General features: G+C 40.4%; 9 protein-coding genes, 2 long non-coding RNA genes and 2 pseudogenes across 27 annotated transcripts in view; 8 read left to right on the forward strand and 5 right to left on the reverse strand.

Moving 5' to 3' along the window:
- Positions 1 to 61,367: 61,367 nt before the first annotated feature.
- On the reverse strand, positions 61,368 to 64,258 carry LOC131683252 (kinesin-like protein Klp10A). Its single transcript, XM_058965082.1, is given in 2 exon segments — positions 61,368 to 62,811; positions 62,813 to 64,258. Coding segments are annotated over 2 exon segments (2,178 nt in total). The 5' UTR covers positions 63,856 to 64,258; the 3' UTR covers positions 61,368 to 61,676.
- Positions 64,259 to 88,686: 24,428 nt separating this feature from the next.
- On the forward strand, positions 88,687 to 94,789 carry LOC131679275 (uncharacterized). Of its 3 annotated transcripts, none has more exons than XM_058959979.1 (4): positions 88,687 to 88,782; positions 91,962 to 92,145; positions 92,196 to 92,355; positions 94,229 to 94,789. In XM_058959979.1, exons 1-4 carry the CDS (start codon positions 88,766 to 88,768, stop codon positions 94,651 to 94,653), a joined length of 786 nt encoding a protein of 261 aa, XP_058815962.1. In that variant the 5' UTR covers positions 88,687 to 88,765; the 3' UTR covers positions 94,654 to 94,789. The 3 variants fall into 3 exon arrangements, with proteins under 3 accessions (XP_058815962.1, XP_058815964.1, XP_058815963.1); XM_058959981.1 differs by lacking the exon at positions 88,687 to 88,782 and adding an exon at positions 88,800 to 88,882; XM_058959980.1 differs by lacking the exon at positions 88,687 to 88,782 and adding an exon at positions 89,151 to 89,372.
- A 202-nt stretch (positions 94,790 to 94,991) lies between these two features.
- Positions 94,992 to 97,324, reverse strand: LOC131683256 (putative nuclease HARBI1; annotated as a pseudogene).
- A 142-nt stretch (positions 97,325 to 97,466) lies between these two features.
- On the reverse strand, positions 97,467 to 99,254 carry LOC131683255 (beta-chimaerin). The gene is made up of 4 exons (XM_058965085.1): positions 99,068 to 99,254; positions 98,327 to 99,001; positions 97,871 to 98,260; positions 97,467 to 97,816 (listed from the first exon to the last, which is right to left on the reverse strand). The coding sequence occupies exons 1-4, from the start codon at positions 99,114 to 99,116 to the stop codon at positions 97,551 to 97,553; spliced, it is 1,380 nt and encodes a 459-aa protein (XP_058821068.1). The 5' UTR covers positions 99,117 to 99,254; the 3' UTR covers positions 97,467 to 97,550.
- A 4,681-nt stretch (positions 99,255 to 103,935) lies between these two features.
- LOC131683259 (uncharacterized) lies at positions 103,936 to 220,525 on the reverse strand. Of its 5 annotated transcripts, none has more exons than XR_009304456.1 (3): positions 220,008 to 220,525; positions 213,287 to 219,953; positions 103,936 to 103,952 (listed from the first exon to the last, which is right to left on the reverse strand). XR_009304456.1 is itself a non-coding variant. In XM_058965087.1 (3 exons), the coding sequence occupies exon 3, from the start codon at positions 218,413 to 218,415 to the stop codon at positions 213,796 to 213,798; it is 4,620 nt and encodes a 1,539-aa protein (XP_058821070.1). In that variant the 5' UTR covers positions 218,416 to 219,953; positions 220,008 to 220,210; positions 220,266 to 220,525; the 3' UTR covers positions 213,179 to 213,795. The 5 variants fall into 5 exon arrangements, 2 of the variants coding, with proteins under 2 accessions (XP_058821070.1, XP_058821071.1); XR_009304457.1 differs by lacking the exon at positions 103,936 to 103,952 and having other exon boundaries at positions 213,179 to 213,489; positions 213,545 to 219,953; XR_009304455.1 differs by lacking the exon at positions 103,936 to 103,952 and having other exon boundaries at positions 213,179 to 213,354; positions 213,420 to 219,953.
- On the forward strand, positions 107,421 to 107,675 carry LOC131680423 (hemiasterlin resistant protein 1-like). The gene has a single exon (XM_058961139.1). It carries the CDS (start codon positions 107,421 to 107,423, stop codon positions 107,673 to 107,675), a length of 255 nt encoding a protein of 84 aa, XP_058817122.1.
- On the forward strand, positions 185,031 to 190,302 carry LOC131680425 (uncharacterized). Its single transcript, XM_058961140.1, has 11 exons — positions 185,031 to 185,100; positions 185,375 to 185,877; positions 185,939 to 186,488; positions 188,009 to 188,235; positions 188,295 to 188,440; positions 189,012 to 189,102; positions 189,162 to 189,359; positions 189,416 to 189,589; positions 189,652 to 189,772; positions 189,833 to 189,951; positions 190,006 to 190,302. The coding sequence occupies exons 1-11, from the start codon at positions 185,031 to 185,033 to the stop codon at positions 190,300 to 190,302; spliced, it is 2,496 nt and encodes an 831-aa protein (XP_058817123.1).
- LOC131680426 (uncharacterized) lies at positions 190,662 to 191,189 on the reverse strand. Its single transcript, XM_058961141.1, has one exon. It carries the CDS (start codon positions 191,187 to 191,189, stop codon positions 190,662 to 190,664), a length of 528 nt encoding a protein of 175 aa, XP_058817124.1.
- Positions 198,934 to 200,585, forward strand: LOC131683260 (uncharacterized). 2 transcript variants are annotated; one of them, XM_058965091.1, is made up of 3 exons: positions 198,934 to 199,247; positions 199,364 to 199,499; positions 199,565 to 200,585. In XM_058965091.1, the coding sequence occupies exon 3, from the start codon at positions 199,647 to 199,649 to the stop codon at positions 200,292 to 200,294; it is 648 nt and encodes a 215-aa protein (XP_058821074.1). In that variant the 5' UTR covers positions 198,934 to 199,247; positions 199,364 to 199,499; positions 199,565 to 199,646; the 3' UTR covers positions 200,295 to 200,585. The 2 variants fall into 2 exon arrangements, with proteins under 2 accessions (XP_058821074.1, XP_058821073.1); XM_058965090.1 differs by having other exon boundaries at positions 198,968 to 199,247; positions 199,364 to 200,585.
- Positions 220,526 to 226,118: 5,593 nt separating the features above from the next.
- Positions 226,119 to 228,230, forward strand: LOC131680427 (uncharacterized; annotated as a pseudogene).
- A 23,759-nt stretch (positions 228,231 to 251,989) lies between these two features.
- Positions 251,990 to 258,543, forward strand: LOC131683262 (uncharacterized). The gene is made up of 5 exons (XR_009304458.1): positions 251,990 to 252,251; positions 252,310 to 252,359; positions 257,498 to 257,580; positions 257,849 to 258,029; positions 258,084 to 258,543. It is a non-coding gene; the product is annotated as an uncharacterized LOC131683262 (long non-coding RNA).
- Positions 258,544 to 260,815: 2,272 nt separating this feature from the next.
- LOC131683264 (uncharacterized) lies at positions 260,816 to 261,315 on the forward strand. Its single transcript, XR_009304459.1, has 2 exons — positions 260,816 to 260,882; positions 261,011 to 261,315. It is a non-coding gene; the product is annotated as an uncharacterized LOC131683264 (long non-coding RNA).
- A 1,043-nt stretch (positions 261,316 to 262,358) lies between these two features.
- Positions 262,359 to 288,358, forward strand: part of LOC131683263 (clathrin heavy chain) — a 343,996-nt gene continuing 317,996 nt past the window's right edge. For 7 of the 10 annotated variants that reach the window (XM_058965096.1, XM_058965093.1, XM_058965100.1 and 4 more), the window contains exon 1: positions 262,359 to 262,580. In XM_058965096.1, the coding sequence (XP_058821079.1) occupies positions 262,524 to 262,580 (57 nt within the window). In that variant the 5' untranslated portion in view covers positions 262,359 to 262,523. Of the gene's footprint in view, positions 262,581 to 273,132; positions 273,385 to 288,358 lie in introns of those variants that run through there. The other 3 variants (XM_058965102.1, XM_058965103.1, XM_058965101.1) reach the window with 3 other exon arrangements.

Raw genomic sequence — 288,358 nt, forward strand, 5'->3', positions numbered from 1 at the left:
GTACAGCACGCCTCGCTTACTCGACCACGACCGATCACCGTAACCGTCTGAATCCAACTGTCTCGTCGTACACACTCTATCACTGTCGAATGTGTTTTCTCTCTTCATCCAACACGTCAAGTAGACCCGTCACTGAAACTCAGAGGATTATCTCTTTTCTCATGTATGCGTCAATCTAACCGTTACATCCCTCCCTTTTTTTAGAAATCTAAAGAACATAAGAATCCAATTGATCAATGTTTTATTCACAACCCTAAATTTACCTCACCTACAAAGACTTACCGTATACCTTACAGCACAAAGTCTTCGTACTTAGCTGGTATCTTTCGTCGTCTCTCCAGCGTCGCTCGGTTGTATGCTGAAGGTCCCTCCAGTCTCTCGAACTCATTCTCATTTGTTTCATCCATCGTATTTAGTTTCGGTTTTAATGTTTCCCTCTCAGTGTATTCCTCTTTGCTCTCCTCCAGTTTTTTTAGATGAGTGCTGTTACGAACATAAATTTTACCTGTCTCGTTGGATTTGATCTGAACTGCTCCTCCGTTGACATCAACCACTTCGAACTCTTCTGCTGTGAAATTCGGCTGCAATGCACCTTTTTTCAGATTCCACTGTAGTACCGTATCACCCCTGTCCAAATTGTGATGCGTAGCGTTGCGTTTAGTGTCTGCTATTTGCTTGTGATATTCCTTTAATTCCATGTCCTTATCCTTAGCTGCTTCCAATGACAGTGAAGGAGGTTGATGTATGGACGATATGCCGTTGTATATTTCCCTCCCAAACATCATTTTATACGGAGACAATCCGGTTGTCTCTTGTGGAGTGGAGTGATATAGTATTAAATATTCGCTCAAATCAGTTTTCCAATCAGTACCTTGAATGGAGCTGATTTTCACCCTTTTCCCTATGTTGCGCATCTGCCTTTCTACGGCGCTATTTTGTTCGGGCCAATAAGGGGTAGAAAGATTAAGATGTATTCCGTAGCTGAAGCAAAAAATTTTAAATTCATGGGCCTTGAATTGCGGGCCATTATCAGCGGTGATTGACCTTGGAATTCCAAATAAGCTAAACGTTTTCAAAAGCACTCCGATAACCCGTTGTGTGGTGGCCGGTTTCATTGGTTCGGCTTGAATAAAACGTGAGGTATAGCAAACAACGACAAGCAATGACATGTCTCCGGGAAGGCCTTCTTTGAAGTCTATTGCAACATCTTGCCATGGTTGCGTGGGGAGTCGTCGAGACATAGGATTGGGTTTATCGGGTAGAGATGTCATTTTACACGGTTTGCAATTTTTAACGGTTGCCTCTATCATTTTGTCCATAGTTGGAAACCAAACCTTAGCTCGGAGTTGTGCTTTCATGGAGGTACTTCCTTGATGTCCGAGATGGGCCAGATTGATCACTCTCTCTCTCAACGCTTTTGGTACAACTATTCTGTCACCCCGTAGAATCAGCTCTCCGAACAAAGACAAGTCCTCCTTGATAGTCGCGGTTTTGTATTCCCTTGAAACCTCTTCCCAATCCGCCGAGTATATCGCTGCTTTGACCTTCTGGAGCTCTTCGTCTACAATTGAGGCTTCTTCCAGCTCTTCCACACTTATAGCACATGGCCGCACTTCTTCTGCTAGCCACGCAATAACATCTGGTTCCGCTTCAGAAATCTCTAGCACCTGGGACAATCTGGATAGTGGGTCAGCTAAATTTTTTTCCCCAGGTTCATATTCAACGGTAAAATCGAAACTTAGTAACCGCAAAATCCAGCGCTCGATGCGAGCTGATGGTTTTGATTGCGATTTGTTGAATAAATATGCGAGTGGTTTACAATCCGTCACCAAGGTAAAATGGATTCCGTATAAATAAATGAACAGCTTTTCCATTGCCCATATTATGGCAAGGCACTCCTTTTCTGTTTGGCAATATTTCTTTTCGTGATCTGCCAAACTCTTCGAAATGCATGAAACTGTTCTAGGGATGTCGTTCTTCATTTGGACCAGTATGGCGCCTAAACCGTATGGGCTCGCATCTGTAATTAATCGCGTTTCGTCCTTCGGGTCAAAATAACCTAAAGATTCAACCTTTCCCAAGATTGATTTAATAGCTTTTAATTCTTGGTGCGGCTCTTCCCCCCACACAAAAGAACTCTCTTTCAGCAGCAAGGATTGCATGTGACGGGTAATCGAAGCTAGGTTGGGAACAAATTTTCCGACAAAGTTGATCAACCCTAAAAGAGATCTCAGTTCTGTCATTGAGCTGGGAGGTTGTAAATCCAGAATTGCTCTGATTTTCTCGTCCGTAGGTCTGATGCCCTCTGTTGAAACGTGATGACCCAGAAAAATTACTTCTCTTACTCCAAACTGAGATTTTTGCTCGTTGACCTTCATGTTCATCTGTTGTAAACGATCCAGAACTTCTTTTAGTGTTTGGTCATGTTCCTCATCAGTTGCTCCGTAGATCAGTAGATCATCCATGTATCCATTAATACCTCTAAAAAGATTTTCCATCTCCCTTTGGAATAGTTCGGGAGCCGACTTTATACCAAACATATGTCGGCAAAATCTGTATACCCCGCTTCTTGCGACAAATGTGGTAACGTTTCGGCTCTCCCGATCCAGTTCGAAATGATAATACGCCGTTTCCAAATCAATTTTCGACAGTTTTGATACTTTTCGAATGGACGCTATCGCCGCGTCAATATTTGGCATTGGGTAGTTCTCTCGTCGTACAGCCCTATTTACCGCTCTCATATCCACGCACATGCGAAGCCGTCCGTTGCTTTTCCGGATTGGTACCAAAGGTGAAACCCACGTCAATGGGCCCTCGGCTCGTTCGATGATGTTCTTTTGAAGAAGTTCTTGAATTTCGGTTTCGACATCTGCCTCCATTGCGATGGGGAATCTCCGGGCAGCTTGTGCAATTGGCTGAACGTTTCCATCAACCTGTATTTTCAGTGTCACGTTCGGTACCTTTGGAAATTCCGAAAGATTATCGACGAGATTTTCTTGGCTTATTTGGTTTATGTTATAACCGATTTTGAGCACTCCCAATGCAAATGCTGTGCTTTTACTAAGCAGATTCGTTTGACCTAGAGGAGCAACAAGAATGTGTGACCAAATCCCTGAGTCAGCTCCTGGTATCATGATTTCCGCCTCGAAAGCATGGCTGAACGCAATATTTTCGTCAGAAGCGAAAGGTTTTAGTCTCATATCATCACGATCGGGAATCCTTTCATTCAAGATATGTGCTTTGTTATTCTTGATAAACTCAAAGGTTTGAGCGTTGATTATATTTGCCGGCGACCCCGAACCAATTAACAAAGCCACCTCAACTCCTCCAATTTTCATATGAAGTACTTCGTTAAGTTCTTTATTCTCAACGAAAAACACCGCTTTGTTATTCTCGTGATTCTCTGTAATAGCGAGCACTCGTTTGGGTTGAGCCGATGGTTTGTGGAAATCAGTTTCGTTTTTCTTCCTTTTACGACAGCATACTTTAAAATGGCCCTTAGTACCGCCATTGAAACAAGCAAAGTCCCTGGCCGCACATTTCTCCGTTTCTCTGGCAAAATTGCCATATCTATTACAGTTATAGCACTTCTTAGAACTTTTCTGATCACTGTTTGGAGCTCTCGATTTCTGGTCTGTTATTCGTTGAACAATCGGCATTTCACGTATCTGTTATTAATTTTATAATACAATAAGAAGATAAATAAAAATAGTACTTACTGATTCGTCATGTTTTCTAATTATTTACCGTTGTTGGATGTCTCTCGTATTGCTTGGTTTGCCTCTGCACTTCTTCGAGGGTTTTGCCGAGAGTAATCAAATCGCTTAATGTTGTATCCTCTGTCAGCAGACGTTTCCTCAGGTCAGATGATTTGCATCCTTCGATTATCTGATCCACAATCATGTCGTCGATATCAGTGAAAGCACACCGATTTGCTTGATCCTGCACCCTAAACACATATTCTTCAAAAGGCTCCAGCTCTTCTTGCTTCATTGCTCGCAGGAGGTGTCTTTCGAAACGTTTTTTTGATTGTGGCGCAAAATATTTCTCAAGCGACATAATTGCTGAATCATATTTGACTAGCACAAGTTCTCCACTACCATCAACTGCGGGTGTTTGCACTTCCCATCTGAACACTTTATCATAGTAAGATTGTAGCTCAAGGCCACCCAGCACCAGTAAGAGATCATATTTTTCCGTATCTTCTTGAATCGAATTAGCTTTGAGAAACCTCTCAAACGCTCTTTTCCATTTAAGCCAATCGCCTCTGGGATCACTACTGATTTTGAACGGTGGCATTGCCGATGCATCTGAAACAATCACATTTTCAAAGGAAATCACTAAATTACACAAAGAAATTTTTTTTCAATGCCGTGTGATATGCGGTTCTTAATTATCTCTTATGTATGCACTTATATCCATTTTTCCAAGCACTGTCAGACTGATCATCCTTAGTCTGGATAATCAAGTATCCCATGTCATAACCATGGGATGCATATATATATATATATATATATATATATATATATATATATATATATATATATATATATATATATATATATATATATATATATATATATATATATATATATATATATATATATATATATATATATATATATATATATATATATATATATATATATATATATATATATATATATATATATACATCTCAACATCACTGCACGAAGCATAATTTCCTAAATCTCTTATCTTTTCTCTTCAGCATAACCCAGTACGTAGCGTACCCCGCACCTTGCAGGGCACTAGACATGTCCTGCACGAAGCAACATTCAGTGTAAAGCAATCTCTGCACAAAGCACACTTTGCACGAAGCAAACTTTTGTAAATTAAACTGTATCCCTGCATATAGCACAACCTAGCACGTAGCATAACCTAGCACGTAGCACACCGCGGCACAAAGACCTCTTCACAGAAATAATATTTTCCGCAACTCATGCTATTGAACTAATAATTTCAATCAAAGGATCGTTTGTTACGAAGCAACACTCGTGTTGAATACACATTACTTTTCCAGTGCTTTTTTCTATGCCATCGTATAATTCTTAGCTTCTTTCTTCTCCGCATTAATTATTTTTTTATATTGAACATCCCACTAGTCAGTTGACCAGCGATGAATAAAAAAATAAATTCGTAAGTATTTTCGACGGCCATCTTTTTCACTATACATTCTATTTTTCTTTTCCATTTGCACGCCATTCTATTTTACTATAGGACGCTTCGTTTGTTCCGCATTGCCATTAATTTCAGTAATCTAATTAGTTAAAACTTTTTTATTCTAGCATGGCGCGGCACTAGATAGTTTTTTTTATAATGTGGTTAATTTTGCACTAAGCACAGTTTTCACCCACCGATTTTCATCCTCGTCGCCATTGTAACTCCTGGCCGTCGCGCCCGATCACTGTACAGCACGCCTCGCTTGCTCGACCACGACCGATCACCGTAACCGTCTGAATCCAACTGTCTCGTCGTACACACTCTATCACTGTCGAATGTGTTTTCTCTCTTCATCCAACACGTCAAGTAGACCCGTCACTGAAACTCAGAGGATTATCTCTTTTCTCATGTATGCGTCAATCTAACCGTTACAATGGGTGGATGAAGAGAGTGAGTCGGTGATCTAATCAGGATGACTCAATATCATCATTGAAAATTGAATGAAATTATAAAAGGTTATTACTGAAACAATTCCAAAATAAAAACATTTTATTGGATATTTAAAAATTCAGACTATCCATCCGATCATAATGTCGCTAGAAAATGCAAGCTGTTCTGGCCCTACAGAATGAGTACACGCATAACCAGGAAAGCTTTATCCACTCATATTCAGTTAACTACTAACTGACTCTAAGCAGTCATCACACGGAAATATAAACAAACCCCACATGCGACGCCCAGCAATCAATCAGTTGAAAACCTCTATCGCCTCCGATGACACCACGGTAGTACGGATTCACTAGATACAACCAAACCGTATAGGTCATCATCCACCGAGGCACCCGATTTAACGAGAAACGATGACAGTTGTACGAAGACGAGCGACAAGCAGTATCATTTATGTGATTGCATTATCACCGACGGAAATAATTATAACAATAGTGGAACGCCATATAATACAGCACTGAATGAACCTAAATAATTTACCTAGTTATCGTCCGGTTGGACATCATACAGTGCTGGCGTTCTACATGTTCTTTCCAATCAGCCCAACTATAATAGAAAATGTAACCGATTTCAGGAATCACTTGGTGACATGAATCTCAAAGCATTCTTGTCCTCTGATGGTTGTTTGCCAAATGGACCGCAACAGGCTGGACGTGTGAAGTTATAGTCCGGAGCAGTTTATGGAATAATGGAAATTAGATGAATCTGTCGTCATAGAGGGGCTGTTAAAACTCATCGGAAGACACTGTAAAACAAAGGTGATCGATTGGAAACGCAGTCATTGTAATACTCGAAAATACTTGAGCTACCACGAATATCCTTCTGAACGGATGGTGCTTCCTCCCGAAACTGTAGCATTGGTCTGCATCACGTAATTAAATTATTCTCCATCGCGTTTTTGACTTTATCCAGAAACGACCGTCCAGACGAATAACACTGCAAATAAACGGAAATCGATTTTGTGTTCGAATTCTTCTATCGCAGTAAAGTGAATAATTTTTAATAGCAACTTACCGCCGCGCACTGGAAGATAAGATCCTGCAACCGGTAAGCGAATACTGTCGAGACCGTTCCCGTTCGGTTCTACTACACGATTATTTCCGATTTGTTTAAGGTTGCACAGAGAATGCGCAAAATTCGCAAACGAAAAAAGCAGTTTTTTTACACACCGTATGTCAGATCTTCATAAAAATCAATCAGCAGTACTGTAACAACATTCGGTAATTGTCTAGTTTAGAGACTTTATGTTTAGAGGTCCATTTTTAATGCGGTTTTTTGCTAAAATGGTGTATTTTAACCTCAATAAACCGAATCCGAGAGCGGAAATGTAAAATTTATTACCAAAGTTTGATAAATTGAAAAAATAAGTTGTGCTTAATAACGCTCATAACAATGACATACTGCCATAGCAGGTAAGCTATGGAGCGGAGCTGGTGTGATGCGGCTGAGCGGTAGCGAAGTCGGACAGTGCGCCAAAAAGCGATGTGGCGTAGCCACATTCGTCAACCGTTTTGTTATTTTGTATAAATGTGAGGTTATGTTTAATCATATTTGGTTTAAATCGCGAAAAATGTCGGACGATCCAAGTGCGTGTAGCGGGTGCCAAGTTACTGCAGATAAACTATTTGTAATGGGCAAAGACGCGATAATGAAATTTTTGTACGAACATGGTACATTTGTCTCAAATAACAAAAAGGTTGACGAATGTGGCTACGCCACATCGCTTTTTGGCGCATTGTCCGACTTCGCTACCGCCCAGTCGGCTTTAAACTAGCTATAGCCCCTATGTTTGAGTAAACCGGGCAAACGAAGAGATCACAGGTTTGCTTACTATTTCGCCGGAGTTAGTCATCGTCTCGTCCGGCGGATCCTCAGCGGCTTTGCGCCGCTTCGGATCCTTGGTCTCGACTATGCGGCAAAGCCGCATCACACCAGCTCCGCTGCATAATCTTACTTGCTATGGCAGTATGTCATTGTTATGAGCGTTATTAAGCACAACTTATTTTTTCAATTTATCAAACTTTGGTAAAAAATTTTACATTTCCGCTCTCGGATTCTGTTTATTGAGGTTAAAATACACCATTTTAGCAAAAAACCGCATTAAAAATAGACCTCTAAACATAAAGTCTCTAAACTACCCAGGTAACCAATAAGCATGCAGAATGCGTCTTAACGGCTACCTGATAAACATTTAAGTCGTTTTAAATGCTATTTAAAAGTCGCTTTTGGCAAAATATACGGCTGCATTACAGCTGTGCCATAAAAATGCTACTTAACTGCTGTTGTGCATTCCGAATGCTGCTTACTGGCAAGAAGTTTTTAAGCAGTTTTTCGAATGCTGATTAACAACAACTATGCATAAACAATGCTAATATACTGCAAGTAGCATCAGAAATGCAAATTATATGCTATTTTACTGCATACATTAATGCTTGTTGGTTACCTGGGTAGACAATTACCCAACATTCTACATACGCTGATTGATTTTTATGAAGATCTGACATAAGGTGTGGAAAAAAACTGCTTTTTTCGTTTGCGAATTTTGCGCATTCTCTGTGCAACCTTAATCGCTGCTGTAGAGTAAGAAATGTGAAAATAGACAAAACACAAAGCAGAATCAGCGCCGCCATGATGAGAAAAAACGTCAAAGAACATTCACTCAGAAATAAAAGTATGTATGTATGTAAAAGTATCTTTTTTCTGCTGTGATCTTTATGCATTTTCTAGCATATACTTCTAGTAAGCTATCAATGAGTGGATAGACAGAATCAAAGAGAATAGTGAATTCCTATTCTCTTTGGACCGAATATGTCCAATGCATAAAATTTACAACAGAAGAAACGAGAGGTAGATAGAAAAGTATGCTATCGATGCATAAATAAATTTCTGCGTGTTAGTGAAGTGTTTTTTACTTGATTCACGCAAATAATCGATTAATCTCTAAAATAATCGAAAAATCAATAATCGATTATAAGCTACTGGTATCATCGAGTAAATCGATTAGCTGATATCAATTAATTCTCGATGAACATATGATTACGGCGTAAAATCCAACTGTCGAAATTTACTTTGTATGAAAATTCCGGATAAACGGTCATTCGCCAATCGATGTTGGTAGTGAATGAAAGAGAAAAGTTTTCTCTTGCATTAAGTGCTGTGAACTGGGTTCGGCCAGTGATGGTTTGCGTGAAATTTAATTTAAAGAGATTTGTGACAGTTGGCTTTTAGGCCGTAATCATATGTTTGTCGAGAATTGGCAATTCATGAAAGGCATGTGCTATCGCTAAATATGAAATTCACAGAACAAAAAATGCAAGTGCCTCAAAATATGAAAATATTACGAATCTTTTCTTAAATCCGCTTTGCGACTAGCCGTGCGTAAAATTACGCGGCCATTCAATTTGCATCAGTGCGAGTGTGCAAACGATTTAACGATTGATTCGCTTGATTCACTCGCGAGTGCTTTTTATATAGCGAGAACTGGACGAAACGCTGGATTATTTCGACAATAATCCAGCGACCTTTTTGGTTGACAAACTATTCTACGCAGCCCCCTGTCAAGGACGACGTCCCTGTGCAGCCACAGCCAGCATCACTGCCATACAAACCAAAACATTAACTTTGAATCGATTGATTAAAGCTGTAATTAGTTACTAAACGTAGTTTTTCTGAATAATACGGTGTTAAATCATCCCACAAGGTGCAAAACGTCGTGTGGAATGCTTGATTGTCGTGTATAGTACCGAACATAATTCTTTGTTTGGGGCTTTAGGGGCCATGCATAAATGACGTAGCATTTTGGGGGGTAGGGAGGGTATACCAAATTTGTGACGAAGTGTGACAAGGGGGAGGGGAGGGTTAGAAGTTGTGCGACGTAGCATTAAGTTAAAAACCCATTGTTTGAGAAAAGAATTTAATGATCCTCGACTCCCAAGAGAAATAAATTTAAATTCAAACAAGTTACTTTAGGTAAATTTTACGATTCGGTAAATTACAAGGTAAATTTTACGATTCGCGAAATTACAACTTCGCAAAAATACGAAAAGATTTTGTATGTGGATTTAACTTGCTACTAAGCTAATGTAGCTAACTAGTAGACTTAGTTAGGAAGCTAAATTAAATTTTCACTTCGAATTCAACCACACAAAATTTAATAATTTAGATGAACGTATGGTTCTTAGAATCATTGGCAGCTGCACGATTGTGAACTGAGAGAACTTGTCTTCATGCTCCCCTTGACATATAAAATTCAAAACAAAACTATCAACACTATATTTGTCATGAAATGGGCTTATTTTGCACGCAATTTGCTGTTATAATGAAAATGTTGATAAAAGTCGTCAAATATTTTGAAAGGACATGTATTTAAAATAATTGAAAAACATGTAATTTTTTTCATCACCCGGGCGCTTTGCATGAGACGAGGGGGAGAAGGTAGGTAAATGCTACGTTATTTACGAGGGGGAGGTTAGAATTTTGTGACCAAATGCTACGAGGGGGAGGGAGGGGTCAAAAATCGCCGAAAAAAAGCTACGTCATTTGTGTATGGCCCCTTATAGCTATAACGCCCCATATCCAGCTTTTTACGTGCCATAATGGCGGTCCAAATTGTTCAGTTCGTAATACGTTTGATGACCCTTTTTTGACAATAATCGTTTACGTCAACCGCCCAGTGAGATTAAGTCATCCTCCGTTAGTCCAATGCGTTGGATATTTATTCAATGAACGCCCGACATCTTCAACTGGACGTTGCTGTCGAGCTAGCGTAAACGATTGTTGTCAATAAAGGGCAATTAAACGTATTACGAACTGAACAAATTAGGCCGCCATTATGGCACGTAAAAAGTTGGCTATGTAGGTCGCTGTCAAACTCCATATAATGGTATAGGGTTGCCAGAGGGTTGATTCTACCTAACCCACACTATCAGGGTGGGTTGCTGGCGAGTTACGGCGGGTTGCCTAGAACAATGCTTCAATAGCCTACCGCTCGCCAGCATGTATTTTAACGCGCCTAGCCGCCATTTCGTTTACTGGGAAGCGATTATTGATCCTAATCGATTATCTTGGTCGATTAATCGAATCAATCAATCAAGCTCCTAAAAATTACTCGATTAACGCATATTCGATTATTTCTAGACTAGAAATGAATTTGACATGAGATTTTGACGTTCAGATGCGAATCACGACTGAAAAACGTTACTATACGTCAAATCCATTCCGGAACCGGTTCGAATTCCTGAAATGAATCAGTATACCCTCTAAGAACGGTTGGTTTCAAAATAGTCCAATGAAGGACGTTCGTTGGACCAATTTGGACGACGTCCAAGTAACCGTTCAACAAACGTCCATCGTTGGACCCGTGTTGATCGATTTTGAAACAATTTTTTGGACGTCTCAGTGGGTAGTGTTTGGCTCCAAGAAAACAACCGGTTCCGACTCAATCGGTTGATGCATTTGAGCCGGAATTGTTTGACTGAGTACACGCAGAATTTATTTATGCATCGATAGCATACTTTTCTATCTGCCTCTCGTTTCTTCTGCTGTAAATTTCATGCATTGGATTCTAGTCCAAATGCAATAATCGATTCCGACTCAATCGGTTGTTCCATTTGAGTGAGCTGGAATCAATTCAGAATCTATTGGCTCTCCAACGTGAAACTTATCCGGTCGACGCGCCAACTAGATTTCATTATTGGTACCAGTCAAATGATGATAAAAATATTTTCTTGCATTGATGATGTAGGACGGTTGTACTATTTTAATTGTTTTAAGATAAACAATACATAGCTCCACAAAAAATTAATTACGGGTGATAAGAAAAAACTCGTTCTTTAGTTTGGCACCAAAACATTCAGTCGAACTCGATATTTTATTGCGAATTATTGAGATCCGGAATTATTTTTGTATTGTTGAGGTTATGTCGGTTGTTTTAGATACGGGAAATGTTTACTTAGAAATTGGATTTATCAATGGATAACCTCGACTTTCAATACCTGCACTCTTTAATCCGGTGATTTTCGCCCACTATCGTGTTTTTATTGAGATTTCAATCTCTAAATTTCATTTTAGCATAAACTGAAACCGGAAGATCGAATTCTTAGTGGTGTATCAAGAAATTTACCATCAAGATATTTTTCAAACGTAGGAAACATATTTTCTTCATCAATTTTTCTTTTCATTAGATGAAATCACATTTGATTATAATTTTGATTGAATTTATGAATTTCAAAATTTAATTTTTAATGTGTTTTGACAGTTGAAAATAAAAACATCATCATTGTACTTTCATGCCATCTTGCGGTCTACATCCAGCTTTAGCTCGCGAATTTTAGATTCCAAATCGGTTCAGGAATAGCTTAAAGATAGAATCGGAAAGATCGAGTTAAAGAACGATTTTTGAAGTAAACGGATCCATTTTGAAAGAATCGCATCCCCCAAAAAAATCCCCCCGATGTTTACATCGACTAAATCGGTGGTGATTGTAGTATCTCCTTAGAAAATTCTTACTTAGAAAATAATTACTTTGCTTGACATGTTCATTTTACCACTTCTACTAAGTAATGATAATATACCTGAAATTGCATGGGAATTCCGTCGTTACTCGCCTTACCTGATAAAAGAGATTATAGGTCGCATATCGCTGCTAACACTGAAAATTTATCATCTCACTCTCACATATGCTAGGTCCATTAGTTTGACACCTATTACCCCGGGTATACACCTGTCAAAGTAATGGGATTCAATATGCTAGAGCGAGACCCCATGTTTCAGTCCGTGAATGCATGGAGACAGTAGCGCTTTGCTCCCTCTAGTAGTTATAATCTCTTTTTACCTGATGGATTGGAATAAGATCGATTTTTCGGAATATAAAGATCGATTTTGAAAACATCGCATGGATGTCGCCCATTCCTAGAGACAAATCCTTCTGGCGGTGACCAGAGTGTATGTAAGGAGAGTGAATAGGGTTGCCACCTCTGGAGAGACTTTCACCCGGAGATTTTCACTGATCTGGGGGTAGTGGATTTTGAGTGAAACTAGACAAAAATTGGAATCAAAGCGATTGCTCGACATTTTAGAGCACTTTAATCGCTTTTTTATTGCCTATTGAGCAATAAAGAGACAAGTATGTACTCTTTCATTCCTTCTGTAAGTCGTCATTGATTTTAGCACTGCGAATTAGGAAATTACCAAAATTATCCCACAATCACTATAGAGCGCTATATTTTGCCAAGCTTAGTGCGCACCACTCTTCCATGGCATTAAAATAAAGCTGTAATTTATTCACGTTTGAGAACAGTTTTGTAGATTTAATCAGGTGTAGTATTTCTCTTCCCCGGCTAAATGCCAAGAATACAAAAGCACCAGCTACTCTCGCTGTGGAAGATAAATCGAACGAGCATTGCTCTTCTCCACAACTAGCAAAGGAGGCAGTACAGCGGCATCACATGGGAAGCACTATGTGGTGTCGGTTTTTCCACCAGAAGTCCCAACAAAGGGGCAAAACTCACCTCCCTAGCCAACAGGTAGGGGCGCTGCAGGAGTAACAACAACACCGGAAGAATTCATTTGATGTTGACCTTGCCAGTTGGATTAGAACAAATCCGCCATGGTTCAGCTGCAGATAAACAGCATCAAAAGTGAAGTTATTTCGTAAAATTGCATCAAAATAACTGTTTTACACCAATCAATTTATTTCTAAATAGTTGAAAATATACTTCTTCCAACCAAACCCGGAGAAATTGAAGTAAAACCCGGAGGCCCGGAGATCGCTCACGAAAACCGAAGTCTCCGGGTCAAACCCGGAGGGGTGGCAACCCTAAGAGTGAAGACAACTGTCATGATTATTTGTCAGTAATATTCCAAACGAACAAACGACCTTTCAAAATACATGGATTTGACTCGTTTGGAATGACACTGACAAATAATCATTGTTCCAATTTTGACAGTGTCGTCACTCTCCTTATATGCACTCAGGCGGTGACGACTTTCCAATTGTGCATACTGCGTAGACTTCATTTTGTGAACTTTATTGAAGCGTTTTTTATTTAAATAATTAAATTTGTTTTACGCCACGCAGCGGAATTAAATACAGTGTTCAGTGTCGGTGGTGTTGAAAAAAATTGTCGGTGTTGTTAAAGATAACTGTCGGTAAGTATTTTTAAAACATTTTTAAATATTTTCCGAAGCAGAGGTAAAAATGCTTATGGCGTTTTCGTTTTTTCTCGGTGCTAAACCGGTGTGGCGCAAAAAAGAGATAGACTGATTACACCCAAGTTTGAATGAGTGTAGCACCCAGAGTTTTTAATAGTAGAGTTGCGTAAAGAGGATTGGCAACATTGGACCAATCATTGGTCTTTTTTAAATTTTGGCAACCTTTTATTTTTAGTTAAATTTCAAATGACTTCACCCGAACGCTTCAGTTAGAAGTTAACTTTGCGCATTTAAAAATTTAAAATTAAGTGTTTAGTTGTATTTTGTAAAAATCAGTACGATAAATAACATCGTATAAAGAATTTAAGCTTTTTCCGGTTCTCAACTGATCCGCAACTAAGAACGAAATGCATTGATTTTTGCCGCTTGCCGTCTGATTGGGGTGTGACAAAAAACAGTCGAATTTGCAGCGTAAGATAAATTTGAAACAGGTAGGGGAATTGTGGGAAAAACCGACACTGTGGGTAAAACCGACACCCCACAACTTTTCCTAGAAATCAAATTTTTATTCATTTCATAATGATACATTATTATTAGTACGTTTATGTAGAGCATTTGAAGAAAAATTAGATTTACGTTAGTGCGCCGAATGTCATAAAAATAAACAAAACATGCGACAGCAGCGTTCATACTCGTCTGGATGTAAAATTTCGTTGGTAGATTTTAAGGTTTTAACCGAACAAAAGCTTTTCAAATCACCCCATTTTTTAGTACCTATTATTATCGGCCTTTCCTATGATCAACTAGGTGCATTGAAGACGAGTTTGAGAAATTCAATATTTTTAATTGCTTTTATAAAAAAATTTGCGCTGTTGGGGTAAAACCGACACCCTTTGGTTAGGGTAAAACTGACATACTGTTAAGATGGTTGTGTTTACTTGCGATTCACTACAAAAGGCTGGGGATCTTCGTGACACTTCAATTACACTATTAGCACACTATAGTAATAGCTGAAATAAACAGAAATATTTTTATTATGTTTATTTCTCTTTAAAAATCAAAAATTGGAATTTTTGCTTATCTGATTCTATCGAAGCTTTTGCTATTCCTGCAAAAAGCTCATCAAACCGAATTTCTAGTGTTCTCTTGGTTTGTCATAGACGAACTTTATCACAATGAGACAATGATATTATGTATACCCCAATAGATCGTTGATGATCAGAGTCCGAAAAATCAAATCTGAAAAAGATAGTTTTACTAAGAAGTGTGTGTGTTACTTATAAGTGAATGAATCCAATTAGCAGAACGTAGAACGCTTGCAAATCTTCTCTTACGAAATAAAATGACACTGGAGGTTGCAATGATGTGCGCAAGGATTATTTGGAAATACTCATATCAATAAATAATCCTATAGCATAAAATACTCTTGTTTATAGTACTACGCTTTCGAACTTTCTTCCCTCACTACATGATGAAGCAATTAAAAGCACATATTTGCATGATTCATACTCACACTTTATTAATCACGCATATATCTAATTTTTAATAAAGATAAAGATTGTAATAAAGTGGAGAGAAAATAAATTAAAGAGGGTGTCGATCTTACCCCTATAGGGTGTCGGTTTTACCCGCAGTGCCTACAAAAAGTCACTTTGTTTTCCAAGTTTTACAATCAATAATTTTTAATGAAATTAATTTTTCGAAGCGCTGAAAAAATTAAGTCTTGTTAAGAATTTTCTGAAGAAGAATTGTGCATTAAAATTATAATTTTATTGGTTTTGTGGCAACTTAGAAAAAGTGTTAAGCTTAAGGTGTCGGTTTTAACCATAATTCCCCTACATAAGTGGAATGCATACACAAATTTGTCAAAATTTTAGCTGCACTTTAACTATGAGAAATACCTTCATATTTCCACTGTCGGTGGAAGAGCTGTTCCGGTGTTTAAAATAGTGCCAAATTTGAATATCAGTGAACATATATTTTTTAATAATTGTCATTAAGCAAAATATTAACATTATTTAAATGTTAATATTACATCATTGAATTTTTTCTAATAATTATAATCACATAATAACGATACTCCCCACGCATTCGAGTATTGTTATTCTTCGTGTCCGATAGGTAGACGTTTTGAGTGTTCAATAGGTAGATTTGCTTCAGTCTTTGCGCAACTGTTCTTTATAAACTGTGGTAGCACCGACTCAAGAGGGTGACGTGACGTCATATTTTCGTAGCCAACATAACAACTTTGCTTGTAACAAAATGAACGCAATTAATTCCAAATACGAACGCGGAGCATTTTAGTTTACATCACATCAGTTAAAGTGTTCATTGTTTTCTATTGTTTACTGCTACTATTGTTTGTTGATGACATTTTAAGCGATTTTGACGTTGTCAAACTGACCCCCATCGATCGGTGGAAAAACGATGTTGCCTATTGTCAAACTCTGTATGTAGAGATAGGGATGCCAGTTACCTGCACCGACTACACCAGTGTAGTGCACAGTCAAAAACGAAAATGTCATTAGGATAACGGCACACTTGATTTTTTGCAATTTATAGTAGCACACATAAATCTTGAGCGTTTTTTCAAAAAGACATATCTGCAATGAGTGACTGTTTACTTTCTCTTTCAATTTGTACGGCGTCACTATAGCATTTTTCACTTATTTTGCAGTACAGATCGAAAGACGGTGGCTTTGACTAGCATATTATGCAAAGAATTGAGGGATAAATGTTAAAGCGACCGAATTATTAACAGAAGAGAAAGTAAACAAAGAGTCACTCATTGTAGATATGACGTTTTGAATAAAAGGTCTAGAAATATGACAAAATTATTGAAATTCATAATAACACACATCACATCATACATTTAAACGCTTTTTCTTGAAAAGGGCGATACTAGCAGTGATACCATTCAAAGAAAATCAACAGTGAATATTTCCAGACTTGGTTTTATTTCCTATTTAAGAACTATTGTGTTTTTTACATCCTAGATTGCATGATTCAGTGATCGAAACCCAAAACTTCATAAAGTATTTGAAATTATTAAATTAATATTTGTTTTTGCTATTGAAATTGACAAAATGATAGTATCGCCCCTTTGGCGATTGTTTACTTTTTCGGTCCCACCTATCAGCATTGAAGTATCGCTCTTACGTTTTTTTTCAATAACTACCGTTTTACACCACCGATTTCGTCCGTGTTTTTTCAATAGCGATCATTGTTACTATTTACAGCTGATATCAGCTTGATAATCCTAAAAAATACGAAAATAACAGTTTCGCCTCTAAACTGCTAGCAAAAAAAGTATCGCCCTGTTTGTTTGCATGGAGCGTGGAGGGCGAAACCTTAAATAAACAAACAAAAATACAGTTTCGCCCGTTGTATTTTTTGCTGTAGTTTAAGAAATCAATATCGTAGAATCCAAAATTTTAGGGGAATTTGTTGCGTTTATGTGATTTTACATAAAATGTATATAAAGTTAATATTGAACCTCAATTGTTACACGTGATTGGTTATTTTCGATATTTTCGTGTTTTCATTTAAGTTTGTATGATATTTTGGCTCAGTGGCGGATTTATAAACGCAACATTACAACAGCTACACGCAGAGATGTATGTTCAATATAAATATGTATTGAATTCAATATATAAAACTATTGGCTGGGAGACAAATTTGGTTATTAAATTCAATAGCATTTATTTAAATAAGATTTAGCGTTGTTTTTTTTTTAAATTGAAAATGTTTTTATTAAAATGATTTTTTTTTTTTTTTTGGGGGGAAGGGGAGGAGTTGCTTCTCTAATCTTCCGGTCATCACATCGCATGCTTTGGTATTCTTAATATGTATAACAAACATGAAGATGTGACACAAGGCGCCAAGAGCGCACTAAAATCCTGTCAATCAATTTTTCATTGGATTGTCTGCTCTAAATATATCACCAGGGGACCATTCATAAATGATGATGGATATTGACAATAGGGGAAGAGCGTCACGTAACGAGATAAAAACTAAAAATGACTTTTAGACGTATCAGCGGATCAAGGATTAAAAAAAGTACAACATTGTTTATGAATGGCCCCCAAACAAAGAATATTCCATAACGAATATCACGTAACATCGGTGACAGAGCATTGGGATCAAGGCCAAGTCCCCCCTGGGTCGTGCAAAACTGAGAAGCAACATCAATTTAGGCACAGATAGCAGTTATCCATTTATTTTCATTTTGTTTTGTTTTGTCTTTTCATTTGTTTCTCCTGCCATGATATGAACGGATCGGTGCGGTTCGAGCGTGACGGCCAAGGAAACGGAAAGCCAGTAGCCCAAACAGATCAGGAACAGGAGGGAGGACTACGAACAAGGGAATGGACAACAGAGGAGAAATCGTTTACTTATTTATTATAACTACGACACTAATCACAATTATTTTGCTTTTCTTGTTTCGTTGCAGCAAACCAAAATCTAAACGGACTAGCACATACGAACAGTTAGGCTTTGTAGGTTCTCATCTTGACAGAGTCTAGATGGGCGGATGAACGTCTGCCAGAGGGTGGGCTGAGAAATGACAATGACACTATACGAGATGGCGCTGGGCCTGTGGCCTTCGACTGGCATGGTCCATCCTCATTGATTCGGAAGTCTTCTTGGCTGGTTGGTAGATATGTGCTCCTACTTGCAAGTTGATCAATTCGCTTGGGTGGGGACATGTAGATCCTACTAGTTGTCGACTCTTTTGATCGTGAGTATGAGGCCAGTTCTGAAAAGGAGTGCAAGACTGGCACCTAAGAGATAGTTAATTATTCAGGATTTGTTCTTATGATTATTAAACTCGATCAAGCACACCGGCTCTCAGAAATGATAAGCAACCCTTTCGGGTCGGTGTGGTCTGTTCGAGTCGAACCAGGCGGACATTCGTTTCGAGCAAATTTTATGTGGATAAATATTGCTTACGCCTTTATTGGCAGAGATTCTTTTTAACGACATCCTAAAATACCTTCACTGGTATAGCTACTCAGGATAATAATAATAGAAAAATTAAGGGTTTGCCTGGTCCCTAATGTAATGAATATGTATATTGACTAGAACAGGGATAATCGAGTTATGTTATAAGATAGAGAAGAAATAGTACAGATGTAAGATAGAGAAGAAATAGCACAGTTGAAGGAAAAGTATTCGCGAGTAAGGACTAATACTGCTAGTATGTTTACCGTTTCAATTAATAGTCGATTGATCTGCTTCGGACCTAGGAGACAAAAAGGAGATTAGGAAGAGACAGAAGAGGATTCAATGCGAAATTTGCCAATATGACGTTGACCCCAAGGCGATGGTAGGATGATTTTCCATAGGATGACAGACTAGATGACACGACGTTACACGCTCTGAACTTGCGCCAAATAGTTTGTATTCGATTGATCCGCTTCTGACCTAGGGGACCCATGAGGAGATCAGGAAGAAAATAGAAGCGGAATCAATGCGAAGTTTTAATTGCATCACTGACGACTTAGCACGCGTTCTTAGGAGCAGGATACATTGGACCAGACAAAATAGAGAACTTGACGTTACACACTTCGAGACAAACAGGCGCAAACTTTAGTCCTCCTCCCGAGGACCGGTGTTTATTTGGCGGACAGTCGCTAATCCTTCCGATTTTGCAAATTTTGTCTCGCGGGACGGACCGAGATCCCTCAAGCTATAAGCTGCAGTCCTATCAGCCCGCTAAAAATAAAAAAAAATAAATTAAAATGAATTTTTTTTTTTGACAAAATATTTTCTAGCAAATGTAAGTTTATCAGTTGAAGCTTGAATAGGTGATAAATGCTTGATTTTTTTCCTTTAGTAGTGATTGACAATCATGCAAGGGATTCGACGAAATTCAGCACGCAACACAACCGGCAGAATCCATTGTAAAAGCACTCCAGAATCTATTGCAAGCACAGGCGTTTATCGTATAAATTGTCTGCTTATTGATTGAAAAAACTTGGAAAAAATGACATTTTCCAGGCACAGTGGTCGGGAGGGAGGTTGTCCCTTAATTTATTTTCTCCACTTTTTACTGACCACACAAAAATTCGGCATAACAATTTAGTAGTTTTGTTAGGTTTGCAACTCGGTGCTATTTTTATACTGTTGGTATTTTTTAGAAGCAGCATAATTTTTATTTTGACAGTTTGGAGAGATATCGGTGGAAAATTTTCCCTGATCAAATTCTGGCACAAATCCCGTGACCCATTTTCCGAACTGTAAACTAGCCTTAAGAGCCGATTTACTAGCATTCTACATTCTCTGCTGTTAGAATTCATTCACCTAGTGACATACACTTCGTAGTAAAGCTACCAGGTTTATATTGGGCTAACCAAGAAATTCGGTTTAGGGAGCACATTGTAGATATAGCTTCAAAAATAAATTTCATGAGGCATACAAGAAATGTCTACTGGTGCTATTGAAATATTTCAAAGATTCTCAGTCATTCATGGTGAATTACAAGTATACACAACTATCTAAACAGCGTGTCGTTCTTACCCCAACCAAAGGGTGTCGATTTTACCCCAGCAGCGAATTTGGCTCAAAATCGTCATCAAAATCGTGGGGTATCAGTTTACCCACAGTGTCGGTTTTACCATAATTTACCTACGGGTGGACCTGCCAAGCACAACTGGACTTTATTATATACTACACTATTCCATAGATTATGGACTACCTACATTATGTTGCACTGTTCTGTATATATTAGGTAAAAATGTATGCTTTTCCTTTTCTATTTGCAGTATAAAGTCTGAATTTTTAATATAAGTCATTCAGTACGCATTTTACTGTGAAACCAATAACTAGCTACGAAGTGCACTTTTTTTTGTTAGTGATATCGATAGAGAATAGTCTAATATAACCTATATCATGTTTTTCGTCTGCTTTTTATGCAAAAAATCCTTTGATTCTATACCAACTCTTATGAAACATTTATTGAACAAGAACGGTCAACATAGACTGTATAGTTACCAAGAATTTGTTTGTTTTCAGCCACGTGGGTCCGGGACTTGTGAAAAAGAATTCAATACATCTTCTGTGTTTATAAAGCATCTCAAATCACATGAGACTAAAAACATTTGCTCGAATAGTGTTACAGTCCCAAAGTTGTGATGAAATTCGACCGTCTTTTTCTGATAGTTCATGTGTTTTAAATCAAGTGCAAAAAGAATGTACCACTGTCAGTGCAAGAGTGATACCGAATACAATTTCAGCTGAAATTGATGATTTTGATGACTCATCTAACGAGATCGAGGCAAGCGAAGACAGCAAAAATTTAATAAATTTGACCAGACTCAATTAAATTGGCTTGAGTTTCACCGCGAAATTAAGTGGGCAACCTCGTTACAATCGCGAAATGGTTTTTAGTATCCAACATGATATAATCCAAACATTAATACCGGGAATTGTAAATTATCTAAACGATCAGCTTGGACCAATGATACAAGAGAATAGACCTTTCTCGTCAAACCTAACACCTATATTTATTATTTTTAATCGAAAGAGTTTACATTTCCAAGAGCAATTCCGTTGGAATGAGATTTTTAGAATGTTCCCTGATTTTTTTATGATTTTTATAACTTTTAAAATTGCAAGAATGTTGAATATATTTTTCACCAAACCAAGAATGTTGAAATTCGAAAAGCATGTTTCGGCAGCACTGTTATGGATTTTTCCGTTTGTTATATTTCCAACACTGCCAATGAATTTTTATGCAGGTTCATTTGTGACTGTAAACAAACAAACTGACATGTTGTGATTTTGTGGAAGTTTTACTTTTTTGTCGAAAATAGTCACGGTGCAACGGCATCCGGCACTTACGAATTGTTACCGTTCCAGTTTCTGGATGAAGCCACAAAATCGCCGGAGTCGATTTCAGTATTGGCAAACGGATAGGGACAGCGGACAGTCTTGCTCAATCAGGTTCTGTTCCTGCTGTAGAGCGCAGCGAGGAGCGTCGCCATCAAGCTCCGAAGCAGAACCCTTTGTATTATGCAAATGGCTCGCTCTGTAATACGCATTCGAATATAATAATTTAACGTGCGCCAGGAACAGCAGAAACGATTAACGTGCAGTGAAACAAACTGGCCGTTTTTTCATTGGCTTCGGTCTGACGTTGACAACATTCTGAGATGCCCAGCTAGCTCGTTATCAGTGGACGTATTTGTTCGTGATGTTTCCATTTCAGGCTACACCGGAGGAGGGACTGAGGTAAACAAAATATATTTTTTGAATGGCTATGTTCTAACAAACAATCTTCGTTCCAGGAAAACAACCTCCCACCAGCCATTTCAAACTATTCATTTTGGAGTTAGCCATCACCAATGCCCTATCCAGCTTTTTACGTGCCATAATGGCGGTCTAAATTGTTCAGTTCGTAATACGTTTAATTGCCCTTTTTTGACAATAATCGTTTACGCCAGCTTGACAGCAACGCCCAGTTGAAGATGTCGGGCGTTCATTGAATAAACATCCAACGCATTGGACTAACGTAGGATGACCTAATCTCACTGGGCGGTTGACGTAAACGATTATTGTCAAAAAAGGGCCATTAAACGTATTACGAACTGAACAATTTAGACCGCCATTATGGCACGTAAAAAGCTGAATTCAATCGTACAACCAAGCTAGGCAAAATTGCTCTATTAAATGGTGATTAGTGATGTACCAGGAACACCTAATTATATGAGAATGGGTCGCGGATTTTCGTCTTCCCTATTAAGCAGCGCACTAACACCGTTCCATTTCTTGAACTGGCTCGGTATTATCAGCAGCAGCGGCAGACTATGTTGAATCGTAATTTTAGACGATAAAGCAAACACGAAGGAAAACAAGATAATATAATAGATCTATTATTTTTAATTGAAAGATTTTATATTTGCAAGAGAAATGTCGTTGGAATGAGATTTTACAAATTTCCTGGAACAAAATGATGTGCGTGTCACAAACAAGTGATGAACGAGTCCATAGGATATCAGCGCATAATAAACATGCAAAAGAGCCTATGTTGGGCGACAAAATAATCATCGGATAGAATGTTCTTCGAGTGTAAGTTTTTCGTGTCGCGTAAAGTATAAGACATTTACTGTACGCAAATTATTAGTTTATTAAACATTTCTTGTAATAAAGATAAATGCAATTTCTAGCCCAGATTATTGTTATTTCTGAGAGAGTGTAGGATAGAGCTGAGAAGTTTACACTTACCGGTTTCTTTGAAAAATGCTAGGGCAATGGATTGCACGGGGGATGCATTTTCCAGCAGAGAAGCAGGGGTAGGCTGTGGTTGTCAAATCACATATTTTGCACGTACCCAACATCTCGCCTCGGTCCAGCATACTTCACCCCAAAAAGAGAATGTAGAGTAAGTGGTTGCGCATGTCTCGTGTACTAGTCATTGACATATTTGTAAAAGATATTATTTATTGCTGTTTAACTGTTATAATCATGTCCGGTCCAGCTGATGTTTGGTACGAAATACTAACTAGACAGCGTCCCCCTTCAGAGGAGCAGGCCACAGGACGTGTTTCATTGCTGCACTTCTAATAGACCGTGCGCTCGTCTGCCCCAGTGGTTGTCAATCAAAAACGGCAACTGTTCAGTTGATGTGCGTTATTATATATCTTAAGACCGAGAAACCAATTTTGGAAATATTCCGAAATAGTAAAGAACTATTCATGTGTTCGAATGAATTTCGATGCATTCGTTATTGATGATCCAATTCATGTCAGGAAAATCGAAAGTGTGGATGGTTTTGATTTATTTGAATTCTTCTGGAAACGCTCGTTATTTTATTTTAGTTTTTGCAGCATGTGGACCTTCCTGGAGGTGCACCAAGCATTAGGTTTGTTCCAGTACCATGAGAAACTGGAAGCACTCCGGAGCAAACGGGGAGAAAATCGTTCTTGTGCGCTCTTCTCTTTTTTTCTGGTAGCAAACCGGAGTAAAAGGGAGCAAGTATTTTTTTTTTGCTCCGGAGCAACTCCCGTGTACTGGAACAAACCTATTGTTACTGGACATACTTCTCGACAAACATTCCGGAGGAATTCCGGACGAATCGTTACTCGCCCAACGCAGCCGGTGTTAGGCGAGGTGTTAGCAAATAAAGGAGAAAGGTTTCTCTTTCGTTGACTGTTATGCAACGTGCTTAAGTACTAAAAGTTTCTGTAGAATTTCTTCTCAAAGTGAATTTTGACATTTGGCTTTCAAGCCCTAATCTATCTTATGATAAAAGACCCTCGGTATTAAAACCAAATTTTATATTATTCGTAATACGGTTGATCGGACAAATGGACCAAAAAAGAACATGATTTCGATTATTTGAGGAATGTGAATAAAACTAAAGCCATTAAGAAACATATCAACTCTGATTGGATTGGCACACCACGGAATTCGCCCCCGTATGCATTATTAATTTACTGCTAAGCGCCTGATAAAAAAAAACCATCAGTTCGAATAGCATCCAGAAATTCCATCAACAGTCAAACCATCCGGCAACATAACAACACTTCGCGATGTAGCAGATCATCTGGAATCTGGTTCCACGAACCGAGGAATATTTTCAATTTTTTTTTCTTGATGTGAGGGATATACAACGTTTAAGGAAATCAGGAACATAATTTTTTTTCGACTGGTTTCGGAAACGACCTATCGCGGCAATCAGCGACATTTTGTTTTATTCTGTTTGCGAGAAGAATCTGGAGAATTCATTCAAGTCAAAAAACTGACAGATTAAAATGAATACTTTTACCATACAAGAGGGAATGAGAAAAGTCGCTCTGACTCATTTAGGAAGGTGAGCGAGAAGGATTCAGATAGACCGAATAGAACAAAAAAGGAAAGAGAGACAATTCGTTCCGGAATGACATTCCTTTTTTATTCCCCACGCGAAATTCATCCAAATGGTGTAATAATATGGGGAAACGAGGTAAAATGAGGCATGAGAATATGGGGTGAACTGGGCAGTTCGAAGTATTTTCGATTTTTTCAATAGTTAGAGGCGCTAAATCATCGCGGCAATAATCAGAATCGATTTTAGGATGAAAAACGAAGAATATAAAAAATTTTGACGAGAAAGGTCTATTGTTCTTCAAATGCCAAGTGTGTTATAGATGGCATATCAAGAATATTTGAAGGCTTTGAAACTGACAAAAAGCTTATAGCAATTTTAAAATCTTTGGGTGTGTATCAGGAACCCGTGAAAATTCCCATTGAAAATGAGCTGGTCACACCAGCCACAGCCAGAATCAAAAATAGAAACTTTATATAACATTTATGTCCCTTTAGGTATCACTTTGAAAATGTTTTGTGAAAATGGAGAAAACTATTCTTTAATGAAAGAAAACGAAAAAAAAGTTATGGATTGTTCAGACGAATATTCTCATTACGTAAAATGTAAGTTTTGGCAAAACAAAATGAAGAGATATTCAAATAAGAATTGTATTCCATATTTCTTATACTTCGATGAGTTTGAAATCACAAACCCGTTAGGGGGTAATTCAGGTAAACAAGTTGTTGGTGGTTTTAACATCACACTTCCATTGCTACCGAGACATCTCGTTGGACGTATCAACAACATTTTTTTAACCATGCTATCCTATCCCAAAGAATTAAGTGGTTACAGTAATTGCAAAATTTTGAAAAGAATGGTTGATGAAATTATTGAATTAGAGTCAGCACCTCTTACAATTAATACTGCCAAAGGCGTAGAGCAGGTGTATTTTCTATTGGGTGGAGTTTTGGGAGATAACAAAGGTTTAAAAGAGCTTTTGGATTATGTGTCTTCATTTCGTGCTAATTTCGTGTGCCGCATATGTCGAATTTCCACAAATGATTTAAGAACAGAAACATCAGAAAGACTAGACTTAATACGAAACTCAGAAAATCATGCAAACGATGTCGCTACAAATGATCCTTCTATGAAGGGTGTGAAAAAGGATTCTGTGTTTAATCGAATTCCTTTCTTTAACGTCACACAAATAAAAAAATCACTAATTTTATGCATGACATATACGAAGGATTTGCTCATAGGTCTTAAGCCATGCTTTGAAATATTTTATAAAAAACAAGTTCTTCACAATACATATTCTCAATGACCGATTGAGAAAGTTTGACTATGATATAAATGATCTGCGTGATTTTGGAAATAGAGGTATAACTGATAAACATCTCGCCACCAATCGATTTAAAATGACAGCAGCGCAAAAGATGAAATTTGTTCATAATATTCCATTGGCAATTGGTGATTTGGTGCCGCCCAGAAATAAAGTTTGGACTTTTTTGATAATGTTCAACAAACTATGTAATCTATTGCATAAAAATAGTTTCAGTGCAAACGATTTGCTCATACTCAATGAAAATATCAAAATCGTTTTGACAGATTACCAAAATGTTTTTGGTTTCCCACTCCATTTGAAACCGAAAGCTCATTTTCTCACTCATTACCCTTCGACAATCAAATATTTCGGTCCGGTGCGTGGATATTGGACAATGAGACTTGAAGCATTCCATCATCATCTAAAGGTATTTGCTTTAAGTATTTCGTCGAGAAGAAATATTTGTCTAACAATAGCTATTAAAAATCAGCTGGTCGTGGCACATCATTTGTTGGCTAATATAAGAAATAGGAAAGATGTCTTCCAAACTGGTAGTAGGTCATTCATCAGCATCAATGAAATTTCCAGCTGGGACATTAAATTATCGCTTAATACTATTGTGACATTCAATTTCGTTTTATTATCTGATCTAAAAATTACAAACGGTATGGTTATAACCATGAAAAATACTACTTCGTATAATTTTTTCCAAATATTCCATTTTATAGAAGTAGAGTCAGAAATAGTTTTTCTTTGCAAAGAATTTATTTCTCCGACATACAATTCTCACTATGATGGGTATGAATTAAACGCGTTACATGCTTACCAGGTTATTAAAGCTGTGGACATCATGTTGCCACCAAACAAAGTTCATTTTCTCCCAACTGGTATGAAAATTCTCAGAGTGAAAAATTAGAAATATCCTTATCCTAGATGGCATTATGACTCGGAAAAGGAAAGATTTTCATGTTTGCCGCATTCGCTTTTACTATGGCAGGGGAGGACTTCGAAAGAATACACACCGCTGACCTCTACCGCTTCGCTAACTGTAGAAAAAACCCATCAAGAATATTACGCCTGACGCTGAGTGAGTAACGAAATATTATGGTTGGTTCTTGAGCATGTCTCCGGTCTATACTAAGATCATTTCATATGTAGACTTGTAATCCTCTTAGATAATTTAGTGATTAAAAATAACTTCATTTGAATATTGCACTGTTCTCTTATCAGCATTTTTGCCTAACGGATAGAAAATACACCTAAATTGCAACATTTGTTGAAATAACCCATATCGTACTAACTTTATCCTATTTTTTTTATTATAGTTTAGATCATCAGTGAATTACAGTGTGTACAATGGATGCAGTCTTCGAGGATTTTATATCTGAAGAAATCGCCTTGGATGAAGACTGTACAGAGCAATCACTAGTAGACACTCTTCTTCAAAACAATGGATTAGAATGTTTAATCCCCAGTGTGCACGAGCAAGAAGTGGATGATGTGGATTTGTTCGTTCGACTAACGGAGAGAGAGATGGAGATTTTAACTGCTGAATATACATTGGGTGTGAAAGTTCGTCTACGATTGTGCATTGAGGCGGTGAGTTCAAATATTCGGTTAATTTATGCGACATACACCCTTATTATTGTTTGGGATAAATACGAGATTCGTTCGAAAGCGGTTCGAACGAATAGTTAACCCATTCGACTATGCTCTCGTAATCGAACATACGAACCACTTTCATTCGAATCTTGCATTTGTCGTAAACAAGAATAAGAATTGGCATAGTTTCTTAAGAAAACTTTTAGCTTCAAATAAAATCATGAAAAAACATAGTTCTTTTATTGCCTGGTGAAAAATCTCGACCTTATATTTTTACATACTGAGCATCCGATTCTTAGAGTACATGCAAATTATAATTAGCTAGTTTAGCTAAGGACTTTAACTCTGTGGTCATTCGTACCTGAGCAAATTATAGCGCTTTTGTATTAATGTTATATATTGTAATCTATTTGCATATCAGCATATTTGCATCAGCATCTATTGTTTGTCAAATCAGTTTTTATTTGAGTTATGACGTTACACGAATATTAAGAAAACGCAAAATTGGGTTTTACAATGGTAATTCAAAAGTTATCTACGGGTTCAGATATTTTTAACACAAGCATCTCTTGAACGATGTCTCTCATGATTCGTTCTTAGCACATAAGCAATATTTTATATGCAATTAAATAACTTACGATTATAACTGAAGGAACAAGCATCACGAGGGATCGCGCAGTTGGCCACGAAGGTGGAAAGAGGCAAACAAAATTCGTCCAAACGATCTATTGACACAGTATTGATTCCCGCCGCTTCCAAATTGGTAACAAAAATAATTACCTAGCTCCACAATACAATTTCGTTTTACTGCGTCTGGTATAGTGTGATTGTTCTTTGTGTATGGTGTTAATTTTTAAATTTATGTTGTGTTTGTATTATACGATCGAATCGCATATATAACTAATTCTACTAGAGAAAATAGAGAGAATTGCGAATTGAAGTATGTGGGTCAGGTTTGGTTTATTCTTTACTTAAAATCTTGGTTTTTGGCTCTATTCAGATATTCAGCATGATGCATACAATTCTGGCATTTTCCTATGCATATTCTTTGGGAGTATTTAATGAAGTCTTCAGTCTAGCCTTGTCTAGATGTTGAAATGTCTCCAGTGTAATATGCATTCTCGTTTAAGTTGAAAGTCAACATGTTTACTTTAGACTATCGTTCTGTCTCCTATTCTATGTTGTATATAGCATTACAGCTAATTTTCGCAATATTCGAATAGAACAGGAGAACTCGAATATCGCTAGTAAACCAATTTGATTTTCTACTGCAACAAGAATAAGATAAACTTGCGATGCATGTTATTCGTTGTATTAAAAAAAGTTATATAATATATTGTTTCGTACACTTATCACTTCTATCAGAAACTAGATGAACTGCTTCAAACGCTACAAGGAAAGCTTGTACGAAAATATTATAGTATAAACAAAGAATTGGACAGGTTCCACCGCGGTAAACTACTGAAACTGGTTATGGAAAATTTACCCTGCGAAATGAGTATTACGGACATAACCGCGGCGTGGTACACTATTATTCATAAGGAAATTACCAAAATATTTCCTATGGAGGCTGGTGTAAGTATCACCCATAATGGATAAGGTCCAAACACAATGGATTTAATAAATAGTGCGTTGCGACGAGCTACGTGAATCATGGTCGACGTGACAAACATTGCGGTAGTTGTAAATGTATGAAATCCGCATCCATTGTGTTTGAACATTAAGAGCGACTAAATGGAATTTGTGTGTGTTTCAATTTCAAAAAAAAACATTGTAGCACTTCAAGGTATATTCAGGCAAACTAGCCATGATAAAGTACAATTTGAACAAAAGGCTCAAAACTGGACTGCCAAAATCCAACAAAAAACGCCCGCTGTGGTGCTAGCAGGAGAAACAACAGGTACCAACTATTTTTGAGCTTAATACTACCCATGATCGCATAGTTGTCCCGTTTTCTATGGGATTTCCTATCTTTATGGGACTGATATGCGATCATGGGTAGAATAGTTTAGTAAAATTTATTAACATACCCCTTTTTAAACAGAGCAGAATATGATAGTAGCCAAAGAATGGCTACGATATGGACGCGAACCCTGGGAAGAGGTCATCCACCAATGGAAAGCAAGCTATATTCTGCGGCGTAAGGAGTTTACTTCACTGGATGGAGCTGACGTTTGCAGTCTGTGGGCTGAGGATAGTTGGCCAATTATAGCGCAGCCTACAGGACCAGAGCTGGTGAGATTTTCAAAGTTTCGTACTGATAACTGACATAAAAACCAACTTTTCCTTCTAGATGGAGTACGATTTTCAACAGACCTTCGCCTGCCAAAGTACCCTCTTCCAAAAATGGCCAATGTTCATTGAAAAGATTTATAAATTGGCAAAAAACAACTCAAAAGTGCCCGACATGTTCCGATGATTCAAGATTATGATGCAAAAAAGAATGAGGTACTATTTGCGCATCTGTTGTGCGGAATGCTCAACCCTGGCTTGGTGAAACAAAATTTCAAGCCATCGTTTCAGGATGTTGAGAAGGGTTTGTACTACTTGTGCAGGTAACGTGTGAGAATGTTGGTTCGTATATGCGTTTTTCTTGTACTCGTTTGATTAGGGACCATTCATAAATTACGTAACTCAAAAATTGCCCAAAATTGACTCCCCCCCTCCCCATGTAACAAATTGTCATAAATTTCTCTACCCCCTTCCCCTATTACGTAACAAATTCTTCAAAAAAACTTTTCTTCTGGTGAAAACTTGTTACGTAACGTTCTAGTTTACTTCCCCTCTCCCATATGTCACAACGTGTCACACTTTGTCTTACCCCCTTCCCTCCCCCTTAAACCGTTACGTAATACGAATAGTACCTTAACGAATTGTGTCAGCCTCTCTTGAGTAATACAAATCCCTTCGTCCTTTGAGTGGCTGTCTGTGTGTGTTTCTCCGTGTGTATGTTTGTATGTGGCTGCGTTTTTTTTTTATTGTATTTTGCTCGTCTTACTACTTTTGTATGTCTTCATATATGTGTGAGCGTGTTTGTATGTAGTGTGTGTTTTGTGTATTTGGTCGTAAGTGTTGGTCCGCATTTGTTGCCCCATGATTCCTATTTACGAGTTTATATGTTGGTATACGATAGGGTTTGCGTTTTATTTGATGTGTGTGCTTCTGCTTTTGTGGTGTATATAAGCATAGGTAACATAATAATTGTTTTAACAAAAATATTTCAGAGCGAGAATGACGTCATCAATGCCATAAACAAACACCGTGAGCATATGGCGGAGAAGGGCGTACGATTGCAACCACGCGTAGTTGCAGTTTGCAACGACGCCGTTTCCCATTTCTATACGTACATCGACGCAGGTAACATGCAAAAAGCAAACAGCATGGTACACGCAATCGATATTATATTCAAAACCTGTATGCTGATAGATGCTTCGTATCCACCCGAAGCACGTTCCGTATGGACGTTCGTGCAGGCATTTTTCTACGGAATAAAAACAATTTATGATCGACGTTTTCAGTGCGTTGATGCATTGTGTGCAGAATTGACAGAACAAACTGTTGTGTTCATGAAAGGGCTTAGCAAAAGCTAAACCCAGTCTACAGTGCTCTTATATACTGCGGCGAGCAGTATCGAAATGTAAACAAACACATATATAATAGTTTCAAATAAATACCGCTCAGCTGGACTCGAGCGGCATAAGTTTATTGAACCTGAAACAGTGCGCTTGTTTTATTAGCCGAAACTCCGTAGGTTCACTGACCCGATTCCCTTTGGTGTGGGATGTAATAATTGGCGACGAGGATAAAGTTTCGGTACGCGTGTGAAAAAAAAAAGTGAAAAATAATTTGCCGGTGAAATTTTGGTGGTGCAAAGGCACACAGCAGAAAAAAAAGTGGTGCGGCAAAGGTCGTTGGTGCTAAGGTGGTAAAACCACAAAAAAAGTGAAAATTTTCGGCAAATAGAGCGACAAAGGTCGTTAGTGAATTCTGTCTGCGGGTGGTTAAGCCACGAAAAAAACAAAGGAAAATTGAGCGCAAAGGTGCTGTTTTCCTTTTGTATAAAGAAGCGTCAGTGAGTAAAAAAATCGTTTTTTTTAGGAGGACAAAGCGCTGAAAGTGATTGTGGCAAGCAAAGGCTTGATAGTGCTAATATATATATATATATATATATATATATATATATATATATATATATATATATATATATATATATATATATATATATATATATATATATATATATATATATATATATATATATATATATATATATATATGTATATATATATATATATATATATATATATATATATATATGTATATATATATATGTATATATATATATATATATATATATATATATATATATATATATATATATATATATATATATATATATATATATATATATATATATATATATATATATATATATATATATATATATATATATATATATATATATATATATATATATATATATATATATATATATATATATATATATATATATATATATATATATATATATATATATATATATATATATATATATATATATATATATATATATATATATATATATATATATATATATATATATATATATATATATATATATATATATATATATATATATATATATATATATATATATATATATATATATTGAAAGCAGCAAAGTAGTGATCTATTGTGAATGCTAGTGATGAAATAAAGAATTGGCATTTTTAGCAAGTGTGTTCCTCCGACGAGAGAAGTTTTTTTACCTCCAACGGAGAAGCTGCGACGGCGGTGTCGCACGAAGTGCATTGTGTGTCGCACTGTATAGTGTTGCCACGATTTTGTTGCGACTTCTCTGGAGAGAGTCGGTATCGAGAAGAACAACAGCATCGGAGAGGGAGCGTGTTTCTGCCAGGAGTGTGGAACTTCGTCGGTTCTCTGCAGCATATCTCACGTCCATCGCTGTGTGAGAAGGGATCGCTGGTTGTTGGTAGTATACATCGGCGGCGGTAAACGATTTTTATTTACATTTTACTTTCATTAGAGTGACCGTAATTTTCATATCCGAGCAGAAATTTTGAAAATGGCTTCAAACATTGTCGGTTCAATTGAGCCTTACGTCCCGGGAGCTTCATTTGCAAATTATGTTGAACGTCTTGGATTTGTTTTTGCATATAATAACGTGCCTGAAAATTCGCAAAAAGCTTTATTCATTACTCTTAGCGGTCCAGCAGTGTTTGAAGAACTCAAACTGTTTTTTTTTTTTTTATTCAAATCGTTTATTTGATAAGGCACGTTGCGTTAGCTTAAAGGTGCCAATTTTGTTTTGTTTTACATTTTAAATTGCTTAAAACTAGGGGATTACATATTGATTTTTTTAAAATGAAACTAATGCGATTTTATAGCTATCTTATATATCTACACAAGGGAATAATATTATTTTCGTAAGATTAGGGGTGTCATTTAGTTTTTGTGGCAATATGGTTTGACATTTTTATCAGTGAGATTATTGGAGCAAATAATGTTTAATTAAGGGGGACAATTTTTTACGACTAACTTAAAACTAGGCATAACTAGAGGGCATGATTGAATTTTGTAAAGATTCGTAATTATAGTTATTTTTGTGGGTAGTAGAGTTGGGCAATTTCAACGAGATTATATAATATAATAGTTAAAACTAGAAGAGACAAGAAGAGCTAAATGCTTCGTGATGATATTGGCGGGGGGGGGGGGGGGGGTAGGGGTGTTACTTCTGGGTATAAGAGTCAGGGGAGGGAGGGTAGACAAAGATGGCAGGGAGAGAAAATTATTTCAGTTTCAGGCATCGTGAGATCAACGGATGGATTACAAACTCGGGTGGCCTTCATCAGGGGAATCATGTACTGGGACGCCGGGTGGTCCTCCTCAAGATGGCAGGGGTTTTCCAGACGATTTCGTAGTACGGCTCAGATGTGGATCGGCTACATTTCGAGTTAAGCGTGTTATGTTCGTGCCGTAGGTCCCGTGTTTGTTGGCTCATTCGATACAGATGGTTTGATACAGGTGGAAGAGCGTTCTGAGAATGATAAGGAGATAACAAGGGGCAGTTAGACTTGTATATTGATGGTTTTCACAAAGGTGTATACAAGGGACATATAGAGAACATCGCGGCTTGCCAGCACATCTCGAACCGGGACGTTGGTTGGTCTTCCTCGGGCCCGCAGGGTATCCATTAGACGAGACCTAGCGGAACTGTACTCGGTGCACGCCCAGACAATGTGCTCGATGTCGTGATAGCCGTCGCCACAAGCGCAGATACCACTATCCACGAGCCCAATACGCCGGAGATGTGCATCCAGCGTGTAATGGTTTGCCATGAGTCGGGACATCACACGAATGAAGTCACGACCCACATCCATCCCCTTGAACCAAGGTTTCGTCGATACCTTAGGGATTATCGAATGTAGCCACCTTCCCAGCTCTCCACTGCTCCACGAAGTTTGCCAACTTTCGAGGGTTCTCTGATGAGTAATACTGAAAAATTCGCTGAAGCAAATTGGTCTTTCGTAAACGTCTCCTTCTAAGGCACCCACCTTAGCTAAGGAGTCTGCCTTCTCATTGCCCGGAATGGAGCAATGAGAAGGGACCCATACCAAGGTAATCTGGAAAGAGTTGTCAGATGAAGCACTCAGTAGCTCCCGTATTTTCCCCAAAAAATACGAGGAGTGCTTGCCTTGTTTCATCGAGCGAATAGCGTCAATGGAACTGAGGCTATCCGAGACGATGAAGTAATGGTCTGCGGGTAATGTTTCAATGACTCCAAGGGTATACTGAATGGCAGCTAGTTCTGCGGCGTAAACTGAAGCAGGGTCACTGAGTTTGTAGGAGGCGGTGAACTTTTGATTGAAAATACCGAAGCCAGTGGATCCTTCGAGGTTTGATCCGTCAGTATAAAACATCTTAGAACAGTCGACTTCTCGGAATTTATTATAAAAAATGTTTGGAACCACTTGTGGGCGTATGTGGTCCGGAATTCCACTAATCTCGTCTTTCATGGATGTGTCGAAGAAAACAGTAGATTCAGAAGTATTTATGAAATGCACACGGTTGGGATTGTAAGAAGAAGGGTTAATATTCTGCGCCATGTAGTCAAAGTACAGGGACATGAAACGGGTCTGAGAATTGAGCTCAACAAGCCTTTCTAAATTTTCAATCACGACCGGGTTCAAGATATCGCATCGAATGAGCAATCGATATGAGAGTTCCCAAAATCGATTTTTCAACGGGAGAACGCCCGACAGCACTTCGAGACTCATCGTATGGGTCGACTGCATGCACCCTAAGGCGATACGCAAACAACGATACTGAATTCTTTCGAGTTTGATGAAATGTATGTTCGCGGCGGACCGAAAGCAGAAGCATCCGTATTCCATTACCGACAGTATCGTTGTTTGATACAACCTAATTAGGTCTCCTGGGTGGGCACCCCACCATGTTCCGGTTATTGTACGAAGAAAGTTGAACCTTTGTTGGCATTTCTGTTTCAGATACCGAATATGGCATCCCCAAGTACCTTTCGAGTCGAACCAGACCCCTAGATATTTTACTGTGAAGACCTGAGCGATAGTTTGACCCATTAATAGAAGCTGTAGTTGTGCTGGTTCACGCTTCCTTGAAAATACAACTAGCTCAGTTTTCTCCGTGGAGAATTCGATACCCAGCTTAATAGCCCAAGCAGACAAATTGTCCAGGGTATTCTGTAATGGTCCTTGTAGATCGACAGCTTTGGATCCCGTAACAGACACCACGCCATCGTCTGCAAGTTGCCTTAACGTGCAGGAATTGTCAAGACATTCATCAATGTCGTTGACATAGAAATTGTATAAAAGGGGGCTTAGACATGAGCCCTGGGGAAGGCCCATGTAGCTAAATCGTGATGTCGATAAGTCACCATGCGAAAAATGCATGTGCTTTTCCGACAACAAGTTTAGTAAAAAGTTGTTTAAAGTCGCTGAAAGACCATGCTGGTGCAGCTTCTCTGAAAGAATGTTGATCGAAACTGAATCAAAAGCCCCCTTAATATCTAGGAACACTGATGCCATCTGCTCTTTGCTAGCATAGGCCATTTGAATTTCAGTTGAGAGCAACGCAAGACAATCGTTCGTCCCTTTGCCTTTGCGAAAGCCAAATTGTGTATCTGACAGTAAGCCATTTGCTTCGACCCAATTGTCGAGGCGGGATAGGATCATTTTCTCAAACAACTTCCGGATACAGGATAGCATTGCGATCGGACGGTACGAATTGTGGTCGGAGGCTGGTTTTCCTGGTTTTTGGATGGCGATGACCTTCACTTGTCTCCAATCGAGTGGGACAATGTTAGCCTCGAGAAACTTATTAAATAAGTTCAACAAGCGTCTCTTGGCAGAGTCAGGCAGATTCTTCAACAAGTTGAATTTGATTCTGTCTGGCCCCGGAGCTTTATTGTTACACGACAAGAGAGCAAGTGAGAACTCCACCATCGAAAAAGGTGTTTCGTTCGCGCTATCGTGAGGAGACGCGGCGCGGTAAATCTTCTGTGCCGGGGCGGAATCCGGACAAACCTTCTTGGCGAAATCGAATATCCAACGGTTTGAATATTCCACGCTCTCATTAGTACTGTTTCGATTTCGCATACGTCGGGCTGTTCCCCAAAGAGTGCTCATCGATATTTCTCTCGTTAATCCGTCGACGAACCGGCGCCAATAATCGCGTTTTTTGGCTTTCATCAAACTCTTCATTCGCTTGTCTAACGTCGCGTACTGTCGAAAACTGGCGGGTAACCCGTCGTTCCGGAAGGTCTTAAACGCGGCGGCCTTCTCTGCGTACACGTCTGAGCACTCTTTATCCCACCAGGGATTGGGAGAACGTTTTTGTATGTTCGCGCCGGGTACTGGCCTAGTCTGAGCTTGATTCGCGCTGTCGAGAATCAAGCCAGCCAAAAAGCTGTACTCTTCCTCCGGAGGAAGTTCTTGGGTAGATTCGATGTTGTCGGATATCGCGGCAGCATAGCTCTTCCAATCGATATTTCGTGTGAGGTCATACGAAATATTGATTGATTTCAATGGCCTTGAACCGTTATTGATTGAGACTACAATCGGCAGATGGTCGCTGCCGTGGGGATCAGGAATTACCTTCCACGTGCAATTTAACCGCAGCGATGTTGAGCAAAGGGACAAGTCTAAGGCGCTCGGGCGCGCTGGAGGAGCAGGAATCCGTGTCATTTCACCCGTGTTTAAAATTGTCAAATTGAAGTTATCGCAAAGATCCTGAATTAAGGAAGACCGGTTATCATCATAGAGGCAACCCCATGCTGTACCGTGAGAGTTAAAGTCTCCTAAAACTAGTCGCGGTGCTGGCAGGGATTCTAAGATGTCTTGTAGCCGTCGGTGCCCAACCGCGGTGTTGGGGGGAATATATATGGAAGCTATGCAAAGGCTTTTGCCTTTGGTTGTTACTTGACAAGCGACAACTTCAATACCTGTTATCGAGGGAAGGTTAATTCTGTAGAAGGAATAGCACTTTTTGATCCCCAAAAGCACTCCTCCATAGGGGGTGTCTCGATCCAGGCGAATAATATTAAAGTCGTGGAAGTTGAGTTCTATGTCGGAAGTTAACCAAGTTTCACATAATGCAAATGCATCGCAACTCAAATTATTTATTAAAATTTTGAAGGAATCGATTTTCGGGATGATACTTCTGCAATTCCACTGTAGAACAGTGATCAAATCCGTGACCTCGTTCGATGAGTTAGCCATCGAAGGATACAATCGCTGAGAGGAGGGGCCATTTAGCAGTCAACTGCTTCAAAAATGTTCTCACTGTAGGGAGAAAAGCTAACATAAGACTTTTAATAGGATCAGTAATATTGAAAGTTTTTATTATCCAGTCCACTATGTCCGAGAGTTTTATAATTCCAGTGCTGTGATTACTCTCGAACTGAAACAAAGGAACACTTGGGATTTTTGATGTTCCTGGAAGTGCTGGGAACTCCTTCTCTGAGCTTAATCCTCCGAGACCAGGAGCTAATTGCTTCGGTTTGGTTGCAACACTTCCAATAGATGTGACTTTCGGAGCCCCCTCAAGGGACACCTTCTGGCCTTTACAAGGAACTTTACGAGAGGAAGTGTTCCTCCTCTTCCTATAAATTCTAGGCACCCTAGTAGATGTTCCCTCTTGTGGGTTACCAGCCTCGCCCTCGTCAGGAGGCAAGTGAGTATAGATGTTTGCTGAGGATGGTGGCGTAGCATTCTTTAACATTTCTGCGAAAGAATGTTTGGATCGTCCCGCAAGGGAACGTTTCAGTTTATCCCCGCGTAGTTTGTACGCGGGACATGCCGAGATATCATGCAGACTCTCCGCACAGTAAGGACACTTTTCGGCTTGCCTACTGCACGAATCATCTAGATGATTCTCCCCGCATTTTCCACAGCGGGCCTTGTTGCTACAATGGGTGGCTGTGTGACCCAGTTGTTTACACTTTGTGCAATTCATGACCCGCGGCACAAACAGACGCACAGGCAGACGAACCTTGTGCAAGAGGACGAAATTTGGCAAAGCGGTACCAGCGAAGGTCACCCGATAAGAGTTTGATTGGGGGTACGTTTTTGAACCATCCCCCGCAACTACTACTGAGTGCAAACGTTTGCACTCAAGTATTTTAACTGGCTGAAGTAAGCGGTCTCTGAATCGGCCAACCCCGTACTTCAGCAGATCCTCGCACGTCAAACTCTCATCGGTTACGACGCCTTCGGATTGTACTCTTACAGCTGGAATATACACGTTATAATCCCGCGTAAAGTGCTCACAGCAAGCAATATCGTTTGCCTGCTTTGAGTTGGCTAGCAACACCCTTATCTTGTCCGAGCGGACCTTTGAAATTTCGGTCACAGCCGAGAACCGTTCCGTCAGGTCTCTAGAAATCTGAAGAAGATTCAGTGATTTAGTCTTGGGCCGAAAGAAGACCACAAATGGACCAGTTGAGAGTTCTGGATAGCATTTGGGCCGGGGGGGAGCCTTAGAAGTTGAACCCGATTCAACTTCCATTTGACCATCCGGAGAGGGAACCATAGAAAACGTCAACGCACGGGGTCAGCGCCCGCGCAGACGGAAGAAAGCAATAAATGTGTTACAAAAGACAAAAACCACTTAGCTTTAAACTGGTGTCCAACGACGAACCGATCCAGCTTATACAGCTGGCTATTGTTTAATCCTCACACGCGAACAAAAGACTGAGGACCGAACCGAACTGGCAAAATAACCTTGAATGCGGATTAAAACTATTCTTATTCTTTATCGCCTCACACAGCACTACGGACTAGAAAAAACAACCTCTGTCTCGATGGAGAGCTCGAAAACGAATGAACTCAAACTGTTGTATCCGGCTAAGGATTTGTCTACCTTGCAATATTCGGAAATAATTAAAAAGTTAAAAGAGCGTTTTGATAAGAAGGAGTCGGACTTGACTCAACGTTTTAAATTTTATAATCGCGTTCAAGGAGCAGACGAGTCCGCGGAAAATTTTGTGTTGGCTATAAAACTACAGGCGGAATATTGTGAATTCGGGGAATTCAAAGATACGGCGATTAGGGACAAACTATTAATGGGGGTTTTCGACAGATTTGCAGCAGAAGATGTTAGGCGAAGAAAATCTCACTTTAGCATCGGCGGAGCGTATGTTAGTAAACTGGGAGCTGGCAGGATCAAGAGCTAGGTTGTTAGGTGGAAAAGGTGAGCAAGTAGCCTCAGTAAAAACCAGATTGGGAAGAAGAGATGACACACGTGTAAGAAATAGAAGCAGGAGTAGAAGCAGAAGCCGGCCGGGATTTGTTTTGCGGAATAGGAGTAGAAGTGGTAACAGAGATAGGAGTAGCAGCAGAGCGGGAAGAGTTGATTATACCAAACGAAGCTTGGTTTGTTATTATTGCGGAAAACCGGGCCACGTTTTAAAAAAATGCTTTAGGTACATCAACAGCCAACGGAAGCCAACTGTAAAATTTGCGGATGAGCAGTATCCAAGTTCCAGCACCGGTACTAATTTGGAGCAACTTTTTAACAGATTAAAGCCAGCGTTCGACGATTCTTCGGATGATTCAGGTGATTTTACGTGTATGATGGTTTCCAACAAAACAAATTGCAATGATCCGTGTTTGGTTAATGTATTAATACAGGGTCGATTGATAAAAATGGAGGTGGATTGTGGATCGTCAATCACTCTTATAGGAAAACGGTTATACAGTAAATTTTTTGATTTCCCGATACAAAAAACCGGACAGAAACTGGTTGTTGTTAATGGGGCTGAGCTATCGATTTTAGGAAAAGTTGCTGTTGATGTTGTTTTAAATAGGATTCACAAACGCGTTGAGTTGTTTATTTTAGACAGTAAAAATGACTTTTTACCTTTGTTAGGGCGTAGTTGGTTGGATGTTTTTTATGTTGGTTGGAGAAAAGCTTTCGCAAATCCTTCTACGGTTAACAACATGGTAATTAGCAATGCAAATGATAAAACAATTTCAGGCATCAAGGAGCGGTTTTCCAAGGTTTTTCATTAAGATTTTTCTTCTCCAATTGTTGGGTATGAGGCTGATTTGGTGTTGAAAGAGGATTCTCCAGTGTTTAGAAGGGCTTACGATGTTCCTTATAGATTGCAGGAAAAAGTTATTGTGTATTTGGAGATGCTAGAACGAGAAAAAGTTATTACACCAATCAAGACTAGTGAATGGGCCTCCCCTGTAGTTGTGGTAATGAAGAAGAATCAGGAGATTAGAATGGTTATTGATTGTAAGGTTTCCATAAACAAGTTGATTATTCCCAATACGTATCCCCTTCCTGTTGCGCAGGACCTGTTCGCTAAATTATCTGGTTGTAAGGTATTCTGTTCACTTGATCTAGAAGGTGCTTATACAGCTTTGTCTAAGAAATCTAGGAAATTTATGGTAATTAATACCATAAAGGGACTGTTTACATACAATCGTTTACCTCAGGGTGCATCTATTTTTCAACAGGTGATGGAGCAGGTTTTGAATGGTTTAGAGAATGTTTGTGTTTATTTGGACGATGTTTTGATTGCATATGGAAGATTGTCGTAGGAAACTTGACATGGTTTTGGAACGTTTGACCAGTGCCAACATTAAGGTTAATTGGAAGAAGTGTTCATTTTTTGTGTCAAGTTTACCTTATTTAGGACATGTTATTACAGATAAAGGGTTGCTTCCAAGTCCTGAAAAAGTTTCAACGATAAGCAAGGCATCTACCCCTAAGAATGTAACCGAATTGAAGGCATATTTGGGACTCATTAACTATTATGGTAAATTTGTTCCACTGAACTTTTTTGCTTGTATCAACTACTCAAGAAGGATGTGAAATTTGAATGGAACAGCAAATGTGACGAAGCTTTTGCTGATAGCAAGGAGGCTTTGTTGGATGCAAACATTTTAGAATATTATGATCCAAAGAAGCCAATTGTAGTTGTTTCAGATGCGTCAGGTTATGGATTGGGTGGTGTCATTGCACATGTTGTTAACGGTGTTGAAAAACCAATTAGCTTCACTTCGTTTTCGTTGAATAATGCACAGCGTTCTTATCCCATTTTGCACCTAGAAGCATTGGCTTTAGTGAGCACTATTAAAAAATTCCATAAATTCCTATATGGTCAAAGGTTTACGGCTTATACTGACCATAAACCCCTTGTAGGTATTTTTGGCAAATCAGGTAAAAACTCAATTTATGTTACGAGATTGCAGCGGTACATTTTAGAATTATCTATTTATGACTTCGACATTTGTTACAGACCATCAGCTCAAATGGGTAACGCAGATTTTTGCTCGCGTTTTCCGCTTGAGCAGGGTGTTCCAGAAGAGTACGATAGAGAGATCGTAAATAGTATTAATTTTACACAGGAAGTTCCTATAGATTATTCTAAAATTGCCGGTGAAACTAATCAAGATGCGTTTTTACAAAGGTTAATAGCTTATTACCAAAATGGTTGGCCTGAGAAAATTGACAAGGATTTAGTGAATGTCCACTCTAATCGACACGACTTAGAAGTGGTTGACGGGTGTTTAATTTTCCAGGATAGAGTTGTAATTCCAAAGTCCATGCAAAGAAATATTTTGAAATTATTGCATGTGAATCATTCTGGTATTGTAAAAATGAAGCAGATGGCTCGTAGGTCGGTGTACTGGTTTGGCATTAACGCGGCAATTGAAGCTTTTGTCCACTCATGTGAATCATGTAATAGAATGGCAGTAGTTCCTAAATATAATTCGCAAACGCATTGGATTCCCTCGATTCGTCCATTCAGTAGAATTCACGCTGATTTCTTTTATTTTGGTCAAAAGGTGTTTCTATTAATTATTGACAGTTTTTCCAAATGGATTGAGGTAGAGTGGATGAGGTTTGGTACGGATGCAAGCAAGGTGATAAGGAAATTTGTTTCTGTTTTTGCCAGATTTGGTCTTCCAGATGTGGTGGTTACGGATGGTGGTCCGCCCTTTAATTCGTCTGTTTTTATTTCATTTCTAAAAAGGCAAGGAATAATAGTAATGAAAAGCCCTCCTTACAATCCCTCTAGTAATGGGCAAGCCGAAAGGTCGGTCAGGATTGTAAAGGATGTGTTCAAAAAATTCCTTTTTGATCAAGAAGTTAGACAGATGGATACGGAGGATCAGATTAACTTATTTCTGATAAATTATAGAAATTCCTGTTTGCCAAAGGATGGAAGTTTTCCATCTGAGCGGATTTTTACCTATACACCAAAAATCCTATTGGATCTTATTAACCCTAAAAAAGTAACCAAACCAAAGATTATTGACGATTTCATAGATGGAAGTAAATTGAAAATCTGTGATATTCCTAGTATTAGGCAAACAGCTTCGATTGACCCAATTATTAAACTGAATGTGGGAGATACCATTTGGTACAAAAACCATAACAATAATGACTGTTCTAGGTGGGTACAAGGAAAGTTTGTAAAACAGTATTCTCCTACAATCTTTCAGATCAGTATTGGAAGCGTGGTCGTAAGGGCGCATCGCTCGCAATTGAGGGTCCCGAAGGCGAGTAGCATGCGTCAGAATTTGGCAGCTCCGTGCAGGATAGACTGCAAGCGTGGAAGGAGTCATTCGGAAAACGAGTTCTTCGGCTTCTCTACCATGGATGTAGAGATGGACAAGAAGAAGTTACGGGCGAATGATGGTATGAGTAAAATAGTAGGAGCACCGGCGCTGAAGCGGTCTGAAAGAATTAGGTTGCGTCGGGAAAACATGAAGCTAAAAAAATGAATGAAATGTTATGTATGAATAGTTAATTAAAAAAATGAATTTGTTAAATGAAATCAAAAGTGATTAATTGTAGGTGTCAATGGATACGAATGTTAGTAGTTTCGAGCGTTTAAGAACGCAATCAGGCAACTAAAGATATTTAGAGCGTTTAAGGACGCAGTCGAATAAATAAAATAAGGACATAATCTAAGTGTAAAAACAAAATTATATTTAGTTGAAAAGCATAAAATCCAGGATGCATTCTGATCTAAAAGGGGAAGAGTTGTTGTGTTCATGAAAGGGCTTAGCAAAAGCTAAACCCAGTCTACAGTGCTCTTATATACTGCGGCGAGCAGTATCGAAATGTAAACAAACACATATATAATAGTTTCAAATAAATACCGCTCAGCTGGACTCGAGCGGCATAAGTTTATTGAACCTGAAACAGTGCGCTTGTTTTATTAGCCGAAACTCCATAGGTTCACTGACCCGATTCCCTTTGGTGTGGGATGTAATACAAACGAATTAAAGTTCGTTCGAATAAGTTTCGTTTTCGAAACAAGTACACTCAAGTTTTTTTTTACGCGGGGGATACGAGCTGCGTAAATGAAAACCGCGTAAATGAAAACCGCGTAAATTTCAAAATCCGCGTAAATGAAAACCGCGTAAATTTCAAAATCCGCGTAAATGAAAACCGCGTAAATTTCAAAATCCGCGTAAATGAAGACCATTTAAATTTAAGAATCCGCGATAAAGGGAACCTCATTGATGGATACCGCGTAAATTTCAAAATCCGCGTAAATGAAAACCGCGTAAATTTCAAAAACCGCGTAAATGAAAACCGCGTAAATTTCAAAAACCGCGTAAATGAAAACCGCGTAAATGAAAACCGCGTAAATTTCAAAATCCGCGTAAATGAAAACCGCGTAAAAAAATACCGCGCAAAAAAAAACCGCGTAAAAAAAAACTTGAGTGTATACTATTAAGCTAAATGTAAGTGATTACGATTTTTTTTTTAAACTTAACCAAAATATAGTCAACAAATATTCAACGTTTTTCGATTTTGTTTTTTGTTGAGAAATATTACCTTCCCCCCCCTCCTCCACCACAAACACACATATATATGCGTTCACGCACGGGTGTGTGCGTGTCACAGCCATAAATAATTATAATGAATAATACAATTTTAGTTGAATCAACTAAAGCCGCTTTGATTTTTAATCCAGAAGCTTTTTTAATCAGCAGTGGTTTTAGTAGATCCAGCTAAATTTATTGATTACACAATTGAAACAACTAAATTTATTTTGAATTTTAATCAAGAAGCTTTTTGTTTCAACAATGAGTTTAGTTCATCTAGTTAAATCTGTCATTCATATAGTTGAAGCAGCTAAAACTATTTCAAATTTCAATGCACAAGTTTTTTGAATTTGAAATTATTTAGTTGCTCCAGCTATTTTTTTAATTTGACTGTTGAAACAACTAAAGTTATTTTGAATTTTAATCAACAAGCCTTTTGATTCAACAATGATTTTAGTTGATCTACCTAAATGTATAATTTACATAGTTGAAACAACGAAAGCTACTTTGAATTTCAATTCATAACCTGTTTCAATCAACAATGAGTTTAGTTGATACAACTAAATGTATGCATGAAGCTTGAGTGTTGACTGACTGACAGCATCATTTTTTGACTAGAAAATTAGTTATTTCTGCCAACGTATTTTTTGATGCTAAAACAAAAATGACAGTTTAGAAAAATCAACAATCGTTTAGCTGTACCAAATTTTAACTAGTCGATTTCAGATCCACAGCTAATAATTTAGCTGCTATGCGATCGCGAGCGTTTCCGTGTGGTTATCCTTGAATCATAGGACATTTCCACATTGTTCGACGCGGAATACTTCTAGTAAATTTATAATAAACGTCTTGCAACAAGCTATTTTATTGTCCAACAATAAATTATAAAGTTAATTAACATTTCGTGTTACTGTTTCTAAGAACAATATTAGAAATGTTAAAATGTATTAAAAATATCATTTTTATAAGTTAAGTACAACCAACCAACTCCGTCTACTCCCTCTCTCCCCTTATTTATAGACTAAGTGAATTTAATTCCAAGTGCATTCACGTTCATGCATTTCATTATACTGCCTATGATCGTAAGTCAGTCCCATGAAGATAGGAAATTCCATAGAAAACAGGGCAAATATGCGATCATGGGTAGTATACACCACAACACAATATTATCCCTCGAAAATATGATGAGCCACCGGATGAAATGAGATGGTGATGATGTAACAGGTGTGATCTGTGTCCTGCCATGCGTACCTATTAGCAATTAAATCCAGCGTTTTTGAACTAAGCGCTGCAGAGTGGGTGATAAACCACTATCGTCGTAACCTTTTTACTACTGGTCCTGAATTAAAAATTTTTGCGCGAGAAAAATACACGTATTTTCATTCTTCTCGAATTTTACTTTCCACAATCCCCACAATCATCACCTTTTGTTCGCAGCGATTTTCGATTTTCGTTGGACTCTGTCATTAGCCTTCGTATTGGCCTCCACATATAAAAATTTTCGAGCTTTTACAAGCTCCAAAACCAATGAAATTCCGCTTCTTGCTAGCATCCCATCGATCGGATCCTGGGACACATCATGCCCAGCTTGACATAATGCTACATCTTCCAGTTCAATCCAAGCTGCTTAGATGCACTCATTTTTACTTCCACGCAGAAAACATACAGCATAATGAAAACTATGGGAAATTGAATACAAACAAATACTATTCATTCTATCAAACGACAAAATAATTGGTGTGAATCGAGGTTTGAAAGTATATTTTCATTAAAACAACAATAAACTTTTAATTTTAATAATTGTTTTAATTTCTGTAAACTTTAAAAAAATGTTATTGAATTCAATCAAATAATTTATTGTCTCACAACCGATAGTTTTATTTATTGAGCTCAATACATAATTTTATTTAAAATAAAAATCTTTCACGAGTCGAATCAAAATTCACGCAGAACACTTCTGCATAACATTTATCGCGAGATCCTATTTTTTACATTTTCCTTTGTTTTGCCTCCTTGCTGCGAATAGCAACGTTGGCGTCGGTTGGAAGAAGTTATCAAATATAGACACTCGCTGTAAACCGAAACGATAAGTTTCCATTTCCCAACCTGTTTACCAACCGCCGGTGCGGTGTCGTGTTATGATGACGGTTAGTAAATTGCTTATACCCACGCCCGGTGCTGATAGTCTAAGACTATCAGCACCGGTGCGTAAGCAAATGCGTGTGTATTTTGATTACGCTAAACGATAATAATATATTTAGACACCCGTTTTCGCACCGGTCGTTGGTAAATAGGTTGCCAAAATAATAATCTGTTTTCACACCGGTAGTTGTTATTATAGTTACGTTACATTTTTTTGCAATCATGCAATAAAGTTTTTTTTTTTAAATTAATTATATGGATTTAATTCAGTGAAAAAATATAGCTAGAAAGGAAATACATTTATTTATTGAATTCAATCAAATCATTTCAGTAACAAATATCGTTCTCTTTTCCAAAAATTATATTATTGAAATGATTGCAACATTATTCGAACTGGAAATGTTTATTGAGGTTAAAAGTTAATTATTGTTTGAATGCAAAAAATGTTCGTACCATTAATTTTGCCGATTGAAGCAATAAACATTGTATAATTGAATTCAATAAGACATTTTTTGATCAAATATGTTAAAATTTTCTATGTAATAATAATTATGAGAATTCATAGAATTCTATGAACTAATGTTTGCCCGGCAGTTATTATCTAAAGCACATACTACGACGGTTCCTAATCAGGAGTGCAATGAAGAAGATCTCATCCTAGATATTACGAACAGACTTGCGGTGAATGAAGCTTTTCGACCATTCAACGATTGTTTTGCGGAACCAGTTTTCACGAACGATTGGTTTCGAAGACTTTCGTTTTTTGTATTTCGAAGCCTTTGAAGAGGAGACAATACTATAATAAAAAGCCAGAGAAAGCTGGGTTTTACTAAATTATGTGAAAGCCATCTGACATACGTCCTTCGGACACTACAGTAAAATATATTCGCATGAGAGAAAATTTGCGCCTTAATCTATGTGAGAATCCTGCTATACCCCAGATAATAGATGTTTAGACAGATTTTTACATAAATTTTTAGCCCAAATGTCCGTCATCTGTGGTAATATTGCAGAGTATAGTTGGGTAAATATATCTGCGTTTTAAGAATTTTCAAAGGCCATTTTGAATCGCAGAGTAGTGGGCTTATTCAGGAATACTTGGTACGCTGGACTGTACCCACTCGAAATGGAAACATTACTGTACAACTTGGGCAGAATAGTATACAGTAAAACAAAAATAATGAAGTGGTAGCATTTTATGCGTGGCTTCAATAATGATATTAACTTGCTGAGGTAAACTGCGTTGTTTTCCGAGGTTGATACATGAGGTTGATTACGTTGATATAGTCATCACATCTCGTCTAACTTAGAACTAGAATCAGGAATCAGTAGTGGTTGGCTCAAATGGCACGTTCCTAATATAGATCCGAGCTTTGTGCTTAAAAGACAATTATCAAAATTCACGTTGAGGGGGAGTTCCAAACCAATATTCACCAAACACATCTAGTGCTGGTGAACAAAAGGAGTATTGCCATCTCTTTCGTGACAGCTATGAACTGCGATAAGCCAACAATAGTTTCTCCGGACATCAGCAAGCAACAACTAGCCGCTAACCGGCGCTACTATCGGCCAACAGACTTCTAGTAATCGGTATACGGACTTTTCGTACACCCAGTAAAGTTCAATCGGAAATGAGCCGGAATTCTGGCTGGTTTTAGTCCATATTCCGGCTCCATTGATAAAACCGATTATAACTAAAATGTGTCACTAAAGCCGGAATGCAAATTAGAACCAGCCAACATTCCGGCTGAGCTTAACTTGTAGTATTCCGGCGCCAATAACACAACCATTTCCAATTAGAATCGGTTGTATCACTGGAAATGAAATACTAACTACAACTACATCTACTTCAAGAAATAAACATTAAGTGCGTACTCTGGGGCAAATTGATACACACGAATTTGTGGCAAATTGATACAGTGTATCAATTTAATCCAACATTTTGTCATCGATACGGTAATTCCAAAGATGGAATCAAATTATCACTTACTGTTTAAAATTATAAATTTGGTTCCAATTTATCAGTATGGCAAATTACAACACGGAATCTTGCTTTCAAACAATGGTCCTGCGGGGTAGTGCAAAATTCCTAACCAGAGTTTAATATGGTAAACACTTTTAACGCAAACAATTTGAAATTCTACTAGAGCTTCGCCTGTTAAATGCATCGCTTTTTGCGATGCGATGAGCTGAAGCGACAGTGTGCTCCTTTGAATATGGTCGATGTACTTCTCAAATCAGTTTGTTAGGTCTGTTTGTCTGTGCATAGACCGAGCCAAAGGATCCTCCGGCGTTTATCATGGCCTGACACAGGTCATATTCATAGGAAGATTAAACAGTCGAACGTTCGAACATTTTTGAGCGTGACGTTTGCTGCTTACCAAATTGGTCGTCAAATCCACATCCATGTATCAACAGTTTGGATAAAATTCTCGGAGTAAGTCAAAAACTATTGAAACGAATTAACAAAAGTAATTATCCTTGAATCATAGAATATTTCTACATTGTTCGACGTGAATTTCTTCTAGTAAATTTGTAATAAAATTTCTTGCAACAATCAATTTTATTGTCCAACAATAAATTAGTTAATTAACATTTCGTGTTACTGTTTCTATGAGCAATATAAGAAATGTTTGAATGTATTAAAATATCAATTTTTATAATGTACTACCGTCCAACCCCGCCATCTCCTTTTTCACAAAATTAGTGAATTTTGAAATTTTATGGAGAAAGGTTAAAATTTATTGATTTTGTATTGTAATGTCATATTAGACTGTAGTATAAATTATTGTTAAACTACTGTTTTGGTACAATGAAAAAAATGGCTTTTAGTCAACACATTATTATGGTAGTGCATTCACGTTCATACATTTCACTATACACCACAACATCATATTATCCCCCGAAAATATGATGAACCACCGCCTGAAACTAGATGGTGATGATGTAACAGGTGTGATCTGTGTCCGTCCAAGTTCTTTTTAGGTATTCTTTTCTGAACCAAGCGCTGCAGAGTGTGTGGCAAACCATTGTGGTCGTTATCTTCCACTTACTATTGGACCTGAATTAAAGACTTTTGCACAAGAAAAATTCACGCATTGCCTTTCTTTTTGAATCTTACTTTCCACAGTTCCATTTGTTCGCAGTGTTTCCTCATACATTCTATGCAGATTTTTAGTTTTTTGATTTGACCCATCAATCTGATCCTGGGACACATCATGACAGCTTGACATAATGCTATATCTACCAGTTCAATCCAAGTTGCTTCGATGCACTTATTTTTACTTTCACGCAGTAAATATACAGCATGATCATAAATAAGTGTTATTGAATTCAAACAAATACTGTTCATTGCATCAAACGACAAAATAATTGGTGTGAATCAAGGTTTGAAAATATATTTTCATTAAAACAACAATAAACTTTTAATTTCAATAATTCTGTTGTAATTTCAGTAAACTTTAAATAAGTGTTATTTAATTCAATCATCGCGAGACCCTATTTTTTACATTTTCCTTTGCTTTACTTCCTTTCTACGAATAGCAACGTTGCCGTCAGTTGGAAGAAGTTATCAAATATACGCACTTGCTATAAACCGAAACGATAAGTTTCCATTTCCCAACCTGTTTACGAACCGCCGGTGCGGTGTCGTGTTATGATGGCGGTTAGCAAATCGCTTTTACCCACGCTCCGGTGCTGTTAGTCTAACACCATGTAAACAAGCTTGCTGAACTGTCATTTCTCGAGCATTTTTACTCATATGACGTCATCTTGTAATGCTCAATGTAAGAATCGCGAATGAGCGAACAAGAGCAATATTCCGACTACCACGACCTATTACCTGAAGCTCGAATCGGAATAACGAGGTACCAATGTGTGAGTGAGAGAATGTACGATGGGCACATATCTATGAACGGAAAAAGTTCAGCGTTATTTAGCATTCACTCGACCAAGTGTTCCGCGGATGGACGTGAAAGAAAAGAGCGCTCATCAACCTTTGACGGATCACGACACTGTGCTAAATATCTAAATACTTGTGATTTCATTTATACTGCGCCGACAAATTCCATGGTCACTTCTTATGAACGATTTCTACATGCAAAGGGAAAAGCATTTTACCTTATGCCACCCAAGGGTATCAAAGAGCTCTTTGGGCCCGACTACACCATACTTTTCAGATCCCTAAGGACCTATGCTAAATATCTAAATACTTGTGATTTCATTTCTACTGCGCCGACAAATTCCATGGTCACTTCTTATGAACGATTTCTACACGTAAAGGGAAAAGCATTTTACCTTATGCCACCCAAGGGTATCAAAGAGCTCTTTGGGCCCGACTACACCATACTTTTCAGATCCCTAAGGACCTATGCTAAATATCTAAATACTTGTGATTTCATTTCTACTGTGCCGCAAAATTCTATGGTCACTTCTTATGAACGATTTCTACATGCAAAGGGAAAAGCATTTTACCTTATGCCACCCAAGGGTATCAAAGAGCTCTTTGGGCCCGACTACACTATACTTTTCAGATTCCTAGGGACCTATGCTAAATATCTAAATACTTGTGATTTCATTTCTACTGCGCCGACAAATACCATGGTCACTTCTTATGAACGATTTCTACATGCAAAGGGAAAAGCATTTTAGCTTATGCCAACCAAGGGTATCAAAGAGCTCTTTGGGCCCGACTACACCATACTTTTCAGATATTTAGGGACCTATACTAAATATCTAAATACTTGTGAATTCATTTCTACTGCGCCGACAAGACAAATTCCATAATCACTTCTTATGAACGATTTCTACATGTAAAGGGAAAAGCAATTTACCTTATGCCACCCAAGGGTATCAAAGAGCTCTTTGGGCCCGACTACACCATACTTTTCAGATCCCTAAGGACCTATGCTAAATATCTAAATACTTGTGATTTCATTTCTACTGCGCCGACAAATTCCATGGTCACTTCTTATGAACGATTTCTACATGCAAAGGGAAAAGCATTTTACTTTATGCCACCCAAGGGTATCAAAGAGCCCTTTGGGCTCGACTACACTATACTTTTCAGATCCCTAGGGACCTATACTAAATATCTAAATACTTGGTATTTCAATTCTACTGCGCCGACAAATTCCATGGTCACTTCTTATGAACGATTTCTACGTGCAAAGGGAAAAGCATTTTACCTTATGCCACCCAAGGGTATCAAAGAGCTCTTTGGGCCCGACTACACCATACTTTTCAGATCCCTAGGGACCTATGCTAAATATCTAAATACTTGCGACTTCATTTCTACTGCGCCGACAAATTCCATAATCACTTCTTATGAACGATTTCTACATGTAAAGGGAAAAGCAATTTACCTTATGCCACCCAGGGGTATCAAAGAGCTCTTTGGGCCCGACTATACTATACTTTTCAGATCCCTAGGAACCTATACTAAATATCTAAATACTTGGTATTTCATTTCTACTGCGCCGACAAATTCCATGGTCACTTCTTATGAACGATTTCTACATGCAAAGGGAAAAGCATGTTACCTTATGCCACCCAAGGGTATCAAAGAGCTCTTTGAGCCCGACTACACCATACTTTTCAGATCCCTAGGGACCTATGCTAAATATCTAAATACTTGTGATTTCATTTCTACTGCGCCGACAAATTTTATGGTCACTTTTTATGAACGATTTCTACATGCAAAGGGAAAAGCATTTTACCTTATGCCACCCAAGGGTATCAAAGAACTCTTTGGGCCCGACTACACCATACTTTTCAGATCCCTAGGGACCTATGCTAAATATCTAAATACTTGTGATTTCATTTCTACTGCGCCGACAAATTCTATGGTCACTTTTTAGGAACGATTTCTACATGCAAAGGGAAAAGCATTTTACCTTATGCCACCCAAGGGTATCAAATAGCTCTTTGGGCCCGACTACACTATACTTTTCAGATCCCTAGGGACCTATACTAAATATCTAAATACTTGGTATTTCATTTCTACTGCGCCGACAAATTCCATGGTCACTTCTTATGAACGATTTCTACATGCAAAGGGAAAAGCATTTTACCTTATGCCACCCAAGGGTATCAAAGAGCTCTTTGAGCCCGACTACACCATACTTTTCAGATCCCTAGGGACCTATGCTAAATATCTAAATACTTGTGATTTCATTTCTACTGCGCCGACAAATTCTATGGTCACTTTTTATGAACGATTTCTACATGCAAAGGGAAAAGCATTTTACCTTATGCCACCCAAGGGTATCAAATAGCTCTTTGGGCCCGACTACACTATACTTTTCAGATCCCTAGGGACCTATACTAAATATCTAAATACTTGGTATTTCATTTCTACTGCGCCGACAAATTCCATGGTCACTTCTTATGAACGATTTCTACATGCAAAGGGAAAAGCATTTTTCCTTATGCCACCCAAGGGTATCAAAGAACTCTTTGGGCCCGACTACACCATACTTTTCAGATCCCTAGGGACCTATGCTAAATATCTAAATACTTGTGACTTCATTTCTACTGCGCCGACAAATTCTATGGTCACTTTTTATGAACGATTTCTAGATGCAAAGGAAAAAGCATTTTACCTTATGCCACCCAAGGGTATCAAAGAGCTCTTTGGGCCCGCCTACTCCATACTTCTCAGATTCCTAGGGACCTATGATAGACATCTAAACACTTGTGATTTCATTTCTACTGCGCCGACAAATTCTATGGTCACTTTTTATGAACGATTTCTACATGTAAAGGGAAAAGCATTTTACCTTTTGCCACCCAAAGGTATCAAAGAGCTCTTTGGGCCCGACTACACCATACTTTTCAGATCCCTAGGGACCTATGCTAAATATCTAAATACTTGTGATTTCATTTCTACTGCGCCGAAAAATTCCCTGGTCACTTTTTCTGAACGATTTCTACATGCAAAGGGAAAAGCATTGTACCTTATGCAACCCAACTGCACCATATTTTTCAGATCCCTAGGGGCGTATGCTATGCTCTTACGGCCCGACAGCGTTATGTTCTTTGGATTTGCAGAGATCTATTCTAGACATCTCAATAAATGTATTTTCATTTCTACTGTTCTGTTTACTTATCTATAGTTTCATATATTTTGTAGGCTCTCTCTGACACCCACTGACACTAAAGTTGTAATTTTATGATATTTATACTAGTTTCTCGTTGGATTGAATAAAAAAAAATCGCCATTGCTAGATTAGTTTTATCAAAATTTATTCAATGGTGGTTAAATTTTGGTGATAATACAGGTGGCGCTGTTTTAGTTTAGCTATTTGCCACTAGATGTCGCTACTAGTACCTCTAAAATATTTTGGCGGAGGGATTTATTGGTGGATTCGCGATCTAAAGCTGGATGTAGACCGCAAGATGGCATGAAAGTGCAATGATGATGTTTTGACATTAAAAATGTCTTACTCCACTATCTGAGGCTAGGTGTCATTCTAAAATCTAAACTATCTCCCATGTAACGAAACTATGTAAGGTTTGCACGCTTATAACTCCGATATTACTAGATGGGTTTTAATCATTCATACACCAACCGATTCAGAAACACCTAACTTAAATATTGGTAATAATTTAATATCTCCCCAATAAAAGTAGACTTTTGGAAATTGGTAAAATTAAAAAGTTCACAAAAAACGGGAAAAATACCATTCGTGAGGCAGATTTCTCAGACACAGCCGTCAAAAGAGGGCAGCTTAGTTGCTCAATGAAACTCGAAAAGTCATAAATAGAAGCAACGCATGTCCGTTTAAGTCAGTTGTTGCTCTTATCCCACACGAGCAACGTCGTCTCCGGGCGATGCAATAAGCGCTATCGATTTTCGGTAACGTTGGCATTTGCACACACTCGCACCTAAGTGATTAAACCATATACGGTTAGTTTATAAATAGAGGTGACGCGTACCCGTTTGAATCAGTTTTTGTTCTTATGTCGAACGGGTAAGATCATGACTGCAGCGTCTGGGCACTACAATAAGCGGTAGACGCTATGCATTTTCGGCAGCGGTGGCCGTGTGCGGATTTGTCGGGTACCAGCATGGTGTCACAGAATGATTTGCAAAGTGGGTGGGCGGGGTGGTTTGGATTTAATTCAATACGGTGTGTGCTGCTTAAGAGTGTTGCGTTTGAAAAAAATATATTTATTTTTATACATGCGTGTGCGTTGTAACTTGTTAATCCATGTTTACGGCGCTTTGTAGCTGCGTAGGGTAAAGAGCCAATTGGTTTTCATGTTTCATATTTCGGTTATATGTTTTTTATCAGTAAGGCATCTGACAACGTGCTTCTGTAGTTATTGCACTGTTCAGCAGCGTAGTATTTTATATAGGAGAGTACACTCAAGTTTTTTACGCGGATTTTGAAATTTACGCGGTTTTCATTAACGCGTTTTTTTTAATTTACGCGGTTTTCATTTACACGGCCTGTATCCCCTGCGTGAAAAATCTGAGTGTAATTGCATCGGAAACAATCACATTCCCAGCAGAACTTTTTGTTTTCTAATTTCAAACACTTTTGTTTCGTACTGCACACAACGGAAAATTTTAAAACAGAACTTACCGTCCCAGCAGCAGTTGAAGCGGGTGTTCTTTCTCGATTCAAATTCAAGCCATGTGTTAAGCGTTACTGGACTTAAAATTGTTTTCCCAGTTTAACCAGTCAGAATATCTGTCCTACCCTATGTATTTAAAACACAGTTCTAATTGCGTTTTAAGGTATACAACAAATACGGTTGGGTATACTAATTTAAATTTTAAAATAAATCTGTTTTAAATTATGAAACAAACCGCTGTACTGAAGATATAATTATGTCAGTCCTATTACCACATAAAACACCTATATAACATAAAACGCTGCAGAATTGGTTTAATAATACAATGTTTACACTACAGAGTTATAACACGTTTTAATAATTAGCAACAAGAAAAATGTCACCAAGATAGCATAAAAACCCGTTTTAACTGGTAGTGCGAACGTTGCATAACAATGTAATTTATCAAATAATTTCATTTTTCCACCACTAATCGATCAAGAAATACTTACACTTAAGATTGTTTACTTAAGTTCATTAGTACATTATTGAAAATTTAAATGGAAAATGAAATTTCATATTTTATGGAGAATCTGTATATTTCCGTTGGCGGGCGTGGGTTTCCTCATCACAGTTCTCAATATGGAACTTTTCTTTTGAATATATTTTCTGGACAGACCAGCCTATTTTTACTAGATGGATCAGCCAAATAATGCCAATCACCTAGTGAGATACTTGATTAATTAATAGATTACCGTTAAAAGACCTTCAATAAATTATGTTTTAATGGGGAGGGTATATAGCAAATTGTAACGTATGAAAACAGGCGAGTGAACAAGAACGTGTGTCGATATGTGTGATAGATAAAAAAGCTATATTTTTTATTTTCAACTGTCAAAACATATTGAAAATTAAATTTTGAAATTCAATCAAAATTATAATCAAATGTGATTTCATCTAATGCAAAGAAAAATTAACGAAGAAAATAGGTTTCCTACGTTTGAAAAATATCTTGATGGTAAATTTCTTGATACACCACTAAGAATTCGTTCTTCCGGTTTCAGTTTATGCTAAAATGAAATTTAGAGATTGAAATCTCAATAAAAACACGATAGTGGACGAAAATCACTGGATTAAAGAGTGCAGGTATTGAAAGTCGAGGTTATCCATTGATAAATCCAATTTCTAAGTAAACATTTCCCGTATCTGAAACAACCGACCTAACCTCAACAATACAAAAATAATTCCGGATCTCAATAATTCGCAATAAAATATCGAGTTCGACTGAATGTTTTGGTGCCAAACGAAAGAACGAGTTTTTTCTTATCACCTGTAATTAAATTTTTGTGGAACTATGTATTGTTTGTCTTAAAACAATTAAAATAGTACAACCGTCCTACATAATCAATTTCATTAGGGCTTAAATCGCATATGTAAACAAACTGCGTTTTCGCTATTATGACATTATACGACAAACATACTACAAGATTGAGGTAAAAATTAGTTAAAATGGTTTATAGTTCGATTTATAATTAAAGAAAACAAAACGGCGAAACATGCATTTTCTTCGAGATTTCCACTTAGGCCTTCTTCTCATTTGGAATATAAAGGCTAAACTTACATTTTAGACAGGACCGGGGCGAATGGTTATTATTCATAAAATTATTCTGTAAACGCTAGTTCTATTATATAAATGATAAACAATATCTACTGTGATTATGTCTACTCGATAGTTGCTGCACATAAACATTCGAATATTTCGATATTTTCATGAAATTTGAAGAAAAGATGCGCCCATTTGCTGAGCCCTATTAAAAATATACTGTCAAGCTCGCCCATTTACCCAGTCCTACCTAGCAAGACAGAGTCAGTTTAGCCCATTTACCGCGCCCTTCTGAAAATTTTGTTCGCGGTTTAGCCCTTTCGCAAATGGTGGTTGCTGAAGGGCGAAATCATGACTGGAATGCAAATTGGGCGTAAGCATTTTTTTAGTTTCTACCCACTAAAAGCACATAGGAATTAAATTATTTGTTACATTGTCATAAGGTTTAACCAAAGATGCTGCAGGAAAAACATGGTCATAAAGTAATTCATACCTACAATAAAAGCTACATTTAGAAAAGCATCGCCGAATATTGAAACTGATTTTTCTCCATTTGAGTACATTGCGACTTAGGCCCTAATGAAAGATCTGTGTCGAGTTTCACCCAAGTGGCATTTTAGTGTAATTCCATGAAGTCCATAATTTGCTTGACGAAATGAATAGATCGACATAGATCATAGCCCTACCTAGCAAGTCAGTTTAGCCCATTTACCGCGCCCTTCTGAAAATTTTGTTCACGGTTTAGCCCTTTCGCAAATGGTGGTTGCTGAAAGGCGAAATCACGACTGGAATGCGAATTGGGCGAAAGCATTTTTTTAGTTTCTACCCACTAAAAGCACATAGGAAATAAATTATTTGTTATATTGTCATAAGGTTTAACCAAAGATGCTGCAGGAAAAACATGGTCATAAAGTAATTCATACCTACAATAAAAGCTACATTTAGAAAAGCATCGCCGAATATTGAAACTGATTTTTCTCTATTTGAGTACATTGCAGTGGTGCAGTAGCAAGGGGGGGGGGGGGGGGGTTTGGGGACAAACCCCCCCCCCCCGAAAATTTTTGGAGAAATTTGAAAAAATTGAATATGTTAAACAAAAATATGCCTAATATTTCAAATAAAGTTCTCAAAGTTTCATTTGCAAAAGTTATCTTGTGAAAATATTTCCTTGTAGTGAAAATTGGCTGCAGACTCGACACCTATCTGTCGGCTCGTTGTGGAGGCTAGCTCAACCGCCGAGGACTATAACAAGTAGATCGCGGCGAAGCGAGGAGCTTAATGGTTCACGAAACGAATATCGGTACCGAGAGAAATTTCGCCACATTCTGTTGTCCTTGACTGATGGCGAACATGGACTGGAGAGTGTGCGAGAAGTATCCCCATAGAGACCACCAGGCGATTCGCTACCGCATCGGCCAATGGAACCCTGCTGCTGCACGAAGAAGGACAGGCGGCAAGCTAAAGTGGAAGCCTTTAACGAAAACCTCTTTGTTGAGTTACTTCGGCGAACAACGGAATCAATAACGTTGATACGGCTGATCTAACAAGAAGGATTGTGACGGCTTGTGACGTTACAATGTCACGAAAACTAGGGCCATCCAGTAGACGGCGTGCAGCTTACTGGTTAAATGAGTAACTCAGTACGCTACACGCTGCTTGTCTTAGAGCCAGAAGGCGGGCTCAGAGCGCAAGATCGAAGAGTGAGAGAGGAGCGCAAGCGACGTATCTAGAAGGTAGGGACTCTTTAAAACAGGAGATCAAGCTTAGCAAGCCAATTGCCATAAGTAGCTGTGCTGAGAAATAAACGCCAATCCCTGGGGGATGCGTACTGAGTCGACATGACGAAGATGAGGGTCCGTCGACTCCAGCTGAAATATGCCCGGGTAAGCTAAAGATAATAGTTGAGGGTCTCTTCCCGAATCACGATTCAACAACCTGGTCACCGACACCGTACGGCGAAGAAGGAGGAGGTAACACAGTCGAATGGCAAGTGACTAACGACGAGCTCAAAGACGCGTCGATGTGACTAAAATCAAAGAAAACCCCCGGTCCGGATGGAATACCAACCGTGGCGCTGAAAGCTGCGATCCTGGCATATCCGGGCATGTTCAGGATGCTACTGCTGAAGTCTTTAGACGATGCCAATCTCCGAAATGAGGAAGGTGCAGAAACTGATGTTGCTGCCAAAGTCAGGGAAGTCACCGGGCCATCCAGCCTCAAATAGACCAATGCCGCAGCGTGGCATAAGGGAATGAGCCAGATCCTGAAGAGCTACTTCCAGAGTAGAGCACTGCTGTACCAGACGAACAAAAGGGCAGAAGGCAATGCGAGTCGCAGCGGGTGTTACTCAGGGCTCCATTCTCTGTCCAACACTTTGGAATGGGATGTACGATGCACTGATAATATAAATTCGTGAATATAATGAATCATGCAATGCACGTATTCATTCGTCGTTTTCTGCAACGAAGTATTTTCGTGCATTGTAAATAGTAAGTTTCGTTCATTTCATGAACAAGAATGGCCGTATGGTGAACGAAAGCTTTCGTAAATTTTACACATTTAATGTACACTGCACGAATGTTATCGTTGATAACGACATTATTTTTCGTGAATGAAATGAAATGTTTTGTTTATTTTAATAAACGTTTGTGTATATTACGAACGATTTCGTTGGTCGCACGAAATCTTTTCGTTTATCTTAGAAAAGTTTTCGTATTTATTAGCCTCTTATTGTTTTCAGTCGATCTTTTGGGATCGATGTTTGACAACATCGTTTTTTTAATTAAAAAAATCGATGTGGTCAAATCGATTTTATTTTGGTACGAAGAAATGGCCGCTTGATGAACGAAAGTTTTAGTAAATTTTACTTATTTAGTGCCGACATTGCACGAAAGTTATCGACATTATTTTTCGAAATGTTTCGCTTATTTTAATAAACGTTTATGTATATTACAAACGATTTCGTTGGTCGCATTTGATCTTTGAGGATCGATGTTTGACAGCACCGATATTGCTCCGGCAGAGAAAAACTCAAAATTATTCATACAAAATCAACGAGCAGTTCCCCTCTCGCAGGTTGATGGGATTGACGGTATTGTAAACATCATCAAGCCACAATATATTCAATAGAGTTATCTAAATATAAGGACCTTCGCTCTTTTTAGTTTTTATTTGCACCAAGTTCTACTACTAGAGGTTAATTAGTTCTCATGTTAATAATCCACCAAACATTATGACTACTGAGGATTTGATTTATATAAGAAGCCCGCTTCAAGATGTTGATTACAATACGCCTCGATAGTGGTGTGTCGAGGAGGCCGGGAGGGCTGATATGAGCCTTTTGTCTGTTCTATACCTTTCCTCTATTCACCAGCTCATAACCAACAATCAACCAGTAACAAATAGATAATTGAGAAAGGATGTGCTATGTGTGGTGATTGGCTATTCAAGTATTAGTAGTGTTTGAAGTACTAATGTATGTCTCATGTGATGATCATAACTTCAGCTGTATCTTGTACCTATCTAATCTATTACGTCTCTCATATATTGTCTTTTATTTCTTCTTTTCGAGTCCTATACTGCCATTCTACACCCGCCTTCAGCTGAATCAACAACGATGGTGATAGTGAACGTCTTAACACTCACACATTCTCAAACGCGGTCTCAGCGGGAACCTACAAAAATGCCATCGTGCACGCGATTACGAATCGGTCACGTCCGAAAGTCTATCCTTGATCCTAGAAGCCTAGGTCCATGCCTTCAGCTGGACCAATTAAGAAAATACGCCCATACCTATTAGACAACACGTCTCATGGCAACATGACCGGGAACCCTATCGATATAAACGATCCCACTCTCTGCCAGAATTCAAACCGCGCACTGAAAATTTAATATCAGACTCACGGTTCGCGCAACCATTCAAGAACACACGTTACAAAATCACGTCAGCGCACAAACGTTAGAGCCCCTCGCGATTTTCCAAGCAACCTACGAACTCGCAAACATGATTACACCCCGGTGATAAGGTGAAAATCTCAGCACTCATAAACTTACCAACACGATCTCAAGTGTCAACCTACAAACTCCCGCGCTCGCGCCATCATGAATCGGGATCGTCCGGAAGTATCTATCCTCGGTACAAACAATCTAGGTCCTTGTTAATTATTAAAAAATAATAAAATTGAAAAATAACTACCATATCCACTAGACAAAACGTTCCATGGCGACATGACCGGAAACTCTAGTGATATGGGGTAACTCTCTCCCTGTCAGAATGTGATCCGTACACCGAAAACTAAAGATCTGAATGACGGTCCGCGAATATATAAATCGCCGCAGGGTTTCAAAATCGAATTTAAACACGCGAAGTCACATACACGCGAGCACACGGGACAAACACGTCAACATACTGTAACCCGTCAGGGTAACAATTTAGCACTGGGTGGAAATATACCCTTTCGTGCGTACTCTCTCCGTAGAGTGTATTGTTTACGAAAATTTATGCTCACCGCTGTTTCGATATCGTTCACTTTTTCTTGTAAATTTTTATATAGTTTCGCGTTTGTGAACGGTTTTCTGCGTTCAGATAGGTGTAGTAATTTTTGTTTGACAATTGTACATAGCTAACATAGGGCTTAGATAGGCCACCGCTCTCCTACTGCTGAAATCCGTGTACTGGCTATGCTGCACATAGGTGATGACAGCTATGCAGCGGTACGGTTTTTTTGGTGGTGGAAGGCGGCCATCGTGTTAGAGTGGACAGAGAGTGACATACCACGGTTTAGAAAAGACGTCCCCGATACGCTGTTTTGGGACAGTTGGCCGCCACGACAATTGAGTGAAGTGCGCGTGTGTGACGGAAGGATATCCGTCGGAAAGTGCCGGCCCGTGGTTTGGGCACTCATAGTGTTTCTGGTGCTGGATCGCCGTCGGGGGAAGCTAATCAACAAGGAGTTTTCGCTTCCCCCGACGGCGATCCCGCACCACACTTACTACTGTGCCCGAACCACGAGCCGGCACTTTTCGACAGGTTTTTTTTATCTGTCGCACGCGCGCACTTCACCTCACTGGTTAAACGTGGCGGGAAACTGTCCCGAAAAAACGTGTTCACGGACGTCTGTTTAACATCGTGGTTCGTCACTTTCTCTACTACACGACTTCCTTGTCTTGGTTCATCAGTACTGCCGTTATAGCGCGTTTTGCTTTGTGGTTTTATTTTTCGTAACAATTTTTCAACATTTTCCTGTTCAGAGATATAAACCCGCCGTCGCCGAAACGGTACAAGCGGATCAAGTTGGGAGCACAGCTGCCGGGGGGAGGCGCATCGGTTTGTTGCACCAACCATCAAAAAACAAAAGCAGAAAAAAAGAACCAACCACAGAAAGGTACGCACACACACACATACACACGCACGGACAACAAGCGCTGCACTGTTTGTTAGTTCCATTGGGCTTACTACTTATACTTTCGTTCGGGGTTAATCTTGTGCGACAGCATCTCCTCCTTGGCCAGCTTGGCGCGGAACTCCGACATCAGATCCTTGCAGGTGGTCGCAATCTCCGCCAGCTGGGTGAACAGTTCCTCGCCACGTTTGCAGTATGCGTCCTGATCGTAGTCCACGTAGTTGGTCTGTTTGTAAAGCTCCCGGGATTCGGGCAAAAACTTCATCAGGAATTCGTTCACCTTCTGATGATGATCCACTACTTCCTCCTCCGTTTGCTGCAGGTCCGAAATGGCCGCGTGCTGGTTGTACAACTCAACCGACATATCGTGTTCATTCAACGACCGCAGCTGGGTCAAATCATTCTCCGTTAGGACCCCATTCTTTGGCTCATCACTTTCCATCGGTGCAACATCGTCCGACCGCTCGGACGGATCAATGGCAACCAGTTCCTTGACGCGGTTCGCATACCGCAGCGTATTCAGCGTGTGCTCACACGAGCTCAGTCCCGGCGAAATCATCGCAATCATACAGGTTCGACTTTTCTCTCCAATGAAGGAATCTCGCAGTACCTGCGTCAGCTTGCTGACACGGAACGGCAGATGAGCATTCTGCTTGCCCAGCGCTCGGATGCACTCCTTCAGCGCTAGCAGCGATTTGTTAATCTCGGCCCCTTCCATACGGGTCTGTCTGTTGGCGGAAGATGTGTCCGCTCCCCGCTCGTTACCGGCCAAATCGATGAAGGAGAATTTGCCGTGAATTTTGGTGGAACCGCTCGGTCGAACCACCAGTTGAAATACGGCATGGGACCGCGAAGAGTTGGCATTGGCCGACGTTTGACCCGAGGTACGGGTGCTGTTGCCGTGGTTGATTATACCGAGAACCTCCTCGACGGAATCGACCACCTTCTCGGTGAGCCCGACGACCTGCACCTGCTGCTTGCCGTCCTCGAGGACGCGAAGTTTCTGCTTGTCCGATAGAAGATCGAATACCTTTCCACTGTAGATCTCGAAGAAACTCGCCGATACCACTAGATTAAGATGGCTGTACTTTGCGCTGTTTAGATAGGCGAAAACGTCTTTGGCCGCCATAGCGTAGATACCGTTTTTGCAGTCCTGTACCTTCCCATTGAAATCACCGCCCATCGTGTGTTTTGCCGGAACCGGTTTGACCGTAGGCGAAACAGGTGGCCATGCCACCTTCGAAGATCGTCTGGACCAACGGCTTGGCGGTGTACTTGTAAACCAACTCATTGCTACAGGAATCATCGAACGCGTAATCGAATCGAAAATTGTGGTTCTCCAAAAATTTGGTCAAATCAACCTTAGTTTTGGGTTCGTGAACTATCAACGTATCTTTCGTAGGCACACAAATCACATCCAGCTCCTTGCGCATCATCTCCTTCCGACTGACCGGTCGCTTGCGGACACAAACCGTAATCTGGTGGTCCTCAATGACTTGCCCATCCAACAACGGCCGAAAATCGATTTGGCTCTGATAATCGCGGATCATTGCTGCCAGTTCCCAGTTCGGGTTACCCGGATCCATGTTCATGAGAGCATTCTTTTCCTCTCGTATGACGGCCTGTTTGGCTCGTCGTTTTTCCCGATTCTCCTTCAACCGTTCGACCTCCTTGACGACATACGATCGCCGCGAATTGCTGGCGGCCTGACTAAGCTGGGCTGCTGTCGTTGCCGCCGCGACGGATTGAGAAATCTGGCTAACAGCGGCCGGTGTCGGCTGGGAAACCATTGACATGCGGCTGGTTGGTGGTTGTGCCTTTGCCTGTTTGGCTTTCTGCGGAGGAATGTTTTCGGACTGGTCCTGCCCGGTGTAGGTTGGTGCCAGTGAGGTTCGGGCTGCCCTGGCAGCTCCATTTACCATGTTGAGCCTGCTGATTGCACCTTGTGTAGCATTCCGAGCAAGGTTCGTTGGTGCCGGAGTGATGTGGTCCTTTTTGTTGATCTGTGGCACTAGCGTCGAATCGCTATTGGCCGCGTCGGCCAGCAGTTCCGGTTTGTTCAGCTCGAGCAGCATATCCAGCTCGACTTCCTTGCTCTTGGTTTCGCCACGCTCGTACCATTCCACGGTGACCGAGCGTGACGCCTCGTGGATACGGGACACCATCGCGGAATGTACGCGACCATCGCTTCGTTTAATGTTTACTATGCTTCCCTTCACAAAGTAATCCATCCTTGCGGGGGCCTAGTCGGGTTTCTCCCGCAAAACAACACCGCACACGGAGGGTTTGCTGTAACTACTTTTATGTTGTCGCTCTTCTGTTGTTTTCCTCCACTCCGTTCCCGTTACCGTCTCGTCAACCGACGACGACGGTTGTTAGCTTTCTCGCGTTCCGTACCAGCTCTGCACACAGAACACCTCGAGCTACTTCTCCGTGGCACACACCAACACACTACTTTATTTTTTCGCTGCTTCGATTTATCCACACTCTTGTATGCCGCGGGGTGGTGCACTAAAAATGCAATGGCTGGAACTATTTCAGGCTTCTCACTAAACTAAAAACCTCAACCCGACTTCTTCGGACAGCACGAAACTACCAGCGAAGCAAAGGTCGTCAAACATACACGAATGAGGAAAAAACCTCCGCCTTCCCGCCATCGCCAGCCAGCAGTGAATCTACAATCGACCAGCAGTGAAGGGAGAGTTGGTGGAAATAAACACGGTAAAATTAATTTATTTATTTGTGTTCTATTAGTTTGTAGTGTTACGAAAATCCGAAATTCCGGTAGAGGCACCTAGGCCGCCCTGAAAGAAAGGGTCCGCCGGGCAATTAAGAACCCGAGTAGTGGGCAAACCTCTACTTACATTTGGCGCACAGCGCAAAACACACTGAAAAAAATATTTTCCTATTTTGGAAAATATTTTTTTCTTCCGGAGTGTGGGGTGCTTCTACTAAATAGAGGATTTTCGTAGAACAGTGGTGAGGTTTCTTCCGCAATATTGTTCCGCGAACGTATTATTTATTTATTTACATTTTTGGTATTGTTTTTTGATTTTTGCATTTTCTTTTTTGTCCGAATTTGTGGATTGCGTTGTTTGTGTTTGGTCTGCCGGACGAGTAGTTTGAAGGTTGTTGTTATTATTCGGTTGCGGTGGCCAATCGCCTTGAATTCTCAATCCGGTTTGAGACATTTTTGGAACAGCTTGATTTCCTGAAATTTTAAGGGAATCGTTAGTGGGCGAAAAATCGAAAATAATACCGTGTCAGTACTTACATGCTTTGTGTCTTGGTGATTTCTTCCAATATAGCGCAAGTTATGATGGCGTTGGAGAAATTCAACCAAGCGTGTGTGTTCATGCGCGTCGATCATTTGCATTTCGATGAGCTGGATTTTGAGTTGCTATCTCGAAGCATTTTTATCTCTCCTGATTCGGATCTTTCGGGTGTCCAGCGGCAGCGGCGTCTTCGGGGAATTTTGTCGCATGAGCGGTCGTCTCGGAGGGAATTAGTTCGTAATTTCCGGGGTGATGTGGGTGAAGAAAAGGAGATCTGCCTTGGTAAATTACTAACAATCAAGGAAGATCTCCAGTACCGGTGCCCAAACAAGGAGATTTACCGAACACGGTTGCTTCATTTGGGGTTTAGGCTCCAGGTTATCCGAAATTATGCGGCAGGGGAGGTTAACCAGGAAATTTCGGGGTTGCTGGAGGAAGTTCTAGCAGTTTATGCCAGTCATTTCAGTGACGAACAGGCAGCACTTCCTCCCGACAACCAAGAAGGGGAGGATGGAGAAATTTTGGGAGATTTGCTGAGTACAGACGTACCTGCAATTCCACAGGGATCCAATCCTTCCGATAACGAAGGATCTCTTTCCAAACAGCTCGTAGGAGACGACCTGTTGCGTGTCTTGTGCGAGATGAGGGACGAGATTCGACAATTGCGACAGCAATCCGACGATAATAAAGCCCTAGCGTCTCAGGGGTCTGATGCTTTTTCAAAAGCTACCGAAACGCTGATGGGCGGGATTGCTTCACTGACAACAATTTCGTCAGTTTTGAGAAAGACGGTTCAAGAAGTTGTCTCACTTCGTGAATCCGTCAATGAACTTCGGGCACTAGTACATCAGAAGGAAAGTGCTTCCGAGAAGGATCTGCAGACCGATCTGGAAGATTTGCGTTTGATGGACGTACCCGATTCAATTGATACACCAGAGATTCCTCGCCCAACACTGGCGCCCAGTCCCGATCAATTTGTGTTGAAGCGAGGATTCTCGGGTCAACAAAATCTATGTCCATCACTTCCTATCGAGAAACCGAAACAGAATACTGGATTCACAGCCCCGTACCAAACTCAGAACCAGCCTTACGTTCCTGAATTGACCGAACAGCTGGCGGGACCATCATATCCGAACTTTTCGATATCCACCAATGCGGGAAACGGATCGATGGTGGCCCCCAGGAATTACTCGCGAAACCCGCAACGCGTCGCTGATTGGAAGATTCGGAAGTATGCTGGAACTGATGAAGGAACTGGACTTAATGAGTTTTTGGACACCGTAGCAAATTACGCTGCGTGTGAACAAATGTGCGAAGAAGAACTTTTCAATTCTGCGATGCATCTGTTCACTGGCAATGCTTTGACCTGGTATCAGGCTATGCGTGCGCAAAACCGGTTGTTTAACTGGAACCATCTTGTTTGCGAGCTCAAGGTAAATTTCGTACATCCTGAACTTGATGCTACGCTCAAAATGAAGGCTCTCCAGCGCCGGCAGATGCGTAACGAATCTTTCCAGGAATACTTCCTGGAAATGGAAAAAATATTTCGTGCTATGACGGTTCCAATGGCACCGAGCGAAAAACTCGACGTGCTCAAGCGGAACCTGAAAGCCGATTATAAACAAATGCTGATTCTCAGGCCAGTGAACACGCTTTCAGAATTGATGAGTCTTGGTAAATCGATCGACGCCTCCAAGACGCCGATTTATCAGAAAGTTTTCGGTTCTTCTCGGGAAGTTGCTGCTTATTCTGATAATCCACCACAAAACAAACAAAAACAAAATAATCAAAACCAAAAGGGAGGTGGACAGAATAACGGCAACGCAAAATCCAAAACGTTTTGGAACAAGAATGCCAAACCGGCAGGTCTTGATTCAAGCAAGCCTCCTGACAACCAGAAAAAGAAACAGCAAGGGAATCAGGACGGCAAGAATCTCGAAGGAAACAATCAAAAACCGATCGAACCACCGCAGAAACCTATAATGTGTCTGGAGTATTTGGTGGAAAAGCATCGTCCTCCCGTGCTCGGCGTCTGCTACAATTGTGGAGACAAAGGACATGAATTTGAGGAATGCCGGAAACCAAATCGGGTCTTCTGCATCGTGTGGTTTTAAAGGTTTTGATGTTTCTCGTTGCCCTTACTGCCTAAAAAACGGGATCAGAACCAACTGAAGTCGCAGTTGGCAGTAAAGCAGCGCTCCAAAGAACAACTAACAATCCATCCCCAGATTTACGACAGTTTTCGACCAGCTCGTGATGAGGACTATGATAATTCGTTGTCTGTCGAAACCATCGTCATTGACGACCCGTTCGATAACCGTCCATTTGCAATTGTCGCTGTGTACGGCAAATCCTTCAAAGCCTTGCTCGACAGTGGTAGTAACGCCACAATTATAACTAAAAAGCTATACCGAAAGTTTTCGAAAAGTCCCTTGAAAAGGTTGGAACGACCATTCGAACTACGTTCTGCAAATGGTCAATCCTTACCAATCATTGGACAAGCGTATCTCCCGTATACTTTTCAAAATTTGACAAAGATCCTATGCACTCTTGTAGTAGAGCATCTGACCGTCAACTCCATTCTAGGTATGGACTTTTGGCGCGCCTTTGGGATTTCTCCTGAGATACAAAACTGTGCTCTGTTGAACTCAGGTCAGGAATCAGAAGACGATGAAGAAGATGAAGTACCGCGTGAGTCGATACTCACTTCGGAACAGTTAGCGCGCGTAGAAGAAGTAAAGAAATGTTTCCAGGCAGTAGAGCCCGGAAAGCTAAGCCCAACCTCATTCACAGAGCACAGGATTGTCATCAAAGATGAATTCCAGGGTGCGGCACCCGTTTGCCGATATCTTTATCACATGAGCCCAAAGAAACTGTCAAAGGTCTGGGAAGAAGTTGACCGATGGCGGTCTATGGGAATTATCGAGGAGTCTGATTCGGATTGGTCGCTTAATATTGTGGCTGTCACGAAACCAGACGACTCAATCCGCCTTTGTCTAGACGCTAGGCCTCTCAATGAGCGTACTGTACGGGATGCATACCCTCTGCCCCACCCTGGGCGAATATTGGGCGGCTTACCCAAGGCGAAGTACCTGTCTACTATAGACTTGAAGGAGGCCTTTCTCCAGGTACCCCTGGCCAAGGATAGTCGCAAATATACCGCTTTCAGTGTTCCCGGCAGGGGTATGTTCCAATTTACTCGTCTACCATTTGGTCTCGTCAACAGCCCCGCTACTCTGGCGCGACTGATGGACCAGGTTCTTGGACGAGGTAAATGGGAACCTTACGTTTTCGTCTACTTAGATGACATCATCGTCGTAAGCGAAACGTTCGAGCATCACATACAGTTGCTCAAAGCAGTGGCCGATTGTCTAGCAAGAGCCAACCTAACCATCAATTTGGAAAAATCCCGTTTTGGAGTCCCCGAGCTAAAGTTTCTTGGTTATTTGTTGAATCAGGACGGACTCAAGGTCAACCCTGACAAAATTCAACCGATTCTCGACTACGAGAGACCGGTTACCGTGACGAAACTACGTCGTTTCCTCGGTATGTGCGGTTATTACCGCCGCTTCATTGATCGGTTCAGTGAGGTAACAGCTCCCTTGGCCGATCTGCTCAAAACAAAAACCAAGAGCTTAGTTTGGAACTCCGAGGCAGAACTCGCATTCCTTAAAATTAAGAAACTTCTAGTCACTCCTCCAGTTTTAGTCCCACCAGACTTCTCCAAAGAATTCATTCTTCAGACAGACGCTAGTGACGTAGCAGTCGCTGCTGTTCTGGTGCAGGAGTATCCCGAGCAGTGTTAAAAATAATCGAAGCTCTTTTTTGACGGCTGAAAATGAACCTGACGCGACTCGCGGTGAATAGAAAAAATATTCATTCGAATATCGATCCTTATTCATTCAGTTGAATATCGAACAATATATTCATTTCACTAATTATCTAGGAAAATGTTTTCAAATGCCGGTAAAGCACACGAAACAACAATCATCATCGCTTACATTGTGCCAGGGCCTACTTTGATGCGTTTGATTCATGGCTGCACGGTCGCTTCGTGTAATAATCGGATACGAATGAAAATCTGCATGGATGAATGGGCGGTTTGTTCGTTTGACGTTTTCAGCTGCGTCACTGATTATAGAAAATGAATGCGGCTGAATATGATCGATTTTCATTCAATGAATTTGAATATTTTTAACTCTGATCCCGAGGGTGAGAAAGTAGTTGCTTACTTTTCGCACAAACTGACCACTCCCCAAAGGAACTATCATGCAACTGAAAAGGAAGGTCTGGCGGTGATAATGGCGGTTGAACACTTTCGAGGTTACTTGGAAGGTTATCATTTTCGACTGGTCACTGATTCGTCAGCGATTACATGGATACTGAAGACTAAATGGAAAACCAGTTCACGTTTGAGTCGTTAGAGTTTAGAATTGCAACTCTACGACATGTCTATTGAGCACCGGAAAGGCAAGGACAATGTCGTTCCAGATGCGTTATCCCGGGCCGTAGCAGCCGTTTCCGCTTTGTCCACCTCAGACTGGTACTGTTCCATGAAGTCTAAAGTTATCCAAAATCCTGACGACTATGCCGACTTCAAAGTAGAAAATGATCAACTTTTCAAGTATGTAAACTCGAAAGTTGTTCCGTGCGACTCGCGGTTCAGTTGGAAACTCGTCCCACCACCCGAGTTCCGTCAAGATTTGATTCAACGTACCCACGATAATTTGCTTCACGTGGGATACGATAAAACGATCCACGAAGTGCAGTTACGATATTACTGGCCTCGTATGGGATCTGAAGTACGAAAGTTTATTCGAGAATGTGGGACGTGCAAGGAAATCAAAGCTCCTTTCGTCCCAGTCCAGCCCGAAATGGGTCAGTCGCGTGCGACTAATGCACCATGGCGAATGGTTTCTGTGGACTATATTGGTCCTCTTCCAAAAAGCAAACGTGGCAATCAACACTTGCTTGTCGTCCTCGACGTCTTCAGCAAGTACGTCATGTTAACCCCCGTTCGCAAAATCGCTAATACGTCACTCTGTACGATACTGCGCGAACAGTGGTTCAATCGCCATGGTAGCCCGGAAATTCTGCTAAGCGACTATGCCTCCACTTTCACCTCGAAGGAGTTCAGTCAATTCATAAAAGAAACCAACGTCAAACATTGGCTGAACTCCCGCTATCATTCGCAGGCTAACCCATTGGAGCGAACAAATCGCTCGATAAACACCGCAATCCGGGCATATGCTCGAACCGAGCAGCGCAATTGGGATATCCACATTACCGATGTGGAGCGCATCCTAAATACTACCGTTCATTCCTCCACTGGGTTTAGTCCTCATTTCACTATACACGGGTGTGAAATGGCATCTGCCGATGACTTCAGCAGGATTTCCGGTGAGGGTGACCTAGAAACAAGACACCAACAGTTAGACAAAATCCGGGAGATTGTGGTCAAGAATTTGGCAAAGGCAAGCGAGGGCATTCGACATCAGTACAACTTGCGTCATCGAAAGTTCTCCAAACCTTTTGAAACGGGACAAATGGTGTACCGTCGAAACATGAAGTTGTCGAATGCACTCGAGTCTTACAATGCTAAACTTGGACCACAATACTTACCGGCAAAAGTTATCACCAAAAGGGGTGTATCCTCCTACGAGCTTGAGGATTTAGCAGGTAAAAATCTCGGAGTTTGGCCAGCAAATCTCCTTAAACCAGCATAACAAAAACTTTTCCGTGCCGTTTGTGGACTGACGGTATGCTTTTAAATGGATTACTCACTTGGGAGTTTTCCAAAAGCAGCCGTCAGTTTCCGACGGCAACAACACGGACTTTGGTCCGAATAAAAAAAAAAACAAACATTTCTCCGTCTTCTCTATCTTTATTGTGGAAGACCAACTCTGCCGCGAGAAGGTTCTTCAACACCTTCTTACAATTTTTCAGAGCCACATTCACGCAGTGTGGTAAACAAACACTCGCACGAAATATATGCTCCGGCCCCGGTGACGACTACGGTAGGGTGGAATACTCTACTAAAAAACACTAATCTTATACCGTGCCGTTCTCCCGGGCACCGGACGCATCTAAATACACTACTTGCCGTGTTCGGCAAACAAATACTAAAAATTCTTTTGCGCCCCACTCGCGCAGTGAGGTAACCAAATTATCCACTAATTTGCTTTGCTCCGGCGGTCGAGACGGTTACGGTAAAGAAAACTTTCTCACCAAACCTGTACCAGTGTTTGGAAGAAACAAAACGAACCTATACCGTCTTTTCACCGCCGGATGCATACACATCATTCTTCTGCCGTGTTCGGCAACATAACATTTTTCAAAAAACCCCTTTCTGTGGGGAACACTCGCACCTACGGGTGCACAAAATTATATAAAATTTTTCCTTGTTTGGGGCACTATATAAAAAAACACCTTTCCCCTCTTCGCCGGGGACACCTCGATCGCGTGAGTGGTCCCACTACTCCGAAACCGACCGTAAACGAAATAAAAACCGCGAATATAAACAATTTGCGAACGCCAGTTTCGCGAACTGTTTTGTTTATTTACAATTTTGATGATTCATTCATCATATCGAATGGATCATCGATTTTGACGTTTTCCCCGATGTTCGCAACAAGGTTATGCATCATGCAGGTGTAGCCCGATTCGAATGAGAGTGGTGTGCGTGTTAGAGGGAGATGTGGGTTAAAAAGCGCCTCGCGTCTTCGATTTCGAATCGAATAATAAAATTTTATTTCGCATAATTTTGGGTTTGTGGTTAAACCTGGGATGGTTCGTTTGATTCCAGCGGGAATCATTTTGATATTTTTAAATTATGCGAAAGACATTCTTTGGTCCCTCTCAAACGTTTCTTTTGTCATGTACGAAGCGTTTTGAGGCGAAAAGGGACGAATATACAAACTTTTGTCCGGAATGTCTGCGAGTGGGAGAAACGATGACGTGTTAAGCGGTATTGTATGTGTGAATGTATGAGTGTAGAATCGAAGAACGAATGAATGCATGTGTGAATGATAAGATAAAATTGTTTTGGGGTCAATTCAAAGTGCATATCGGATTGTGAATGATCGAGTAGGCCAGTGATTGAGGATGAATGAATGGGATAATGTATGAATGTATTTGGATAGAAACCCCAGCACAAGGTTGTAGTACTGGTACCGTTAGGACACGAAAGACATTTTTGGACAGTCGATGAAAAAAAAACGAACAATGTAATGCCGACAACCGTTCCCCTGCAAGTTGGAACATTGAAAATTGTCAATGCCACTTGCAGAATTTTGGGAATCTCGAGTTGTTACCGGTCTTGTTTTCAGATTGGATTTAGGGTTCAACCCATAGCCGAGTAATGACGATGGCTGATAGCCTCTCGCTTCGCGTATGCTGTCAGTATTGTCAGACCAAACACAGGCAAACTTTTCACCAATGAGGACCGCCGGTCGATTAATTTATTATTAGACATGAATTATTGATAAATTGCGGAAGAAATAATTAGGTGTAGTTAGTTTTTCTTTGTTTATTTATTTATTAATTTCGTTCATAATTATTGTATCGGTGTTAGGTGTTAGTTTAGAAAAAAAAAATGTCAATTTTTTTTCCACCCGGTGTGGGCGAGATTGTAACCCGTCAGGGTAACAATTTAGCACTGGGTGGAAATATACCCTTTCGTGCGTACTCTCTCCGTAGAGTGTATTGTTTACGAAAATTTATGCTCACCGCTGTTTCGATATCGTTCACTTTTTCTTGTAAATTTTTATATAGTTTCGCGTTTGTGAACGGTTTTCTGCGTTCAGATAGGTGTAGTAATTTTTGTTTGACAATTGTACATAGCTAACATAGGGCTTAGATAGGCCACCGCTCTCCTACTGCTGAAATACGTGTACTGGCTATGCTGCACATAGGTGATGACAGCTATGCAGCGGTACGGTTTTTTTGGTGGTGGTTTTTTTTTTTTTTATTCATTTCGTTTATTTGATAGGCACAAATGCGTTAGCTTGGCGGTGCCAAATTCTTTTGTTTTTAAATTTTTATATTTTAAAACTAGGAGGTTACAATGTTGAAATATTTTTTTAAAAAAGAAAAATTTTACAGCTATCTTAAGACTAGAAATAAGATTCTATATACAAGAGAGGGGCGAAAGATTTTTTTTATGAAAAAATTTTAAAACAAGGAATTCAATAGTAATAATTTTTAGGAAATATTTACAGTTATCTTAAAACTAACAATATAGTTTTGTACACAAAAGGGGGAACAAATATTTATGAGAAAATTCGCAGGTGTTTTAAGACTAGGGATACAATACTATTTACAAGATGGGGGACAATAGTTTTAACAAAGAGGTAAAATTACAACTATCTTAAAACTAGGAATACAGAATACAAATTTGAACTTTTTTAGCGGAGACTTATGCTTGGTCAAGATATTCAGAGGGGGGCTGTAGAAGCAGTTGTATCAAGGACAGGGGAGAGAAAGCGTAGATGGTGACCGGGAGAGAAGAGCAAAACTTGCAACTTTCGCTCAAACGGGAGATCAGCGAAAGATTACCGCCTCAGTCTAGTAGGTTGGATTGGCGGATGGTATTCTTCGGACCCGCGGGGAATCCTTCAAAAGTCATCGGACCTTGAGTCGCTCTCGCTTCAGTTTCCGTAGTGGTAAGTGCGACGGCGGTTACATAGTTGCAGTCTGGAGCTGATCGGTCCCACAAGGCAAGAGAAAGCTTCTAAAACGAGAAATAAAAAGAGAGGGGCTAAATTGGGATATTTGTCGTTTTTATGAAAGTATAAATAAGGGACATATAGGGGAAATCACGATTTGCCAGTATATCTCGGACTGGGACATTGGGTGGTCTACCTCGGGCCCGAAGGGAATCCTTTAACTGAGACCTGGCGTCCAAGTACCCGGCGCATACCCAGACAACGTGCTCGATGTCGTGATAGCCCTCGTCACAAGCGCACAGACTACTCTCCGCAAGCCCAATACGCCGCAGATGCGCATCCAAGGTGTAGTGGTTGGACATAAGTCGGGACATTACACGAATAAAATCCCGACCCACATCCATCCCCCTGAACCAAGGCTTCGTTGATACCTTTGGGATAATGGAATGTAGCCATCGTCCAAGTTCACCATTGCTCCACGAGGTTTGCCAACTGTTGAGTGTCCTCTGACGACAAATACTAAAAAATTCGTTGAAGCAGATTGGTCTTTCGTATATGTCACCATTTAATGCGCCCACCTTTGCTAATGAGTCGGCCTTTTCATTGCCCGGGATAGAACAATGAGAGGGGACCCAAACAAAGGTAATCTGATAAGATTTTTCAGATAACGTACACAAGGACTCCCGTATCTTCCCCAGGAAATATGGGAATTGCTTTTTGGGCTTCATCGCACGAAGAGCCTCGATGGAGCTGAGGCTGTCCGAAATGATGAAGTAGTGATCTGTGGGCAGAGTGTCGATGATCCCAAGGGTGTACTGAATTGCAGCTAACTCTGCGACGTAAACTGAAGCGGGATCATTGAGCTTGAATGAAGCGGTGATAGTATTGTTGAAGATACCGAAGCCAGTGGACCCATCGAGATTTGATCCGTCAGTGTAGAACATTTTGTCACAGTCGACTTCTCGGAATTTATTATAAAATATATTGGGGATCACTTGCGGGCGTATATGGTCCGGGATTCCACGAATCTCTTCCTTCATGGATGTGTCGAAGAATACAGTAGAATCAGAAGTATCTAGGAAACGAACACGGCTGGGAGTATATGAAGAAGGATTAATGCTCTGTGCCATGTAGTCGAAGTACAAGGCCATAAATCGGGTTTGAGAATTAAGCTCGACGAGCCTCTCGAAGTTTTCAATCACCAACGGGTTCAGAATGTCGCATCGGATGAGCAATCGATATGAGAGTTCCCAAAATCGATTTTTTAGCGGAAGAACGCCCGCCAGCACTTCGAGACTCATCGTATGGGTCGAGTGCATGCAACCCAAGGCAATGCGCAAGCAACGATACTGGATTCTCTCCAGTTTGATGAAGTGTATGCTCGCAGCGGAGCGGAAACAGAAACACCCGTACTCCATCACCGACAATATCGTTGTTTGGTACAACCTGATCAGGTCTCCTGGGTGAGCACCCCACCATGTTCCAGTTATTGTTCGGAGAAAATTGATCCTTTGTTGGCATTTCTGTTTCAGATACCTAATGTGACATCCCCAGGTACCTTTAGAGTCGAACCAGACCCCGAGATATTTAAATGTGAAAACCTGGTTGATCGTTGCACCCATTAATAGAAGCTGGAGTTGCGCCGGCTCACGCTTCCTAGAAAAAACAACCAACTCAGTTTTCTCCGTGGAGAACTCAATACCCAGCTGAAGAGCCCAAGCAGACAAATTGTCCAAGGTATTTTGTAATGGTCCTTGCAAGTCGGCAGCTTTGGGCCCTGTAACAGAGACCACCCCGTCGTCTGCAAGTTGCCTTAGCGTGCATGAATTGGCAAGACAATCGTCAATGTCATTCACGTAGAAATTGTAGAGCAGGGGACTTAGACATGAGCCCTGGGGAAGACCCATGTAGCTAAATCGCGATGTTGTTAAATCGCCATGCGAAAAGTGCATGTGCTTTTCAGACAACAGGTTTAGCAAAAAGTTATTTAAAATTGGTGAAAGACCATGCTGGTGCAGCTTCTCTGACAGAATGTTGATAGAAACTGAGTCAAAAGCCCCCTTAATATCCAAGAAGACTGATGCCATCTGCTCTTTGTTAGCATAGGCCATTTGGATTTCTGTAGAAAGCAACGCAAGGCGATCGTTCGTCCCTTTGCCTTTGCGGAAGCCAAATTGTGTATCTGACAGTAAGCCATTTGCTTCAACCCAATTGTCGAGGCGAAACAAGATCATTTTCTCGAACAACTTCCGAATACAGGACAGCATTGCAATCGGCCGATATGAGTTGTGGTCGGAGGCTAGTTTTCCTGGTTTTTGGATGGCGATGACCTTCACTTGCCTCCAGTCATGAGGGACAATGTTACCCTCAAGAAACTTGTTAAATAAATTCAACAAGCGCCTTTTTGCAGTGTCAGGTAGATTCTTCAGCAAGTTGAATTTGATTCTGTCTAACCCTGGGGCGTTATTGTTGCATGATAAGAGAGCAAGTGAGAACTCCACCATCGAAAACGGTGTTTCGTTCGCGGTATCGTGAGGAGACGCGGCGCGGTACGTTTTCTGTACCGGGACAGAGTCCGGACAGATCTTCTTGGCGAAAGCAAATATCCAACGGTTTGAATATTCCACGTTCTCGTTGGTACTATTACGGTTTCGCATACGTCGAGCCGTACCCCAAAGAGTGCTCATCGCTGTTTCTCTCGTTAACCCGTCGACGAACCGGCGCCAATAACTACGTTTTTTGGCTTTCATTAGACTCTTCATTCGCCTTTCTAACGACGCGTACTGTAGATAGCTAGCGGGTAACCCGTCTTCCCGGAAGGCCTTATATGCAGTGGACTTTTCCGCGTACAGCTCTGAGCACTCTTTATCCCACCACAGGGTGGGAGACCGTCCATGGGTATTCGCGCTGGGTACTGGTTTAGTCTGAGCTTGATTCGCACTGTCGAGAATCAAGCCAGCCAAAAACCTGTACTCTTCCTCCGGAGGAAGTTCTTGAGTGGATTCGATTTTAACGGATATCGCGGTCGCGTAACTCTTCCAATCAATGTTCCGTGTGAGGTCATACGATACATTGATTGTTTCCGATGTTCTTGAACCGTTAGCAATTGAAATCACGATAGGCAAATGGTCGCTACCGTGGGGATCAGGGATCACCTTCCACATGCAATCTAACTGTAGCGAAGTCGAGCATAGAGATAAATCCAACGCGCTTGCGCGTGCTGGTGGTGTAGGAATCCGCGTCATTTCTCCCGTGTTTAAGATGGTCATGTTGAAATTATCGCAAAGATCTTGGATTAATGTTGATCTATTATCATCATGAAGACAGCCCCATACCGTACCGTGCGAGTTAAAGTCTCCCAGAACTAGCCGCGGTGCCGGTAAGGATTCCGTGATATTACAAAGCGTTCGGTGCCCTACCGAGGCTCTAGGAGGAATGTAGAGGGAAGCAATGCAAAGGTCTTTACCTTTGATTAAAACTTGACAAGCGACAATTTCAATGCCTGGTGTCGAAGGGAGGTTAATTCGGTTGAAAGAATAGCACTTTTTGATCCCCAAAAGTACTCCTCCATAGGGGTTTTCTCGATCCAGACGAATTATATTAAAGTCGTGGAAGTTGAGATTTATATCGGAAGTTAACCAAGTTTCACATAATGCGAAAGCATCACATTTTAAACTATTTAGTAAAAATTTAAAGGAATCGATTTTCGGGAGGATACTTCTGCTGTTCCACTGTAGAACAGTGATCGAATCGGTGACCTCGCTCGATGACTTAGCCATCGAAGGATACGATCGCTGCAAGGAGGGGCCATTTAGTAGTCAACTGCTTCAAAAATGTTTGCACTATAGGGAGAAAACGTATCAGAAGGCTTTTAAGAGGATCAGTAACATTGAAAGCTGTGAAAATTAAGTCCACTATGTCAGAAAATTTCATTAGTCCGCTACTGGACTGAGTATCTGTTTGAAAAAAGGGGACACTTGGGGTTTTTGGTGTCCCTGGAAGTGGTGGGTACTCCTTGTTAGAATTAATATTTCCAAGTCCTGGAGCAAATTGCTTCGGCTTTTGTGCATCACTTCCGTTGGATTTATTGATTGCGGTTGGCGCACTCTGAGTAGACGACACCTTGGCACCCTTACGAGGAAATGTAGGGGAGGCTAGATTTCTCCTCTTCCTGGATTCCCCTGGGTTAACCAATGATGTTCCCTCTTGTGGGTCGTCAGATTCTTGCTCAACGCCAGCCAAAAGAGCAAAGGAATTTTCGGAAGGGACAGATGGCGAAGCATTCTTTAGCATTTCTGCATAAGAGTGCCTCGAGCGATCCTTAAGGGAGCGCTTAATTTTATCCCCGCGCTGCTTGTACGCCGGGCATGACTTAAGAGCATGCGGAGGGCCCCCGCAGTAAATACACTTCTCAGTTTCTCCACCGCAAGCGTCATCCTCATGCTCTCCCTCGCATTTGCCGCACCGTTTTTTATTGCCACAATAAGTGGCTGTGTGGCCCAGTTGCTTGCAATTGCTGCAGTTCATTACCCGCGGTACAAATAGGCGAACAGGTAGGCGAACCTTATCCAGGAGGACATAGTTGGGAAGAGCAGATCCGGAGAAAGTCACCCGAATCGAGTCTGACGGAGAATAAGTTGTCTTATCATCTTCAGTTTTTGCGGAATACAATTGCTTGCATTCCAGAATTTTCACCTTTTGAAGTGAAGGGTCCTTAAAGCAGCCAACCCCGTACTTCAACAGGTCTTCGCACTTTAGACCCGGTTCGGCGACGACCCCATCGATCTCCACAACTCTACAAGGCACATACACTTTGAATTGCTTCGTAAAACGCTCGCTGCGAGCAATCTGGTTTGCCTGGTCGAGGTCATTTACTATAACGCGTATCTTATTAGCTCGAACACGTGTTATCTGAGCCACGGACGGGTAGTTGGCAGTCAGCTCCCGTGAGATTTCTAGAATATTGGGCGATTTCGTGTTGGGCCGGAAATACACCACCCAGGGTCCAGTCGAACTGGCTGGGTATGTTTTAATACGGGGAGGACTGGGGGAATCAGGGGAGGGAGTAATTTCGGGTTTATCCGGTATATCCATGGGAATATCATTCCCATCCAATGTTACTTCGCCCTCGGCCATTTAGGCACGAGGATAACACGTGGTGTAAACGAGAGATGAAACTTATATTCAGGGGAAAGGGCAGAAGTAGAGACCGATCGGGGAAAGGGAAATGAAAGAAAAAAAAAATACTTAGCTTATATAGCGGCGATTCCGGCTATTCTGGTATTCACTTCACCAGCCTGGGCACCGGCGAACAAAGACTGCCTCGAACAATGGTTGACCTTCACTGACAATTTATTCTTGTTCACTTTATGCACAGCACCAGAAAACGAACTGCTTCGATCGAGAGCTCGGAGAGTTATGATTTTGGTGGTGGTTGTTTAGTCGAGTGCGGAAGGCGGCCATCGTGTTAGAGTGGACAGAGAGTGACATACCACGGTTTAGAAAAGACGTCCCCGATACGCTGTTTTGGGACAGTTGGCCGCCACGACAATTGAGTGAAGTGCGCGTGTGTGACGGAAGGATATCCGTCGGAAAGTGCCGGCCCGTGGTTTGGGCACTCATAGTGTTTCTGGTGCTGGATCGCCGTCGGGGGAAGCTAATCAACAAGGAGTTTTCGCTTCCCCGGCTAACCGCAAAGGATCCAGACGCACCAATCCGCCCTCGCTGGGAAGAATAAGCCGAACGAGCCTTGCTCTCCTTTCCAGCTAATAGCCAAGGAGGGCGAAGCAGGGTGGACAACGGCTCCCCCTGGGAAGAACACTGCGGTGTCTTCCGGGATTCTTTGCGGGGAGCAAAGAATCCGGTGATTCGTCACCACCGTCGCTAGGGAGGTTCCGACAAAGGAGCAAAGATCACCTCCCTAGCTAATTGTTAAGGACCGCTGCCGGAGCAGCCAACGTAAACAAGGAGAACTCGGCCGTTGCTGTCCCGGCCGGTCGGGAAAAAACCTCCGCCTTCCCGCCATCGCCAGCCAGCAGTGAATCTACAATCGACCAGCAGTGAAGGGAGAGTTGGTGGAAATAAACACAATAAAATTAATTTATTTATTTGTGTTCTATTAGTTTGTAGTGTTACGAAAATCCGAAATTCCGGTAGAGGCACCTAGGCCGCCCTGAAAGGAAGGGTCCGCCGGGCAATTAAGAACCCGAGTAGTGGGCAAACCCCTACTTACAATACGCACGCTTAAGCCCTTCGCGATCATCTACGCACACCTATGCCCGCGATCGCGTAAACTTGATAACACTGCGGCAATTGTGTGAACGTTTCAGTACTTACGAAGTTACAAACGCGATCTCAAACGCCAACCCGCAAATGCGCGATCATGAATCGGTCACGTCCGGAAATCTTTAACCTTTATTCTAGCAATTTAGGTCCATACATTCAGTTGGACCAATAAAAAAAAAATAAAGCTCATATCCACTAGACCACGCGTTCTACGACGACATGATTGGGATCTCTAATGATATGGAAGAACCCACTTCTTACTGGAATCTGAACCGTACACAAAAAATTAAGTATCAGATTCACGGTCCGCGCGCGATCATTCTAGAACACACGCGAATATGCGAAAGGCACACGGTTATGAAATAGAATTTATGCACGCGAAGTTACACGTTAGCACACGCGACATACAAACGCACACGCGATCGAGCACATTAACGTACAAATATTCGAGCCCTTCGCGATGATACACGCGATTCCGAGTCCCTACGCCCGCACATGCCTGAACCGTACAAAGAATATCACATTCAGAATCACGGCCCGCTACAATTGGCCTATTGCAGTGTTTTATTGGGCGACATTGCCTGTCTCGTCTGCAAATTGTAGTATGTGATTCTGACGGGGAGCCCTTCCGAGAACCTAGCTCTACAGCTCCAGTAGGACAACTCTCGAAAAAAAAAATCAACGAGCAGTTCGCGACGGCTCAACTGATTCTGTACTGCCTCAGATTCTGAATCAACTGGAAGCGAAAGAGGTTCAGGAAATCTTCCTGCAACCGGCGGACACGAATACGACTACTAAATAGTCAGACAACAACAATTATCTGACGTATAGCAACAATGGCTCCATATTGCTCTTCTGACGTGGACGGTTTGACGAATGGTGCTCGTAAATATTATAAAGATATTCGTATATAACAGCGAACGACTCGTTTGCTGAATGAAGCTGTTTCGTAATAAGCCAACGAAAGTCATTTTGTGGTTTTCACGAAAAACTCGTAATAAAAAAATAAAGTGTTTCGATAGAACTCGTTGAAAATCGTTCGTTTCGTGGACGATGTGTCAATAACGGCGAGACACTTGAAGAAATGGAGGTGTCGGTGACGGAGACAATCGATGCGATCGAGAGCTGGATGAACGGGTCAAGCTGCAAATAGCTCACTACAAGACGGATTTGTTGTTGGACAGCAACTGCAAAGCGGTTCAGCGGATACAGATCACCATCGAAGGGCATGTGAATGCATCGAAGCGTGCACTGAAGCAATTGGGAGTGATAATTGACGACTGATTGAGCTTAAACAACCACGTTGAATGCACATGCGAAATTTCGGGTCTTTATCTAGTGTTTCGTAATCGATACTGCGATATGGGGCTCCTGGTTGGGGTGCGACGCTGAAAACCAAGTGAAACCGCGAAAAGCTGAACAGGACGCTTCGACTGCTTGTCGTACGAGTTGCGATTGCGTACCGGAGGTAGTATGCCTTGACGCCGAGATGATCCCCATCTGCATTACCCTGACGGAGGATATCAAGTGCTACAATCAATGAAACGTCAGAAACGTGAGAAAGATGATGAGAATCGATTCGATGGTGACGCAGCAGCAGGAATGGGATAATACGGAGAAAGGAAAGTGGACCTACCGGCTCATCCAAACCTGTCGACGTGGGTCAATAGAAAGCACGGAGAGATGACCTTCCACAGCTCCTACCGAGCCACGGCTGCTTAAGGAGCATCTTCATCGGTGTGGGTACGCAACGTCAACACTGTGCCTGGAGCGTCTTTGAATGTCCGAGGTTTGAAGTCTTTGAATGTCCGAGGAGAGTCTTTGAATGTCCGAGGTTTGAAGCGACGTGCAGGGAGCTACTTAAAACGGGAGGACCGGACATCAACCCGGATAATGTCAAGCGACGTAGACGTGGAACGCAGTAAACAGAGATATGATGTAGATCAGTGATTCTCAACCTGGGGTCCGCGGGCCCCTAGAGGGCCGCGACGTCATTGCTGGGAGTCCGCGAAGAAAAATATATTTTCCGAGTGCATATTGAAATTTCAAATCTTGTTTCCTAACAAATTGAAAATAACATTTTGATAATATACAAAATTGATGTTTATCTGTGGGGGCCCGCAGCAACCCAGTGTGATATCTATCATGACCGTCTTACAGCGGAATGGACATCGAACAACGGTTTCGGGAGAGGGGGCCAGGGAACTCTCCGCAGGTATAAGCTAGATCCACCGCCGAGGACTAGTCGAATAGACTGCAACAGAGCAGCGGGTATGAGTCGTCGAAACGCCAGCGAACCGGACGTCACGCTCCATGCGGATTCGCCAGACCGACCACGACACCCCACCGGTTGTTCCGATAGAAAAATAGCGAAAACCAAAGATGAATCGATATTGGGAGAACTTTTTTCGCCAGGGAACTCTCCGTCAGCGCAAGATAGATTCACCGCTGGGGACTAGACTGAGTAGACAGAAACGAGACATCACTAGTGGCGGGTCATCAACGCACCAGTGCCACGAACACCCTGCTTCACCAGAATCGCTGAACTGACCTCGGCACCTAGCTGATTGGCTCGATCTCGGGAGAACTTCTCTCGCCGGGGAATTCTCTGTCGGAGTAGGTCAGGTCCATCGTCGGGGACTAGACCGAGTTGTTCGCGAACAAGTCGAGAACTGAATGGACCATCAAGGAAGTAGTGCTAAATGGCCCAAGAAGAGAACTAAATGGCTTAAAGGAATTGCGGTGCTAAATAGCACCGGTTACGGAGTCAAAGGGCTCAAGAAGTTGTGGTACTGAAACCAAATAAGAATCGGTATTGGGAGAACATTTTTCGTCTGAGACCTCTCCGTCAGCTTACAGTCAGATTCACCGCCGGGAACGAGACCGCGTAGACCGCGACGATACACCACCAGTCGCGCCGGGGCTCCAGCAAACCGGATGCCCTACTCTACCGGAATCGCCGAACTGACCGCAGCACCTGGTTGGCTCGAGCTTCTCTCGCCGGGGAACTTTTCGTCGGAGTAGGCTAGATCTATCGTCGGGGACTAGACCGAGTAGTATGCGAACCAGTCGGAAGCTCAACGAGGAAGTGGTACTGAATAGCACAAGGGAACTAAAGGGCTCAGTAAATTAGACAGTCTGAAGTTTGCAGCCCAGATTGTCTTCGTAGGGGAAGAGCATTTATATTATACCGACAGCTAGCTTTCCTACCTTGACTACCCAAACCCGCTCCCTGAGTTGTTGGTTTTTGAACTTTTTTTTCCTGCTCACAATGTTTTTGAACATTTTTCATATACATACAAAAAAAATATATCCCCCCCCCCCCCCCCGAAAACTTTTCTTACTACGCCCCTTGACGCCACTGGTACATTGCGACTTAGGCCCTAATGAAAGATCTGTGTCGAAATGGTTTTTAGTTCGATTTATAATTAAAGCAAACAAAACGGCGAAACATGCATTTTCTTCGAGATTTCGACTTAGGCCCTTATTCTCATATGGAGTATAAAGGCTAAACTTACATTTTTTTTTGCACAAAACCGGGCGTACGATTATTATTCACAAAATTATTCTTTTAACGGCGGTTCTATTATATAAATGATAAGCAATATCTACTATGATCATGTCTACTCGATAGTTGTTGCACATAAACATTCGAATATTTCGATATTTTCATGTAATTCGAAGAAAAGATGCACGCGCCCTTTCATTTACATTCGGTTTCTATGCGCCCATTTGCTGAGCCCTATCCCTATTAAAAAAAGATGGGTGGGTAATGTCAGAGACATAACCGGAGTGAAGTAGAATACACTTTAGACCGGTAAATTCTGCTCTGGAATAAGCAATTTCTATGCGACTTTGTCGACTTTAGCACATTCATAGTTTATTTGGAGTATTTTTGGAATTATCAAGTTGACAATTTGCAACATTCTTTGAAAATATTGTTGAACTTTTATGAATGAAGGCACGCAAACGAGCGTTTGACCGTCGTCCTACTACCAGCATCAGAGAAGTAGCAGATCAGCATTTTTCGCTACATGGCCTGTACCAAACAAACCGCTCGTAAGTCCACCGGAGGAAAGCCTCCCCGCAAGCAGTTGGCAACAGCCCCCTGGCAACCCTATACCATCATATGGAGTTTGACAGTGACCGACATGTATGGGGTGTTATAGCTATAAAGCCCCAAACAAAGAATTATGTTCGGCACTATGCTCGCTATTCAAGCATTCCACACGACGTTTTGCATCTTGTGGGATGATTTAATAATTTAATTTAATTGACATTTTGTAACTAAATACAGCTTCTAATCATTCGGTTCAAAATCAATGTTTTGCCTTTCATGGCAGTGATGATGGCTGTACAGAGACGTCGTCCTTGACAGGGGGCTGGTTGGCAACGAAGGCCGTGTAAAAGTGCCCCAGTCACGGTTGGCGTTAAGAAGCCTCATCGCTACCGAACAGAAACAGTCGCCCTGCGAAAAATTCACAGCTATCAGAAATCGAGCGGGCCTAAATTGTGACCCAAAATAAACCACAAACCAACAAGTTCTTTTCAGGACCAGCCAATTATAAAGTATTATTATTATAAATGAAATTTTCCATTGCCTTACAACCTCCCTCCCCCTTTCCTCCCGGCTTGAATAACTATCAATCTTGATGATGCTGTGCGGCGGGGGCACTAGTTTTTATTATAGTGGAAAATTTAGGTTTGCGCGTTTTTCCCAAAAGTTTTTTAGCTGTGCGTTTTCAAGGAAGTTGTAGTTGAATTCAAAATAAAATAGTTTATTTCTATTGTCAGAGATGGACCTTCCAACGAAAACTAGTCTGACTCGCTCTGAATCGAATTGTATGGACCAACCACTGCTTTCACAAAATCTGTTATTTTCAGTAATTGAACATTCTACACAACTAGTCACAACTATTTCCAATCAGCGCAAAAATCGAAGATTTTCATTCAGTACAATAGCAGATTTTCACTTTTAGAAAAACAGGCAACATTCTGGCCGAAACGGAGCACCTATATCGAAACGTTAGAAAACGTTCGATTTTTGTAAATTGAATCATTACACTAACCTGTCTACAAATCACACAAATAACTTTTTTATTTTGTGCCATTCTACTTGAAAGTGACGGTATTGTTCACAAGTGGCTCACTTACCATCCAACGCCCTTGGCAAGCCACTTTCTGATGCTTGTAATAACTAAATTTCAATTTCATTCTTTGTCGATAAATTGATGGCCCTGAAAAGGGCCTTTTGTTTGGGCAGTGTTCGGAATTTACTTGGAGCTGGTGTATATGGTAATAGTTTTGGTGCCATCGAAGACGGCGTGATTGGCTAACTTTCTAGCAGCAGCAAACGGACGACGGTTTGAATTTTGCGGGAGATGCTGCAAACAAACTGCTGCATGCTGATGCGGCAAACGAACTGATCGTGAACAACAGCATGCTGAGTTTTTATACCTGACTACAGCACAATGTAAGCTCGTCCTTTTTTGTGTTGTCCTCAATATGTGTTTTTCGTAGCTCCACCCCTTCGTTGGTCGACCACATATTTTTGATAAAGAACAAAATTGAAATTGTGTTTTCAATACGGAGGTTATCGAACACTCAGGGTAAAAAGAGTAATGTAATACGGCACCTTGGTAAAATGTTTGAGAATTGAAACCTTTTTTGAATGCGCCTAGTAAACACGAAACTGTAAACAAACAAACAAATGATAACTTTTTCTTTTGTGAAACACGTGAAATCGACGATATTGTTCACAAGTAGCTCACTTGCCATCGAACGCTCTTGGCAAGCTACTTTCGGATGCTTGTAATAACAAAACTTCAATTCGATTCTTTGTTGATAAATGGCCCGTACCAAACAAACCGCTCGTAAGTCCACCAGAGGAAAGCCTCCCCGCAAACAGTAAGCAACGAAGGTCGTGTAAAAGTACCCCAGTCACGGTTGGCGTTAGGAAGCCTCATCACTACTGAACAGAAACTGTCGCCCTGCGAGAAATTCACAGCTATCAGCAATCGAGCAGGCCTAAATTGTGACCCAAAATAAACCACAAACCAACAAGTTCTTTTCAGGACCAGCCAATTATATTCCAGTAAGATATAAATGAAATTTTCGTTTTCCATTGCCTTACAACCTCTTTCCTCCCGGCTTGAATTACTATCAATCTTGATGCTGTGCGGCGGGGCACAGGCAGTTTCCATTATAGTGGAAAATTTAGGTCTGCGCGTTTTTCCCAAAAGTTTTTTAACTGTGCTGTTTTCAAGGAAGTTGTAGTTGAATTCAAAATAAAATAGTTTACTTCTATAGTCAGAGGTGGACCTTCCAACGAAAACTAGTCTGGCTCGCTTAGAATCGAATTGTATGGACCAACCACTGCTTTCACAAAATCCGTTATTTTCAGTAATTGTACATTCTACAGAATTAGTCACAACTATTTCCAATCAGCGCAAAAATCCAAGGTTTTCATTCAATACAACAGCAGATTTTCACGTTTGAAAAAACAGGCAGCATTCTGGCCGAAAATTTTGAAACGGAGCACCTATATCGAAACGTTAGAAAACGTTCGATTTGTGTAAATTGAATCATTACACTAAACTGTCTATAAATCACAAATAACTTTTGATTTTGTGCCATTCTCGTGAAAGCGACGGTATTGTTCACAAGTGGCTCACTTACCATCCAACGCACTTGACAAGCTGATGCTTGTAATAACAAAACTTCAATTTCATTCTTTGTCGATAAATTGATGGCCTTGAAAAGGGCATTTTGTTTGGGCAGTGTTCGAAATTTACTTGGTGCTGGTGTATATGGTAACAGTTTTGGTTTCATCGAAGACGGCGTGCTTGGCCAACTCTTCTGACAGCAGCAAACGGACGGCGGTTTGAATTTTGCGGGCGATGCTGCAAACGAACTGCTGTATGCTGATGCTGGAAACGAACTGAGCGTGAGCAACAGCATGCTGAGTTTTTATACCTGACTACAGCACAATGTAAGCTCGTCCTTTTTTGTGTTTTCCTCAATATGTGTTCTTCGTAGCTCCACACCTTTGTTGGCCGACCACATATTTTTGATAAAGAACAAAATTGAAATTGTGTTTCCACTACGGAGATTATCGAACACTCAGGGTAAAGAGAGTATTGTAATACGGCACCTTGGTAAAATGTTTGAGAATTGAAACCTTTTTTGAATGCGCCTAGTAAAAATGTTTTTCACTTCACTCCAGTTTGTTTCTGACCATATTTGCAATTTGCGTACTGAAATAAATCATAATTTAGGGTTTAACATAAATTGCTCTCCAGGGAGAAACAGTCCATGAAACAGAAAATGCAAACTTATTCTTTGAAATGATTTTAGTGGCCCTGAAAAGGGCCTTTTTTATAATGATACAAGTGAGTTCTACCTTTTCAACTTTCAAATCCATACAAAGTGCGTCCCTGCCGCTTCAGAGTATAGACGACATTCATTGCCGTTTTGCGCTTGGCGTGTTCAGTGTAGGTCACGGCATCTCGGATGACATTTTCTTGCACACCATCATCATTCGTAGATTAAATCGAAGATGCATTTTACACCACCACGACGAGCCAGACGCCGAATGGCGGATTTGGTGATTCCCTGCATTTTATCACGAAGAACCTTGCGATGACGCTTGGTACGGGAACGCAAACATGATACCGCTCATTGTACCGTCCGGACGAGCATGTTGCTCGTGTGGTAAGCGAGCACCCACTGATACAAAACAAGCTCGCGTGACCTGTATATATAATATTCCCGTATGTAATGAAACGCTTACATGCTCCTTTTTGACGGCTCTGCGTGGGATATGCTGGCAAATTGCGCATTTTCCTCGCTGTTTTCTGAAAATCCTTGTTTTGGTTTATTTATAGTAGTCGCAGTAATTTCGAAATTTAATCCGAAATACGTGCACAAATTTCCGATCAGATAGTGCAAAAATATTGCGATTTCGTCCAGTAGAACGGAAGATATTCGCATTTCAAATCTGGGAAAATTTCTCAACTGAAATTTTTGAAACGGGACCCCATATTGAAACGTTAGAAGTATTCTACTTCAAAAGTATACTGTCAAGCTCGCCCATTTACCCAGCAAGACAGAGTCAGTTTAGCCCAGGTATCTGCTACGCCGCCATGATTTCTATACCAACATCTAAAACGTCGCGTTAGGGTCGATCCACAATAAACAGAATCGATTTCATTCGACACAATTTTGTGAAACTCGAGTTCGTTCAATTTGTTGGTGAATCATGGTGAAAAGTTTTTGTTATTCACCGACATGTCCAAAACAACACTTTTCATCAATTGGCGGTGCAATATTTAAACTTTTTAACAAACATCTAAAGATTGAGGCATGCCGTGCCGTGTTTGAATAGTGAAGGTCGAGCTTTGAGCAAAACGAGCAGAACAATTTGAACTGTCAGTGGGGCCCATAATTTGTGTGCCCGCTGAGATGTTGACTTATGTCAGTTCAATGCAAATGGGATAGGGGTGCCATATACGTGGTTTAGCCCATTTACCGCGCCCTTCTGAAAATTATGTACACGGTTTAACCCTTTCGCAAATGGTGGTTGCTGAAGGGCGAAATCACGACTGGGATGCAAATTAGGCAATCCATTAGACGTTTGTTTGACAATTCAGCGGTGGGTTCTGTCAACAAGTCTACTCCTGCGAACAGAAAAACTCGTCCGACAAATAACTTTGTGGGGGTTATTCCGAACAGTCACTTTAGGTGAGGTGACACTTTATCTCACTCGCGCGATCACCGAAGTCACCTAAGGTGAGACGAGTCACTCACATGACTCTCTGTCACGCTATTCTGGTGTGTCACCGCATTCTGTTAGTCGTTTTAGGTGACATTTCAGTCATGTGAGTGAGTCGATGAAATAAAAACGAAAATAAGGGATGGCGACGGAAAAAAAGTAAGAATTTTTTTAGAATTGCGGGAACATCGTTGTGTTGTAAGATTATATTTTTGATTTGCAAATGATAGCAGAGTAAATAATTTTGCATTTGTAAAAAGTATGTAATATTTGCAATAGGCGACATTGTGTGCAAGTGTAATGAATTTCAAAAAAAAAAACTGTGGTGTTGATAGTTGAAATATTTTTCACTTTTACTTCGATTTATAAGCATGAATGATTCGTGCGATGAGGGTTTGCACTCGGCCAGTAGCAATTACAATTAATGCTAGGAATATTTTGTTTGGAGGGTGATCCGGCTCTACCGTGCAGCCGAGCCTACGGCGATAACCGTGCTATGTGGCTTGAGAAGACGTTTTTTTATTATCTAGTGAACAAAAGAACTTGTGCAATGTATAGTAAAAGGGAAAATAGGTTTATTCTGGGCAATTAGGACTTGGCGATATCATATCGCATTCTCTTATATCCTGAACAAATGTGTTTATTTTTTATAGATCGGTTCATATTTCATGCGGAATTTTTAGTTGAATAAATAGTGATGAAAGTTTATTAATAGCTGTGTAGAATTGTGCATAAATCGATTAAAAAAGGTGTGGTAATGTACATAAATATAACATTCCCGGTAACGTTCAGCCACCATTATGGTTGGTTCTAACTAGAATCGGTTGTGTCACTGGAGCCGGAATACGAATTAGAACCAGCCAGCATTCCAGCTGAGCTTAACTAGGTTCAAGTTGTTAGTCGGAATAAAGCACTATTTAAACCTTGCCGAACCGTTTTAATCACGATTCAGTACCGTGCACGGAGAAATATATTGTTCCATATCAAAATTTTGCTACATGCACTGTGTCGGACATAAGCACGGTGCTGAACCGGATTAGAAAAGTGTGATTTTTGCATAAGTAATTGCAAAAGCTCTTGCTTGCCATGTTTTACTGCTAACAAACGTTAGTTTATCCTATTGGATATTGAATTGCTTTAAGCTATTCAATTTCCACCAACTGATAAAATTAAGATTTGTGTTATGCCAGTTTTGCCGATCACAACAAGCACTCTGGAACCGCACAAAGTTCTAGACTGTATTGTAGATCAATCTGCAGCTGGACATCTGCTGTAGTTGTTTGTCATAACGGCTCGACGTCTGGGTCAATCAGCAGGTTTAACACATAATAGTTTTGTTCCAGTATCGATATCGATCTAGATAGGGGTTGATTGTTCATGTCATTATAGTTATGGTACCTACCACTTTTTTTATTATGATAAGATGATGCCGTCATGTGTGAGCGCAGCGTTGCATGTTTTGTCCTACCATTTGATTCTTAGATTGAATAGAGATAGCAGATGCCACTCCAATGAATAGGATATAAATACCTACAAATAATATATGATCGAATCATCTGCAGGTCTTCCGTACACCTTTTTATATAACAAGCACTGGAGACACCCAGGCGATTCGACGTGACCGTGTACTCATATCACACTTTTAAGAAAAAATGACAAGTGTAATAGTTCTTGGTGTAAAAACAGCAATACTTTTGATTCATGAAATAAGTAGTCTACAATAAAGATTATAGCCTCTAGCTACTGTAACTGCCTCCAGTGGCGGATCCAGGAGGAGGATCCTGGGGGTCCGGATCCTCATCCTGGATCCAAACAGTTTTTTGGGCTTCTCAGCAAATTTACCAGGAAACAATTATTCACACATTCTCTTTGGATTTAGAGATTTGATATCTTAGAAAAATTTATTGTGCATGACAAACTGCTTCTTTTGGCTGAAACGGTTTCAGGGTGATCCTTTAACCCTCAAAAAGGCTAGAGGTCTCAGAGGCCCGGCTAGTTACAGTTCTCCAGTTTCAATGAACTTGTAATTTGATCTACAAATGATCAAGCGTTTTCTGGCTTTTAATTCTCTCACTGATAAAACGAAAAAAAGAGGTTTTTGATTTCATTGGGTCTTAGGAGCGTTGCTTCTTGAAGTCACAATTTTAGCTTGCCTTTTTGAGGGTTAAATGTCAAAGCTGTATGACATTATTTCAAATTCTAGTTGAGATAGAATGATACTTCCTGCAATATTCTAGAGCAATCAATTCTGAGCAACTTTATTGAATATGCTAACTTTGTGTCCCTCAAAAAAGTAGTTTTCTTCGTACAGTTCTCGACAAACATATGATTACGGCTTAAAAGCCAACTGTCAAAATTCTCTTTGAAGGGAAAGTCCGGCAAACCGTTACCCGCCAACCACAGATGTTGGTAGTAAACAAAAGAGAAAAGTTTTCTCTTTTATAAACTACTGTGAACTGTGTTGGACCAGTTACAGTTTGTCCAGAATTTCCTTTCAAAGAGAATTTTGACAGTTGGCTTTTAAGCCGTAATCATATGTTTGTCGAAAGTTTTTAGTGTGATTTTTCTCATAAAAGTGCTCTGTGCACTTTTAGAGAATTATTGGGGGCGAAGGAAGAAAAATTTTATCTTGTCTGGCTCAAAAGTTATACATTATTTTCACTGAAAGATACGCCCTTTTTAAATGTCGATAGCTCAAAAGGGGACAAATGAAAATAGATTTTGATTAGATTTGAAGGGTTGTACTTTTGTCTACAGAATATTAAAAATGGAAAACGCGTTTTTGTCTTACTCAAGTAAATCAAATTTGGGTAAAAGCATTTTTGCATATAATCCTACAATGTTAATATTAACAAATATTTGTTTGACGCAGATTCTGTGAAATCTTGCCGAGACTTTCCAAGGTTCAGATACATTCACAGGCTTTCAGATATGTTAATGACCCTATTTTGGACCTATTCGTTAGGGTGCTGTACTATATCACCAATGACTCGACCTATAATTTGCCCCCAATTTGATCTGTCTGTAAAATTTTTGGGCATTGGGATTAGAGGTGTGTGCCGTCCCGCCACATCGTCGATTTCAGGTAAAAATTGTCAGCCCGCCGACAATTTTTACCTGAAATCGACGTCGCACACCTCTAACTGGCAAAATGCGCCTTATACGTAACCAATTACGGAATCGGTTCGGCTGTTAACACTTATCAGTATAGTTCCTAACATTTAGTCTAACATTTTCAAATCATTTTCTGGCTTTTATTGTTATGTCTAATGTACTATTCATTGTTATATGTTTGCATAGCACGATTATGATAAAACCCTATCTCACGCATTATATAGGTTGAAAGTTACAAACCAGAAGCAATTTGCTTTAATGAATGAACATCCTCATATTGCAAAAGGCTCTAAATTCGCGGAGAACGAAAACTTTTCGAAGGACGACTTCAACACCCTCTGGTTTGATATCAGTTTCAAACTGAATGGTTTAGGACCTCCGATCCGAACAGTGGCTGAATGGCAGAAGGTATGTTTTTATTTGTAATATTCATCGATGCTCACTTTTACTCATTTTAGGTTTGGGCAGACTTAAAACTCAAAACGAAGAAGAAACTACAACATAACAAAAAAGAATGCAAGACCACAGGCGGTGGACCAAATAAACAGTGTCCAATTTCACCTATGGAGGAATCGATCGTCAATTTATTATCCTTAAATAAAACTGTCGAACATACAGGTATTTATAGAGAGTCATGTTTACTTCATTTCTCCCTAGTATAGTCAATGCCACCGTGCCTGTAGTGCATGTTTGGTTAATTATAGAACATGCTATTGTTTTTTTTGCAAATTTATTACCATGAAATCGTCAAAATAATTGATTTTGATGAGTTGTTTTAGTAATTTCAGTAGCTTTCAGTGTGTACACCACCAGTCTGGTGGTACGTCTTTTTTTCTTAAATACGTTTGTTTATTTAGGTATTTAGGGGCGGCTTGCTCCCCTCTTATATCTGTTCCAGCTCAAACCCGGAAGTATTCTTGGTTTCCGTGATAACTTAACTGTACGCAAAGAATTGCGAAGCCTATCGAAACAGTACAGATGGGCCTAAATTTAAGCAAGGGTCGTGGGTGAATTCGAAACGCTGGTAAATCTATATAGCGTTAGCAATATAGCAATATATTTTGGTTATGGGGAGAGGAGTATCAGAGCCGTACCGTGACCTTCTGGCGTCCTTAGCGAAGTCTTAGTTTTGCACCCCTTTGGGGTGAACATTTTTTTATAGTTTCATTTTCGAACAATGATTTTGTATGTACATGGAAATGGCTCCACTCTCCTATGGCGGTGATCACAAAGACATTTGCAGTATTGTCGGCGAATATACCGTAGTAAAAATGAATCCCCTCGAAGAAAGACTTCAGATGTAAAGGCTTAAAGAATTTCAGATAGACATGTGAATATAACATACGTTGTATAACATTTCACTGACACAAACTCGAGGTGTTTCAGTGCGATAACACCAAGTTCTTTCTAGATTTGGGAGGGTCAAAGTAATATTACAATGCAGTCGGATATATCCTCATTTAAGGTAATCACATAAAAAGTTTTGTTGACTTGACCAAACAGTTTCGATTAAAAACCGTTAGGAATGTCACCCCCAGACTTACCACATGTATGCACACACAGAAAATTTTTTTTGGTGAAAATAAGTTTTTCACTCTTAGCAAAAACAACCAACGCATACTCTTAGTTTGAAAGTAAAATTTTTATTTTGAATACTATTCTTCATTAGCTAAAAAGAAAAACTTATTTTGATTATTATTCTTGATTAATTAAAAAGTTTCACTTTCAACCTAATAGTAGGCATTGGTTGTTTTTTGCTAAAAGCGGAACACTCTTACTTTTACCAATATTTTTTCTGTGTGCAGGGTTGTCCTTTAGCTAGTCTTTCATTTTATTATATCTTTCGTAATTTATGTCTCTGCCTTCGTATTCTTTAAGTTTTCACTTTGCGCCGAGTTTTAGGCCTGGGCATAAATAAACTCTCCTGAAAAGACACAGATTACGACTACCCGCTTAAAAACATTGATAGAGTTCGGTTGGACCATATTTGAGCTTCCTTTGGATCAAAGAATCACTGCACGCTACGACTCTGAGAAGTATATTGCGATTATACCTGGGAAAAGGATAATGTAACAAATTGAAGAAAACCCTATGCAAATATGTACGGCCTAAAGTGCACGTTGAAATGTCTGTGCACCACTAAACCTGTTTACCTCTGAGAAGATTGCCCCTTCTGGCTGGCACGTGAGCGCTTCTGGTTGGTGTTTAAGCTACAACATATCGTACACAGCTTAATAATGACATCTACGGTTTTTTAAGCTTTGATAGTCTGCTGCCAGAATATATCACGTGGCATTTTCTGTATACCTTTTGGGATTGGAATGGAAAGTTTCAATGAAAAACAATGGAGCAATGGTAGACTTTTACATATACCTTGTTTATTTGCTCCATGTATCATTCTGCTTCTGTCTCTTCTATTCATGTGTCTAATATTGCGAATGTACATTTGACTCTTAAATTTGCATCTAATTTTTTTTTTTCGTTCCCACAGGAAAATATTTCGGAATCCAAACCTCTCAGATAGCAGACCATTTGCTTGAAGACGCTGAGCCGACTACTACTGGTCAAATTCAGATTCATACGGAGCTTGAAAACTCAGATCTAACTAACAGCAATGTGAGCAGTGACATCAACAATTATGCTACCTCGAAAAAATCTGAAGCAAGCGATAGCTTTCGAAACTACCGAAAAACGTTACTGACAACTCAAACGAATTGTCTAATAGATATAAGAGAAAACGCCAAAGAATGTGCTCGATATGCTAGAAAGATGTATAAATTAGAAGAGGATAAATTTAAGTTTAAAAAGAAGGTGTTAGAAGCCAAAGAGAAACGAAAGAGCGAACAATTGCAATTTCAATTGCAGTTACTCGAGTATAAAAAACAGAAACTTGCTTTACTAACAGGAACAAAGTAAAGCTTTCGAATCTTTTGCCTGTAATGGCTTGAATGTTTCAAGCTTTAATTTATTTTAAGATGGGAGACGCAATAAGCAATCGAAAATATACAAGACTTTCAACCCCTTGCCTCCAGTGTGGTGTACTATTTAATTTGAGTCAACGTCTGATATATTGATAGTTAAGCTTTGATAGATAAGCTTATTGAAGTCCTACTTCATTAATTACTTGACATCTAATGGATTAATTATGTATATGCGTAATTGATCCACTAGATGTAAAGTAATTAATGAACATAACAAATATTCTAATTAGAGGTTTTCAACAATAAAATGCCTGTTGATTCTAAGGTCGACAAAATAACAACGAATTATTTTTATTTGTTCTTTTTTTCATTTCTTAAATCTACGATATTTTAATATTAATCAACGTATCTGCGTATTGTCATTTCGATGTATTAATACATTAAATGTTTTGTTTTTACAGTAGGTAACTCATTATTTCTTGTCTTATGCTGTTTCCTGAGGCTCCCACCGCATCATTCGTTTGTATTACTTCTTCAAAAGTTTCTATTCCGTGTTCGATATTTTGGTCCTCCACGTTCATTTTAAACTTAAGTCTTAAATTATGCAAGGCACAACATACATTGATAATTTGACTAGCCTTTGCAGGTCTATAATGCAATTGTCGTGCTCCTAAAATGCAGCGGAACGTGTTCTTCAGAACACCAATCGTTCTCTCGATAGTAATTCGAGTCTTGGAATGGATTTCATTGAACCTTGCTTCTTGATCAGAACAACTATGAGAACTTCTCCTAAATGGTGTTATTAGGTAAGGTTTCAAAGGATATCCGGCATCTCCTGCAAAAATATACAAAGTAAACTGCTCAAAGCGAACGATATTCCTGTTAAAAATCACCTACCAAGTAACCACGTACTCTTTTCGCCGTTCGCATGATTTTCTGCAAGGAGCGCGTTCAACTCACTTCCGTTCCAAATAAAGGAGTCGTGGCAAGAACCAGGATGATTGGCATCGACAAATCGTACATATAAATTATGATCACATACCTAAAAATTGAAAACAAAATATTTTTTATATGCATTGTACTGCCGCTAGAAGCATAACTGTCCCATGTGCTATGGGAATCCCTATACACATGTGACAATTATGCTTCTAGCGGCAGTGTACATGTCTGCATGTACTCAGTTAGATCAATTGATTGATGCTATAAATATAGTTTTTCGTGTTTGAAAGTATGAATTTATTTTGTTTATATTTACCAACATTACGTTCAAGCTATGAAAACCTTTACGGTTATAATATAGATGCTGGTCTCTCGGTGGCGCGATTATTCTAACGTGAGATCCGTCTACACATCCGATAACTCCCGGGAATCCAGTTTTATTGCGAAATCCAGCCTTTATTTCATTTTTTCTGCTTCACTTATTGGAAATTTTATCTCCGAGGGACACAAAATTTCCTCCATAACGTTTAAAAAAGCTGACAAAGTTTTGGAAATGGACGATTGAGTCAGTCCAACGTATAAATCGTTACCACACCCCTTCTGGTAGGATCCTTCAGCAAAAAACCGTAGTGCAGCAGCTAGTCTAATAATTGGAAGAACTGAAGAGGATCTAATAACTGGATTACAGTTATCTTCCAAAATTTGGAGCAGATAGAGGAATAAATCTTTTGAAACACGAAAATATTTCATAAACCTAAACCAACAAATGAAAATGTAATTAATTTCAACATCTAGACAATTGGGCTTATTCTGCATTCAAAGGCGTAATGCAGAATAAGGTTAAATAAATTTATGAGTACTTACTCTTCATTTGGCATTTCCAACGGATTCGAGCTATCCCTAATTTTCCGACGGTTGAGCACAACATTATCATCTTCCTCGTCAGCACTGCTATCGAACCAAATATCTAAACTACACATTTCGTTTTGAAAGTAAAAAAAATGTTTCTGCTCAATATATCAATGTGCTTATAGTCGTTCGCATTAAAAAAGTAATCACGACACTATTGACATGTTCATTAGAATATCGCCAAACATCGCAACAAACAAAAAACAATTAAAAATTTTCATCGACCTCTTCACCCTATTCGCATCGTCACTCACATCAAAACATCGAGTCACATTTTTATCCGTATTCCCTTAGTCACCCAATGTGACAACATTTGTCACCTCGGTGACATCTCTCACTTTAAGTGAGGTGACTCGAAAATTTCCGATCACCTTAGTCACGTGAGATTTGTGTCACCTCACCGAAAGTGACCGTCAGAATAACCCCCTGTTAGTCCGATTCGTTTGATGTTGGATCGAGTCAACGATATTGTCGGACGTCGCACCCCTCGGAGTAACGTCAGAATAAGTAAACAAGAAATAATCAGCTGATCAGAAACGTCTCATGGATTGCCTAATTGGGCGTAAGCATTTTTTTAGTTTCTACCCACTAAAAGCACATAGGAATTAAATTCTTTGATATATTGTCATAAGGTTTAACCAAAAGCGGACCCTACACGGGACGAGAATATTGTCAATAAAAGTATTGTCAAGACTGTTTCAATACGTCAATCCCATTTGATTTCCACATGATCAATATTTTCAAGATACCCTTACACGATCAATATATTGATCAATAATCGATTTATTGACAATATTTCTGTAGGTGTAGGGTCCGCTAAAGATGCTTCCGGAAAAACATGGTCATAAAGTAATTTATACCTACAATAAAAACTACATTTAGAAATGCATCGCCGAATATTGAAACTGATTTTTCTCCATTTGAGTACATTGCGACTTAGGCCCTAATGAAAGATCTGTGTCGAGATAACAGAGATATCGATACGTTTTATTAAAATCATTAACCTACCTCTAGCAAAATACTCAATCATTTAGTAATTTCCTTTCAAAGGAAAATAGCTTTACAATGTGTTATCATAGCTGTCAACATATTGATTTCTTGAGATAAATCGGTCATGTGTGGTGGAGTGGCTATTAATGTTGGTGCAAAAACGGTTGCAAGATTTGGCTCATTCATTTTGTTGAAGGTGTGATGTGAAGCTATTCGATTCAGATGTTGGAGTATATACTTCAAACAGTTAAAATGGGCCACTGGTAATTGTTTTACTGCTTCGCGAAGTGAAATCACTTGTTCTCCAACCATCTTATAGGCTATAAAATAAGAAAACATTAGAAAAGTGGTGGAAAGATAATTTATCTAATTACTCATTGATTGTATAAAGGACGGATAGGCATGAAATGTGACCAAAGGAACTGGAAGCAGCCGTAAATACAGTTTCAGCACTCCAGAGATTACATTAATATTACTATACGCAAGTGCGGACATGTCAGCCTTTTCTCCATCCTTATCGAGCGCCATCTTCAATGCTTCAATTTCGTCAGCGAATCCAGAAATTCGGTAAATACCTTCTTGTAACATGCCGTGTCGTTCTACTTCTTCGACACATTTTCTCACAATGAAAGGTATTTTACACTTGTGAGCTGTAACCAGCGTTGTTAGGTCTACACCAAAAATTCCACGAAGTCGTTTAAGGTCTGGGACACATTTTGATGGCACCAATTCAGAACACTTTATATGCGCTACAAAGCTACAATCTAAATGGACAGGTAAAACTAGAAACTCCTCACCAAAAAGTGTTACTCAGTTACGGTCATACAAACCTTCGCATTTTACACCTTGTGATGTAAACCCCCAGAGAAAATTCGCACAGAATTCACACCAATTCAGTCCTTTGAAGGTGTGCGTTTTAAAAACGTGATTCTTCTCATAAATTTCAGGTAATATATCGTCGTTAGTTTTTGCGACTATATTATAACAATCTGTTTCGCTAGCATTCATTGATGGGCTATTATCATTCAGCATAGATAGTTTGGAAGACTTTCGAAGCTCATCAGACAAAGCTCGTAATTTACGTCTATTCAGAGTCATATATGGGCTTTGTTCATAGCAGTTTTTTGTTTGACACATCATTTGCTGGATTATTGGTCCAGCATGCATACGCATGTAAAAGTCTACAAGTCCATCTGCCACCAAATCATGAACACTGTCAAATTTTTTAAAATTTTCCCTCAGAAAATGACCCTTATCCATCGTATAAAAAATTTTGAAATGTTTCGTCTTCCGACAAAATCGTAGACTTAGGGTCCAGTAATCCTCAGCTCCTGGGCTTTGTCGTATCAAGTATGATCCATCCGGCTTGTCGCAAAGTATGGCATCACAATCTTTGTGATTCATTGTGCCATGGTATTCACAGCCGTAGAAATCTGGTTGAGCTTCGTTTAAGGCTTCGCACATAATTGCTTTGGGTGTGGGAGCTTCCAGTTGAATTTTATATACTATACAAGGATTAAAATAGATTTGATTGAACACACCCTTATTACTTCGGAGAATGGTAATCTTACACTCAGGTTTCCACACTTTTTGGTTCGAAAATGACGGATCTTTTGCCATCGTTTCAATTCAGGAGTTTCCAAAGAAAGAAATCAAGCATGATTTTTGAAAACAGCGAAACTCGCATTTGACACAAACAGAGAAAACGGCGATGACATTTTCGAAGTTTTGTTTTAAATGTTATTTAACCCTTTCATGCCCAACTTTTTTCTAGTGCATGTAGGGTTTCAAAACTATTTTTCCGTGAAAACGGTTGGGTCAAGAAACACGAAAAGCCTATTTTCATCAAAGAGAATAGGAAAAGAGACGAATAGTGTGAAGCCAAAAATACCTTATTGAGCAGACCAATCGTGCAATGTAAATAAACATTACTCATGTCTGAGTTGGAGGAGATAAGTATTGTAAATCTATCAAAAAAAAAAATTGAATTTTCGTCAGAATTTAGTGCAATCGTGATTGTAAGGTGCATTCTAGAGTCTATGTATGAGTAAAAACAAGTTTTAGAATTATTTCATCTCTTTGTTTCAAAATGCGCATCGTTTGATAAACAAATCCAACGATCGACAAAAGGTTTGTTTTCAAAATATAATAGGAGTCATTTAAAGTGCTCAAAGAGAATAGTGAAAGAGACGCAGAGTGAAAATCAGTCAAAACGGCAACACTCCCTTTACGATGATTTCAACACTAGAATTTGGCAACCGTTTCCAAAGGCAGCACTTTAAATGACTCCTATTATATTTTGAAAACAAACCTTTTGTCGATCGTTGGATTTGTTTATCAAACGATGTGCATTTCGAAACAAAGAGATGAAATAATTCTAAAACTTGTTTTTACTCATACATAGACTCTAGAATGCACCTTACAATCACGATTGCACTAAATTCTGACGAAAATTCAAATTTTTTTTTGATAGATTTACAATACTTATCTCCTCCAACTCAGGCATGAGTAATGTTTATTTACATTGCACGATTGGTTTGCTCAATAAGGTATTTTTGGCTTCACACTATTCGTCTCTTTTCCTATTCTCTTTGAAAGTGCTGCCTTTGGAAACGGTTGCCAAATTCTAGTGTTGAAATCATCGTAAAGGGAGTGTTGCCGTTTTGACTGATTTTCACTCTGCGTCTCTTTCACTATTCTCTTTGATTTTCATAAAGATAGGTGCTTCCATGGCAGTGCTAGAAGCTGGTCAATTTTTACCTTGTAATGCTCAAAGCAATTCTCCTAGAATAATGACAATAGTCCAATTACGTAGAAAACGTAGCCAACGACAGTCTAAATTGATAAGTTTTATCAGTTTTCAATATTATTGCACCATAACGAAGATATACGAAAAAATCATTTTCCGTCGTCAACGTAAACTATCCCTGGCAGCACTGCTCCATCGGAATCCAATCAGACTAATTGCAATAACTTCAGTTCTAGAGCTGATCCTTGTAACTGTTAATACTCAAATTAAAGGCAATAATCACATTAATGAGCCTTACTTGTTTTTGTGAGCAAATCTCGCCTCAATTAAAAGTTATAGCTGTTTAAAAACGTTGTTGTCCACAAACAACATGGGCATGAATGAGTTGAAAGCCATACCGATTTTTACACCAATTATTCAGCTAAAATGCTCACCAAAGATGTCTTTTCATTGAATGGAGCGAACATTCGCGATCAAGACATTTAAAAGAGCGGATTGAAGAAAAATTAAAGTTACGATGTTATTAGTATCACGCTCACAGTTTCGTCGTTTTACTTTCGTTAGTTTTGGTATCTTTGTTGCACTTACGTTATTTCAGTTTCGTCAATTGTGGTGACTAATCGTCGCTGTTGTGCTATCTTATGACAAGCGCCATTTAGCACATTTCGAGAAAAACGATTTTTAAAGTTTGAGATTGAATATCTTGAAACTTATAAACGGTAAAAACAATTCAAAGAAGACAATTAATGCTTCTATCTATTCTGTACTAAACTCTCAAATATCACGAAGCTCGGTTGACTATATTGCGAGTTTTCACTATAAATGTAAACAAAAGTCGCACTTATACGTGTCGTAGGCGTGTATTGATGACAAAATTTGTATGGCGTGTCATAATTGTGCATGGAAAATTTTCCATAGAAAAAAAGCATCAATTATTAACTTTTATTATCTTCGGCTTTATTCGGCCTAGAAACAATCGATGAGATGCATTTTGAAGGAAATTGAGCAAGCAATCTAGAAAAAATAGTAATTTTTAATTTCAGTGTTGCCAAACATGAAATATTGCCAATTTAAAAGCAAAACTGCATATTTCTCGCAATACATGTATTTTTATTTTAAAAATTATTATGCCATTGTGTTCCTCAGACATTTTTACATATAAAAACATCTAAAACTTCTACATTACTTAAGCGAATCCCAAGATAAAGTGATTTAAAGCAAAAAACTGACAATTTCTTATCACTTTTTTCGCTATATCTCAGTAACCAAGCAAATTTTTAAAATTCTGAAAACGCCATTTTGTAGAGAATTTTCAGATTAGTAATGTTGCATATCTAACTCAGTTTACCCCAAAATGGCGTTTGTCATAAGATAGCACAACAGCGACGTAATCTTATCATTTTTTAATCAATTCTATGACTGAACTGTTCCGCTGAGGCAGTATGCCAATGAGGACAACCAACATTTGTAGTTTGTCACTTTTGAGCTGTGTGTTGAAGAGAAATAAAGGTTACGTTATTCTGAGCATCACTCTGACACTTTCGACATTTTTAATTAGTCGATTTTAATATATCATTTTTGCTCGCATTGTCACAAGTATTTAGATTTGATCTACTGTAGGATAGATTTAGAGAATCGAAAATAAAAATGTGCTGAAAGTGCATCAATGGTGCTTAGAATAACATAACTTGCATTCTTTTTCTCTAAAATATTGGCTAGAATTAGGGAACTCCGTGCTCTTGTTCCCCTTATAGAAACATTACCTATATTGAGCATTTTAGTAGAAAGATTGTAGTATATTTTAATGATTTAGTTACAAAAACCGATTAAATTAAAATAACGTAAGTTTTGCAGCAGTACCAAACCTAACGTTACTAACATGACGAAACTGTATTTATGCACTGTTGATGTGTCAGTTGTTTGTTCGTCATTATTTCGACTGCGCATTTTTCAGCTGCATTACCGAATAATGAAACGAAAGTTTGTCAGTATGTACATTAAGATGCGTAGAATGCGGGGGAGTGATACTCTCAGTTTGTTTACATTTGTTAGTTACGGTGTTTTCAAAAATCATGCTTGAAATACCCATATAACTAACGTGGTTTTTGTTTGAGGCAAAACTGAGTCAGTTCCTAACCCCAACTGCTGTCAAAATGTATGAACTGACCAGCGGTGCCAACCTTCCAGATTTATCTGGATTCTTCCAGATTTTTAATGTGGTTTTCGTTTGAGGCGAAACTGAGTCAGTTCCTAACCCCAACTGCTGTCAAAATGTATGAACTGACAGCGGTTGGGGTTAGAACCTGACTCAGTTTCAGGTTCAAGCGAAATCGCCATAAGTCTCGTCCAGACCAAAGGCGTTGTTTACTTATATAAAGGCTCGCACAGAATGAAGCCAAATCTACCAATCAAACATGCTACCGGCTACCTATCGTGCAAAGTAAACAAACATACTTCTTCAGCAATGCCCTCATGCGTGCTCGCAAGGGGAGTATTGTTATTGGAAGGGAAAATATTACAATAATAGGAGTGAAAAACTATTTGTTTATATATTTACCTTTTCCCATTTCTTATATTGCTTACAAAAATCAGCAAGTTAACAAGAACGTGATGAATGCATATTTTAATTGATTCACCGAACCTCTACAGTGCCATTGAACGACTATCAGGCTTATTTTCCCTTTTTGTGTAGTTGATAAATTCACGAACGGAGCGTTACAAAACACTATTATCTAATTGCGCGTATTGTGACATTCTAAAAGAGATTATAACTACTAGAGGTCGCATGTCGCTGTTAACACTGAAAATTTATCATCTCGCTCTTACATATGCTAGGCCCATTAGTTTGACACATATTGCCCCGTGTACAGACATGTCAAAGTAATGGGATACAATATGCTAGAGCGAGACCCCATGTTACAGTCCGTGAATACATGGAGACAGTAGCGCTTTGCTCCCTCTAGTAATTATAAGGTTTGTTCCAGTACACAGAAGTCACTCCCTGTTGCTCCGGAGCAAAAAAATTTTGCTCCTTTTCACTCCGATTTGCTACCAGAAGATGAAAAAGAAGAGAAGACAATACAGGAACGCTTTTCTCCCTGTTTGCTCCGGAGTACTTCCAGTTTCTCATGGTACTGGAACAAACCTATAATCTCTTTTGACATTCTTCTTCAAAGATATTTATGGTAAGTGATTTCATAAGTGTTGCCAGGTTTGATGAAACGTTTTCATTACAAGTGACGAGACTCGTGACGTCCCGAAAATTTCTCTCCAGCGCGATAAAAAAAACAAATACGGCTTTGCGCCGCTTCGGTTCCTAGGCCTCGGTTATGCGTCTAAGCCGCATCGAAATGGTACCCCTTAAACAGAGGTTCCTGAAGGGTATCGGATGGTTACCGGAACCTAGTAAAGTTCAACCGAGGAGCCGGAAGTCTAGCTGGTTCTAATTCGTTTTCAGGCACCAGTAACAAAAGCGATTCTAACTAGTCGCTCCAGCACCCTGTTGAATTCTAACAATTTCACCACCTGGGCGCCAGTTTGACGATATAAAACGAACTTTGTTTACTTTCGACAAGTTTTGATTCGAGCCAACAACATCCAGCTCTCTTAAGAATGTATCCTGCAATGTGGTACACTAGATTACGTTCTGAGTATCGAACACGCTATCGTCAAAAATCTTCAGAATACTCCAACTCCACAAGATCCACCTGAAAAAAGGAAGACATTTTAGGCCAAGACTATGTTTGGTACTACCTGGTTTACTTTTTCTTCCATCTGTTCATTATACTCTTTTTGATCTGATCTGATTTGATTTGTTTGATTTACTGATGCCTTCGGTTAAGTTCATTAACCATTTTATATCGTCCAACTTATAAGATAATGAAGGAATTTGTGAAATGCGTGGAATAAAATGATTTGTTAAATAACATTAAAAAAATAAAAATCAACGAATAGCCAATCCAAGTTACTGCAAAAGTCTTGTTTTGGTATTATAGTATAACATTGGACTTCACTGCAAATGGTTATTATTGTTCTGTCACAGTGACATGGTTTCCGCTTAAAATAACTTGAAAAATCCGCTTAAAATAACCTGAGTCCTGCGATGACTCAAATTCTTTGAATAAATTTAAACACGTTATTCATTGATTAAATAGCATTCAATAAATCAGATGAAATAATGTTTGAAATGGTTTTCGCTGGGATGTTCCGTTTGCCACGATAAAGTTGCTTAATTTTTCATTCAGTATGAATTTATTTTGTGATTTGATCAAAGTCACTGAAAGTTTCAGCAAATATTCCGGTTGCCAGAAAAACATAAATAGTCTGTATTCCACGCAGTGTTGCGCATTCCTCTGTACGGAACTCTATATTGTATACAGACTCTAGTCCAGACATACAAGGTTTGTTCCAGTACACGGAAGTCCCCAGTGAGCAAATTTTCTGGCAAAGACCGCTCTGCTAGATTTCTGTAAGTCTTGGTTTGGCGGCCCTGTCAGAGTGCTGCGCGTATCTTGTCGGGTTAGTTGAGCTAGGGCAAACTCGGTTTCGCTCGCGTTTTCTGGCAAGCTTTGACAGGAACCGAGCAATACCCTGGCATAACTCGGACATAAACTGTACAAAGATCCTGTCAATTCCTACCTGGTAGAATTTAGCACGAATCGCGCAAAACATCTGACAAAGATGTGGTAGGAAGCGTGCAGAGATCTTGGCCGTACATTTCTGGCTCGATTCTGGATAAAAGCACAGAAAACAGACATCCATGATCGAACAAAAATATTTAAAAAACGTGTGTAAACATTTGAATTAATATACGAAAAACACTTGCGCCGCCACACCAACCTATCCCAACTATCCGTCAAATCCATTCCGGAACCGGTTCGAAATCCTGGATGGATTCAGCATGGAATCTAGCTCAAAGAAAACAACCGATTCCGACTCTATCGGTTGACGCATTTGAGCTGGAATTCATGCTGGAAGTCCGAATCGGTTCCGGACTAGTTTGACTGGGTAGAGGAATAACCGCTGTCAATTCTGTCGCACTCAGCCACAAAAAAACATGACGACAGTAGCGCACCTGGTTTAGATATCCAAACTACTTTCGAAACCGTTAGAGATTTTACACAAGTTGAATGCTGAAGATGGACGTCTGTTCTCTGTGATAAAAGTGAGCAGCATTGGTTGGGTTAACCGCTTCTGTCAGAAACGGTTGTAGCATTTGAGCGAATTCGTTGCCAGAATTCTCGCATAAATCGCGCAAAATGCTCGCTGAAACTCTGCCAGAATCAATTTCTCTTTGTTCAACTTTTGCTAACTTTCTGCTTGCCACGCTGACCGGGTCAAATCTTTGCTCCTTTTTACTCCGGTTTGCTACCAGAAGGAGAAAAAAGAGAAGAAGAGAGTACAGAAACGATTTTCTCCGGAGTACTTCCAGTTTCTCCTGGTATTGGAACAGACCTACAGATTTATTTTTGTCTGATCCAGATTTCAGGGAATGTATAGATTTATCCAGACAATTTGAAAAATAAATAAGTTTCAAGAATGCATCCTTGATTCATAAATCACTTTTGGAGAAAGCTGGAAACACAACATGCTGAAAGTCAATCATTTTTACTCGAATCTTCATCAGCTACAACCCGGTGAAACCATTCGGAATTTGATTCGGAATCCTGAATGAAGTCAGTATGGATTCCAAATCAAATGCAACAACCGATTCTGAGTCGCAATCGGTTGTTTCATTTGATTTGGAATCCATAATGACTCCATTAAGAAATCCGAACCGGTTCCGGAATGAGTTTAACTGGGAAGTTCCAGCCGTCCAAGCTTCTGGAAACTCAGATTCAAATTGAATAGCGTCAAACCGGTCTATGCTGAACATCAAGCCGATATATTTGCTAACACACATATATGTTTCATTAATAAAATGCAATAAATAAACCCCTCGGCGAGGACTGCACCTTTTCCTAAAGATTTCGGTCATCCAGACAATAGACCTTTCTCGTCTGACCTAACACCTGTTTTTCTTATTTTTAATCGAAAGATTACACATTTATAAGAACATTTCCGTAAAAATGAGGTTTTTAGGAGCTATCATGATTTTTTAATGATTTAAAATTTGAAATATGCAAGAATGTTGAATATTTTTTTCACCTCAGCAAGAATGGTGGGACTTAAAATGTGCGTTTGGGCAGCACTGCTTTGAATATTTTCACTTAAGTTCTTGGCAACGCGGTGAATGAAGTGGTGAATCGCAGTACAAAATTCATTAGCAATGTAAACAAACTAAAATGAACCTCTCGCTGTATGAACATTGGATGAAAATGTTTAACCTCACTTTTTTGACAGTTCGCAGAGCTTGTTTACATAGACTTGAAATTTTTTGTTTTCGACCACAGTATGAGAAACTTGATTTGGTTCGCTTTTAAATGCGAATATCTTGTATTAACAAGCTCGCTAGGCTTTCATTTTTATTTGACGTCATCAGGCAATGTTACTATGTTTTAATTGCCGCAAGGTTCTACTGTATCGATTTTGTTGGCTATTTTCGGCAAATTTGAGACTAAGAGAAACGAAAGCAATGAAATTGAAAGACGGATAGGTATTCTAGAGCGAATCAGTTATAAACTTAGAACGGAAAACTAGAACTAGGCAGGCTCATATGGGCATGATCGAAAGGAAATGTGAAGAATTTTTTGCCTTCTGCATAGTAGGAGTTGGGCGTTGGGTGGAACGCCCAACTCCTACTATGCAGAAGGCAAAAAATTCTTCACATTTCCTTTCGATCATGCCCATATGAGCCTGCCTAGTTCTAGTTTTCCGTTCTAAGTTTATAACTGATTCGCTCTAGAATACCTATCCGTCTTTCAATTTCATTGCTTTCGTTTCTCTTAGTCTCAAATTTGCCGAAAATAGCCAACAAAATCGATACACGTCATCAGGCAATGTTCCGTTAAATTTGGCATTTGGATTTTTCTTGTCCACGATGCGTTGAAGAAAGCGATTTTATTTGTTGCGATCAATTTAACTTTTGTTTTTTTTTTGCTGAATTACAGCGTTAGCCACGAAACATTTTGATGATCTCTGGTAATTGCGTTGCAAATGTCCTTGAAATTATATACATCGCTTCATAGGTCCGCACCAATTGCAGCCGCTCCACCTCGCCGGAATCGAGTTAGCCGATGGTCCAGCCTGCGTCACACTCGGCTGTCGCTGCACCAATGGTAGCTTCCCATCAGGCATTTGGATTAATTGCTCAAATCGCAGCTACTGCGGGTAGTGTAGCGATCGGCTCCGTCGGTAATACCGTTGGACATACCCTCATCGGAATGTTCAGCGGTTCCGATTCACAAGAGGCAGCCTCGCTAGGACAGGCTGCCCCGGTATCGGGCAAGGCAAACACTCCGGCAGGACCATGCTCGTGGGAGATCAAGTAGTTATTATCTTGTACCCAAGGCTAGGCCGAGTGTGATTCGTAACAATTACCAAATTTAGAAGTCCATATACATAGTGTACACGTAATACTTTTTTTGAATAAAAATAATATAAATGTTGGCAAAATCCTGCAGCACTAGAATCAAAGATAGAGTTTTAACACAAACTCACTGTGCTTCGGTGTTTTTTTGCAAACAAACTATCAGGTCTATGTTTTTATTTAGTAAATGTTTTAATAAATATTAGTTCATTAGGAGTATGACTTATTTATATTTTGATGGCGCGGTGAAGGGGTGGTTAAAGTGCGAGCCGTATCTTGAAAATCGATCGCTTGAAAGTAGTATAAATGATTATAAAATGCGACAACATAAACTCATAACCTTTCTAATGGTTATTTAGCCATAGGTAACGAGAAAATAGATATGTTTTATTCATATACAACAAAAATTACTCAGCAATAATTTAATTTATTAATTGTTTCGCGTGATTTTGTCTCCAGTGATTGGCCAAAATTGGTCGCTCTTAGAATCTGGTGCTCTAAGCATAACTGTCCCATGTTAATAGCGAATCCCATAACAAATGGGACAGTATAGCGACCATACAGTTGTAACAGCGAATTTAGCATTGACATCAATATAACCAGGTTGGTTGCAAGCAGAAAGAACAATACTAGCTGGGCTGCTAGCTGTTTGTGCTACTAATAACACTTGCAGTCTGTCAAATTAACATGATTCTATGATCTAGCTTCAATGACGATGGAATATAGCCGAATCCAAAGCCTAACCCATCAGCGCATTTTATCATGTAATGGATATTATCAACTCTGAAAGAAATACATTTTATTGTTGTCTGTTTTTTGAGGTTAGAAATTAGAACTTTTATACTATTGTGAGAATGGTCCTCAGCAACTATCCTTCCAAATCAAAGACTCGTGCTAGCAATGGCTTCGTTCAGAGGCTGCTGCTGTACATTTGTTTTTTTTAGCTGGCCCATTACGATTCCCCGGACCGAACCACTTTTCCGCCGCCACAGGTGGGAAACGAACGATTCACATTTGATTTCCGTAGTCACAAATTACCGAACCACTGGCAGGTAGCATAATCTTCGGACTTAGTTGTGAATTGGAACAGTCAAGCCTGACTTCCCGAGCTACATATCCAGTATTGTCGTCCCATACGACTAGTGAACCTAAATGTGTCCCACACACATAGCACACCATCCTGGCAATGGCAACTAGATGCGCCCATCTCGGCCTGCCACAGGTGTATGAAAATACATGTGATAGGACGGTAAGGTGGAGATAGGTGAACGGTAAGTTGTTATGATATGCTTATTCCGCTTCATGAATTCATATGCTTCGAAAATAAGTTAGATTTTTTGAGAACCCGTTTTTCGGAGAGTGCGATATTTGTGGCAAAGAATTCATAACTAGTGCTGAACTCACTCGCCACATGCACATGCATACTGGCGAGCGTCCGTATAAGTGTGATATCTGTGGCAAAGGCTACGTGGAAAGCAGCAGTTTGAAACGTCACCAGCGTGTTCACATCGATATGAATCTTGCGGATCAAATATTTAGTTGCGACATCTGTGGTAGAAACTTTCTTGAATCTAAAGAACTTACGCAGCACAAACTTATCCACAGCAAAGATCGAGAATTCAGATGTGAAGTCTGTGGTGGCGCGTTTAAAAAATATTCTCACATGACTCGGCACATGCAAATCCATACAAACGAACGCGCGTACAAATGTTACCTCTGCGGGCAGGAGTTTCTTCGAAGAGCACATTTGACCCAGCATAATCGCAGGCATGTTGGCGAACGACCCCATGGCTGTGAATAGTGTGGAAAAAGATTCGTTGAACATAGTCATTTGATGGGACACAAGAAGCTACGAAAGGTCAAGGAATGGTAGCAGGCGAAAAAATTAAGGATTCTACCGTGACCGAAAGCATCCACGCGGTCACTGGAGGCGGTAATGGGAAAATAGAAGAGGAAAAGCAAGTTCTAACATAAATTATCTGATTGAAAGCAATGTAAATAGAAGTCTTGTTTATTATCAAAATGTATTTAGTAACTTTCTATATTTAATTGCGGCGCCATTAAATGGCCCTGTTATCAAAAATCGACACTATAAAATTATCCAGTTTCTTACCAACGGCCTGCTGAACACTCTCGTAACCATTGTCTTGTAGGAGCTGTTCTAGTTCAAGCCCCACACACATAGCACACCATCCTGGCGACCAGATGCGCCCATCTCGGCCTGCCACTGGTCTATGAAAATACATGTGATAGGACCGCAATGGCCTTTTAGGGTGAACTGCAATAGGTGGCTATCGAGTCGGAACACTTTAACAGTGTGGCCCTGGCTGCAAGTCATGACTGTACCGCCCGCCACATCCAAACATGTCACCGGTAACCCTGCTGGTGAAACTCCAGAATACATCGAAGCTCCTCCTCGGATGCGTTATGTTGAGCTGGCAACGTTGTGGACGGATTGCTGAAATAAACTAATGCTTCCTGCCGAACCGGTGCGTACGTGGGCTAAAAAAGAATAAGAATTAAGGCACTTGATGACATACTTATTGCAGACTGAAAATTAAATGACTTAGAATATACAGTATTTTAAAATAACAAGTAAAATCTGTCTGTTCTGCGCCCTAGGTGAGCTTAAAAAATTGCTTCAAACATAGAACTTACTTCACCCATATGCAGACGTAAAACCCCAATCGATCTGACAACCTTGCGTGTACGTTTCCAGTCTCAGAGAATCGATTCGTCCACTCAACAGTGCGAATATCACTTTGTCACCGGCAAGCTTTATGTTAGTTACCTCATTGTTGTGGGTGTTTTCGGCTTCATATCTCGACAAACATATGATTACGGCCTAAAAGCCAACTGTCAAAATCTACTTTGAATGGAAATTCTAGACAAACCGTTACTAGTCGAACACAGTTCACAACAGTTTATGAAAGATAAAACTTTTCTCTTTCATTTACTACCAACATCTGTGATTGGCGTGTAACGGTTTGTCCGGAATTTCCATTCAAAGCGGATTTTGACAGTTGGCTTTTAGGCCGTAATCATATGTTTGTCGAGATATATACCCTGCAATGAAACGTCCGTCAATACTTGTAATAAAAAACAAGCGACTCCATACAATTTACCTTAAAGTTACCAGTCGTTCCCTCCCAGAACTCCAACCGCCAATCTGCACACCCAATCTCTATGAAATTATCAAAAAAGTCCAGACACTAGATCGGCGATGTCTGGTAACATTTCTCCCGCGCTGAACCTCCTCCTCCAGGTGGCTGAGAACATTCGCCAGCGCTCATCTGCTGCCGGGGTGGGATGAAGCCGTATGATTGTAATTACTCTTCACCGCTGCTACATTATAACCTTTGGTTGAATTATTACACAAAAACCGGATTCGCAGATCCGCACAAATACCTTTTGGGCATACACGATTATCATTTGTAAAATGTTTCTCATACTGAACGGTAAAATGAAAATATTTTCCTGCATCTCATTCTGATGATTGTGCCTGGTGAAGTTAAACTGTAATTTTTTCTTCAGTTTGAATGCAAAACTGGTCGGCGAACTCTCTGGAAACGGGAGACAGCTGATGTTTTTGGATTCCTTGGCAGGATGAAATACATAAAGCAGCCCTTACACGTTCAATATTTTTGTCAATACTAGAGAGTATTGACAAAAGTATTGTACGTGTAATGGAAATTTTTTTATTGACGATGTGGATTTCAAACGGGACTGAAATATTGTAACAATATCGTCAATACTGGAATTGACAAAAATATTGAACGTGTAAGGGCCGCTTAACAGATAGGTAGAGAAAACAGGAAAAAAACAAAAAAGATGTCATCGATGTTTGAAGAGCACTTTTCACTTTAGAGCAGCGTTGTCAGATGGTTTTGTACACGCAGAAAAAAATTTAGTAAAAATAAACAAATTTTGGTTTTAAATAACAATTTTTCCGTTTTTTAGTTTGGTTGCAGACATTTGCAGATTTTTTAGTTTGGTCGCAGATATTTACAGATTTTTGAATTTAAAGGCTTTTAATTACACTAGCTTTCCTGACATTTTTGTTCTTCCCAGACTTTTAAAATTATTATTGCAGTCATTTGCAACAAGTACCTGGCATCTCTGACCCACTGAGACGTCCAAAAAATTGTTTCAAAATCGTTCAACACGGGTCCAACGATAGACGTTTGTTGAACGGTTATTTGGACGTTGTCCAAATTCGTCCAACGAACGTCCTTCATTGGACAATTTTGAAACCAACCGTTTTTAGAGGGGATCCATAATGACTCCATTCAGAAATACGAACCGGTTCCGGAATGAGTTTAACTGGGATTCAGAAATCCCAACCGGTTCTGGAATGAGTCTTACTGGGTACTTTTGATAAATACAATTTGTTGAGCCGGAAATAAACTGGAATTCTGGCTGGTTCCAGTTCGCATTCCGGCTCCAATGACACAACCGATTCTATCTAGAATCGGTTGTGTCCCTGGAGCCGGAATACGAACTGGAACCAGCCTGAATTCCAGTTCATTTCCGGCTGAGCTTAACTGGGTATTACCAAAGAGAACAGACATCCATGATCGAACAAAAATATTTAAAAAACGTGTGTAAACATTTGAATTAATATACGATAAACACTAGCGCCGCCACACCAACCTATCCCAACTATCCGTCAAATCTATTCCGGAACCGGTTCGATATTTTGAATTGAATCAGTATGGAATCTTGCTCAAAGAAAACAACCGATTCCGACTCTATCGGTTGATGCATTTGAGCTGGAATTCCTGCTGGAAGTCCGAACCGGTTCCGGACTAGTTTGACTAGGTAGAGGAATAACCGCTGTCAATTCTGTCAAACTCAGTCATAAAAAACATGACGACAGTAGCCCACCTGATTTGGATATCCCAACTACCTTCGAAACCGTTAGAGATTTTACACAAGTTGAATGTTGAAGATGGACGTCTGTTCTCTGTGATTAGGGCCTAAGTCGCAATATCATCACAGAGAACAGACATCCATGATCGAACAAAAATATTTAAAAAACGTGTGTAAACATTTGAATTAATATACGATAAACACTAGCGCCGCCACACTAACCTATCCCAACTATCCGTGAAATCCATTCCGGAACCGGTTCGAAATCCTTAATGGATTCAGTAGGGAATCTTGCTCAAAGAAAACAACCGATTCCGTCTCAATCGGTTGATGCATATGAGCTGGAATTCATGCTGGAAGTCCGAACCGATTCCGGACTAGTTTGACTGGGTAGAGGAATAACCGCTGTCAATTCTGTCAAACTCAGCCAAAAAAAAACATGACGACAGTAGCGCATCTGGTTGGGATATCCCAACTACTTTCGAAACCGTTAGAGATTTTACACAAGTTGAATGCTGAAGATGGACGTCTGTTCTCTGTGATATATCACCATATATCTCGTGATGACGCCTAAATAGGGCTACCAACTGTCCTTATTTTGAAGGACAAGTCCTTAATTCCGACAATTTTGGGAAGCGTCCTTTTTTACTTCAAATGTTCTTCATTTTAGTTTCAAACCTAGACATCACAGAGAACAGACGTCCATCTTCAGTATTCAACTTGTTTAAAATCTCTAACGGTTTCGAAGGTAGTTGGCATATCCAAACCAGGTGCGCTACTGTCGTCATGTTTTTGTGACTGAGTTCAACTACCCAGTCAAACTAGTCCGGAACCGGTTCGGACCTCCAGTATGAATCCCAGCTCAAATGCATGAACCGATAGAGTCAGAATCGGTTGTTTTCTTTGAGCAAGATTCCATACTGAATCCATCCAGGATTTCGAACTGGTTCCGGAATGGATTTGACGGATAGTTGGGATAGGTTGGTTTGGCTGCGCTGGTGTTTATCGTATATTAATTCAAATGTTTACACACATTTTTAAAATATTTTTGTTCGATCATGGATGTCTGTTCTCTGTGTAGACAAATTCAAAATATTTTTGAAATCAAGCTAATTTCGAGAAGATGAAGCTTTATTATTTCCTTCTAGCGCTTTTTGTCAATAAAGTTTAAGTAACATGCATGCATACCCCAAAAGCTCTTTTATTAAAAAACATTATTTATTCATTAACATCTATTGGCCAAATTAAAGAGTTGTGACAGCTGTGTGTTTGAAATATATACGTGTTTCAGTGGCAAAAGTTACGACTCGATACGTGCAGTCTTAAAAAAAAAGGTGCTAGATCGAAGACGAGAAAAGAAAATTATTCTTGCACATTCAATTCGAAAGCAGATACATGCCTGTCAACCTCAGCGTCATGACTCGTCTTTCCAGTTGTCTATTACTTCCGCTTGATAATTCCCCAATACTTCAATTAGATGGGATTTAGATGGATCAATATCCGTGTAAGCAGAATTCAGTTTAATTCACTGTATGCAGAGTCCACTTCACGGATGTAATGTTCGCTTGTTAAATTTAGCAAGAAATTCATTGGATCTTTGTGAGCCTCAATGGACGGTAGTATACATTTCTACAGGCCCTTTTCTTACACAGCTTCGTGTCCATCTTTTTTTTGAAGATGCAAAGCTTTGTTTTAAGCCGACAGTTGCAAATTTTTTGCCAGATTATCGTCTCCTTTCTGTTTTTGTATTCCATCTAGCACAACTTTTTAATGATCTTCTATTTTTCAAACAAATCGCTTTTAAGATTTCCCTAACCCAATCACTAGAGGAGCTTTAACATTTGATTCGTGTCCTCAATTTGTCCCTAGCCGATTTGGTCTATGCGTAAATTTCGAAAGTCATGGCAGAGAACTCCCCAGAAACAATCCCAGCAGGGTTCTCCGGACTTGCTGCCTTGCCACATTGCAAAATTATTCAGTTAATTCCGTTGAATTATTTATCAAAACCAGCTATGCCGAAGAAAATCTGAAAAGGATCCTAAATTATATTTAGAAATGTAACACAACAGTCAGAACTTAGCGATCCAACATTAATAGTTTACAATCTGTGAAACATGTAAGCTGACCAGGGTCTACACATCGGGAGATATCCCGTTCAGATCATTATTAAATTCGGGTTTTCAGTAACTATGCTGCCCACTGAGACGTCCAAAAAATTGTTTCAAAATCGTTCAACACGGGTCCAACGATGGACGTTCGTTGAACGGTTATTTGGACGTTGTCCAAATTGGTCCAACGAACGCCCTTCATTGGACGATTTTGAAACCAACCGTTCTTAGAGGGTGGTTTTGTAAACATAACATCACAGAGAACAGACGTCCATCTTCAGCATTCAACTTGTGTAAAATCTCTAGCGGTTTCGAAGGTAGTTGGGATATCCAAACCAGATGCGCTACTGTTGTCATGTTTTTTGTGGCTGAGTTTGACAGAATTGACAGCGGTTATTCCTCTACCCAGTCAAACTAGTCCGGAACCGGTTCGGACTTCCAGCATGAATTCCAGCTCATATGCATCAACCGATAGAGACGGAATCGGTTGTTTTCTTTGAGCAAGATTCCCTACTGAATCCATTCAGGATTTCGAACCGGTTCCGGAATGGATTTGATGGATAGTTGGGATAGGTTGGTGTGGCGGCGCTAGTGTTTATCGTATATTAATTCAAATGTTTACACACGTTTTTTAAATATTTTTGTTCGATCATGGATGTCTGTTCTCTGTGATAACATGGTTGCTATAGAGCAACTGAAAATCTATAAACAATGAAGTGTTGCTAAAAAATATTTTTTGTATGAATCAAGGGGTCACTCAATCTACTGATAACTGGCGGTAAAAGCAACGACACGACTAGACACTTGCACTCTGAAACCACAGAGAACAGACATCCATGATCGAACAAAAATATTTGAAAAACGTGTGTAAACATTTGAATTATTATACGATAAACACTAGCGCCGCCACATCAACCTATCCCAACTATCCGTCAAATCCATTCCGGAACCGAAATCCTGAATGGATTCAGTATGGAATCTTGCTCAAAGAAAACAACCGATTCCGTCTCAATCGGTTGATGCATTTGAGCTGGAATTTATGCTGGAAGTCCGAACCGGTTCCGGACTAGTTTGACTGGGTAGAGGAATAACCACTGTCAATTCTGTCGAACTCAGCCACAAAAAACATGACGACAGTAGCGCACCTGGTTTGGATATCCCAACTACCTTCGAAACCGTTAGAGATTTTACACAAGCTGAATGCTGGAGATGGACGTCTGTTCTCTGTGCTGAAACTGTATCGCAAATCGGACTGGGACTACCCCTCAGTGACTCAGGTAACTCGTACTGTCAAATATGATATTTTGTTGGACAATGTATGAAACCTGCAACACTGAATAATCTGTTGTTATTTTTTCCAAATAACCTTCCGTAGCAACAAAAGAGATTATAACTACTAGAGGTCGCATGTCGCTATTAACACTGAAAATTTATCATCTCGCTCTTACATATGTTAGGCCCATTAGTTTGACACATATTGCCCCGGCTACACACATGTCAAAGTAATGGGATACAATATGCTAGAGCGAGACCCCATGTTTCAGTCCGTGAATACATGGAGACAGTAGAGCTTTGCTCCCTCTAGTAGTTATAATCTCTTTTGTAGCAACCCTGGTTACGTAGGGAAAAACGATTTGAAAACAAAACAAACCGTTAGTTTTTCGAAAGGAGTGAAAGAACCAGAACCACCTATACAGAAAACCAGTCGAAAAATAGGATTGTCGGAATGGAACCATGGTAAAAACCAAAATATGAGTTATTGTATTTGTAGCTGAAATGTACAATCCGCTTTCTTTTGCAGATTATCGTAGAAACACAGAGAACAGACATCCATGATCGAACAAAAATATTTAAAAAACGTGTGTAAACATTTGAATTAATATACGATAAACACTACCCACTGAGACGTCCAAAAAATTGTTTCAAAATTGTTCAACACGGGTCCAACGATGGACATTTGTTGAACGGTTATTTGGACGTTGTCCAAATTGGTCCAACGAACGTCCTTTATTGAACGATTTTGAAACCAACCGTTCTTAGAGGGTAGCGCCACCACACCAACCTATCCCACACTGAAATAAATCCAAACGTTAAATTTATTTGCTTCAAACCCTAGGGGCAGATCACTTATGATGCATTTTTAAAAATCAGCGAAAATAAATTAATTTATTTCCATCAAAATAGAAATCCATAATGTATTTTGCGTTGAGTGCAATGTTTTTGCGTTGCGTGCAATGTTGTTGCAAACCCTACAGAAAAACTAGCCCTACATTTAACAAAACGTCGAATAAAGTGGATCAGCGTAGGACGTTTGTTAAACAAACTTTTTCTGCGGGGCAGTGCAAAGCTGATGCAAAAATGGAAATTAAATGCATTTTTTTCAATTTGATGGAAATTTGTTATACATTCTTAGAGTGATCTGCCCCTAGTTGAAACCGCTTAAAATTCATATGAAGAAGAAATGCTATTGTTATCACGCGCAAACATACTTTCTATGTGTCAACTGTATAAACTATGTATGCACACACATAAGTTATATGTGCATATTATTATAGAATGGGGTTTTATGTGCCTAATAGTTATGAAATGTGAATGTAAGATTAATATTTCCTGTAAATACACACATTAGGTTTATGTGCCAGCAAATAGTGTCTATATGCCTCCGTTAATTGCAAAAATCTATGTGTAAAATCAATAGGCATAACGTTTACTTTTTTTTTGAGTGCAACTATCCGTCAAATTCATTCTGGAACCGGTGCGATATTTTGTATGGAATCAGTATGGAATCTTGCTCAAAGAAAACAACCGATTCCGACTCTATCGGTTGATGCATTTGAGCTGGAATTCCTGCTGGAAGTCCGAAGGGGTTCCGGACTAGTTTGACTGGGTAGAGGAATAACCGCTGTCAATTCTGTCGAACTCAGCCACAAAAAACATGACGACAGTAGCGCACCTGGTTTGGATATCCCAACTACCTTCGAAACCGTTAGAGATTTTACACAAGTTGAATGCTGAAGATGGACGTCTATTCTCTGTGGTAGAAATATCCAGATATGAGCGATCATTTCAATTCAATCATTGGACATGTAAAACTGTTTGATGCAGTTGATATCTACATCTATCGTACCGCGACAGTGGGAACCAATCGACAGTTCAATCGGAAATGATGTTGTCGGCAGACGTACTTTCTGGTGAGTATTAGATGACCAAAATAAATCTCCCATCTAACGATAGATTTCTGGTACTATTTACTCTGCTTTTGTTTTATCTGGATCACATTCTTAACCCAACTCTAACAGAATCGGATTTGATGACGGAGCGGAATTTTATGAAACCGTAATGGGTGAATTTTTTTATGTAATCGAAATCACTTCATTTTGGTTTTGCAGGACCCTATAATTGATTTCCCGTTAGACTAGGATCATGATAGAGTCCATCAAGTCTGTTTTATACCGAACGAGTGAAGTCCCTATTATTTCTGGTTGTACTAGAGAAACGAAACGCAGAGTATGCAAAGCGTGGATACAACGATTACGATTCCGAAATCACCATGTTCACGTGCAGTTTTTTTGGTAGCGTCTGATCACGAGTGAGTATCAGTGCGTGATTTTTTTAAACGAATCATTCCTAAATTGCCAGAAATGATCAAAATGTGTTCCTCAGAATCAACAATAAAGTACTCGTAGGTTGCTTTATGCCTATTCCACAGAGAACAGACGTCCATCTTCAGCATTCAACTTGTGTAAAATCTCTAACGGTTTCGAAGATAGTTGGGATATCCAAACCAGGTGCGCTACTGTCGTCATGTTTTTTGTGGCTGAGTTTGACAGAATTAACAGCGGTTACTCCTCTACCCAGTCAAACTAGTCCGGAACCGGTTCGGACTTCCAGCATGAATTCCAGCTCATATGCATCAACCGATAGAGACGGAATCGGTTGTTTTCTTTGAGCAAGATTCCCTACTGAATCCATTCAGGATTTCGAACCGGTTCCGGAGTGGATTTGACGGATAGTTGGGATAGGTAGGTGTGGCGGCGCTAGTGTTTATCGTATATTAAACCCAGTTAAACTCATTCTGGAACCGGTTCGGATTTCTGAATGGAGTCATTATGGATTCCAAATGAAATGCAACAACCGATTTCGACTCAGAATCGGTTGTTGCATTTGATTTGGAATCCATGACTCCATTCAGGATTCCGAATCAAATTCCGAATGGTTTGACCAGGAAAGACGCTGAATCCCTCTGGATAAAGACTCGCCATCTCTATCTTATTCTTATTATTTATCTGTGTCATTTCAATCGAGCGAGAGACCTGTCAAAAGCAGTCAATCCGAAGAAAATCGCTTTGAATCCTTCTGGAACGAGAGCCATTGACAGGTCTCGTGCTCGATTGGAATGACACTGACAGGTAAATCACAGAGAACAAAAATATTTGAAAAACGTGTGTAGACATTTGAATTATTATATGATAAACACTAGCGCCGCCACACCAACCTATCCCAACTATCCGTCAAATCCATTCCGGAACCGGTTCGAAATCCTGAATGGATTCAGTATGGAATCTTGCTCAAATAAAACAACCGATTCCGTCTCAATCGGTTGATGCATTTGAGGTGGAATTTATGCTGGAAGTCCGAACCGGTTCCGGACTAGTTTGACTGGGTAGAGGAATAACCACCCTCTAAGAACGGTTGGTTTCAAAATCGTCCAATGAAGGACGTTCGTTGGACCAATTTGGACAACGTCCAAAAAACCGTTCAACGAACGTCCATCATTGGACCCGTGTTGAACGATTTTGAAACAATTTTTTGGACGTCTCAGTGGGCACCCTCTAAGAACGGTTGGTTTCAAAATCGTCCAATGAAGGACGTTCGTTGGACCAATTTGGACAACGTCCAAATAACCGTTCAACGAACGTCCATCATTGGACCCGTGTTGAACGATTTTGAAACAATTTTTTGGACGTATCAGTGGGCACTGTCAATTCTGTCGAACTCAGCCACAAAAAATTAAAGGGTTGTGTACAGGACACGACCACGGTGACATTAAAAATGTAGCTTTTTTCAAGAGCGTGCAAATGAATTTTATCTATCACACATATCGACTCACGTTCTTGTTCACTCGCCTGTTTTCATATGTTACAATTTGCTATATACCCTCCCCATTAAAACATAATTTATTGAAGGTCTTTTAACGGTAATATATTAATTAATCAAGTATCTCACTAGGTGATTGGCATTATTTGGCTGATCTATCTAGTAAAAATAGGCTGGTCTGTCCAGAAAATATATTCAAAAGAAAAGTTCCATATTGAGAGCTGTGATGAGGAAGCCCACGCCCGCCAACGGAAATATACAGATTTTCCATGAAATATGAAATTTCATTTTCCATTTAAATTTCCAATAATCTACTAATGAACTTTAGTAAACAATCTTAAGATTAAGTATTTCTTGATCGATTATAGGTTGAACAAATTTTTTTTTTATCTTAAATACGTTTATTTAGGCCCAACTGCTTTAGCTTAACGAGGCCGATAATTCATTTTTTTTTAATTACATGTCACATGTTAGTGGGGGAAAGGAAAGCCGTATTTAGGGGCGGCTTGCTCCCCTCTTATGTAAGTAAAGGAAAAAGGTAGGAAGTGGGATACATATTGTGTAATTGACATCGTCGTTTGCTGATTGATCATTGTGGCGGATATGCACACTTTGTTGTAGTGTTGTAGTTTCCAGCCTGTAATCGCAGGGGCGAGGGGAGGGTCGATATTTCGGATAATTATTGGCACTCTGATACTGTAATGATGTTCTCTATATCATCTGCATGTGAGGTATGTCATGATGTTCTGGGTAGACGGTTATCAAGAAGGGTATGCACCGAAGACTCGTGAAGCAATGCCATATTGTAGATACAGGGATAGGTTGGTGAGATTCTACTGTGAATGAGAGAGGGGAAAATGTATTAAACTTGGACATCAATGGTTTTCAAAAAGATATAGATGAGAAAAATATAGGGGTGGTCACGGCTTGCCAGGACGTCCCGGACTGGCACATAGGGTGATCTACCTCGGGCCCGAAGGGAATCTATTAGTTGGGACCTGGCAACACAGTACTCTGCGCACAGCCAAACAACATGCTCGATGTCGTGGTAGCCGTTCTCACAAACACAATGATTACTTTCAGCAAGCCCTATACGACGGAGATGCGCGTCAAACGAGTAATGGTTGGACATGATCCTTGACATCGTACGAATAAAGTCCCGGTTCACATCCAACCCCTTAAACCAAGCATTCGTTGATACCTTCGGGATAATGGAATGTAGCCACCGTCCCAGATGGCCATTGCTCCATGAGGTTTGCCAACTATCGAGCGTCCTCTGACGAGAGATACTGAAAAATTCGTTGAAGCAAATTGGTCTTTCGTAAGTGTCGCCTTCTAATGCGCCCACCTTGGCTAAAGAGTCCGCCTTCTCATTGCCCGCAATAGAACAATGTGACGGGACCCAAACCAAGGTAATCTGGTAAGATTTTTCAGATAAAGCACTCAGATATTCCCGTATTTTTCCCAGGAAATACGGTGAGTGCTTTCCAGGCTTCACCGCACGGATGGCCTCAATGGAGCTGAGACTATCCGAAACGATGAAGTAATGGTCTGAGGGCAGGGTGTCAATGATCCCGAGAGTATACTGAATGGCAGCTAATTCTGCGACGTAAATTGAAGCAGGATCATTGAGTTTGAATGAGGCAGCAAGATTTTCGTTGAAGATACCGAAGCCTGTGGACCCGTTGAGAATTGATCCGTCAGTGTAGAACATTTTGGCGCAGTCGACTTGATGTTATTTGTTATAGAAAATATTTGGGACCACTTGTGGGCGAATATGATCCGGAATTCCACAAATCTCTTCCTTCATGGATGTATCGAAAAATACAGTGTGATCAGAAGTATCTAAGAGATGAGCACGGTTGACGTTATACGTAGATGAATTGATGTTCTGTGCCATGTAATCGAAGTACAAGGACATGAATCGGGTCTGAGAATTAAGCTCGACAAGCCTTTCGCAATTTGCAATCACCAATGGGTTCAGAATATCGCATCGAATGAGTAATCGATATGAGAGGTCCCAAAATCGATTTTTCAGAGGAAGAACGCCCGCCAGCACTTCGAGACTCATCGTATGGGTCGAGTGCATGCAACCCAAGGCAATACGCAAGCAACGATACTGGATTCGCTCCAGTTTGATGAAATGTATGTTCGCAGCGGAGCGAAAGCAGAAACATCCGTACTCCAACACTGATAATATCGTTGTTTGGTACAGCCTGATTAGGTCTCCTGGATGGGCACCCCACCATGTTCCAGTTATTGTACGGAAAAAGTTGATCCTTTGTTGGCACTTCTGTTTCAGATACCTAATGTGACATCCCCAGGTACCTTTAGAGTCGAACCATACCCCGAGATATTTGAATGTTGAAGCCTGAGCAATAGTTTGATCCATTAATTGAAGCTGTAGTTGCGCTGGTTCACGCTTTGTAGAAAATACGACTAGCTCAGTTTTCTCCGTGGAGAACTCGATACCCAGCTGGAGAGCCCAAGCAGACAAATTGTCCAAGGTATCTTGCAGTGGTCCTTGCAAGTCGACGGCTTTAGGACCTGTAATAGAGACCACACCGTCATCTGCAAGCTGCCTTAGCGTGCAGGAATTGACAAGACATTCGTCAATGTCATTCACGTAAAAATTGTAGAGGAGAGGGCTTAGACATGAGCCCTGGGGAAGGCCCATGTAGCTAAATCGTGATGTCGATAAATCGCCATGCGAGAAATGCATTTGTTTTTCAGACAACAGGTTTAGCAAAAAGTTATTTAAAATTGGCGAAAGACCATGCTGGTGCAACTTCTCATAAAGAATGTTGATCGAAACTGAATCGAAAGCCCCCTTAATATCCAAGAATACTGATGCCATCTGCTCTTTGTTAGCATATGCCATTTGAATTTCTGTTGAGAGCAACGCAAGGCAATCGTTCGTCCCTTTGCCTTTGCGGAAACCAAATTGTGTATCTGACAGTAAGCCATTTGTTTCGACCCAATTATCGAGGCGAAACAAGATCATTTTTTCGAATAACTTCCGGATACAGGACAGCATTGCAATCGGACGATACGAATTGTGGTCGGAGGCTGGTTTTCCTGGTTTTTGGATGGCGATGACCCTCGCCTGTCTCCAGTCATGTGGGACAATGTTACCCTCAAGAAACCTATTAAATAAATTCAACAAGCGTCTTTTGGCAGAGTCTGGCGGATTCTTCAACAAGTTGAATTTAATTCTATCTGGCCCCGGGGCTTTATTGTTACATGATAAGAGAGCAAGTGAGAACTCCACCATCGTAAACGGTGTTTCGTTCGCGGTATTGTAAGGCGACGCGGCGCGGTAGATTTTCTGTGCCGGGGCGGAATCCGGACAAACTTTCTTGGCGAAATCGAATATCCAACGGTTTGAATATTCCACGCTCTCGTTAGTACTGTTTCGGTTTCGCATACGTCGGGCCGTGCCCCAAAGAGTGCTCATCGATGTTTCTCTTGTTAACCCGTCGACAAACCGGCGCCAGTAACTGCGTTTCTTAGCTTTCATTAAATTTTTCATTCGCTTTTCTAATATCGCGTACACTCGATAAGCAACTAACCCGTCGTTCCGGAAGGTTTTATACGCGGCAGCTTTCTCCGCGTACACGTTTGAGCACTCTTTGTCCCACCACGGGTTGGGAGAACATTTTTGGGTGTTCACGTCGGGTACTCGTTTCGTCTGAGTTTGAATCGCGCTATCGAGAATCGAGTTGGACAAAAACTTATATTCTTCCTCCGGGGGAAGTACCTGTGTTGAATCGATAGTTTTGGATATCGCAGCAGCGTAGCTCTTCCAATCAATGTTTCGTGTGAGGTCATAGGGAACATTGATTGGTGCCGATGGTCTTGAACCAGTGGTGATTGCAATTACAATTGGTAAGTGGTCACTACCGTGGGGATCAGATATTACCTTCCACTTGCAATCTAACCGTAGTGATGTCGAGCATAAATATATGTCCAGTGCACTTGCTTGCGCAGGTGGTCTAGGGATCCGTGTCATTTCCCCTGTGTTCAGAATTGTCATATTGAAGTTGTCACAAAGGTCTTGAATTGTCGAAGATCGATTATCGTCGTATAGACAGCCCCACCCCGTACCGTGAGAGTTAAAGTCTCCAAGAAGCAGGAGGGGCGAGGGAAGGTGTTCAATCACGTTGGAGAATCTTCGATATCCCATCATGGCCCTAGGAGGAATGTAAATAGAAGCAATGCAAAGATCTTTGCCTTTGATTGTTGATTGACAAGCGACAACTTCAATGCCTGGCGTCGAAGGGAGGTTGATTCGATTGAAGGAGTAGCACTTTTTGATCCCTAAAAGTACCCCCCCATATGAGTCTTCTCGATCCAAGCGGATAATGTTAAAATCGTGGAAGTTGAGGTTTATATTAGAAGTTAGCCATGTTTCACATAGGGAAAATGCATCACAATGATTGTAATTTAGCAAGTGTTTTAATGAATCGATTTTGGGGATAATACTTCTGCAGTTCCACTGTAAAACAGTGATCAGATCCCTGATTCCGTCTAATAAGTTAGCCATCGAAGGATACGATCGCTGTAAGGAGGGGCCATTGTTCAGTCAACTGTTTTAAAAATGTTCTTACTGTTGGTAGAATAGCAACCAGCAAGCTTTTCATAGGATCGGTAATGTTGAAAGCTGTGAATATCCAGTCCACAATGTCAGAAAATTTAAGGAATCCCGTTTTAGGGTGAGTTTCTGACTGTAAAATTGGAGCACTTGGGATTTTTGGTGCCCCGGGGAGTGCTGGGAACTCCTGGTTGTATCTCAATTTCCCAAAACCAGGAGGTATTATCTTCGGATTTGTACCAGCACTTCCAGTTGATGAATTATTTTTATTTTGTACCCTTGTTTGGGACAACCTAGGACCCTTACGAGGAAGTTCAGGTGAGTTTTGATTAGGTCTTTTCCTAGAGTTTCCAAGCGGAGCCAAAGAATGCCCCTCGCAAGGGTCGTTAGAGGCGTTATCGTCAGTTGGCAAGAGAGCGAATGGGTTTTCGGAGATAAGTGGAACAGCTTTTTTAAGCATTTCTGCGTAAGAGCGTCTGGAGCGATCTTTGGCGGATCGCTTCAGTTTATCCGCGCGAAGTTTGTACGTTGGGCATGCCAAAAGTGCATGCGGATTCTCCCCACAGTAAACACACTTCTCAGCGGGCCCACTGCAAGTATCATCCGCATGGCGTTCCCCACATTTACCGCACCGTTGCTTGTTGCTACAGTAGGTGGCCGTGTGACCTAGCTGCTTGCAATTGGAACAATTCATGACCCGCGGTACAAACAGGCGTACAGGTAGACGAGCTCCTCCCACTTCAACGTAGCTCGGAAGTGCAGATCCGGCGAAGGTTATGCGAAACGAGTCTGATGGATAGTAATTACCATCTTCGATGGACTTTGAGTGCAATTGCTTGCACTCCAAAATCTTAACTGATTGAAGGTTAGGGTCCTTAAAGCGGCCAGCCCCATCATTCATCAGATCATCGACAGTTAGACCCGCATCACTTACCACACCGTCGATCTCCACATCACGAGAAGGGATGTAGACGCGATACTCCAGCGTAAAGAGGCTATTGCTAACGATATCATTGGCCTGTTTCAAGTCAGTAACGACTACGCGCAGTTTATCTGACTGAACCTTTTTAATCTCGGTTACGGCCGAGTAACGTTTTGTCAGCTCCCGTGCAACAGTTATGCTGTTTAACGGTTTATTTTTGGGCCGAAAGTATACCACCCAAGGACCAGCGGATCCATCCTGGTAAACCTTGACTCGGGGGGGCTGTGAGACATTGGGAGGAAGTGGATCGATCATAACATTATCTGTCTCAGTATCAGATATATGTTCTTCTTCCCCATAATATTCGTCTTCGGAGGGTGATCCTTCTGTTTGTTCCATTTTGTTGCGGGAGCAACACGCTCGACCGCACTGTTTAACTTAAATCAAAATAAAAAAACAAAAGCAATAAAAAGAAAAAAAAATCGATAAGAAAAGTAAAAAACAAAACACTTCACCAGTTGGTTCCTGACGAGCTGGTAGGTGAATTGATCCTTCGTTTGTTTTATCCGTCACCCGCGTGACCTTCACACAATAGAGCTGATATAGCTCGTCTAAACAAAGCCGTCTTTCAGGCAAGAAAACTGTTTAGCAACTTCACTGCACCGATATCGCAGGTAATAACTATCACTCGCGGGACTGTCCACTACTAATGCTTTACTGCAGCCTCTGCCACAGCAAGCACCTTCGTACCACCGAAAAAACTAAACCACACCGGAGAGAACAAAAAGCACTTGTTTCCCGGTACAAAGTTGGGTTACGAATGAGGTTGAACAAATGAAATTATTTGATAAATTACATTGTTATACAACGTTCGCACTACCAGTTAAAACGGGTTTTTATGCTATCTTGGTGACATTTTTCTTGTTACTAATTATTAAAACGTGTTATAACTCTGTAGTGTAAACATTGTATTATTAAACCAATTCTGCAGCGTTTTATGTTATATAGGTGTTTTATGTGGTAATAGGACTGACATAATTATATCTTCAGTACAGCGGTTTGTTTCATAATTTAAAACAGATTTATTTTAAAATTTAAATTAGTATACCCAACCGTTCTATTTGTTGTATACTTTAAAACGCAATTAGAACTGTGTTTTAAATACATAGGGTAGGACAGATATTCTGACTGGATAAACTGGGAATACAATTTTAAGTCCAGTAACGCTTAAACTGCTGCTGGGACGGTAAGTTCTGTTTTAAAATTTTCCGTTGTGTGCAGTACGAAACAAAAGTGTTTGAAATTAGAAAACAAAAAGTTCTGCTGGGAATGCAATTACACTCAGATTTTTCACGCAGGGGATACAGGCCGTGTAAATGAAAACCGCGTAAATTTAAAAAAGAAACGCGTTAATGAAAACCGCGTAAAAAACCTGTGTACTCTCCTATATAAATACTACGCTGCTGAACAGTGCAATAACTACAGAAGCACGTTGTCAGATGCCTTACTCATAAAAAACATATAACCGAAATATGAAACATGAAAGCCAATTGGCTCTTTACCCTACGCAGCTACAAAGCGCCGTAAACATGGATTAACAAGTTACAACGCACACGCATGCATAAAAACAAATATATTTTTTTCAAACGCAACACTCTTAAGCAGCACACACCGTATTGAATTAAATCCAAACCACCCCGCCCACCCACTTTGCAAATCATTCTGTGACACCATGCTGGCAGGGTTGCCACATTGAAATCTGTATTTTTTCGTGGAAAAATCTGGAAATCTGCATCGCGGGAGAAAAATTCTGAATCGAAAATCTGTATTCTAGTCTAGTCTACACAGCCAATACATGTAGGGATCCTGGAAAACTGCAGACATTCGCCTACAATTTTTCTTGTCAATATTAATGTTTGTGGTTCATATACTATGTGACACAAAGATTAAAGCGGCCAGGCCAACTGTGCAGCGTACAAAATGAAGATGATTCAAAAAAATACGGCAATCAAATTATTCATTTAATGAAGAATTTGATCAACGAATCATTTTGAACCTCGAAAAAGGAAGAAACGTGGACAACCGTACACAACCGTTTCAATTTGATAGGGGTTTGATAAATCGTTGGGAGTGACTTGGCTAAGAGGGTTAATGTCACTCCTTTGGTCCTAAGTTCCTGGGATGGGGCAGAGGTTATTAAACCTGCCCTGCTTATAGTGCCAAGGTTATAGCGCCTTTACTCGCTCTCTGGAATAATGATAAAGAAAATAGTCGAAATCGGTTGATTAGTAATATAAAAACGAAAAAGAAAAAAAATCCTCAAACAGCTCCAAGAAGGATTCTAACACTTCACGATGAATAGATAAAACCCTATACGGTTTCACTAATTTCAATGCTCATATAAAAGTCTGGCGCGTATGGTAACTACGTTCCAAATCGTCCCCCAAACACTATTCTACTAAAAACAATTACAAACTATAACCGATGCAAAACATTCATATGGCAATCATAATAACGAAAATGATTGGAATAATCTAATCAGATTATCAGTACAACAAGTAGAGCTTATAGCAATTACTTTAGGTAAAATTTGAAACGATCTCACCGATATCCAGTATGCAGAATACGTCTGTTTAACTGTTTTTAATATAACTTCTGTGGATGTCTGCTGCTGAATTTTCATGATTTCAACCCGTTTGGAGGCAATGTGCACTGCTTGACGTCACTTCGCAAGGATTTGAATTTTACCTTTCAATAATAATGCTCAGCCTCATATTTTAAGCCCTCTAAGGTGATCATAGTATGCGCACCCACGACTGGCTAGTTCTTTGTTGTGCCTCGAAGCCTGGTAGATGCCCTCCGATTTTAGTTAATGAATTCCAGTTCCTTCTTGATATGATCCACGTTTTTCATCTTGAGGTACGTATTCACTGCTTCCAACTTTTCGACAAACGCAATCAGCATCCTGGGTCTTAGTATGCTCGGTAATATGAGAATGTTGATATTGCGTCACTTGGAAACAGGGATTTTTCACCGACTTACGAGCCTTAAATGTTAATTTCACTGCTGGGTTCTTATAACAGTTTTTAAAGTACGAAATGGTAATGGATCGAAACGACAGTTCTCCTCAAACCGGGGAGTGTCTTTTCAGTCAAACCCTTTTAATTTTTGTCGTTCCGATTATGTTCTTTTCACTTTTAAGTTTTTCTTCACTATTGAAACTAATACCATGATGAATTCACTTACACTGGAGGAGAACTGGATTTGACAAGTTTGGAGAATATTTCGAGATATTTCAAAAGGCTGGATTGGACATTTTTCGAAAATAAATGATTTTGACTTGCGCAGCAAAATCGCCAGTCAACTGGACGTCAAAACTGTTCGCGGCCTCTCTGAATCGAAAATCTATATTCAAAAATTAACTTTAAGTTTCCCAAAAAACAATACTTTGACAGTAAAAAATTAATTGTGATAACCGATCACAAATAAAACAATCAGATTGATTTTATTTTTTATCTGTAGAACAAATGATTTCTAAATTTGGCGTTTTTGTTCCATGACTAGTTCACAGTTCGGGAAATCGGTCACAGGATTTGTGTCAGGATTTGATCAGGGAAAATTTTCCGTCGAGATCTCTCCAAACTGTCAAACTGCTTCTAAAAAGCACCAACAGTATCAAAATAGCACAGAATTTTAAAACTAATAAAAATACAATTTTCCTCGTCATAAACAATTTGTGTTGAATTGCTCCCGGCCGGATTTCTGTGTGAAGAGTTTTAAAATCTCCTGATGTTTCCTGTGGTTGGGTTTACACTTCATGAAAACTGTCATTTTTGTGTAGTCACGGTATTTGAAATCCCGAGCTCCATTTAAAATACACAGGAACCCAAATCCCATTACACGTTTTTCGAACTGTATACTAGCCTTTAGCGGTTACTTAAGGTCTGAACTGCATAGGATGCTTTTTAAGCGTTATATGAAATTCTGATAGCCTGGGTTCTACTAACCTACACTGCCGCTCTAAGCATAATTGTCCCATGTATATAGGGAATCCCATATAACATGGGACAAATATGCTTATAACGGCAGTACACCGAAAATCTGTAAAATCTGTATTTTAGCGAAAAATCTGTAATCTGTATATACAGAATCTTGGTTGTAAATTATCTTGAAAAATCTGTAAAATACAGAATAATCAGTATATGTGGTAACCCTGCATGCTGGTACCCGACAAATCCGCACACGGCCACCGCTGCCGAAAATGCATAGCGTCTACCGCTTATTGTAGTGCGCAGACGCTACAGCCATGATCTTACCCGTTCGACATAAGAACAAAAACTGATTCAAACGGGTACGCGTCACCTCTATTTATAAACTAACCGTATATGGTTTAGTCACTTAGGTGCGAGTGTGTGCAAATGCCAACGTTACCGAAAATCGATAGCGCTTATTGCATCGCCCGGAGACGACGTTGCTCGTGTGGGATAAGAGCAACAACTGATTTAAACGGACATGCGTTGCTTCTATTTATGACTTTTCGTGTTTCATTGAGCAACTAAGCTGCCCTCTTTTGACGGCTGTGTCTGAGAAATCTGCCTCACGAATGGTAATTTTCCCGTTTTTCGTGAACTTTTTAATTTTACCAATTTCCAAACGTCTACTTTTATTGGGGAGATATTAAATTATTACCAATATTTAAGTTAGGTGTTTCTGAATCGGTTGGTGTATGAATGATTAAAATCCATCTAGTAATATCGGATTTATAAGCGTGCAAACCTTACATAGTTTCGTTACATGGGAGATAGTTTAGATTTTAGAATGACACCTAGCCCCAGATAGTGGAGTAAGACATTTTTAATGTCAAAAACATGACGACAGTAGCGCACCTGGTTTGGATATCCCAACTACCTTCGAAACCGTTAGAGATTTTACACAAGCTGAATGCTGGAGATGGACGTCTGTTCTCTGTGGATAAATGGTAAACAAACGATTGACGTGTCGAGTCTTTATCCAGAGGGATTCAGCGTCGTTATAACAAATGTAAACAAACTAAGTTTATTATGCCAAATAAAAGCTAAGCATTGACTCTTTATCCACAGAGAACAGACATCCATGATCGAACAAAAATATTTAAAAAACGTGTGTAAACATTTCAATTAAAACATTTTGTATTAATTCAGAATAGTTGTTGATAACAATATTGGTTTCTTCTCACTGTCCTGACTACTGAGCGCTCTGTTGCACTAGCGATTGTTCGTCTGCCCTACTCACTACATATGATTGAGTGTGTATATAGCGATACGCTGTATGTATAATACTGTAATGGAAATTGCCTTGTTCATATAATTTCAACACTTCCCCTCAATTTTCATTCTTAACATTTCAATCATATTTGAAAACTTTGTTTTTGTAAGTGATTTAGTAAATACATCTGCTACTTGTTTTTCTGAAGACACGTATTTTAAAATTATCTTCTTCATTTGAATTTGTTCACGTAGAAACATATACTTCACGTCAATATGCTTAGTTCTCTGGTGGTCACGGGGCTCTTCTGCAATTTTTATGCACGGTATGTTATCTTCAAATATTGTGAATGGTGCTGCGAAAGTACCAATCTCACACAATATTTTTGACAGCCAAATCCCTTCCTTCGATGCTGCACAAAGAGAAACCAGCTCTGCCTCCGTCGATGATAAGCAGACGAGTTGTTGCCGTTTCGTTCCCCATGACACCAGGTTTCCAAATACCATAAATGCGCTTCCAGATATCGAGCGCCTATCTTCCTCGTCATTGGCAAAATCCGCGTCAGCGAATCCCAAAAGTGTCTCCTTGTCCTTCATCCTTCGATAGATCAAGCATAGACTACGAGTGCCTTGTAAATATCTCAGAATCCGCTTAAGTCCATTCCAATGGGAATCATCCGGGTTATTCTGAAATCGACTAAACAGACTGACCGCAAACGTAATGTCGGGTCTACTCATTAATGTTAAATATTGTAAACAACCCAGCAAGACCTTGAAAGGTGCGCTGGTCTGTTGTCCTATGTTTTTCTTCCATTTCATACTAGGATCCACTTGAGTGGAGACCGATTTACAATCAGTCATCCCGAATTTATTTAGGATCTTCGAAATATATCTCTCTTGAGACAAGATCATCCAGCCCGATTCAAAATTACGTCGGATATCTAGGCCAAGAAAGTTATGAACTGCCCCTAAATCCTTCATTTTGAATCGTTTGGAAAGATTGTGTTTTAACCATTTTATCATCTTTACATCTTTACCAAAAATAAGTACGTCATCAACATATATTATGATAAACAAACCATGATTTTTACAAATGTAAAGACAAGTATCGTACTCAAGCCTTGTAAAACCCAACTGAGTAATAATTTCATTGAACCTCAAATTCCACGTTCTACTGGATTGTTTAAGCCCATAAATACTCTTGTTTAATTTACACATCTTTATATTTCCATCCATATCAGGAGGTAATCTCATAAAGACATCTTCTGTTAATGACCCATTAAGAAAAGCCGTCTTAACGTCCATTTGATGAATTAATAAATTATTTCTAACAGCCATTGAAAGCATTGTTCGTATTGTACACATTTTGGCCACTGGAGCAAAGGTTTCGCCATAGTCCAATCCTGGGCGTTGCGAACAGCCCTTTGCAACAAGCCTAGCTTTATACCTATTAGACTCATCGTCCTTTATTGTGAATATCCACATGGAATTGATAGGTCGCCTTCCTTTTGGAATGACACTCACCAAGGTCCATGTCTGATTTTCCAATAAAGAAGCCATTTCTTCATCGATATCAGCTTTCCATTTTGGCCAATCATCACGTTTCATTAAAGTTTCAATATTTTGTAGAATTTCTCCTTCAATATTTGCAACAAAGAAACTGCTTTCAAAATTAATAGCATAGTCCCGATGCCAATCAGGTGCTCGTCGGGATCTTTGATTTCGACGTAACACTTCAGATTCCATTTCATTCACAGAATCATTTTCGAAACTATCTTCAAATTCATCTTCAGATTCGTCCTCCGCTTCTAAGAAAAGCTCATCTTCTTCATCATTATTTACCTCTTCATTTAGATTCTCAGACACCTCTAGCGATTTCGTTAAATCTTGCTCAAGCATCTTATCACTTCTCTCTATGCTTTTATTCGCATTTACGTTTTCGTTCGAACTCTCATTTTTCTTATCGAAATAAAACTTTCCTTCATCAAAAATAACGTCTCTTGAAACGATAATTTTGTTCCTATTATCATCCCACAAACGAAAACCATTTGGACTGTAGCCGACCATAGCCAAAATCTTGCTCTTTTCATCCAGCTTGCTACGATGCACCTTGTTTACATGCGCATAGGCAATACAACCGAACACTCTCAATTTACTAACATCTGGCTTGCATTTAAACTACATTTCATAAGGCGTTTTGCATTTTAGTAATGCGTTTGTGGGGCTTCGGTTTGTCAAATAAGCAGAGACATAAACCGCCTCTCCCCACAAGGCATACGGCAGAGTGCGATTCATACGCTCGCTCACTCCGTTTTGTTGAGGAGTGTATGGTGCGGTAGGTATCATTTGGATCCCTTTGCCACTGCAAAAGGCCATGAATTCTTTACCAAAGTACTCGCCACCATTATCCGATCTTAACATGGAAATTCTCGAATTAAATTGAGCAGTAACCATTGCTTCATACTCCACAAACTTCTGAAACACATCACTCTTATTTCTGATTAAGTAAATTATCACGAAATGAGTGAAATCATCAATAAAAGAGACATAATAACTAAACCCATCATATGTCTTTTCTGTCATTTGCCCACAAACGTCGCTATGGATCAATTCTAATGGTCTCTTTGAACGACCCTTCCCGTTTTTATTAAACGCTTCTCGTGATTGCTTACCTATTATGCAACTTTCGCATACAATAGGATCAAGCACCTCACTTTTAAGTTTAATATCGAGCCCTTTCACCATATTATTCTGCACTAGCTTTTTCAAATTTGTTTCTCCCAAGTGAGCAAACCGTTGATGCCAAACATGCATATTCCTTGCAACTTTACCCAAATTCGCACAATCATTCGTTTGCCTCAAACATTCATTCATTTTTACATCGAGCACGTAAAGTCCATTTAATTTTCTGCCTTTTGCAATCACCTGATCGAAAATTTGAATTTCCCGCAAATCCAAAATTTGAACTTTCCCGTTATAGAATATAACTTTCTTACCTGCCTCCTCAATTTTAGAAACAGAAATAAGGTTACAGTAACTCAGGAATAAAATATGCTTTGTAAAGGTTCAATCGGAATCTTTTATTACCAATGTCGCTACGTACAACTGCATTACCCATTTGATTATATCTCACTGTATCACCATTAGCCATTGAAATCGACTGCTCATTTCGTGTCATTTCCCACAAATGGTTAAAATATCTCATTTCACGAAGCATATGCGCACTCGCGCCGGAATCAATATAAAAAGGCAATGTTACAGGTAACTCATTAAATGACGTATCCTGAACCCTTTTGTCCCTAAGCTTATCCTCCTCAATTTGCTTCACGCGAACCATATTTATGCGTTCTAGAGGAATCCTCACTTTAAAACCGTTCAGGCGATCTACCTCTGTTACCCTATCATTTGCTCCAGCACCAACTTGAGCCATCAATGCCACATTTGAAATGGCACCGGCAAGATTGTTGATTGATTTCTTCTCCTTGCGAAATTTCTTCTTGAACTGGAAACAATTTCGACGCTTGTGGCCAGCTTTGCCACATTCGAAGCAAGTTCTCTGCGTTTTCTGATCAGGAACATTGCGCTTCGTATTCTGGTTCTGCCAGACCTTCTGTCCAATAAAAGCTGTCTGGGACGACAACCCGGTTTCTTTTGGTATAGCCTCATCAGCATCCAAAAAAATACGTTTAATTTGTTCCAGTGACATTGTCTCTAGATCCTGCTTACGTATCACCGACAACGCGCCCAGCAAATGCTTGAACTGCTCAGAGATGGCAACAAGAAGTGTACGGATTTGCTCCATGTGATCCACTGCCTCTCCCATGCTCTCAAGCTGACTCACAATATCGTGATGAGCAGCAAACAGATCTCTTAAAGTCTGGAATCGTTGGTTGCTCAATAAATACAATTTTGATCGTAACCCGATCATGGCAATCGCATCCCGCGGTTGGTAAACTTCCTGCAGCTTTTCCATGGCCTGCTTCACTGATCTGCATTGAAGCACGTGACTCATTGAGTCGTCATTCAGCGCCATCCACAACTCGTTTAAGGCCGCATCTTCCTGCTTGATGCGCAAATCAAGCTTCTTCTTACGAGCATTCTCATCTGCTGCCGTGGCGCCAGCCACCGGTTCCGCAAAATCTTCCTCCGCAATCGTTCTTTCCAACGTGTGCAATAAACCATCCTGTTTAAGATGTTGCTCCATCCGAACCTTCCAGAAGGGAAACGACTTCTCTTCACCACTGAACAACGGTGCCAACGAACGACGAGTTTTATTCTCCATAATGCAATCCTGGGCCCATAACCTGTTGAGAGTAGAATGGTAGGAGAATGTCGAACAGTCTAGAAGAATTCCCTCTCAGACCTCTACGACCAACTTACCAGAACACCAAAGTGAAGATGAGCAACGATGCGAAGGGAAACGTATTCTAGTGAAAACTCACTCTAAATACTCTCCCGCAACCGTGTGATATTATGTTCACGCAATAGACACTAGATCACTGTTAAAACACTTTGTATTAACTCAGAATAGTTGTTGATAACACTATTGGTTTCTTCTCACTGTCCTGACTACTGAGCGCTCTGTTGCACTAGCGATTGTTCGTCTGCCCCACTCACTACATATGATTGAGTGTGTATATAGCGATACGCTGTATGTATAATACTGTAATGGAAATTGCCTTGTTCATATAATTTCAACACGGAATAAGTTTTACAGTGTCATCGAGTATTTCAAAACCATTATAAATACTTTAGGCGAGCTATTTCAAATGTTCAAATTGGCTGACAGTTTTATATGACAGCTGGAAGAAAACAAACCCCCAATTAGTGTGTGTGATATGATTTGCTATAGGGCCCCGTACACGAGGCGTTACTAATGTAATTACTGAGCGGTAATGTCACTTTCAATGAACGTGTAAGGCGAGTAATGATGGAATTCCCATGCAATTCCAGTAATGACACTACTTAGTAATGACACTTTTATTGCGCGTGTAAGGGCCCCTTATAGTTGGGGGCTCATGTAGAAATACCAGGAGGGTGTCACTCCTGTCATCTGCTATGGAGATATACACACTTTGACAGTAGTCAACATGTGATGGGCCTAGCCGCTTCTAGGCCCACGTCGCCCGTGCAATAGCATTGGGTTGTTTTGATTTTAACAAAGGCAGATGTTGGCTAGTACAAAATGGCTGCCTAGCAGGGGGCTGAGAAATACAAAATGAGAACGCAAAAAGTGACAAGTTAAATATTGGCTCTCAAACGAGGAACTTTTTCGCTCAATGCGCCAACTAGATTTCATTTTTGGTACTAGTCAAATGATGAAAACATTTTATTGCATTGGTGATATAGGATGGTTGGTCTATTTTAATTGTTTTAAAATAAATATTACATAGTTTTCTTGCATTGGTGATATAGGATGGTTGGTCTATTTTAATTGTTTTAAAATAAATATTACATAGTTTCACAAAAAGCTTGATTACAGGTGATAAGAAAACACTTGTTCTTTCGTTTGACACCAAAACATTCAGTTGAACTCAATATTTTATTGCGAAATATTGAGATCCGGAATTATTTTTGTATTGTTGAGGTTAGGTTGGTTGTTTTAGATATGGAAAATGTTTACCTAGAAATTGGATTTATCAGTGGATAACCTCGACTGCCAACAACTGCCCTCTTTAATCCAGTGATTTTTGCCCACCATCGTGTTTTCTATCGAAATTTCAATATCTGAATTTCATTTTAGTATAAATTGAAACCGGAAGAACAAATGTGAGTGAAGTAACAAGAAATTTACCATCTGGATATTTTTCAGAGGTAGGAAACACCGTGGGCTTGACGGTGAGACTCGGTCTAGAAATCTTTATGCTTAGAGATTTGTATATTGATCGCCATGATTCTGGCAGTCCCTAGAATCGAGTAGCCCAACGGCGCGTGCTTCAGTAAGCGGATAGAAGCTAAGGGATACCCTGACGTCTGGCAGATTGAATTATTTGGTTTTCGACATTCAACTAGATCCAGACCGATGCAGTATCCTAGGGATTTTGGTTCATTATAATCTAAAACGGTAATGTATTCTGCACAACATATTATATTCAAGTAGATTTTTCAAGTTATTGAGCCCACAGCAATGCAAATATTCAAAACTTGCCTAGTTGTTTTGAAGAACCATCATCCACGCGGACCAAACCGTCAAATAAAGTGGTGAAGTACCCAAAAATAAGCAACTACACACTAGCTTGGTGAATGAGAGGTGTAGAGTCGAGTGAGTGATGAGTTTTTTTTATCTTCAAACTTCATCGGCAAGGGATGGATGGTTTCCACTTCCGAGCGGAAGAATGACATGTTAAGTCTGCCGGGCGATGATCCATATGATCTTGGGCACGGCGATCGATTCATGAGGGGAGAAGATCATTGGACTATCATCTATAAGAGATCACCAGGTGTTATCTCTTAAATCACTCGAATTGTCGCTCTGACTCCTGAAAGGGGTAGCACATCACTAACGGACCAGATTTGCGGCGTGTATCTATGTATACATGTATATACACATCACCATATTATCTTTTTCCACAAACTGTGATTACATAGGCATATTGTTCTGTCAATAAAAAAAGTGATTTTCACAATTGGTCACTTTTTAGATGAACCGCTCTCGGGTTAAATCTCCACTAGTTTGACCACTAGCCAACTGAAACCATATGAACATTATTAATTCACTCGAAATCCTTTGTTAACAGTTATTTTCATAACAAGATTCACAGTTCGAATAGATACGCGGTACGTGCCGCACGTACGACCTTTTGCTCCGGGCTTTTTATTCTGTTTAACCAGCTCAATTCACACCGAATTTGCTACAACGTTTAACTTTCGCAGTATAAATCAGTGGTAGAAGTCTTCGGTTAAGTGCATTGCATTTATACTGCATGCAGTTAGCGCATAACATCTCCAAAAGTGCGTAAAAATCTTATTTCCCCAAGTGCACCAGTGCGGTTTATTTTACACGACGGCGGTTGCCTAGGCAACCGGCCTGATATTGGCTCTCATAACCAGAGCAAAGTGAAACCGATAAAGAATACAAGTGAAAACAAGTCCACACCAGCCGAACGAGCTGTACACTATATTGCAAAGAGTGGACCCATTATTTGTTTTTGCCAATTGCAGGCCGAGTCCGCACAGCAGCAAAAGAGCTATAGTGATATCTCGGTCACAAGTGCCTCGCGTGTCGCAACTCCCACCTCTGAATAGTCCATCAGTTGGTGATATAATGAGATTTATTAAATTGCTTTCTGATATTGAAAAATATAAACGGTCGATTTGATATCCAGTGCAAATGCGTGCTAATATAGATCCCCCTAAAAGTGCTATATTATATCAAGAATAAAAAAAAAATTGTGAGAGTGATTTACCAGCCTGGCCTAAATTAAGCTATTCCATGGGGGTTAATAGCCCCCCTCCCGATGGGGGGGAACCATCTTTGCAACCCACCTTGCCTAATTGGATGGTGCAAGACGGGGATAGAATCTTCACCCAAACCCTTCTCCTGCAAGCGGTGAGTAACACTGATAAAGATCAAAATTCAGAACATGCTACTATCCCTTCCTCAACCAAACTCCCCACCAACCCTTTCATCATCAACAAGTCGCTGCAGCAGTTACTTGGTCGCGATCCAAAGTTATTGGTCAATGCCTCAAAGGAAGCGAGAGGCACAAAATATATTCTTCGCACGAACTCCCAGTCGACATTCCAAAAGCTGTTAACCCTCAAGCAGTTAATCGATGGCACCACAGTCGAAATCATACCGCACCCTTCGATGAACTTTAGCCAAGGAGTGGTGTACGATGTAGACACCATCGATATGAACCCAGAAGACCTCAAAACAAATCTTGTTTCGCAAGGCATCCATGATGTTAGAAGGATCACCAAAAAAGATGGGACCCAGATTCGCAACACACCCCTTGTAGTCCTCACCTTTAAGGGACAAATTCCCCCATCTCACGTGTATTACGGACTTATCAGGTTGCCAGTACGCAGGTACTACCCATCGCCTCTATTGTGCTATGGTTGTGCGAAATACGGGCATTCCAGAAAAAACTGCACCGAATCCCCGATCTGCCCCAACTGCTCAGAAACAGCTCATGACACCCAACCATGTGGCAACCCCGAGTTTTGTCGCAACTGCAAGGGCAATCACGGACCCACGGATCGAAACTGCCCGATCTATAAAGAAGAAGAAGCGGTAATTAAACTTAAAACTGATAACAACCTTACATACGGAGAGGCTCGGGCACATTTTAGAAAGGCAAAATCGTCATCTACCTTCGCAAATCAGACAAAGTCTCAGGACGACGAAAAGGATCGGCTGATAACGGAGCTCCGCCAAGAGCTAGATAAAGCCCGGAAGCAGAATAATGAGATTAAAGCTCTGCGAGATGAAGTAATGAACCTCCGCAAACAAGCAGCTGCCAATCAACAGAATAACCCCATAATTGAACCCTTGAAGGAAGAACTCGAAAAATATAAAAACGCGTACAGAAAACTTTTAGGAGAACGCCTAGTTTCTAAAACCGAATCAAAAAGTAGTAATAACGAATCCGGCACAACTGCACACAACCAACGAAATAAAAAAGGTCGGAATTCCTGCACCGCAACTAGCGGGGAAAGCGCGGACGAAGCAGCAACCAACAGCCAGCAACGAGTACCAACCTCTTCGGACAACAACGAGCTCCCACAATTCAAAACACCAACCGGTCCGGCAACTAGAACTCGTTTCAAGAAACAAAAATTAGATGGACCCAGTGCCAGCACATATTCCATTGAAAGTACCTCTCGAATTAACCACTCCAGCATCAACGAAGGTGGAACAGGCCAAATAAACGTCGAGAATCAAGAGGTGCACAATATGTCTGAATAACTATTCAACTTCAATCAAATAATTTTTATATCTATTCACGCACACCCACCAATCATAGCATCGAAAACATCAGCGGCTATGTCAGAAGGCCAACCGCAACAAACTAACACTTTCTCGCTCCCGCAAACGCACAACAAAACGGCTATAGCAAAAGGCCAACTGCAGTATACAAAAACTAGACTTCAAAGAACGCAAACCACGATCTCTTCAGCTATGGAAGAAGACCAGATCACCGTATACCCGCTCAGGTTCCTGGGTAGCCGCGGCCCCGTCAGTGCGGACGCTACACTCTCACCGGAACTGACGGACAACCCACGACGCCCAGGAATCGCCGGAAGAGAGACGCACAAGGGACTAAGCGCCTATTCCTCTAGGATTTCGCACAGATCTTGGATTGTTCCCATCGCTGGCCAGAACGCTGGCAGAATGCACTACCACGAGCAGAAGCTAAATCGAGAAGCTACGTCCCCACCAAAATACAACAAAGCGGCTATTGCAGAAGGCCAATTGCTGTTCACGAAAACACGATTGCAAAGAACGCAAACCACGAACTCTTCGGCTAAGATAGAAGACCAGATTACCGTATACCCGCTCAGGTTCCTGGGTAGCCGCGGCCCCGTCAGTGCGGACGCTACACTCTCACCGGAACTGACGGACAACCCACGACGCCCAGGAATCGCCGGAAGAGAGACGCACAAGGGACTAAGCGCCTATTCCTCTAGGATTTCGCACAGATCTTGGATTGTTCCCATTACTGGCCAGAGCACTGGCAGAATGCACCACCATGGGCAGAAGCCAAACCGAGCAGCTATAATCCTGCCAAGATACAACAGAGCAGCGATGGCAGAAAGCCAACCGCAACAAAATCACGCTTGCTCGCCCCCGCATAGGTACAGCAAAGTGGCTATGGCAGAAGGCCAATCGCTGTATCCAATCTGCGCCCTCTATCTGGGCGTAACCGAAAAATTCCTTATAAAAATGGGTGTTCCACGCAAAACAACGACCTGAAGTTATGGAGGCCTCTGACCAATGGTACAAATGGCTGAACAACCAAACATAGAACAACACCGGTACAAAAAACAGCACCCCGAATCAGAAACACAAAACCTTCTAGCACAAAATCGATCAGACTCAGAATCTAGCCTTATATCATCATCGACGACTTTCGCTATCCAATGGAATATAAACGGCCTTCGAACCCATCGGAACGAACTGCAAATCATACTTAACAAGTATCAACCAACAGTAGTCTGCCTACAAGAAACAAATGCGGAAGAACACAATATCACAACCAACTACGTAGGTAAGTCCTATCATCTCCTGTTAGGACCATGCTCCCCCCACGGCAGACAAGGTGTAGGATTGGCGGTGAAGGATGGAACTCCGTTTGAACGAATTCAGATACACACCAACATACAGGCTGTTGCAATACAACTCCACGCACCTTCAAAACTGGCAGTGGCTTCAGTATACCTCCCACCAAGAGACAAAAACGCTGCTGAAAACCTGAAATACCTGTTGGAGGAACTACCGAAACCACTGATCGTCTTGGGTGACCTCAATGCGCACCATTCTGCTTGGGGCAGTCGTCTAATAAATACAAAAACGGAAGCACAAAAAAGAGGTAACGTAATTCTGGAAACTGTAGTCAACAGAGATCTGGTGGTGTTGAACGACGGTTCCCATACTCGAGTTGATCCTTCCACCGGAAGCACGCAAGCGCTGGACGTATCAATCTGCTCTACATCCATATCAGCCAAATTCATCTGGAAAATACTCCCAGATTGTGCAGACAGCGACCACTTCCCTATTAAGATCGATACACCTGGAACACCAGACGAACCAATTCGACGACCAAGATGGATGTACGAGAGAGCAAACTGGGATCTCTACGAAAAACTCACCAGCAGTACCATTCGTTCCGACCAGAAAATGACAGTTGAGAGCTTCACTAAAAACGTTTTAACCGCAGCCGAAGCCAGTATTCCTAGAAGTAGCGGAAAATCCGGGCCCAAGGCAGTTGTCTGGTGGAGCCCTGAGGTAGAGCAAGCAGTGAAACTCCGACGAAAAAAACTAAATGCCCTCCGTCGCATTGCGGACGGCGAACCCAGTAAAGAGGCTGCCCTCAAATCTTTCCACGAAGCCCGATCGGCCTGTCGCAAAGTTATTTCAGAAGCTAAACAGAAAAGTTGGGAAAATCTAGTGCAGAGTATCAACCCCGACAGCCCCTCAACACTGATATGGAACCGCATTAATCAACTACAGGGGAAAAGGCGCACTAACACGGTCACTCTAAGCCTTCCAAGTGGTATCACCAATAATCCACAAGAAATCACTGAAGCATTTGCGGAGGAATATCAGAAAAAATCCTCAAACGCCAACTATAACAAAAAATTTCGTAAAAAGAAAGCCGGAATGATAAAGGCGTTACCTAAATCACGACGACCGAATCTCTTCAAACGTTTTAATGCAGACTTTTCCATGGACGAGCTTATGTGGGCCCTCTCCAAGGGCGGCGGAGCATCTACAGGACCTGACAATGTTGGATACCCCCTACTGCAACGAATTCCTTTCTCCGCTAAAGCAGCTCTACTCGAACTTTTTAATCAGGTGTGGGACTCTGGCACATTTCCGGACCAGTGGAAAGAAGGTTTGGTAATCCGATTCGGAAGGAGACCGCTGTAGTCCAGCTGGTTACCGTCCAATTACTCTCCTGAGCTGCATAGGTAAACTGTTTGAACGCCTAGTTAACCGTCGTCTTATCACAGAACTGGAAGAAAATGAAAGACTGGATCGCCGCCAACATGCATTTCGTCCGGGTAGAGGCGTTGAATCCCATCTAGCCCAGATGGAATCGCTCATCGGCCTTAATGGCAATCAGCATGCTGAGATAGTTTCACTCGACATATCTAAAGCCTACGACACAACTTGGAGACCAGCCATCCTTCAAACTCTCGCGAGCTGGAAAATCTCTGGCCGTCTGTTCAACATCGCATCCAGTTTCCTATCTGATAGAACCTTTCGGGTCTTAGCGAACGGAGCAACATCCAGCAGTCGTATGGCAGAAAACGGTGTCCCGCAGGGATCTATTCTATCCGTTACTTTGTTTCTGGTTGCAATGGAACCGATTTTTGCAATTATTCCAACTGATGTCGAAATCTTACTCTACGCAGATGATGTACTACTTATAGTGAGGGGAGCAAACCCCGGGCAAATACGATGTCAGCTAAGAAAAGCTGTCAAAGCGGTCGTCGATTGGGCAGCTAGTGTTGGTTTTGAGATTGCACCCACAAAGTCTAAGCTACTGCACATTTGCAACATAAGGCATCGTAAACGCGGCCGGGCCATCCGAATAAACAAGGCCCCCATCCCCTCTTTTAGAAAGATGCGAATCTTAGGAGTTCTGGTTGACTCCAAACTGAACTACTTACAGCATTTCACAACCATCAAGAATAGCTGCAGCCGAAGAATTAACATATTACGGATTTTGGGTTCCCGTCTAAAAAGAAGTAGTCGAGCAACGCTTTTGAACGTCGGTTTCGCGCTAGTTGTCTCCAAGCTATTTTTTGGACTTTGTATCACCAGCAGTAACCATGAGGGAATGGAACGAATCCTCGCTCCAACATATAATGAAGTGATACGTCAGGCCTCTGGTGCTTTTAGGTCCAGTCCAGTTCCGTCAATTATGGCTGAAGCAGGCTGCCTGCCGTTCAGACTATTACTGATTCAACGACTATCGCAGCTAGTAACTCGCCTCACAGAAAAAAAAAACGGTGCTGTAGCGGATTATCCTGTGGCCAAAAGATCGGCAGAACTTGTCCACCATATCACCGGATACCACATGCCAATACCATGCAATCTTCAAAGATTAACTGATAGGGAGTGGTATAGCCCAATACCAAAGATCGACGACAAAGTACGAAGAAACATCCGAGCTGGCACATCAGGTCAGATTGCTATGCCAATATTTCAGGACTTCATAAATAATCAGTACCCCACGCACGAACAAATCTACACTGATGGCTCAAAACAGGACGAGAAGGTAGGTGCAGGTTTGGCGACAAACAGGACAAAAAATCACTACACCCTACCAGGACCATGTAGCGTATTCTCAGCCGAAGCATATGCGCTAGTTGCCGCTGCAACGATGACCAACGAGCATGATGATGTAATCATCCTCACCGACTCCGCTAGCTGCCTTGACGCACTCCGAGGAGGTCACTCGAGACACCCGTGGATTCAGCAACTAGAGCGTGCACTTCAAGGACGAAAAATCACGCTTAGTTGGATCCCAGGACACGCAGGTATTTCTGGTAATGTTGAAGCGGACAGACTTGCAAACGAAGGAAGAACTGGAGATCCAATGGACATTCCAATCCCTTCTCAAGATATCGTTCGGTTCGTTAAAAAGAAAATATGGAATGTTTGGCAAGGTGACTGGAACCGAACGCGATCACTACTGCGGCAGATCAAATCGAATGTAGGAAAACCCGTGGATAGAAAATGTGCATCGGAGCAGCGCACATTAACCAGACTACGCATCGGACACACCCGTTTCAGTCACTCTTACTTAATGCAAGACAAAACCCCGCCGAGCTGTCGCTACTGTGGAGTCCCAACATCTGTCAAACATATCCTAGAGGACTGCCAAGGATATACTCAGATACGACAGCAATGCAATATCACTGGATCCATTTTCGAGATATTAGCAAACAACGACCAAAAAGAGAAAGCAGTACTACGTTTCATCAAAGAAACCAAACTCGACGTTTAAGCGCAAATGTATTTCTACCTCTATCTCTATTTTCCTTTTTGACCCATTGACACGAATGCCGCTACAGTGGTAAAGTGTCAAAAATAAACAAAAAAAATAACATGATTAAAAAAAGCTAGTGAAAAAAACAACTTTTATTTATGAACAGCCAACAGTAGTACTGTTCGATCTACTTTTACATCACATTCTGCAGCGCAATCTTTCGTCGAGCATACACCAAGTCCTTAACCCTACCCCAACCCAGCTCCTCTCCCATGGCGTTTTGGTGGTCCGCATAGACTATTCTGCCATTACCCCTCCTATCATCGGCCTTGGACTGACTTGCGCTCTCATTACCCCACCAAACGCTGCAAAATGAAAATGAAAAGGATATTTTTCAGAGTTAGGAAACATTTTTTTTCTTCATCAATATTACTTTTCATTAGAAGAAATAACATTTAATTATAATATTGATTGACTTTAAAAAAATCATAATTTACTTTCCAATGTGTTTTGACAGATGAAAATAAAACCATCATCATTGCACTTCCGTGCTCTCTGGCGGTCGACATCTAGCGTTAGATCACGAATATAGTCAACAGTTATACAAAACATACCCAGTTAAGCTCAGCCGGAAATGAACTGGAATTCCGGCTGGTTCCAGTTCGCATTCCGGCTCCAGTGACACAACCGATTCTAGTTAGTTGGTAAAAAAGTAGATAAAAATTCGATTTCTGCTAGCTGAGCTGTGTCATTAATTGCTATCAGCCATCCGTGTGTGCGGAACGAAAAAATAAATAAGTAGTTCAATCACAATAGGATCGGTGCGACACCGATAGCTTGGTGTCGATTGAATGCATACGTCACGGCTTGATGCTAGCAGAAAGGGAGAAGAATGATCGCATGGTCGTTCTAGGCGGGGATTTGTGAAGAATTTTTTGCCGGCGTCGGCGGTAAAACATGATGATGAGTTATGTTCTACCATAGACCATGCGGTAGACTTGGGCGAAACGCCCAACTCCTACTCTGCAGAAGGCAAAAAATTCTTCACATTTCCTTTCGATCATGCCCATATGAGCCTGCCTAGTTCTAGTTTTCCGTTCTAAGTTTATAACTGATTCGCTCTAGAATACCTATCCGTCTTTCAATTTCATTGCTTTCGTTTCTCTTAGTCTCAAATTTGCCGAAAATAGCCAACAAAATCGATACACCATAAACGTGAAATGCGAGCATTCACACTCGTCCGGTATGGTGTGTCAAGTGTCAATGCTCGCATTTGAAGTATATTAGAGCATATTCGTGCCCGTACACGGTACTAAGCCGTCACTGAATAGGATCGGAAAGGTGCAAATTTGGCTTTAGGGTTCATGTTACGTCACCGAAACTCATATTGCGAATCTTTTCTTAAATCTACATTGCAACTTTTCAGCCATGCGTCTCCGGGCTGTTGCCCAGTTTACATTAGTTCTGGTTGCCATCTGCTGGTGCCAGCATGCTGGCAACCAGCACGCTACCAGCATAATGTAAACGCTTGCCAGCAGCTGGCACCAGCAGATGGCATGCGTTTACATTATGCTGGTAGCATGCTGGTTGCCAGCATGCTGGCATCAGCAGATGGCAACCAGCACTAATGTCAACGCTACATGTGCGTTAAATTACGCGCCCATCTAATTTGCATCAGTGCGGGTGAGAGAATGCTTTGACGTTTGTTTTTTTTTTGTTTCGGCCGCACTCGAATGTTTCCCATATAGCAACAACTCGAAGAAATTTTAGGTTATCTGGAGATAGACGATAACTCGCCGCAGAGTGCACTATAAAGTGATGTCTGATTTTTACAAATAATCGATTATCCGTTAATCGAGTAATTTTCAAGAGCTCGATTAATTGATTCGAAGGATCGACCAAGAAAATTGATCAAGATCAATAATCGATTAGGTAATAAATCTATGTAGGTCAACAACAAAAATGTTGCTGGGTGTATTTTGAGACGCTTGTCATTTTTTGTTATGCGATTTTCGTATTTAACGGTAGCACATAGTCTTCATAAATTATCTTGTCTTGTCTTAACGTCTGGGGTCCACTAGGAGGTTAATAACAGTGTATTATCTTTCTCTGGACAAAGCAAGCCTAGAGGCCGTGTGGCATCCGGCGGGTTGAAGTTTCTCAACCAAGAATTTATCCACTGAATTCCTGCTCCCATGTCGTAAGAGGCGACTTAAAACAGGAGTCCTCAAGTCAAGATGTTTCTCCGTGCCGAGGACTGAATGTCTAGCAGGACTAAAATATGCCAGTTGCGCACGGAGTATCGTGGTTCTAACCCTTATGTGTAAAGCGAATCTCTGACACGGTGGACGTTTGTTTCTTCGCAAATCGTGGGATTTAAATAATGGTCATTTCGGGGCTCGCTATAAGCGATTCTAAGTCAACGTGTTTGATATCTTCTAGTTGCTGTAAAACATGTGCTGATGATGGAATGTGTAGTGCTGTGATCGAGTATGGTTAGAGTAGTACAGATTAATCTTCAGCATGAACGTACAGCAACTATGAATCTGTCCCGCCTTGTGCATGAAGGAAAAGCTTCTATAGCTTTTGTTCAAGAACCGTATTTTCATAAAGGAAACTTCTATGTTGGAAAGCTACCTAACCTCGTCTTCGTAGCTATCAACAAAAATGGCATGGCAAATTCACGTGAAATGCCTCGTGCCTGTATACTTGCGAATACGCATGTCTTATATCCGACCTCACAACTCGCAATATTTGTGCTATCACAGTCAATATGACTGCTGTTAACATAAACAAGAAATACGTCTATTGTTCGGTATATTTGCCGAATAATGAACCATCATTCTGATGATTTCAAAAGAGTTGTATTATACTGTGGCAGAAATGAGTTTCCCCACATAATCGGCAGTGATGCAAATGCTCACCGCATAATTTGGTGCAGCTCAGATATCAATTTGAGAGGTAGCGAATTGCTGGAATACGTAAGCAGTATAAATATGCACATCATTCGTAACTGAGCGTTGTACCGTACCGAAACAAGTGCATTTTGTTCTCTCCGGTGTGGTTTGGTTTATTTCGGCAGTGGCAGAGGCTATAGTAAAACACTGCAAATAAACAGTCCCGCGAGTGATATCTACATGCGAGGATTTGTTGCACAAATTATTATTGCAATTTTCTGCCTCAGCGAAGCAACGACATCCAACCTCGTCAAGGTCACGCATATACACACAGTGGACACCGAGGAGTAATCCACCTACTTGCTCGCTTAGGATTATTTCATCGATTTATCTATTTGTTTTTTTGTTATTTGTTATCTTTTCTACTGATCGTATTTTAAAGTTGTGAGTGCGGTTGAGCGTGTTGCTCCCGCAACAAAATGGGTCAAGGAGAAGGATCTCCCTCCAAAGATGAATCTTATGGGGAAGAGGAACGTCTATCTAATTCGGAGACAGATGATATTATGTAAGATCCACCTTCCCCACTTCCCCCCAATGTCTCACATCCCCCCGAGTCAAGGTTTACCAGGGTGGATCCGCTGATCCTTGGGTGGTATACTTTCGGCCCAAAAATAAACTGTTAAACAGCATAGCTGTTGCGCGGGAGCTTACAAAACGTTACTCGGCCGTAACCGAGATTAAATAGGTTCAGTCAGATAAACTGCGCGTGATCGTTACTGCCTTGAAACAGGCCAATGATATCGTTAGCAATAGCCTCTTCACGATGGAGTATCGCGTCTACATTCCTTCTCGCGATGTGGAGATTGACGGTGTGGTAAGTGATGCGGGTCTAACTGTCGATGATTTGATGAATGATGGGGTTTTTCCAAGCACTACTACAATATTCTAGTCAGGGCACTGACTGGACATTACAAACTCAATTATCACATGGTAACTATTCAGCGTGCTGAGTATTATTCGTGTGATCTTTGTAAATCCGTTAACGGAACTTCATATCATTTAATATGTAACTGCCCTGCAATAATGCAATTGTGGTCCGAATTTTTGGTTCTCCATACATAGATGAACCTATGTACAGGGAGCTGAAACTCTAGGATATGCTATACTTCCTAATCCAGTGTGGTAAAGAGTTATATAGTTTGCTGGGAAGTTCTGAGCAACAAGTCGATAAAGGGAAATACAGCAGTCGTGTGGTATCCGGTGGTGGCTGAAATTTCTCGCAGAATTTCAGCAAAGAATTGACCCACTGAGTTTATGTTCCCCATGTCGTAAGAGGCGACCAACAACAGCTGTGCCGTCAAATGGGGAGCGTACTCACAAGTTTCCTAGCTATCGTCGACATTTGGTCGTTAGACCGGCGTAGGCTGGATGCTATCAGCCTTCTGCTGTAGCATCGGAATGAGCGGGTGCAAACAGGCGGGCCTCTAAACCCGAACCGTAAAGTTTATGCCCCAATCCAAGGTGTGACGCGACCCGTGCCGAGGGTTGAATGGCGGGGGGGGGGGCATCAACACTTCGAAACCCGACCCTACATAAAACTAGGACTATTGACAAATACCAAGCAGCGCGAGCCTGTGGGGCACCAGGGCGCACCCCCCAGTATTTTTGCCCTTATCCTATCATGCGGGTCTCTGACAGGGTTGACTTTCTTTCCCTTCCCTATTCGTGGGAACAAAACGGAAAACACTAAGAACACTGTAAGCATGAGTTTGGAGGAGATTGCAGCGATGGAGATGGAAGAGGAGGACGATTGCGCGAAAAGCAAACTTGGAGAGCTGCTGAATAGTGGCTCATTGGAGGATGATGTGTCCTGCACTTCGTCCATTCTCAACTCTCCACATAGAGAGAAGGATCGGACAATGACCAGGGAGGACACAGACCAGTCCAGTGGAGCAACCGGTGGGTCGGAGGGCTCCGAGAATAAAACAAGAGGAACAGGAAGAACTCGTCAGTTAAGTGGAGCGGTGAATAAACGCTATGGGTGGCGGCTGAGAAATGGCCACAAACCCGCCGAAGCGTTAGAGTTGGCAAAAATCCCAATAGAGAAGGCACCATCCAAGCAACAGCGTTCGACGGACACGGAGTCGCCGAACAATAATGAGTGCAGCAAGGAACCGAATCCGAAAAAGATCAAGGATCAGGATCCTAGATAGACACTAAAAACTGAGCAGCGCCCAACCTTCAACGAAATGGCCAAGTCGTACTCGATGGCCATCATTCCGGTTGGGTACCCTGCGAATACCCTCAGCCATGAACAGCTGAATGCTACTCGAAGCGCGCTGATCGATAACGTCATGGAGCAGAGCTCAAGCAATACGAGACCTAAGTTTAAGAAGTGCACCTACAAACAAGGGTATCTCGAAATTGCCTGTGTAGACAAAGATACAGCTAAGTGGCTGCAGGATGCCACAGCTGCGATCAAGCCGTTGAAGCGTCACAGATTCCAAAACAAGCGCTTTACATCGGGTATTTCCCCGACAGCATCGAAAGGTTCGATGGGAACATTCTCCGCCTGGTGCAGAATCAGAACCGCAATTTGTGCACAGAATACTGGAGGGTCGGAAAGAGAACTATATCCTGTTGGCGGTAGATGAGGCTTCAGTGAAACTGATAACCTCCCAACACAACCAGCTGAACTACGTATTCGGAAAGGCTAGAATGCGCCAGTTGAAGGGGGCCCGGTCTTCGCCGAACGTGGAAGTTCTAGGCAAGCATGTACTGTAAAAGCTCCTGTGGGTAACCCAATACGGAGCACCTCACGACGGACTTCTGATCATAGCAAGCCTGCAGCAACGGTAACGAGTGCATCGGTGGCAGCCCGTCTTACGAGCTATACACACAAGCACCCTACCGTATGTGGCTCACGAACTGATACGCAAGGAGAGGATCGAAAACCCCCTACCGACGAAGGTGCGCAAACGGCAAGAGCCGAAGCAAATACTGGACCAAAGAGGCAACTGGAACGTAGAACAGCAAACAGCCTGTGACTAGCCGTCGGCACAATAAATGGGACGAAGCATTGGCCCCAAAAATCGACGGCAAACAAACACCGAAAAAATGAACAGCATTCGCTGCAGTGAACCTTCACCATGCAAAAGATGCCACAAGCGTCCTTTCCCGGAGGTTCACCAAAGAGCGACTAGACATCGCTCTTCTACAGTAGCCGTGGGCAAATAAGCACAAAATCTTTGGTTTAAATTCCTCAGCTCACAAGATAGTATATTGTAACGACCAGCTAACTCCAAGAGCTACAGTTTTGATAAACAGAGCAGTTAAATTCTCGCTAATTTCAGGATACATTCAACGAGACGTCGTTACAATAACAGACACTGACGGCTAGGGGGAAGCAGGAGATTGTGATCGCATCTGCCTACTTCCCTGGCGATGCGGATACAGCACCACCTTCTGAAATCGATACCCTCATAAAGTACTACAGAAGCATAAACAAGTCCTTTATCATTGGATGTGTGCCAATGCACATCACACAATATGGGGTAGCACGGATATAAATACTAGATTTGAGTACCTACTAGAATACCTGTCAAATGATGTCAATGTATGTAACAAGGGAGTTGTATCTACATTTATGACCGCAGTTTGGAGCGAAGTACTGGACCTCACGCGCGGCGCTCAAATAACGGAAAATATAGAGTTGGCACGTCTCTGACGAACCTAGTCTCTTGGATCACAGATACATAATGTTCACCATAGAAGCCAAACAACACCTTCGAACCCTACAAATCCCCCGGCCCTGATAACATTCTTCCAATATTTCTACAAAAATCGGCAGACGTAATTCTACCGGATCTACTAAACATTGTAACCCGTCAGGGTAACAATTTAGCACTGGGTGGAAATATACCCTTTTTTGCGTATACACTCCGTAGAGTGTATTGTTTACGTTAAAGTTATGCTCACCGCTGTTCGATACCGTTCACATTTAGTTTGTAAATTTTTATATAGTTTCGCGTTTGTGAACGGTTTTGTGTAATCAGATAGGTGTAGTAATTTTTGTTTTATGTTTGTATACAAGAAACATAGGGCTTAGATAGGCCACCGCTCTCCTCTTGCTGCAATAAGTGTGCTGGATATGCTACACATAGCGATGACAGATATGCGGCGGTACGGTTCTTTTGGTGTTGGTGTTTGTTTTTCGTGTCGTGAGGAAGGCGGCCATCGTAATATAGTTAGATAGTGACGGACCACAGCCAGGAACAGACGTCCCAAATTTGCTTCTTTTTTTCGGGACAGTTTCCCGCCACCGTAACTCAGTTCAGTGCGCGCGTGCGACGGCAAATTAAATCAATAGTGTCGGTGTGTGGTCCGGGCATTCGTAAATGCGGTGTCGATTCGCCATTAAGGGGTAAGCTAAACGTCAAGGAGTGTTTTTGCTACCCCGGCTAAACATTAAGGAATCGTATCACCGACCGTTCTCACTGTGGAGGATCAGTCGAACGAGCCTAGCTCTCCTCCACAGTTAATCGCCAAGGAGAACGAAGCAGGGCGGACAAAGGTTCCCCCTGGGAAGTGCACTGCGGTGACTTCCGGGACTTGCGGCGAGCAAGTCGATCCGGCGATAGTTCGCCATCGTCGCTAGGGAGGTTCCAACAAAGGAGCAAAGCTCACCTCCCTAGCTAAAAGTCAAGGACCGCTGCCGGAGCAGCCAACGATCAAAGGAGAACGCGGCCGTTGTTGTCCCGGCCGGTCGGAAGAAACCGCCCGCCTTTCCGCCAGCAGGAGCAGATCACCAGCAGCAGCAGCAGTTGAGAGAGTAGCGGGAATAAAAGTCGGTAAATTTTATAATTTATTGTTTGTTTACATTTTTTGTATTGTTACGAAAATCCGAAATTCTGTAGAGGCACCTAGGCCGCCCTGAAAAGAAGGGTACGCCGGGCAAACAAGAACCCGAGTAGTGGGCAAACCCCTACTTACATTTGGCGCACAGCGCAAAACACACTGAAAAAAATATTTTCCTATTTTGGAAAATATTTTTTTCTTCCGGAGTGTGGGGTGCTTCTACTAAATAGAGAATTTTCGTAGAACAGTGGTGAGGTTTCTTCCGCAATATTGTTCCGCGGTCGTATTATTTATTTATTTACATTTTTGGTATTGTTTTTTTGATTTTTGCATTTTCTTTTTTTGTCCGAATTTGTGGATTGCGTTGTTTGTGTTTGGTCTGCCGGACGAGTAGTTTGAAGGTTGTTATTGTTCGGTTGCGGTGGCCAATCGCCTTGAATTCTCAATCCGGTTTGAGACATTTTTGGAACAGCTTGATTTCCTGAAATTTTAAGGGAATCGTTAGTGGGCGAAAAATCGAAAATAATACCGTGTCAGTACTTACATGCTTTGTGTCTTGGTGATTTCTTCCAATATAGCGCAAGTTATGATGGCGTTGGAGAAATTCAACCAAGCGTGTGTGTTCATGCGCGTCGATCATTTGCATTTCGATGAGCTGGATTTTGAGTTGCTATCTCGAAGCATTGTTATCTCTCCTGATTCGGATCTTTCGAGTGTCCAACGGCAGCGGCGTCTTCGGGGAATTTTGTCGCATGAGCGGTCGTCTCGGAGGGAATTAGTTCGTAATTTCCGGGGTGATGTGGGTGAAGAAAAGGAGATCTGCCTTGGTAAATTACTAACAATCAAGGAAGATCTCCAGTACCGGTGCCCAAACAAGGAGATTTACCGAACACGGTTGCTTCATTTGGGGTCTAGGCTCCAGGTTATCCGAAATTATGCGGCAGGGGAGGTCACCCAGGAAATTTCGGGGTTGCTGGAGGAAGTTCTAGCAGTTTATGCCAGTCATTTCAGTGACGAACAGGCAGCACTTCCTCCCGACAACCAAGAAGGGGAGGATGGAGAAATTTTGAGAGATTTGCTGAGTACAGACGTACCTGCAATTTCACAGGGATCCAATCCTTCCGATAACCAAGGATCTCTTTCTAAACCTGTTGCGTGTCTTGTGCGAGATGAGGGACGAGATTCGACAATTGCGACAGCAATTCGACGATAATAAAGCCCTAGCGTCTCAAGGGTCTGATGCTTTTTCAGCTACCGAAACGCTAATGGGCGGGATTGCTTCACTGACAACAATTTCGTCAGTTTTAAGAAAGACGGTTCAAGAAGTTGTCTCACTTCGTGAATCCGTCAGTGAACTTCGGGCACTAGTACATCAGAAGGAAAGTGCTCCCGAGATGGATCTGCAGACCGATCTGGAAGATTTGCGTTTGATGGACGTATCCGATTCATTTGATGAACCAGAGATTCCTCGCCCAACACTGGCGCCCAGTCCCGATCAATTTGTGTTGAAGCGAGGATTCTCGGGTCAACAAAATATATGTCCATCACTTCCAATCGAGAAACCGAAACAGAATACCGGATTCACAGCCCCGTACCAAACTCAGAACCAGCCTCACGTTCCTGAATTGACCGAACAGCAGACGGGACCATCCTATCCGAACTTTTCAATATCTACCAACGCGGGAAACGGATCGATGGCAGCCCCAAGGAATTACTCGCGTAATCCGCAACGCGTCGCTGATTGGAAAATTCGGAAGTATGCTGGAACTGATGAAGGAATGGGACTAAATGAATTCTTGGACACCGTAGCGAGTTACGCTGCGTGTGAGCAAATGTGCGAAGACGAACTTTTCAATTCTGCGATGCATTTGTTCACTGGCAATGCTTTGACCTGGTATCAGGCTATGCGTGCGCAAAACCGGTTGTTTAACTGGAACCATCTTGTTTGCGAGCTCAAGGTAAATTTTGTTCATCCTGAACTTGATGCTACACTCAAAATGAAGGCTCTCCAGCGCCGGCAGATGCGTAACGAATCTTTCCAGGAATACTTCCTGGAAATGGGAAAAATATTTCGTGCTATGACGGTTCCAATGGCACCGAGCGAAAAACTCGACGTACTCAAGCGGAACCTGAAAGCCGATTATAAACAAATGTTGATTCTCAGGCCAGTGAACACGCTTTCAGAATTGATGAGTCTTGGTAAATCGATCGACGCCTCCAAGACGCCGATTTATCAGAAAGTTTTCGGTTCTTCTCGGGAAGTTGCTGCTTATTCTGATAATCCACCACAAAACAAACAAAAACAAAATAATCAAAACCAAAAGGGAGGTGGACAGAATAACGGCAACGCAAAATCCAAAACGTTTTGGAGCAAGAATGCCAAACCGGCAGGTCTTGATTCAAACAAGCCTCCTGACAACCAGAAAAAGAAACAGCAAGGGAATCAGGATGGTAAGAATTTCGAGGGTAACAATCAAAAACCGATCGAACCTCCGCAGAAACCTATGATGTGCCTAGAATATTTGGTGGAAAAGCATCGTCCTCCAGTGCTCGGCGTCTGCTACAATTGTGGAGACAAAGGACACGAATATGAGGAATGCCGGAAACCAAGGCGGGTCTTCTGCATCGTGTGTGGTTTTAAAGGTTTTGATGTTTCTCGTTGCCCTTACTGCCTAAAAAACGGGATCAGAACCAACTGAAGTCGCAGTTGGCAGTAAAACAGCGCTCCAAACAACAACTCATTATTAATCCCCAGATTTACGACAGTTTTCGACCGGCTCGTGATGAGGACTATGATAATTCGTTGTCTGTCGAAACCATCGTCCTTGACGACCCGTTCGATAACCGTCTGTTTGCAATTGTCGCAGCGTAAGGCAAATCCTTCAAGCCTTGCTCGACAGTGGTAGTAACGTAACTATTATAACTAAAAAGCTATACCGAAAATTTTCGAAAAGTCCCTTGAAAAGTTTGGAACGACCATTCGAACTACGTTCTGCGAACGGTCAATCCTTACCAATCATTGGACAAGCGTATCTCCCGTATACTTTTCAAAATTTGACAAAGGTCCTTTGCACTCTTGTAGTAGAGCATCTGACCGTCAACTCCATTCTAGGTATGGACTTTTGGCGCGCCTTTGGGATTTCTCCTGAGATACAAAACTGTGCTCTGTTGAACTCAGGTCAGGAATCAGAAGACGATGAAGAAGATGAAGTACCGCGTGAGTCGATACTCACTTCGGAACAGTTAGCGCGCGTAGAAGAAGTAAAGAAGTATTTCCAGGCAGTAGAGCCCGGAAAGCTAAGCCCAACCTCATTCACAGAGCACAGGATTGTCATCAAAGATGAATTCCAAGGCGCGGCACCCGTTTGCCGATATCCTTATCATATGAGCCCAAAGAAACTGTCTAAGGTCTGGGAAGAAGTTGACCGATGGCGGTCTATGAGAATTATCGAGGAGTCTGATTCGGATTGGTCGCTTAATATTGTGGCGGTCGCGAAACCAGACGACTCAATTCGCCTTTGTCTAGACGCTAGGCCTCTCAATGGGCGTACTGTACGAGATGCATACCCTCTGCCCCACCCTGGGCGAATATTGGGCGGCTTACCCAAGGCGAAGTACCTGTCTATAGACTTGAAGGAGGCCTTTCTCCAGGTACCCCTGGCCAAGGATAGTCGCAAATATACCGCTTTCAGTGTTCCCGGCAGGGGTATGTTCCAATTTACTCGTCTACCATTTGGTCTCGTCAACAGCCCCGCTACTCTGGCGCGACTGATGGACCAGGTTCTAGGACGCGGTAAATGGGAACCTTACGTTTTCGTCTACCTAGATGACATAATCGTCGTAAGCGAAACGTTCTAGCATCACATACAGTTGCTCAAAGCAGTGGCCGATTGTCTAGCAAGAGCCAACCTAACCATCAATTTGGAAAAATCCCGTTTTGGAGTCCCCGAACTGAAGTATCTTGGTTATTTGTTGAATCGGGACGGACTCAGGGTCAATCCTGATAAAATTCAACCGATTCTCGACTACGAGAGACCGGTTACCGTGACGAAACTTCGTCGTTTCCTCGGTATGCGCGGTTATTACCGCCGTTTCATTGATCAGTTCAGTGAGGTCACTGCTCCCTTGACCGATCTGCTCAAAACGAAAACCAAGAGCTTAGTTTGGAACTCCGAGGCAGAACTCGCGTTCCTTAAAATTAAGGAACTTCTAGTCACTCCTCCAGTTTTAGTCCCACCAGACTTCTCCAAAGAATTCATCCTTCAGACAGACGCTAGTGACGTAGCAGTCGCTGCTGTTCTGGTGCAGGAGTATCCCGAGGGCGAGAAAGTAGTTGCTTACTTTTCGCATAAACTGACCACTCCCCAAAGGAACTATCATGCAACTGAGAAGGAAGGTCTGGCGGTGATAATGGCGGTTGAACACTTCCGAGGTTACTTGGAAGGTTATCATTTTCGACTGGTCACTGATTCGTCAGCGATTACATGGATACTGAAGACTAAATGGAAAACCAGTTCACGTTTGAGTCGTTGGAGTTTAGAATTGCAACTCTACGACATGTCTATTGAGCACCGGAAAGGCAAGGACAATGTCGTTCCTGATGCGTTATCCCGGGCCGTAGCAGCCGTTTCAGCTTTGTCCACCTCAGACTGGTACTGTTCCATGAAGTCAAAAGTTACCCAAAATCCTGACGACTATGCCGACTTCAAAGTAGAAAATGATCAAGTATGTCAACTCGAAAGTTGTTCCGTGCGACTCGCGGTTCTGTTGGAAACTCGTCCCAGCACCCGAGTTCCGTCAAGATTTGATCCAACGTACCCACGAAAATTTGCTTCACGTGGGATACGATAAAACGATCCACGAAGTGCAGTTGCGATATTACTGGCCTCGTATGGGATCGGAAGTACGAAAGTTTATTCGAGAATGTGGGACGTGCAAGGAAATCAAAGCTCCTTTCGTCCCAGTCCAGCCCGAAATGGGTCAGTCGCGTGCGACTAATGCACCATGGCGAATGGTTTCTGTGGACTATATTGGTCCTCTTCCAAAAAGCAAACGTGGCAATCAACACTTGCTTGTCGTCCTCGACGTCTTCAGCAAGTACGTCATGTTCGCAAAATCGCTAGTACATCACTCTGTACGATACTACGCGAACAGTGGTTCACTCGCCATGGTAGCCCGGAAATTCTGCTAAGCGACAATGCCTCCACTTTCACCTCGAAGGAGTTCAGTCAATTCATAAAAGAAACCAACGTCAAACATTGGCTGAACTCCCGCTATCATTCGCAGGCTAACCCAGTGGAGCGAACAAATCGCTCGATAAACACCGCAATCCGGGCATATGCTCGAACCGAGCAGCGCAACTGGGATGTCCACATCACCGATGTGGAGCGCATCCTAAATACTACCGTTCATTCCTCCACTGGGTTTAGTCCTCATTTCATTATACACGGGTGTGAAATGGCATCTGCAGATGACTTCAGCAGGATTTCCGGTGAGGGTGACCTAGAAACAAGACACCAACAGTTAGACAAAATCCGGGAGATTGTGGTCAAGAATTTGGCAAAGGCTAGCGAGGGCATTCGACATCAGTACAACTTGCGTCATCGAAAGTTCTCCAAACCTTTTAAAACGGGACAAATGGTGTACCGTCGAAACATGAAGTTGTCGAATGCACTCGAGTCTTACAATGCTAAACTTGGACCACAATACTTACCGGCAAAAATTATCACCAAAAGGGGTGTATCCTCCTACGAGCTGGAGGATTTAACAGGTAAAAACCTTGGAGTTTGGCCAGCAAATCTCCTTAAACCAACATAAAAAAACTTTTTTGTGCCGTCTGTGGACTGACGGTATGCTTTTATATGGATTACTCACTTGGGAGTTTTCCAAAAGCAGCCGACAGTTCCCGACGGCAACAACACGGACTTTGGTCCGAATAAAAAAAAAACAATAAACATTTCTCCGTCTTCTCTATTTTTATTGGGAAGACCAACTCTGCCACGGGAAGCTTCTTCATTAGCTTCATGCATTTTTCAGAGCCACACTCGCGTAGTGTGGTAAACAAACATCCGCACAACATATATGCTCTAGCGCCGATGACGGTGGGGTGCACTTCTCCACTTAAAACAAAAACAAGTGCACTACATCGTACCGTCATTCGGTCAACGGTTGCATTAATCAAACACTATCTGCAGTGTTCGGCAAACAAAATTATAACATTCTTTTGCGCCCCACTCGCGCAGTGAGGTAACCAAATATTCACACAAAATGTATGCCCCGGGGCCTGCCACTGCAACGGCGGAGTGAAATTCACCGACTTTAAAACATAAATTCTACACCGTGCAGTTCATAAAAGCCCCGGCCGCATCGAATACATCACTTTCCGCCGTGTTCGGCAAACCAAATTATTCAAAAACCCCTCTTCATGGGGAACACTCGCACCTACGGGTGCACAAAATTATATAAAATTTCTCCTTGTTTGGGGCACTATATAAAAAAACACCTTTCCCCTCTTCGCCGGGGACACTTCGTTCGCGTGAGTGGTTCCACTACTCCGGGACCGACCGTAAACGGAATAATAAAAACAGTTTGCGAACCGATTTCGCGAACTGTTTTGTTTTTATTTATATTTTGAGGATGATTCATTCATCCATTCAGATGGATGAAAATATCATCATCAATTTTGACAGTTTCCCCGATGTTCGCATCAATGCTCTACATCATGCAGGTGTAGCCCGATTTGGATCAGAGTAGTGTGAGTGGAAGAGCGAATGGGGTTAAATGATACCGCGTCTTCGATTTCGAATCAAATAATAAAATTTTATTTCGCATAATTTTGGGTTTGTGGTTAAACCTGGGATGGTTCATTTGATTCCAGCGGGAATCATTTCGAGATTTTTAAATTATGCGAAAGACATTCTTTGGTCCCTCTCAAACGTTTCTTTTCCAATGTACGAAGCGTTTTGAGGCGAAAAGGGACGAATATACAAACATTTTGTCCGGAATGTCTGTGAGTGGGAGAAACGATGACGTGTTAAGCGATATGGTATGTGTGAATGTATGAGTGCAGAATCATATTGAAGGAATGAATGCATGTGTGAATGATAAGATGAAATTGTTTTGGGGTCAATTCGAAGCGCTTATCGGAATATGAATGATCGAACAGGCCAGTGATTGAGGATGAAAGAATGGGATTGTATGAATGTATTTGGATAGAAACCCCAACACAAGTGTGTAGTACTGGTACCGTAAGGACACGTAAGACATTTCTGGACAGTCGATGAAAAGAACAATATGCCGACAACCGTTCCCCTGCAAGTTGAAACATTGAAAATTGTCAATGTCACTTGCAGAATTTTAGGAATATCGAGTTGTTACCGATCTTGTTTTCGGATTAGATTTGGAGTTCAACCCATAGCCGAGTAATGACAATGGCTGACAACCTCTCGCTTCGCGTATGCTGTCAGTATTATCAGACCCAACACAGACAAACAGTTCACTGGTTAGGACATCCGGTCGATTAGTTCTGAGATGAAAATTTATAAATTGCGGAAGAAATGATTAGGTGTAGTTAGTTTTTCTTTGTTTATTTATTTATTTCGTTCATTATTATTGTATCGGTGTTAGGTTAGAAAAAATTGTTGCCAATTTTTTTCCACCCGGTGTGGGCGAGATTGTAACCCGTCAGGGTAACAATTTAGCACTGGGTGGAAATATACCCTTTTTTGCGTATACACTCCGTAGAGTGTATTGTTTACGTTAAAGTTATGCTCACCGCTGTTCGATACCGTTCACATTTAGTTTGTAAATTTTTATATAGTTTCGCGTTTGTGAACGGTTTTGTGTAATCAGATAGGTGTAGTAATTTTTGTTTTAGGTTTGTATACAAGAAACATAGGGCTTAGATAGGCCACCGCTCTCCTCTTGCTGCAATAAGTGTGCTGGATATGCTACACATAGCGATGACAGATATGCGGCGGTACGGTTCTTTTGGTGTTGGTGTTTGTTTTTCGTGTCGTGAGGAAGGCGGCCATCGTAATATAGTTAGATAGTGACGGACCACAGCCAGGAACAGACGTCCCAAATTTGCTTCTTTTTTTCGGGACAGTTTCCCGCCACCGTAACTCAGTTCAGTGCGCGCGTGCGGCGGCAAATTAAATCCGTCAATAGTGTCGGTGTGTGGTCCGGGCATTCGTAAACGCGGTGTCGATTCGCCATTAAGGGGTAAGCTAAACGTCAAGGAGTGTTTTCGCTACCCCGGCTAAACATTAAGGAATCGTATCACCGACCGTTCTCACTGTGGAGGATCAGTCGAACGAGCCTAGCTCTCCTCTACAGTTAATCGCTAAGGAGAACGAAGCAGGGCGGACAAAGGTTCCCCCTGGGAAGTGCACTGCGGTGACTTCCGGGACTTGCGGCGAGCAAGTCGATCCGGCGATAGTTCGCCATCGTCGCTAGGGAGGTTCCAACAAAGGAGCAAAGCTCACCTCCCTAGCTAAAAGTCAAGGACCGCTGCCGGAGCAGCCAACGATCAAAGGAGAACGCGGCCGTTGTTGTCCCGGCCGGTCGGAAGAAACCGCCCGCCTTTCCGCCAGCAGGAGCAGATCACCAGCCGCAGCAGCAGTTGAGAGAGTAGCGGGAATAAAAGTCGGTATATTTTATAATTTATTGTTTGTTTACTTTTTTTATTGTTACGAAAATCCGAAATTCTGTAGAGGCACCTGGGCCGCCCTGAAAAGAAGGGTACGCCGGGCAAACAAGAACCCGAGTAGTGGGCAAACCCCTACTTACAACATCCTGAGATCCAGTCTCATCCCAGTAAACGAAAAGGCGGCTAAGCGGGTTAAACTATATGCTGGCGATCAGTAGGCTAATGAAGCTTTGTTCTAGGCTACCCGCCGTAACTGGCCGTTCGCTGTAAAAGTAGTGTGGGACGCTTGGGCACACACCTATAAGCTGGAGAGAAGCTAGGGTAATATTTATTCCAAAAACGGATAAAAAAGATTTGGCACTACCCAAGGTCTTTAGACCTATTAGTTTGACATCAACACTTCGGAAACTGATGGAAAAACTGCTGGACCACTATATTCGAACGGAGCACTTATCGAAAGTTCCGCTAAACAAGTACCATTTTGCATATCAAAAGGGCAAATCTACGGAAACAGCCCTACATACCTTAGTGACACTTATTGAGAAAATCCTCGATTTCAAGGAAATAGCAATTTGCGCTTTTCTTGACATCGAGGGTGCTTTTGATAATACGTCCTACATATCAATTCACAAGGCCCTGGCAAAAAGAGGAGTGGAAAAACCGATTGGGGACTGGATTCTTGCAATGCTCAAGAGTCGAGAGATCACAGGAACGTTGGGAGACACGAAAGCAACTATAACAGCCAATAGAGATTGTCCCCAGGAAGATGTGCTATCACCCCTACTCTGCTCACTAGTGGTGGACTAGTGATCTGACTGAAATGGGTTTCGAAATTGTTGAATATGCAGATGACATTGTCCTAATTGTGAGGGGAAAACATGAATCTGTACTAAGCGATCGGATTCAATTAGCCCGATTAGCCCTGAACTTCATCATGACATGGTGTTTCAAAGAGGGACTTGTTCGCGCCTCTGTTCAGCGCTAATCACTGCCAAATAAAATTGTCCACACCATTTCATTATTATCGAGCAACATCTCCAACTAGCAAGAACATTCTCGAATGAACGCCAAATATTCCTTTCGCGCACGATCATCTCACACACAGCAGTAGCAACAACAATAGCAGCAGCAGCGATACGCGCGGCAATGCATCATTCTCAACAAGCGTGAATGAGCCAAAATATACAATCGCCCGATGCGGAAAGGAGACGAAGAACAATTGATGTGTGACATGGCATCGACAAGCATCGCGGATGAGCCACGCGTTTCTAGAACGTGTGGCGTGTAATATAAATACGCGCGTTCTGCGCATCGCAGCAGTCAGTATTATTCCAACAAGTAAAGTGTGAAGTACAAGTGAAGAGTGAAAATAAAAGAGTAAAGTGTGAAGTGCAAAAAGTGTTTTTCCTTCCAATAAATAACATCCAGTTGCAAGTGGTTTTCCAACATACAGTCCGCTAAAGTTGTTTGCGGTTTGTTTTGAGTGGTCCATCCAAGAGTTTTATTTGTCTGCGGACAAGTGTAAACATAGCCAGCCACCAACAGCAAGCTGCAAATTTCCTACACCAAGGGCCACCCCTAGGCCCAAACATTGGTCCTCTCGAACCGGATATTAGGTCCATCGTTCCTATTGCCACCGTGACTTCTGGTGTGATTAGTGAGTGAAAAAAGTGCAAAATGACGAAAAGAACGCCAGCAAAGAAGGCTACCCCATCGGAAGGTGAAAAAGCCGAAGAGCAACCTGTGAATGCGTTGATCCACAACCGTGGAATGGCGCAACGGATCATCAGCAGAATCAGAAACATCCTGCAGAAAGCTGAAACCGAGCAAACAGAGCTAACACCAGCTCAGATAAAAGTGTACCAGAAAAGTGTTGAAGGTGCATATGTCGAGTTCACTAAGCATCACCAAGAGATCGTAGCCCAAATCCCAACAAGTGAACGTGATGAACAAGATGAGTGTTTCATGCAGTTCGTCGATCTTCATGAAGAAGTTTCAATTTTTCTGGAATCCTGGCTCCAGAATTTCGCCCCACCAACAACTCAGCAGCCGCATCCACCAGCAACACAACCACCGTTGCTAGTCCAACAGTCTCTTCCTCGTGCAATTCCTACATTTGATGGCAGGTATGAGCACTGGGAAAAATTTAAAGTGATGTTCCGGGATGTGGTGGATCAATCCAACGAATCCAACCGCATCAAACTGTATCATCTTGAAAAATCACTCATCGGAGACGCTGCAGGTATAATAGACGCAAAAACTATCAGCGATGGAAATTATGAGCGGGCATGGCAGCTGCTCGAGGAACGCTTCGAAGATAAAAGACGCATAGTTCATCTACACATTGGAGGTCTCATTAACACGAAGAAGTTGTCCAAGGGGAGCTACGATGAATTACGAACGCTCGTCGAGTCTTTTGTCAGCCATGTGGAGAACCTCAAATTTCTTGTCCAGGATTTCACTGGAGTTTCAGAGCAGATGCTGATTTACATACTGGCTAGAGCGCTAGATGACGAAACTAAGATGCTTTGGGAGTCCACAATCAAGCGAGGAGATATGCCCAGCTACGACGAAACCATTGCTTTCCTGAAACACCGTGTCTACGTACTAGAGCGATGCCAAAACCAACCACAACGCAACGAATTTTCCATCAAGCCACAGCGTGTCAATCCCGTACCACAAACCACCAAGACATCATTCCATAGAGCCTACATAGCTACAACACAGCCAAAACAAGGATCTCGGTGTGACTTCTGTGAGTGCAATCATTTTAACTTCAAGTGTCCGTCATTCAGACAGTTATCGATCAGCCAGCGTTTCGCAATGGTGAGGAGGAAAAATATTTGTTTTAACTGCCTTCGAGTTGGACACCGATCGATACAATGCCACTCCACTAAGTCATGTTTCAAATGCCAAAAGAAACACCATACCATGTTGCACTATGAAACTCCGTTGCAGAATGTTGCGTCACAGGGAAGTTTTGTGAGTCAACCAACAAACTCGTCGATAGCACGTGAATCGATCAGCAGTGAACGATTTGGTAATGAGCCATCTTCGCACAACCGCTCCCAGTTACAGAAAACTCCTATGCTTCTTACGGCCGTCGTCAATGTGCGAGATCGCAAAGGAGGAGTTATTTCTTGCCGCGCCTTGCTGGACAACGGTTCCACGGTAAACCTAATTTCTGAATCAATGGCGAACCGTTTAGGTCTGGAAAGAAAACCAGTATGCATCCCTATTACTGGCATAGGAGAATCAAAAACATATGCTAAAGACATCATCCTCGCAGAAATTCGATCCAGAATCAGCAATTTTAGCATGGAGATAGAATGCTTGGTCGTTCCCAAAGTAACTGGAATTATTCCCACAACAAAAATCGATACATCATCTTGGCCGATACCAGCAGATTTTCAAATGGCAGATCCGCAATTCAACATACCAAACCACATTGATATGCTAATTGGTGTATCCAAGTTTTTCCGTTTGCTAAAATCGGGATTCTTCCAAATGGCTGATGACCTTCCGGATCTTCGAGAGACTCATTTCGGATGGGTAGTCGCTGGAGATATAGGAAATTCATATTTGAGACACCCCAGCTCGAAGCTATCAATCCTTCCGATTGAGGACAACCGGTTTTCTAAGTATGAACATCCTAATAATTCTGGGAATCCATCCCAGCCCGGGGGAGTATGTTCGCGCCTCTGTTCAGCGCTAATCACTGCCAAATAAAATTGTCCACACCATTTCATTATTATCGAGCAACATCTCCAACTAGCAAGAACATTCTCGAATGAACGCCAAATATTCCTTTCGCGCACGATCATCTCACACACAGCAGTAGCAACAACAATAGCAGCAGCAGCGATACGCGCGGCAATGCATCATTCTCAACAAGCGTGAATGAGCCAAAATATACAATCGCCCGATGCGGAAAGGAGACGAAGAACAATTGATGTGTGACATGGCATCGACAAGCATCGCGGATGAGCCACGCGTTTCTAGAACGTGTGGCGTGTAATATAAATACGCGCGTTCTGCGCATCGCAGCAGTCAGTATTATTCCAACAAGTAAAGTGTGAAGTACAAGTGAAGAGTGAAAATAAAAGAGTAAAGTGTGAAGTGCAAAAAGTGTTTTTCCTTCCAATAAATCACATCCAGTTGCAAGTGGTGGAAAACCACATACAGTCCGCTAAAGTTGTTTGCGGTTTGTTTTGAGTGGTCCATCCAAGAGTTTTATTTGTCTGCGGACAAGTGTAAACATAGCCAGCCACCAACAGCAAGCTGCAAATTTCCTACACCAAGGGCCACCCCTAGGCCCAAACAGGACTCAACGTGAATTCTGCAAAAACGGTCATTGTCCCGTTTCCAATAGGTGAAAACTGAAGTTGGTTCCCCCAACTCTCAGTGGAACTACAATCAACTACGCAGAATAATCGAAATATCTAGGTGTAATCCTAGACAAAAAACTGAGTTGGAACTCACACCTGACATACGCCGTTAATAAAGCAACAACAGCACTGTTGGCGTGCAGTAAAGTCTTCGAGAAAACTTGGTGTCTCAAACCGAGGTTGGCTTTCTGGTCCTACACGACCGTTGTCAGACCACGATTAACTTATTCCTCAATTGTATGGTGGCCCAAAGTTAAGCAAAAGACCGCCCAAGATAAACTAACTAAAGTTCAGAGGCTAGCCTGCCTCTCTATCACAAGCGGTATGAAATCAACACCCACTACAGCTATGGAAGCCATGCTTCATCTACCTTCATTGCACAAACATGTTATGGGGGAGGCTAGACTTGGCTCTCTGAGAGTGCTATAGGGTAAACCACTATTTGATGGGGATTTAAATGGTCACCTGAGTATAATAAAGGAACTCAAACTGAAACCTGTCTTGACCACAGTTCAAGATAAAATGGAGGCTAAACCGAACTTCGATATCTCATATAAGGTCCACATAGTGGATCGTCAGATATGGGATGTAGGGGGTCCTATACTACCTCAAGGTACAATATCATTCTATACGGATGGTTCCAAAATGGGTGAGCTCGGGAGTCTACGGACCAAGAATTAAAGAAGCGATATCAATGGGAAAGTGGCCTACAGTTTCAAAATATATCTGCTCGGAGGTCTGTAGGAAACGAAACTACAGACATGCAAAAATCGCAATCTTCTTGGACAGCCAAGTAGCACTGTTGGCATTAAGGTCGTCGAAATGTGAATCCAAACTGGTTTGAGAGCGCATCACATCTTTAAAACAATTGGAAACTCGGAATAAAGTAATGATATTCTGGGTACCTGGTCACAAAGGAATCGATAGTAACGAAGTGGCCGACGAATTAGCCAGGCGTGGTTCATCAAACATGTTTATTGGACCAGAACCATTTCTAGGTATATCTACCTGTGCCATTAAACTAGAACTTTCGGCTTGGGCAAGAGACCAACTACTAAACAACTGGCGTAACGTAGAAGGCGCTCGACAAGCTAAGAAATTCATACATCCAGATACGAGAGCTAAAAAACTAATGGGTCTAAAACGTAAAGATTAACGTATAATCACAGGTTTATTTACGGGACATTGTCCTGCTAAGTATCATCTGAAAAAAATGGCAAAAATCAAGAAGACATTTGTGGATTCTGTAACTACGAGCCCGAGAGCTTGGAACATATTCTCTGCCATTGTGCAGTACTATTTCTTCGAAAGGAGCGCTACTTCGGAAGGCATCTTATGACGTCTCACGAGGTATGTTATACCTGTCCCAAACGGATCATCAGCTACATTAATAATGACGACACATGTGGACAAACAAACAACTCGCTTCTAACTGCATTGGATTCGGGCAATTTGTAACATGTAAAGAAAACAGGGGCAGCCGTAAAAGATAACCTGACTAGTGGTCGTAGTGGCAAAGTTCCCCCTAACAAAAAAGGGAAATACAGCAGTATTTTTGCAGGATCGATGACCGATCTCGGCAATTTCTGGCGGAAAGAGGGTTATATACTGAACCAAAGCTTCCAAAAAGTCACGGCGAAAGTTTATAAATCTAAATCGGTTTAAGCCGTATCTGAATGACAATATTTCTTCGGGGGTATTGTCTTTCTGTCTGAGTGAAAAATACTTCCGTATTGTCTATGTTCTATGTGTCGTTATTTTCCTTATCCCTAATCTTGCCACATCCCCAATCCTTCTCATTAGGAAAATGATGAAAAGACAAACCATGGCAAGACACAAATCTCCGAACAACATGGGTAACGTGCCATTTGAGTAATTCGCTATTGGTTCCTGGTTCTGATTAAGCTACTTAGAAATAATTGAACCGAAGCTTGGTTTGGCTTAGCAGCTTAGAAGCTTTGAGGTCAAAATGCGACGTTTGATTCTACGGTTAATCGCTATTGCGATTACTCCACCAAATCTATCAATTCCATAAATAACAAGATTAGAGTTACTCTTCAATTTAATAATAGGCTTTAAAAAGTTTCGGTCACAACGGCAATATGCACATTATGTATCATCAAGAAGTTGAAAAATTCGTCTTAACACGGATATTCCAATTAAATAGATTTAAATGATTATTTAAAGCCATTATTGAACTTACATTCATTACAATTTTATTTGCAAATTCCCAATGAATTTGAAAAGTTTCAAACATGGAAGGAAAATTTAGCATCGCAGTCATCAATTCAAACATTGATTGCTGCAATAAAATTATTTTCTCTTCCGTAATGCAACCTAGATCGATTGGAGCAAAGGAAACATTGTGTAGTAATATAATTGGAGGCGTGGTTGTCATCGATTTTTTCTCTTGAAAGCAAACATCATGCTTAGGCAAATCTAAAATGAATTTCAAATAATTTAGTAGTCATTTGATCGGCTGTCTCGTTGAATTCAACTAATTTGGAGACATCAACTGAAGGCAGAAAATAAATTGATTTGTTGCTTTCCGTGGTAAACATCAAAATGTGAATAACCGTTTACTGAAATCTTTCCCTGCTCCGTTTTTTCAGAAATCAGCGATACGATCATTGATGAATACTCTTATATTTACGGATCAATCTGAAACGACTGAGCCTTTATTGTTCGAAGAAGCTCATACACGCACCCCATCTGCGATTCACCAGCCGAATACATCGGATGAAGAACCCTCTACCTCAGTACAAAAAGACGGTACAGCGACGATTGAGCATCGATCACAACCCCTGTTAGTAGCATCGGGTGCAACAATTAGTACGCCATTCGAGGTTACGTTGGAGGATCATATTGACAATGATTTGACAGAGGAACACTCTTGTGCGGAAACGACTACCCACACATCAGAAAGTAAGTTTTATCTGTACTGAGAAAAAGAATTTACAGTAATCTTCACTGAGTACTCGGAATAACTTACCCAATAAATGTTCTCTAGCGACCTCAAGTACAGTGGATGACAGTTTTGTTCATAGTGAAGTACTCGTTGAAGACCTATTTTGCTCGCAACTGTTAGCGTCGGACCAACTAACTTCGGCATCTGGTACACCTCGCAGCAGTTGCAATCTATTCGACGTTACCACGCTTCTTGAGTTGTTGAAGAAATCTGAGGAAGGTAAAGATATACTGACTAGATCCCAGATAGGTGAGTTGTCGGAAGCAAAACAACTTCAGCTTGCAGGAATCGTTGCAAGACATCACCTCCTTCACCGCAAGAAAGTACATGCTGAAGATTTAAAAACGTACGCTCTTGCAATTTGCACATTGTTTAAATCAGAGCGACAGATAAAAATCATTATTTCTTGGTAGTTCATATCAGTTTTAATATTCGTTTCCGTTATCATCAGGAAAATTACTATATATCAAGAGGAGGTGACAGAAAGAATCACGGTGGAAAAATCGCTATCAAGATCGGACATCTTAAGAAAAAGAAACGCAAAGCGGATGCATCAGAAAACCAGCACGAAAAGAGCCTCAAGCGAAGCGTAGCGTCGGATAAAACTGTCGACCATCATGACGAGACGACCATCCAAGCTTATGAATGGCTCGTACTGAATACAGAACCTTGGACAACCGTAATTGATAAATGGCCTTTGAGTCTATCTAAGCGCAAACCCTTCTTGCAGGTGCATTCAGCCGTACATGAGATTCTCAGAGTCTTCCCGCACTACAAAAATCAATACGGTTATCAGTTGGTGAGTTAAATAGTTTTTATTTTATCTCATTTGATTCCATTTTTTCATTTCCTAACAGATCGATATCGATTTCAAACATTTGTTCGGTGGAAGATCGAATGAAATCCTTGGCCTTGAAGATATTCGGCCAGGCATCACAGAGTTCATTGCAAAGAGAGCTATAGATCCATCCGCGGAGAACATTCTCAAACTGCTCACCGAAAAGGATACCACCGATGGTAAGCCATATTTATATTTGTATTTGAACGACCGTAAATAAAAGTCACAAGGACAGAATAGAGAGAACCCGCTTCAAAAATATTAGAATATGAAAACCGGATATAAACTCCAAGCATAAAAATCGGCCCGGGACTCTCCTCCGTGAGAGTCGGATAAAAAAAATCTTCAGTATAAAAACCGGAAAAACATCCGATCCCATCAAAGTATTTTTAGGCTGACTTAATTTTGAAAGCCTCGATATACGGATGCTCCTGTGAACGATTTCTTTATTTTGTACCGAATTTTATACTGGAAGATATCTGTCCGATTTTTACGTTTGAAGTTTATTTTCAATATTTAAAGCAGGTTTTACGAAGGATGTTTGGTCCTTGCGGCTTTTATTTTTGGTCGATCATTTAAAGTAATTATACCTGATGATCAAAATTTTATTCTAGATACGAAATATTGCGCTCTACTGCTTGGACTCAATACTGTATTGCCCCCAATCTCGGCCGGAATTCATTTCAAACCAACAATCTGCATTTCACAAGAAGACACTCTCATTTTCACAGAGTCAGAGATCGATGCTTCCTCTAAAGTACGAGACACGTATCGAACGTATATTGATCGAAAGCTACCTGTTGTTCCCAAACTCGTTGTTCTAGGGAAGGATATTAACAATATTAGCGGACGTTTCTTTGTTTATTACGAGGACTTCCATTATGAGCTACCGACGGCCGCACGTGCAATCGACGTATTCGTGAAAACAACTGCAGTGTTTGGTCTACCTTATTCTAAAATTTCAAAGTTGGTATGGCACTTTCTCAGCAGCGAGGTTTATGGCATTACTGAGCGGGAATCTTACACTAGCATCAACAAACTAAAGAATCATCTGCACTCAATTTCCGGAGTCGAACAGTAACAATGATTGGTTGCATGATCACATCCTGCACCATGACCTTTCAAGGTGCTGATGAATATTTACTGCATTTGAAAAATCATCATCAGGTGCCTGTAGCTTATAGATACCTTTGTACCATACCGGCATGTAAATAGATATTCAAAAACTACCATTCCTTTCGGAAGCATATAAGACGACATGGAGAGTTGGATCAGTTAAGTACACCATCAGTGCGAACAATACCGCAGGAAATGGACAGAAAGCGAAGCAAGGATGCCGATGATGCATCACCGCTCGCCAAAAAATCAACGATAGACGATGATAACCGAGAAGGGCCAGTCAATTTGAGGAATCAATTTGTGGAGCAAAGTGACGCCATGCAATCAGCAGCTGTGCAGCTTACATTAGGATTACACATGAAAAATAATATTACCCGTAAAGATGTGCATATTATTCAACATGATGTGGCTAACATACTATGCGGAATCGCCGACGACTTAGAAAAAATGAACGTTGTTCATCAGAATCCACAAGATGAGTTTTGTTTCAAGAGATTCATATATAATATGAGAAATATGTTTGGACTAATTAATACTGATTATAAGTTTTTTGAATATTTAAAAAATAATAATAAACTAGTAATGCCTCAGATTGCTACTATTGAAAATGGCGAGGATATTATATTGGAACAGATGAATTTCAACATCGACACAGTCGAAGAGAGAAAAATTTTTCTTGTGGTAATGCCAATCAGATATCAACTCAAAAGTTTTTTAGAATGTAAAGATGCTCTGAAACTATTATTGTTAAATGCTGCTGAAATTGAAAAAAGTACGCATGTAAAAAACTTTATCAATGGAACTATTTGGAAGAAAACACGACAAAAGTATGGAAACGATATAGTTATTCCCATTTCACTATATGCCGACGAATTTGAGGTGAACGATAGTCAGGGGTCGCATAACAATAGACATAGTGTGTGTGGTCTTTATTATAACTTGCTTACTTTACCAAATGAATTTTCGTCAAAGCTGAAAAACATATTTGTTACCGGAATGTTAAAAAAGCAAGACATGAAGGAAAAAGATATTAACATGCTGATTGCACCGTTGATTAGTACGTTTAAAGAGCTAGAAGAGGAAGGTATTGAATTCTGTGTTGATGGTGAAGAGAAGACTGTTAGATTTATTTTAATTTTACTGACAGGAGATAATTTAGGCATTCACACAATGTTATCTTTATCAACTGGATTCAATGCCACATTTTATTGTAGGTTTTGTAGAAGGCCCAAAGATCTTAAGAAAGATACTTTGGAGCACGCTGATTGTCTTAGACGGAAATTAGACTATGATGATGACGTTAGAATGAATTCTCTGAGTGAAACAGGAATAGCTGCAAACTCAGTATTTAATACTTTACCTTCGTTTCATGTCGTGCAAAATAAAAGTGTCGATCTTATGCACGGTTTTTTTTAGCTCAGGAGTATGCAAATACGGTCTTACAAAGGTTTTGAATCACTGCATTTTCGTAAAACAATATTTTACTTTGAAACAATTAAATGAAAACCGCAAAGAATTCGCAAAAACGTGTATAAACGATGAGCTTCGACGAATGGCTGATGTATCAGAATACTATATAAGTAGCAAAAAACAAAAATCTGTATCTCTCAGAACAACGTCAAGTGAAATGCAAATGTTTACACATTACTTCACTTTAATATTAGCCAAGTATGTCCCTACTGATGATTTAGTCTGGAAATTCTGCACTATAATGATACAATTAGTTGAACTGTGTTTGAAATCCTCATTTTCACCTGACGATCTTGCTCGATTAAGGCATCTTACAGAAACGCACCATTCTTTGTACCTTCAGTTGTTCAACGATGACTTGAAACCCAAGCAACACTTTTTAGTTCACTATCCCACTGTCATTGAAAGTTCAGGTCTTGTCTATAAATTGATGTGCTTTCGAAATGAGGCTAAGCATCGTGGTTTTAAACAATATGCTCATGTAATGGCTTCACGCAAAAATATTTGCTATACACTATGCGTAAAAGCATCATTGCAATATACGTATAATGTTATTAATGAATCATTCCTTGAAAATAACATCAATGATGGATTTAAGATGAGCGATCTTCGATTGAAAAAGTATTTCTCCACGCTTGTTCAGCCAATCTGGTTGCAAATTGATTATAAAGTGATGCTTTCAAATAGTGCGAATAACAAAGGAACTAATTATAGGGCAGGAAATTTCACGACAATGTTCAAACAAGGTTTAATGTTTTTATACGAGATTCTTGATATAATGCTATATGAAAATTCATTATATTTAATAGTACAAATGTGGGAAGTAGGCCAATACCACGAACACTTTTGGCATATGAAGCATCGCATAGTTTATGTTTAGTAGATATCCTTAGCATAGACATTTTTGATAGTCAGCCTGTATCATTACATTGGATTGGTGAATCGTATATGTTCAGAGTTAAGAACAATTATAATGATATGTAGTTAATATGTATAAAATCAAATTTGAAACATGTGTATATCTATAAAGACTTTCCTTTTGTGAGAAATAAAAAATACTTAGCAATGATCGCAATAATTTATCTAGCTGTAGTTATTTGCAATTCCATAAGCAGATTTAAATGGCATTTTCAAAACGTATCTGCCCGATAAAATTTCATTATCTCTACTGATTCTGTACCTTCCAAATTCTATTAATAAAAATCAGCAACCGTAACTACTGAATAACCATCAATTTTTACTATGCTATATTTCACCCTAAGGAGGAAAATTTGGTAAAAACCAAAATTTCTCACTAGGGTGAAAATTTGTTGGTAAAAAACCAGTCTTTGTACAGGAGGGCACAAATCCTTATTTCATACTATGTTGCGTTTCGGCTTCGCCTCATCAGAAACCGACACTAACACATTGTCGGAATAGATTAGCGCCGGCTTGACGCAAATCCCTTAAAACTAAAACACACTATGTGTTTCAATCAAACGACTGATCAAACGTGATGTCCCGTTCGAGCAGAAGTTCTGTTTATGCCGATGAGACACAAGTGAAGCCGAAACTTGTCTTGGCTTAGCAGGCCTATGCGAAAGCGCTATGCTATATTTCACCCTAAGGAGGAAAATTTGGTAAAAACCAAAATTTCTCACTAGGGTGAAAATTTGTTGGTAAAAAACCAGTCTTTGTACAGGAGGGCACAAATCCTTATTTCATACTATGTTGCGTTTCAGCTTTGCCTCATCAGAAACCGACACTAACACATTGTCGGAATAGATTAGCGCCGGCTTGACGCAAATCCCTTAAAACTAAAACACACTATGTGTTTCAATCAAACGACTGATCAAACGTGATGTCCCGTTCGAGCAGAAGTTCTGTTTATGCCGATGAGACACAAGTGAAGCCGAAACTTGTCTTGGCTTAGCAGGCCTATGCGAAAGCACTATGCTATATTTCACCCTAAGGAGGAAAATTTGGTAAAAACCAAAATTTCTCACTAGGGTTAAAATTTGTTGGTAAAAAACCAGTCTTTGTACAGGAGGGCACAAATCCTTATTTCATACTATGTTGCGTTTCGGCTTCGCCTCATCAGAAACCGACACTAACACATTGTCGGAATAGATTAGCGCCGGCTTGACGCAAATCCCTTAAAACTAAAACACACTATGTGTTTCAATCAAACGACTGATCAAACGTGATGTCCCGTTCGAGCAGAAGTGAAGCCGAAACTTGTCTTGGCTTAGCAGGCCTATGCGAAAGCACTATGCTTAGTGCTATGTGTTAGTGTCGGTTTCTGATGAGGCGAAGCCGAAACGCAACATAGTATGAAATAAGGATTTGTGCCCTCCTGTACAAAGACTGGTTTTTTACCAACAAATTTTCACCCTAGTGAGAAATTTTGGTTTTTACCAAATTTTCCTCCTTTGGGTGAAATATAGCATAGTGCTTTCGCATAGGCCTGCTAAGCCAAGACAAGTTTCGGCTTCACTTGTGTCTCATCGGCATAAACAGAACTTCTGCTCGAACGGGACATCACGGTTGATCAGTCGTTTGATTGAAACACATAGTGTGTTTTAGTTTTAAGGGATTTGCGTCAAGCCGGCGCTAATCTATTCCGACAATGTGTTAGTGTCGGTTTCTGATGAGGCGAAGCCGAAACGCAACATAGTATGAAGTAAGGATTTGTGCCCTACTGTACAAAGACTGGTTTTTTACCAACAAATTTTCACCCTAGTGAGAAATTTTGGTTTTTACCAAATTTTCCTCCTTAGGGTGAAATATAGCATAGTGCTTTCGCATAGGCCTGCTAAGCCAAGACAAGTTTCGGCTTCACTTGTGTCTCATCGGCATAAACAGAACTTCTGCTCGAACGGGACATCACGTTTGATCAGTCGTTTGATTGAAACACATAGTGTGTTTTAGTTTTAAGGGATTTGCGTCAAGCCGGCGCTAATCTATTCCGACAATGTGTTAGTGTCGGTTTCTGATGAGGCGAAGCCGAAACGCAACATAGCATCAATTTTTGTTCAATCATTCGACAGATTCGCTGAAAATTCAGCAATTGAATTGTCAAACTGATAGCGCAATTACCGTATTTTCAGAAAACTAGATTAAATTGTTGAAAATTCTGTAGTTGTGTTATGATTGTGACCTTTGAATTGCCGAATTTACAGCAAATATAATCTGTCAAATGGTTGGATTCGAATTGCTGAACTTTCAGCATCGTGGATTGCTGTTTTTTATCACAAAAGTTTGATATGTATCACAAGATCCATTAGTTTCATTCAAAATTCACGTACAAGCTACGCGAAGAAAATTTTAAACCTTAAAAAACACCACGTAAATATTACCTGATTTCCTGTCGATCTCACTAAAATTTCATGTAAAAAGTACGTGAAAATCATGTCTTATTTACCGGGCTGATCACGTAGATGGCCCATATTCAATTTTATTCGGTTATATGCAATTCCGGTAATAGTTACGTAAAAAGTAGGGTGTATGAAAACCACCCATGTTTTTAGGTAAATCAAACGTGAACATTTTTCAGAGTGTATAGGTTATTTTCTGGTAGCACACTCAAAAAAATTATCAATTACTTATCATATGCAAAAACATATAAATATTTTCCATAACACTTTTCACGTAAATGTTACATGTTGCACACCTAAAAAATGTTATTGTCAATAAAATTAAAATCATCGTGGACTGCATATAAATGTTAAGTGAAACTCAAATGCGGAATGTCACATACTTTCTAGATGAAATACGTATTATTTTTATATGAGTTTCAGTCGATTTTAGCTGCATTTCATATAGCATTCAAATGCTTTTCTTATGTGTTTAAGAAGAGTGGAGGATGTAGAATAAATATGAAGGCATTTAATTGATTTGAAATGTATATATTTACCTAACCTATTTATAATGTCATATCTATTCCGAAATAGAATCGCTGCGTTTTGTTTCCACCATCGATTCCATGTTTGATGATGAAATCAGCGAAATTTTCTACAGTTTCCGTTGATTCCAATAAAACTGGCAGTTTGTTCATTTCCAGATCCTGAAATGTAATAAATTTTTATTGGATTGTTCTTAATGTATTAAACTATTATTTACATTTAAATACCTGTAGTAAACTATTCGAGAATCTCCGGCTGTAATTCGGAAGCCTTGCACTAGTAATACGCCATATTGAATCTGTTTACTTTTTCACATCGTACATTTACATAATACTCACGTGCTTTACATATAACACTTGAAGTATGTGACAATCACATAGAATGTATGTATTGTATACTTGAAAGTCACTATTGTAGGTATGAATGTTAATTACTGCACATGAATCTAATATGATTAGTCATTTTTAATATTTACGTGCTTTTTCACGTGAAATGTATGTGATTTTTTGGCTCAGTGCATGTATGTTGGTATAGGGTTGCCAGTGCGTTGTTTTTCATTTTGAAGCCAATTTTTTATCGAATGTCTGACTGATTTCTGGCAGAATTCTGGCTCAAAATCAATCCAAACGAACATGGAATTTGGCGTATACATAAAAGAAATACGTCAAATTTCATGTTCGTTTGGATACGTCATGGCCTCTTGGCTACACTCTAACCCGGTCAAACCATTCGGAATTTGATTCGGAATCCTGAATGGAGTCAGTATGGATTCCAAATCAAATGCAACAACCGATTCTGAGTCGGAATCGGTTGTTGCATTTGATTTGGAATCCATAATGACTCCATTCAGAAATCCGAACCGGTTCCGGAATGAGTTTAACTGGGAACTAGAGTGCTCTAGTTTGTTCCAGTACATGGCAGTTACTCACTCCCGGTCAAACCATCCGGAATTTGATTCGGAATCCTCAATGGAGTCAGTATGGATTCCAAATCAAATGCAACAACCGATTCTGAGTCGGAATCGGTTGTTGCATTTATTTAGAATCCATAATGACTCCCCTCTAAGAACGGTTGGTTTCAAAATCGTCCAATGAAGGACGTTCGATGGACCAATTTGGACAACGTCCAAATAACCGTTCAATGAACGTCCATCATTGGACCCGTGTTGAACGATTTTGAAACAATTTTTTGGACGTCTCAGTGGGTCCCCTCTAAGAACGGTTGGTTTCAAAATCGCCCAATGAAGGACGTTCGTTGGACCAATTTGGACGACGTCCAAATAACCGTTCAACAAACGTCCATCGTTGGACCCGTGTTGAACGATTTTGAAACAATTTTTTGGACGTCTCAGTGGGTCCATTCAGAAATCCGAACCGGTTCCGGAATGAGTTTAACTGCCCTCTAAGAACGGTTGGTTTCAAAATAGTCCAATGAAGGACGTTCGTTGGACCAATTTGGACGACGTCCAAATAACCGTTCAACAAACGTCCATCGTTGGACCTGTGTTGAACGATTTTGAAACAATTTTTTGGACGTCTCAGTGGGTGGGCTGTTGCTCCGGAGCAAAAAATTCTTGCTCCTTTTCACTCCGGTTTGCCACCAGAAGAAGAAAAAAGAGAAGAAGATAGTACAGGAACGATTTTCTCCCTGTTTATTCCGGAGTACTTCCAGTTTCTCCTGGTACTAGGGAGTACTTCCAGTTTCTCCTGGTACTTGGGATGTCCGATTAGTTCTCGATTAATCGAACTAATCGATTATTAGGGAAACTAATCGATTAATTATTAATCGATTAACGCATTCAACGATTATCGGATAATCGATTAGTTAGCGTCGATTACTTTTTTTAATGCGTGTAAAATATCAATATTGTGCTGCCAATTATAACTTTTAGGGGTTTTTGAAACACCAAAAACTTACGTTTTTATAATTACGTTTTACATTCACGATCATACCCTCTAAGAACGGTTGGTTTCAAAATCGTCCAATGAAGGACATTCGTTGGACCAATTTTGACATCGTCCAAATAACCGTTCAACGAACGTCCATCGTTGGACCCGTGTTGAACGATTTTGAAACAATTTTTTGGACGTCTCAGTGGGTATGTTTGAATTATTTGAACAAATCCGTTGGAAAGATTAGATCAATCGCGGGATTACGAATCGCGCCGGACTCACTCTATAATTACTCTTAGGTTGTCTTGAGTTCAAGCAAGGAAAGACTTAAAACAGTACCGCCAGTAAACGGTCTGAGGAGAAGGAGAGGTTTATGCGTTTTCCAGCAGACGCTATATCTATGAGCAGTTCTATGAATTCTGGTAAAGGGTTCTTTAAATTAAACTTGGTAGAAGCAGTACCGTCTTTACGCGTGGGTACACTGGGTCAAGGCCAGGGACCCCGGGATTTTGGGGGCCCACACCTAGCATGAATATAAAATCATTCTAAAGACTATATTTAAAAAAAAACGTGTCACTAAAATCAGTACAAGTTTCAATTTATTTTTAATAAAAATGAAACTTTTGGTACAGCACGTATACGAAGATTGAAAGTAACCGGACCTTAGCCAACCAACAAAAAACCTTGCTTGGCAAGCGAGCTGCGGATGTGGCAAACTATCCATTTCTCAATCGCATCTTGGTCTTTCAACGGACAAATCCACCTAGAAGCGTCAAAACGCAATTTCTTGAGGTCTTACGAAGACTCGACACTTTTTGGACGGATTTGGCATGTTTCACTCTGCCCGGTCAGTCTTAAGCTTAGTATGCACCTCTTGCGAAATGAACTTGCGAAATATTTTTCCTTTTGCCGTGCGGAATTTTGACATTTGTTCGCGAAATTCTGACAGACCAGTTTATGTTTGTTTACTGTCAGATGTCGCTTCTGGCAACAGATCAGTTGTTATTTGTAAACATAAGTCAAAATATCGTAATTCGATAAAATTTATCGAATTTTAATAATAGACTTTTTGTCGTAAAGTGATCCAATAAAAGATTTTTTAAATAATCTTTTGCCTATTTCGTGACATGTGCGACTACTGAATAGTAACTTTTGGCTGATTCAATCTATGATGTCTACCGATTTTGAACGACGAAGAAATTGGAACAGCCTGTCTGCTATTCTACAAAACAGTAATTGTAATTTATTTAGCATTAACGATACCCTGGTGGTTGTTCCATTTGTCAGGTCAAAGAAACTACGTTTGCGATATATACATTTTGAAAACTAGTTGTAACAAGAAATAAGCAGTTTAGTTTAACGTCTCCGAAGTGGTGATGAACTTTCTCGTACGGTTTAGTTGGCCTCTTTGGAGATGTTGTTGGATATATTCTGGTTAATTTCCCGAGTATCCTTGTCCTGGCCTGACAAATGGTACAACCACCAGGATATCGTTAATGCTAAATAAATTACAATTACATAAAACAGAGGATTCGGTGTTGATAGTTTGTATCGAATTCATGTACAAGTATTGAACTACGCACCGTGTCGGTAGATTCTCTTTGACGCAAGTTGTAAACAAACCGAACCGAACGGACGCTTTGAAGCAACGGTTAAGCTGTTCTTTTTGTGCTACTGATAGACCCGGATAATACACGACATCACAGTAGGCCACGAAAGGAACTATGACGGCTTGAACAAGCTTCTTCTTGGGTTAACATGACCATTTAGGGTTTCCACATAGTTTTCGTCTTATGTATACAAGATTACAATAGAATAAAATAAGGGAAGTAAGGCAGCTTTATCTGGGCCTGATTGTCGCAATTGACTATTGCATTGATAGTGCAGAGTTGAAGATTAGCTCTTTTTCCGACAGCTGAAGCAAATCCACAGTAACTGCCTCGCACAGAGCTTTTCCGTAAATTCGATATGCATATTGGTCAGTATCGCAATATTAAAATATTGGTCTGCGAGGGAAGGACTGATATAGTAGATGATAGGTAGACATTGCATACTTGTCACCGCGCTTGATAGAACCTGAACATTTGTGGTAGATCCAAATTATTTTTTATGAAATTGATATTAACATGGATTGCTGATCCAAGTACCTACCTCTCCTATAACTGGAATCCTTTTCAGACAACTAGGAACCGCCAGTTAAATGCTTACAAATCGTTCCAGTTCTATTCACGAAATTTATTTGTGCATTGTCAAATCATAGCTCTACATTGTTTGTGATGATAAAATTCGGCACGCTTTGATTAGATAGCGTTGCCAGTTTATTTTGCTTTCGGTAATTTTACCCTGTCAAAATGAAACAGAGCAATAGGGTAGTAAAAATTGATTATGCGGTGTGCCAAAAAAATGAACCATTTGTATGGGACCTTGGCGTATTTAATTTGTATTTGGTAGCACGCTAGGTACACGAATCTGTCGTGCCGGACTTGGAAAGCGCTATCTTCTTTGTAAATGCGTGATATTTTGACTAGGTTGTACATTATTTATGTTTTTAATGCCGTAATATAAAAAATCTTTGGGTTTATCTGTTGGAATCTATTCTTAGAAATATTTCGGAGCGATATGCGCAAAAAATTTGAAAATTTATCGTGAGATGGCTGAATTATATGCGTTGAAATTTTCGTTACATACCATTTACGTAGAATTTGCAAAGTGCACCCCCACATCGAAAACAAAGACGTAGTCCTACGTCAAAATTTCAAGATAGCCAACATATAGGAAGACACTTTGTTCCATCAAACTATGTGATTCGACACCGCAAGCAACTTTGTGGAAAATTCCAAAAACGTAGGAGAATAACTAATAAAGATATCATGAAATAACTAATTTTAAGGGGCCACCTGAATAGAATTTTACAATAGTATTTACCCTACAAACAATCATAAAACAATAAATATTGTAGTTATTACTGTTTCAACATTGTTCGACGCTGAGTTCTTGCAGTAGATTTGCAATAAAATTCCATGTAACAATCAATTTTACTGTTCAGCAAAAAACTGATACAGTAAATTCACATTAAATTTTACTGTTTCCGAGAAAAAAATGCATGAAGAAAAATCAATTCTTTTAATGTTAAGATACGTAACGTTAAAGTTTGTTTTTGTGTTGTAGAATTTACCACAGAGAACAGACATCCATGATCGAACAAAAATATTTGAAAAACGTGTGTAAACATTTGAATTATTATACGATAAACACTAGCGCCGCCACATCAACCTATCCCAACTATCCGTCAAATCCATTCCGGAACCGGTTCGAAATCCTGAATGGATTCAGTATGGAATCTTGCTCAAAGAAAACAACCGATTCCGTCTCAATCGGTTGATGCATTTGAGCTGGAATTTATGCTGGAAGTCCGAACCGGTTCCGGACTAGTTTGACTGGGTAGAGGAATAACCACTGTCAATTCTGTCGAACTCAGCCACAAAAAACATGACGACAGTAGCGCACCTGGTTTGGATATCCCAACTACCTTCGAAACCGTTAGAGATTTTACACAAGCTGAATGCTGGAGATGGACGTCTATTCTCTGTGAATTTACTGTAAATTATTGTTAAATAATTGTACTGCCACAGTAAAAATTATGGTTTTGTTAATGTACATTTCTATTCGGGCATTCACATAGCATGTTCTATAACTCAAAAGCTATTAAAGTTATGTATATAGTGTCTTCAGAAATTATACTAAATATCTAAACACTTGGTATTTCATTTCTACTGCGCCGACAAATTCTCTGGTCACTTTTTATGAACGATTTCTACGTGCAAAGGGCAAAGCATTTTACCTTATGCCACCCAAGGGTATCAAAGAGCTCTTTAGGCCCGACTACACCATACTTTTCAGATCCCTAGGGACCTATGCTAAATATCTAAATACTTAAGATTTCATTTCTACTGCGCCGACAAATTCTATGGTCACTTTTTATGAACGATTTCTACATGCAAAGGGAAAAGCATTTTACCTTATGCCACCCAAGGGTATCAAAGAACTCTTTGGGCCCGACTACACTATACTTCTTAGATCCCTAGGGATCAATACTAAATATCTAAACACTTGGTAGTTCATTTCTACTGCGCCGACAAATTCCCTGGTCACTTCTTATGAACGATTTCTACATGCAAAGGGAAAAGCATTTTACCTTATGCCACCCAAGGGTATCAAAGAGCTCTTTGGGCCCGACTACACCATACTTTTCAGATCCCTAGTGACGTATACTAAATATCTAAATACTTGTGATTTCATTTCTACTGCGCCGACAAATTCTATAGTCACTTTTTATGAACGATTTCTACAGGCAAAGGGAAAAGCATTTTACCTTATGCCACCAAAGGGTATCAAAGAGCTCTTTGGGCCCGACTACACTATACTTTTTAGATCCCTAGGGACCTATACTAAATATCTAAACACTTGTGGTTTCATTTCTACTGCGCCGACAAATTCTATAGTCAATTTTTATGAACGATTTCTACATGCAAAGGGAAAAGCAATTTACCTTATGCCACCCAAGGGTATCAAAGAGCTCTTTGGACCCGACTACACCATACTTTTCAGATCCCTAGGGACCTATGCTAAATATCTAAACACTTGTGCTTTCATTTCTACTGCGCCGACAAATTCTATAGTCAATTTATATGAACGATTTCTACAGGCAAAGGGAAAAGCATTTTACCTTATGCCACCAAAGGGTATCAAAGAGCTCTTTGGGCCCGACTACACTATACTTTTAAGATCCCTAGGGACCTATACTAAATATCTAAATACTTATGATTTCATTTCTACTGCGCCGACAAATTCCCTGGTCAGTTTTTATGAACGATTTCTACATGCAAAGGGAAAAGCATTTTACCTTATGCCACCCAAGGGTATCAAAGAGCTCTTTGGGCCCGACTACACTATACTTTTCAGATCCCAAGAGACCTATACTAAATATCTAAATACTTGTGATTTCATTTCTACTGCGCCGACAAATTCTATAGTCACTTTTTATGAACGATTTCTACATGCAAAGGGAAAAGCATTTTATCTTATGCCACCCAAGGGTATCAAAGAGCTCTTTGAGCCCGACTACACTATACTTTTAAGATCCCAAGGGACCTATACTAAATATCTAAATACTTGGTAGTTCATTTCTACTGCGCCGACAAATTCCCTGGTCAGTTTTTATGAACGATTTCTACATGCAAAGGGAAAAGCATTTTACCTTATGCCACCTAAGGGTATCAAAGAGCTCTTTGGGCCCGACTACACTATACTTTTTAGATCCCTAGGGACCCATACGAAATATCTAAATACTTATGATTTCATTTCTACTGTGCCTTTAAATTCAATGGTCACTTTTTATGAACGATTTCTACATGCAAAGGGAAAAGCATTTTACCTTATGCCACCCAAGGGTATCAAAGAGCTCTTTGGGCCCGACTACACTATACTGTTTAGATCCCTAGGGACCCATACGAAATATCTAAATACTTATGATTTCATTTCTACTGCGCCGACAAATTCTATGGTCACTTTTTATGAACGATTTCTACATGCAAAGGGAAAAGCATTTTACCTTATGCCACCCAAGGGTATCAAAGAGCTCTTTGGGCCCGACTACACTATACTGTTTAGATCCCTATGGACGTATACTAAATATCTAAACACTTGGTAGTTCATTTCTACTGCGCCGACAAATTCCCTGGTCACTTTTTATGAACGATTTCTACATGCAAAGGGAAAAGCATTTTACCTTATGCCACCCAAGGGTATCAAAGAGCTCTTTGGACCCGACTACACCATACTTTTCAGATCCCTAGGGACCTATGCTAAATATCTAAACACTTGTGGTTTCATTAATACTGCGCCGACAAATTCTATAGTCAATTTTTATGAACGATTTCTACAGGCAAAGGGAAAAGCATTTTACCTTATGCCACCAAAGGGTATCAAAGAGCTCTTTGGGCCCGACTACACCATACTTTTCAGATCCCTAGGGACCTATACTAAATATCTAAATACTTGTGATTTCATTTCTACTGCGCCGACAAATTCTATAGTCACTTTTTATGAACGATTTCTACATGCAAAGGGAAAAGCATTTTACCTTATGCCACCCAAGGGTATCAAAGAGCTCTTTGAGCCCGACTACACTATACTTTTAAGATCCCAAGGGACCTATACTAAATATCTAAATACTTGGTAGTTCATTTCTACTGCGCCGACAAATTCCCTGGTCAGTTTTTATGAACAATTTCCACATGCAAAGGGAAAAGCATTTTACCTTATGCCACCCAAGGGTATCAAAGAGCTCTTTGGGCCCGACTACACTATACTTTATAGATCCCTAGGGACCCATACGAAATATCTAAATAATTACGATTTCATTTCTACTGCGCCGACAAATTCAATGGTCACTTTTTATGAACGATTTCTACATGCAAAGGGAAAAGCATTTTACCTTATGCCACCCAAGGGTATCAAAGAGCTCTTTGGGCCCGACTACACTATACTTTTAAGATCCCTAGGGACCTATACTAAATATCTAAATACTTATGATTTCATTTCTACTGCGCCGACAAATTCCCTGGTCAGTTTTTATGAACGATTTCTACATGCAAAGGGAAAAGCATTTTACCTTATGCCACCCAAGGGTATCAAAGAGCTCTTTGGGCCCGACTACACTATACTTTTCAGATCCCTAGGGACCTATACTAAATATCTAAACACTTGTGATTTCATTTCTACTGCGCCGACAAATTCTAGAGTCACTTTTTATGAACGATTTCTACATGCAAAGGGAAAAGCATTTTACCTTATGCCACCCAAGGGTATCAAAGAGCTCTTTGGGCCCGACTACACTATATTTTTTAGATCCCTAGAGACCTATACTAAATATCTAAACACTTGGTAGTTCATTTCTACTGCGCCGACAAATTCCCTGGTCACTTTTTATGAACGATTTCTACATGCAAAGGGAAAAGCATTTTACCTTATGCCACCCAAGGGTATCAAAGAACTCTTTGAGCCCGACTACACTACACTCTTCAGATCCCTAGGGACCTATACTAAATATCTAAACACTTGTGGTTTCATTTCTACCGCGCCGACAAATTCTATGGTCACTTTTTATGAACGATTTCTACATGCAAAGGGAAAAGCATTTTACCTTATGCCACCCAAGGGTATCAAAGAACTCTTTGGGCCCGACTACACTATACTTTTTAGATCCCTAGGGACCTATACTAAATATCTAAACACTTGGTAGTTCATTTCTATTGCACCGACAAATTCCCTGGTCACTTTTTATAAACGATTTCTACATGCAAAGGGAAAAGCATTTTACCTCATGCCACCCAAGGGTATCAAAAAGCTCTTTGAGCCCGACTACACTACACTCTTCAGATCCCTAGGGACCTATACTAAATATCTAAACACTTGTGGTTTCATTTCTACTGCGCCGACAAATTCTATAGTCAATTTTTATGAACGATTTCTACATGCAAAGGGAAAAGCATTTTACACACCAAATTTAAATTTTTCGTTTCAGCAAAATATTTAACTGGAACGTTTTCAGCAATACATGATTTGCTAACAGATCAGCAAATGAATTTTATTTTGCTGGTATTAAGTAAAACTAATTCATTTGCCGAATGTCAGCAATTTACACTTCCAGTCTATAAACTGTCCAAGTCAATCGTATACGCTCTACTGGAAAATGATGAAATATTTTATCAATGTCATTGATGTTTTTCATCCACTTGTGAGCAGTTCAACATTTAGTGTTACTCGGATTGCCTGAAAAACAGTTTAAATATGGAACCTGCTATGCAGGATATTGTCGACGCACTTAAATTCGACAATTGTGACATTCAGGAATTGTTTGGTAAGTAAAAAGTGATGTTTTTTTTTGTAAATTCCAGGTCTGGTTAATAATATAAGCCGGAAAGATGGCGGATGTTATCGTATGTTTTTTTGCAAAAGACTGATTGAAGGGTACGTGGAAGGTTTGAGGCGGCATGTAAAAGTTCATGCAGATCGCCAAGATTTCGACAAAAGTTTGATCCATTACACCTGTACGATAAGAGGTTGTAAAATTAGTTACAGGAAATTCTCTAACTTGAGACAACACATCATCACGAAGCATCCTTTATCATCAGGCAGCCAGCCGCTGCACGGCGATATTCTGTTGTTGGATGAGGAGGGAATTGGTGTTGGCATTAGCCCTGCAAATAACAGTATGGTAGATGAACCAACTCGGCTTGAACAAGTTGAGGATGAGACCAAAGGGATTACGTTAGAATCTCTCCGAAAGTTTGCTGCCATTTCTGTGTGCAAACTGAAAGCTGATGTTTCGTTCACGGAGGCTAAACTAAGAATCGTATTGATGGTTTGTGAAAGTATTATCGATCAAATTAATACTTTTGTCTCTGAGCGTGTGGATCATTTGTTGCACGAAATGATTCCTGATCTAGAATCGGAAGCAATAATTGAATTGCACAATGGACTTATCGTGCACGATATATTCAAAGAGGTCAACACTCCAACACGCCAACGAAATTTTCTTAATAGCCTTATTGGTTCGATTCCACATCCAAGAACCATTATGTTAAAAGACAAAGAGACTAAACGAATGGTGAATGGATCAGAGTTAACCGTGAAGGTAAACTTGGTCCAGTGACCTGTGTGTACAGAATCTAAAATTTCTTCTCGCTCAATTCTAGGTGAAAGACACTTTCCAGTATATCCCAATAATCGACTCATTGAAAATGCTACTTCGAGATCCCGAAAATCGTCGCGCATTGGAAGATACACCTTCTGTTTCAGCCACATCAAACCTATACAATTCCTACACCTGTGGAACGTGCTTCCAGACCAGCGAGTACTTCCAAAAGTATCCCCAAGCTCTCAGGCTAATACTGTATGAAGACGATGCAGAACCATGCAACGCTCTTAGTTCCAGGGCGGGCAACAACAAAATCTCAGCCATGTACTTTAAAGTGCAAAATATGCAGAGGCAGTATAACTCTTCTTTGAAAGCAGTTTTTCCTTTGATTTACGCCAAATCGATTGATGCTAAACACCATGGATATAATGCGATTCTAGCTCCACTAGTAGACGATTTGAAAAAACTAGAGAAGGGTGTTACGGTTTACTTCAGTAGCACTAAATATGAAATCCGTGCGGCAGTGATTGCAGTGGCAGGAGACACACTAGCAATTCATGAAGTATTCGGATTTCTCAGTCCATCAGCCAATTATTTTTGTCGTGAATGTACGATAGTGCGATCCAAATTTCGAGAAACCTCATCACAAAGCGAATATCCCTTACGAAACCGCAAATGGTATGACAAAAACCTTAAAAAATTACGGAATAAGAAGATATCATCATCTGAGTGTGGATTAAAATCTACTGGGTGTATTTTGAATGAATTAACTTCATTCCACGTCACAAGGAACCACGCATTCGACGTGATGCATGACTTGGCAGAAGGTGTCATACCAATCACTCTTCAACTTGTCCTTGCTCGTTACTATCGAGACAAAAAGCTAAAATTCACCATTGAATTTATAAATCATCGACTCAAATCATTTGCTTATGGGTTCCGCGATAAGCATAACAAGCCGTCCCCAAACATAACAGCTGCGATGCTGTTACAACCGAACGCGCATAGACTAAGGCAAACCGCATCTCAATATCTTTTATTTTTAAGGGCATTTCCATTTTTATTCGGCCACAAAGTTTCAGCTGATTGCCAGCATATGAGTCTTATAAGAGTTCTCATCACAATTACACGAATCGCATTTTCACCAACGATTCCTGATTTTCTCATAGCAGAACTAGAAATAAGCGTAAGGATATTCCACAATATGTTTTTTACACTATTTAAACGACGACCTAATAAACTGCATCATCTGACTCATTACCCCGAATGCATAAAAAAAGTTGGGTCGCTCGAACAATTCGACTGCCGAGTCTTCGAAAGCAAAAACAAAAATATTAAATCGCAAATGAATGTAGCACGAAACTACAAGAACGTTTGCTTAAGCTTGGCAAAACGACAAGTTTTTGCTCAAGCAGTGAGTTTGGCTGAGCATCCATTCATAGATAAAATCCAATATAAATTAGGGAAAATGTGCTTGATTGAAAATATGCAATAATCAGCTTTTGTGGAATACAACCCCGATGCACGCTGTTTTTCCCCGAAAGGAGTAATATACAATGGTGTTCATTTTCGAATAAATTGTGTAGTATCACTTAAAGGTGACAACTGTGCCGAATACCCTACGTTTGGAATGATCCAGGAGATTGTAGTTATCGATGAATCGCCTCAATTTTTAATTCAAATATGGGAAGTAGTAGATTACGAAGAAACTCTTCAAGCCTATCAGTTGGAGAGTACTACAGAATTGCGATTGACAAATTTTGGAACTTTCCATTGCCATACCACGTTTGCCTTCTGGAAAAAGTACAACGACGATACAAATTTTGTATCCAGAAGGATTTACAATGCCGACTTCTAAAAATAATTGTTGTAATTTTAGTTATATATATATATATATATATATATATATATATATATATATATATATATATATATATATATATATATATATATATATATATATATATATATATATATATATATATATATATATATATATATATATATATATATATATATATATATATATATATATATATATATATATATATATATATATATATATATATATATATATATATATATATATATATAAATTTCAATCATTTCACGTTACCTTTCAAATCAGTAAAAGAGGACATACATGATGTGGAAACATTCATTTCACTCGACGACGGAGATTTCACGCGATTGGAATTAAGTACCGGACAACGAAAAAAGATTCAGAAAAGGCAACGAGAAATTATTGAGAGTAACAATGCTGCTAGCACGAGTAACTATCACTCAGATGATAATAATACCACACAGGAACAACTTTTCCAAGACCACGAAACACAAGAAATCTCAATGGAAAAGGTAAATATAACTGCATACCACTACTTGTCCCATTGATTGTTAATGATAGTTCATTTCAGGAATTTGACATTGACTTAATATTTCAAGCAACGCCGGAAGGACAACGTATAATAGAACTATTGAAAGAGAGCAGTCCCTTGGACAGCAAGCTTATTAAGGTAATCACTTCTGTACTAAGCGACTATCTGATTACTCGATTCGGATAGTAAGTATTATAGTCATTCACAGGTAACAGATAAAAATTCAATAATAGCTATCAATAGTTAATAAATCCAACGATAACTATCAACAAGTTAGACTACAACAAACTTTATTATTAAAAAAATCGTATAAGCAACATAGCTACTTCACTTTAAAAATAGATGAAAATGCGAACTATTTGTTGGCCGGGCAAAATATTATGACGTTTATTTATCAGAGTAAGGCTGCCAACAGAGTGCCGACAAGAAGCTGAGCTATGCAGAGAGTATAGGTAGAGAGACGAATAGTGTGTAGCCAAAAACACCTTATTGAGCAGATCAATCGAGAAAAGTAAATAAACATATGCGGAATATATGCGATTAGGTTTAGTTTAATAATTTCTTCACAGAAATGGTAGATTTGTGGATTTACCTTCTTTAAATTTTAATATTACAGAAAGAAGCTATGAGTAGAATTCTGATTTAGGAGAAACTTGATTGAAAGTTCATAAAAAATTTTGCATTTAAATCTACTATTGCTACTTATTATTATCTACAATCTTTTCTCAATGTTGCATTAATTCATTTCCATTACAGCCATCCTCATGCCCATTACAAGAATATCGTGGCCAAATCGCTGGTACAAAAATATAGTTCGCTAAAGTGCAAAGATGCAGCTCATGCACAGGTATATTTTAAAACAAATCGGTGTTTTATAAATATACTAACGGTTCCAATTGTTTACAGGGTTTATGGTTCTACCCCGATGCTCGAGGTGAAGGAAAACATTCTGGAAAGCTACAATCACGCATTGAATATCTGGTCAAAAAACACCAGAAGCAAGTCCGTCGAGTTAAAAGTCGTAACGATAATCCAAATGTACAAGAAGCAGAGAATCCGGAAGGTCTAAATGATAACGATGAAAACGAGGATATCGAGGAAATCGTAATCTGAATATAATATCTTAGTAAATTAACATAATATCAGTGAGCAATTTTCAGATCGCAAAACTAAAGTACATCGTTCCATCAGATGCGTTGCAGGAAATCATCAAAAAAGATTGGAACAAAACGATGAATTCTAGAAACCGAATAAGGAAGATTCAAAACCCGGAAGAGCGGTTAACCGAAATGTTTCAGACATTTCCACTATCCGGTGCGTTTGATGGACTACTGGTATGATAAGGCAAAAAGTAATTTCTTTGGAGTTTTTTTTAACTTATGTTTCTTATGCACAGATTATTATGGATTTTGTGGCAATGTTTCCAGATGTAAATGTAAATTTTGGTGAAACATGGGAGATCATCGAAACCAAAATACTTCAAAAGCATGGACATCTGCATACTTTAGTCATAAATGGTAGCTTTTTGTAATATTTTGAATCGATGCATTACTAAAATATTCCTTATGGCGTTAAAGGTTTCATTCGGTCACTCGTCATTATAAAAGAAAAGAATCCATCGCGTGGAGCAAAACGTGTTATTCAAGGTTCGCAACAAATAACAAACGTTCTGGAACGCATCATAGAATGGATAAACGTATTTAATTTAAATAAGATAAAATGTCCTTCGAATTATGATTTTCCCTTTCAGCCAGAGGACGAAATCGTACAATGCGCTGCAGCTTACAAAGGATCAAAATTGCCAGTTCTATTTATCAAAGCCCAATTGTACTGCGAAGGCGAATGCTATATATGCATTGGGAAAAGAGCATTCTCAGTCGGCGATGATATCGTGCGCGGTTTTTTTATACTGATTATGTCATATTATTATTTTAATATTCAGTTTGATCCGTCCTTGGTACATTTTTTTACCTTTTTTGCTGGAAAAGTTTTCAACATTGGAAAGATGTCCACAACAAACAATGATTTTCTCATAAAGCTTGGATGAGCGAATAAACGACAAAATTAAATAGAAAAAGTTGTTAATCTTTATAAGGAAACTAAAAAGAAAAACAAATTCATTGAAATTTCGCTGACAATACATTTGAATTTTTTGATGAGAGCTCAGTAAACTGTTATTGCTGATACATCCATTAAAGAATATCGTTTAGCTGATACTTCAGTTAAGTGCTGTCATTTTTTTTTTATTCCGATTGCTGAAACATACAGTAAAATAATTGCTGTGCTTCCAGCAATCCAATTAAAATTTTGACAGCTTCGAATTGCTGAGTCTTCAGCGAAACATTTTTTGCTGGAAGTTTTGCTGAAATTTCAGCTCGTCAAAATTCAGCAAAATTATGCTGATTCTCAGCAATCAAAAATTAGTGTGTATCGTTGCTTGGTCTTCTCATGGTTGTTCTTTATGCGTTGAATAACGAATTCGTGAATTCGGCGAATCGCTGAAAGTCGTACGTCCTGCGCCACTTTGGGATCGTCGGGTGTGTTCAAATCCTGCTGCGTGTATAGATCGGTGTGCAATATTAGCTCTCTACCAAAGTTTGCGTAATGCGGGCTAACCCCAGTGGTTTCATGCTTTGCCCCGTTGATGGCAGCTACGATGGCCTGTAGGTTCTCGTCCCAACCGCGGTGGTCTTCATCTAGTAGGGCTCGGATGCACGTGATTAACACTCCGTTCACCCTCTCGGCGTTATTTACCATTGGGCAGTAAAATGCCGTCTTCATATGGATGATGTTGTGCTTAGAGATCACTGCCTTAAAGGCTGCCGACAGAAACTGCTTTCCATTATCTGAGAGAATGATCCGCGGGCGCGAGTATCGTAAGAACACGTGTTGTTCTAGGAACTCCACCATTTTCACCGAATCAGCTGATCTCATGGGGTGCACTATGACGTATTTTGTTACCCAGTCCACCACGACGAGCATTACGGTGTTTCCGGCATGCGAACGAGTGAATGGGCCTACAAAATCAATTGATACAAGCTCCTATGGTACACGAGCGAGCTTAGAACCTCCCATATTCGGCATCATTATTCTGTTTGGTGCTTTGCTCGCCTTGCATGTCGTGCATCCTTTAACGTATCGTGCGACGTCCTCCATCATTTTCGGCCAATAAAAGTGATTTTGCAGCTTCTGCCATGTTTTCTGGAATCCTAGATGCGCTCCCGAGGTTGCATCGTGAAATTTCGCAATTACCTTTGCCCGCTGGTTTAGCGGTACGACCTTCTTCCATTTGTGTGTCAGCGCACCTTCCTCGTTCTTGGTGCTACAGTTCTTGTAGAGATCTTGATTCGCTATGCGGAAATCCGGAAATTTATCGCTGTCTTGCTGCACTCTTTCCCGTAACTTCTGGTACCACTGATCGATGGAAACATCTGCCGTAAACACCATCGTATTTGCGATTCTGGACAGCGCGTCCGGTACCGTGTTAATCTCTCCCTTCCGGTATTTTATGTCGAAATCGAAGGCGTTGAGTCTCAGAATCCAGCGACTCATGAGTGCCGTCGGGTTCTTCATTGACCTTAGATAGGATAGTGCAGAGTGGTCACAGTGCACCGTGAATTTTGTACCTTCTACGTAGCCTCGGAATTTCTCAATCGCCCTGATTACGGCCAGACACTCTCGTTCGGTTACGGAATATTTCCGCTCTGACGCTGACAGTTTTTGCGAGAAGTAGGCTATTGCAGAGATGCCAGGTACTTTTTTCAAATGTCTGCAATAATAATTTTAAAAGTCTGGGAAGAACAAAAATGTTAGGAAAGCTAGTGTAATCAAAAGCCTTTTCATTCAAAAATCTGTAAATATCTGCAACCAAACTAAAAAATCTGCAAATATCTGCAACCAAACTAAAAAATCTGCAAATATCTGCGTCATCGAAGAAATCTGCAGCTTAAATTAAAAGTCTGCGAATTTGCAGACTTGTCTGCAAATCTGGCATCTCTGGGCTATTGGGTGCTCGTGTCCATCGGTCTCCTGAGTCAGTACCGCTCCAATAGCTATGTCGCTTGCGTCACTCGCAATCGCGAACGGCTTCGTGTGGTCTGGCATCGCTAAAACTGGTGCTGACACGAGTGCTGATTTGAGTTTCAGGAACGCTTCTTCGGCTTCTCTCGACCACCGGAATTTGGTCTTGGTCTTTGTTAGCTCTGTCAATGGTACTGCGATTCTGGAAAAGTTGGTTATGAACCGGCGGTACCAATTGCACATTCCTAGCCACCGCTGTACCTCCTTTCTGCACTGTGGAACTGGGAAGCGCACTATGCTCTCGATTTTCTCCTGATCCACGTTCCACCCGTTTTGATTCAGAACATAACCCAGGTACTTCATCTCCTCCAGGCAGAACTTTGATTTTTCAGAGGATATGGTAAGTCCAGCATCTCTCAATCTTTTCGCAACTCTCTTCAGCATCTCGATGTGCTCGTCGAACGTACGTGAGCAGATGATAATGTCATCGAGATAGTGGAAGACATGAGGCTCCATGTCCGCAAACAGATGGGTCATAAGGTGTGCCAAGGCCTGACTCGCCGTACACAGACCAAACGGAACCACCTTGAACTGAAAATGGCCTCTTTGTGGCACTGTGAACGCTGTTACTGGACGAGAATTCGCTTCTAAGGGTAATTGCCAGAAGGCATCCTTGAGGTCGATTGCCGAGATGTAGGTACATCCGCTGAGGTTGTTCATGATCGCCGAGATTTGCGGGATGGGATACCCCTCATTTACCATAATTGAGTTTAGGTGGCGAGCATCTAGGCAGACACGGTATTGTCCAGTCTTCTTTTTCACGGCTACTAAGGGATTGTTCCACGGCGAGAAGAGTGCCTCCTCTATCACGTCCAGCTCCAGCATTCGGTCTATTTCCTTGTTTACCTCATCGAGCACGTACTTGGACATGGGGTAGTAGCGTTGTTTCCGTGGTCTCGCGTCACCAACGTCAATTCGATGGACATAGAGATCTGTCCTTCCAAGTCTTCCGGGCTTCGCTTGTGGGAAATGGCTTATGGTTTCTTCTAATCGATGCTTTTCTACCTCGGACAGAAATTTGGTTTTTTCTTCTGGTGGATGTTCTTGTGTCTCAACTTCTAGATTTAACGAACAGCAAACTGGCTTAATGCCGAATGCATTCCAGAAGTTCATTCCAAAGATCACACATGTTGGTAGAGTGGGTAATAGTAGCATCGAGATGACCTCATTTTTGTTGTTATAGGCTATCGGAAGGCGGGTACAAGGTTGTATCCGGTGCTCCGTTCCGTCTGCTGTTCGTATGCCTCCCACTAGTGCTTCCTTCTGCAAGTTTAGCTCCTGCACCATTTCTACGTACTCGCCCCCTAAAATTGAGCAGTTGGCGCCACTATCAAGCAATCCGGTAATCTCTTTGCTTAGTACTTCTACCACTGCATGAGGTCTATTGTCATTTTCAGGATTTATGATCAAGAAATTGATCTGGATTAGGTCGGGAACTGTGGAGGGCTTATCTAACTGTGGCGAGGACTCCATTCCCTCGGTTACTGGTTCCCCGCCAGTGCGTTTTCCGATCGTTGACGACAGGTTGGACAGCTTCGCAGTGAGAACCCCTTTTGGCCGCAGCGGTAGCAGAATAGCACTGCCTGCGGTTTGGCACAGTCCATGAATCTGTGTCCTTCTTCATCACAATTCCAGCATGTTATCACCGCAGGTTGCGCTCGAGCGATCGTTGCATCTGGATTCTGCAGTTGTTGCCTATTGTTGGAATTAGCAGATGAAGTGTTTTGACACTGTGAATTGAATGACTGCCTTCCCGCAGCTTCTCGTCGATCAAATCTTAGTCTGAGTGCATTCACTTGCTGCAATATTGCTTCCATTTTGTGTTCCATCCTCTCTTCTTCCTGTAAATGTTGTCCCACTTCCGAGAATTGCGACGATGGTGAACCGTTTCCTTCATGGCTATACCCATTCTCCGTTTCCAAGGCGTGAACCCTTCCAAATCGCGGCAATTGCTGTTGCGGTTTTGGTGACCGTTGCGCAGAATTTGGGGTTGCTAAAGCAGGTTCAATTAAGGCTCCATATGGGAGAGAAAACCGGCGTTGCTGTTGTTGAAGTTTTCTGAGCTCGTCCAACTCCTTGCATGCCTGCACCAGTGAACGGATGGAATGTTGTGATGCAGCTATTGGTGCGTATGTCGAATTCATATTCTTTTTGATGATAAACAGCTTCTCTAAGTCGCTCATCGGAGGGCTTACATACTGGAAAAGTGTGGTAATATCCTGGTAAAATTTGTTAAAGGGTTCCTCTTCACCCTGCAAGCGATGGTAGGCCTCTGCTCTAAGGATGTAAGCGTAGCTAGCTGGCAGAAATTCGTGCCTGATCAGACGCTTGAACTCTTCCCAAGTTGCTAACTCCCCCGTCGCATAAATGTTACTGTACCAGTTTAGGGCGTCGTCCATCAACAGATGTTTTACATTTTGCAGCAATATGTCATCCGTAACAGCCTCTGATGCTGCAAATGTTTCCACCCGCTGCAGAAATGTATTCAACGATGAGCCATCCTTTTCGCCTTTGTATCGGAACGGCCAATTGTGAATCGCCTTCAGCGTCCTTCTTTCTTCTAAAGGCGGCCTAGGAAAGTATTCCTGTCCTTGCCGGTTCATTTGACGTAATAATTCATCTCGAAGCTGGTAGTAATCCGCTCTTGCATCGGCTTCGCTCGCATCTATTCTTGGTGGTTCATAAGGCGGTGGTGGAAAACTGCTGAATCCTCGTCCACCCGGATTGAACTCTTTCTGTGCACTGTATCTGTTGTTTGAGACTATTCGTGGACTTAGAACGCGCGAGTCTCTTCCTCGATTAGCGCGTTGTGATTCTAGTGATTCTGCTCCCCTGTCGCTTTGGTGAATTGTTGAGTTCATGCGCAGCGGAAGTGATGCTAACGAATTTACCGATATGTTTCTGCTGCTTGATTGTTGTGGGACTGAGTGGAGTGATTGATTCGTGCTTTCCGAGAGGTTCACTGGGTTTCCATTCTCGTCGAATCCTCGAATGTCTGCTTCGGTTGACGTAGATGTTTGGTTCGTTCCTTTAGGAATTGCACCAGTATGACTTTTTCTGCCACTATCACTGTTCACTGTTTGTTTAACACTTTTCTTCGTTCTTCCTAGCGCCTCATCTATGTCTTCCAACGAGAACTGCACTAATAGTGAAAGCGTTGCATGTGTCTCGATGTAGTTATTTGGCGGCTCTACGATGGACAATCTTTCGCGGTAATGAATTAATCGCGATCGTATCATGCGCACGACGGGAAGGTCACCCCGTTTAAATGCTCCCTCTACTTCCGATACTAATTCACGTACCCGAGATTGACATTGACTGATATTATCTCCCGGTATCATGACATGAGTGGAACTGTCGTAAACAGTACCTTTAATTTCATCTTCCTGCATCAAAGCACGCAAACGAACGGCTCTGGCTCTGCGAGGAAGTGCTCCGAGATTGTTTACATGGCGCAACGCCAACTCGTAACAAATCTCTTCTTCCGTCAGGCTTGCTGGATCCATGATCCTTAAGGTCTTAAATTAGCCAACTAAACAAGAATTAACTTAATGGTAGGGTCTACAAAATGTGTTACGATGCAACAGAATTGTGCTACAAATTACGAACTAATTCTAGAATTTTACAAATCACAAACAAAATTGGTTCATTTTGTTGGGCGCCATTGTTATAAATTTTGCTCGGTAGCCCAAAAGTACATTCACGTGCGTGCCCCTGGACGCCGGAATTCAGTCATGATGATATGTGTAAATAAAAAGGTGCCCAGAGGGCTAGGGTGAACTTACTCGGTGAACGACGTGGCCTTCTTCATTATGTCGTGGATGCCGGCGCTCCACGTGACGTTCTCTGTGTTCCAGTCTGGCTCCAAATCGATGGCTGCCGTCGACCACGCGGTTCGCCCTTCACCGTGCAGACTGGTCGGGCAGTCGTATCTCGTTTCGGCTCTCGATGTGCTTCACCGTATTCGGACCATGCTCCGAGAAGGTCGCTCGTGATCCGGTTCTCCCCCTCACGACACAATCACTTGCTCGCTCAGACCGATGCGACACTTTTCCTTCAGGTTGTGGTGGTACGTGCTCGGTCCGATTGTCCGACGGCTGCGTGGGAAGACTAGCACGCACTTTTGTCACAGTTCTGGCCTGCTCCCTCCCGAACGGGTCACCACTATTGTCCGAGCAGTCACTGCTGAGAAAGTTTCACTCGCGACGACAATTTTCCGACGAGTTTTTTCACACGCGTCAAAATCTTCTCCCGAAAAAGGAATTGTGCCCGTGTCGCATCTGCGACCACCAAATTCTCGCCCGATCTGCTTTCTTCCGCGTGTCAGAACCAAGTGAAGTCTGTCCTGAGCGGAAATTGTCTGCTGTCAAACTGCTTTCTCAAGACAATATTTTGCTCGCCGTTCCTTTCAAGCCACCAGCCCTTCAGTATTTCCTTCGTCTGGTTCAGCCGGTGTCACCCTCATGTCGATGGTTGAATATTTTATTACACACATATTGCCGAATCATCAAACTTGACTATTATTTTAACTAACGTAACAAGATTTAAGTTTCAAGCCACATTGAGAATTCAAGAACTTTCCATTTAACCCTTAATAAAATTACACTTCAAAATTAAGTGTGCCATCCTTATGACATGATTGAATGTTATCACATTTAAATTTGAAGTGTCAGTGTATTGAATAATAAATGCGTTGCCCATGAAATCTATGTTTTTAACAATTGCGGCAACATTATAATGTTGTCACGTCAAATAAATTTCAAGTGAATCGTAACATCACTGTAAATAATGTACACTTTTTTATGAAGAGATTCGCTACATAAGATTTAAGTTTCAAACCACGTTGAGAACTCAAGAATTTTCCTTTTGCCTTTTAATAAAATTGCACTTAGAATTTAAGAGTCCTACGTGACGTGGTATGATTGACTGTCATGACATATAAATGTTACGTGTCAGCTTATTAAAACTTAAATCCTTGAAATCCAATAATTTTAACAATTTCGGCAACATTAAGTGTGAAAACACTTAAAGACAAGTTGACTTTTTTATTGAATTGAGGAAACATGGCGCAAAAAAAAACAAAAAATTGCAGAAATATTTAATTCGAGGCTTGCATGGCATATTTAGAAGATTTATATATATATATATATATATATATATATATATATATATATATATATATATATATATATATATATATATATATATATATATATATATATATATATATATATATATATATATATATAGGAATAATTTGTTCTTTCTTCTAAGAGAATATATTTAGTTATAAGTTAAGATCTATTTTTTAAATTCAAATAAAAATGTTTTATTGAACTAAAAAATCTTTTATGCCATGTTCTGCCCATTTGAAAATTAACATTTTTGCTCATGTCTTTTATAAGGAATGACATGCTATTTAAGTTGATGCAAACTTAAGTTCTATATGGATCACATTTAATAACCATTTGTTAGACACTTCAATAGAATAAGCCATGCATATGAAACTTAAGTGTGGCTTCTATTGGAATTAACGTTTTCACAAAGAAATGGGTTATCAAGTGCTTGCCACATAAAATTTGAATGCAAAGGCAGTTGCGGCAAAATTAAGTGTTAAACAATTAAGTTCAATGTGTTGATTATTTACAGTGTAGACATCTCAATAAATGTATTTTCATTTCTACTGTTCTGTTTACATAGTTTTATATATTTTGTAGGCTCCCTGACACCCACTGACAATAAAGTTGTAATTTTGTGATATTTAAACTAGTTTCTCGTTGGATTTAATAAAAAAAATCGCCATTGCTTGATTAGTTTTATCACAGAAAACAGACATCCATGATCGAACAAAAATATTTAAAAAACGTGTGTAAACATTTGAATTAATATACGAAAAACACTTGCGCCGCCACACCAACCTATCCCAACTATCCGTCAAATCGATTCCGGAACCGGTTCAAAATCCTGGATGGATTCAGCATGGAATCTAGCTCAAAGAAAACAACCGATTCCGACTCTATCGGTTGACGCATTTGAGCTGGAATTCATGCTGGAAGTCCGAATCGGTTCCGGACTAGTTTGACTGGGTAGAGGAATAACCGCTGTCAATTCTGTCGCACTCAGCCACAAAAAAACATGACGACAGTAGCGCACCTGGTTTAGATATCCAAACTACTTTCGAAACCGTTAGAGATTTTACACAAGTTGAATGCTGAAGATGGACGTCTGTTCTCTGTGGTTTTATCAAAATTAATTCATCTTCGAATTAAAAAAATGGAGGTTAAATTTTGGTGGTTTAATTCACACGCTTACATATCTGAAATACAGGTGGCGCTATTTTAGTTTAGCTATTTACCACTAGATGTCGCTACTAGTACCTCTAAAATATTTTGGCGGATGGATTTTTTGGTGGATTGGCTCTCAAACGTGAAACTTTTTCGCTCGATGCGCCAACGGGATTTCATTTTCGGTACTAGTCAAATGATGAAAACATTTTCTTGCATTGATGGTATAGGATGGTTGTTCTATTTTATTTGTTTTAAAATAAATATCACATAGTTCCCCAAAAGGTTGATTACAGGTGATAAGAAAACACTCGTTCTTTCGTTTGACACCAAAATATTCAGTTGAACTCAATATTTTATTACGAATTATTGAGATCCGGAATTATTTTTGTATTGTTGAGGTTAGGTTGGTTGTTTTAGATATGGAAAATGTTTATCTAGAAATTGGACTTATCAGTGGATAACCTCGACTACCAACAACTACACTGTTTAATCCAGTGATTTTTGCCCACCTTCGTGTTTTCTATCGAAATTTCAATCTCTGAATTTCATTTTGGTATAAATTGAAACCGGAAGAACAAATGTGAGTGAAGTAACAAGAAATTTACCATCTGGATATTTTTCAGAGGTAGGAAACATATTTTCTTCATCAATATTACTTTTCATTAGAAGAAATAACGTTTAATTATAATATTGATTGATTTTAAAAAAAATCTGAATTTACCTTCCAATACGTTTTGACAGATGAAAATAAAAACATCATTGAACTTCCGTGCCCTCTGGCGGTCGACATCTAGCGTTAGATCACGAATAGTTTCACCCAAGTATTGATCCCTACCTGGCACTGGAACAAACCTGATAACGCATAAAAATGTTACAGGTATCAAGTCAATTCAAGCTTTGTCGAATTGTTGGAACATTTTTGTGTAGTATCAAGTTTTACAGTATTAAACATCAAGGCACGATACTTAGAAAATTACTACATGGATCTGAGAAAGGTAAACGGAAGTGGTTTACCGATAAAGCTATGTCCATTTCGTTACCAGCACTTACTTCTGCGAAAGGAGGGAAAGAATCGAATCGGCGTTTGGCAGTGTTGAACACACTTTTCATGGAGCAAATTACGGATTTGATAGCCACGGGTAAGTTTTCCGAAGAGCTAGTTGGGCATGGAATTCAAATATCCTGTGTAAAAGTAACCAACGACTTCCACGCTATCAACATATTTTGGTCTGTTCGGGATAATAGAAACGACATAGAAATTAGCAAAATGCTCAAACGTGTTTCCGGAGACCTTCGACATGAGCTTGCACAGTTAAGGTTGATTGGACAGGTGCCACGATTAAATTTTGTAAAAGACAAAACATATTGTATCTTCACCAACAGTGCATTGCAAAACGCCGACTATGGAAAAGCTTTCACAACAAAGGATCCGACCTCGCTAATTGGAAGCGATGTCAAATTACATGTCGACCTACCTAGGGTTGTCCGCAAAAACATTGATGAATTGGTTGATAAATCTTACTTTCTAACCGATAATCAAGATTCACTTCCTAATATGCGTCATGATGTTTTGGGACTAGACCATTTTGCAATAATGCATAAAATCAAAAGGTTGCTAATGAAAAGTAAAATAACTTGGGCACAATACGGACACGATATCAATCGGAAATGATTGCATTGGAAACCAAATTATTGTCAACAATAGAAATTACCTATAAAACGGCGCATTATAGCAAAAAGTAAGCCCGCAGCAGCCCAGTTAAACCATTGACGATACGCCTACTGTTTCTAAGACCATGGATAAGAAATACCGGAACCGGAAATACACCTTCAAGAATGTACTGAGAAGAATTATGTAGTTTTAGTGCAAGCCAGCTTGAAAATTTTATTCGCACCTAATGTTAATTGTTAATTGTGTAAACCAACAGATTTTCGTGCGCAATAAAGTTACAAATGGATAATATGTGGATAATGTCATCTGATACTATGGCGGTACTTAGGTCTAGTTTAAAGTTCAGGAAATGGGTCACGGGATTTGATCAGGAAACATTTTCCGCCGATATCTCCAAGACTCATTTCCCGTCACGGGATTTGTAATCCAGATCTCCATTTAAAATACACAGAGACCCAAATCTTGTGACACGTTTTCCGAACTGTACTCTAGCCTTTAAGTCGAAAATGTAGTAAATCCGAAATTTAGAAATAAAATCAAATCGCTATGTTTATGATCCCATTATTTCGTCAGTTTTCTTCGCTAAGAGGCGTAGGTTGAAATAACTAAAGATATGATTGAAGCTCAAATTCGTATTTTTGATGAAAAAAATGGTTACAAACCATATGTTCAAGTTGATCGAAACGATGGACGAGAACAATTCAAATGGGCACTTAAACAAAGCGTAAACAGTTCCGGTTAATAATAGGTTTGTTTCAGTGCACGGAAATCACTTCGGAGGAAACATGAGAAAAAGTTTCTTGCTCCTTTTTACTCCGGTCACAGACAAACAGACATAACACTCCGAATTTCACCATCGCTCACATATCAAATTACAAATATGTTAGTGTGCAGGAACCACGCATAACGCTGTGGCGCCACTGTTCGATAATTGATATCCGCCCGTAGTAGTCTGGAAAAATATCCCTACACGAGATTGTTTTATGTCAAAACAAAGGTTAGTGAAAAATGCGAAAAGTCACGAAGCAAAAATTTTGAACAGGTAATGGTATATGCTCTACAGCCTGATACCTTATTTATATAATGTCTTGTATTTCAGGATACCATTTTTTGTTAATAGTATCGTTGGTTGTGGCATTTCTCCGTCATTAATAACGTCCGTGAGTCCCTCAAATTATGTGTTCCACCCGTCAGACATAGAACAAAGCTATGTGGAAGTGTTTACGATCACAACGTCGTAGTTATGTTTGACCAGCCTAGCTTTAAATTGATACTTATTAATACAATGTTATTTAGCAAAGCACACCCTCCGACAACATAAATAAATTGTTCGTTGGTATTAGATGGAAGCGGATGCGTACTCGAGTATTGATACACTAAGAATCTACAGAAAATCCGACTTTTGAGTTTTGATCCAAGATATCGAAAGGCAGATTCATAGCACAAATATGTAAATTTAAGGACACTTGGCATATTGTTGTTGCTGTAATACAAAAGCGCCCATTTAGAGGATAAGTTATGAGTACGTATATCCATTCATGGGGAGCGCATACTTAACGTGAAAAGGAAGAAGGTATAACTAGAATCACTTGAAACCTACTCGCTGTTGTATTCAAAACTTGTACCTATCCTCTCTAGGGTTCGTCGCGGTTGCGGTAATTACCGCAACCGCGCGGTATTTACCGTACCCGCACCGCAAAAACTGCGGTGCGGTGCGGTGAGACACTTTTACTATTTCCGCAACCGCACTTAAAAAAATAATTGATGAAGTCTGCATTAAAAAGTGAATTAATACTTCAACTATTACCATTTAAGAACGACGCAAATTATTACCTTACAATAGGGAAACATAATAAACATTTAATTCTCGACAAACATATCATTACGGCCTAAAAGCCAACTGTCAAAATCCACTTTGAATGGAAATTCCACACAAACCGTTACTAGTCGAACACAGTTCACAACAGTTTATGAAAGAGAAAACTTTTCTCTTTCGTTTACTACCAACATCTGTGATTGGCGTGTAACGGTTTGTCCGGAATTTCCATTCAAAGTGGATTTTGACAGTTGGCTTTTAGGCCCTAATCATATGTTTGTCGAGAATTGCTCTAATTTCCATGAACTTGACAATGATTTGAAAAGAAATCCGAATATAATCTGTATTCGACTTATAGTTACTTGATTTTTTACAATTTGTTTATTCTAGTATGATAAAGCAATCTGTTACTAAGAAATAAAATCTATAAGATGTGTCCAATATAATATGGCATCATTATTTATACGACATATGTTGAACACTTTGAAAAATTTACAAGCGAACCTTTTCAAATATATAAAATTGTTTACGATGACATTTTCTCAATTGTGAATTTTGATTAATTTGGAGAACTTAAAGACGAACTTAAAAAAGTCTTAAGACTTAAAAACAACCAAAGAATTAAATTATCATCAAAACAAACGATTTTGGAGGAATCAGCAGTAAGGGAGACAAATGTTTGAAAAGCGTCCAAAATAAAGAGAGGTCTAAATTAGGCTGATAACCTTATCATTCGTTCTTCAACATCGTATTTTTATCTCTTTTGGTTTCTGTGTAAATTCGCAATGAATTTTCCTGCAGTTGGTTTTTAAGACTCCTTCTACATAACTTTTTTTCGCAAACGTCCATTGTTCGTCCAACTGGGAATATTTTCTACAAAACTAACAACTAATATTTTTCAGTTACGAGTATTTTGTAACTTTTTGAAATTAAAGCTTTCGAAGTTAGTGTAGGGTATTTCGATTTTTTGTGTTTCTCAAATCCTCCCTTCATATTGTTAAAAGTGTCAAAGCTAGCCCAGATACCAACTTTTGCACAGGAGAATTTTTGACCCCTACCAATCAATCGAAGTTTTTGCCATTGGCATTATGGAAAATTATTTTGATTAAAAAAACATCCATTTCTTGAAAAATACGTAGTAAATGTTTTGACGTATTTTGTTCCTAAAATCCCCCATTTGTTAAAACATTTCTGCTGTATACTGTAAATCATACATCTTTTGCAGTTTTTCAAATGTCCTTCAACAACTCTGTACTGGTTGAGATGGGATGGATACCTGTTATGTTATGTGTAGAACGATTTCTGATAATTGAAGTAAAAGTTTCCCTATTAATTGCTGCGGAAGAACGTTTTTGTATGTATAATGATGAAATACAGCTACATTTCATATGACTTCAGTGATATACTAATATTTACTTTGTTTCGAACGTATTTATCTCAAGATATACGGCATTTTATTAATAAAACTTGCAAAGTTGACATTTTTTAATATATATTACATTCTGAGGAGTCCGTCAAAGTTAATTTTTTATTATATGTAGTTATACAAATAAATTAATAACTTTTCAACACACTTTTCAAAAACACAGAATTTTACCGCATTTACCGCATTACCGCGCGGAGCGGTGCGGTACATGCAGTGCGGTTGCGGTAAGCGGTGCGGTTTTATTAATTTTTTGCAGTTGCGGTGCGGACTATCTATTTACCGCCCACATCCGCACCGCGACGAACCCTAATCCTCTCAGTTGAACGAAAAACTTATATTTACAAGCTAACGAACAACAACTTGTCAACGCTTACCGGCACCGCTGTCTTCGATGAGATGATAAAAAAATGAGCAGGAGCGCCAGTAGATAGCGCTGATGGTGTTTAGTAGTGAACATTAGAATGTGAGCGATGAAATTCACGAATAATTCTTCGAAGAGTTATGTCTGTTTGTCTGTGCTCCGGTTTGCTACCAGAAGAAGAAGAGTGCACAGGAACGATTTTCTCCGGAATATTTCCGGTTTCTCCTGGTCCCTGGGCTTGGGTGATGAGCCTAATGGGCGCGTACTCTTGCTTGGTCGATAAGAGTGGGAGGTCCGAGCGAGTGCTGGTTCATTGATCTTTGAATCTCATGACTAATAATCATTCGATCGAGTGTTTTGGCGGACGGCTGATATGGATGTTTCTACTTTCAAATGGGGGAACATGCTGGTTCGGTTCGGGGACTCATTTGATCTTGAGCATAGTGATCGAGTCATTCGATTCGGATCGATGGACTGTCATCTATAAGAGATGATCAGACTGAAGGTGGGTGTTTTTATCTCTTAATTCGCTCTGGCTCGTGAAGATGGCGAGTAACACTCGTTTATAACGAATCGGATTCGCTGTTTTCAGAAACAGATGACAATCTCTTATGGATGGAACCTCCTCTTAAACATACTGTTAAGCCACTAGTTAATGCTCAACTAGATCAACTTAATAAACTGAAACACGTAGTTTTTGAGTAAGTCCAATCCACGTGAACCACATCACCAAACACCTAAAAGTAGTTTAGATGCATGTCATATCTATTTCTGTCTTATCTATTATCTTATCTATTTTATTATCTATTAATATCTATTTCTTTATATTTCTCGCAGGAGGATTGACGGTATTGTAAACATCATCAAGCCACAATAGACTCAATAGAATTATCTAAATATAAGGACCCTTCGCTCTTTTTGGTTTCTATTTGGGTAATAGACCTTTCTCGTCAAAAAATTTTATGAGCCAACATACTTCCTTTTTAATACTAGAATCTATTCTGCATATTGCCACGATGATTAAGGGTCTCTAACTATTGAAAAAATCGAAAAATCTGCGAACTGCCCATTTCACCCCATATTCCCATGTGCTATCTTACCTTGTTTCCCCAAATTTTTACGCCATTTTGGATGAATTACGTGTGGGGAAAATAGACGTGTTCATTCAAATCTGTCAAAAATCTTGTTTTGACTTTAGTAGGAAATGCCAGATACACAGATTAATCTGTGTTTCGCGTATTTTCAATGCTCTGCAACGATTGTTAAAACTGCACAGATTTTCTGTTTTAATGCACGGATTTCCACGGTTTTCTGGCCTAATGCACAGATTAGCACAGATTTTTTCAATTTTTACCTAGCATTCTATTTATGCCTCGAACAAAAACTTAAAAAGGTCGCCCTCCTTGTTTTGGGAAAAATTTGTACGTTTTCGTTAACTCAGCTTAGCACAGATTTTAAGAAATATGACCTGGCATTCCTGGTGAATGCTCCTCACGCTCCTCACAAAAGCAAAACAAAATGTCGCCAACTGTCGTGTTTCGTAAGCGGAACCAGTTATTTTCTAGTTTGCGCATTTTTCTGGATGGCCTCAAAATCTGGAAAAGCAATGCTTCTTAGCATGCCAATTCACACCTCCGCGGTTGAAGATATTACTATTATTCCTTCAGTTACCGCGATTATTTTTTTCCAACTGCTCTATAGGGCTAACCGTAGTTCCGGTTCGGACTTGCATGAAATAATCCGTTTAGGAAGTAAGTTTACAGTACAAAACAGTTAAATTGTGTTTTATTTTCTACTGCATACATTATTTTTTCCGTTTTTCGAATAAATAACTACGCTGCAAAAATCTACCACCCGCTCACGTTTCGCTTCAAAATAAATTTGTTTTTTTATTGTCCCGTCCCAGGCCAACTCAGTAAAATTCAGCAAGATTCGTATTAGAACCGGTTGTTCATTTTCGGGCTGAACTTACCGGGAAGTTGCCAACTACAAGATGAAGAAAAGCAAAAGTGGGATGACGTTAGCAACATTCGGAAGTTGACGATAAGGAAAATGTTTTACGCTGGAAAATACTGAAGGAGGAACTGCATTAATCGAACCACGCGACTCGATCAGGTGAAGGTGCTTATGCCCTATCAAAGCTGAAAAAACGAATGACGGCCAACGATCAGACAGAGAAATAAACCAAACTAATGCCGTTTCTGTCTGCTCCCAAAACCGAGTCAGGTTGAAACCCCAACCGTAACAGTAATAATATATTGACAGCAGTTGACTCAAGTTCACCTTAACTTAGAGACACATAAAGCTACATAAACGAAGAAAAACATCTAATACTATTTCCAGTGCCATTAGTAATGAACAGCGACGACGAGTGTAAAAATTATTTTTTTAAGCACAGCATACATATGATGGAAGTGGAGTGTCACTCTGCGCACAAGTAAGAATGAATACCCAGCGAAAAATATAATCAACAATAATGTCACACAATTTTTGCAGCTGGTTGAGATCATTTGCTTCTATCAGAACATACTTTCCGCACAAAGTATCATTCAATGAATTTAGTGAAACAGTTCTCTCGACGACACAGTTTAAAAGGAAGGTAGATCCAAATACAAATATGTTAATACGGAATGCCCTGACAATTTTTCGTGGACACGTTTTATAACCCAGGTCCATCGAAAAAGTACAGTGTCAAAGTGACAGACTACTTCTGAAAAGTAATAATTAAAATGTCCTTTTCTGACTTTTCTGAAATGTAATAATTAAAATGTCCATTTTACCTTGACTTGATACAAAGTTAATGTAACTGACAAGTTTTCGTTCTGCTGATAAATAAATTACAAATTACTACTTTGTCGAATCTGCCATAAAACTGGCAGCTCTGAAAATTGGTTCTGATGTTGATGGAAAACAATTCTTGAGCGTTTTTTCAAAACGTCATATCTGCAATGAGTTACTCTCTTTGTGTACTTTCTCTTTCGATTTTTACGGCGTCACTATAACACTTTTCACTTATTTTACAGTACAGATCGAAAGACGGTGGTTTTAACTAGCATATTATGCAAAGAGTTGAGGGATAAATGTTAAAGTGACCGAATTATTAACAGAAGAAAAAGTAAACAAAGAGAGTAACTCATTGCAGATATGACGTTTTGAAAAAACGCTCAAGAATTTTGCTATCGTTGCTACGTAGGTAAACCGGAAAATCGATTTTGCGACAACTGTTGGAACTCTCAGTTTAAAACCGATTAGAACTAATCAATTTATTGTGTGCAGATCGCTGGCGTAAAAAATATTTAACATGGCCAGCTCAAAAACTTGCCGTCATAAAAGTTAATTTCATTGAACTGTGTTAGACCTGAATCAAGAAGTGAAATGGCTTGAGTTATGTCTTCGAAACTAGAGACCTGTTTCAGTAACTATAGTACCACGCCCGAATTGAGTTTTCATCCGAAGCTCTGAAATTTCTATAGTTTACCAGGTATGCAATTCATATTACGACGAATTTGATTGATTCATGAAATGTATCCTCTTATTTAAAGGAATTGTACTTGATTCATAGAGGAGAAACGTATAGTTGGTGACAATATTTCCAATGGAACCTCTCAACCAGTACGGTACATGCGTGAACCTCATAACATGGATAAAACATTAACGCTAATCGAGAAAAAAAGACCGAGATAGAATCTTAACAAGAATAAATTTATATGGTTTTGTGCTTGAAATGTAACGAACCTGATGCTGTTTCTTACCTAACGAGTGCATTATCCGTATGTTGATTGAATTGTTTGGCGGGCTCATCGAGTGTTCTGAAATTGTACTGATCTTCGAAGAGGGTTCAAGGATGCTAACAAACTCAACGATGAAATTGGTCTTTCGGAAACTCAGCAATGCACGGAAGTACTGTGCTATCTCCAGTATTCTCCGATATTCACCCTTATTATGAATGTGAGATTTGTTCGAAAGTAGTTTGTATTCTCGTTTACGACAGCAAAATCAAATGGGCTTACTATTCGTTCGAATCGCTTTCGAACGAATCTCGCATTTGTCATAAACAAGAATAAGGGTGATTGCTTTTTCAAATCGGTCTAAAAGGCCAAGTTTGAGGTCCTTGGAGAAATCAAACCCTAATGGAAAAGGTATCGAGCACAAGTTTAATTACAAGTGTAACAACACCGTGTATTGTATAGATATGTGCATTTAAACAATACTCCATCATCGATGCTCTATACCGTCATATGTAGTATTAATCCGAGAGAATACACACACTCAATGTGTATTTACTGCATTCACTGACGATATAGTTGATGACATGTCCCTGCTGTTATTATTTAGAATCTTAGATCGGAGACGTCAACGGCTTTGTGATGGTTAAGTTCAATTTGTATTTCAACACCCAATGGTATCGTATTTGTTGTTAACCGAAGTGTGATGAAAGGGAAATTGAATCTTTATATAACGTTATACTAAAAACCTTGGGTGTATTGACAATTTGAAAATATGAACTATGAATAAACCATTACGTTTTTCACCGAACTTGTTTTCTACAGTACGGGAATCCTCCTACACAACCAAATTCTGTAATACCACTTTGTCCAATAGTACCAACGGTTTCTCTTTTGGCAGTTAGCTGACCCAAATATTTCTCACTTCCTAACATTTTCACGAATAAGGCTACGGGACGCTGATTATACATCCACCGTTAATAAATGACCACCGTTGATCAGTATTTCTCTTTGCAAGAATTTCAATCTCTTTTCCAGGATCTTTTTAATATTTTACGGAACGAAAGAACGCTACTATTAGGTAAAGTTGTCAGCTCCAATATTTTTTGGAAAGTTTGTCCTGTCATGATGAAATAGAGGAATTGGGTAGCATAATTTGTTCGGTGAATCATAATGTGGTGAGTGGTGACTCGTTCGTATGGAACCTTGGCGTATTTAATTTGTATTTGGTATTAGGTTATGAAAAAATTCTATTTTGTAATATCAATCTATTACACATTCATTGTTGCATTTACTCTTGTTCTAATATTTTCTCATTGAGCTTTGGCATTTGGGAGTCCAATTGGCTTGGAATCAGAATGATCTTGGTAGCTTTTGATTTTCTAAAGAACCATTATTATCCAGCACTTTAATGGGATTATAAATAAACGTTTTCGAGCTAGATAGGACAAAATATTCTACCATTAGCTTTTATTTCGATTCACCATGCTGTTCTCGATTCTCAATGATTAGTAGAATATAGCCAATTGGCCAATACTCCAAATACTGCGTCTAATTTAAACTTGTACGAGATTAGTCAAAGTATCGCTATATGGTTGTGCTTCGTTAAAAGCAGGGCACATAACGTTTCCAACAACGTAGAATACAACGTGCCGTCCATTCAGCTTATCTATAAGAAAAGAGATGGGGCTGTAGTAACTGGTTTATCTTTAAACTGACAAGCTACAGTTTTTGAGAAATCACTGACTGTCATAAACTTCTTGAATCCGAAACAGTGCATTTGATCAAAATGCAAAAATTGAACGAATTTGTACTTCATACTTACTTGGAGTTCAATTCGGCAGTTTTTAAACAGTACGGCTGTTGCTGTTTACATTGTCGAGCCAAATATGTCATTGGTGGTGCGTCGGGTTGAAAAAAAAAACAAACCGAGACAGAAAATGTTACACCCATATTGGCGCATTTTAGTGCATTCCTGAACAGGATAATGAAGGTTTGAAATTACATCCAAGGACTCTTTTTGTGCTCATTCCAGCTTCAAGCGAGAAAAGATGATTTTATGACAACAAATGAAAATATAAAGCAAATAGCTCACTTTGATCTGAAATTGTTGCCAAGTTCATTTTTTCTCAACAATTCTGGATTGACAAGTCAAAACATGAGAATTGGGTAGTTTGTTAGCCAAAAAATGAAGACCCTTTTGTCTGGGACCTTGGCGTATTTAATTTGTATTTCTTATTCTGCGGTTGAATAAAAAAATACAAGTCCATGTAAACAAACTCTCAGAACTGTCTAAAAAGTGAGGTTAAATATTATTAGGTTCACTTTGGTTTGTTTACATTACAAATGAATGTTGTACTGTGATTCACCACTTCATTTGCCGCGTTGCCAAGAAGTTGAGCAAAAATTTACAAAACAGTGCTGCCCAAACACACATTTTGAGTCCCACCATTCTTGCAAAGGTGAAAAAAATATTCAACATTCTTGCATTTTTTAAATTTCAAAAAATTATTAAAAAGTCATTATAGCTCCATAACTTCTCATTTTTGCGAAGATATTCTTATAAAAGTGTAATCTTTCGGGTAAAAATAAGAAAAACAGGGGTTAGGTCGGACGAGAAAGGTCTATTGTTTACTTTAGCTACTTTTCCCCCTGTAAGTGGAAAACATGTTTTTTTCGTGAATATGCTAGTTTAGTGTTGTAGATTCATAAAAATGAGGCGGAAAGCGAAAATTTTTAATAATTCATTAATTAGCTTTAAAGTAAGTTGTACCTAATAACTTTGTTCATAGGGTTATTGTGCTCCCGAAAGTAAGGTTTTTGGCGAAGCTAATTTAATGCGGCTATGCCGCATAGTTGTAGTCCTCGTACTCGTCATCGGAAACGTAAGCGAACCTGCGATCCACTCGTTTGCCCGGTATACTCAAACATACGGGCTACTTCTAATTTAACATTAACATTAACAATGTTTTATTTAGTAATAATAGGATTGTATTTATCGGCAAAAATTAAATTATTGTCACACGCCACATCGTTTCAATTGGGTGCTGTCTTAAACTAGGGATAGCCCCTATGTTTGAGTATACCGGGCAAACGAGTGGATCACAGGTTCGCTTGCGTTTCTGATGACAAGTACAAGGAAGGCTCGTTCAGCGGATCCTCAGCGGCTTTGCGCTGCTTCGGATCCTTGGACTCGGCTATGTGGCGTAGCCGCATTAAACTAGCTTCGCCAAAAACCTTACTTTCGGGAGCACAATAACCCTATGTGCAAGGTTAGTAGGTAGAACTTATTTTTAGTCTCATTAATGAATTATTAAAAATTTTCGCTTTCTGCCTCTTTTCTATGAATCTACAACACTAAACTAGCATATTCAAGAAAGAAAAACATGTTTTCCACTTACAGGGGGAAAAGTAGCTAAAGTAAACAATTACCTCTATTTGCACCAAGTGCCACTACTAGAGGTTAATTAGGGGAAGATGGGGTAAAATGCACCCCCTAAGGAAATTTTATCATATCTCAATTACAGAACTTTATTCCCTACATTGTAATGAAAGAAATCCTTAATCCAACGTTTCTCCCTATAATAGTCATCATAATGTTATGTGGAATATTCAAAATATCATGAAAAAATCAACTTTTTAAAATCACGAAAAAAAAATTACATTGAAATATTTGCGGGGCAAAACGCACTAGTGCAGGGGTAAAATGCACCACAACAACGGGGCAGAATGCACTGCAACAAAGGGGCAAAATGCGCCACAATAAAGGGGCAGAACGCTCCACAACAACGGGGCAGAATGACCCGCACACAAAGAGTAAGTAAACTGCATTTAATTTGAACAAATCATCCAGTTCGGTTGTAACATGTTGATTACCGCGGCCATGTATGAATTTCCTATCTATTAACTTTTAACTTATAGCCAATAAAATAATATTTAGTCAAACTTATCATTTTCGGATTCCTGGTAAAAGTTATATTCTGTTCTCAGGAAAAATCCCCCGTAAAACGCAATTGGGCGGCTAAAAATATGCTTCATTACATCTGAATCGGATCCGATTCGAACCCTATCAATATACACAATAAAACTATTTAAACGACATTCGTCATTTACGACGACTTCCAGTAGGGGGTGACTAAAATTCAGCATGGTTCAATGTATGTAAAAGGCATCGTTACACTGTTAGAGGGATTAAGACAGGTGTTTGATTTTATTTTCATTATAATCGATATTAATAGCATATTTTCAGTCATTAATTAGCAGTATCCACAAACAATGTCTTTAGAATCAAAGCACTCAGCATGATACCATTCATGGCATTGGGAACACTTTTGCCAGCCGTGTCCCTTGTTAGAATTTGAGAATTGTTCACCGCAGTTAGCACATAAATTATCGTTAATAGTAGTGTCGAACTTCACTTTCTTCTGTCGACTAGATCGTTTACGCTGATTTTTCTGAATATTTGTTATGTCCTTCAAGGCGGATGACTCATGAAGCGTTCCACAATAAGCTACTGAAGTTAGTTCCGTAGCTACCTCCTTTTTGTTGTAATTTCCCTTTCGAACCTTCTTCTTCTGGTCTCCACGAAGTTGTACAGCCACATCGCACGGGGGGATAATGAACTTTTCAGTAGTCTTTGCGACTGACATGTCAAGAATCCATTTGTTTTCGTATCGACAGCAGTGATTTTATTGATATTGCCACAACGTTTCTTTTTCGCCACCTTTTTCATTTGACCTTTTCTTGGCTTCAGATTGTTCGTAATGCATTCATAGTCGTCGATTTCAGCAAAGGCTGCCAGTTTAGGCTGCTGGGTAGCTTGACTATTGTTCTGCTCTATGATCGGTTTAACATCAACCGAATCCAAAGAAATGATACCGATATCCGAGGAAGATTGCATCATGCCGTTGAAGTGTTCATATTGGGACAGAGACATCAGCGATATTTTACCGTCATCTTTAATTACGTAGTATGTATCAACATCTATGACAATCTGGTTTCCATCATTTCGACCAGCCTCGTCCACAGAGTTGAGCTCCAAAAACTGAGGTGGATCTGTGGAAACACTGATATTTTTATTAGCATTCTCGATCACTTGGTTAATGGCTAACTGAACATCAGTGGGCTCTTGTAAAACTGTTTGTATTCCTTTATCAGTACTCGTTGGGATCAGCTCTCTATCATTTCCGTTATTGTTAATTTGGAATAAATAGTCCGCGGCAGCAAAGTCGTCGGATGAAAATAGTCCTCGATTTAGCGGGTAGATTCCCGCTGCTCGAAATCCGTTCTCTGCCGTTGACTTGGTGGCACATTTTGAAAATGATTGTCCATCCAGTGGACATACATCGTACGGCGTGATTGCTTTACCCGGATTTAATCTAAGCAAACCATCCATTGCAGCAGTGTAACTCGATTTGATTGATCCCATCAATGTTAGGTCGCAAGGTTGTAATTTATGTGAGGTATGTGGGGGAATAGACACGATGCGAACAAAATTTCTGCGTGCTTTTTCCAGCATCTGAAGGTTCTTTGTATGTGATGAGTGTTGTTCGGACGGCAGGCGAAAACAAGATTTTTGAAAATCCGCCTTTTTTTACTGTGCAGATCAAACTAAATAACTTTATTTTAATTTACCGTAAATAATCGATTATTTGTCTTACTCACAATTGTTTGTTCTCCTTACTTTACAGCTTCCTCTTTTCCTTCCTCTATCGCTGTCTATCGCAATTTATCTACAATTTAATATTCACATTTTTCATTTTATCGGTTTTAGTAATTAATTTGTACGTTCACTTACTTCGTTTTATCTCGGAATTGATAATCTCAACTGTACCGTTCGTATTTGTCCAGTGTTTGCCTCCGCGTATCTAGTCATAAATTTGTTACTTTAATTCACTGCTTTATATTGTTTCACAAACTTACGTATTCTGGATCTTAGTACAGCTTAATCTTTAATCTATCCACTATCCGAATAATTTCCTTGCTCACAACTTCTAATTTCTTATTCCAACGTATTTTACTATTCTACTACTATCACTTTCCAAATTGGTGTTTTTCTATCCTACTTTCCTTCTTATGTTGTTTGTTTACTTATGTTGTCTGACAGTTCCCTCGCACTACATTCGTGATGCACTTCGTCGTCTGTCAGCATGACAGCAAATTTGTTGCATCTGTCAATTCGACACAGGTGCAATGGTGCAACTGCCAGTGATGCCAGAACATTCCCCGGCCCGTAACCCTGTACCGGAGCTCGCATCCGGTTCAGAGTTACCAAACTCCATCACGGCTAGTTTTGTTGTTGCTCGCCTATATCGTCCACTGTTGGTGCGTACCCAGGCCTGCCGAATTCGTCCATCACCGGACACGATGACCTCCTCTATCACCCCGCGGATCCAGCACTTCCGGTTGCTACCTTCTACCACATAAACTAAGTCTCCTATTCTTAATGGTCTCGACTCACCAAACCACTTTGTCCTCTGGTTCAGCGAAGGAATGTACTCCTTGACCCAACGTTCCCACAAAATGCTGGCCAACTGCTGCGATCGCTGGAACGCGTCTCGAAGTGCTGCTGCTGGATGAGGTGGGGGAAGATTCACGCTAGGCTGATTTGGGGAGAGTCCCCGCAAAAGGTGGTTTGGAGTGAGTGCCTCCGCTTCGTCACACTCTTGAGACACGTACGTTAGCGGGCGAGAATTGATCATGTCTTCCGCTTCCACCACTACTGTCTGCAAAATTTCATCCGTCAAGCGTCTCCCATCATCAAGCGCCACGAATGCCTCCTTAACCGACCGAACAAGACGCTCCCATACTCCTCCCATGTGAGGAGCCAAAGGGGGGTTGAACGTCCACTTCGTTCTCGCGCTAGTCAGCTGATCCGCACAATCTTCTCCTATTTCTCGAACAACTCCTTCCAGTTCCTTACTGGCTCCTAGGAAGTTCGTCCCATTGTTGGACAGAAACTCCATCGGCCAACCTCGCCGACCAATGAACCGGTGAATCGCCATCAAGCACGACTGCGTAGTCAGTCCGTGAGCCACCTCCAGGTGCACCGCGCGGGTTGCCAAGCAGGTGAACAATGCGACCCATCTCTTCTCCGTTCGGCGTCCTACAGTAACAGCAAATGGGCCCAAATAATCCACACCTGTGTAACTAAAGGGACGAAGATTCGGTGTTAACCGCTGCACTGGTAGCGGAGCCATTCGTGGAACTCGAGGCCGACTTCGATGGACCTTACACCATACGCAAGACGACGACACCTTCCGGACTACTGCGTCAAGCTGCGGAATGTAGAACAACTGCTTCAGCTCGTTCTTCACCGCCTGTCGATATCCGTGACCGCTCTTCTCGTGGTAATGCTGAACAATCAGCTGCGTGATTTTATGCTGATGTGGCAGGATCGTTGGAAAACGTAGATCGAATGACAGCAACTCTGCTTTCTCTGCTCTCCCCTCCATTCGAATCAGCCCGTTTTCGTCAATCAGCGGAGTAAGTTTGTAGAGTGCACTGGACTTTTCGATCGACAGCCATTGGCTCACCGGCCGATCCTTATTCCTGACCAGTACCTTCAACTCATCGATGAAACACTCCGCCTGTGCCATCTTCATCAGCCATAGTTCCGCCTTCTCGTACTCACTTTGCTGTAACGCCACACGTACTGACGCAGCTGCCGTCGGTTGTAGTACTCTGCTCTGTCTGCTCGTTGCTTTTAGCGTCTCAATCGGCAGTTTTTTGCTCTTTCGTCTACAGTTCGACACGAACCGGATTACGCACGCCATTGTCCTCACCAGCACTGTCCACTTAGAAAACCGATTGGCGTCCACGATAGCCTGTGCAACTTGCACGTCGTGCAGCATCAAGTGAACCCGAAGCTCCTCCGTAGTGTTAGCTGGAGGTAATTCTCTCTTCGGCCACTTTTCCACACTGTCGTACAAAAATTGTTGCCCACGTATCCACGGGCTGTTGGGGTGTATCTCCAGACCTTTACCCCATTTGGTTACCAGATCCGCCACGTTCAATCTCGTCGGAACCCATCGCCAATCTGTCAGTTTAGTCAAACTAAGAATTTCGCCAATGCGAAAACCAACAAATTGCTTGTAGCGGCGCTGATCCGACCGAATCCAGGACAGCACCACTTCTGCGTCAATCCAGAACACCACTCTACTGATCGTGAAGTTGTGATTCTGCTCGATCGTTCGTGCCAGCCTTGCCGCAAGAACCGCTGCCAGGAGTTCTAGCCGCGGAATCGACAGCTGCTTCAACGGTGCTACCTTCGCTCGACTCATCACTAGCGAACACACCACCTTACCCCGTACGATTGCACGGAAGTATGCCACACATCCGTACGCCGTCTCGCTGGCATCAGCAAAGATGTGAAGCTGGACTTCTTCGACCTCATCTGATCTCGCAGTTCCGAAATAGCTTCGAGGTAGCTTAAACACTGGCACGTCTGCGAGAATGTTGGTCCACCGCAACCACTTCCTGAACGACAGCTCATCGATTGCGTCATCCCAGTCGCAGCCTGTCCGCCACAGATCCTGAACCAGCATTTTCCCGAGAATTGTAACTGGAGCAAGAAATCCTGCTGGATCGAATTGCGCCATCACAATGCTCAGAACAATTCTTTTCGTCGGGCGTTTTTCCTCTAGGAAAACCTTGTTGTACTCTGCTTTCCATTCGGTCGCAAAACGGAACTCGTCTCCAACCAGGTCCCAAACAACGCCTAGCACACGCTCGTATTCGGTGTTCTTGTCCCAGTTGAAATGCACTGCGGAATCGACACTCCTTTCTCCTATTTGTTCGAGAAATCTAGCAGAGTTCGACACCCAGTTTCTGATCCGAAATCCTCCACACGAATGGATGTACCTCACTTCGCTGGCTCGCTGGATCGCTTCTTCGATAGTATCCACGCTGTTGTAGTAGTCATCTACGTAGTGACGCTTCACGATGGCTTCTACTGCTTCAGGGTACTTCTCCGAGAAATCTGCTGCATTCAAGTTCTTCACAAATTGAGCTGAGCAGGGCGAACACGTGGAACCAAAGGTGGCAACGTCCATAACGTACACCTGCGGAGCTTCCTCACTGTTCGCTCGGAACAAAAACCGTTGCGCTTGCCTATCCTCAGGTCTGATCCGGATCTGATGGTACATTTCTTGAATGTCACCACCGAATGCTACTGGCCGTTCCCGAAAATTGCAGATTACTCTGGGAAGCGGAACTAGCATATCCGGACCTTTGAGTAACTCTGAGTTAAGAGAGACTCCGTTCACTGATGCTGCAGCATCCCAAACCAAGCGCACCTTACTCGGCTTCTTCAGATTCACTACGACGTTCAGCGGTAGATACCACACAGCGGTTTGTGGCGTACCCTTCAGTTCGGCTTCACTCGCCTTGTGCGCGTAGTGTTTGACTTGATAGTCCTCGATCTGCTGGCACACGTTTTTCTTCAAGTCTGAATTCCTGTTCAGCATACGGTCCAGAGCCTTCATCCGGCGTACAGCTATCGGATAGCTGTCAGGGAATCGTCGTGCGTCCTCACGCCACAGCAACCCCGTTTCGAAGCGATCACCCACTCGCTTCGTCGTTGTCTCAAGCATCTCTCGAGCTCTTTTCTCCTCCACGGGCTCCGGTACAGCGAACGTCGCAATCGCTGTCTCATCTAGCATGTATTGCTCTCGCATCATGTCATGGAGACCTTGATTGCTTGCTGGAACGATCGAGTGCAGATTCAGGTAGGTGTACGCACTCGGTCTTCGGTTCTCCGAACCATACACTATCCAGCCAATCTTCGACCGCACGGCAATCGGTTCGTTTGGCTTACCGACCCGCGACTCCAACGGCGCAAATAAGTGGACGTTGTCTAGCCCGAGTAGGATTCTCGGCTTTCCCGATGGGTAATCTCTCACCGGAACGCCTGCAAGATGGGAATATTTTTTTACCACATCTGCGAATCGCACGTTCTGCTTCGGCAGCACCAACTCTGATACCGTTCGAGTGTTGAACAGCGGAAACTTCTCCTTCGAACCCTTCGCCGACATCATCAGTTCGACCTTCCTCGAATCGTTCTCAAAGCGGTTGATATTGCCCGTCCACGTCACTATCAACGGCTCTAGAGTACCCTCTGCTTTCAGCCGCCTGGCCACCAGATCATCTACCAACGTAGCCGACGACCCTTCGTCGAAGAACGCAGTAGTATCGAACTGTCGTTTGCCCACGTAAAGCGTCACCGGCATCATACGGAAAATAACCGCACTATCTGCCTTTTCGGTAGCATTGCATTCTACCTTCTGCAGCCGCACCGATTCCTCCACTCGATGCAAAAGTGGATGATGGCCTCCACGACAATTTTGCATGAAGCATCGAATCTTCGAGGTGCATCTGCTGTTTCCGTGCTTGTTCAAACAAAGACCACACAGGTTTTGTCGCTCAACTTCTCTCAACCTGGCGGCAATGTTCATCCGCTTAAACTCCTCACAGCACCTGATGAGATGATCCGTTCGTTTACAGATCCAGCACGGCTTAGTTACTGTCTCTCTTTGAATTTCATTAGAAACCTGGTCCGCGTCATGGAGATGTACAAACTCCTTCTTTCGGGAATTTCCTTTCCCCATTCGCGAAGGCTCGCGCTCGCTTAGCGACAATGTCGAGAACTCCGTCACCTCCGACACATCCGAAACGATGTCATTTGTGAAGTTCGTGAACATTCGCAACGGACTGTCCACCTTCCCTCGCTTATACCGGACCCAATCCAGTTTGTAGCTCGGTGGCAACTTGTCAACTAACTCCTGCACCAGCATCGGATTGTTTAGGTGGTCACAAAGTCCTGACGCTTCAAGGTGGTCGCATAACTGCTTCACCGTTATCCCGAAGCTGATGAACGTCTCCAATCGATCAGCTCTCGGTGACGGCGCGTTCCTCACCTTCGACAGCAACGTTCTGAGCAGCTTCTCCGGTTTTCCGAACAGATTTCGAAGATCCCTGATCACATCCGGAACAGAGTCCGGTAGCACTTAGTTCCATACGTTTATTTGACACGGCATTTGCAAAAGCTTTTTACGCCAGTTTCTTTTTTTTTACATAGCACGTTACAAAAATCCTTAAGACTAATTTTAACTATACTAGTACTTTGTCTAAAACTAACAAGTCCGGTAGCACTAGCCGACTCCTGACCGCCTCAAGTGCGTCACCCTGTAGACAGTCCTGCAAACGCTTCAAATTCTCGAGGTTTGAGAATCCGCAAGCTGCAGTCGTGTACTCGAAACTGCTGATAAACAACGGCCAAACTTCTGCTTCCCCTTTAAATTTGGGAAGGTTCTGAGAGACCGCTTTGCGAGCAGCTAGCTGATCTCTTGTAATACGACCCACGATACACCCCGACCCGTTTCCATCTCCGCACCTTTGAAAGCTGCTTCGACTGCATCTACTCGGCGCGACCTCCGAAACTTCACCGTCACTCACATCTTCGTTACTTCGCTCGAATTGGCTGGCTTCGATGGTGAACGACTTATCTAACGGCACCTTCTTCGGACACGCGAGTTTATCTTCCGTCTGCAGATATCCTGGCTTTGGATATGCTCCGCGATAATCCAGCATCCAGTCATCCACCTTCTGTTCCGGTTTGGAGGCAGAAGCACCGCTGACAGCTCCATATTGGCCCTTCAATGCGTTGACCTTATTAATGCTGTCGTCGAACTGTTTCCGAATAGCATCCCGCTTCTTCGAGAATTCACGTTCTGCGGCCAATTGGCAGTCAAGCATTTTCTGCTCATGCTCTAGCTGCCGCTGCTCCATTTCACGCTGCGCTCGTAGCTCCTGCTCGCGCATCTCCCACTCTAGCTTCATCCGCCTCTCGTTCCAAGCCTGCTGCTTAGCAAGACGCTGTTTCCGCAACTCGATCTGCTTTGCAAAGGCCATCTCCATTGCTAGCTGTTCCTCTTCCAACTGCTGCTCAGTCAGGTCTAAGACGGAACCAGCTCCACGATCGGACCCTGCATCGCTATTCGGGGCGGACTTCTTCCCGCGATTCTTAGCCGTAGTCTCTGGAACTTTAAGACGCCGGGCGCTTTGCGGAGAGCATCGCGGACAACGCCAACTAACGTTCGCCACTTCTTGGTTAACACCTGCGCACGAGAAATGAGCCCAATACTGACATTCTTCGCATTGAACCCAATCGATGTCATCGGATTCCGCTAGTTTGCAGTACAGACACTTTTCTTGCTTCGAAGGAGAAGAAGCCATCCTGCACACTATCCGAGAAACAATTTTTGATTTTGTTCGGACGGCAGGCGAAAACAAGATTTTTGAAAATCCGCCATTTTTTTCTGTGCAGATCAAACTAAATAACTTTATTTTAATTTACCGTAAATAATCGATTATTTGTCTTACTCACAATTGTTTGTTCTCCTTACTTTACAGCTTCCTCTTTTCCTTCCTCTATCGCTGTCTATCGCAATTTATCTACAATTTAATATTCACATTTTTCATTTTATCGGTTTTAGTAATTAATTTGTACGTTCACTTACTTCGTTTTATCTCGGAATTGATAATCTCAACTGTACCGTTCGTATTTGTCCAGTGTTTGCCTCCGCGTATCTAGTCATAAATTTGTTACTTTAATTCACTGCTTTATATTGTTTCACAAACTTACGTATTCTGGATCTTAGTACAGCTTAATCTTTAATCTATCCACTATCCGAATAATTTCCTTGCTCACAACTTCTAATTTCTTATTCCAACGTATTTTACTATTCTACTACTATCACTTTCAAAATGGTGTTTTTCTATCCTACTTTCCTTCTTATGTTGTTTGTTTACTTATGTTGTCTGACAGTTCCCTCGCACTACATTCGTGATGCACTTCGTCGTCTGTCAGCATGACAGCAAATTTGTTGCATCTGTCAATTCGACACAGGTGCAATGGTGCAACTGCCAGTGATGCCAGAACAAGTGTCCATCAAGTATCAGGAGCACTGGAGAATTCTCTGTCGGGCAAGTGTTTGCCAAAAAATGATCAAACCATTCGGAACATGTCTCAATGGTGCTCCAACCATTCATGTTGCATGCGAAGATTGATCCCAATGGCGCTCCAATTTTAAGAGCATCATTCATGCGTTGCCTGGCAAAGATGAATTGGGGAGGTATATAATTACCGGCAGCAGACATTGCCATAACACAGTCTTTCCGCTGAAGTTATTCCACCTACTTGGTGCTGTCCCTTCTTAGCGAGCACCTTAGCTGGTTTCGACTGAACCTGGAAATATTTTACTATTAGGTACATAAATACATAAACTATCAACGTTTTAAAACCGTTGTAACTCCGAGTTCATCCATATTGTACTGTCTCCCTGGTGGGTAAGGATGATCCGAAAATATGCTGTACAAAAGATCAAAATATTTGTTCACGCTGATCCGGTTAAAACCCTTTGCACGTGCCATTGAGGTGTGTTCCGCTGAGCGTAACGTGAGCTCCGGGTATCGTTCCCGGAAACCTTCAAACCAATCTTTTCCGGCGAGTTTTTCGGAATGATTGAAAGGGTGTGGAATACCGTTAATCTCAGCCATTTGAAACGCAAGGCTACGTACGTCTTTTAACGAGAGTCCATGGTAGGTTCGGCACATCTCGAGGACATAGTCCACCAGTTGCTGTTCTTGTAACTTGGTGAAAACGGTGGCAAAACTCCCGAGTTTCGCTTTGTTTGGGGAATGTACCGGTCTCACTAGGTAGCGCAGTAGCGTTCTTTTGGGTATTCCATAAGAACGAGCAGCTTCGGTTTTGCTACATCCACTCTTGATCGCTTCTATGGCTGCTTCCATCTGAGCCGGAGTCCATCCCTGCCGTGTAGTTTTGCGGATGTACGTTCGAACCATTCTGTGCAAAGAAAACACAGAAATTAGCAATTGTAAACAAATGACAAGGTATTTTGCCCCGCACAAAACCGTGCCTTTTGCCCCCGATGGAGGAAAAAGATATTTCTGGTTAAAACGAATTTTATAGTGGATATCTAACCTGTATTGTGACAAAATGACGAACAACGGTAAAAACAGCTCAGGAATACTCCAAAACAATAGCCAAAACAGTTTAAATTTCCACTTAAATATCTTATCGAATGAACAGCGAAAGTTGCATCATCCGATCACGTAATTGTTTTGCTTTTCTCATATAAAGAAAGGCTATGCAATCACTGTAAAAATCGACTTTTTAACCGAGGCCCGGAGAGCCGAGTGTCATACACCATTCGATTCAGTTCGTCGAGATCGGCAAATGTCTGTGTGTGTATGTATGTGTGTGTGTATGTGTGTGTGTATGTGTGTGTGTGTCATTTAAACTCACACAATTTTCTCAAAGATGGCTGAACCGATTTTCGCAAACTTAGTTTCATCTGAAAGGTATAACGCTCCCATAAGCTGCTATTGAATTTTTAGTTGATCCGACTTCCGGTTCCGGAGTTACGGGTTGAAGAGTGCGGTCACACAGCAAATTCCCATATAAACTGGTACCACCATGATGTTCAAATGATGTAAAACATATTAAAATTGATGTAACATTACTCTAGTTTGCGGGTCTGGATCACTAATGATCAATCAAAGCAACTTTGACCACATTGGCCACCTATGACGGTTCATGACGCCCCCGGGGAACCCGCCAAGTTCCTAAGGTAATATCACACCCATTCCCCAACGAATTCTTCACCGATTTTTACAAACTTGATTTCAAATGAAAGATACAGTAATGCCATTGACTGCTGCTGAATTTCATTCTGTTCTGACTCTTGCTTCCGGAGTTACAGGGGTGTTAGTAAGGATACACTGGAATTTCCCATATAAATAGGTACAATCGTAATACCTCAGAGGCTAAAAACTATTGAAATGGTCACCAAATTACTTCTAATCGCAGATCTAGAGCACTGATTGCCAATCAAACATTCTTTGAATATATTGTCCACTATCGACGATTCCGGAAGTCCGGAATTCCGGGCATATTCCACAATTAAAGTCACATCGGTTCTTCGGTGATGACTGAACCGATTTTCTCAAACCAAGTCTCAAATGGAAGGCAAAATATGCAGTTGAGTATTACGTCGCCGCCCCTCCTACCCCCGCCTTGCCCTTACACCTCCCTCCTTCATCACTCCCCTCCCCTTGGACCACCCTCACGCCCGCATTTCCTTCATCCACCCCGTATACCGAAATAAGATGAAGGATTTCTGACGCATCCTCCACTCTCACTCTACTAACCCCCCATTCCCTCCACTTTCAAACCCATTCCACCAACATTTCAAAATATAATTACATGAAGATAACATTGAACTCATGCTGATTAAGGTAATTAAATACTATTCTTTTGCCTTTCTCATATAGAAAGGTTATGCAATTGCTCCAAAAACCGACTTTCTAACCGAGGCTCGGAGGGCCAAGTCTCATATAACATTCGACTCAGTTCGCCGAGATCACAAAATATGTGTGTATGTATGTGTGTATGTATGCATGTATGTATGTATGTATGTATGTATGTAAAAATGTATGTATGTATGTATGTATGTGTGTATGTACGGATTTGTATGTATGTATGTGTGTATGTACGGATTTGTTAACAAAATGTCCACATCGGTTTCTCGGAGATGGCTGAACCGATTTTTACAAACTAAGATTCAAATGAAAGGTATAAAATTCCCATAGGTTGCTATTGAATTTCATTTTCAACCGACATCTTTTTACGGATTACGAGTTGAAGAGTATGGATACAAAACAAAATTTGTTGATTTGTCCACATCGGTTTCTCGAAATTTTCTGAACCGATTTGGCAAACTTGAATTTAAATGAAAGGTCCATCAGCTGCTGTTGAATTTTGTGTGGATCCGAGTTCTGGTTCCTGAATTACAGGGTGATACGTACGATCACGCAGCAAATCCCGATTCTAACGAATTCTGCGATGAATGTAAAAAGGTGAATTTTTTTTCCAAAATGTTAACACAACTGTTGAATTTGTAGATCTAGGTCACCAACAGTCATTCAAAGTCTCTTTGGCCACTCTGGCCACCATCGACGGATCCGGAAGCATCCAAATTCAGAAAAACGGTTATATTGGTTTCTCGAAAATGGCCAGACCGATTTGATCAACTTAGTCTCAAATGAAAGGCGTCCCCGGAAACTGATATTAAATTCCATCTCCATCCGACTTCTGGCTCCGGAGTTACGGGTTGTGGAGTGCGATCACATAGAAAACTCCGATTCAAACCGATACCGCGATGAATGCAAAAAGGTGCTCTTATATATACTTACCAAGTGTAATAAGAATGAAAGACATTTCCATAATGTTATATTGTACGAACCAGCTATTAAATCATAGTTTGGAGAAATGAGAAAGGCACAATTGCACCGCTAGGTGGATTAAAATAGGTTTTTTACTTATAACATGAAATGTAATTCACGTAGAGCTGTCAAACTTTTACAGTAAAGCCCTACTATGATGGACTTTCGAGTGGCATGATTTTGTGCTAGATATTTTCAGAGGTTTTAGAGAATGGCAAGAGGTGCATTTTACCCCAGGGGTGCGTTTTACTCCATCTTCCCCTAGTTCTTATGTTAATAATCCACCAATCATTATGACGCAAGATTTTTTTTATATAAGAAGCCCGCTTCAAGATGTTGATTACAATACGCCTCGATAGTGGTGTATCGAGGAGGCCGGGAGGGCTGATAGGAGCCTTTTTTCTGTTCTTTACCTTTTTTCTATTCACCCGCTCATAAACAACAATCAACTAGTAACAAATAGATAATTGAGATAAGATGTGCTATGTGTGGTGGTTGGCTATTCAAGTATTAGTAGTGTTTGAAGTACTAATGTATGTCTTTCATGTGATGATCATAACTTTAGCTGTATCTTGTAGCTGTCTAATCTATTGCGTCTCTCATATATTGTCTTTTATCTCTTCTTTTCGAATCCTATACTGCCATTCTACTCCCGCCTTCAGCTGGGTCAGCAAAAATGGTGATAGTGAACGTCTTAACACTCACACATTCTCAAACGCGGTCTCAAGCGGGAACCTACATAAATGCCCTCGCGCGCGATTACGAATCGGTCACGTCCGGAGGTCTACCCTTGATCCCAGAAGCCTGGGTCCATGCCTTCAGCTGGACCAATTGGGCAAATACATGACCGGGAACCTTATCGATATAAGGGATCCCACTCTCTGCCAGAATTCTGGCCGCACACCGAAAATTTAATATCAGACTAACGGGTCGCGCGACCATTCAAGAACACACAACACACGCAAATATGTTACAAAATCACGTCAGCGTACAAACGTTAGAACCCCTCGCGATTTTCCAAACAACCTACGCCCACCAACTCGCAAGCATGATTATGCCCCGGTGATAACGTCTCAGCGCTCATAAACTTACCAACGCGATCTCAAGCGTTAATCTACAAACTCCCGCGTTCGCGCAATCATGAATCGGGATCGTCCGGAAGTCTCTATCCTCGGTACCAACAGTCTAGGTCCATGTTAATTTAAAAAGAAATGAATAAAATAGAAAAATTTAAAAAAATCGCTCCCATATCCACTAGACAAAACGTTCCATGGCGACATGACCGGGAACTCTAGTGATATGGGATAACTCACTCCCTGTCAGAATGTGATCCGTACACCGAACTAAATATCAGAATGACGGTCCGCGAATATATCAATGGCCGCAGAGTTTCAAAATCGAATTTATACACGCGAAGTCACACACACGCGACAAACACGTCAACATACGAACGCACACCTATGCCCGCGATCGCGCAAACTTGATAACACTCCGGTAATTATGTGAACGTTTTAGTACTTATGAAGTTACGAATGCGAGCCCGCAAACGCGCGCGATCATGAATCGGTCACGTCCGGAAATCTTTAGCCTTCATTCTAGTAATTTAGGTCCATACATTCAGTTGGACCAATCAAAAAAATAAAGCTCATATCCACTAGACCACACGCTCTACGGCGACATTGCCGGGAACTCGTGATATGGAAGATCTCTTTTTCATTTAGCATCTGAGCCGTACACCAAATATAAAGTATTAGATTCACGGTCCGCGCACGATTATCCAAAGAACACACGCGAATATGCGAAATGCACACGGTTATAAAATAGATTTTATACACGCGAAGTTACACGTTAGAACACGCGACATACAAACGCACACGCGATCGAACACGTTAACGTACAAATGCTCGAACCCTTCGCGATGATACATGCGATCGCGAGTCCCTACGTCCGCACATACCTGAACCGTACAATGAATATCACATTCAGAATCACGGCCCGCTACAATTGGGATGCTCGAACCCTTCGCGATGATACATGCGATCGCGAGTCCCTACGTCCGCACATACCTGAACCGTACAATGAATATCACATTCAGAATCACGGCCCGCTACAATTGGCCTTAAGGCTACTGCACACCTCGGGAAATTGATCGCGGATTTTGGCACGGGATTTTGTGCGGGATTTTGATCACGGAAAATTTTCCGCCGAAAAGTCTCCACAGCTCTCAACTGTCAAAAAAAATCCGCTCCTGGGTTTACAGCTCGGAATTCTTATTGAATTAATAAACAATATTTGATTAGTGAACAACTATGGATTCCGAATCTGATGTTATGTTTATGGGACTTTCCGTTCTGTCGATTGGAATATTGCCAAAAATCAGAAACCGCAAGAACAAGCGGAGCAGAAGATTTTGGGTGAATCCTTACCTCAAAATGCGGCTAGAAAAAGGAAGGTTCACAAAGGATGTAAGTATTGTAATTGTAAATTTATTAGCTTACGATACCCTGTTGGGTACAGTACACTGAAAAAAATCCAAACGTTAATTCTATTTGCTTCAAACCGCTTAAAATTCATATGAAGAAGAAATGCTATTGTTATCACGCGCACACATACCTTCTATGTGTCAACTGTATAAACTATGTATGCATACACATAAGTTATATGTGCATATTGTTATAGAATGGGGTTTTATGTGGCTAATAGTTATGAAATGTGAATGTAAGATTAATATTTCTTGTAAATACACACATTAGGTTTATGTGCCAGCAAATAGTGTCTATATGCCTCCGTTAATTGCAAAAATCTATGTGTAAAATCAATAGGCATAACGTTTACTTTTTTTTGAGTGTATGTATTCTTAGGGATACCCTAAGTATTCTTAGGGATGGTTCTCAAAATCACCCCTCAATCGTGTGCTTTTTTCAAATAACAGGTGGGTAATTTACTAAATAAATATTTTCATTTCCTTGCTATAATTATCAGTTCGACGATATACGTTATTGGACAGACGAGTTCACCAGCAACTTTCATATGAACGCAGAGCAATTTGACGAACTGTATCGTCGAATACGGCATAAACTTGAACCAAAAAGATGGACTCGGGCTGATTGCATTAGCGCAAAACATAAACTGGCGTATACCGTTGAGTATGTTTCATTTCAGAAATCAATATTGGTGAGATGATATGATTAATATTTGTAGATACCTTGCCGGTGGACCTTTCTTCGAGAAGTATGGCGCAAGTAACTATCGCATTAGTTCCACTGAAAGTTCGAAAATCTTGCGGGAGACTTGTCAGGCAATTTACGAGGAACTAGCAGGAACTAAATTCATGGAATTCTCAGCAAAGAACTGGTTGGGTTTAGTAAATGGAACATGCCGAATTGCGTCGGAGCCATCGACGGCAAGCACATCCGCATTAAATGTCCCCCAAACGCAGGGTCATTGTATTACAATTACAAAGTAAGTATTTTAGGCACTGTGTCACAAAGTTCTAGATTTTAACATATGCGAGTGTGCGCCAAGGACTTGCAACGCTGTCTTGTTCGTCATTATGTCCTGAGTGTTGCAACCTCTTTCAGATGTTGTGACACAGTGCCGGTAATTCACGATTTCATAGCGTTTTAGTACGTTATTCGAGTCTTAATTGCAGCGTTACCACAGCATCATACTCTTGGCAGCATGTGATGCAGATTATCGTTTCACTTTTATAGATGTTGGATCTCCTAGTGCGGATGGCGACATGAATGTTTTTGGAAGAACTAAATTTTGCCAGGATATTCTGGAGGATTGCGGTTTGTTGGAATTACCACCTGATGCCAGTGTGAATGGGATAGATATTCCATTTTTCTTCGTTGGAGATGATGCATTCCCACTTTCTTCTCGGATAATGAAGCCATATGGTACAGGAAGTGCGTACTCCAATGAACAAAAAATTTTCAACTACAGACTTTCTCGAGCTTGCAGAACGATTGAAAATGCCTTTGGCTTACTAACAATGAGGTGGGGCTGTCTGAGGTCCGAATTTCTATGCTATCCGGACAAAGTTAAAGTTATTGTGGGTGCTTGTTGTGCACTCCACAATTTTCTTCTGAAATCATCTCATTTTGATAACGTAGATCGAATTGAGAACGGAGTTTTTATTGAAGGAGAGTGGCGTCGTTTGAATCAACTGGATCAAATTAATTTACCAAGACGTGGACGTCCGAACGAAATAGCAAGCAACATACGGAAAATGCTCACAAACTTCTTTGCTGAAATCGATGTACTACCATTCCAAAGCGATCGTGCTCATTGCATTTGAGGAATTGTGCACAATAAGGGGTGTATTAGCTTAGTCAATATAAATAATAAATAAATCATATACTGTATACATTTCTTACACACAATGAATTAATTTCAAAGAAATTTTGTTAAATCCAGAAAATTCTTTTTAGTTATAGATTTGACTACAGAACAAATCCCATTAAATAGAAAGAATATTGTATATAATCTTAAGTGGGGTAAGCAACGTTGTAACGGTGTGTGCCTTCTCTACTCGCTTGTTCGTTCAATAACACATTGGGGTGTTCCAGTCCCAATCATTGATCTTGCGCAGTGCTGAGGCGCTTATCTTGTATTGTTGATCGGCTTATGAAACATTATTGAATTGTTCCTGGTTAAGTTTCCGTGAGTCTCGTATTCATGAATGAATTTTTGATGTAGAATCGTCATCGTAATCGGGCGACGATACTTTAGTAGACCTCGTAAATTATAGAAAGCCCTATTCGCAGCCGCAACACGTCTTTTTATTTCAAAGTTAACATCGTTCGGACTGCCTCACTCTACCAGTGATCATGTTCCTTGTCTTGTCAGAGGTTATAGTCAATTCGATTCTCGCAGCCTCCCTTCTAAACTGGAAAAATGTCCCTTCCACTGTTGTGCGATCAAGGCGTATGATGACGATGTCATCCGCGATGGCAGAGTTTCTACGCTCACTGGATCGTTTGCTAGGATCAGGGCTGGAAACGTGACTTTTTTTATGAACGTCATAAGCTTACAAACTTTGACGCTGCTGCCCGAGCAGGAAAGTCATAGACGAATTTCATGGTTGGTGTACCTATGAATGTCGTTCAATGAATGTAATCTCTTTGGTGTGTGTGAATGCCGCCACACAGCAGTTTTGTTTCCCACCACCAAGGCTGGAAGAAGTCATTTCGAATTTCATTTTAATGCGAAAGTTCGGGAAAAAACCAATACGACAGCACCGATGCTAGTTTGACTTCGGCTGCTGTGCATGTAAACGGACGAGAGAAAAGCAAAAACGTTCGTGCTGCTGATCGTGCCTGTTACATGTTCGTGAAAGTTCGGTTATTCGGCTTGCTGCCGTAGTTGGGTTTCGTTCGCTAGCTGTTGCGAATGTATGTGAATGGCCCGTGTGTTTTACTTGCATCATCCGTTGCGTTGGAACTGTTGCAAATAAATTTCATAGCAGCGGCTCAAAATGAATGTAGTGAACGACATTCATGGCTCATATTTGCAAGATTGGAATGTGCGGCAGTTCGTTTTTCGCTTGCTATAGGAAAGGACTGCAAGCAAAATGTTAGCGGTCACATAGTATCGTTGAAAGGAAAGTTGTTGGCTATTGAAAATCTATAGTTTTGTATATTTACAATTCGCTGATGCGTCAAAATGGAAATATTTTCAACTTTTTAGTAATGAGTTTATATTGAAGGAGAAGTTGTTGGCCGTTGAAAATCAGTAGTTTTGTACATTTACAATGCGCAGGGAGTCTGCCGATGCGTGAAAATGGAAATGTTTTCAGCTTTTTGGTAATGAGTTTTATATTGAAGGGGAATTCGTTGGCCGTTGAAAATCAATAGTTTTGACATTTAAAATGCGCAGGGGGGTCCGCCGATGCGTGAAAATGGAAATGTTTTCAGCTTTTTAGTAATGAGTTTTATATTGAAGGGGAATTCGTTGGCCGTTGAAAATCAATAGTTTTGAACATTTACAATGCGCAGGGGGGTCCGCCGATGCGTCAAAATGTAAATGTTTTCAAGTTTTCAGTAATGAGTTTTACATTGAAGGGAAAACTGTTGACCGTTGAAAATCAATAGTTTTGACATTTACAATGCGCAGGGGGGTCCGCCGATGCGTGAAAATGAAAATGTTTTAAACTTTTTAGTAATAAGTTTTATATTGAATGGGAATTCGTTGGCCGTTCAAAATCAAGAGTTTTGAACATGTACAATGCGCAGGGGGGTCCGCCGATGCGTCAAAATGGAAATGTTTTCAGCTTTTTGGTAATGAGTTTTATATTGAAGGAGAAATTATTGGCCGTTGAAAATCAATAGTTTTGTACATTTCCAATGCGCATGGGAGTTCTCCGATGCGTCAAAATGGAGAAGTTTTAAACTTTTTAGTAATGAGTTTTATATTGAAAGGGAAATTGTTGGCCATTCAAAATCAATAGTTAGGAAATAATAGTTAAATTATGCGTAAATAACCACAAAACTGCTTTTTAGTTGAACAACAGTCTAACTAGTGGAGGTCTAACTAAAACACGGTCCAGTCAAAGAGTTACGAACCAGAGAATAAACCCCAATAAAAAAATTATACACAAACTTTAACCCAGTCCAACGATTCCACATATTGTTTGGATGATACCCTGAACAGGTCGTTAGGCTCTTGGATCATTAGATGTTTATTAGGGAAGACTGTACAGATTTTTTTATTAGGATACACATTTCCAACAAAGCTATCTGACAGCTCTGGAAAATTTTAATATGGAATCAAGATGTAAATGTTAGAAAGGTGTGAACATTGTCGCGTCTGGCTCAGGGATACCATATTCACAGATTTTTCTGTAATGTCACAGATTTTTTTCACAATTTTTGATCACAGATTCTTTTTCACAGATGACAGATTTTTTGCATTTTGTCATCACAGATGGTAAAAAGATTTTTTCGCCGAAACACAGATGTCAATGTGGCATCCCTGGTCTGGGTGTGTTTCTTGATAGCCAAATTGTTCGATGTTTGGTCAACACTGAGACAAGACGTGACAATCGGCTTCTTATTTTTCCTTCGATATTCTTCTTTTCGCGCATTTTCTTCCTGCCATCTTCCGAACAGTGTTGCTATTTTTATTAATGAAAATGAAGGCTTTTTAATTTATTTTATGCCGGCAATATTTTGTATCTTAAATCCACTATATTGATTAATGGCACCGTTTTTCTATATCATGGGTGTTTAGTAAGGTTTGATGAAGCCATTTTCTGGAAAATTTTAGATTATATTGTGGTTTCTGTCTTATTTTTGTTAAAGATAATCAACCACGTATACGGTAAATGCATGATAAATACTTGTTTCACTTTGCCGTACAATTTCTTTTCAATTTAGTCATTTTTTCGTCTTTAACGATAATAATTTTATTTGTCAAAAGTAATGACAATCTTTTCTATAAATATTGCAACACTGCCAAACATCATTTCGACATTCCAAACTAAAAAATAGTTAAACACGAAAACAAGAATAAACTACCACTGAACAGAGAAAAAACAAAAAAAGTAACCAAAGATGAAAAGTTATCGAAACTGTATCACTTAATTTGTATACTATACAGAAATGTAACAAAAATAAAACAATAAATATTTAACGTTAAAAAAACATCATTTCGCTATCTCTGCAGTAACATTGCGTACGGTAAAAAAGTCAGAATCAACCAATCAGGAGCTGGACCATTCTGACGTAAAATTGGAACAAAACGCCCCCCTATTGTCATGTCACGTGTTATTGAATCGTGTGAACGCTGTGACATCGAGATATTACAAATTTACATATATTCAGTTTTAAATTTTAGCGAACTCTGTGTTCACGAAGGACTATCCTCCAATGATCATTCTCTTGCATAGACCGTTTACAATATTAAATTATAGTCTCGTCAAACAGCAAGTGGCATAAACCCCAATATGATAACGGATAAGATTTTTACATATGTGACGCCAGTGTTTTGATTTTACATCCGACAGGATTGGGATGGCGTAAATACTACATCATTCTAAAAAACAAATCATTAATTGGAACAAATTGATTTGAATATAACAATTTAGCATTTTCAAGTTTTCTGAGTTTTTCAGAGGTTGCCACCAATAATCTTATTATACACATGCCTACACCTTATGATGATTACCTTGAAACGACTTTGTGTTTGTCAAATTGGTCACTCTTCGCATTTTTCTTTTGATACGCAATTCTCACTTCGACATAGATCTTTCATGAGGGCCTAAATCAGTGATGCCGCAAGTCCAGATTTATGTAGAAAGGTACAGATTTCTGAAGCATTTTTGGCACAGATTCTGTACGGTACCCGAATAAACATCTAATGATCCAAGAGCCTAACGACCTGTTCAGGGTATCATTCATACATTATGTGGAATCGTTGGACTATGTGGGTTAAAGTTTGTGTATAATTTTTTTTATTAGGGTACACATTACAGATTTTTGTAAAAAAGTACAGATTGGTACAGATTTTTTACATGACAGCAAGGTAAAATAATTTAACCCTGCGATGCATCCCAGTAAACAGTTGAGTTAGGCAGCAGTGATGGCAAGAATCTGAAGTGGAGCTGGTACTGATTGAGCTTGAACTGAAGCTGACATTATAATGCAATATGCGAGAAACAAGCTTCTAGCAAATCAAAGGGATGATGTCTAATAAAAGCTGAGCGAATCTTCTCGGAGTGCATACGTTTACTCTGACGTACTCCATTTGAATTCCTGCAAGCCGGTTTCTCGCATCTTATTGATATTTTCAACCCCATCTCAGCTTCTCGCCGCTACTCTGTTGGCCACCATTGGTTGGTAAACAAAGTGGCAGTGAAAATGTGAGCTGGAGCTGATATTGACATTACCCAGTCAAACTCATCCAGAATTCTAACTGATTTCCCACACTACCTTTACAGTTAACGGCAAGTTACGGCGCCGCCTTTTAGTTTACTGGTTTCTTGCGGAATTTCAGCTCAAATAAAACAACCGAGTCAGAATGTCTGGTTTGATTTCCCTGAATGGAAAATATGTAGAAGAAAAATGTTTTTTTAACAACCTCGTTATTGTTTGGGTACATAATCCGGTCCTTCTTTCAATAGAAGAATGCAGATAGAAAGGATCCCGGTACAGATTTAATTGTGGCAATACTGGCCTAAATCGCCAATGTAAGCAAACCGAGTTTTCGCTACTATGATATTATGCGACTAAAATACTGCAAGGTAGCGGTAAAAATGATCGAAAATATTTCCTTTTGAGATTTCCACTATCGAAATATGCCAAAATGCAATGGTGGATTATGAAAAAAGAATCTTTTTGTTCGTTTAATTGTTTCTTATGTATTGGCACAAAATTATTAATGAAACGATTTATTTTCCTGATGAAAGGAGAAAAATAATGAAAATTTTGTCTTGCAATACCATCATTCTGTAACTTGATTATGCTACTACCGCATAAAAAAGTTTCCATTATGTCACATTGGCGGTTGCCCGTGTGTATTGTAAATGTCCAAAACTATTGATTTTTAACGGCCAACAACTTCTATTCATTTTCAATGGCCAACAATTTCCCCTTCACTATAAAACTCATTACTAAAAAGTTGAAAACATCGCCATGTTGACGCACCGGCGGACCCCCCTGCGCATTATAAATGTCAAAACTATTGATTTTCAACGGTCAACAATTTTCCCTTCAATATAAAACTCATTACTGAAAACTTGAAAACATTTCCATTTTGACGCATCGGCGGACCCCCCTGCGCATTGGAAATGTACAAAACTATTGATTTTCAACGGCCAACAATTTCTCCTTCAATATAAAACTCATTACCAAAAAGCTGACAACATTTCCATTTTAACGCATCGGTGGACCCCCCCCCCCCCCCTGCGCATTGTAAATGTACAAAACTATTGATTTTCAGCAGCCAACGAATTCCCATTCAATATAAAACTCATTACCAAAAAGCTGAAAACATTTCCATTTTGACGCATCGGCGGACTCCCCTGCGCATTGTAAATGTTCAAAACTATTGATTTACAACGGCCAACGAATTCCCCTTCAATATAAAACTCATTACTAAAAAGTTTAAAGCATTTCCATTTTCACGCATCGGTAAATGTCAAAACTATTGATTTTCAACGGTCAACAATTTTCCCTTCAATGTAAAACTCATTACTGAAAACTTGAAAACATTTACATTTTGACGCATCGGCGGACCCCCCTGCGCATTGTAAATGTTCAAAACTATTGATTTTCAACGGCCAACGAATTCCCCTTCAATATAAAACTCATTACTAAAAAGCTGAAAACATTTCCATTTTCACGCATCGGCGGACCCCCCTGCGCATTGTAAATGTTCAAAACTATTGATTTTCAACGGCCAACGAATTCCCCTTCAATATAAAACTCATTACCAAAAAGCTGAAAACATTTCCATTTTCACGCATCGGCAGACCCCCTGCGCATTGTAAATGTACAAAACTACTGATTTTCAACGGCCAACAACTTCTCCTTCAATATAAAACTCATTACTAAAAAGTTGAAAATATTTCCATTTTGACGCATCAGCGAATTGTAAATATACAAAACTATAGGTTTTCAATGGCCAACAACTTTCCTTTCAACGATACTATGTGACCGCTAACATTTTGCTTGCAGTCCTTTCCTATAGCAAGCGAAAAACGAACTGCCGCACATTCCAATCTTGCAAATATGAGCCATGAATGTCGTTCACTACATTCATTTTGAGCCGCTGCTATGAAATTTATTTGCAACAGTTCCAACGCAACGGATGATGCAAGTAAAACACACGGGCCATTCACATACATTCGCAACAGCTAGCGAACGAAACCCAACTACGGCAGCAAGCCGAATAACCGCACTTTCACGAACATGTAACAGGCACGATCAGCAGCACGAACGTTTTTGCTTTTCTCTCGTCCGTTTACATGCACAGCAGCCGAAGTCAAACTAGCAGTGGTGCTGTCGTATTGGTTTTTTTCCGAACTTTCGCTTAAAAATATCATTTGAAATGACCTCTTCCAGCCTTGATCGCAGGGGCGAGGGGAGGGTCGATATTTCGGATAATTATTGGCACTCTTATGTGTGGGATATGTGCCAGACAACATAAAGCGAGCCAACCATACTCCCTTAATATTACTGAAGGGCGTAACACTTGAAAGATCCGTTGATACACACACTAGCATCCACTGACGTTCGGCTCGTTCACGAACGACAGCATGCAGCAGCAGCCATCGGCCTCTTTCGATCGCCGACCACCAGATAGGTAAGATGTGTTCCCCCGTAGCCGATGTGCGGAGCGATTTCCCAAGTACGTGTTTGGCCAAACTCCACATTTGGCGATCCTGCCAGGAGACTCTTAAATTCTTAGCTTATTGTATTTCATTTCTCATCAGTTGGCTAGAAGGAAATCGCTCCGCACCAGATTAGATAAAAAAAGGAAAAAAGTTAATTTCAAGTATTCTCTCGTGAAATTACCGAGAACGGAAAATGGCGTGTTTCATTCCTGCTGCTGCATACAGGCGAAATAATTTGTGAAGGTTTAATTTGAAGTGCTAGTTCGCGATTTTCACCTAAGCCCGTTGCGAAGATTTTATTTTTTCGGCATCATTAAAAGTAGGAAGTGTATGTGAAGTTAAGCAAAAGCAATCGTGTGATGTATCCATTTGTCCAAACATCACAAAAAAAGGAAAGCAGTTGCAGGGTGCGTGTTGGGATAACCGCCACAAAAAAAATGAGACGCTTCTCTATGTGTGAAAAAAAAAACTGCAGCAAATGGATTCCTCCATGATGCTTGCAGTGTGTGTGCAATTGAGGTTACCACTGGGCGTATTGGAATAGCAAAAAAATATAGATTCAAACACCGGTCCCTACGTGCGTTCGGGATGACCACAGTAGGCGCGTTGGGATAACCGCCGCAAACAAATTGAGACGTTTTTCCTCTACGTGCGTTCGGGATGACCACAGTAGGCGCGTTGGGATAACCGTCTTGAAAATATTGCATGTGTGATCGGGATGACCACTTAGTACGCGTTTGAATAATTTTCGTGAAATGAAAATAGGCTAATTATGTGTGCGATTGAGAAGGCGTGTTGGGATAACCGCCAAGAAGGAATCGAATATTGAAGTATGTGTGATTGTGATAACGGCACACATCATAGCGTATCACAACAGCGCAAAATAAGTGCCAGCCATAAGTGTATAGGTTTGATTTAAAAAGAAAAAAAGTGAATGCGTCACCACAATTTGGTTCAATTATTTATTGCTATAGGTCGAAATTTGAATGTTTTTTTTCCATTTCCATGAGCTTAATTTGTGATATTGTATACTTATTGTGGAAGTAGTTTGATTAAAGCAAAGAATTAATTCCATAGCTCACTTGGGTGATAATATTGTCCGCGATATAAGTACATTGATAGGGCCGATTTCGTATATAACTTTGCAATGCTCATGAGTAATCATAGGCGGCTTTTGTTTTATATGAATTAGGATAATTGAAACACGAACAAAGAATGATTGGCTTGACATAAATTCTGCATCTGATACCATCTGTTTAAAAACTAAACGAAATCAAAATGAGCAGCGGAGGAAAATACGTTCTAGCTCCTGTGTACTCCACAGACTCGGAAGAAGATGATTTTGACGAACCAATCGCACTGTCTCCTGAGTCGGAGGACTCTGGGGTAACCGAACACGAGCAACCTGCGGTTAGCAAGCCTGAACACTCGTCGAGTGATCCGAATGCGACCGTTGACAGTGATGACGATGATACGAGCATGGTAGAAAGAGGATGTCACCAGATTCAACCGGTTCAGCAAAGTGTGTCTCTGGCAAGTGCCACTGAAGAGCCAGCCGTTCGCCGGACAGGCCATGAAAATACTGGATTGTTCGAACGAATGGATCAGTTTGAGCAGATGTTGAAGAACTTGACTTCTACGCTCACCACTAGCAAGCGGAGCTATCACGTTCCCGGTGAAGACGAAATTGAACGCAGCTGGGCAACAGCGCGGGCCGCAGTACCTCAAGATGGTTCATCGCAGATCATTCGATGGGACCATATCAACGCCTTTCCAAAGGGCATCCCGGCAAATAAGTTATGGGAAGCTTGGCACAAGTACATTGAGACTTTTGAAATCGCTGCATCGCTGGGAAACGCGTTCGACCAACCACGAAGAGCACAACTGTTATTCCTAGCCGTGGGGGAAGAGATGCAAGCCATAATTAGGGCAGCAAAGCTACGACCGAACCTGACGGAGGCAGATTGCTACACTAAATTTATCAGTAACATCGATTCACATCTGAAATCTATGACGGACACGAGCGCAGAACACGAGGCATTTTCTAATATGCACCAAGGTAAGGACGAGTCGATCATGAGTTTTCATGCCAGGCTGGTCGAGAAAGTTAGACTTTGCGGATATGGGTTTTTTGGACCAAGAGCGGTTTGTCAGAGCACAACTCATAAAGGGGATGTCGAATCAAACCCTAGCAAAATCCGCCAGAACCTACGGACATGAGACGAATTTTATTGTGCAGTCCGCAACTCGCGAAGAGGCTTTTACCAGAGAAGAAGGTCCAACGCATCATGCCGACGTATTTGCATTGGAGAGACGCCGCTCACGATCCGATACACGTTGGGAACCGAAAACAAAGCTTCAACGAACAAGCTCGATAGCACGCGACGTACCACGACCTGGACTTTCTCGCAATAGTTCAACACGTATACCTGGACGTCGAGCGCGGTGTTCTAGATGCCGTTATATGTCTCATCGTAACGAAACATGCCCAGCACTCTCTCGAAATTGCAATAAGTGTGGATTGATAGGACATTTCGCCACGGCGTGTCGCTCGAGACACGTAAGCAACATTCGCCGGGACCAGTCCAACGAACAACATGGTGAATCTGACCACAATGACCAGGTAAAATACGATAGCAAAATGTAAAAAAAACAAATGTTTCGAAAATAAAGTTGTTATCTTCTCTCTTTGGACTATTCATCTATTTTTTCAGCAAGTGAATGCCCTCTCACTCCAGGATGTTTTGATTACGTGTAGTGTTGGTCATTCAAAACCTATCGAGCTCTTAATAGATTCTGGAGCTGACGTAAACGTACTGTGTGGTAAGGATTGGGATACGCTGAAACAGGAAGCAGAGTCAGGCATCGCAACATTCGAAACAATGGGATGTCTGAGCATGCCAAGCGTCTGCTCGTACGCAGCAAGCAAGCCAATGGCTGTAGAACGAACGATAAGGGCTCTCGTGAACGTCGTAGGGAGTCAAACTTCACCTATCCTCGCAGATTTTATCATCGTTAGGGATGGGCGTCGATCCTTACTAGGTCGATCCACAGCCAGCGACCTAGGACTGTTAGCAGTAGGACTTTCCGTCAGCAATTGCGAGCAATTTCCTAAGAGCAAAACTTTCCCGAAGATGCCGGGCGTCGTTGTTAAATTTAACGTCAACGAAACTATTTCACCGGTTAGAAATGCTTACTTCAACGTTCCGGCAGCATACCGGGAAGCAGCTAGACAAAGGCTTGCAGAAATGGAGGAGCGAGACATAATTGAAAAAGTAACCACCGCACCGAATTGGATTAGTGGCATGTCAGCTGTTCCTAAAGGAAAAAATGACTTTCGCTTGGTGGTAAACATGCGCGCAGCCAACAAGGCCATTGGCCGAGAATACTTCCGCATGCCACTCATTGATGATATTAAAATGAAACTTCATGGTGCAAAATATTTCTCAAAGCTAGATTTGAGTAATGCATCCTACCACCTTGAACTCAGTCCGGAGTCACGAGACCTGACAACATTTCTTTCGGAATGCGGCATGTTCCGGTTTAAGCGCCTCATGTTCGGCGTCAACTGTGCGCCCGAAGTGTTCCAGCGGGAAATGACGCAAATTTTGAAAGATGTGGAAAATGTCATTGTGTACATCGATGACATTCTCATATTTGCACGCAGCTTAGAAGAACTGAGGAAAACGGTAGCCACAGTACTGCAAATCCTGAGGAAGCACAACCTGACATTGAACCCCAGTAAATGCGAATTCGACAACACCCACATTAGGTTCATTGGACACGAGCTTGACGAACATGGGTTCCACGTCGACAGAGAAAAAGTAAAGAGCATTGAGAGGTTCAGAAGTCCAAATACTGCATCAGAGCTGCGTAGCTTCTTGGGGCTAGCGTCGTTCATCAGCCCCTATATACAGAATTTTGCGGACATCACGGCCTCCCTTTGGACAGTGGCAACGACGAAGACCTGGAAATGGGGTCAAGAAGAGCAAAGAGATTTTGAAGCTGTTAAGAACAAAATCACGCATTGCGTAACTACCTTGGGGTACTTCACAGAAAAAGACAAGACGATTCTGTATACCGACGCTTCGCCAAATGCGTTGGGGGCCGTACTGGTTCAGGAGGATAGTGACGGGAATTCTCGAATCATTAGTTTCGCATCAAAAGCTTTGACTTCGACGGAAAAACGATATGCCCAAAATCAGCGGGAAGCGCTAGGGGCCGTGTGGGGTGTTGAGCATTTCTCGTACTTCTTGCTCGGTCGCCACTTCCTATTACGCACAGACGCCCAGGGAGTCTCGTTTATACTTAATCGTTCCCGCGAGAATTCGAAACGAGCGTTGACTAGAGCGGATGGCTGGGCCCTACGCCTGAGCCCCTATAGCTATGATGTAGAGTATATTCGCGGTCGCGACAACATTGCGGACCCCTCGTCTCGACTCTACATTGCGAATGATGAACCATTCGATGAAACCTTCACTCCGTGGGAAATAGCTAGCATAGAATCTAATTGCTTTGAGTTCCTGACACAAGCTGAAGTACAAGAAGCCACAGCAAACGACGAGGACCTCCAGCAAGTTATAGTGGCACTCAAAACAGGTAGCTGGCCCAAGTCCCTTCGTAAGTACGAGTTGGTGGCTGAAGATTTATCTGTTTCAAACGGCGTTTTGATCAAAAGAGGCTGTGCGGTTATCCCAAGATCCCTCCAAAAGAAAGCTTTAAATGTCGCGCACAGTGGTCATCCTATGGCCGCAAAAATGAAAAGCATTTTGCGCGAAAGGGTGTGGTGGCTTGGTATTACAATCGATACCGAAGAGTGGGTTGGAGCATGTCAGGCATGCGCTACTACCGGCAGACCTGAAAAACCTACACCTATGAAACGCTCGTTTGCGCCTAAAACTGCATGGGACACGATCGCGATAGATTTTAACGGTCCGTACGCAAAATTGGGCGGTATTTTAATTCTCGTAGTGGTAGACTACAGGTCTCGTTACCTGATAGCTCGTCCGATCAAGTGCACTAGTTTCGAGCACACGAAGAGAATCCTGGAAAATATTTTCGAGCGCGAAGGATACCCCCAAAACATCAAATCGGACAACGGTCCCCCGTTCAACAGCGAAGACTACAAAACTTATTGTAGAGAACGTGGAATAAATGTCATCTTTACTACTCCGCTTTTCCCTCAACAAAATGGCCTTGTTGAGGGGTATATGAAACTCGTCAATAAGGCCATGGCAACAGCTCTATCGACTGGAACTAATTACAGGGAAGAACTCCAAGCTGCAGTAGATGCGCACAATGCGGCGGCCCATACCGTAACCAGAATACCCCCTGAAGAGATTATGATGGGTCGTAAAATAAGACGTTGCTTGCCGCTGCTGGTCAGAGGAGACTCAGATCATGATAACGGTCTTGTCGACATCAGAGATCGTCAAGCTAAATTGCGAGAAAAGCAGTATGAAGACGCTCGCCGAGGAGCTAGGGAGAGTCGCGTAAAATCAGGGGATGTTGTCATCACCGAACGAACAGTACGAACGAAAGGTGACACGAGGTTCGATCCGACAAAGTTTACCGTGGTTGAAGAAAACAATGGTAACCTGGTTTTATGCGATAGTGATGGGAGAACTTTGCGCCGGCACATAACTCAAACTCGGAAAGTTAACGAATGGAGGGATTGTAAAACTGATGCTGTAAGCGATAATGATGGAGGAGAAACAACGCGACGTTCTTCGAATCGGGATCGGAAGCCTCCTCCTTATTTGGACAGTTACATACGAGTTTGTCAGCAAGAAGATTCAGATCGTCACAGTTCTAAATAAATCGTTATTGATGTTCCCCATTAATCATGAAAAAAAATTTAAAAAAAAACATAATTATTGCCAAAGAACATTTATTTTATTTTTTGTTCATTTTATTGTTGTTTTTTTTCTGGAGAAGCGGGAAGATGTGGGATATGTGCCAGACAACATAAAGCGAGCCAACCATACTCCCTTAATATTACTGAAGGGCGTAACACTTGAAAGATCCGTTGATACACACACTAGCATCCACTGACGTTCGGCTCGTTCACGAACGACAGCATGCAGCAGCAGCCATCGGCCTCTTTCGATCGCCGACCACCAGATAGGTAAGATGTGTTCCCCCGTAGCCGATGTGCGGAGCGATTTCCCAAGTACGTGTTTGGCCAAACTCCACATTATGCTGTCATGATGTTCTCTATATCATCTGCATGTGAGGTATGTCATGATGTTCTGGGTAGACGGTTGTCAAGAAGGGTATGCACCGAAGACTCGTGAAGCAATGCCATATTGTAGATACAGGGATAGGTTGGTGAGATTCTACCGTGAATTAGAGAGGGGAAAATGTATTAAACTTGGACATCAATGGTTTTCAAAAAGATATAGATAAGAAAAATATAGCGGTGGTCACGGCTTGCCAGGACGTCCCGGACTGGCACATAGGGTGATCTACCTCGGGCCCGAAGGGAATCTATTAGTTGGGCAACACAGTACTCTGCGCACAGCCAAACAACATGCTCGATGTCGTGATAGCCGTTCTCACAAACACAATGATTACTTTCAGCAAGCCCTATACGACGGAGATGCGCGTCAAACGAGTAATGGTTGGACATGATCCTTGACATCGTACGAATAAAGTCCCGGTTCACATCCAACCCCTTAAACCAAGCATTCGTTGATACCTTCGGGATAATGGAATGTAGCCACCGTCCCAGATGCCCATCGCTCCATGAGGTTTGCCAACTATCGAGCGTCCTCTGACGAGAGATACTGAAAAAATCGTTGAAGCAAATTTGTCTTTCGTAAGTGTCGCCTTCTAATGCGCCCAGCTTGGCTAAAGAGTCCGCCTTCTCATTGCCCGCAATAGAACAATGTGACGGGACCCAAACCAAGGTAATCTGGTAAGATTTTTCAGATAAAGCACTCAGATATACCCGTATTTTCCCCAGGAAATACGGTGAGTGCTTTCCAGGCTTCGCCGCACGGATGGCCTCAATGGAGCTGAGACTATCCGAAACGATGAAGTAATGGTCTGAGGGCAGGGTGTCAATGATCGCGAGAGTATACTGAATGGCAGCTAATTCTGCGACGTAAATTGAAGCAGGATCATTGAGTTTGAATGAGGCAGCAAGATTTTCGTTGAAGATACCGAAGCCTGTGGACCCGTCGAGAATTGATCCATCTGTGTAGAACATTTTGGCGCAGTCGACTTGATGGTATTTGTTATAGAAAATATTTGGGACCACTTGTGGGCGAATATGATCCGGAATTCCACAAATCTCTTCCTTCATGGATGTATCGAAAAATACAGTTGGATCAGAAGTATCTAAGAGATGAACACGGTTGACGTTATACCACAGACTAACAGACATAACACTATGAGGGAATTCCCTCAAAAAACATCGATCCGACAATTTTCCCAGAACACTAGCTCCTTTTATTCACAGTCCCAAACACTTATTTACTGGTGGGTTACCCCTCAGGTTTGGGAACGATTTTTCACTAGTGGTCTATCCCCCGCATGCTTGTTCATATGTCAGTGGCGCCATAATTTCAAATGTGGCCACAGTCCCAACTACAAATATATTAAAAATGACCGTTAAAGCGGGCGAAGCTTTGTTTTTGAGTGTTCTGTCTGTTAGTCTGTGGTTGTACGTAGATGAATTGATGTTCTGTGCCATGTAATCGAAGTACAAGGACATTATTCGGGTCTGAGAATTAAGCTCGACAAGCCTTTCGCAATTTGCAATCACCAATGGGTTCAGAATATCGCATCGAATGTGCAATCGATATGAGAGGTCCCAAAATCGATTTTTCAGCGGAAGAACGCCCGCCAGCACTTCGAGACTCATCGTATGGGTCGAGTGCATGCAACCCAAGGCAATACGCAAGCAACGATACTGGATTCGCTCCAGTTTGATGAAGTGTATGTTCGCAGCGGAGCGAAAGCAGAAACATCCGTACTCCAACACTGATAATATCGTTGTTTGGTACAGCCTGATTAGGTCTCCTGGATGGGTACCCCACCATGTTCCAGTTGATCCTTTGTTGGCACTTCTGTTTCAGATACCTAATGTGACATCCCCAGGTACCTTTAGAGTCGAACCATACCCCGAGATATTTGAATGTTGAAGCCTGAGCAATAGTTTGTTCCATTAATTGAAGTTGTAGTTGCGCTGGTTCACGCTTTCTAGAAAATACGACTAGCTCAGTTTTCTCCGTGGAGAACTCGATACCCAGCTGGAGAGCCCAAGCAGACAAATTGTCCAAGGTATCTTGCAGTGGTCCTTGCAAGTCGACGGCTTTAGGACCTGTAATAGAGACCACGCCGTCATCTGCAAGCTGCCTTAGCGTGCAGGAATTGACAAGACATTCGTCAATGTCATTCACGTAAAAATTGTAGAGGAGAGGGCTTAGACATGAGCCCTGGGGAAGGCCCATGTAGCTAAATCGTGATGTCGATAAATCGCCATGCGAGAAATGTATTTGTTTTTCAGACAACAGGTTTAGCAAAAAGTTATTTAAAATTGGCGAAAGACCATGCTGGTGCAACTTCTCATAAAGAATGTTGATCGAAACTGAATCGAAAGCCCCCTTAATATCCAAGAATACTGATGCCATCTGCTCTTTGTTAGCATATGCCATTTGAATTTCTGTTGAGAGCAACGCAAGGCAATCGTTCGTCCCTTTGCCTTTGCGGAAGCCAAATTGTGTATCTGAGAGTAAGCCATTTCTTTCGACTTAGGGGCAGATCACTTGTAAAGCATTTTTAAAAATCAGCGAAATTAAATGCATTTAATTCCATCAAAATAGAAATTCATAATGTATTTTGCGTTGCGTGCAATGTTTTTACGTTGCGTGCAATGTTGTTTGCGTTGCGTGTAAGACGTCAAAACCCTACAGAAAAACTAGCCCTACATTTAACAAAACGTCGAACAAAGTGGATCAGCGTAGGACGTTTGTTAAACAAACTTTTCTGCGAGGGAGTGCAAAGCTGATACAAAAATGGAAATTAAATGCATTTTTTCTTATTTGATGCAAATTTGTTATACATTCTTAGAGTGATCTGCCCCTAGGTTTCGACCCAATTATCGAGGCGAAACAAGATCATTTTTTCGAATAACTTCCGGATACAGGACAGCATTGCAATCGGACGATACGAATTGTGGTCGGAGGCTGGTTTTCCTGGTTTTTGGATGGCGATGACCCTCACCTGTCTCCAGTCATGTGGGACAATGTTATCCTCAAGAAACCTATTAAATAAATTCAACAAGCGTCTTTTGGCAGAGTCTGGCAGATTCTTCAACAAGTTGAATTTGATTCTATCTGGCCCCGGGGCTTTATTGTTACATGATAAGAGAGCAAGTGAGAACTCCACCATCGTAAACGGTGTTTCGTTCGCGGTATTGTAAGGCGACGCGGCGCGGTAGATTTTCTGTGCCGGGGCGGAATCGGGACAAACCTTCTTGGCGAAATCGAGTATCCAACGGTTTGAATATTCCACGCTCTCGTCGGGTCGTGCCCCAAAGAGTGCTCATCGATGTTTCTCTTGTTAACCCGTCGACAAACCGGCGCCAGTTACTGCGTTTCTTAGCTTTCATTAAATTTTTCATTCGCTTTTCTAATATCGCGTACTCTCGATAACTAGCAACTAACCCGTCGTTCCGGAAGGTTTTATACGCGGCAGCTTTCTCCGCGTACACGTCTGAGCACTCTTTATCCCACCACGGGTTGGGAGAACGTTTTTGGGTGTTCACGTCGGGTACTCGTTTCGTCTGAGTTTGAATCGCGCTATCGAGAATCGAGTTGGACAAAAACTTATATTCTTCCTCCGGGGGAAGTACCTGTGTTGAATCGATAGTTTTGGATATCTCAGCAGCGTAGTTCTTCCAATCAATGTTTCGTGTGAGGTCATAGGGAACATTGATTGGTGCCGATGGTTTTGAACCAGTGATGATTGCAATTACAATTGGTAAGTGGTCACTACCGTGGGGATCAGATATTACCTTCCACTTGCAATCTAACCGTAGTGATGTCGAGTATAAAGATATGTCCAGTGCACTTGCTTGCGCAGGTGGTCTAGGAATCCGTGTCATTTCCCCTGTGTTCAGAATTGTCATATTGAAGTTGTCACAAAGGTCTTGAATTGTCGAAGATCGATTATCGTCGTATCGACAGCCCCACCCCGTGCCGTGAGAGTTAAAGTCTCCAAGAAGCAGGCGGGGCGAGGGAAGGTGTTCAATCACGTTGGAGAATCTTCGATATCCCATCATGGCCCTAGGAGGAATGTAAATAGAAGCAATGCAAAGATCTTTGCCTTTGATTGTTGTTTGACAAGCGACAACTTCAATGCCTGGCGTCGAAGGGAGATTGATTCGATTGAAGGAGTAGCACTTTTTGATCCCTAAAAGTACCCCTCCATATGAGTCTTCTCGATCCAAGCGGATAATGTTAAAATCGTGGAAGTTGAAGTTTATATTAGAAGTAAGCCATGTTTCACATAGGGAAAAGGCATCAAAATTATTGTAATCTAGCAAGTGTTTTAATGAATCAATTTTGGGGATAATACTTCTGCAGTTCCACTGTAAAACAGTGATCAGGTCCCTGATTCCGTCTAATAAGTTAGCCATAGAAGGATACGATCGCTGTAAGGAGGGGCCATTGTTCAGTCAACTGTTTTAAAAATGTTCTTACTGTTGGTAGAATAGCAACCAGCAAGCTTTTCATAGGATCGGTAATGTTGAAAGCTGTGAATATCCAGTCCACAATGTCAGAAAATTTAAGGAATCCCGTTTTAGGTTGAGTTTCTGACTGTAAAATTGGAGCACTTGGGATTTTTGGTGCACCGGGGAGTGCTGGGAACTCCTGGTTGTATCTCAATTTCCCAAAACCAGGAGGTATTATCTTCGGATTTGTACCAGCACTTCCAGTTGATGAATTATTTTTATTTTGTACCCTTGTTTGGGACAACCTAGGACCCTTACGAGGAAGTTCAGGTGAGTTTTGATTAGGTCTTTTCCTAGAGTTTCCAAGCGGAGCCAAAGAATGCCCCTCGCAAGGGTCGTTAGAGGCGTTATCGTCAGTTGGCAAGAGAGCGAATGGGTTTTCGGAGATAAGTGGAACAGCTCTTTTAAGCATTTGTGCGTAAGAGCGTCTGGAGCGCTCTTTGGCGGATCGCTTCAGTTTATCCGCGCGAAGTTTGTACGTTGGGCATGTCAAAAGTGCATGCGGATTCTCCCCACAGTAAACACACTTCTCAGCGGGCCTACTGCAAGTATCATCCGCATGGCGTTCCCCACATTTACCGCACCGTTGCTTGTTGCTACAGTAGGTGGCCGTGTGACCTAGCTGCTTGCAATTGGAACAATTCATGACCCGCGGTACAAACAGGCGTACAGGTAGACGAGCTCCTCCCACTTCAACGTAGCTCGGAAGTGCAGATCCGGCGAAGGTTACGCGAAACGAGTCTGATGGATAGTAATTACCATCTTCGATGGACTTTGAGTGCAATTGCTTGCACTCCAAAATCTTAATTGATTGAAGGTTAGGGTCCTTAAAGCGGCCAGCCCCATCATTCATCAGATCATCGACAGTTAGACCCGCATCACTTACCACACCGTCGATCTCCACATCACGAGAAGGGATGTAGACGCGATACTCCAGCGTAAAGAGGCTATTGCTAACGATATCATTGGCCTGTTTCAAGTCAGTAACGACTACGCGCAGTTTATCTGACTGAACCTTTTTAATCTCGGTTACGGCCGAGTAACGTTTTGTCAGCTCCCGTGCAACAGTTATGCTGTTTAACGGTTTATTTTTGGGCCGAAAGTATACCACCCAAGGACCAGCGGATCCATCCTGGAAAACCTTGACTCGGGGGGGCTGTGAGACATTGGGGGGGAGTGGATCGACCATAACATTATCTGTCTCCGAATCAGATATACGTTCCTCTTCCCCATAAGATTCGTATTCGGAGGGTGATCCTTCTGTTTGTTCCATTTTGTTGCGGGAGCAACACGCTCGACCGCACTGTTTAACTTAAATCAAAATAAAAAATCAAAAGCAATAAAAAGAAAAAAATCGATACGAAAAGTAAAAAACGAAACACTTCATCAGTTGGTTCCTGACGAGCTGGTAGGTGAATTGATCCTTCGTTTGTTTTATCCGTCACCCGCGTGACCTTCACACAGTAGAGCTAATATAGCTCGTCTAAACAAAGCCGTCTTTCAGGCAAGAAAACTGTTTAGTAACGCACTTCACTGCACTACCTTCACCGATATCGTAGGTAATAATTATCACTCGCGGGACTGTTTATTAGTAATGCTTTACTGCAGCTTCTGCCACAGCAAGCACCTTCGTACTACCGAAAAAACTAAACCACACCGGAGAGAACAAAAAGCACTTGTTTCCCGGTACAAAGTTGGGTTACGAATGATGCTTGCAGTTGATATTGTTTCGTTAGAGGTTTGTGTACATAGTTTCTCGTAGTGTGTCTTCTTGGGTAACAACGTAGGGCACGCAGGGGTCTGTCCTTCATACGTTCACAACGTGATTTGAGATTTGGTCACGCGTTTTGCTTTGAATTGAAAGTTCAGATATGACGGAATAGGTTGCGTCACTCGCATTTTCAGGAAACAAACACCGTTGGAAATAACTAGAAAAATTTTCTCCTTGTTTCAAAGGATTTCATCTTACGTATTCCGACATTATTAATAGTACTCAGGTGTACATCGTGCAGACGCATATCAATCTTATCATTGGCAATATAAACGGGTATCTTGGTCCTAACATTATCATGCTCAAGACGTATTGCATGTTGTCTTCCATAGTGTAGCTTTTCGTTATGGCCAAAGTTTTAATCGTTATCAGTAACGAGTATGGTGGGCTTGCATAACGACGATTTCCGTTAGTCTGAACTGCATTTGCAAATTTGCTGTTGAATTTTGCTGTTGACTTTCAAACATCTTGAAATGAATGATCGATATCGCACCGATAAAAGTAACGGCGCTTTATTGTTCACACTGGCTTGGGACGAATTTTATTATTCGATTGCTTTGATTGTTTAAAATACTGGCACGGTACATATAGGCAGCAGAATTGAAAGACGGATAGGTATTCTAGAGCTAATCAGTTATAAACTTAGAACGGAAAACTAGGACTAGACAGGCTCATATGGACATGAATGAAAGGAAATGTGAAGAATTCTTTGCCTTCTGCTAAGTAGGAGTTGGGCGTTGTAATATGTATTTGTCCAAACGAACATGAAATTTGACGTATACACAATAGAAATACGTCAGATTTCTGCTTGTTTGGATACGTCAAACGCGTCTTGGCCGCACTCTAACCCGGTCAAACCATTCGGAATCCTGAATGAAGTCAGTATGGATTCCAAATCAAATGCAACAACCGATTCTGAGTCGGAATCGGTTGTTGCATTTGATTCCGAATTCAGAAATCCGAACCGGTTCCGCAATGAGTTTAACTGCCCTCTAAGAACGGTTGGTTTCAAAATCGTCCAATGAAGGACGTTCGTGGGACCAATTTGGACAACGTCCAAATAACCGTTCAACGAACGTCCATCGATGGACCCGTGTTGAACGATTTTGAAACAATTTTTTGGACGTCTCAGTGGGTGGGTACTAGAGTGCTCTACCCAGTTAAGCTCAGCCGGAAATGAACCGGAATTCTGGCTGGTTCCAGGTTGTGTCACTGGAGCCCCTATTCGTGATCTAACGCTAGATGTCGACCGCCAGAGAGCATGGAAGTGCAACGATGATGTTTTTATTTTCGTCTGTCAAAACACATTGGAAAGTAAATTCTGATTTTTTTTTTAAATTTAATCAATATTATAATTAAATGTGATTTCTTCTAATGAAAAGTAATATTGATGAAGAAAATATGTTTCCTACCTCTGAAAAATATCCAGATGGTAAATTTCTTGTTACTTTACTCACATTTGTTCTTCCGGTTTCAATTTATACTAAAATGAAATTCAGAGATTGAAATTTCGATAGAAAACACGATGGTGGGCAAAAATCACTGGATTAAAGAGTGTAGTTGTTGGTAGTCGAGGTTATCCACTGATAAGTCCAATTTCTAGATAAACATTTTCCATATCTAAAACAACCAACCTAACCTCAACAATACAAAAATAATTCCGGATCTCAATAATTCATAATAAAATCACAGAAAACAGACATCAATGATCGAACAAAAATGTTTAAAAAACGTGTGTAAACATTTGAATTAATATACGAAAAACACTTGCGCCGCCACACCAACCTATCCCAACTATCCGTCAAATCGATTCCGGAACCGGTTCGAAATCCTGGATGGATTCAGCATGGAATCTAGCTCAAAGAAAACAACCGATTCCGACTCTATCGGTTGACGCATTTGAGCTGGAATTCATGCTGGAAGTCCGAATCGGTTCCGGACTAGTTTGACTGGGTAGAGGAATAACCGCTGTCAATTCTGTCGCACTCAGCCACAAAAAAACATGACGATTGTTTTAAAATAAATATCACATAGTTTCACAAAAAGCTTGATTACAGGCGATAAGAAAACACTCGTTCTTTCGTTTGACACCAGAACATTCACTTGAACTCAATATTTTATCACAGAGAACAGACGTCCATCTTCAGCATTCAACTTGTGTAAAATCTCTAACGGTTTCGAAGGTAGTTTGGATATCTAAACCAGGTGCGCTACTGTCGTCATGTTTTTTTGTGGCTCAGTGCGACAGAATTGACAGCGGTTATTCCTCTACCTAGTCAAACTAGTCCGGAACCGATTCGGACTTCCAGCATGAATTCCAGCTCAAATGCGTCAACCGATAGAGTCGGAATCGGTTGTTTTCTTTGAGCTAGATTCCATGCTGAATCCATCCAGGATTTCGAACCGGTTCCGGGATCGATTTGACGGATAGTTGGGATAGGTTGGTGTGGCGGCGCAAGTGTTTTTCGTATATTAATTCAAATGTTTACACACGTTTTTTAAATATTTTTGTTCGATCATGGATGTCTGTTTTCTGTGACGGGTCCACCCGGTCAAACCATTCGGAATTTGATTCGGAATCCTGAATGGAGTCAGTATGGATTCCAAATCAAATGCAACAACCGATTCTGAGTCGGAATCGGTTGTTGCATTTGATTTGGAATCCATAATGACTCCATTCAGAAATCCGAACCGGTTCCGGAATGAGTTTAACTGGGCAACGATGGACGTTTGTTGAACGGTTATTTGTGCGTTATTCAAATTGGTCCAACGAACGTCCTTCATTGGACGATTTTGAAACCAACCGTTCTTAGAGGGCTACCAGGTCAGCGTGGCAAGCAGAAAGTTAGCAAAAGTTGAGCAAAGCGAAATTGATGCTTGCAGAGTTTCTGCGAGCATTTTGCGAGATTTCTGGCAACGAATTCGCTCAAACGCAACAACCGTTTCTGACAGAAGCGGTTAAACCAACCGATGCTGCTCACTTTTATCCAGAATCGAGCCAGAAATGTACGGCCAAGATCTCTGCACGCTTCCTGCCACATCTTTGTCAGACGTTTTGCACGATTCGTGATAAATTCGACCAGCTAGGAATTGCCAGGATCTTTGCACAGTTTATGTCCGAGTTATGTCAGGGTTTTGCTCGGTTACTGTCAAAATTTGCCAGAAAACGCGAGCGAAACCGAGTTCGCTCTAGCTTAGCTCAACTAACCCGACAGGATACGCGCAGAAATCTGACAGGGCTGCCAAACCAAGACTTACACGCTTACCAGCTTTTACCTAATTTTGGGTAGAAACCTACCCAAAATGGACTAACCCAGTAAAGTTCAGCCGGAAATGAACTGGAATTCTGGCTGGTTCCAGTTCGCATTCCGGCTCCATTGACAGCCGGAACTCTAACTAGAATCGGTTGTGTCACTGGAGCCGGAATACGAACTGGAACCAGCCAGAATTCCGGTTCATTTCCGGCTCAGCTTGACTGGGAAAGTGCATCTCCTCACTTTTGGGTAACACGCTATGAACTTAAATTTTGGGTAGTGTGAGGGCTACCAAAAGTTTGGGTTACGGATAACCCAAGCGTTGGGTACAGAGCGGATAACCCAAAGTTTGAGTAACAATCATATAACCCAAAATTTGATTATCAAGCAGATAACCCAAAATTTGAGTACCGAGCGGATAACCCAACATTTGAATACTGAGCAGATAACCCAAAATTTGAGTAACGAGCGGATAACCCAACATTAGAGTACTGAGCAGATAACTTAGAATTTGTAACGAGTGGTTAACCCAAAATTTAGGTACTGCATGAATGATCCAAAAGATGCGTACTGCCCAGTCCAACCATTCGGAATTTGATTCGGAATCCTGAATGGAGTCAGTATGGAATCCCAGCTCAAATGCAACAACCGATTTCGATTCTATCGGTTTCAGAGTCGGTTGTTGCATTTGCCATACTGACTACATTCAGGATTCCGAATCAAATTCCGAATGGTACTTTGGAGATTATTCTTATATGGGAAACCTAGATATATCTTATTAATTAGCATTAGTAATTATATCTAGATAATTAGTATTAGCGTAGAACCAGTAGATAGAATTCACCAACTAATTGGTGGAAATATTAATTATTTTCCGGTGAAAGCTATTCAAAATTGATTATAGGGCTTACTAGTCTACACTGAAAATCAAAGTTACCTATTTTTTGGGTTAAATTTGCTCACTGGAAAGTTTATACATGGGCAACCCAAAATTAGGTAGAAATTTGAACATGGCGATTACCCATAATTTGAGTTGGTCGCTGTGAACTTCGTGTTGGGTAGGAATTGAATAATGACGTCTACTCAAATTCAAGTTCATCGCTTTGTACTTATATTTTGGGTAGTCCATTTCAAACAAAGTAGTAGGTAATGTTTTTGACAGCCATTGTTATTGTTGTGAATCAAATTGCATGAAGTGGCTCTGGAAAAGAATGGTAATTATAATGCATAATGCAATAATTTCAACTAAAATTAATGATTAATTTATTTCAGCCTAGAAACTTAGGATAAAGCAATTAGCGCTGGATCTAAAACATGAGTCGGTGAGTACTGAAACGTTGTTTATTTTTTGCTTGTGGGTTCATGTTGAGTTGCTCATAGTACTTAAATAGCGGCCACCGCATCATTCCGAAACCCGATCGGACCTCGAAAGACACATTGAACTCATGATGGGACGTTGATATTCATATATTCGTTGATTCATATTTTTTGGAAATGTCTGAAATGCATATCGCTAGAGTTAAAATAGAATATAACTACTAGAGGGCAATGGCAGCGGCTAGCGGTGATTAAATATTTTCTCGTTCTTACATATGATGGGCCCATTAGATTGACATTTGTTGCCCTTGACACACGCAGGTTAAAGTAATGAGTAAAAATAGCAGCTACAAAGCGATACAGTTTGGCAATTATATGCCAAATGTTCCAGGATGCAACAATTCTAATTCGAGTCTATTGATCAAAAGCAGGCAAAAACCTCAAGCGGTGTGAATTTAGTAAACGGGGTAATTCTAAAAGATGCGACGAAATGTTGAATGATAAAAGGTCGAATATAGCAAATGATTGAAAATAACAAAGGTTCCAATGTTACTAAAGGTTTAATGAAACAAAAGTTTAAAATTTAAAAAACAGAATAATGTTTTCTCACCGTTATGACGCGTCACCTCGCCTAGTTTGGTGAGGTGAGAGCGAAAAAGCGATCACCGCAGTCACTTAGGTGACTATAGTCACCCAAGGTGACAGAAGTCACCTGGCAGAGCGATTCCAATAATCATTTTGAGTGACGACGGTCACCGTAAGATGGGAAAAAGTGACTAAATGCACGAAAAAGAATTATCTATGTTTAATTCCACAAATTATTTCTTCACTTTTAATCAAGATAAAATTTTCATTTTAAATCAAGGAATTTATTAAACTAAAATGGATTTTTGGGTTGGATCAACCAAAATATCTATTACATTAATCTTACAGGTTTTGTTATCTGTGTTTTTCGAAGATCAACCAAATTATTGTTTATTTCAAATAAATCAGTGATTGAAGCATAAACATGCGTCTGATTGATTCCAAAAGTCTTCCTGTATTAGTTCGACAATCCTTGCTGGATTGAAACAAAGAGATAAAAGTTTGTTCTAACTAATAAGAACGTTGTTTACACGTGCGACAAACAATCGAATTCTGAAGCGATCGAAAGTAATTTGTTTTTGATGCGTTACATCGAAAACAAAATCCCAAAGAAAATATACTCTCCAGCGATTTGTTGGATTCAATAGCAACAAAGGTCAAGTTAGCATTACTGCCGGATTCGTTGAGTCGTTCGAAGTCGATGTCAAGCGAGCATTTGACCGAGGAACTAACTGAGCAAAAGCATCCCGCGGAAGTAATGGTCTTACGCGAGTAGGCCGTCGCTATGCCGAAGGTTCTAAACATAACAAAATTCTTCAGTGGTAAGTTACTTATCATTTAGTCTTGCGCAATGAGTTGAGAACAATTTATTCATTTGAAGGTACCACGAATGCTACGAAAAATCTGCTGTTGGATTTTTCGACGCATCAAAGAATAGAACAGAGACGATCGCATCCATAGAGTCTTGCTTGCTTTCAACTTCATTTTATAGAATAACTCTGCAGAAGACACAGTTCTAGTAGTACGAGATATTCGTCGGGCTACAGCGACAGTGGCGATGTTTTTTCACGCTTAAATAGTCCTTATAGATGCTACTGAAATTGGCCCAGAATAAGTGAATTCTGCAGATGAACAGGAGACACTCGATAGTGTCACGGAAAATATACCGATTGTTACTACTGAAGTTGATGCGAATGTACCAGGTGAAGGAGCGATGGTTGAAATTATATGCCCTGCAACAAATATAATTACATTTTGCAACAAAATTGGTGTTGACTCAACATTTCAAAACCATTATTTTGAACGTTTCTTATATTTAAAACAACGAAATGTACAATTTGAATTGATAAAATAGTTTTTTTTTCATTTCAATGTTTGATATGTATTGATACAAATATTTGTATTGTTTAAAGCAACCAAACGGACTTATTGAAACAACAAATTTGTATTTTTGTTTCGATTGTTGTTATGATGAGATCAATAAAACATTTTTTTGATTCAACTTTTTTTCATGTTTGACCCAATAAATTATTCAGAGTTATTTCAACAATTGTTTTATTTAAATTAACAAACATTTTTTATTGAACACTGAACAATTTGCTTGTTGTGGGTTAAAACCCTCATTTTATTCGACTTTAATAATTATTTTTCTGCGTGTGCACACCTAAAAAATGTAGGTGATTAGAACCAAAAAGTGTTGCGTTTACTTTCAGATTTTTTTTTTGAATTTTCGGGTAACATTTCCTTTTGGATAATGGCAGTTGGGAGGTTTCTGAATGACGTAAATTGAAGATAGGCGTTTTTTTGAAATTCAAGAAGGCGGCTTATGGTTACAACCAAACACTTAAAACCACCGTTAATATAGGTGCCATTTGAAAGGTAGTGTTTATTAGAAGGCAAAAAATGATGATTGGAGCCATTTAAAAATCCAAGATGGTGGATTCCGATTATCACAAAACACTGAAAACCACCATCAGCATGGGTGTCATTTGCAAGGTAGTAATTAGTAGATGGCAAAAATTGATAATAGGGATCTTTAGGGGTGTGCGGGTTAAGGCATTTTCTGATGCATATTAGTACCGTGAGTTAATATCTCAGTTCTTTTTCAATTTTAGTCCAAAAACTATTGAAAAAACATGTTTTAGTTTGTTTCCTTTTAAGACAATAACACATCCAAACCCATGCGACTTGCACAACTCTATAGGTTGCCTTATCAGATCTACCATAGTTTGCAGATGAAACTTGGGATGGCAGGCTGCTAACGGATTGCAAAAGTACCAGATCATGCCGTGTGGGGTGCTGACCCGGTTGACAATGAGGCGAACGAGATATTTGCAGTTACGTCATTTAGTAGAACAACTGTCAGTTTGTTGGTTGAATTTAATTTGGTTTTTTTAAATTTAAAAATCAGAAAAGAATAATTAAGGTTTAAGAATGATATGAGTGTACTCGTGAGGACACCCGCTATCAGTACATATGAAACACTGACATAATTTTTCCAAATTAAAGATCCCTATTGGCGCCATTTTGAGTTCCATCATGGCGACTTCCGGTTACTACAAAATATTGAAAACCATCATCAATATGGGTGTCAATTAAAATGTAGTGTTTAGTAGAAGGCAAAAATTAATGATTGGTGCCATTCCGAAATCCAAGATGGCGGCTTCCGGTTGCCACAAAACACTGAAAATCACACCCAAAATGGTAGGTAGTTATTAGAAGAAGGCGAAAATTGATGATTGGTTCCATTTGGAAAACCAAGATGGCCGCTTTCGGTTATCACAAAACACCGTAAACCACCATCAATATGGGTGTCATTGGAATGGTAGTAATTAGTAGAAGGCGAAAATTGACGATTGGAGCCATTTGAAATCCAAGATGGCGGCGTTCGGTTACCACAAAACATCAAAAACCATTATCAATATGGTTGTGATTTGAAAGGTATTGATTAGTAGAAGCCAAAAATCGACGATTGGCGCCATTTTGAAATCTAAGACGATTGACTTGGCTTGTTTGATAGAGCCCATCAAACAAATTTTCATGCAAGAGGTGACAGAATGGGGTCAATGCACTGACAAAATCGGGGGTAGACTGAATCAGGCACAGACAATATCGGTGGCTGATAATATCAGATCTTCCCTATATTTCTAAGTACTTCGATAGTACCATTAAAAATAACTATGTTTCTAGAATCATCCATTTCGTAAACTAGCATTCGGTGAAATGGAAATCATCGTACTGACGCTCTTCCTTTTTTCAAATCATCTATCTATTGCTTTTAACCCTTTCATTCCCAAAATTTTTCTAGTACACGTAGGGTTTCAAAACTATTTTTCCTTGAAAACAGTGATGTTAAGAAACACGAATTCTTTTTTCATAAAGATAGGAGCTTCCCTCGCAGCACTAGAAGCTGCTCAATTTCTACCTTCTAATGGTCAATACAATTCCCCTAGAATATTCGATTTGAAACAGATTTTGCTTAGTGACCGCACCCCACAACCCATAACTCTGGAATCGGAAATCGGATCGAGATGAAATTTGATAGCCATTTACGGGGATAAAACACCTTTCATTTGAGACCAAGTTTGGTCGAATCTCCGAAAAACCAATGAAACTGTAATTCTAAATTTGGATACTTCCGCCGGGGCTTCCGGAACCGACGATGGTGGCCAATGTGACCAAAGAGACTTTGAATGGCTGTTAGTGACCTAGTACTACAAATCTAAGTAGATGTGGCACCAGTTTGAAAAAGTTTTCACCTTTATACATTCATTACAGAATTTTTTAAAATCAACATTTTCTGCGTGATCGTACTCTTCACTCTGTAACTCCGGAACCGGAAGTCAGATCCATTAGCAGATAGCAGCCTACAGGATGCACGTTTCATTTGAGACTAAGTTTATGAAAATCGGTTCAGCCATCTCTGAGAAAAGTGAGTGAGATTGTGGTCACATACACACAGAGAATTGACGAACTGAATCGAATGGTATATGTCACTCGAGCCTCCGGGTCTCCGTTGAAAAGACGGTTTTCAGAGCAGTTTTCTATTGAGAAAGGCAAAACGTAAATCGTACGAACAAGTTATAGCAAATAGTGGTACATTTAACACTCATGTCCCTTCAGATTTGACCGCACTTACCGCTTGATGATGTCCCAGTTTGATATTTCTTTTGAGTGGTTTGAGAAAACTGAGAAAACGAAAAACGTCAACGCAGGCCTGGATACGGTTAAAGAAATATAAACAAATTTTGGTAGCCTCGCATCGTTTTCCGGAGCAGTTGGATATGTAAGGATATTTATTATTTTAAATCTAGTCCTGTAATTTAATTCTATTAATCGAATCGTATATTTAAAGCATTGTCATCAATACCCCCAGGGTTGCAAAATTGATTCGGTCCTGTGACTCCGAATCTAAAGAATATGGCGTGCGGCATCGAAGAATTTATTCCGTGCATTTTAGGTCGTCTTGTTTCAAACACCTATTAAATCTATCTAAAGGGAAAATGTTGCAAAATTACACAAACTAAAAATTAAAAATCTGACGCGTTTCGTTTTGCAGATGATGATCGAGTTGCACTTTTTGTTGCCAACGAACGGAAAACAAATAAATAATTGAAGAAATTTTTCTCCTCAAAATATTTGGTAAGTAAATAAGAACAGTTTTGCATGTAATATAAGTTGTTATCGTGGGCGTGGAAACGACATTTATTCACTGTTACTTGTGGATACACTGGAAGATAAACTAATGGCGTTTTCGTTTTTGACTCTGCACTACACCAGTGTAGTCGGTGCTACACTCATTCAAACCTTAGTGTAATCAGTCTATCTCTTTTTTTGCACTACACCTGTGTAGCACCAAGAACAAACGAAAGCGCCATAAGATTAATTTAATTTCTACCACTTTTTATAGATTATTTCTGCTGCCTCTGCACTCCTTGCTGTCGTTCGATTCCGTTCACGTGGCTTCGACGTGCTGCCTCGTGGATCGGCAACTCGTTGGTGGCGAGCCGCGTGGCTTGTTTCGATATTCCACCTGTTGCTATGGGTCTTGGTTGCGTTTAGATGACCTCGCATCTGCGTGGTGACTTCAGGTATGGTTAAGACGTGGTTGTGGTATAACGTATATATAATAACATTTTTTTCAGGAAACTATTCAGTCATGTCAAACTGAGGCTTCCAATAGTCAACACCGGTGAAACAACGTCATCTCGGTTATTGACTTCAGATACATCGAGCAATACGGAACATTTGAACAAGACTGTAGCTTACCCGAGCTCCGAGCCACTACAATTCCATTTGACTTTAGTCATACCGGCTGGAATATAATATAGAATTCTGGCTGTCTAAGAGACAAGTATTTTAATTGTGCATTCATTTTTTTTTGTTTTTTGTTGATGATTAATTCATTTCAAATATATTTGTAGCTGGGACTGTGGCCACATTTGCAATTATGGTGCCACTGACATATGAGCAAGCGTATGGGGGATAGACCACTAGTGAATAATTGTTCTTAAACCTGAGGGGTAACCACCCATATTGATGGTGGTTTTAAGTGTTTTGTTACCAGCCGCCATCTTGGATTTCAAAATGACGCCAATCATCAATTTTCACTTTCTATTAATTACTACCTTTCAAATGACCCTCATATTGATGGTGGTTTTCAGTGTTTTGTGGTAACCGGAAGGCGCCATCTTGGATTTCAAAATGGCACCAATCATCGATTTTTATCTTCTACTAATTACTACCTTTCAAATGACACCCATATTGATGGTGATTTTCAGTGTTTTGTGGTAACCGGAAACCGCCATCTTGGATTTCAAAATGGCACCAATAATCAATCTTTGCCTCCTACTAATTACTAACTTTCAAACGACACCCATATTGATGACGGTTTTCAGTGTTTTATGGTAACAGGAAGCCGCCATCTTGGATTTCAAAATGGCGCCAATCATCAATTTTCGCCTTCTAACAATTACTACCTTTCAAATGACCCTCATATTGATGGTGGTTTTCAGTATTTTGTGGTAACCGGAAGTCGCCATCTTGGATTTCAAAATGGCACCAATCATCGATTTTTATCTTCTACTAATTACTACTTTTCAAATGACCCTCATATTGATGGTGGTTTTCAGTGTTTTGTGGTAACCGGAAGACGCCATCTTGGATTTCAAAATGGCACCAATCATCGATTTTTATCTTCTACTAATTACTACCTTTCAAATGACACCCATATTGATGGTGATTTTTAGTGTTTTCTGGTAACCGGAAACCGCCATCTTGGATTTCAAAATGGCACCAATCATCAATTTTTGCCTTCTACTAATTACTAACTTTCAAACGACACCCATATTGATGACGGTTTTCAGTGTTTTGGATTTCAAAATGGCGCCAATCATCAATTTTCGCCTTCTAACAATTACTACCTTTCAAATGACCCTCATATTGATGGTGGTTTTCAGTGTTTTGTGGTAACCGGAAGCCGCCATCTTGGATTTCAAAATGGCACCAATCATCGATTTTTATCTTCTACTAATTACTACCTTTCAAATGACACCCATATTGATGGTGGTTTTAAGTGTTTTGTGGTAACGGGAAGCCGCCATCTTGGATTTCAAAATGGCGCCAATCATCAATTTTCGCCTTCTACTAATTACCACCTTTCAAACGACACCCATATTGATGGTGATTTTCAGTGTTTTATGGTAACCGGAAGCCGCCATCTTGGATTTAAAAATGGCGTCAATCGTCAATTTTCGCCTTCTAACAATTACTACTTTTCAAATGACCATCATATTGATGGTGGTTTTCAGTGTTTTGTGGTAACCGGAAGCCGCCATCTTGGATTTCAAAATGGCACCAATCATCGATTTTTATCTTCTACTAATTACTACCTTTCAAATGACACCCATATTGATGGTGGTTTTAAGTGTTTTGTGGTAACGGGAAGCCGCCATCTTGGATTTCAAAATGGCGCCAATCATCAATTTTCGCCTTCTACTAATTACTACCTTTCAAACGACACCCATATTGATGGTGATTTTCAGTGTTTTATGGTAACCGGAAGCCGCCATCTTGGATTTCAAAATGGCGTCAATCATCAATTTTCGTCTTCTACTAATTATTTCCGTTTAAATGATAGCCATAATTATTACCGTTTAAATGATAGGTGGTTTTCAGTGTTTTGTGGTAACCGGAAGCCGCCATTTTGGATTTCATAATGGCACCAATCATCAATTTTTGCCTTCAACTAATCAATACCTTTCAAATGACACCAATATTTATGGTAGTTTCAAGTGTTTTGTGGTAACCGGAAGCCGCCATTTTGCATTTCAAAATGGCACCAATCATCAATTTTCGCCTTCAACTAATCAATACCTTTCAAATGACACCCATATTTATGGTAGTTTCAAGTGTTTTGTGGTAACAATAATATATATTGGAAGCCTATATTTTGGGTTATCCGAACGTTACAGAAATTTTGGGTTATCCGCTCGTTATAAATTTTGGGTTATCCGCTCTTTACTCAAATTTTGGGTTATCCGCTCAGTACTCAAATTTCCAGTTATCCGCTCAGTACTCAAATTTTGGGTTATCCGCTCAGTACTCAAATGTTGGGTTATCCGCGCGTTACTCAAATGTTGGGTTATCCGCTCGTTACTCAAATTTTGGATTATTTCATCGTTACTTAAACTTTGGGTTACCCGCTCTGTACCCAACGCTTGGGTTATCTGTAACCCAAACTTTGGGTAGTCCTCACACTACCCAAAATTTAAGTTCAAAGCTTGTTACCCAAAAGTGAGGAGATGCACTTTAGTTCATTTTGGGTAGGATTCTACCCAAAATTAGGTAACGGCCGGTAAGCGTGTATACTTGTGCACTTTCCTAATGCCCACATTCCTGTATTTTTAAGAAAGTCACATCGACAAAACTGCAGCTAGAATTAGGTAATTGCTAATGCAATATGAGTAGTTTTTACCAAAATACAAAATGCAGAATGTTATATTGATTGGCACCAATTAGTTTGTTTTTTTGTACTTACTTTATGGGCATTATGCTGGTAATAATATTGTAGGTAGATCCAGCTTACCGTATGAATTGACAACCAAAAATTTAAGCACTGTGATAGCAGCTAGAAGGTGGCGTAAAGTAAATAAAGAAGATCATTACAAACAGATGGTGTGAAAGATTAGGCGGATCGTTTATTTTCTATGTTGATCGAAACACGCCGCTGTGGACTACTACGTATATTATTGAATCCAACAGTTTTGTAAAAGGTTTTAATATGATTTATAATGGTAAATACCAGTTTTTATAGTAGGAAAACCGGTACTAAGCAACACATATTGTTGAAAAATACATATCATTGTTTGAAAGCTCTCCCATGCTTTTTACTAGATTTTCCGCGAAGTACACTCGTCCGGAAGCGAATAATGATCGACGATGCACTGTAGTAGTATTAGTTTTTGATGCATTCCGCCGTCAGCAGCTGTTGGGTCTGGGCTCTGGTCTCCAGAGTAAAGGGCATCACCAATCTATAGAAAAGATGAATGCCATTATCATTATTCTACTTATTTTAAAATAATCACCATAGGCTTTTGGAATTAGTGGTCCCGTCGCTGTTACTTTTTTCAGTATTATCAATAATTCCACACTCAAAAAAAAGTAAACGTTATGCCTATTGATTTTACACATAGATTTTTGCAATTAACGGAGGCATATAGACACTATTTGCTGGCACATAAACCTAATGTGTGTATTTACAAGAAATATTAATCTTACATTCACATTTCATAACTATTGGGCACATAAAACCCCATTCTATAACAATATGCACATATAACTTATGTGTGTTCATACATAGTTTATACAGTTGACACATAGAATATATGTGTGCACGAGATAACAATAGCATTTCTTCTTCATATGAATTTTAAGCGGTTTGAAGCAAATAGAATTAACGTTTGGATTTTTTTCAGTGCAGGGGTATCAAGCAATCTAGTAGTCTAATTGCTATCAGGAATTAGAAAAAAAAAACTGAATCCAACGTTATACGGAGAGTCATTTTCTGACTATCAATAACTTCCGTTGTACTAAATGGAAGGTTTTATATATTCCACTATGAGATTGAAAATAGTTACAAGTATCTTGTAACTTGGCCAAGCGCTAAGATTCTACAATTGGCAAAATCAAGTTCTATGTGGTTCTTATTTTTTTAATATTTTTATATTTGTTTAGAATCCTTAATGAGAAGACATGACCAAGTGGCAATAAATTGAAGCGAGATACAATTTTTTATACAATGGTACCCACATGTCACAAAAATTGCCGCCTTATACTATGTTCACATTAGCGCTGATATCACTTGATATAACGAGATGATATGGATATCATGTCAAAGTGTTCACATTAATGCGAGGTGATATCGTTTGACAATTGACATGACAACTCAAGTGTCATAAATTTTCAATCATAACAATTTGAAAGATTTAACAATTTGTAATAAGAAATAGTCTGCATTATTGTGCGCACATATGTTTAAATTCGATTAATAATGTTTTTGTTCGTGCTACGCGTCTCGTGAGCAAATGTCAAAATCCCACACGGAAAAAGGCAACATATTTTGCAACTTCATTTCACAAGAGGTATATACAAAGCTTTAACAGGGAGACAAACGTTCCTGCATTGGATTATACTCTAATTACCAGACCGTAGGAAGTGAGCAAGTTTCATTGTTCCTGGTTTCCCTTTTGTAAGCTGGGGCAAGAGTCAAGTGCTAGAAGAAATCTAATGTGTATTGAGTGAGGGAATCGAAATACAAACAATTCCAGCCAACATCGTTATCATTTTAATAAACTGTTGTGGAATCGTAAGCTGTTGTGAAATCTGCGTATCAAAAGAACTACAGAAAGGCCCTAAAATACATGATGGCTTGCCGAAGTCTCTGGGAAAAATGGGATTGAAGCCAAAAATGGCGCACTGGCTTTGCCCTTTCGTCATAAGACTAATGATTGCGTATGCTTCAATTTTGTGAGGGCTCAGAGAGGAAAGCAAAAAGGCTTGTCTGTAACTATCAAAGGTATAAAGAGTGGCTTGTTTAGTTATCACAGGGGCAATAAAATCGGCCCCAACGATTGCATTGGCATCAATGTTAAAACTAGTGCCATTATATGCCTACATTAAAATGGATACAGCACGTAGTGTCTTATTAATACATATTGTATCTATCGGTATTAACTGAGGGATACTGCGAGGCTTTTCAAAATCCTGTAGCTAGTCTCGGGACTGTTGTACTTAAATACATTCACTAACATCATGCCGAAGTCTTTGATCTACCATTCGAGGTTGTAATATCTGACTGAACACAACAGAATATGTACCGATTACTCAAAAAGATGCTGCGGCGTGGGAGTAGGATGTGTGGTCCTTACTGTAGGTTCTACAAGGCTCTAGTTTCTACACCGTTTGTCTTTTAAGCAATTGAGATGAAAGTGTCTACTTAGAAACGACCCAAGGAGTAAGCAGTAGATAATTTTGCCAGATAGCTAGACTATGTTAAGAGCTATGGGTTCACGTAGCTTCGATTCTAAACTCGTCCATGGCTGTCGGTTAATATTGATGGATCTAACCAATAGGGGATTTGCCTCTCATAACATAGGTCCAAATCTACGCTTTGGATTTCGTACCAGCTTAAGGAAAAAATCGTGGAATCGTGAAAGCAACAGCTGAAGGGCAAACACTTTGATGCCCTATCACCTCGTTCTTGTCGTCTTTATTCTCACAGTAGTCGCTAACACCACCTGTCATATCACAAGGATCTGTCTTCCGTTATTCCAATGCATTATTAGGACGTATATCCATTGTTGTTAAACTGATGTAAATACGCTTCTGCGTTCCCAAAATATTTCTAAGCGTACGGTTGCTTCTACTAAATTTTTATGTTCATTCCAATTCATCCAAACCATCTGCAAATAATCGGAAATTTATTCAAGTTTCATATGTCACACTTGTTGATGAGGTCAATCTCGCATGAGCTTGGCATTATTAAAACCTGATATTAAAAAATCTTTAAGGTTCAACTGAGAAAACTTCAAAACCCGACCCCCTCTGAAACAGCTTAGTATAAATTAAAATGATGAAATAAATTTGAATTAAGAAGTTCAAAGTATAATTAACCCTCCGGAATATGGCTCACTGAACGAGCAGCCGCTGATAGAAAAATTATCACAAAATCGTGTTTTTTTCAAAGACATTCTACCAAGCTTCATCACCGAGTCGATATTATTGCATAAACAAATTACAGAATGTTATTGAAATGATACATTATAATACACAAAAGTTTTTGTCAATTTGCTTCACCCAAAGTTCTAAAATAATTCTCAAAATAAGTGATTTTCTTTTCCTGCTGAAACCTGTAAACCCCCCCCCCCCCCCTTAAGGCAAAATCATCTTGCAAGACGTACTTCGCGACGAGAACTGCATCATTACACCATATTATTCCCATGCTACATCAGTAATAACAACAGCAAAGAATAACTACAGTCGTGATTCGCTGGTTGGTCCACAGCCTTGTCCAACTAAGGAATTTGATTCAATAGTTGGACAGACTGCCAAATGTCAGAAACTCTCCAACGGAGATGTTGGCAGTGTAAATGCATCTATTTACATCTCTAATAATTGTCAAATTGTCAAAGTAAATTTGACATAAGATTTTGACATTCAGATGCTTTTTAGTTGGACAATGGTCCAACTAGCGGAGGTCCAACTAATAAGCGGTCCAGCTAAAAGTGTCCAAACAGCGAATCACGACTGTATCACATCATCTGTAAATAGACCTGGAAGGCAAATAAAAATAAGTAATTTTGTGTATTGTAACCTTTTAGTTTTGAGATATTCAAAATGTAAAAAAAAAGAATGTGGCACCGCCAAGCTAACGCATTTGTGCGTTTTAAATAAACGAACTAAAAACTAGTAATGCTTTATTCATTGATTGGCTTACATTCGAACCGATTGCAAAAAAGTGGCAGATGTCCAAAACGAAATCTTCAATCAAAAATAAATCCAGTCTTCCCATGAACATGAACATGTTTGCAAACGTGTACAAAATTTTGTGTGCGAGATCAACATCAAACGCTTTGTGCCGATATACATATTCGTCTAATGCCGTTTTTGAATCTTAGTCTAACCCCATCTACTGCCATAATGTATGAACTGATGACAGCAATTAGAGTTGCAGCCTGACTCAAGTTCGGGTTCAAGCAAAAACGACATGAAACACCGAACCTAAGCGAACGGTGCACTGTTGTACAAAGTTCGGTTAAACATCCGTGTAGGTACACCAGGTGCGTACGTTGTGAAGCTACGCGCAAAGCAAAAAGAGACCACGCTAGCGATGATTAGGGTAGAGAAGAGAAAACAGGTGTCACGAATCAGTGTGTACGTACACTCTGTACACACATTCGAGTTCGACTGTGCAAGCGAACATGTGCACGTATTTTTGTACAAATTGGCGTATTCCGGTTTGTACGCGAAATGTGTATTTTAAATAAGCACAGTAACTGAGAAACCTTCGTGCGCGATGTTCATTTGGGAAGGCTGCAAAAATCTTTTCGCCAATCAAAAAGCCAGGTGGCGAATGCGGGTGAATCTGTCACTTCCAAAATTATCTACTCAAATGCAACTACTTTATCTATTTGGTTGGCTATTTTCGGCAAATTTGAGACTAAGAGAAACGAGAATGATCGCATGGTCGTTCTAGGCGAGGATTTGTGAAGATTTTTTTGCCGGCGTCGGCGGTAAAACATGATGATGAGTTATGTTCTACCATAGACCATGCGGTAGACTTGGGTGCAACGCCCAACTCCTACTCTGCAGAAGGCAAAGAATTCTCCACATTTCCTTTCGATCATGCCCATATGAGCCTGCCTAGTTCCAGTTTTCCGTTCTAAGTTTATAACTGATTCGCTCTAGAATACCTATCCGTCTTTCAATTTCATTGCTTTCGTTTCTCTTAGTCTCAAATTTGCAGAAAATAGTCAACAAAATCGATACAGCAGAACCTTGCGACAATTAAAACATAGTAACACGTAAATGCAACTAACAGGAAGCTCTTACTACCAACTGGGAACTGGTGGTAAAATGAACACGTTAAGCAAAGTCATTATTTTCTAACTAATAAGTGATTGAGATACTACAATCACCTTATATGTTGCTTGTTAGACATGTTTTGTACATATTTGATGAAAATACTTTGACATAAACACAAGTTTTCAAACATTATTCTTGATTTCAAAACATGTCCAAAAAGAGACACGTTTATAGCGTGTGGGTAAAATGAACATGTGCTGGTGGTAAAATGAACACCTTCTAGTGACCTGCAAAATGTTCTGTATGTATGCAATGCTTAGAGTTCAAAAGCATTTTTTCGAGCAATGTTGATGTCCCAGCGGCTCATGAGAATTGCATACACAGGGCATTTTGTAGGCAAAAAAACTTGTCACGGAAAAATTAAATTTTCATGTAATACTAACCAATTTACAATTCTGTGACATCGAAACACATCTACAAACTTGGTGTTATCCATAGGTGATTAAATTTTAAGGATCTGTTGGAGAACAATGAAGATATAGCAACTTGAACTTAGCGATTAATTTTGAGGCTTGGTACTTGGAGCAGCAAGATGGTTCATATTACCCCCACTACAACCTGTTCATTTTACCCCCTAAGACATTTTATTTTTAAACAGTCGTTCCGATTGAGCCAATTTTTCCTGATCCCTACTTATTGCTGTGAAATATCTGCAAGAGGTTCAATTACTGTCATGTAAGGCCATTTTCATAATAAAATTAAAATTTCACCTCAAAAAACCTTATATTCTACATGCCGAATTTAACATCAGCGACAAAGATGAATGCCGATTTTTGTTTTCATCATATTTATTTCACATCCGACAGCTTTTTATCAAAAGAAATGATTTCAATATCCTTTGAATTCTTGGCAGATTACGTTTCTGTGAAGTTTGTTCTAAATTTCACTAACATTGACTTGATTTGGCCACCTGTTCATTTTACCCCCCCCCCCCCCTGTTCATTTTACCCACAGTTCCCCTATTTATATTAGAAATTTATCTCCATATGCATCCTGTGCTTTTGACCACCGAGAATGTCGTTATTTTTGCCATTCTCATATAAAGAAAGGTTATACAATCATTGTAAAAATCGACTTTTTAAACGAGGCCCGGATGGCCGAGCATCATATACCATTCGATTCAATTCGTCGAGATCGGAAAATGTCTGTGTGTGTATGCATGTGTGTGAGTCATTTAAACTCACACAATTTCCTCAGAGATGGCTGAACCGATTTTCACAAACTTAGTTTCAAATAAAAGGTATAGCGCTTCCATAAGCTGCTAGTGAATTTTTAGTTGATCCGACTTTCGGTTTCGGAATTAAGGATTGAAGAGTGAATTCTGGTAATACCATGATGTCCGAACGATGTAATACATATTAAAATGGGTCACCATTACTTGGATATGCGGGTGTAGATCAGTAATAACCAATTAAAGCTTTGACTACATTGGCCACCTATGACGGTTCTAGATGCCCCCGGGGAACTCGCCAAGTTCCTAAGCTAATGCAACACCAATTTCCCAATTCTTGACCGATTTTTTTTCAAACTTGATTTCAAATAAAAGTTTCAGTAATCCCATTGACTGTTACTGAATTTCATTCGGTTCTGACTTTTAGTACCGGAGTTACAGGTTGGTTAGTAAGGTTACACTGGAATTCCCCATACAAACGTAATACCTCATTGGTCACCAAATTACATTGATTAGCAGGTTTAGATTACTGATTGCCAATCAAATATTCTTTGAATATGTTGTCTACTATCGACAGTTCCGGAAGTCCCGGATTCCGGGCATATTCCACAACAAAATCACATCAATTCTTCGGTCATGACTGAACCGATTTTCTCAAACCAAGTCTCGAATGGAAGGTATAATATGCAGTTAGGTACTGTATCGCCCCCCTCCCTACCTTACCCTTCCACCAACCCCTTCCCTCATACACCCTCCCCCTTGGACAACCCTCACATCCGCATTTCCTTCAATTTAATAATACCGTGGCTGTTATAAAAAACTTTCGTAAACAATTTGTGGTGTTTGTGCATAAAGAATCCTTCCTAAACATTTTGCAAACATTACCTTTCTTCCCCCACCAGCTGATCAAGACGGCTAAACAAAATCTCAGACCGCCGATAGCTGGTTGTGATGGTTCAAGTTTTCGATTTGGCCCTGTCCCTTTTAGAAAATTTTAGAACTGGAATATTGGTTGAGAAAGGTACAATTACACCGCTAGGTTTATTAAAACAGGTTTTTCATTTGAAGACCGATGAAATCTCTATAACAAACTAGCTTCAGTTTTTGTAAGGAAATGGATGAGAGCAGATGCAAAAGCTCCAGTCACGACAGTTATGTCTGAAGCTTTACTTTCTTTTCATTTTACCGCGATTTTTTACTATTTTTTCGGTAATTGTCTGGTAAGTCTTTAGTTTAGTGTTTTTTTTGCCAAATTAAAGTATTTCGGCCGGAATAAGCCGAATTCTAGAGCGGATATTGAATTTTGTTTTCAAATCAGTTAAACTGATAAAGATGTGTTTAATAACACTAGTAATAGTGACAGTGTCTGCAAAACCGCTGTCTGAAGTTTAAACAAACCTGTGATCCCCTCGTTTGCCCGGTTAACTCAAACGTAGGGGTTACGGCTAGTTTTAAACGGCATTCAAAAAAGTGAAATGTCGTTGTCACATTAGCCAGCGGCATTTTTCGTGATTGTTACAGAATCTCACATTTACACAATATGTATAACAGCATTCTTCAGCCTCATGAGTGCTGTCCGACGTTGCTAGCATTGCTAGCTTGAGACCCCCATGTTTGAGTAAACCGGGCGAGTGGATTACGGATTTGTTTGTAATTCCGATGGCGAGTTTGCCAACAGCTCGTCCTGGTTGGTATTCCAGTATTCTGGCTGTAGTCCGCTTCGGATCCTTGGACACCATGTGGCCAAGCCGCATCACACTGTCTTTGCTGCATAACATCACTTGGCAGAGCAATATTGCACTGTTACTAGCACAAACTGTGAACCTCTTTTTCACATTTTAGAACTTTGAGATGTTTGTTGTGGTTTTTTCACGAAAAACATCAAGTCAACGCTTGCCGCGATCCAATGAATTTTCGAAATGACATTTATAAATGAGTGCGTTCAATGCCGCTATCCGTGTTGCTAGTCACTACTTTTGACAATTTGACTTGATTTCGTTCATGATATCCCGTATATCACGCAAAGAAGATGATATGAGATGACATTTAAAATGTATGGGATATCAAGTGATATGGTATGTAATATCACCGGATATCAAGATTATCCGCATATCACTTGATATCAGTGCCAATGTGAACATAGTATTACACACCTGTTTGTATCCTTAAGGACGATTCAGACGATATATCAGCTTCCGTCAACGTCAACGGAACGTCACCGTTCCGTCAGGATAAGTTACATGCAGTTAAATGGAGGCATTCACACACAACATCAACGGCACGGAACGTTTTGACGTACGGCATGTGTGAACGGACGCAAGAGAAAAGTATTTAACTTATCCTGACGGAACGGTGACGTTCCGTTGACGTTGACGGAAGCTGATGTATCGTCTGAATCGCGCTTTATAGTAGTAATTAGGCAATCCATGAGACGTTTCTGATCAGCTGCTTATTTCTTGTTTACTTATTCTGACGTTACTCCGAGGGGTGCGACGTCCGACAATATCGTTGACTCGATCCAACATCAAACGAATCGGACTAACAAAGTTATTTGTCGGACGAGTTTTTCTGTTCGCAGGAGTAGACTTGTTGACAGAACCCACCGCTGAATTGTCAAACAAACGTCTAATGGATTGCCTAATCAAAACAGAAACATAAATTTTGTTGCCAGAATTATTGAATGTTTCGAAAATAGAGCATGCAGAGTTGCCAGTTACATCAAATTGATTGGAATTCGAGCAAAATTGGATTGAGATTGGATAAATTTGTTGATCTTTTTTTATTTTAGCAATACTCGATGTAATAGAAATTTTTTTAAATTTTCTAAAATGCCGAAAAATGAAAATTCATGCAAAATCGAACGGAATATAACAATTATTCTGAAGTGACGTTCCCCTCGCTGTGAGGTCTCCAGTCCTAATACGAGTCGATTTAAATTTTCATATTTTAATTTTTTTAATTTTTGTATCTTTACACACTCAATTGCATCTTCCTAGCTCGGCAAATAATTTAGCTGAGATAGTACTTTCGTAAACATGAACCCACGAACAAAAATTAACAAAATTTCAGTACTCACCGATTCCTGTTTCTAAATCTAGCTCTAATTGCTTTAATTAGCTATTGTCCTAAGATTTTCTTCTGAAAAAAATAATTTTAGTTCACATTATTACAAAATTAATTATAATTACCATTTTACTCTTCCAGAGCCACTTCATGAAATTTTCGCAAACCGCAACAACAATGGCTGTCAAAAACATTACCTACTATTTAGATCGAAGTGGGCTACCCAAAAAATAAGTACAAAGCGATGAACTTGAACTTGGGTAGACGCCATTATTCAATACCTACCCAATACGAAGTTCACAGTGACGAACTTAAATTTTGGGTAATCGCCATCTTCAAATTTCTACATAATTTTGGGTTATCCATATAATATTATGAACTTCGAAGTGAGCAAATTTAACCCAAAAAATAGGTAACTTTAATTTTCAGTGACAAAAATCTATCACCGAGGAAAAAATACTATTGAAATCCATAAGAACCACTTATGACTTGGCGCCACAAGTATTACACGCAGAAGACTCAGGCCTTTTTAAATCACCAAAACGTGCAGTTGAATTAAAAACGTGGAGAATGACTGTTTCAAACTGAAATGGGCGTTTTTCGAAAGCATGTATTTGGTTTAGTTCAAAAAATACTTCTGTTTACATTTTAAATGGAAAAATTGTTAAATCAAATTAAATTTGTTAGATCTAACGTATGCGGAATGAAATTTGGACAACGCTTCCAGCATTAAAACAAAAATGCAATCGGTTGCAAGGCATCATACTAAACGTCATACTTTAGGCACACTTATTTTAAACATCCAGTATTAATTTCGACCCGCTAGGAGATACCATGTGAACGAAATGGCAGCGAAAGCCCAATCTGGCACCTAGCTATTATGCCAAAAAAAAGTTTTGGCGCATTGGAGGATTACGGCATACCTTTTGTACCAAAGGCTGATAAACCTCCAAATGTACCACAACTTCGCCCAAATGATGATATCTGGAATAATTTGAAGCAGAGAGTATATGCCAACAATTTTCGACCTAAAACAAACAAACGTGATAATCAAAATTAAGAAAGAAATTAAGAATATGCCAACATCAATTTTTTTGACTCCTTTGCAAAAAGTTCCTGTAAACTATCATAAAGCTTCTCGAATGGGATCAATTTTTTTCTACATTAAGTTAATAAGCTGGCAAATGTTTTCATACAGAGAGAACATTTAATAAATGGTTTTCTACAAAAAAATTGCCTTTTGAATTTTGTCCAAATTTTATTCCGCATACGTTAACTGAACCCTTTTTTAAAAACCAACAGAATCTTTGTTTAATTTCAACTAAATTTGAATTGTTCTCACCTTTGGTTAATACAAACGATTTGTTTGTGTTTCTTCAAACTTGTTTGTTCGGTTAAACTTATCATGATTTTATTGTTTCAAACGAAATATTTGTTGAAACTACTGAAAAGCCAACAAATAAATTAGTTGGTAATTTCAACCAACAGTATTGATTGAAACAAACCTGAATCTTGTTTGTCACTATATCAAACGGGAAAATTGTTATTTAAAACCAAAATTTGTTTATTTTTACTAATTTTTTTTCTGCGTGTAGGTATAGAATTCATAAGTCTGGCTTATGATTTAGAGGGGAAGTAGGCAATCGAGTCACTAACGAATTTCATAAGTCCGATATATGAATTTATTAAGATTTATTATTTATTATTTATTTTTATAGCTTTCATAGATTATACTTATATTAGTCATTAAACCCAAATATGACATTAAGAATTTTAGTATGGTTCATAAATATATCATATGCACCTAGATCAATAAATAAGTACAATAACACAATTTTAACTTGTTTTGCTCGACATATATTTTTTTTCAATAATAAGATTAAATTTACGTACATATTAATTTCTCCAGTATGAAAAAAAATCCTGCTTGGAATCCCGATAGTTTCAGGAGTACTATGAATCGGCTATGGCTAAGCTTCTATCATGTAACAAGATTGCCGACCGAGGTGCTGCAAAATATATACAAAAAATAATGAATAAAATTTTGTGTTCAATAAGCAAAAACAAACGCTTACCTTACCGAGCGCTAATTTGATGCCAGCTCCAACAATGTTGTTTTGAACTAAGGCATTTTCACCATATTATTCCTTATAATAATCTTAACACACGCCTATGAATTCCATAAGGTAAACTTGTGAAATTCATGTACTGTTTATGAAATACATAAGGGTCTTAAGCGCGATTCAGACGATACATCAGCTTCCGTCAACGGAACGTCACCGTTCCGTCAGGATAAGTTTAATACTTTTCTCTTGCGTCCGTTCACACATGCCGTACGTCAAAACGTTCCGTGCCGTTGATGTTGTGTGTGAATGCCTCCATTTAACTGCATGTAACTTATCCTGACGGAACGGTGACGTTCCGTTGACGTTGACGGAAGGTGATGTATCGTCTGAATCGTCCTTTATGGAATCAAAATTGTGCAGGTTTATAAGTAGTAACCCAGTAAAGTTTAGCCGGAAATGAACTGGAATTCTGGCTGGTTCCAGTTCGTATTCCGGCTCCAGTGCAACAACCGATTCTAACTAGAATTGGTTGTGTCACTGGAGCCGGAATACGAACTGGAGCCAGCCAGAATTCCGGTTCATTTCCGGCTGAGCTTAACTGGGAACTTATGAAAATCTTAAGAATTTTATCTTCAGTGAGCAGAGCGGTCTCTGCCAGAAAATTTGCTCACCTGGGATACACTCAAACTCGAGTTTGAGTCAAAAGTACTCAATTTTAGGTAGTTTTTCGCTTGCGTGTATGCGTTCGAATACCATTTGACAGCAGTGAACGGTTTCGGAGTATCGAAGAAGGTCGGCCATGTTAAAACAGTGAGTGAAAAGGGTGAAAAGGTATTCAAATTGCACTGTGTGTCACCAGCAAAATAGCGAAGGAGAAAATTTCTTTTCCAGTGAAAACACTAGAAAGAGGTGTCCAAAACTATTAAATTTGTTGAGAGAAGTGAGTGAATTAATTGCAAAATGTCGCAGGCGTTGCCGATACGTTTTCAGGAGCATTTACAGGTAACAAACTACAAGGGGAATTACAGAAAAATGTTTGAATAGACGCCCCCTTTTTCCTTAGATTGAAAATGAGATTGGGTATTTTATTAGATCTTCGCATACATGAATAACGTTTAGCAATTGAGTCATACTGAATCACTCATCATCGTGTTAAGAAAGTACCGTAATTAGGCAGGAAACGATAGTTGCCATTGCTTAATATTCGGCTAGTTACTGAATGAAGACATCTCGAGTTTTTCTATATCCCTAGGAAAATTTCTTTCAACATTGACCATTCGTTATCTTTATCTTTTTATAGTCGTAAACCACGGTTTGTTTTTGCGAATTAGCACCTATGTCTGTTACACTTGGCATTTAAAGTTTGTACGTGTATAATAAAGAAACCCCTGATATATTTTTGCTATCCTTTTTCGTTAATAGCGGTTTTGGCGTATTTGAAACCAACATGGTATCGTAAGCTAATAAATTACAATAGCAATGAAACATACAGATGTAAACAAAGTGATGGTAATTGTTTACTTTGGGCACCTCTTCCCAGTGCTGCGAAATTTCAAAATCAGTTACCTATTTCTTGTATTTACCGAAACCAACATTCAGATTCAACGCCTCCCTCATGCATTAGCTTTCCAACTGACCGAAATTTCATGCACAATCGAATGCTTGAATGCAGAGGACTAACTTCCTTCACCAACCAAAGCATTCATTTGTTATTATGTGGACAGTTTGAAGGCAGAAGTTGCTGTTTCTACATTTTCGAGCATTAGAACATTATTCTGAACACATTTAAAACGTTCGTAGCATTATTTCACGCGCATTTTATTAAAGTCATTTGTAATTTTATTGCGTACCAAAATCTGTTAGTTTACACTGTACATTAAGTCAAAGAAAAGTAGTTTTGGTTAGAGTTAACAATTAACATTAGGAGCGAAAAGTATTATTAAATTAAACGAACAAGGTTGAGAGAAGTTCTATTTTGTTTCGTTGAACTCTCGTCTTATATTCATCATTATTTCAGCAAAGGCTGGATCTATTGTGTGCGTTTTTATCTAGTTCCTTCCAAAAACTGAAGCTAGATTGTCTCAAGGTGCTTAGAGAATAAAAGTTCCTTGGATTGTCTGTCACAACAACCAAGGCCTGCTTACCCAAAAATCTTCTTTCGTTTGATTGTATTGATTCAAGACAAAAATAAGATAAAGGTTGTGGAGATTTGTACGAATATCGAATATAATAATTTGTTAATTCAAAAGTTCAATATTAATTTACTATTATATTTATACTGACTCATATCCTACATCTTTCTCATCTTCCACTCTCTGTAAGAATGTGAATCAAGAATGCAACCCTCATTCAATCAGGCTTTTGTGTGGCAGTGATATTATGAACAATGCAAAGAATTCCGACTTGTATAAATAAGATGCAAGCAATAGTTCATTCTTGCTTTTTGTTTTAACAAACTGGTGTCTATATATTTTACATTTGGAGGTTCCCTTTTCTCTTAATTATTTAGCTTTTTACTGTTTACGCTGAACTGCTTGCTATTTAATTCTTACTCTACCAAGTTTTTCACTTTATTCTATTCTTCTATTTACTTGTTACGGTACTCTTTGCTATTGTGTCTTTAATCTTTATTCTTTAAATATTCTTTTTTTACTCTTCGCTCTACTCTTTACTTTTTATTCGCTATAATTTGCCCATACTGTGATGTGCATAAAGTTAGCACTACCACTTTCGAAAAAGTGAAGTATGACACATGGATTAATTGTCGCTTAATTGTCGTAAATTAGTTGTGAAATCCAAAAATTTGTCGCATTTGTTTTTTTTAAATTGGTATAGTAGTGCTAATTTTACAGTAAAGTTAGCACTACCACCCCAGAAAACTGCATTTTTCTAAAGTTCAAGTACTTTAATCACGCGTAAACATTTGTCGTAAATTAGTTGTGAAGAGAAATGTCGCATTTGTTTTTTTTAATTTGGCATAGTAGTGCTAACTTGGGGGGGGGGGGAAGGGGAGGAGTTGCTTCTCTAATCTTCCGGTCATCACATCGCATGCTTTGGTATTCTTAGGATGTATAACAAACATGAAGATGTGACACAAGGCGCCAAGAGCGCGCTAAAATCCTGTCAATCCTATTTGTCATTGGATTGTCTGCTCTAAATATATCACCAGGGGACCATTCATAAATGATGTTGGATGTTGACAATAGGGGAAGAGCGTCACGTTACGAGATAAAAATGATGAATAAAATAAATTTTAGTCGTATTAGCGGATCAGGGATAAAAAAAGTACAACATTGTTTATGAATGGCCCCCAAACAAAGAATATTCCATAACGAATATCACGTAACATCGGTGACAGACCATTGGGATCAAGGCCAAGTCCCCTCTGGGTCGTGCAAAACTGAGAAGCAACATCAATTTAGGCACAGATAGCAGACGTCCATTTATTTTCATTTTGTTTTGTTTTGTCTTTTCATTTGTTTCTCCTGCTACGATGTGTGCGGGAGAGCGGGACGGCCAAGGAAACGGAAAGCCAGTGGCCCAAACAGATCAGGAACAGGAGGGAGGACTGCGAACAGAGAAACCGACAACAGGAGAAATCGTTTATTTATTTATTATAGCTACGATACTAATCACAATTGTTTTGCTTTTCTTGTTTCGTTTCAGCAAACCAAAATCTATACGGACTAGCACATAAGAACAGTTAGGCTTTGTAGGTTCTCATCTTGAGAAATGACAATGACACTGTACGAGATGGCGCTGGGCCTGTGGCCTTCGACTGGCATGGTCCATTCTCATTGATTCGAAAGTCTTCTAGGCTGGTTGGTAGATATGTGCTCCTACTTGCAAGTTGATCAATTCGCTTGGGTGGGGGACATGTGGATCCTACTAGTTGTCGACTCTTTTGATCGTGAGTATGAGGCTAGTTCAGGAAAGGAGTGCAGGACTGGCATCTAAGAGATAGTTAATTATTCAGGATTTGTTCTTATGATTACTAAACTCGACCAAGCACACCGGCTCTCAGAAATAATAAGCAACCCTTTCGGTCGGTGTGGTCTATTCGAGTCGAACCAGGCGGACATTCGGTTCGAGCTAACTTTATGGTTAATAGTGGATAAGTATTTCTTACGCCTTTTTTGGCAGATATTCTTTTTGCGAAATCCTAAAATACCTTCACTGGTATAGCTACTCAGGATAATAATAATAGATAAAATTAAGGGTTTGCCTGGTCCATAATGTAATGAATATGTATATTGACTAGAACAGGGATAATCGAGTTATAAGATAGAGAAGAAACAGCACAGTTGAAGGAAAAGTATTCGCGAGTAAGGACTAATACTGCTAGTATGTTTACCGTTACAATTAATAGTCGATTGATCCGCTTCGGACCTAGGAGACAAAAAGGAGATTAGGAATAGACAGAAGCGGATTCAATGCGAAATTTGCTAATATGACGTTGACCCCAAGGCGATGGTAGGATGATTTTCCATAGGATGATAGACTAGATGACACGACGTTACGCTCTGAACTTGCGCCAAATAGTTTGCATGTATGTATGAAATTCGCAGACATCACTGACTGCGATCTCTAATTTACTTAACAGTCGATTGATCCGCTTCTGACCTAGGGGACCCATGAGGAGATCAGGAAGAAAATAGAAGCGGAATCAATGCGAAGTTTTAATTGCATCACTGACGACTTAGCACGTGTTGTTAGGAGCAGGATACATTGGACCAGACAAAATAGAGAACTTGACGTTACACACTTCGAGACAAACAGGCGCAAAATTTAGTCCTCCTCCCGAGGACCGGTGTTTATTTGGTGGACAGTCGCTAATCCTTCCGATTTTGCAAATTTTGTCTCGCGGGACGGACCGAGATCCCTCAAGCTATAAGCTGCAGTCCTATCAGCCCGTTAAAAAAAAAAAAAATTGGCTTAGTAGTGCTAATTTTACAGTAAAGTTAGCACTACCACCTTAGAAAACTGCATTTTTCTATAGCTGAAGTACTTTAATCACGCGTAAACATTTGTCGTAAATTAGTTGTGAAGAGAAAATAAATGCCGCACTTGTTTTTGCCTTTCTCAATAGAAAGGTATTGCAATTGCTCTGAAAACCGACTTTTAAACGGAGGTCCGAGTGACATATACCATTCGATTCAGCTCGACGAGTTTGGAAAATGTCTGTGTGTATGTATGTGTGTGTGAACACAATCTCACGCACTTTTTTCAGAGATGGCTGAACCGATTTTCACAAACTTAAATCTAAATGAAAGGTGCAACGTTCCCATAGGCTATTATTGAATTTCTAATGGATCCGACTTCCGGTTTCGGAATTACAGGGTGATGAGCACGATCACGCAGAAAATGTCGATTTTAATAAATACTGCAATGAATGTATAATGGTGAAAATTTTTCCAAAATGTGACTACAACTGCTTCGATCTGTAGTACTAGGCCACTAACAGCCATTCAAAGTCTCTTTGGTCACATTGGCCACCATAATTGGTTCCGGAAAAAGGTAAAAATTTCGCTAAACTGTCTCTCAAACAACTTAAATTTGCAGTTCTAGGTCACCGACGGCCAACCAAACTTTCGTTGACTACATTGACCACCATAGACGGTTCCGGGAGTGCCCGGGAAAAGCGGCCATTTTTCAAAATTACCGAACTCACATCAGTTTCCCGGAAATGGTTGGGCCAATTTTCGCAAACTTAGTCCCAAATGATAGTTATATTATACCCTAGAAAACTGCATTTTTCTAAAGTTCAAACACTTTAATCACACCTATACATTTTTTTATTCAATTCGTTTATTTGGTAAGGCACGTTTGCGTTAGCTTAAAGGTGCCATTTTTTCTTTGTTTTACATTTTGAATTTCTTAAAATTATGTGGTTACACATTTCAATATTGTTGTGCTTTTATATAATGAAACTAAACAAAAAATTACAGCTAACTTATACGTATACAAGGGGATATAATATAATATTCGTAAGATTAGGGGGACGGGTCATTTTGTGTGTTCTTTGTATAGTAATGCACTTTATAATTTTTAGAAGGGAGATTACTGGGGCAATTAATTATTTTTTTTTTTTTTTTTTTTTTTTTTTTGTAATTTGTAATTTTATTGAGCACGATAACCTGTTAGTACAGACTTTGAATCAGGTCAAGGAAGTTACTTGGATAGCGGTAAATACATAAGATACAAATAAAGTTACAATTATTGACTAAGTTCCCTCCCTCTCGTAGGTTGACGGGTTTGACGGTGCAGCAAACATCTTCAAGCATATTTGAGCAGACGCCTGCTTTAGGATGGTTATTGCATTGCGCCTCGATAGTGGTGCATCGAGGAGACCGAGAGGGCTTACGGGCCTTTTTTATGTTTTGTGTTTTTTCATACTCTGCACCAGCCCAAACTAACAGTCAACTAAGAGCCTGTGCACACTGGCGTGGCCGATTGGCGGGTCGCCGTGGATTGACTTTTTCTGTGGGCTGTGTTTGCAGACATTGTTCAACAGCTTAACGGCAGTCTTTGTGACCACGGCTCGCAGTGGAGGTCATTGTGTGTCGATTTATCGGTCGACCTCGGACACGTGCACAGGCGCATTAAAAAAAATAACAGTAGAACCCTATTAGTTGTGTTGTGTTGTAATAATTGTAGTTTTTGGTACTAGTGTACTAGCCGTGTGTCTATCTGTGTATGTGGGCGTCTGAGTATTTGTGACATGTGGACCAGGGAATGGATGCAGAACTGGTTTATATGATGGAATAGTGGGTGATCCTTCTTGGGATTCGTTGGTCACTTTTTACTGGTGTTCAATTCGTGCATCCGATTCGATTCATTCGGATTGGATAAATGAAGGTACGATTGATTTATCGATGCACGTCAATCATCCATTCCCGTCCAGCATAGCATGAGAAACTTCTAACGGAGTTAATTGTCGTTAATGGTAAATATATATCATTTTCTGGCATTGACGGACTGGACTCGACGGGGCCTAGTTCAGAGTTTTAGGCATTCTTCAATGCACGGCTAGCGACCTAAAAAAATAATAATACTAACTCTTCTCTTTATTTCATTTTGTTTTATTTATTTTCGGTCTCATGCGTCACGTTCCTATGATGACCTCTCCGAGTTCATTCATCAAAAAAGAGTAACATTGCTGCCAACAATGACTATTCGCTACCATCAGACGTCGCCAGGTTTTAGAAGAATTGAGATGTACTCTCATACTCAATTGAATCAGATAAGTAGGAACGACCAAAAACTGCAAGTAACATATTACACATGTCTTGTTTTAACACATTAAATATTATTTGTATTAACTTATTATTTACAGGTAACACACATATCTCAACACACAACACTTCCCATACACACGTAAACATTCAAACTCGCAAATATACAAATGCTCGACAGGTGACTGGACCAAGCGCATTCACTCGTGTAGGATCTATCATTTCAATGATCGCCTCGATTCTACCAAACCAGTGCACAATTAAGCTGATTTAAGCTAGTCTCGTCTGGTGAATGCATGTAACCTGGAAGCCCCAGACACGACAGGACGAGACGGACAGATGACGGACAGGACTTGACGGGGCCTAGTTCAGAGTTTTAGGCATTCTCCAATGCACGGCTAGCGACATAAAAAAAGAAAGGATCTGCTATATGTGGTGGTTGGCTATTCAAGTATTGGTAGAGTTTGAAGTACTAATCTATGTCTTTCATGTGATGATCATAAATTCAGCTGTATCTTGTACCTATCTAATCTATTACGTCTCTCATATATTGTTCTTTATTTCTTCTTTTTGAGTCCTATACTGCCATTCTACACCCGCCTTCAGCTGGGTCAGCAAAGATGGTGATAGTGAACGTCTTAACACTCACACATTCTCAAACGCGGTCTCAAGCGGGAACCTACAAAAATGCCCTCGCGCACGCGATTGCGAATCGATCACGTCCGGAAGTCTATTCTTGATCCTAGAAGCCTAGGTCCATACCTTCAGCTGGACCAATTAAGAAAATACGCCCATACCTATTAGACAACACGTCTCATGGCGACATGACCGGGAACCCTATCGATATAAACGATCCCACTCTCTGCCAGAATTCTAACCGCGTACCGAAAATTTAATATCAGACTCACGGTTCGCGCGACCATTCAAGAACACACGTTACAAAATCACGTCAGCGCACAAACGTTAGAGCCCCTCGCGATTTTCCAAGCAACCTACGCCCACGAACTCGCAAACATGATTACACCCCGGTGATAAGGAGAAAATATCAGCACTCAAACTTAGCAACACGATCTCAAACGTCAACCTACAAACTCCCGCGCTCGCGCCATCATGAATCGGGATCGTCCGGAAGTCTCTATCCTCGGTACCAACAATCTAGGTCCTTGTTAATTAATAAAAACAAAATTAATAAAATTGAAGAATAACTCCCATATCCACTAGACAAAACGTTCCATGGCGACATGACCGGAAACTCTAGTGATATGGGTAACTCTCTCCCTGTCAGAATGTGATCCGTACACCGATAGCTAAAGATCAGAATGACGGTCCGCGAATATATGAATGGCCGCACGGTTTCAAAATCGAATTTATACACGCGAAGTCACATACACGCGACCACATGCGACAAACACGTCAACATACGAACGCTTTAGCCCTTCGCGATCACCTACGCACACCTATGCCCGCGATCGCGTAAACTTGATAACACTCCGGCCATTGTGTGAACGTTTTAGTACTTACGAAGTTACAAACGCGGTCTCAAACGCGAACCCGCAAACGCGCTCGATCATGAATCGGTCACGTCCGGAAATCTTTAGCCTTCATTCTAGCAATTTAGGTCCATACATTCAGTTGGACCAATCAAAAAAAATAAAGTTCATATCCACTAGACCACGCGTTCTACGGCGACATGAATGGGAATTCTAATGATATGTAAGAACCCACTTTCTTCTGGAATCTGAACCGTACACAAAAAATTAAGCATCAGATTCACGGTCCGCGCGCGATCATTCTAGAACACACGCGAATACGCGAAAGGCACACGGTTATGAAATAGAATTTATACACGCCAAGTTCATACACGTTAGCACACGCGACATACAAACGCGATCGAGCACGTTAACGTACAAATGTTCGAGCCCTTCGCGATGATACACGCGATCGCGAGTCCCTACGCCCGCACATGCCTGAACCGTACAATGAATATCACATCCAGAATCACGGCCCGCTACAATTGGCCTATTGCAGTGTTTTATTGGGCGACATTGTCTGTCTCGTCTGCAAATTGTAGTATGTGATTCTGACGGGGAGCCCTTCCGAGAACCTAGCTCTACAGCTCCAGTAGGACAACTCTCGAAAAAAAAATAATTATTGACTAAGTTCCCTCTCCTAGGTTGACGGGTTTGACGGTACTGCAAACATCTTAAAGCATATTTGAGCAGACAACTGTTTTAAGATGGTTATTGCATTACGCCTCGATAGTGGTGCATCGAGGAGACCGAGAGGGCTTATGAGCCTTTTTTATGTTTTGTGTTATTTCATACTCTGCACCAGCCCAAACTAACATTCAGCTAAGAGCCTGTGCACACTGGCGTGGCCGATTGGCGGGTCGCCGTGGATTGACTTTCTCTGTGGGCTGTGCTTGCAGACATTGTTCAACAGCTTAACGGCTGTGACTGGCGGACTTGGCATCACTGCAGTGTTATTGAATGGTTTCATTGTTGCTCTAAAAGAAATATCTTTTTGGTAGGTTTGCAACATCCATTAAGTGAAAATAAGATATAAATATACGGTTTTGATAAAGTACTTGTGCAATGTGAAGAAAGTGAAAAATTTGGTGCAGAGTAGTCGAAAGTTTCAAGTGCTGGGGCAGAGCTACACGTCCAATTCCTACATACAAGGGAGTATATTTTTTTCTTTCTTTTTTCAAATTCATTATCCAATCGGAGTTTTTACTGTCATTGCTGATTTGCCTTTGTGGAGGGGCTAACCGAGTGAAAATTACATTATGACCGAACACAAAACCACCACACATTGTCAATTCCCCTCGAACATGATGTAGTATCTTATTGATGCTCACAAATTATTCTCCACAAAAGGCGGATTTATGTCGATTGTGAAGTATCGTGAGAAATAGAATTTCACTGGTCATTCGCTCACTGGATGATGTTTTCAATTTCCTGGTTCTCAATCACTTAACAGCGCTGTCAAAGACGGTGCAATTCGACAAGGTCAACCGCATTTTTACATAATGTTTACCGAATGAACTTGGATTAACAGTTCTCGGTGGATTGTTTACATATGGCGATTTCGCTTGAACCTGAAACTGAGTCAGGTTCTGGCCCCAACCGCTGTCAGTTCATACATTTTGACAGCGGTTGGGGTTGGGAACTGACTCAGTTTCGCCTCAAACAAAAACCACAATAGTGAACATCCGTGGCAGGCAAACCCCAAAACTGACAAAGTAAACAAAATATATCACGAATTGTCAAACATGAACTTTAATCCCTCTAGAGTTCTGCCTTGATCTTGTAAAACTCAATAGTGAAGTGAAAGGTTAACATACAGAGGTGTTTTCAGTGTTTTTTCTATTAAATGGATTTGAACAATAGATGCAGAATTATTAGGTTTGTTCCAGTAACAGGAAAGGCTGGATGTACTGGAAGAATAGGGTGAGAATATTCGCTTATCTGAGTTTCTCTTCTGGTAGCGCAGAGGCAAGTTTTTTATACATGAGAAACTGGGCGTAGGAGTTGAGTACTGGAACACACCTATTATGAGTTCAATCAGGAATATGTAAAGAAAAAGGCCTACGGGTAGCCGCCGTGACTTTGGATTGGTTTATGTAGTGTGTGAATTATGTTTTGTAAGCTATCGACCTTTAGCCACAAGGAGGTTATATTTCCCTTTCATTTATTGATATGCCCTTCTCATATATTAATTTGGAACTACTTCAATGCATACATAGTCAAGTTTCTTTTACAGCAACAGTACCGATTTTAAAATTTTAAATCATATCGCTGGCGTTATCGTTATATGATTGAGTGCTACAGCATGAAGAGATGAGTAACTCGATCAAGGTGCTCGTGCTGTATCTGTCCGAAGTCGAGAAGTAACAGATAGAATGCTGTGCGTTCATTGAGAGTGATACTATTCGTTTTTCAGGACTTTCAATAGGTTTTACATAACTTTAATATGTACATACACAAAATTGTATAGCGTCTGCTCAGATTCGTAGAGGTGCGTGTGCATGGGGTGACGAATCCTTTTTTTGCCTTTCTCATATAAAGAAAGGCTATGCAATCACTGTAAAAATCGACTTTTTAACCGAGGCCCGGAGGGCCGAGTGTCATACACCATTCGATTCGGTTCGTCGAGATCGACAAATGTCTGTGTGTGTGTATGTGTGTGTGTCATTTAAACTCACACAATTTTCTCAGAGATGGCAGAACCGATTTTCGCAAACTTAGTTTCATCTGAAAGGTATAACGCTCCCATAAGCTGCTATTGAATTTTTAGTTGATCCGACTTCCGGTTGCGGAGTTACGGGTTGAAGAGTGCGGTCACACAGCAAATTCCAATATAAACTGGTACCACCATGATGTTCAAATGATGTAAAACATATTAAAATTGATGTAACATTACTCTAGTTTGCGGGTCTGGATCACTAAAGATCAATCAAAGCAGCTTTGACCACATTGGCCACCTATGACAGTTCATGACGCCCCCGGGTAACCCGCCAAGTTCCTTAGCTAATATCACACCCATTCCCCAACGAATTCTCTACCGATTTTTACAAACTTGGTTTCAAATGAAAGATACAGTAATACCATTCACTGCTGCTGAATTTCAATCGGTTCTGACTCTTGCTTCCGGAGTTACAGGTAGGGTTCGTCGCGGTTGCGGTAATTACCGCAACCGCGCGGTATTTACCGCACCCGCACCGCAAAAACTGCGGTGCGGTGAGACATTTTTTCCCGCGGTTGCGGTGCGGGAAATGAGCTTTTACCGCGCGGTATTACCGCAACCGCACTTCAAAAAATAATTGATAAAGTCTGCAGTCTGCATCAAAAAGTGAATTAAAACTATGACTTTTACTATTTGAGAAGGACGCAACTAGATTTATTTTCTTAACTAACGCTTAGCAATGACATTATTATGAAAATCCCTCTGCCAGAACGTTTGAGTTTTACTTATTACCCTACAATAGAGAAACATAATAAACATTTAATTGTTCTAATTTCCATAGACTTGACAAAGATTTGAAAAGAAATTCGAATATAATCTGTATGCGACCTATCGCTACTTGATTTTTTACATTTTGGTTATTCTAATATGATAAAACATACTGTTACTAAGAAATAAAATTTATACGCTGTGTCCAATATAATTTGGCACCATTATTTTTAAGACACATTTTGCACACTATTTATTTTATAAGTAAAAGTAAAAATTTACAAACAAACCTTTTCAAATACGTAAAACGCAAAATCCAATCGTTGAAAAACAATTGAATTGTACTGTCAAATTCAATTAAAAAATGAATAATTTCTCCCGATTCCTCTTGGCAATCGTGGAATTATGAATCGTTTTCGATGACATTTTCTCAACTGTGAATTTTGATTAATTTAGAGAACTTAAAGATGAACTAATAATACTGAGATATAAAAACAACCCAAAGAATGTAATTATCAAACGAATTTGGAGGAATTGGCAGTAAAGGAGACGAATGTATGAAAAGCGTCCAAAATAAAAAGAGGTCCAAATTAGACTGATTACCTTACCATTTGTTCTTCAATATCGCATTTATATCTCTTTTGATTTCTGTGTAAATATGCAATGAATTTTTCTGCTGTCCGTGTTATAAGACTCTATCTCAAAAAGTATTCTACTAAAACTGGGAATATTTTCTACCAAAATAATATTTTTCAGTTAGCAGTATTGTATAACTTTTTGGAAGTAAAGCTTTCAAAGTGAGTGTAAGGTATTACGATTTTTTATGTTTCTCAAAGCCTCCCTTTATATTGTGACAAGTGTGAAAGTTAGCCCAGATTCCAAATTGTCGAACAATTTTTGACCCCTGCAAACTTCAATTGAAGTTTTTGCCATTGGCATTATGGAAAAATATTAGAATAAATACATAAAATGCATAAAATGCTTGAACTTTTAAACTAGCCATTAGAAAATTACAGCTCATACATTTTTAAGGGAGAAATCTTAGCATTTGAATAAGAATACATCCGTTTCTTGAAAAATACGAAGTTAGGGTTTTGGGGTAATTTGTTTCTAAAATCCCCTATTTCTAATAACATTTCTGCTGTATGCTGTAAATCCTATATCTTTTGCAGTTTTTCAAACAACTCTGTACCGGTTGAGATGGGATGGATTCCTGATTAGATGTTTTGCGTAGAACGATTTTTTCGTCGTTGGGGTCGTTCTTATTGATGAAATTCAACATCACTGTTTTATATCACTGTATTGGGATAATATATATAAGTACTGGTGTTTTTCCTTTAATTTTTCTTTTTGGTGAATTTCCTTTAAGAATTTAAGGTGATTTTTACTGTATAAATGCGAAAAACATTCATTTCATTTTCATGTGTCAAAGTCATTGCAAACATGAAAATTGAGACAAAAAATATTCAGCTATTCCATTTTTTCAATTAACTGAAGGATAATTAAATTAAAAGTTTTCCTATTAATTGCTGCGGAAGAACGTTTTTGTATGTATAATGATAAAATACAGCTACATTTCGTAGGACTTCAGTGGTATGCTAATATTTAGAGGAATGACAATGTTTTACCTTGTAACGAAAGTATTTGTTTCAAAATGTACGGCATTTTATCCATAAAACTTGCAATGTTGAATTTTTCATAAATATTACCTTCTGAGTAGTCCGTCAAAGTTGATTTTCGTGTAAATAAGAATAACATTTTATTATATATGGTTTTACAAAATAAATGAATAATTTTTCAACACAATTTTTAAAAATATAAGAATCTTACCGCATTTACCGCATTACCGCGCGGTGCGGTGCGGTAAATGCAGTGCGGTTGCGGTAAGCGGTGCGGTTTTATTATTTTTTTGCGGTTGCGGTGCGGACTATCCAATTACCGCCCACATCCGCACCGCGACGAACCCTAGTTACAGGGGTGTTAGTAAGGATACACTGGAATTTCCCATATAAATCGGTACAATTGTAATATCTATAACAACTATTTAGATGGTCACCAAATTACTTCTAATCGCAGATCTAGATCCTGATTGCCAATCAAACATTCTTTGAATATATTGTCCACTACACTATCGACGATTCCGGAAGTCCGGAATTTCGGGCATATTCCACAATTAAAGTCACATCGGTTCTTCGGTGATGACTGAACCGATTTTCTCAAACGAAGTCTCAAATGGAAGGCAAAATATGCAGTTGAGTATTGCGTCGCCGCCCCTCCCCCCACCTTGCCCTTACACCTCCCTCCTTCATCACTCCCCTCCCCTTGGACCACCCTCACGCCCGCATTTCCTTGATCCACCCCGTATATCGAAATAAGATGAAGGATTTCTGACGCATCCTCCACTTACACTCTACTAACCCCCCATTTCCTCCAATTTCAAACCCATTTCACCAACATTTAAAAATATAATATCATGAAGATAACATTGAACTCATGCTGATTAAGCTAATTAAATATTATTCTTTTGCCTTTCTCATATGGAAAGGTTATGTAATTGCTCCAAAAACCGACTTTCTAACCGAGGCCCGGAGGGCCGAGTCTCATATAACATTCGACTCAGTTCGCCGAGATCGCAAAATATCTGTGTGTATGTATTTCTGTGTGTATGTATGTGTGTATGTATGTATGTATGTATGTATGTATGTATGTATGTATGTATGTATGTATGTATGTATGTATGTGTGTGTATGTGCGGATTTGTTAACAAAATGTCCACATCGGTTTCTCGGAGATGGCTGAACCGATTTTTACAAACTGAGATTCGAATGAAAGGTATAATATTCCCATAGGTTGCTATTGAATTTTATTTTCAACCGACATCTTGTTCCGGATTACGAGTTGAAGAGTATGGTTACAAAACAAAATTTGTTGATTTGTCCACATCGGTTTCTCGGAATTTTCTGAACCGATTTTGACAAACTTGATTTTAAATGAAAGGTCCATCAGCTGCTGTTGAATTTTGTGTGGATCGGAGTTCTGGTTCCTGAATTACAGGGTGATACGTACGATCACGCAGTAAATCCCGATTCTGACCAATTCTGCGATAAGGTAAAAAGGTGAAATTTTTTCCAAAATGTAAACATAACTATTGAATTTGTAGATCTAGGTCACCAACAGTCATTTGGGGTCTCTTTGGCCACACTGGCCACCATCGACGGATCCGGAATCATCCAAATTCAGAATGACGGTTATATTGGTTTCTCGAAAATGGCTAGACCGATTTGATAAACTTAGTCTCAAATGAAAGGTGTTGCGTCCCCGGAAACTGATATTAAATTCCATCTCCATCCGACTTCCGGCTCCGGAGTTACGGGTTGTGGAGTGCGATCACATAGAAAACTCCGATTCAAACCGATACCGCGATGAATGCAAAAAGGTGCTCTTATATTTACTTACCAAGTGTAATAAGAATGAAAGACATTTCCATAATGTTATATTGTACGAACCAGCTATTAAATCATAGTTTGTAGAAATGAAAAAGGCACAATTGCACCTCTAGGTGGATTAAAACAGGTTTTTACTACAAACTGTTATGGTTGAAATAAAGACAACTGTTAACTAGGCATGCGACATTCCTTTGGCTTTTGAATATCCAGAGATGAAGACTTTCAAAGGGTCCAGTCTGCGAGGGAGTGTCTCTCCGGCGAATTACTCGGTCGCATTTCAACCTTTTCTTTATGAAACTCAATTTAAGCTCAGTAACCCATTGGTCAGTACACCTTTCT

Source organism: Topomyia yanbarensis, chromosome 2 (assembly GCF_030247195.1).
Source record: "Topomyia yanbarensis strain Yona2022 chromosome 2, ASM3024719v1, whole genome shotgun sequence".
Classification (NCBI taxonomy): Eukaryota; Metazoa; Arthropoda; class Insecta; order Diptera; family Culicidae; genus Topomyia; species Topomyia yanbarensis.

What these genes read in the sequence shown, in the direction of transcription:
- LOC131679275 (XM_058959979.1), top strand. An exon ending in CAGTGGCTGAATGGCAGAAG is followed by an intron (nt 92,146 to 92,195) that starts GTATGTTTTTAT and finishes TACTCATTTTAG; the next exon opens with GTTTGGGCAGACTTAAAACT. An exon ending in TAAAACTGTCGAACATACAG is followed by an intron (nt 92,356 to 94,228) that starts GTATTTATAGAG and finishes TCGTTCCCACAG; the next exon opens with GAAAATATTTCGGAATCCAA.
- LOC131683255 (XM_058965085.1), bottom strand. Translation starts at nt 99,116, where the DNA reads ATGGCAAAAGATCCGTCATTTTCGAACCAAAAAGTGTGGAAACCTGAG. An exon ending in AAAAGTGTGGAAACCTGAGT is followed by an intron (nt 99,002 to 99,067) that starts GTAAGATTACCA and finishes ATCCTTGTATAG; the next exon opens with TATATAAAATTCAACTGGAA. An exon ending in GTCCTTTATACAATCAATGA is followed by an intron (nt 97,817 to 97,870) that starts GTAATTAGATAA and finishes CTTATTTTATAG; the next exon opens with CCTATAAGATGGTTGGAGAA.
- LOC131680423 (XM_058961139.1), top strand. Translation starts at nt 107,421, where the DNA reads ATGGTCCAGCCTGCGTCACACTCGGCTGTCGCTGCACCAATGGTAGCT.
- LOC131680425 (XM_058961140.1), top strand. Translation starts at nt 185,031, where the DNA reads ATGGAACCTGCTATGCAGGATATTGTCGACGCACTTAAATTCGACAAT. An exon ending in GTGCGTTTGATGGACTACTG is followed by an intron (nt 189,590 to 189,651) that starts GTATGATAAGGC and finishes TCTTATGCACAG; the next exon opens with ATTATTATGGATTTTGTGGC. An exon ending in GCATACTTTAGTCATAAATG is followed by an intron (nt 189,773 to 189,832) that starts GTAGCTTTTTGT and finishes ATGGCGTTAAAG; the next exon opens with GTTTCATTCGGTCACTCGTC.
- LOC131680426 (XM_058961141.1), bottom strand. Translation starts at nt 191,189, where the DNA reads ATGAGATCAGCTGATTCGGTGAAAATGGTGGAGTTCCTAGAACAACAC.
- LOC131683260 (XM_058965090.1), top strand. Translation starts at nt 199,491, where the DNA reads ATGTTACAGGTATCAAGTCAATTCAAGCTTTGTCGAATTGTTGGAACA.
- LOC131683259 (XM_058965087.1), bottom strand. Translation starts at nt 218,415, where the DNA reads ATGCTGGTGCAGGAGTTAGTTGACAAGTTGCCACCGAGCTACAAACTG.